Genomic DNA, 288,358 nt, shown 5'->3' on the forward strand with positions numbered 1-288,358 from the left:
TCAGCAACTCCATGTTTTTAGACTGATTTCATCACTATCTTTTGCTTTGTAAGAGTATGTTTACTATCAACCCTAGGCTTCTCTTCTAGTTTTCAAATACTTGTAATTTTTTTTGGTTGTTGCAAGATCTGAATAGTATCTGGCAACTTTATTATGGTCTTTCTCACTAGGTCTTAAAAAAGCCTAAGACTGACGCTCATGTTAGAAAATAGCTGATACTGCTTTTGAGCCAATAACTTATATAATAAATAATTTAATTTTTTTAAAAGAGAGAAGTATAATGTGAAATAGAAATTATTACAGGAATAATGTAAATTCTACACCCATCAATTTGGGGACTTATAATCTTTTAAAATAACTCCTAACGGGTGCTGCGCCTCACCAGTAGGAGGGAATAATAATTGCCATTGCTTGATCATCCATTACATCCCTTCCCTCTTAGTTTTGAACTTTCTATTGGTAGCACTTAAGTCAACATGGGATGATTTTTAGATGCCTCTTTCAGTGGAAAAATACATAGTATACATTAATTAGCATGATCATTTAAATCATTTATGCACATAGCATCATTGAGGATGGTGACTGCAGCCATGAAATTAAAAGATGCTAGTTCCTTGGAAAAAAAAGCTATGACAAACCTAGACGGCATATTACAAGGCAGGAACACCACTTTGCCAACAATAATCAAAGCTATGGTTTTTCCAGTAGTCATGTACGGATGTGAGAGTTGGACCATCAGGAAAGCTGAGCACTGAAGTTGATACTTTTGAACTGTGATGCTGGAGAAGACTCTTGACAGTTCCTTGGACAGCAAGGAGATCAAAACAGTCAGTCCTAAAGAAATCAACCTTGAATATTCATTGGAAGGACTGATGCTGAAGCTGGAGCTCCAATACTTTGGCCACCTGATGCAAAGAGCTGACTCATTGGAAAAGACCTTGATGTTGGGAAAGATTGAGTGCAGGAGGAGAAGGGGAGGACAGAGGATGAGATGGTGGATGACATCAGTGACTCAGTGGACATGAGTTTGAGCAAACTCAGGGAGAGAGTGAAGGACAGGGAAGCCTGGCATGCTGCAGTCCATGGGGTCACAAAGAGTCGGACACAACTTAGTGACTAAACAACACTGCACATATACATCATTTAAAGCTCAGAAACCTATGTTTCCAATAGTAGCCTAGTAGCCTAAATGTAGCTATAACTTATTTTGGTGCTTCTTAAAATGTGAGCCATGGAACACCTGTATCAGAATCCACTGGAGGTGTGTATTAAAAATGGAGGTTCATAGTCTCCATCCTGTTTTCTCCTCCAAAGTCTACTGAATTAGATTATCATTTTTAACAAAGTCCCCAAGTGATCCTGGGTCCAGTAGAGTTTGCCAGTCAGGACATATCACATTGGTCTTCTTCCTTCCATATCTCAGTGAGCAGGTAAAAGTCAGCTGAACAGAACAGCCTTTCTCTCAGGTATTCACCCAGGTGGCAGTTTTTGCTTTGCTAGAATTCACAGGTTCTTTATGATTGTATTTGAACTTTGAATTATGATATTTACTGCAGACCCTTCTCTTCAATTACTTCCTTGAACAGTTCTGTAGAGAATCACCATTTTACTCCCCAATTCCCTCATCAAGGCCACACACACAGCATCAAGGCCACACACACAGCTGCTTTGCCCAGTATATCAGGTTCATTCTGACCCATCTGTGGTCCAGGATAAAGAAATCCCTGTGAGAGGGGTCATGCTACTAGGACAGCCTCTCTCCATGGCTCAGACAAGGCTTGGAGAAGGGGAAATTTACAAAGACATTATAGAGAGCTATCTCACTCAGGGAGGAGGGCTTTAGACATCCGACAGGACAGACAAACTCAAAGGTACTTGTTTTTGAAAGAAAACATAAATTAAACTTAATGAGGCAGGGAGTTGGATGCTCTTTGTGACTGACTGATTTCCAATAAATTCAGGGCACCCATCCCAAATTCAGGGCAAGCTCTATATATCCAAAATCTAAGGAAAAGTCCAAGTTTCTATGGTATATTCTTTAGGGCCACTTTTGAATGCATTAACTATGGGAATCAGAACATTTAGGGAGCAGCTAGGCAAATGTTCCCTGGGTACCAGAGTGCCACTTAGGCACGAAGGGATATGGGAGGGTTCTGTTTGGCCATGCGGAAGATGCTATAGAATCACCTGAGTTTGTTCTGTTTTTTTGTTTGTTTGTTTGTTTGTTTGTTGCCACAGAAGCAGTAAGCTTTCATTATAGGAGGCCATTTTAATCATTGCTGAGGTTTTCTTAAATGTCTATAAATGAGTCTGGGTATACAGCCGTGGGTCTGTAGCTCAACAGTAGCTGCATGTGAGAGTGGCCTTCCAGGGGGACTGTTCCTACAGTGATGATGCAAGCTGACTCATTCAAATATGGAAAGAAAATATTAGAACTTCTAACTAAAATACTGCATTATAGACGTCTACTTCTGTGTGTTTTTTTATTTGTTTGTTTGTTTGTTTTTTACTGCACTGTAGAGCTTTCAGGATCTTAGTTCCCCAACCAGGGATTGAAGCCAGGCTCTTGGTAGTAGAAGTGCAGAGTCCTAACCAATGGACCACCAGGGAATTCCCGGTGGGCTTTTTATATGTCTAGTGCCTGTATATAGATTATAAAAATAAACAGACATTTATTGAGGGTGTGTGCTCAATAATTTTTTACTGACTAGGGTGTATAATTAAAAAAATTTGAGATTACTGTCCCATAAGGTAATGGATTAGGTGAAAGCAGAATAATAATTCGATTTTAGTTTGCTGAATGATTTCTCAATTGTGTGATGTTTACTTGTCATTTAGCCACTGGTTTGGTAGCTAGGATTGTAAAACCATAACTAGTGGATAATCTGCTGCTGGTAATTAAGGAACTCCAAGACAAACCACTGAGTCATGGCTGTGATCAGATGCTTTTTATTTCTCCTTCCCTTAGGTGGAGGGGTAGTGGGAAAACTTAGGAGTCAGACACACCCATGTCTGACTAGGAGGAACTCTAAACTCTGCCTCTTATTTTTACTTTATGATTTTGAGAAAGTAAATTAACTTTTAAGCTAGCTAAGCCCCCAATTTTCACACTTGCATGATGTGCTGGTTATAAAACAAAATGGAAAAATGACATAAGCTAGCAGAGTGCCTGGTGCATAGTAAGCTCTCAACAAATGTTGGCTCCTAGCTTCTCAAATCTCTTACTTGTAGACCAATCATCTATACTAAGAGAATTGCCAAGACTATAAGCTAGGGCCAAGTGAAGTAGGTGAGAACCACATGGCCTGGGAATTATTACATAAGACTTGCCAAACTGAAGAAAAAACAACCCTGCCAATAATAATGACAGGGACTCATGCCAGATGCTGCCAACTAAAAAGGAGCTCTTAAAAAAAAAAAAAAAAAGATCTCTTTATTTACACAGAGAGCCTGGTACCACACCACTGCATGGAGGGAGACAAGAGTGAGCAGTCCCAACCTCTGGTGCTGGTCTTGGCTGGCCTCCAGGTCTGGGAGGAAAGACCTCCCATGGGAAGGAACACCTCCCACGTCTCTGCTGGAGTTCTACTGCCTGCCTGCAAACTCGGTATCTGCAAAGAGTCCCAGCTGAGCAGGTAAGCCACAGGTGACAGAGCAACACTTGCAGAGATTCTGCTGGGTCAGCCAACTTTCCCAGGCTTTTTTATGACAGGGTGGATGATGAAGCTTGCTTTCTTAATTTCTTGAAGGCACGATAGGTGCTGGCGTGCTCAGTTGTCTCTGACTCTTTGCAACCTAATGGACTGTATGTAGCCTGTCAGGCTCCTCTGCCCATGGGATTCCCCAGAAAGAATACTGGGGGGTGGGGGGTGGGGTGGGGTTTTGCCATTTCCTGCTCCACAGGATCTTTCCTAACTCAGGGATGGAACTGCATTTCCTGCGTCAGAGGGTGTATTCTTTACCACTGAGTCACCTGGGAAGCCCAGCCAGGGTAGGGTTATCTTCCTATTCAGTTGGTTGTAGCCTAGGATGAAATAGGCCATGGGAGAGCCTGGGTGGGAGGGGCAATTCATTTTCAATAATAGACTTGATGAGTTTAAAAGTCACAGGACTCTTCTATTCCTCCAAAGTATAGTTTGTAGATAAAACCTAAATAATGGCCCCAAAGATATCCTAATCTCTGGACTGTGCAAATATTATCTTATAATGGCAAGAAAGACTTTGTAGGTATGCATAAAAGATACTGAGGCAGGAAATTATCCAGGTGAGCCCTGAATGGAATCACAGGTGTCTATTCTCTCTCTCTCTCTATATATATATATATTTTTTTAAATTTTATTTATTTATTTTTGTATGTGCTGGGTCTTTGTTGCAGCTCTTGGGGGCTACTCTTCATTGTAGTGCAGGGGCTTCTCCTTGTGGTGTCTCCTCTTGTTGCAGAGCATGTGCTCTAGAGAGGGAGGGCTCAGTGGTTGTGGCACACAGGTGGCATGTGGAATCTTCCCAGACAGGGACCAAACCTGTGTCCCTTGCAGTGACAGGAGGATTCCTAACCACTGTATCACCAGGGAAGTCTGCAAGTTACAATTTTTAAAGGTTCACAGGTGTCTTTTTAAGAAAGAGGCAGAGGGGGACTTCTCTGGTGGTCCAGTGGGTAAGACTCTGCACTCCCAAAGAAGGGGACCTGGGTGTGATCCCTGGTCAGGGAACTCGATTCCACATGTTGCAACTAAGACCTGGCACAGCCAAATAAATAAATATTTTAAAAAAAGAGGAAACAAAGTTCTACTATACAACACAGAGAACTATATTCAATATCCTGTAACAAACCATAATGGAAATGAATATGAAAAAGAATTATATATATTATAATATATATACATGAGACACTTTGCTGTAAAGATGAAATTAACAAAACATGGTAAATCAACTATACTTCAATACAATCTTTTTATAAAAAGAGCAAAGAAGCTATGGGAGATTGGACATAGAAGAAGGAGGCAAGTAGATACCAAAGCAAAACAGGTTTTGAAAATGGTGGAAGGGACCATGAAACAGGAAATGCAGCCCAAAAGTTTGTGGCATTTTGTAACAGCAGCCAAAAAAAAAAAACCAACAACAACAACAAAAAACAAATACAGCACCTTAAATGTAATGAAGGTTTGTTTTTCCTGGAAGCTTTCCTATACATATAATCTCATTGAATCCATACCATGATTCTATGCCTTAAAGCCATAGTTCTGTAGATGGGGAAACTGAGGTTCAGAGAGCTTAACTAATGAATGGCCCAAGTTCACTGAGCTAATAATAAGTAGGGCAGTATAGGGTTTTGAACCTGTTTACTCTCATGTTAGAATTATTCTCATATTAGAAATTCTGTTAACAACTGTGCACTTTTGTTTTTAAATTTGAATTTTATTTTATTTTTAAACTTTACAATATTGTATTAGTTTTGCCAAATATCAAAATGAATCCGCCACAGGTATACTTGTGTTCCCCATCCTGAACCCTCCTCCCTCCTCCCTCCCCATACCATCCCTCTGGGTCATGCCAGTGCACCAGCCCCAAGCATCCAGTATCGTGCATCGAACCTGGACTGGCGACTCGTCTCATACATGATATTATACATGTTTCAATGCTATTCTCCCAAATCTCCCTACCCTCTCCCTCTCCCACAGAGTCCATAAGACTGATCTATACATCAGTGTCTCTTTTGCTGTCTCGTACACAGGGTTATTGTTACCATCTTTCTAAATTCCATATATATACATTAGTATACTGTATTGGTGTTTTTCTTTCTGGCTTACTTCACTCTGTATAATGGGTTCCAGTTTCATCCATCTCATTAGAACTGATTCAAATGTATTCTTTTTAATGGCTGAGTAATACTCCATTGTGTATATGTACCACAGCTTTCTTATCCATTCATCTGCTGATGGGCATCTAGGTTGCTTCCATATCCTGGCTATTATAAACAGTGCTGCGATGAACATTGAGGTACACGTGTCTCTTTCCCTTCTGGTTTCCTCAGTGTGTATGCCCAGCAATGGGATTGCTGGATCATAAGGCAGTTCTATTTCCAGTTTTTTAAGGAATCTCCACACTGTTCTCCATAGTGGCTGTACTAGTTTGCATTCCCACCAACAGTGTAAGAGAGTTCCCTTTTGTCCACACCCTCTTAAACTTAAAAGCTTCTGCACAACAAAGGAAACTATTAGCAAGGTGAAAAGGCAGCCTTCAGAATGGGAGAAAATAATAGCAAATGAAGCAACAGACAAACAACTAATCTCAAAAATATACAAGCAACTCCTACAGCTCAACTCCAGAAAAATAAATGACCCAATCAAAAAATGGGCCAAAGAACTAAATAGACATTTCTCCAAAAAAGACATACAGATGGCTAACAAACACATGAAAAGATGCTCAACATCACTCATTATCAGAGAAATGCAAATCAAAACCACTATGAGGTACCATTTCACGCCAGTCAGAATGGCTGCAATCCATAAGTCTACAACTGTGCACTTTTGAATTTGTTGTTGTTCAGTTGCTCAGTTGTGTCTGACTCTTTGTGACCTCACGGACTGCACCACACCAGACTTCCCTGTCCTTCACTAACTCCCGGAGCTTGCTCAAACTCAAGTCCATTGAGTCAGTGATGCCGTCCAACCATCTTGTCCTCTGTCATCCCCTTCTCCTGCCTTCAATTTTTTCCAGCATCAGGGTCTTTTCCAATGAGTTGGCTCTTTGCATCAGGTGGGCAAAGTAGTATTGGAACTTCAGCTTCAGCATCAGTCCTTCCAATGAATATTCAGGGTTGATTTCCTTAGGATTGACTGGTTTGATCTCCTTGCAGTCCAAGGGACTCTCAAGAGTCTTCTCCAGCACAGTTCAAAAGCGTCAACTCTTCATCATTCATCCTTCTTTATGGTCCAACTGTCACATCCATACCTGACTACCGGAAAGACCATAGCTTTGACTATACAGACATTTGTTGGCAAAGTAATGTCTCTGCTTTTTAATACATAGTTTAGGTTGGTCATAGCTTTTCATCCAAGGAGCAAGCGTCTTTTAATTTCATGGTTGCACTCGCTGTCTGCAGCGATTTTGGAGCCCAAGAAAATAAAATCTGTCACTGTTCCATTGTTTCATCATCTATTTGCCATGAAGTGATGGAACTGGATGCCATGATCTTAGTTTTTTGAATGTTGAGTTTTAAACCAGCTTTTTAAGTCTCCTCTTTCACCTTCATCAAGAAGGTCTTTGGTTTCTCTTCACTTTCTGCCATTAGGGTGGTGTCATCCACATATCTGAGGTTATTGATATTTCCCCTGGCAATCTTGATTCCAGCTTTTGCTTCATCCAACCCAGCATTTCACATGATGTACTCTGCATATAAGTTAAGTAAGCAGTGTGACAATATACAGCCTTGAGGTACTCCTTTCCCAATTTTGAACCAGTCCATTGTTCTATGTCTGGTTCTAACTGTTGCTTCTTTATCTGCATACAAGTTTCTCAGAAGGCAGGTGAGGTGGTCTGATATTCCCATCTCTTTAAGAAGAGATGAGCTCCTTAATGCAAAATTCAGACTTCAATTGAAGAAAGCAGGGAAAACCTCTAGGTCATTCAGGTATGACCTAAATCAAATACCTTATGATTATACAGTGGAAGTGACAAATAGATTCAAGGGATTAGATTTGAGACAGAGTGCCTGAAGAACTATGGATGGAGGTTCATAACACTGTACAGGAGGTGGTGACCAAAACCATCCCCAAGAAAAAGAAATGCAAAAAGGCAAAATGGTTGTCTGAGGGGGCCTTACATATAGCTGAGAAAAGAAGAGAAGTGAAAGGCAAAGGAGAAAGGGAAAGATATACCCATCTGAATACAGAATTTTGAAGAATACCAAGGATAAGAAAGTCTTCTTAAGAGAACAATGCAAAGACATAGAGGAAAACAATCGAATGGGAAAGACTAGAGATCTCTTCAAGGAAATTAGAGATACCAAGAGAATATTTCATGCAAAAATGGGCACAATAAAGGACAGAAATGGTAAGTACCTAACAGAAGCAGAAGAGATTAAGAAGAAGTGGCAAGAATACACAGAAGCACTATGCAAAAAAGATCTTAATGACCCAGATAACCACAATGGTGTGGTCACTCACCTAGAGCCAGACATCCTGGAATGTGAAGTCAAGTGGGCCTTAGGAAGTATCACTATGAACAAAGCTAGTGGAGGTGATGGAATTCCAGCTGAGCTAGGTCTAACCCTAAAAGATGATGCTGTTAAAGTGCTGTACACAATATACCAGCAAATTCGGAAAATACAGCAGTGGCCACAGGACTGGGAAGGTCAGTTTTCATTCTAATCCCAAAGAAGGGCAATGCCAAAGAATGTTCAAACCACTGCACAGTGGTGCTCATTTCACATGATAGCAAAGTAATGCTCAAAATCCTTCAAGATAGGCTTCAACAGTACATGAACCAAGAACTTCCAGATGTACAAGCTAGATTTAGAAAAGGCAGAGGAACCAGAGATCAAATTGCCAACATCCATTGGATCATAGAAAAAGCAAGAGAATTCCAGAAAAACATCTACTTCTGCCTCACTGCCTGTGCTAAAGCCTTTGATCCACTGTGTGGATCAAGACAGACAGTGGAAAATTCTTAAAGCGATGGGAATACCAGACCACCCTACCTGCCTCCTGGTCATTAAATGAAAGAAAAATGTTACTACCCTTCTGCTGATGTGAATAAGTACTACGACAGTCATAGTTTGACCTCATAGGGTCGGACATTCTCCTGCCTAATATGAAGGCAGAGCTAGTTATATAAGCCTGATGTATACTTGAAGAATGAGAAAGAAGCTGATCTTTTCCTCTCTCCCCCATTCTCCTTTGATTATAAAATTGTAGCTCACTTAATCCCCCTTGCCTGCCTCCTTGCATCTCTCAGTTCAGTTCAGTCGCTCAGTCGTGTCCGACTCCTTGCGACCCCGTGAATCATAGCACGCCAGGCCTCCCTGGCATCTCTCACAGCATCCTAAATTAATAAGTGTACTTCTTGCCTATTACTTTGCCTCTCACTGAATTCCTTCTACACTGAGACACAAAGAACCAGAGCCTCAGTATGTCCAGACACAAGGTGAGTGATTATAATTAAAAGACCGTGAGTTTAAGTCCTAGTTTGGGTTCAGGCTGCGTTCCAGTTCTGGCACAAGGATTCAATTCCCAGTCAGAGGCGCACAATTTCAGTTCAGCAGTACATGTTGGTTTATTCTCCTTGGGATCCCCTTTGTCTACTTGAAAAAATTGCACGATATGAGAATTGTGTTATTTGGGCAAAAATGAGGACTCCAGCCTGGGAGACAGTACCTCAGGTAACTGAGAAACTGCTTCAAAGAGGTGAGGGGAGAGGTCAATATATAGGGAATTTTGGTGAAGAGGGAGTTCATGTAATCAAGTACTTATCTTTGCAAAAGTTTTCTGCTAGTGATGAGGAGCTGATGTCACCATGAAGGGATTAAGTGCTTTTCTAGATATGAGGAGATGCAAGAATTGGGCTCATAATATCTGCTCCTGGAAATATCTATCTGAAGACCTGTTCTGCCAGTTTTCCAGAGCACAGAATACTTCATTCTTGATCTCTACCTTGAACTCCCTTCAGGGGGCGTTGAAGGTCACAGCAGCTGTAGCAACACATGATTTAATCATTGTAGAGGTAGATGGCAGGTGCTCATGGCAAGTGACACTTTGTAGCTGACAGCTTCTACAGACAGTTTTCATAGCTTTCTGTCCTTTGCTAATGAAACGGAATTCCCCTAGAACCAAGTTCCCCTGCCAAGTTTATGATTAACCTCTCTATCCAAAGCTTTATTCCCTTTCTTGTCCTGCATCTGTTTCCCTCAGGATTGAGGGGTATCAGAGAAAAAGCGTGGGGGAGGTTTGAAACAGCAGGACCCAGTGGGGCCCTCTTGGGTACCAAAGCCTCTCTGTGTTCCTTATTTCTTGTGTGTAACAAAAGACTTTAGTCTTTTAGATCTTTCTGAAGTTGCAAAACACAGGCCCATGCAGTTACTAATTAGGGGAGTGAGGGTATGCAGAAACAAAGGAAAAGTAGTTAAACAAGAAAAGCAATAACAGGTCAGTGGTAAAGCAGAGTCCCGGTTCCTCCTCAAAGGATACACATAACATTTGGACAGGTATCTCTGAAGCTGTTCCTTAGGAAATACGATCCCTACCTGAGGCAGAGGATGCTGGCTACTGCTGCTGAATCCAAGCACTAGACGCATACTGGATGGAAACAGAAGGCTCGTGATTGAGAGCCCTGAAATACCACCCTGTTGCCTCACTACTGCCCCATCAGAAGCCCTTGCTCCAAAGGTTGTCTTTAAAGACACTCCCCTGAAAACAATCAGGGAGTTTGGATCTTTCGAGCACGAGCCACCCACATTCTTGGCTCGAACCTGCAATGAGGGCTGTACTTTCCTTCACCACAACTGGTTTCAGGAAACTAGCTTTACTGTGGGTGGGTGAGCAGACCCAAGTTTGGTTTGGCAGCAATAAGACAATTTACTTTCTGAGTTGTAAAATTTTGTTACATCAGCTCCTATTCTCTTTGTTATGACAGATTTATACCTTTCTCTCACTGATGTGTTGGTGAGGACTTGAATTGGAAAGGAGATAAATGTATGTGATCAATCTGTTTAATTAGAAATTAGCCTTTACTTTGGGTGATTCAGTTTGTCTTTAACCATGTTTTTTCAGGGCAACAAATAATGGAATTAAAAAATTCTCCCCCACCCCTCCTAAATTTTTTTTTCCCATGATCTTTTTAATTTTAAAAAGGAAGTTTAGTTCTTTTAAAGTTTTGATTGGTATATTTATACATTGTATTCAATGGAATCCTTTTTATTACTGCCATTTTTATAGCACATTTAAAAATCTTCACTTAATTCCATGTAGATGTTACTGAAAACAAGTTCCTATGCCTGACACACAGGAAGGCCAAATGAATCAAAACATTCAAGTTTGGAGCAGAGAAAGGTATATTGCAGGGGCAAACAAGAACAGGTGGCTTGTGCTCAAAAACCTCAAACTCCAGGGAGTTTCTACAGGCAAAATGTGGGATGAGGGCTTCAGGGTATGTGGCTTTCTTCTGACTAGGTGGTGGTGAAATAACAGGGCAGTGTTTCAGGAATCTTGTGCTCAGCCTGAAGTTACCATCCTTCACCTGAGCAGGAGCTTTAGTTCCTACAGAAGAACTAAAATATATTGCTATGTATATTCCTTTTCCAAATAGGAAAAGGAGTAGGTCAAGGCTGTATATTGTCACCCTACTTATTTAACTGATACGCAGAGTACATCATGAGAAACGCTGGGCTGGAGGAAGCACAAGCTGGAATCAAGATTGCCAGAAATATCAATAACTTCAGATATGCAGATAGACACCACCCTTATGGCAGAAAGTGAAGAGGACTAAAAAGGCACTTGATGAAAGTGAAAGAGGAGAGTGAAAAAGTTGGCTTAAAGCTCAACATTCAGAAAACTAAGATCATGGCATCCGGTCCCATCACTTCATGGCAAATAGATGGGGAAACAGTAGAAACAGTGGCTGACTTTACTTTTCTGGGCTCCCAAATCACTGCAGATGGTGATTGCAGCCATGAGATTAAAAGATGTTTACTCCTTGGGAGGAAAGTTACGACCAACCTAGACAGCATATTAAAAAGCAGAGACGTTACTTTGCTAACAAAGGTCCGTCTAGTCAAGGCTATGGTTTTTCCAGTGGTCATGTATGGATGTGTACTGGACTATAAAGAAAGCTGAGCGCCAAAGAATTGATGCTTTTGAACTGTGGTGTTGGAGAAGACTCTTGAGAGTCCCTTGGACTGCAAGGTGATCCAACCAGTCCATCCTAAAGGAAATCAGTCCTGGGTGTTCATTGGAAGGACTGATGTTGAAGCTGAAACTCCAATACTTTGGCCACCTGATGTGAAGAGCTGACTCATTTGAAAAGACCCTGATTCTGGGAAAGATTGAGGGCAGGAGACAACAGAGGAAGAGATTGTTGGATGGCATCACCGACTCGATGGACATGGGTTTGGGTGGACTCTGGGAGTTGGTGATGGACAGGGAGGCCTGGCGTGCTGCGGTTCATGGGGTCGCAAAGAGTCGGACATGACTGAGCGACTGAAATGAACTGAATATTCCTTGGGGAATATTAAGATGTATATTAAAAAGCAAAGATATCACTTTTCTGATAAAGGTCTGTATAGTCAAAGCTAAGGTCTTTCTGGTAGTCAGGTATGGATGTAACAGTTGGATCATAAAAAAGGCTGAGTGCGGAAGAATTGATGCTTTTTGAACTGTGCTGGGGAAGACTCTTGAGTATCCTTTGGACAGCAAGGAGATCAAAACAGTCAATCCTAAAGGAAATCAGTCCTGATTACTCATTGGTGGGACTGATGCTGAAGCCGAAGCTCCAATACTTTGGCCACCTGATGCGAAGAGCCAACTCATTGGAAAAGACCTGATGCTGGGAAAAATTGTAGGCAGGAGGAGAAGGGGACGACAGAAGATGAGATGGCATCACTGCCTCAGTGGACATGACTTTGAGCAAACTCAAAGAGATGGTGAAGGACGGGGAAGCCTGGCAAGCTGTAGTCCATGGGTTCTCAAAGAGTTGGACTGAGTGATTGAACAACAAAAACATATTCCATGAGGAGGAACCAGGCCCCTGCACTCTGGCTCTGCCTTTGTTTCTTGACTATTCCTTCCTTGTTTACGCATTCCCTCCCTTCCCTGATTAGTAACTATTTGAATCTGCCCTTTGGAACTCATGGAAGGTCAAGGAGGCTGAATGCAGCCTGTTTCCTACAAACAAGAAATGGAGGACACAGAAAGGATTTATACCCAGGAGAAAGCCACAGGCTCTTTGCTCCATTTAATAGATGACTATCAAATGTTTTAAATACAGTTCTTTAGTTTTAGTCTTCTAAATACTCTTATTCCGTAACCTTGAATTTGAATTAATTATTTTAAGCCATCCCTGGAGGGTCTGTCAATATTTTCCAGCTGGATAAATTCATTTTATCCTTCCTAACAAAAACAGTAATAATATCCATCTGAAAGTTTACTGTTTTAAAAGTATCTTCATGCATACTATACCATTTTCTTCTCCCATCACTGTAAGGAAGGCAGTGAGGATATTTTCCAAATCAACAACAGGGGAATAACCAGAGGTTGGGAGGAGTGACTCACCTAAGTCCACGTAGCCAGTGGAGTCAAAGCCAGGCCCAAGTCACCCAGCTGTTTAAGGTGCTCTTTCCACTTATAAACCTGCTGACATATGTTTCTCATGCTAATAAACTAATCTCCCACACATTATTCCCTACTGTACCACCCCACAAGTCAAACCCTTGGAACCTCAAGTTCAACTTACTGAGTCTGTTTCTTCTGCCTGACTTCCTCCCACCCCTACCCCATTTGAACACACTGACCTTCTGTTGTGCTTTTCCTTTTGTCCTACCTTCCTGAGTGTATCTCTGTGTTACTTACTGTTCAAATTTCTCAGACTGATTTTCAAAGCCTTCCAAAATCTAATAGCTACCAGTTATCTGGTGTTTTCTGTATGTCAAGCGCTATACTAAAAACTTCACACATACTAATTCATTTAATTTACTTACCTATTCAGTGAGATAAGCACTGCTATTATATTACCATTCTCACTTTAGAAAGGGGGATAGTGAGGCAACATAAAGATGAAATAGCTTCCCTGGTAGCTCAGTGGTAAAGAGTCTGCCTGCCAATGTCAGAGACGTGGGTTCGATCCCTGGGTCGGGAAGATCCCCTGGAGGAGGGCATGGCAACCCACTCCAGTATTCTCGCCTGGGAAATCCCATGGACAGAGGAGCCAGGTGAGCTACAGTCCACAGGGTCACAAAAACTCAGACACAACTTAGTGACTAAACAACAATAATTTGCAAAACTAGCCACACACCTAATGAGTGCCAGAGCTCAGGGTTTGAAACCAGGTAGTTAGTGGACCTCTGGAGCTTTGCAGATCCCATAGTCTCACTTCCAGCTGTTAAAATGTGTCATACAAAAACCCCATCTCCACTCCAGCCTGAAATCTGACCGGAAATTGCAAAAAGCAACTAGTTCACTTTTCATTTTCCCACATCTTAGATATCCAATAACTCTTGTGGGTAACAAAGACTAACCTAGGATTCTCCACTTTTTGCTCACCACCTGACTTCCTAAAGAAGTTTGACCTGTGGTCAAATTGTTGCAGAAGTTGAGATTGAGGTTGAAAGATGAAGCAATTTCAGAAGTTTGGGCATAGAAGGGTGAAGGAAGCTGCTGACAGCTGGAGCTCCTTGGGATGCCCAGCTGTATTCTTAGACTTTCTGTCTAGTCGGGAACATTTTGTCTAGGGCATAAAACCACAGATTAAAACATCATTTGCCGCCACCTAGTGTTAAAGTGGACAAATTGCACCTATTTAGATTGGTTTCTCTTGTAACGTCTCAGTAGTAGACTTTCCATGAACTGGAGAGATAAGACACTTATTTTTGCAACTATATACTTTTTCCAAATTAACTTTTATGTGACATGATACTTGAATTGTTTGATACCAGGATCCATGATTCAATTAAGCATTTTTTGGACAAATATTTGTGTGGAATTTATATACATTTATCAGTTTCTCCTGTTTGTATCACAGAGATGTCCTAAGACTCTCTTGGGATGATGTACTTGAGAACACTTTGTATATGATATGATTGCCAGGGGAGGACAGAGCTAGGAGGTCATGGATAAACTGAAGGAGAGAAGTGCTTTATAATTATGGCAAGATAAGTCATTAATAATGACAGTCAATACTTTCATGGTGTTTATGGTGCCAGGTCATGATCTAAACACTTTTTATGTATTAACTCCATCTTCCCAACAACCCTATGAAGTAGGTCCAATGACTGTCTCCATTTTAAAGGCCAAGAAATGGGGGCATATAGAAATTTAGTAACTTACTCAAGGTCACACAGCTAAGTAAGTAGCCAAGCCAATATTTGACCTTTTATGCATTTTGGCTACAGAATCCATAGTCATTAGGCAACATTGCCTTAAACATTAACATGCTAGCAGTTATAGTTCCCACTATAGAGCAACTACTGTAGCTGAGCAGGACCACGTGGGGCTCCTGGGCACAGAAGCCTTTTTGTCTCCCGATTCTTGTTTGTAGGGAACAGACTCCAGCCTCCATGACCTTCCTTGAGTCTGAAAGGGCAGATTCAAATAGTTGCTAATCAGGGAAGGGGAGATGCAGAGACAAGAGTGCGTGCATGTGTGCTCGATCACTTCAGTTGCGTTCGACTCTTGCAACCCCATGGACTGTAGCCTGCCAGGCTCCTCTGTCCATGGGGATTCTCCAGGTGGGAATACTGGAGTGGGATGCTGTGCCCTCCTCTAGGGGATCTTTCTGACCCAGGGACTGAACTGTGTTTCCTGTATTGGCAGGTGGGTTCTTTACCACTAGCGCCACCTCGGAAGCCCAGAGACAAAGGAGGAGCAGTGAAGAAACAATAGTGCAGCTTTGGGGCCGAGTCCTGGTCCCACCTCAAGGGATACACAGAATGATATCTTTGAGCTCTTTACAGAACTGAACTCCACCCGCCCCCTCGCTTGCCCCCCACCAAATGGAAGAAGTTAGTATTCTTAATTCCAGAGATTACAGTTTGATGGCCTCAAGAAGTTCATCAAGAGACCACCAAGTGGTCCAGTGGTTAAGATTATGCCTTCCAAAACAGGGAACATGGGTTCGATCCCTGGTTGGAGAACAAAGATCCTACATGCTGTGGGACAACTAAGCCCGCATGCCTCAACAGAAGACCCTGTGTGCCACAGCTAAGATCTGACACAGCCAAAACAACAAACCAAAAAAGAGACCATATGAGAGACCATATGGTCGCTCTTTAGGCGACCACCTGAGACCAGAATAAAGGAGTACAGACCCTGTGCACTCTCTAGTCCTCATTAGCAACCCCACTGTTGCTATTAAACTCCTCAGCAGATCCCCCTGGATAGGGGCACACAGTTTTGAGGCCATGAGCCTGCAGTATCCCCATTTCCCTGGCAAAGCAATAGAGCTATTCTTTTCTACTTCACCTAAGACTCTGTCTTTGAGATTTGATTCTGCACCAGTGCACATAAGCTGAGCTTTCCACATCACTATTGGGTAGACTCACCTGCTTGATCTCGTTTCATCCTCACACTGACCCCAAGAGAGAGATACAAATAATCTCATTTTAGAGATTTGGAACCTAGGTTTTGGGTAGGTAAGTAACTTGTCCTAAGTCATATAGCTGTTATAGAGCTGAATCAAGATCGACCTGACTTCAGAGCCCAGTTAGTAACCACATAATCATATGTCCTTAGAGTGTTATCCACAGGATGGCCCATCTCTCCCCTCTATTATCACTATGCTGCATACAACTACAAGAATAAAGAATGAACATAAAAGCAAACTGAGAGAAATATGAATGAACTAAAAGAAAAAAATACCACCACCCCCACCTAGAGTGCAAGGGGCTCTCCTGTGAGTGAAAGATATGGGTCTTAGTGAACAATTTTATTAAATCTTATTTGCATTCTTTGGATAATTTTGTTTTTTGTTTTTTTGCTTACTACTTTTCTTAAATGTATTCTGGGTAGCTGAAATAGCTAGGTAGCTGGATTCTGAAGAAATGAAATGTTACCATAAATGGAAATAAAATGACTGTTTTGACTTTGTGGCCCACACTGAGATATGTCATATTTAACATATGTTCACACAGTTTAGGAATGAGAAATCATTTTTCTTTACTCTTTTTTTTTTTTTACCATGAGCACTTGCCTTCTTATGCTGTATCACTTTACTCCTACTTCATTTTTCAAGAGTGCTCAGCAAACTGCTTCAGGAAGCTTTGCACCAGTCTACTAAGTGTGCTGTTTCAGCAGTAAGATCGAGCAGGTGTCCAACTGCTACTCAGGGGTTACCTATTTTGTGCAATCTGTAACTGTTTTTATCCTTGTTTATCCTTATGCCATGATCTCTTCCAATTCTGAGAACATCTCAGGTGACAGCAGTGACCTCAACGGAAGTGGTGGGTGGCAGAGGACGCAAAAGGCCCTCTGGGGATGAAGGAAGGAGAAATCAGAACTGGTGATCCAGGTTGAAAACAGGACCTTGATTGTTTTAGGGGAGTGGCTGGTTCCTAGAACAGCCTGGCCTCTGCTGTAGGTGCGCTCTCCGTATCAAATAAGGAACAGCCAGCTTGGGAGGTCAGATCCAAGAGAGCATGGCTAAGTCCTACATACCAAGGGTCAATAGTTTCCCAGTCTGGAATATGAATTCATTTGTCTTTTATCATTTCTAATAAAATACCTCAAATTTCTCTGCAGTCCCCTCTTTGGTCACACTATTTAGGATTTTTATTTGTCTGTTCTACAACTATAGCTAACTTAGGATGGAAAGAATTTACTGGAATGTGTTAAATCAGAATCAGAGAAAAGGTCTACAGTCTATTTTCTATAAGGCTGCTAGAGCAACTTAATACAAATACAAGTCATTCAAGTCTCTTTCTTGCATACCAAGAGCTTTTCATTACATGCTAGAATAAAACTCTACCAGGCCCTACACCATCTGGCCCTGGCCCTGTTACCTCATCTCTGCTTCCCCACCTACCCCCATCAGTTCCGGGTAGTCCACCCTCCCTACTCTCCCCTGCCTCAGGACCTTTGAACTTGTTTCACCTGCTGAAGAAAGCTTCCACCAGAGTTTTATATAGTTCACTTCTTTATTCAGATATGTTCACTTGTTTATCACCTCTTTTCTCCAACTTGAATGTCAACTCTATGACAGCAGGGCTTTATTGCTGTTTTCTGAGCTTAGAACAGGGCCAGGCACATAGTAGGCTCCAATTAATGTACTGACTAAATGAGAAACCAGATTATAAGCAGTTCCAGGGGACCTCATTGGCAGGAGTTAAGGGGTAATCTCTAAAGAACTGGAATGAAAAAGCTGAATGGAATATACTAAAAGTTTTCTGAAAAGCCACTCAAAGGTTGTGGTGACTAATTCTGATTTGTATGTATATGGGGGGGTGGGGTGGGAAGGAAGCAGAGGTGGTTCCCACACTAACAAGCCATTCTTCACTAGTGGGTGTCCTACAATTCAACTCAATTCTGACACTATCTACCTGGAGATAGTGCAACCAAGCAGGACCCTGTGGATCTCCCGGGCGTGGAAGCCTTTCTACGTCCTCTGTTTCTTGTTTGTAGGGAATAGGCTTCAGCCTCTATGACCTTCTCTGAGTTTCAAAGGGCAGATTTAAACAGGGATGGGAGGGGATGAAGAAGTAGGGAAGAAGTCAAGAAACAATAGTGCAGCCTTGGGTCAGGATCTGGTTCCGCCTCAAGGGATATACATAATAATATCTTTGAGCTCTTCTGCAGAACTAAACTCCCAAACAAATGAAAGATGTTAACTACCTGATGAAGCATTTTTCATTCCAGAGACAGTCATAGTTTGATAACCTCCAGAACCAGAGAAGCTCTTTAGGAGACCACCTGAGTTCACCTTAAAGGAATTCAAGCCTTATATACTCAATATGCACTAAATATGCCAGCAAATTTGGAAAACTCATCAGTGGCCACAGGAAAAGTGGAAAAGGTCAGTTTTCATTTCAATCCCAAAGAAAGGCAATGCCAAAGAATGCTCAAACTACCACACAATTGCGCTCATCTCACACGCTAGTAAAGTAATGCTCAAAATTCTCCAAGCCAGGCTTCAGCAATACGTGAACCATGAAGTTCCAGATGTTCAAACTGGTTTTAGAAAAGGCAGAGGAACCAGAGATCAAATTGCCAACATCTGCTGGATCATGGAAAAAGCAAGAGAGTTCCCGAAAAACATCTATTTCTGCTTTATTGACTATGGCAAAGCCTTTGACTGTGTGGATCACAATAAACTGTGGAAAATTCTGAAAGAGATGGGAATACCAGACCACCTGACCTGCCTCTTGAGAAATCTGTATACAGGTCAAGAAGCAACAGTTAGAACTGGACATGGAACAACAGACTGGTTCCAAATTGGGAAAGGAGTATGTCAAGGCTGTATATTGTCACCCTGCTTATTTAACTTCTATGCAGAGTATATCATGAGAAATGCTGGGCTGGAAGAAGCACAGGACGGAATAAAGATTGATGGGAGAAATATCAATAACCTCAGATATGCAGATGACACCACCCTTATGGCAGAAAGTGAAGAAGAACTAAAGAGCTTCTTGATGAAAGTGAAAGAGGAGAGTGAAAAAGTTGGCTTAAGGCTCAACATTCAGAAAACTAAGATCATGGCATCCAGTCCCATCACTTCATGACAAATAGATGGGGAAACAGTAGAAACAGTAACAGAATTTATCTTTTTGGGCTCTTATGAAATTAAAAGATGCTTGCTCCTTGCAAGGAAAGTTATGACCAACCTAGATAGCATATTAAGAAGCAGAGACATTACTTTGCCAACAAAGGTCTGTCTTGTCAAGGCTATGGTTTTTCCAGTAGTTTTGTATGGATGTGAGAGTTGGACTATAGAGAAAGCTGAGCACTGAAGAATTGATGCTTTTGAACTGTGTTGTTGGAAAAGACTCGAGAGTCCCTTGGACTGCAAGGTGATCCAACCAGTCCATCCTAAAGGAAATCAGTCCTGAATATTCATTGGAAGGACTGATTTTGAAGCTGAAACTCCAATACTTTGGCCTCCTGATGCGAAAAACTGACTCATTTGAAAAGACCCTGATGCTGGGAAAGATTGAAGGTGGGAGGAAAAGGGGACAACAGAGGATGAGATGGTTGGATGGCATCACTGACTCAATGGACATGAGTTTGAGTAAACTCTGGCAGTTGGTGATGGACAGGGAGGCCTGGCATGCTGCAGTCCATGGGGTTGCAAAGAGTCGTGACTGAACTGAACTGAACTGAACCGAACTGATACTTATTAGCAACCCCACACTTGAACCATTGCTATAAATCTCCACACCAAATACTTCCAGGTAGGGACAGTTTTGAGGGCATGAGCCTTCTCTGTTCCCTTTGCCTGGAAAAGCAATAAAGCTATTCTTTTCTGTTTAACTCAAAACTCAGCCTCTGAGATTCAATTTGGCACTGGTGCACAGAGGCTGAGCTTTCAGCATCATTGGCTTATTATAAAAGGATATAATTCAGGAAGAGCCTGAGATGCATAGGGAAAGGTATGGGGAAGGGTACAGAGCTTCCAGGTCCTCTCTGAAGCCACTTTCCTAGCACCTCCACTTGTTCACCAACCCAGATGCTCTCTAAACAATGTTCTTTGGGGGTTTTTGTGGAGGCTTCATTATGGAGGATTGATTAAATCATTGGTCACTGGCAATTGATTCAAACTCCAACCCTCTCTTGGGAGGTCAGGGGTAGGATTAAAAGTTTCAACCCCTCTAATCATTTGGTTGGTTCCCCTGGCAATCAACCTCCATCCTTAGGTGCTTTCCAAAAGTCACCTCATCAACCTAAAAGAAAACATCTTTGTTGCTCTCATCACTTAGGAAATTCCAAAAGTTTTAGGAACTCTGTGCCAGAAATGGGGATGAGGACCAAATTATATTATATTATAAGTGTATTTTTTATAATATATTGTATCACAAATTATATTAGTTATATACTATAAATATATTTTATATTTTTATAAAGTATTATATACTCTATTCTATTATAATTATATTACAAATCACAATATCATAGCATCAAAGAACAAACAACATAATCGACTATTACTGGACTGAGATCTGGCAGAGGATGGGAGCTCAAAATGTGAATGCACTGCTACTGAACTGAACTTGGGTTGGCTCGCTCATTAGCAGTGAAGCCAATCTACTGACACTGGTCTGTAGTGAAAGAAAGTACAGTGTTTATTGCTGGGTGTGAAGCAGGGGAAAGGAAGACAAGACTCAGGTTCTTTCCAACTTGGTCTTCGGATTAGAATGTTTTTTTTAGGGGGAAGAACAAAAAGGCTGGAATTAATCATAGTTTTGTGCCATTTATGTGCCATTTCTTAATTGTAGTTTAGGGAGTCAGGATGTCTCTGGTCTATGATTCTCTGGCCTAGTGGCCCATGGCTCAGGGGTCTGTTAGCCTATCTTGCCCTGGGGAAACAACCTGAGTTTGTACGTTGGTGATGATACATACAACAGCAACTGTAGTCATCTAACTCTAGAGGATTAGTGTTCAGTTAGGACAGGATTGAGGTCATGGAGGATGAGAAAGGGAATAAAGTTTTGGATAGAGATATTAATCATAAACTTGGGAAGGGAACTAGGTTTTAGTAGGACTTGGTTTCAATATTACTTGATGACTTTTGCTGCTGACTCAGTGGAGGCAGCCATGAGGCTGAGCTGAGATCTCACTGAGCTAGGAGTTGTCAGAATTACAATTCAGGGCATGCAAAGGGTGTTGTGACCTTATTACTGTAGCCCTCAAGGTTCCTCTGTCCATGGGATTCTCCAGGCCAGAATACTGGAGTGGGTTGCCATGCCCTTCTTCAGGGGATCTTCCTGATCCAGGGATCAAACCCAGGTGTCTTTCATCTCCTGCATTGGCAGGCAGGTTCTTTACCAATAGTGCCACCTGGGAAGCCCCCTGATAAATAGCACTCTACCTCTACTCCTTGGACTGGGAATATAGCAATAAAAATTAACTGGAAGTAAATCAGATCTTGTATGGGCTGTACCTTTCCAGTCATATGGAACCCCCAAAATCCCAAATAAAGTGATCCTGATTGCTACTGTGTCCAGGTGTCTGAAGGAAACAAATAAAAATAACACTGAGGAGAGTAAAATCCTACAGTTGGCTTTAAATTATTTATACACATATTTTTATAAGTCTAATCCATTTTGTAATTTCTAGCGTAATTACTAAAAACAAAACAAAACTAAAAAGAGTGTACATTTTCAAACTAATAGATAAGTGGCACGTGCAAAAAAAAAAAAAAAAACAAAAAAAAACACTACCCTAGAAGACAGGAGATAGGAGAGAAAAAGGAAAGAGTTTGTAGACAAATAGAAAGCACATAGTAAGATGGTAAATATATTCCCCAAAACAACATTATTATGTTAACTATAAATGGGCTAAATGCTCCAGTTAGAAAGTTGTATGTATAATGTGTAACTGGAGATATATATCTATATGCGGATATATATCTCATTGCACCTGGCAGCTTGAGGGATTTTAGTTTCATGACCAGGGATTTAACCTGGGGCCCTCGGCAGTGAAAGCACAGTCTTAATCACTGGACCACCACGGAATTTCATATATACATATATATTTAATTTATTTTTAAGCAATATACCTAAATGAGGAAGATGATAAGGATACAGAAAGATGGAGAGTAAAATATTAACTTCCTGCCAAATTTATTTTAAAATTTGAGCAGTTCCATTAATGTCGGACAAAATAGAATTTAGGGAAGAAGCACTACTAGAGTTAAGGGGCTTTACGTCATAATGATAAAAGATTAAACTCATCAAGAAGATATGGAAATTCTATATTGGCATGTTTTTAATATGATAACTGGAAGGACTGATGTTGAAGCTGAAACTCCAATACTTTGGCCACCTAATGTGAAGAGCTGACTCATTTGGAAAGATCCTGATGCTGGGAAAGATTGAGGGCAGGAGGAGAAGGGGACGACAGAGGATGAGATGGTTGGATAGCATCACCAACTCAGTGGACATGAATTTAGGTAAACTCTGGGAGTTGGTGATGGACAGGGAGGCCTGGCGTGCTGCGGTTCATGGGGTCACAAAGAATCGGACATGACTGAGCAACTGAACTGAACTGAATATGATAACAGCAACAGATATAGAGCAAACTTCAGGCAGAATTGCCTGGAGAAACAAATTCACCCTAATAGTGAAGAATGAGTATTGCACTGATAGCAGCATATTGTAGACTTTTCAAAGTCATGAAGAATATTTACAAAAATTGATGCTATACTGAGCTATAAATAAAATCTTAACAAGTTTAAAGAACTGAAATCAAGTTTAAAGATGAATGGATAAGAAAGCTGTGGTACATATACACAATGGAGTATTACTCAGCCATTAAAAAGAATACATTTGAATCAGTTTTAATAAGGTGGATGAAACTGGAGCCTATTATACAGAGTGAAGTAAGCCAGAAGGAAAAACATAAATATAGTATACTAACGCATATATACGGAATTTAGAAAGATGGTAACGATAACCCTGTATACGAGACAGCAAAAGAGACACTGATGTATAGAACAGTCTTATGGACTCTGTGGGAGAGGGAGAGGGTGGGAAGATTTGGGAGAATGGCATTGAAACATGTGAAATGTCATGTATGAAACGAGATGCCAGTCCAGGTTCAGTGCACGATGCTGGATGCTTGGGGCTGGTGCGCTGGGACGGCCCAGGGGGATGGTATGGGGAGAGGGGAGGGAGGAGGGTTCAGGATGGGGAGCATAAAAAAAAAAAAAAAAAAAAAGAACTGAAATCATATAGAATATGTTCTCTAACAAAGTATATTTATTCTAACAAAATCAATAATAAAGAGATAAATAAAAAATACCTACATGTTTAGAATTTAATTAGTAAGCATCTAAACAAATCATAAGTCTAAGGAAAAAATCACAATTAAAATTAGAAAATATTTTAATTTGTATAATAGTGAAAATGCTACAAATTAAATCTCCTAAGATAGGATTAGACCAGTACTTAGGAGAAAATTTACTATCTTTAATGCATATACTAAAAAGGAAAAACAGGCTGACAACAATTAAGCCATACATCAAATCTCAAGAAATTAGAGGAAATTTCCTGGCAATCCAGTGGTTAGGACTTGGTATTTTCATGACGGTAGCCTAGATTCAACCTCTAGTGCGGAGCCAGGATCCTGCAAGCTACGAGGTGTGGCCAAAAAAAAAAAAGAGAGAGAGAAAAAACAGAAAAGTTAATCCACAGAAATTAGAAGGCAGGAAATAAAACAGATGAGAACATGAACTAACGAAACAGAAAACAGTCAATAAAAAAGATGAACAAAAACCAAAATGTAGTTATTTGAAAAGACCAATAAAATCAATTAACTTCTGGTGAGTGTACCGAAAAAAGAAAGAGAAGGAACACATAATCAATATATAAAAAGATAAGAGGATACTATGAACAACTTTTTATCCCCAAATTGAAGATTTAAATGAAATATTTAGACTCCTGGAAAAATACCAAACTTACCAAAACTGACATAAGAGGGAAGTCGCTCAATCATGTCCGACTCTTAGCGACCCCATGGACTGCAGCCTACCAGGCTCCTCCATCCATGGGATTTTCCAGGCAAGAGTGCTGGAGTGGGATGCCATTGCCTTCTCCGATTAGTAAACACAGAAAACCTAAATACTTCTCTAACTATTACAGAAATACAGTCTCTTATTAAAGAGCATCCTGCAAAGAAAATTTATGCTCTGATTGGCTCAAGTGGAGAATTCTACCAAGCAAGGAGGAAATGCCAATAATCCTATGGTCTTTTTCTTCAGCTAATTTCAGAAGATGAACATAATCTTGTACTAATATGACAGATTCTGCACATATGCAAAGAAAAATACAGATGAATTTCATTTACAAATATAGCTGCCAAAATTCTAACAAAATGTTAACAAACCGAATTCAACAATGTATAAAATAACACATCATGATCAAATCGAGCTCATTCTTGGAAATAAAAATACAGACTAACATCACAAGTTCAGTGTCAAAGTGTTAGTCACTCAATTGTGTCTGACTGTTTGCAATCCCATGAACTGTGGTCCACCAGGCTCCTCTGTTGATGGAATTCTCCAAGCAAGAATACTGGAGTGGGATCTCCAGGGGATCTTCCAATCCAGGGATCAACCCTGGATTTCCTGTGTTGCAGACAGATTCTTTACTGTCTGAGCCACCAGGGAAGCGGAGTTCAATAAATGTAAATGTGAATATTGACAGATTATATGAGGAAAGTCATATAATCATCTTAATTGAATCAGGAAAAAAAAATTGATAAAATTCAGTATCTGTTTATAACTAGGAAAAAGTACTGTTGACAAACTAAAATTGAAGGTATCTTTTTAGGGATAAAGGACATCTAAAAAAAGCAAAATGGAACTAATGAAATGTTGGAAACTTTCTCTTTGAGATCAGTGTATTAATCATGTCTTATTTTTTCGTATCTTATAATATTTTAACATCTTAAAAATCTTAATGGTGGAGGGGAGGCTGGCTTCCTTGGGCTAGTAATTCCTGAAATTGGTAAATACTTTACTCGGGAGCATGCCTCTCATGTGCAAGCCAATCACCTCCTTTATCTAATGCTTACACACTAAGCAAATATTTCCCCTGGCCTAAGTCATCCCCAGGCCAGGAACCAAGTAGCTAGAAAGGACCCCATAGCCCAAAGCCCACAATTTATTACTAATAATAACTAATCCTAAACTGTTTTACTTTGCCCTGCCTTTCTCAAAAAACTCCAATAAGGGTTCTGGGTTTAGGCTTTTCCCTCTCTCCTGTCTGTCTCCTGACCACTCATGTGGTCTGAATGATGTGGCCTCTTCTCTCAGGAAATGTGAGTAATTCTTATTTCAATGGCATTAGCTTTCATGTCATCATTTAGTCACCTCAATAAATTAAAATCCCACAGTTACAAATCACACAATCAGGAAAAATACAAGGATGCCCATTATAACTATTTCCATTTAGAACTGTAGCAGAGTCCCAGTCTGAGCCATTACATAAGAAAAAGAAATAAGAATTATAAGGATTGGAAAGGAAGAAACAAACTAATTGTTTAAAGATGATATGATTATGATAAAACCCAGAATAATCTATGAATACAATATTAGTTTTTAGCCAAATTGAGCAGTGGATACAAAGTCAATACAAAAATTAACTATTTCTATATACCAGCAGCCAATAGTTTAAAAAGGAAACAAAAAAGAGATAACCATTCAAAATAGCTTAACAAATCAAGTCCCAAGGTATAAATAAAAAAAGTGCAAACCCTTTGTGAAGAAAACTATAAAACTTAATGAAAGAAAATAAAGGCAACTGAAATGTACCATGTTTATGGATCTGATGACTCCACACCAACAAAAAGAAAAAGGAGGAGGAGGAGAGGAAGAGAAAGAAAAAAAGGAGAGATATTGAACCCATAATCAATCCACACCATGACAAGTCAGTTTTGGGTAGAAAGTAGATCTCAATGTCAAATATAAAGAATAAAAATTTTTGAAGATAATCTAGGAAAATATCCTTATGATCACTGGCCAGGGAAAGATACTTTAAAACAAGCCACAGAAAATAATGATTGCTGAATTTCGCTGCACGAGTCAGAAGACACATTAAGACTCATTAAGAGAAGAAAAAAAGTCACAGAGAAAAAACATTTGTGATGCACCTAACAAAAAGCTCACATCCAAATATAAAAAGAACTTCTACAGTGCAATAAAAGACATATAACAAATAACGACAACAACAAACGGAGACAAAAGACAAAATACCAAATAACCAGACAGCCCAATGGAAAAATGGAAAAGACATGAATTGACAGTTCACAAAAGAGGATGTCTAAATGGTCAATAAACATGTGTACAGATATCCAAACTCACTGGTAATCAAGATAACGCAAATTAAAACTACAGTGAGGTACAACTACTTACCACACTGGGTAAAACTTAAATTCTAACCTTAAGAAGTGTTAGCAAAGATGTGGAACCACAGAAAAGTTCATATACTGCTGGTCGGGTGGCAGGTGGTTAATTATTTCAACCATTTCAGGAAACTGTTTGGCATTATCCAGTGAAGTTGTAGATTTGCATATCCTTTGACACAAATTCCTCTCCCAAGTATATACCCTAAAAAAATGTGTGCTATGTTCACCAGGATACATGTACAAGAATATTTAGAGATGGGTCAATTGAAATAGCCCCAAACTGGAGAACTATAAAGTGAAGCAGTGCGGTGATGACTATAAAATTCAAGAGAGTTGTTAGGGGAGGGGTAAGTGATTGGGTCCCTCACCTTTAGCCAGATATCCTGGAGTGTGAAGTCAAGGTGACCTTAAGAAGCATTACTACGAACAAAGCTAGTGGAGTCGATGGAATTCCAGCTGAGCTATTTCAAATCCTAAAAGAAGAGTCTCTTGATGAGAGTAAAAGAGGAGAGTGAAATGCTGACTTAAAACTCAACATTGAGAAAACTACCATCATGGTATCCAGTCCCACCAGTGCATGGCAAATAGATGGGGAAACAATGAAAACAGTGACAGATTTTATTTTCTTGGGGTCCAAAACCACTGCAGACAGTGACCAAACTATGACAAACCTAGACAGCATATTAAAAGCCAGACATATCAATTTGCCAACAGAGGTCCATATAATCAAAGCTATGGTTTTTCTAGTACTCATGTACGGATGGGAAAGTTGGTCCATAAAGAAGGCTGGGTTCTGAAGAATAGATGCTTTTGAACTGTGGTGCTGGAGAAGACTCTTGCAAGGAGATCAAACCAGTCAATCCTAAAGGAAATCAACCCTGAATATTCACTGGAAGAACTGATGCTAAAGCTGAAGTTCTAATGCATTGGCCACCTGATGCTGCTGCTGCTGCTGCTGCTAAGTCGCTTCAGTCGTGTCTGACTCTGTGCGATCCCATAGACGGCAGCCCACCAGGCCCCGCCGTCCCTGGGACTCTCCAGGCAAGAACACTGGAGTGGGTTGCCATTTCCTTCTCCAATGCATGAAAATGAAAAGTAAAGGTGAAGTCGCTCAGTCGTGTCCGACTCTTAGCGACCCCATGGACTGCAGCCTACCAGGCTCCTCTGTCCATGGGATTTTCCAGGCAAGAGTACTGGAGTGGGGTGCCATTGCCTTCTCCCACCTAATACAAAGAACCAATTCATTGGAAAAAACCCTGATGCTGGGAAAGATTGAGGGCAGGAGGAGAAGGGGGCGACAGAGGATGAGATGGTTGAATGGCATCACCGATTCAATGGACAGGAGTCTGAGGCAAATTCAAGGAGATAGCGAAGGACAGGGAAGCCTAGCGTGCTGTAGTCCATGGGGATCGCAAAGAGTTGAACAGGACTGAGTGACTGAACAAATGATTGGGTCAGGGCATTCTTAGGATTTGACCAGGAATCCTAGGTAGTTAGCTCCAAATGTATTTGCATTCACACCCATGTTGATGATTACAACAGCGTGACAATTCTCAAGGGTTATGGAATGGAATTCTCCTTTACAATACAGACTTATGTAAAGCCCTGAGGCAATGAGATTCAGGGCAAGCAGGCAAAGAAGGATAAGTGGAAATAAACTGGAACACACAAAGATTCCTCTTGGGAGCCAAAGGGAAGCTTAAGGAGAGGCTCTGTCCAGTCAGAGGGTCTTAAAGGGATATAAAAAAGGGAGGCATGGTATTGGTTCTGAGTAAAACATATGCATCCCGTATTTTCTCCGCAGACTCATCTTACACCATTAATATAAATGTACCATCCTACTCTATGGTGCCATTACTTCCTGTGTAAGGTAAGTCTGAGGAGAAAATATGAGATACATACGTTTTACTCAGAACCAATACCATGCCTCCCTTTTTTGTATCCCTTCTAGATACTTTAGGATACTGTAGATTCCAAGTGTTCTTATGTTACTGAAACAGATATATTACTCACTGAACTGTATACTTATCTTGTATTTCTCTTCATATAATTTATAGGAAAAATGAGTCAATAAATGTACATATAAATGACATTTATTTGTATATTTTGAATAGTTTCCATGTAAATAAATTCACATTTGAGAGAAAAATCTTTGCTAGATCAGGGCATCGTGATTGTTGGTTCAGGGACTTTGATCAACCATCACCACTGCCCTGAGTGTCACGGCTCTGGTCTCTTTAGGCGGAACAATTTCCTCAGCTCCTATGGAACTGGAGCACAGTATGAGGTCTTCTAGCCACAAGAGAGGGCAGAAATCATACACATGAACATTTTGAACCTGCACCTGTGCTGTCCATAACCTAAGACTTAGTGAAAGGATTAAATCAAAGTCAAGGGCAACATGTATGGTAAACGACTTTAATTTTTTTGGCCACATGGTTTGCAGGATTTTAGTTACGTGACCAGGGACTGACCCCTAGCCGCGGCACTGAAAGCGCCAAGTCCTAACCACTGGACCGACAGGGAGTTTCTGGTAAGTGACTATTTAAAAGAACTTTTTGGTTATAAGTTTTGAAGAAGATACCTCATCAATGTTGCTAAAATAACAGGCATTTTCTTTTCTATCGGTTTATCTCCTTAGTTTGCCTTTAATATCCTGTGGGCTTCAGAAATATTAAGAAACAATTTGGTGCTGCTTGGGTGGGTTGGGATGTGACGGTGTGGATGTGATAAGGGAGAAGAAAAACACTTACCTGGATATGGCTGTTGCTGCAGCTCAACTCAGAAATGATGACAGATATAATGAGGAAAATAATAGTCACTTTAAAAATGATTTGGCAGTAATTTTATTTGTTGTGCAATAAAATGACTGGCCTGTGGCTGTATATGTAGATTCAGGAGTAAACTTTCAAAGCATGCTCAGGAGGCATGCATGGTAATCCTATTATCAGATAACAGGATTTGTGCACATACCTCCCACATGCAGCATCAGTAACCCACCCTTTCAGTATTGCTGTGAAATGCAATTTGTGTGCAGATGAAAAGTTTACAGAACATGGGCCTGTGCCATGAAGCTCAACAAAGCCAGCGCACTGTGTGGCAAGGTTTCTGAACCCAACCCCTGTTGTTCCTGCTGTCTCCCTCCTTATTGATTTCTGTCCCTTGGCCAAGCTGGCTTTGTAATGGTCTGTATCCACCCAGAAACTTGCAAAATGAGCTAATCAAATAGGGCAGCAGAAACCAATCCTGAATTTCTAGGCGGTTTCGGAGTCATGCCATACAGGGAGGTGAAGAGATGACTGGGTCAAACAAATGGTGGCTGAGTGTATGGTGTGAGGTGGTCAAATGGCATGAATTTTGGATAATCATTTTTTACAGAAATATCCAGAGAAGTAGGCAAAGCAAAAATTAGAGGCAAAAACTGGACTAAGTCTTAGTCTGCTAGAGCTGCCATAACAAAATACCACAGACTGGGTGGCTTAAACAACAGGAATTTATTTTCTCACAGTTCTGGAGGCTGGAAGTTCAAGATCAAGGTGTCAGCAAATTTGGTTTCTCCTGAGACTTCTGTCTGTCCTTGGCTTGCAGACGGATGCCTTCTAGCTGTGCCCTCACATGGCCTTTTCACCAGACCCCTTGGTGTCCTTTCCTCTTCTTTTTTAAAATTTATTTTTATTTATTTATTTGGCTGCACTGGGAGTTAGTTGTGGCATGCTAAATCTTTGATCTTTGTTGTGGCCTGTGGAATCTTCTAGCTGTGGCATTCGAACTCTTAATTAATTTCGGGATGCGGGATCTAGTTCCCTGACCAGGGATTGAATCCGGGCCCCCTGCATTGGCAGCGTGCAGTCTCAGCCACTGGACTACCAGGGAAGTCCCTCTTCCTCTTCTTATGAGGATCCAGTTATTGGATTCAGGCCCCACCTTCATGACCTCATTTAAACTTAATTACCTTTTAAAGACCGTATCTCCAAATATAGTCACAGGGAGGGTTTCAACATACGAATTTTGAGAGAACACAATTCAGAACAGAAAATGACATGAGTAGTGCTTTTAAAATAAGGTCTTGCCAATACCTTATTGGTATTGGCAAGACATTCAGCCAATATGTGCATGCTCAGTCCTGCTCTTTGCGACCCTATGGACTGTAGCCTGCCAGGCTACTCTGTCCAGGAATTTTCCAGGCAAGAATACTGGAGCGGGTTGCCATTTTCTACTCCAGGGTACATACAACCAAGAGGCACATTAAAAGATGTTCAACATTGCCAATTATAAGAAAAATGCAACTCAAGCTACAATGAGGTACTACCTCATACTGGTCAGAATGGCCATCATTAAGAAGTCTGTAAATAACAGAGGCTGGAGAAACTGTGGAGAAAAGGGAACTCTTTTATACTGTTTGTGGGAATGTAAATTGGTGTAGACACCATGGAAAACAGTATGGAGGTTCCTCAAAAAACCAAAAGCAGAGTTGCCATATGACCTAGCAATCCCACTCTTGGGCATATATACAGAGAAAACTCTAATTTTAACTAATACAATATTGTAAAGTTTAAAAATAAAATAAAATTAAAAAAAATAAAAATAAGAAGGGAAAAAATTAAAAAAAAAAAGATATGTACAGTGCAGTATTCAATAGCAGCATTACTTACAATAGCCAACACATGGAAGGAACCTAAATGCCCATCAACAGATGACAGGATACGAAAGGTGTGGTATACATGGAATACTACTCGGCCATAAAAAAGAATGAAGTGCCATCTGCAGCAACATGGATGGACTTAGAGATGATCACACTAAGTGAAGTAAGAAAGAGAGAGACAAATAGCATATGCTATCATTTATAAGCGGAATCTAGCATATGACACAAATGAACTTTTTACAAAACAGAAACAGGCTCACAGGCATAGAAAACAAATATGCAGTTACCAAAGGGAACGGGGTAGGGGTATAAATTAGGAGTTTGAGATTAGTAGATACAAACTACTACATAGAAAATACTATACATAAACAACAAGGTCCTACTATATAGCAAAGGGCATCATATTCTACTACTGTAGGAATGTGTTGAATCTATAGATCCCAAAGGAAAAAAGGTCCTGCTATTCACATTTTAAGGTTTTTGTTCAACCTGTTCTATTTTCTTTTGATAAAGCTTACAATAACTGGTATATAGTTTCACATGAACATCATAAAGAGCAGCAGATGTTAGTAACAGAAGCTGCTGTGAAAAATATGGAAAAGAATACACTCATTACTTCTATTGCTTATGAGTGTGAAAATAAAGATTTACACTTTTATTTTCTTAAAAACTGAATGTGTGGAAAATTCACATATTGATAGGTGAATTTCTTCATTCTTTCCAACAAGCTAATCAAGATGGGAAAGTTATTTTAATAAAATGTATTTATGTTAACCATTGCCTTTAAGACAATGTGATTGCATATGGTTTAAAGAATGGATAATCATTCAATGTACCCCTTCATGGGTACATTCATGGGTACAATGTACCCATTCCTGGGTTAAGCAATGAGTACAAATAAGACAAATAGATTTAGTTGGGAGAAAGTTCTAAATCATGAGATATATGTGAAATTTGGATATTGGGATTCTGTTGGTGGCTGATAAGGAAATAGGTTGTTCTAGCTCTTTTCTTTTCCTTGTAAAACTTGGAATCAGCTTATCTATTTCTACAAAAAAGCCTGCTGGGATATTTATTGGGAATGTGTTGAATCTATAAATTCATATGACAAGAACTGATATCATAATAATACTGTATATTCTGACCTGTGAGCTCAGTACATTTATACTTTCCAGAGTCTATGGCTCTTGTACTATTTTGCTAGATTTACTCCTAAGCATTTCATGTTTTTTGATGCTATAGTCAACAATTCTGCTTTAAAATTTCAATTTTCAATTGTCTTCTACTGGTACACAGAATTACATTCAATAATTTTTTCCCTAAGTACTTAAAATTCATTTCATCCTTAATAAATACAGTGAAATACTCTTATGATTAAATGATGCTCTTAACATTATTATCAAATGCTTGATTTTGAATCAACATTTCTAATGCATATCTGCTTATCTTCGGGGTTTACTATGCTATGCTTTTATGTAGTTTTTTAAAAAATAATTAAATTGGAGGCTAATTACAATATTGTGGTGATTTTCACCATATATCAACATGAATTAGGCATGGGTGTCCAGGCATCCCCCTATCCTGAACTCCCCTCTGACCTCCCTCCCCACCCCATCCCTCTGGGTTGTCCCAGAGCACCAACTTTGAGGGCCGTGCTTCATGTATCAAACTTGCACTGGTCATCTATTTTACATATGGTAATATACATGCTTCAAAGCTATTCTTTCATATCGTCCCACCCTCGCCTTCTCCCACAGAGTCCAGAAGTCTGTTCTTTACATCTATGTCTCTTTTGCTGTCCTGCATATAGGGTCGTCGTTACCGTCTTTCTAAATTCATACATATGCGTTAATATACTGTATTGGTGCTTCTCTTTTGATCTTACTTCACTCTGTATAATAGGCTCCAGTTTTGTCTACCTCATTAGAACTGACTCAAATGCATTCTTTTTTTTTTATAGCTTTGGAGTAATATTCCATTGTGTATATGTACCATAACTTCCTTATCCATTTGTCTTCTGTTGGACATCCAGGTTGCTTTCATGTTCTAGCTATCATAAACAGTGCTGCAATGAACATTGGAGTACATGTGTCTCTTTCAGTTCTGGTTTCCTCACTGTGTATGCCCAGCAGTGGGGTTGCTGGGTCGTATGGCAGTTCTATGTCCAGTTTTTTAAGCAATCTCTACACTGTTCTCCATAGTGGCTGTACTAGTTTGCATTCCCACCAACAGTATAAGAGGGTTCCCTTTTCTCCACATTCTCTCCAGCATTTATTGTTTGTAGACTTTTTGATGACAGCTACTTTGACCAGCATGAGATAGAAGTACCTCATTGTGGTTTTGATTTGTCTTTCTCTGATAATGAGTGATGTTGAGCATCTTTTCATGTTTTTGTTAGCCATCTGTATGTCTTTTTTGCAGAAATATTACAATGAATTTTTTTTATATTGAACCTGTATCTTGCAATCTTACAAAACTCATACTTTATAGTCATTTTTTCTTTCTTTCTTTTTTTTTTGGTATATGAATTTACTCCATAGAAAATCATGTCTTCTGCAAATAAGGGGAAGCTTATTTCCAATATGCATGTCTTTTATATCTTTTTCTTGCTTTAGTCCTTTGGGTCTCCATTATGATGCAGAGTAGCAGAAATGAGAGCGGACATCCTTCTCTCATTTCTGATCTGAGGGGGAAATCATTCAATCTTTTATCAGTAATAATGATATTAAAAGTAAGATTTTTGTGGATGTCCTTTATCAGCTTCTACCTTAAGGAATCAGAAAAAGAAGAGAAAATCAAGCCCAAAGTAAGCAGAATAAGGGGGTGGGGGAGGGAATAAACATGGCAGAAATCAGTGAAACAGAAAACAACAGGGGAAACGGGTCAGTGAGATCAAAATCTGGTTATTTGAGATCAGTAAATTGATACACCTCCAATCAGACTGAGAAAAGAACACTATCTTCTGACTTTTATGGTTTCTGTTGAGAAGATGACTGTTCATCTTATTGTTCCTCCTTTGAAGATAATGTCTTTTGTTTTGCCTGATTTAAAAATTTCCTCCTTTTCTTTTGTTTTTAGCTCTTTCGCTCTGATATCCTGGTTATGCTTTTCTTTGTAGTTATTCTGATTAGGATTCATAGGACTTCTTGAATGTGTGATTTGCAGTCTTCCATCAAATTTGTATTATTATCCCTTGTCTTTTCAACTGTATTGCTGCCAGAGAATATGGTCTTCACGATGCTGATTCTTTGAGATGTGTTGAGACGTGTTATGGCTGAGTTGAGTGTGGATTTTAAGAAATACTGCTTGTGAGGTTGAGAAGAATGTGTGTTCTCTACTTGTTAGATATCTAATTTTAAATATGTTAATTATAGCAATTTTGTTATACTTGTTCTTCAAGCATTCTTTATTCAAATTAATATGTTATCTTCTAGACCACCAATAATTACAAAGGTGTGATAACATATGCTATGATGATTTTGAGGCAATTTTATTCTGTGCATTCAAATTTAAATTTGCTATAATTACATAGTGAACTGAAAACTTTTACCATTATATAATAACCTTCTCTATTCCCAATAATGCTCTTTGTTTTATATTTTATCTAATATCAGTGTAGTGATCTATGATTGTTCTGGCATTGTCTGGAATTTCTTTTTTAATCTTTTGACATTTTTATATTTTAGGTGTGACTATAAACTTTTTCTTTAGGTTTTGCTAAAGAAAAAACAGATTAAATAAATTTTTAACTTTTAATTAATTCATTTATATTTATTGTCATTATTGATATAATTGGACTTGTTTCTATCAATGTAAATTTTTCCTTAGGGGCCTTCGTGGTGGTCCAGTGCCGAATACTCTGCCCTCCCAAGGCAGGGGACTTGGGTTTGATCCCTGGTCAGGGAACTAGATTCCACATGCCTCAAGTAAAAGATGCTGCATGCTACTTGGCTGTGCTAAGTAAAATAAACAAATATTAATTTTTTTCTCCTTTCTGTTTCACTTGCTTCTTTCCTTCGTTTTCCTTTTCAAGATTAATTCAATTTTTTAGTTAAAGATTTTTCTTAACAAATTTTCCCCTCATCCAGTTAAGATGAAATATTCTTTTAGTAATTACTATTGAAATTGTATCATGCATATTAAATTTAAGTAAGTCTAAAGTAAGTTAATATGTTAAACATGCTCCTGAACGATGCAAGATGCAAGAATCTTAGAACACTTTTCCATCAGCTACTTACTTCTCATTGGTGAGTCAAAACCAAAATCTGGAGACTGAAGAATCTCCAAATGCTACTTAAGTCTAGAACTTCAGTTCTGTATTTTATTGCTTAAACACTATAAATTAGAACCCCACCTCTCCTTCCTTCTTTCTTTCTAATCTTCTTCCTTGAATGAGGTAATTTAAAATTAAAGATGTAAAAATTACATCTTTACCAATTTATTCACTAATAATTTGCATTTTAGACTTTTCTTTAACAATAGCTTTGTTTCTTACTAATGCACATTCTTTACAAGTTCCTAAAACTGTTGATGGCAAACTCTTTAGATTTTTGTTCAACTGAAAATGTCTTCATTTTTTCATTATTTCCGAAAAGATAATTTTGCAGAATACATAATTATAAGCTGACAGTTAATTTTTCCCCTTGTTCAGTTGCTAAGTTGTATCTGACTCTTTGCAACCCCATGGACTGCAGTGCATCAGGCTCCTCTGTCCTCCACTACCTCTGGGAGTTTGCTCAAATTCATGTCTACTGAGTTGGTGATGCTTTCAAACCATCTAGTCCTCTTGCTGCTCCCTTCTCCTTTTGCTTCCAGGCTTTCTCAGCATCAGAGTCTTTTCTAAAGAGTTGACTCTTCACATCAGGTTGCCAAGGCACTGGAGCTTCAGCTTTACTATCAGTCCTTTCAATGAATATTCAGGGTTGAATTCCCTTAGTATTGACTGGTTTGATCTCTGTGCAGTCCAAGGTACTCTCAAAAGTTTTCTCCAGCACCACAATTCAAAAGCATCAATTTTTCAGGGTTCAACCTTCTTTATGGACCAATTCTCATATCCATACATGACTACTGAAAAAACTACAGCTTTGACTATATGGACTTTTGTTGGCAAGGTTATGTCTCTGTCTTTTAATATGCTCTCTAGATTTGTCCCAACTTTCCTTTCAAAAAGCAAGTGTCTTTTAATTTCATGGCTGCAGTCACCATCTGCCGTGATTTTGGAGGCCAAGAAAATAAAGTCTGTCACTGTTTCCATTTTTCCCCATCTATTTGCCATGATCTTAGTATTTTGAATGTTGAGTTTTAAGCCAGCGTTTTCACTCTCCTCTTTCACCTTCATCACGAGGTTCTTTAGTTCCTCTTCACTTTCTACCATTAGGTGATGTCATCTGCATATCTGAGATTATTGATATTTCTCCTGGCAACCTGGATTTCAGCTTGTAATTCATCCAGCCCAGCATTCACATGATGTACTCCATATAAAAGTTAAATAAGCCAGGTGACAGTATATACCCTTGATGTACTCCTTTCTCAATTTTGAATCAGTCAGTTAGTTATTAGATGTCTTGTTCTGTTTTTTTCTTGATTTCATACAGATTTCTTAGGAGACAGGAACAGTGGTCTGGTATTCCCATCTCTTTAAGAATTTTCCATGGTTTGTTGTGATCCACACAGTCAAAGGCTTTAGCATAGTCAATGAAGCAGAAGTAGATGTTTTTCTGGAACTCCCTCGCTTTCTCCATGATTCAGTGATCCTGTCTTTTTGCTTTCTATCGGTATGGTTGAGAGGAAAACATCATTCTTTATCAGGTTGCTTTTAAAGTCTTTTTGTCTTTTGTGATCTGCAATTTCACTACAATGTATCTTTGTCGGTTTCTTTTTATTTATCTTGTTTATTATATATCAGCTTCCTTTACTGATACTTCTGAGTTTATGTATCTTATCAATTTTGGAAATTCCTTGATCATTTTCTCTCCAAATATTGCAGTTCCTCCATTCTATTTTCTTCTTTAGGATTCTGAATGGAAGTATTTTAAAGTCTTTCATTTTATTCTCTATAACTTTCAATCTCTATATTAATTTTTATCTTCTTTTTTCTCTACATGGGATTCTGGATATTCTTTCAGATATATCTTCCAGTTTACCAATTCTCTTTTCATTTACATTTAATCTGCAGTCTAAACCATCTATTTTCTTTTTCAACAATTACATTTTTTATTCCCAAAAGTTCTTTTCATTTTCATTTTTTTCAAGTTGGCAGAATATTTTTGATAATCCCTTAACAATTACTTGTTCTGTGAAAGCATGTTTAATTATTTGAACAATTTATATATAGAAATGTTATAATCTGTATCTGACAATTTCCAAAATGTGAATTCCTTAGGGACTGGAATCTATTTGATGACTTGCAATGATGGTGTCTTTTTCACATGTGTATTTTCTGATTTTGGTTTTGAGCCCATATTTGCTTTCTCTTAATATGGATCTTTGGGTAATACAATGGGGATAGTTTTCTTAAGAGAATATTTATTTGTAATTGTGCTAGGCAACAGGGAGACCATTGAGCTGGAACATTTCAGTTTCCTTTGAGATCAGCTTAATGTGGGATTCTCAAGTTCAACTCTTATAGTAGCTTCTAGCCCAAGACTTGGTCCAGCTATCAAAGCTCTAATATTGGCTTATGCCTTTAGGCCACTCTACCTTTCCCTTCTTAATACTGCGCATCATTCTGCATTCTTGAAATTTATTTTTGGAGAGAGTATCCTGAAAAATTACCTTTTTTTCTTACAACTATAGACATGCAATAAAGGATGGCTTATCAGGATCTACTTGTTTTTTGGTGGGAGGCCCTCTCAGAATATTAGCTCCTCTTACTTCCAGAAAAGGAAATCTGAAGTTTTTTCCTCAAGTGTCTGTTTAATAAGATTAAAAAAATTACAACTAGATCTTCAGCTGAGTTAAAAAAAGGTAATTCAGACAACAAAACCTATCTTATTCACCATGATTAAGCAGTGTTCCTCACAGCCCCAGTTTTATGATCTGCCCATTCACTTTATCTTGCATATAGAATGCAAACTTGCCACGGAGGGTTAGATTTAGAATATTCAAATGAGCAAGTATCTTTTAACACAAACACAAGTTGTGTATACAATTTGGCAGATTGAAGATTAGAGAAAAGACTTGGAGTTTCTTACAAAGCAAATAGAAGCATGAGAACATTACTGAATGAAGGCAATGAGCTGCATCTCTCTAAAAAGTTAAATAAAAAAGCAAAGAGATCAACAACTTGGCATTAATGAGATTGTAAAATTAAAAATTTTACAACATTTTTCTCTTAAATCTTCATACACACCCAGAGCATGTGTTTCTGCTCAGTTGCTTCAGTTGTGTCCAGCTCTTTGTGACCCCATGGACTGTAGCCTGCTAGGCTGATCTGTCTATGGGATTCTCCAGGCAAGAATACTATAGTGGGTTGCCATGTCCTCCTCCAGGGGACCTTTTCAACCCAGGGATCAAACTACTGTCTCCTGTGTCTCCTGCATTGCAGATGGATTCTTTACTGCTGAGCCACCAGGGAAGCCCATATCCAAAGCAGTCAAAGTTTTTTTCTGTGACTACATCAGTGTGTAAATTTGACTATTTTAAAGTTTTGCAGGTATCTCTGAATTGTATACTTAAAGTTAAAAATGTGCTGTATAAGGTAGAACACCACTGATACATCAACTATAGTCTTCTTATGAACAATAATGGTCGTGAAATCAACAGCTTGAAATACCAGCTATATTTTTTCAAATACAAAATACAATGTATTCTTTGACTTATGTGTATCTCAATTCAGAAAATACTATTTAAGGTAAGAAGAAGCTGTGAGTAGCAGATTGAAGGGAGATTACTTTTTGAAATTGCACAACAGAGTCTTCATGGAGGGCATGGCAAATTGGTCTGGACGGTTGAATCTCTAGGTAAGACTGATTTTCGGGTGCTATTTGTTGACAGATAAACACGTGTGGTCTTGCAGAGGCTTGATCCCCATTCACATTTTATTAAAAAAATGTTATCTGTTTATTTTTGGCTGTGCTGGGTCTTCATTGCTGTTTGAGTTTTTCTTTAGTTGTGGTGGGTAGGGACAGCTCTCTCGTTGCAGTGCTTGGGTTTCTCATTACAGTGGCTTCTCCTGTTGCGGAACACAGGCTCCAGGGTGCATGGGCTTCAACAGTTGTGGCACGTGAGCTCAGCAGTTGTGGCTCACTGGCTTAGTTGCACTGTGGCACGTGGGATCTTCCCAGACCAGGGATTGAACCCAAGTCTCCTGCATTGACAGGCAGATTCTTTATCACTGAGCCACCAGAGAAGCCCCCTTGTTCACATTTTAAAGTGTCTCTTCAGTTCTCATAAAATTAACTTTATGTTTACCCCCCATCTCTGGGTCTTAGTTAGTTTCCTAGTACACCAAAGATGCAAGACCAAGTGTTCTCTAAGGTTTCTCCTAGCACTATCAGTCTGGTGTAATATATGAAAGTAGGGTATATTTTAGTATTCATCACAGCCTTCTCTCACCACCACATTAAACAGTGTACAGTAGAATAAGGGAGGCTATTAACCACAGACAAGAAATCCAGATACGAAAAATTTAAAAAAGGTATTTAAATTGGAATGGAAGAGATAAAACTGTGACTATTTGCAGATGACATGATGCTCTATATAGAAACCTCTAAAGTCACCACACAAAAACTATTAGAACTAATAAATGAACTCAACAAGGTAGCAAAATACAAGATTAATATACAGAAATATGTTGCATTTCTTAACAATGAAATGTCAGAACAAAATCCCATTAAATATCATGCCAAAGGACTTCCCTGATGGTACTGTGGATGGGAATCTGCCTGCCAAAGCAGGGGACACAGGTTCGATCTCTGGTCAGGGAAGATTCCACATGCCTCAGAGCAGCTAAGCCTGTGTGCCACAACAATTGAGATTGTGCTCTAGAGCCCGTGAGCTGCAACTACTGAAGCCCTTGAGCCTAGAGCCTGTGCCCCACAACAAGAGAAGCCATTGCAATGAGAAGCCTGTGTACTGCAACTAGAGAAAGCCTTTGCACAGCAACAAAGACCCAATGCAACAACAACAACAACAAAAAGTGTAAAATTAAAAAAAACCCCAAAATACCCCAGCAATATAGGAATCAACTTAATCAAGGAGGTGAAAGACCTATACATTGAAAACCACAAAACATTGATAAAGGAAGTTGATAACTCAAAGAAATGGAAAGACACTCCATGCTATTGTTTTGGAAGAAATACCATTGTTAAAATGGCCACACTGCCCAAAACAATCTACAGATTTAATGTGAATCCTATCAAAATACCCTTGACAGTTTTCACAGAACTAGTACAAATAATCCTAAAATCTATGTGTAACCATATAAGACTCAGAATTGCCAAAGTAATTCTGAGGAAAAAGAACAAAGCTGGAAGTATAACTCTTTCAGACCTCAGACAATATTGCAAAGTGACAGTAATCAAAACAGCATGGTATTGGCACAAAGACAGGCACATAGATGAATGAAACAGAATAAAAAGCCCAGAAAAAAACTCACACACCTATTGTCAATTAATCTTCAACAAAGGAGGCAAAGGTGTACGATGGAGAAAAGACAGTCTCTTCAACACATGGCATTGGGAAAGCTGGACAGCTACCTATAAATCAATGAAATTAGGACAGTCCCTCATACTATATACAAAAATAAACTCAAAATGGTTTAAAGACCAAAATATAAGACATGACACCATAAAATTCCTAGAAGAGAACATAGACAATACTTTCTTGGACATAAATCATATCAATATATTCTTAGGTCAGCCTCCGAAGGCAAAAGAATTAAAAACAAAAATAAACAAAAGTGACCAAATCAAACTTAAAATCTTTTGCACATGAAAAGAAACCATCAACAAAACTAAAAGATGATCTACAGAGTGGGAGAAAGTATTTGTAAATGAAATGACTGACAAGGGATTAATATCCAAAATATACAAACAGCTCATATGACTCAATTAAAAAATTAACAAACAAACAAACCACAAATAACCCAATCAAAAAATGGGCAGAAGACCTAAATAGACATTTGCCCAAAGTGAAAGTCTCTCAGTAGTGTCCAGCTCTTTGCAACCTCACGGACTATACAGTCCATGGAATTCTCCAGGCCAGAATACTGGAATGGGTAGCTTTTCCCTTCTCTGGGGATCTTCCCAATCCAGGGATTGAACCCAGGTCTTCCATATTGCAGGCAGATTCTTTACCAACTGAGCTATGAGGGAAGCCCAAAGAAGATATACAGATGGACAATATGAAAAGATGGACAACATGAAAAGATGCTTAACATCACTAATTATTAGAGAAATGCAAATTGTAATCATAATGAGGTATTACCTCATACCAGTTAGAATGGCTATCATTAAAAAGTCTACAAATAATAAATGCTGGAGATGGTGTGGAGAAAAGGGAACTCTCTTACACTATTGTTGGAAATATAAATTGGTGCAGCCACTAGGGAAAAAAGTATGGAAATTCCTTAAAAAACTAAAACTAGAGCTAATATATGATCCTGCAATCCCACTCCTGGGCATATATCCAGAAAAGACAAAAACTCTAATTTGAAAAGATAATGCACCCAATGTGCATAGCAGCACTACTTACAATAGCCAAGATATGGAAACAACTTAAATGCCCAACAACTGTTGATTGGTTTAAGAAGATGTTGTGTATATATATATATATATATATATACACACATATGGGCTTCCCTGGTGGCTCAGAGGTTAAAGCGTCTGCTTGGAATGCAGGAGACCCAGGTTCGATCCCTGGGTCGGGAAGATCCCTTGGAGAAGGAAATGGCAATCCACTCCAGTAATCTTGCCTGGAGAATCCCATGGAGGGAGGAGCCTGGTAGGCTACAGTCCATGGGATCACAAAGAGTTGGACACGACTTGAGCGACTTCACTTTCACTTTCATATATACACACAACATGGGATATTACTCAGCCATAAAAAGGAATGAAATAATGTCATTTGCAACAACATGGATGGACCTAGAGATTATCATACTAAGTGAAGTAAGTCAGACAGAGAAAGACAAATAATATGTGATATCACTTTATGTGGGATAAAAAATAATACAAATGAATCTATATACAAAACAGAAATAAACTTATAGGCATAGAAAACAAACTTATAGTTACCAAAGAGGAAGTGGGAGGGAAAAATTAGGAACATGAGATTAACAGATACAAACTGTTAAATTAAAAGTAGATAAGCAATAAAGATTTACTGTATAGACAGGGAATTATATTCAGTATATTGTAATAACCTAGCTGAAACTCCAGTACTTTGGCCACCTCATGAGAAGAGTTGACTCATTGGAAAAGACTCTGATGCTGGGAGGGATTGGGGGCAGGAGGAAAAGGGGACGACAGAGGATGAGATGGCTGGATGGCACCACCCACTCAATGGACGTGAGTTTGAGTGAACTCTGGGAGTTGGTGATGGACAAGGAGGCCTGGCGTGCTGCAATTCATGGGGTCGCAAAGAGTCGGACACGACTGAGAGACTGAACTGAACTGAACCGATAACGGAAAATAATCTGAAAAAAAGCAACTGAATTACTTTCCTGTATACCTGGAACTAAACTAATACAATATTGCAAATCAACTATATTTCAATTAAAGAAAAAGATAAAAGGAGGACAGTTTCCTCCATGATGGGCCTCAACAGGCTCTCAACAAAATTTTTTTCCTTGAATGACTTAATCTATAGATTATTTCATGAAAAAATATCTTGATTCAAACAACTTTGTTACTTTATCTGTTATTCCTTCTTAGAGAACCTTGAGTGACCTTCAAACAGTAATGATAATGTTGGTGATTTCATTAATTCACCTTTAGGGTGAAGACAGTACCTGGGAAGATAAAGCAGAAAAATGGAAAGAAACTAACATTTTGGTGACACTATTGGAGCCCCTGGATCAACACTTGCTTAAAGCTTGAACTGGAGTTTTCAGTTACATGAGCCAATGCATTGCCTTTATTGTATAAGACAGATGTAGATTTTGTTTACTTGCAGTTAAAAGCATCCTAATGATAATATTTCTATTTAGAGTATAACTTGAACATATGACTTCTAGCCAATAAGTGTTCCAAGAAGTTGTGTCTGACACTTTGTGACTCTTTTGACTGTAGCCCTCCAGACTCCTCTGTTCATGGGATTCTCCAGGCAAGAATACAGGAGTGGGTTGCCATGCCCTTCTCCAGGGGATCTTCCCTACCCAGGAAGTGAACCCATGTCTCTTATGTCTCCTGCATTGGCAGGTGGGTTCTTTACCACTAGTGCCACCTGGAAAGCCGCTTTTAATTTATTATCACATAAATAAAAATGGAGTTTATTATTTGGCAGGGTAAACAGAAAATACACTATTTATCTTTTGAGATGAAAACAAAGACTGAAATGCATTAAAAAAATTCAGTGACAATTAACCAATGGCTAGAAGTGTTATCGGAGAAGGCAATTGCAACCCACTCCAGTACTCTTGCCTGAAAAATCCCATGGATGGAGGAGCCTGGTGGGCTGCAGTCCATGGGGTCGCTAAGAGTCGGACACAACTGAGCGACTTCACTTTCGCTTTTCACTTTCATGCATTGGAGAAGGAAGTGGCAACCCACTCCAGTGTTCTTGCCTGGAGAATCCCAGGGATGGCGGAGCCTGGTGGGTTGCCGTCTCTGGGGTCGCACAGAGTCGGACACGATTGAAGCGACTTAGCAGCAGCCGCAGCAGAAGTGTTATATATCAATAAGACAGGTTTCAGCTCCTAGGGCACAGAGTGATTAACTTCTTTTTTGCATCCTGCTCAGTCATCACATCACCCTTCCTTCTGAGCCAACACTTGGCCACAGTCTCCCTCTGTGGCAGCCACTGCCAATTTCTGAGACCTGGGACATAAGATAACACCTATTTGTGCTCCTTGTCATTTCATTCTATCTGCTCCTAAATGTCAGAATGGGGACTAACACGGCTATGGGTTTTGCAAGAAAATAAATGCAAAGCTTTTGAAAGAGACAAAAGGATTCATTCACTCATTCATTCTTTTCAACAAGTATTTATGTTTCACGGAAGAAAAGGAGTGAGACTAAACTCACAGATTTTAACAGTAAAGTAACATCTGCCCTCATGTATGCAGAAGTGAAGAACTACAAGGTTTCCAAGTCAGCTGCTGCTCCTAAGTCGCTTCAGTCGTGTCCGACTCTGTGCGACCCCATAGACCGCAGCCCACCAGGCTCCCCCGTCCCTGGGGATTCTCCAGGCAAGAACACTGGAGTGGGCTGCCGTTTCCTTCTCCAATGAATGAAAGTGAAAAGTGAAAGTGAAGTCGCTCAGTCGTGTCCGACTCTTGGCGACCTCATGGACTGCAGCCTACCAGGCTCCTCCGTCTGGTATTCAGGCAAGAATACTGGAGTAGGTTGCCATTGCCTTCTCTGTCCAAGTCAGCAGCAACCACAAACTCACCAGTGAGAGAAATTGTAGTGCTCACCTCCTTCCACAGAGGGGCACTCCAAGCTCATCACTGAAAATGCCCGCAGGGTCGCTTCTGTGAGCCGTTGGAGACCAAGTGCTTCACATCTCCTCTCCATATCTAAGGATTATTGAGTAAAATTGAAAGTACATTTAGCAGGGCTCTTTGAGAATGATGCGCAGCTATTTTAACATCAATCCCTATGGTTCCAGCAACTTCTTCTAAATTAATTCATGTTTAAAAAAATTAACAGAAATGTGTTAAGTTTGAGAACAAATTGGACTTCAGATCTGTTTGGGTCTCCATTATACACAGATGAAATAATCATACAAAATAAAGAATACATTGAGGGTAAAACATTTCTCATTCAAAGCTTTATTATGGTTTATTAGAAAACTAGAGTCAGCTCTACCTCAAACACATGCCTTCATCAGAACGGGCAGTACAGAATTCAAAAGTACATCTTGGATAAACAGAATTTTAGACAAATATGAGTCAGGTCATTATCTTTATCCCTGTGTCTGGGAGAAAAATCTTTCAGTATTTCCAAAGGCTTGATAGCATTTCGAAATCAGCAGTGGATGAAAGGTGGGACCGTGTAGCTTTGTTGAATCAAATACGAGTGTATAGGATGGGCCTTAAAGTTTGTTTCTCACATTACAAAATGAAACCATCAAAGGGGAGACTCTTGTCTTTCCTAGTATATTAAAAAAGACTTTGAGGACCAAATCCTGGAAGACTGGCGTCAACGCCGCCAGGCGTGCCGACTCCCTTCCGAGCCCGGGAGCGCCGCCGAGGGAGCCGTTGCGTTTCCGCTGGTGAGGGGCGCTCCGAGCGCTCCCACCGCTCGCCCGGGCAAACGGAAAGGGCTAATTGGCTTGCAGCTGAACAACACATTTAAAAGGCAGCATTAAAAGCCCAGAAGGGCAGCAGCCCAGATTGTGGAGCCGGCAGAGCTGCGGGCTTTGAGGGTTCCTGGGGCGAAAGGGGAAGGGGCGGCGCGCCCGGCCTCGGACAGATGGATCTCGAGCTCCCGCGGCCCGCGCGCTGGGGGCGACCGCACCCAACATCTTCCCACTTGGTTTAAGTTTATTCTGGGCCGCCGGGAGCTGGAACAGGAAATGTTCAGTCTTTCATGTCCGCTGGCCGGCTGCAGTTTTGCACCTCCCGGCGAGCGCTGATGAGTTGGTTGATTCTGCTGCGTTTGAAGTTCACCATTTATTATTAAAGAGAAGTGGCAGTGATTAGTTCGGAGTTCTCAGAGAGCTAAATAAATGTTTACCAAATAACAAGGTTCAGCCCTACTAGAAACGGCTCGAACAGGTTTCTGAAATCCCTGCGAGGGCCCCACGTGCCGCCCCCAGGCAGGAAGTGGAGTCGCGCGCTTCCCTTTGGGGGTATGCCATCTGCAGACGGCGTGGCGCTGGGGACCTTTGAGAGTCAGGGCTAAACGGAGAAAATCCCGGTCCTGAGTCCAAGTCGGTGGTCTGTGGTTTTTAAATGGTGCTATAGGCTGTGTTTCTTGTATAAAGGCAGAGGTGACTGTCAAGCTAAACTTTGAACTTTCCTTTCAAAACAATTTAAATAATGCAGCATTTTATTGTTCAGACAACTAAGAGGGTTGATTTGTATTGCTTCTATCATTAGGATTTTCCTAGCCTCTGTATACTCCAAAATAGATTCAAATTGTGAACACTGAAAAGAGTATATTTAGACGGTTTATTTGGCAAACAAGATGGCATCCTTATAAGATGGCATCCTTGTTAAAAGGATTTTTGTTGGTTGTTGGTTATTTTAAAAACACTTTTCCCTTAACATTAGACTAACACTTTAACTTTAGAAAATGTAGAATATGGATATATTTGTGCATCGATATTATGCTATTGGTATTCCAGTTTTGTATGATTTTTTTTCAGCCACACTTTTTTTCTGAGAATTTTCTAATGACATAAAAAATTTCCAGAAAACATTACCAATCGTTGAACATTAAGGTGGATCCCAGAATAGCACAATTAACATAGTTACACATAAGTCTGTTTGCATCTTTCTGATTATTCCCTTAGGAAAAATGCCCAGGTATGGAATTAGCAAGATAAGCTTGTGAAAAAATTTAAACTGCTTAGTGTATCTTGCTGAATTTATAGAATGTAAATTGAAGGAATTAATAGGTAAGACACCATTTTAATTTGAATTTCTTTGATTATGAATTGGGTTTAATATATTATGAGTTCTTTCAAAACAGGGCCAGTTTTTGCTCATCAATCAATTTGGTGTCTTGGGTAATACCAGGTACATATTTGGTACTCAAATAAATATTTGTTGACTGATTAAGGAAAAGATGAATAAATGTTAGCAGGACATTTGAATTTCTTCTTGTGTCAGTTGCTTTTTTCATATTGTTCAGTTATTGATTATTGTGAGTTATCTTTTTCTAATTAATTTAAACTGTGTTTTACATAAGAATTTAATCTTTTGTCACTTATGTGGCAAATCATACATGCCCTCTCCAAATCAAAAGTATATTTGTGTGTGACTACTTTTTGATTTTCAAAAGTTAAAAAATTAATTTTGTAAGTACTTTTAAACACTTTATCACATACACAAATTAATTAGCTATAGCTGTGCAATCTAAGATTTGACAGTTTTATATATTTTAGACATAAAATATATTTAGTAAGTTGTTCCTTGGAGTTGTTTTCTAGGACATAATATGTCAAGTAAAAAGGCATTGCAATTTTAGTCTTAGTCTGACAAACACTAGGCTCAAGACCTGTTGTCATACCAGAGAAAATCTGCCAAGTCCCTAGTTCCCAAACGACTAAAAAACGCTTCTTGCTGCTCTTCCATTTGCCCTTTTCTTTTCTTGTACATTATTATTAATGAATAGAAAAAGGATCTTAGTTTCTTAAGGGGTTTTTTGCACATATCTCATTCCAAATGAACATGTAATCCCCTTTGGTACCCCACCTGGTTGTGGTTGAAATGACAGAGTGTTAGGGACCATGGGATGGAAACGGGGTGCAATTTAAAACTTTGGAATATGGATATCTAATGGAGAGAGACATTAAGCCTTAGATTTCTTTTCTTTGCTAAGTAAGCATTCCCAGAAATAAAAGCATGACACAGGAGCCAAAAACTTATCTAAGGCAAACAGTACGGCATTTAAGTCACAAAATTTGAAGATACTGCATATTGTATGTATTTTTGTAGAGTTAGGCTTGAGAGTTAGAGAGGGAAAGGAGCTCACTTGGAGTATATTTCTTTTCCTTGTTATAGCAACACCAGTTTGGGTTACCTGTAGCTCTACTTCATTTTGTCCTTACTCTAGACATAGAACAGGCTCTATCTGGGACACTGCTGCCCTGAACTAGAAAAACCTCTGTGAACCCAATACCAGTCTTCTATTCAAGTGATATACACCACGTGGGATTGTTCAAAAATAGCTATTCAATTCAATAAGCATTTGGCACGTGCTTTCTGGGTTACTTTGACTTTTTCAGATGCTGAGGGATATAGGCTTTAGTGGGAAAGAGTGAAGGAGAGTTAACCTGATCAGATTCTGAGCAGTTTACCACTATCTGTCTTTAAAGGCCCATTGAATTCTTGGAGTCTTCTTGGATAACTTTATAGTCAACACTAACATGCTCCTTTCTGTCTGCCTTCCATTCAAAAATATTTATTGAAGCCAAGTATGTGTGGTGAGTAACAACACAGGCATGGTTTGTATTTTCGTATAGTTGACTTTCTAGTGGGAGGAAACAAGCAATAAATAAGGACACTAGTACATATGACAGTTTCAGATGGTGAAATGCGCTGTGAAGAAAACGCATGTCAGAGAGTGTGGCAAGTGGGATGAGTGGCTGGCTTATGCTGCACGGTTAGGGAAGGCTTTTTCAGTGGGTAACACAGGATCTAAGAGCCTACCGAAAACCAGCAGCCAGCTGTGTCAGGGGAGGGACTGGTCAGTACAAAGGCCCAAAGGTAGGTAAGAGCTTGGATGACTGAGGAATAGAAAGAAGACCAGTCGGTCTGAGGCTAGTGAAAGTGAAGATGTGTGGTAGGAGATGGGGTCTCAGAAGTTGGCAGGTCTCGGACATCTAAGCCTTTGTGAGGACTGTACTTTTTCTTTTTTTCCTGGTAAGTGAAATAGGAAGCTATGACAAGATTTTCAGTTTCACAGTACAAGCTCTGATTTAGGTTTTTAAGCAATCATTCAGATTGCTGTATGCTGTATGGTGAATGGATAGAGTGCAGTGAGAAGTGAAGACGGAGGGACCAACTGAGAATCTGGTACTTGCTCATTTTCAAACTAACATTCTGAGGGGTTCCCCAGTGCATTACAAGCTCCTTTAGGACAAGAACATGCTACTTCTCTTCTTTCTATTCCCCGTCTCCCTTTCTCTTTTTGTCTGTTACTCCTAGAGGCTCTAACAGTGTTAGCAACATAATGGGCTCAATTAAAACTTACAGTGATCTGGAGAACTTTTCTGCGAATTATTGCCATAACTTTTTGGATGTAGAATTGGCCCAGTGTATTTGCCATTTGCTTTGAATGTGTGGATTCAAGAGACTTCAGCTCCTTGGAAGAAGGTAACTGCATAATGAAGACGTGATGTTTTCTTTTTTTCTTCAGTTCTATTGAGGTGTTTTGTTGTTGTTTAGTTGCTAAGTCATGTCCAACTCTTATGTGACCCCATGGACTGTAGCCCATCAGGCTCCTCTGTCCATGGAATTCTCCAGACGAGAATACTGATGTGGGTTGCCATTTCCTTCTCCAGGGATCTTCCTGATCCATGGATCAAACCTGTGTCTCCTGCATTGGCAGGTGGATTCTTTACCACTGGGCCACCAGGAAAGCCCCTTATTGAGGTATAATTAACAAAAAAGATTGAAATGTATTTAAAGTATACATGATGAATTGACTGAGACATACATTGTGAAAGGATTCCCACCTCACATATTTATTTATCTTTTCTTTTTTGGGTGAGAACACTTAAATTCTACACTCTTCACAAGTTTTAGTTATACAATACAGTATTATCAACTGCAGACACCATGTTATACATTAGTTCCTCAGACCTTAATCATCTTTAAACTGAAATTTTGTACACTTTTATCAAACTCTATTTCCCCAATCCTCCAGACCCTGGAAATCATCATTCAACTCTATGTTTCTATGAATTTAACTTACAAAATTCATATATAAATGATATTGTGCAGTATGTATCTTTCTCTGTTTGGCTTATTTCACTCAGCATAAAGTCCTCCAAGTTCATCCTTGTTGTCATGTATGGAGGATTTTACTCTTTGTATAAGACTGAATAATATTTTTTCAATCCATTCCCTATATCCATTCATTCATCAATGGGTACATAGGCTATTCTCAATAATACTTTAATGAACATGGAAGTAAAAACATCTTTTCTAGATGGTGATTTTATTTCCTTTGGATATATATGCAGAAGTGGAATTGATGGATCATATGGTAGTTCTAGTTTTAGTTTCCTGAGGAACCTTCATGGAAGCTGTACCAACTTTACGTTTCCACCAAGTATGTACAGAAGTTTCCCTTTCTTCATATCCTTGCCAGCATTTGTTATCTCCTATCTTTTTGTTTATTTAAAATTTTAATTAATTTTGGCTGCCCTGGTCTTTGTTGCTGCATCTGGGCTTCAGTAGTTGAGGTGCATGGGCTTAGTTGCTCTGCAGCATGTGGAATCTTCCTGGAACAGGGCTCAGATCCATGTCCCCTGGATTGGAGCACCAGGGAAGTCTGTCTTCCCTTTTTAATAATAGATATCACCTCACATCCTAGTATGTATGAGGTGATATCTCCTTGTGATTTTGACTTATATTTTGGTGATGATTAGTGATGTTGAGCTTCTTTTCACTTCCTACTTGATCATGGTGTATGACCCTCTCAAAGTACTACTGAATTTGGTTTGCTAATATTTTGTTGAGGATTTTTGCATATGTGTTCATAAGGGCCATTGGCCTATAACTTTCTTTTCTTAACAGTGTTTTTCCCAGGTTTTTGATAGCAGACTAATACTGTTCTTGTAAAATGAGATTGGGAAATGTTCCCTTCTCCTGTTTTCTTGGAAGAGTTTGGGAAGGGTTGGTATTAATTCTTCTTGAAATGTTTTGTAGAATTCACTAGTGCAGTCATCTACTTTTTTATGTGTTGGAGAAGGTTTTGAACACTGATTTAATCTATTAGTAATTGGTCATTTCAGATTTTCTATTTCTTCATGAGTCAGTTGTGGTAGGTTATATGTATTTAGGAATTTATTCACTTTCTAGGTTAGCTAATTGTTGACATACAATTGTTTATAGTAGCTTCCGATGATCCTTACTGTTTCTGTGTTATTAGTTGTCATGTCTTCTGTCTCATTTCAATTTTATCTATTTGAGTCTTTTTTTCTGTTTTTCTTAATCTAGCTACACTATGTCTATTTCATTTATCTTGTCAAAGAACTTGATCTTAGTTTCAAGGATTTTTTCCTTTAGTCTTTTTAGCCTCTTTTTCATTTATTTCTATTTTGATCTTTGCTATTTCCTTTCCTCTACTAACTTTGGGTTAGTTTGTTCTTTTTCAGTTTTTGAGGTGTAAAGTTAAGTTGTTTGAGATCTTTATTTTTTCTTAGTATGGGAATTTATTGCTATAAACTTCCCTCTTAAAACTGCTTTTGCTACACCCTTTAAGTTTTGGTATGTTATTTGCTTCCATATTCATTTGTCTTAAGATGTTTTCTAGTTTTCCTTTTGACTTCTTCTTTGTCCTGTTGGTTGCTCAGGAGCATGTTGTTTAATCTTCACATATTTGTGAATTTTTCAGTTTTTTTCTTTTAGTTGATTTCTAGTTTTGTACCATTGTGGTTGGAAAAGATGCTTGATATGATTTCAATCTTCTTAAATATATTAACACATATTTTGTGTCCTAACACATGATCTATCCTGGAAAATGTTCCATGTGCACTTGAGAAGAATGTGTATTCTGCTGCTGTTAGATGGAATGTTCTATATATGTCTGTTAGCTTAGTGTGTACTTTAAGTCCAGTGTTTCCTTACTGATATTCCATCTGGGTAATCTATCCATTGATGAAAGTGGGGTATTGAAGTTCCCTATATTATTGTGTAACTTTCTATTTCTCCTTTCAGATCTGTTAAATATTTGCTTTATACATTAAGGTGCTTTGATGTACCTAAATGTACATTATACATTATTTATAATTGTTATATCTTCTGATGAATTGGTCCTTTTATAATTATATAGTGATCTTCTCTGCTTCTTGTTACAATTTTTCGTTTAAAGTGTATTTTGTCAGATGTAAAGGTAACTAACCCTCCTCGCTTTCTATTTTTATTTACACGGAATATATTTTTCCATCCCTTCACTTTCAGTCTATGTGTGTCTATAAAGCAGAAGTGAATCTTTTGTAGGCAGAATATGGTTGGATTTTAAAAAAAAATTTCATTCAGCTACTCTTTGTCTTTTGATTGGAGGATCTAGTCTATTTAGATTTAAAAAAAATTTTATTTATATATTTATTTAATTTTATTGAGGCATAATTGACTTATAATAATATTACATTAGTTTCCAATATACAATATTTGATTCAAAATATTATAGATTATATTCTATTTATAGTCATTAAAATTTTGGCTATATTCTAGTCCATTTACACTTAATTATGGAGTAAATATTTCCATTTTATAACTTATTTTCTGGATGTTTGTAGTTCCTTTTTTCTTCTCTTGCTTTCTTCCTTTGTACTTTGGTGTATTTCTGTAGTCGTATGATTGATTCCTTACTTTTTATCTTGTATCTCTGCCGTAGTTTTTTGCCTTGTGGTTACCATGAGGCTTACATAAAACATCTTACAGTTAAAATGGTTAGTTTAAAATTGATAATGACTTAAATTCTAATGCATACAAAAGCTCTATATTTTCACATCTCTCCCACCTTTCATGTTTTTGATGTTGCAATTTACATCTTTTTATATTGTGTATCTATGAAGAAATTATTGTAGTTATGGTTATTTTTAATGCTTTTGTCTTTTAATGTTTATACTAGAGTTATAAGTGACTTACTCATAACTGTTACAATCTTAGCATATTCTGAATTTATACATTTACCTTTACATTTTATACATTTGTGTGTTTTCATGTTATTAATTAGTATGCTTTTATTTAAACTTGATAAACTTGCTTTAACATTTCTTGTAAGACTGGTCTAGTGTTGATGAACTCCTTCAGCTTTTGTCTGAAAACTCTTTATCTCTCCTTCAATTCTAAGGTAAAGGACAACTTTGCCAGGTAGAGTATTTTGGTTTTTAATTTCAGCACTTTAATCATCCTACTCCCTCTAGCCAGCAAGGTCTCTGCTGAAAATACGATCATAGTCTTAAGAGAATTCCTTTGTATATAACAAATTGCTTTTCCCTTGCTGCTTTTAAGATTCTTTTTTTGTCCTCAACTTTTTAAAAAAATTTATTTTTTTACTGAAGGATAATTGCTTTACAGAATTTTGTTGTCTTCTGTCAAACCTCAACATGAATCAGCCATAGGTATACATATATCTCCTCCCTTTTGAATCTCCCTCCCCATCCAACCCCTCTAGGTTGAAATAGAGCCCCTGTTTGAGTTTTCTGAGCCATACAGCAAATTCCCCTTGGCTCTCTATTTTACATATGGTAATGTAAGTTTCCATGTTACCCTTTCCATACGTCTCACCCTCTTCTCCCCTCTCCCCATGTCCATAAGTCTATTTTCTATGTCTGTTTCTCCATTGCTGCCCTGTAAATAAATTCTTCATTACTATTTTTCTAGATTTCATATATATGCGTTAGAACACGGTATTTCTCTTTCTCTTTCTGACTTACTTTACTCTGTATAATAGGTTCTAGATTCATCCACCTCATTAAAACTGACTCAAATGCATTCCTTTTTATGGCTGAGTAAAATTGTCTATTGTGTCCATTGTATACATGGACCACAACTTCTTTATCCATTCATCTGTCGATGGACATCTAGATTGCTTCCATGTTCTAGCTATTGTAAATAGTGCTGCAATGAACAATGGGGTACTTGTGTTTTTTTCATTTTGGGGTTCCTCAGGGTATATGCCTAAGAGTGGGACTGCTGGGTCATATGGTGGAGAAAGCAATGGCAATCCACTCCAGTACTCTTGCCTGGAAAATCCCATGGATGGAGGAGCCTGGTAGGCTGCAGTCCATGAGGTCGCTAAGAGTCAGACACGACTGAGTGACTTCACTTTCACTTTTCACTTTCATGCATTGGAGAAGGAAATGGCAACCCACTCCAGTGTTCTTGCCTGGAGAATCCCAGGGACGGGGGAGCCTGGTGGGCTGCCATCTATGAGGTTGCACAGAGTTGGACACAACTGAAGCGACTTAGCAGCAGCAGCATGGTGGTTTTATTCCTAGTTTTTTTTTTTTTTTTTTTAAGGAATCTCCATACTTTTAAATGAATCTTCCATAGTGGCTGTACCAATTTACTTTTCCACCAACAGTGCAAGGGCGTTCCCTTTTCTCCACACCCTCTCCAGCATGTATTGTTTGTAGACTTTTTGATGATGGCCATTCTGACTGGTATGAGGTGATATCTGATTGTAGTTTTGATTTGCATTTCTCTAATAAAGAGCAATGTTGAGCATCTTTTCATGTGTTTGTTAGCCATCTGTATGTCTTCTATGGAGCAATGTCTGTTTAGGTCTTTTTTCCCACTTTTTGATTGGGTTGTTTGTTTTTCTGGTATTGAGCTGTATGAGCTGCTTGTGTATTTTGGAAATTAGTCCTTTGTCAGTTGTTACATTTGCTGTTATTTTCTCCCATTCTGAGGGCTGTCTTTTCACCTTGCTTATAGTTTCTTTTGCTGTGCAAAAGCTTTTAAGTTTAATCAGGTCCCACTTGTTTACTTTGGTTTCTATTTCCATTACTCTAGGAAGTGGGTCATAGAGGATCTTGCTTTGATTTATGTCATTGAGTGTTCTGCCTATGTTTTCCTGTAAGAGGTTTATAGTTTCTGATCCTACGTTTAAGTCTTTAATCCATTTTGAGTTTATCTTTGTGTATAAGTCCTGAGTGTTCTTTGGAAGGATTGATGCTAAAGCTGAAACTCCAATACTTGGCCACCTCATGTGAAGAGTTGACTCATTGGAAAAGACTCTGATGCTGGGAGGGATTGGGGGCAGGAGGAGAAGGGGACGATGGAGGATGGGATGACTGGATGGCATCACTGACTCAATGGACATGAGTTTGGGTGAACTTCGGGAGTTGGTGATGGACAGGGAGGCCTGGAGTGCTGCAATTCATGGGGTCATAAAGAGTCCGACATGACTGAGCGACTGAGCTGAACTGAACTGAACTGATGGTGTTAGGAAGTGTTCTAACTTCATTCTTTTACATATAGTTGTCCAGTTTTCCCAGCACCATTTATTGAAGAGGCTGTCTTTGCCCCATTTGTCCTCAACTTTTGATGGTTTAATTATAATTTGGGTCTGTTTATGTTCATTCATCCTATTTAGTATTCTTTAAGCCATTATTTCCCTGAATAAGTGTTCCGCTCCTTTTCTCTCTCACATCTCTATAGTTCATATATAGGTATTTTTGGTATTATACCAAAAAGTCCCTTGAATTATTTTCACTTTTTTTCATTCTCTTTCCTTTTACTGTTCTGATCGAATGAATTCCACTTCCCTGTTTTCAAGTTCACTGATCCTTTCTTCTGAATGATCAAGTCTGACACTGAATGAGAAATACCAATAACCTCAGATATGCAGATGACACCACCCTTATGGCAGAAAGCGAAGAAGAACTAAAGAGCCTCTTGATGAAGGTGAAAGAGGAGAGTGAAAAAGTTGGCTTAAAACTCAACATTCAGAAAACTAAGATCATGGCATCCGGTCCCATCACTTCATGACAAATAGATGGGGAAACAATGGAAACAGTGAAAAACTTTATTTTTTTGGGCTCCAAAATCCCTGCAGATGGTGACTGCAACCATGAAATTAAAAGACACTTGCTCCTTGGAAGAAAAGCTATGACCAACCTAGACAGCATATTAAAAAGCAGAGACATTACTTTGCCAACAAAGGTCCATCTAGTTAAAGCTATGGTTTTTCCAGTAGTCATGTATGGATGTGAGAGTTGGACTATAAAGAAAGCTGAGTGCCGAAAAATTGATGCTTTTGAACTGTGGTGTTGGAGAAGACTCGTTAGAATCCCTTGGACTGCAGAGAGATCCAACCAGTCAGTCCTAAAGGAAATCAGTCCTGAATAATTCATTGGAAGGACTGATGCTGAAGCTGAAACTCCAATACTTTGGCCACCTGATGCGAAGAGCTGACTCATTTGAAAAGACCCTGATGCTGGGAAAGATTGAAGGTGGGAGAAGAAGGTGCTGACAGAGAATGAAATGGTTGTATGGCATCACCATCTCGATGGACATGAATTTGAGCAAGCTTTGGGAGTTGGTGGACAGGGAAGCCTGGCGTGCTGTAGTCCATGGGGTCACAAAGAGTCGGACATGACTGAGCGACTGAACTGAACTGATTGATTTTTTTTTCAGTTTAGTTACTGTATTCTTCAGCTCTATGATTTCTGTTTGGTACTTTGAAATATTTTCTATCTCTTTGTTGTTCATGAATTGATCTTATGATCCTGGTGAGCATTTTTTTTAGCAATTATTTTGAACTATCAGGATTTATCTCCATTTCAATAGGATCAATTTCTGGAGATTTATTTTGTTCTTTTGTTTGGAACACATTTCCCTGTTCCTTCATTTTCCTTGGCTCTCTGTGTTGGTTTTCCTACATTAGATAAAAGAGCCACCTTCCCCAGTCTTAATAGACTGGTCTCATGTAGGATATGAACCTTGTGAATCAGCCTGGTCCAAGTTCCTGGTTGCTTCTCAAACTTCTGTGATTGTCCAGCAACCATCCTTATTATTTGAGGGTGTGCCAAGACCCATCAATGTCCCAAAGAATACTGAGGAGTACTGCTGTCATCATCTAATGCGGGCTGGTCGGCATAGACTTTCAGCAGTAACTAGTAAGTGTTTAAGCCAGGAAAAAATGTCCAGGGAAAAACTAGGTAATGGACAGTTTTGCCTGCTTCTCTGCACTGAGCCCTGGTGAGAGTACATGTAGTGAGTGCTAATACTCCTGCTAAGAACTGCTTTTTTGTTTGTTATAGCTTTGTGGGTCCTGTTAACCCAAGCCCTATTGGCTTTCAGAGATATGTGTTTTTGGACCCATCCCTCTGATATGATCTTTAAAAGGTAGAGCAATAGATGCACAGTTCAAGTTCTTTGCTCCTCAGGGAGAAACTGGGAGTTTAGGGTTCCGTCCTGATTGTATGGTTCTGTGCCTGGGGTGGAGTTTATGGCAAGGATATGTCTCAGCCTATCCCACTTATTTTGTTGTAGTTACTTTCTCATTTTCCCTGTGTTGTAGGAGTCACTCAGTTAGTTTCTGGAATTCTCTCAGAGGGAATTGCATTGCGTGAGGTTGTACATTTGGTGTGTCCATGGAAGGAGGGAAGTTTAGGAGCCTCCTATGTTACCATCTTGGTCCCTCCCTTGAGGTGGTGTTTTTTTTTAACATGCATTAACTGCAACAAATATTTTCTCCTTCTTAAAACTAGCCATTATTTAATATTTAATATAGTATGAAAAAGGTTGGAGGTCTTTTGTAGCTATATAGAAATTGATTATCTCACCTTTCCGTGCACTCTTCAGTAGGAATGATTAACCTTTGGCCTTAAACCTGTTACCCACATTTGCTATCTTACTTGTGATAGAGATCTCACAAAAAGTGAATTTTTAGTTGATATGCTATAAATACTCTTCACATTTGCATATTCTATTTATATGGTTGTAATTCTGGAGTCTCCTAATTCATTAACCCTAGCCACAAAGGTGATTATGTAGGTCCTGAGATGTTTACAGTAATCATTTTTGATATTCTGTCCCAGCTTACACCAAGTAGACTAGGGGGTGATGTTGAAGTCACATCACTCCAAATTCATCTGTTGAAATAATCCCTGATATAATAGTATTTGGAGGTGGGGCATTTCAGAGGTGATGAACCCATGAAGGTTGAGATTCATGTCATTAAAAAAGGGACCCCCAGAGAGATCTCCCTCCCCTTCAGCCATGTGAGAACACAGTGAGAAGTTGGTGTCTATGAACTAGGAAGAAGGCTCTCATCAGACACCAGATACGTGCCTTGATCTTGGACTTCCCAGACTCAGAACTGTGAAAAAAAAATTTCTATTGTTTATAAGCCATCCAATCTATGCTATTTTTGATACAGCAGCCCAAACTGACTAAGACAATACTTCATAATGTCTCTTTGAGAATTAAATGAGATGGCATATATAAGTATTTGGCATATTAACTTGTCATTAAGTCATTTTCTTACTATAGTGGATGAAGCGCAAGCTGGAATTAAGATTGCTGGGAGAAGTATCAATAACTTCAGATACACAGATGACACCACTCTTATGGCAGAAATCGAAGAAGAACTAAAGAGCCTTTTGATGGAAGTGAAAGAAGAGAGTGAAAAAGTGGGCTTAAAACTCAACATTCAGAAAACTAAGATCATGGCATCTGGTCCCATCACTTGATGGCAAATAGATGGGGAAACAATGGAAACAGTGACAGACTTATTTTTTGGGGCTCCAAAATCACTGCAGATGGTGATAGCAGCCATGAAATTAAAAGACACTTGGTCCTTGGAAGGAAAGCTATGACCAGCCTAGACAGCATATTAAAAAGCAGAGACATTACTTTGCCAACAAAGGTCCATCTAGTCAAAGCTATGGTTTTTCCAGTAGTCACGTGTGGTGTGAGAGTTGGACTGTAAAGAAAGGTGAGTGCCAAAGAATTGATGCTTTTGAACTGTGGTATTGAAGAAGACTCTTGAGAGTCCCTTGGACAGCAAGGAGATCCAACCAGTCCATCCTAAGGGAAATCAGTCCTGAATATTCATTGGAAAGACTGATGCTGAAGCTGAAACTCCAATACTCTGGCCACCTGATGCAAAGAACAGACTCATTTGAAAAGACCCTGATGCTGGGAAAGATTCAAGGCAGGAGAAGGGGATGATAGAGGATGAGATGGTTGGATAGCATCACGATGAGATGGACATGAGTTTGAGTAAGCTCCAGGAGTTGGTGATGGACAGGGAAGCCTGGTGTGCTGTAGTCCATGGGGTTGCAAAGATTTGGACACCACTGAGCAACTGAACTGAACTGAACCTATTCATTATAGTCAGTTAAGAAAATAAAGACAAACAAACCCTCCTACACTGTTGGTAGGAATGTAAATTGGTGCAGTCACTATGGAAAACAGTATGAAGGTTCCTCAATAAACTTAAAATAGAACTGTCATATGTCTAGGAATCCCACTCCTGGGCACATATTGGAGGAAAACTCTAATTTTAAAAGATACACGCTCCCCAAAATTCATAGCAGCACTATTTTAAATAGCCAAGACATGGAAACAACCTAAGTGTCCATCAACAGATGAACAGGTAAAGATGTGGTATATATACACAATGGAATAGTACTATGCCATAAAAAAGAATGAAATAATGCAATTTGCAGCAACATGGATCGACCTAGAGATTATCATGCTAAGTGAAGTAAGTCAAAAGAGCAAGGCAAACACCATATGATATCACTTATATGTCGAATTTAAGTTGTGACACAAACTTATTTGCAAAACAGATTAACAGATATAGGAAACAAACTTACAGTTACCAAAGGGGAAAGGCAGTGTGAGAGGGATAAATGAGGAGTTTGAGATTAGGAGATACAAACTACTATATATAAAGTAAATCAACAGAGTCTTCTCAGGTGATCCAGTGACTAAGATTCTGCGGTACCAATGCAGGGGCCCCAGATTCAATCCCTGGTTAGGGAACTAGATCCCACGTGCTGCAACTAAGAGTTCACATCCCACAACTAAAGAAAAGATTCCACATGCTACAACTAAAGATCCTGCATGCACAGCCAGATAAATAAATAAATACTAAAAAAGAAACTAAATACTTAAAAAATAGATAAACTGAAAGGTCCTACTGTATTGCACAGGGTACTATATTCAATATTCTATAATGAATTACAATAGAAAAGAATATGAAAAAAATATATATTGGCTTGGCCAAAAAGTTCGTTTGGATTTTTCTGTAACATCTTACAGGAAAACTAGAATACTGGGGCTTCCCTGGTGGTCCAGTGGTTAAAGAGTCTGCCTTGCAAGTTCAAGGGACACTGGTTCAATCCCTGGTCTGGGAAGATTCCACATGCCTTGGCACAACTAAGTCCCTGAGCCACAGCTGTTGAGCCTGTGCTTTAGCACCCCTGAGCAGCAACTGTTGAACCCACATGCAGCAATTACTGAAACCTACAGCTAGAGTCCCTGCTCTGAAATAAGAGAAGCCACCACAATGAGAAGCCCACATACTACAATGAGGAGTAGCCCCCTTTCGTTGCAACTAGAGAAAGCCACGTGCAGCAATGAAGACTCACTACAGCCAAAAAATAAAAATAAATACACAAATCTTTAAAAAAACTCCAGTGACATTTTTGGTTAACCCAATGTGTATCTGAATCACTTTGCTATGTACCAGAAGCTCACACAACATCGTAAGTCAACTATACTTCAATAAGAGAAAGAAAATATAGACAAATGAAATAAAACTATGTATAATCTCATAATCCAGAGATAAACAGAGATATCTACTCCCAATCATTTTCTATGTATATGTTTTTAGCAAAATTTGATTATATTGTACCTACTGTTAACAGCTTTGCACATTGTTATATGATTTTCTAAAATTTAATCAAGGCTAGGTGAATAAAATTTCACCATACAAGTGTACTGTACTGTAGTTTATCCTACCAAATCTCTTTTGTTTGATTTTTATGATTATTTCCATTTTTTTGCTATTACAAAGTCCTGCAATAAGCATTATTACACAAACTTCCCCCCCAGATATCCATGAGAATTTTCTTGGTTCAGTCATAAAAGTGTAGTTGCTGAGCTGAATAGTATCTGTTTTTAGGATTTTGGATCCTTAGTGACTAATTTGCCACCAGAAAGTTGTTGAAATTTATATTTTAATCAGCAGAATATGACAGTAACTTTTGCCCTGTACCTGCATCAACATCAGGCATTAACTTTTAAAACAAACTTTCACTTATTTCCCTAATACTATTTAAGGGACTATTCTATGCGTGAAGGTACAGTGTACAGAACAGACAAAAATCTCCCTGACCTCATGAAGCTAACACAGAGTGTGTTAAATGATGTAGTTACTATAGTGGGAAATGAAGCAGAGCAGGAAAACAGTGTCTGGTTTGTGGAAATGGGGAAAGTGTAAATTCATGCAGGGAACCAGGGAAGTTCTCACTGACAGGTGAATTTGGGCTAAGATCTGAAGGTGAGAAAGTATCTAGGATATTAGGATATTTAGAGGGTGAACTTTCCATGCAGAGGGAAGAGCAAGTGCGAAGATCCTGAGGCAGAAGCATTCTTGGCATGTTTAAGAAATACTAGCAGACCAGTATAGCTGGAGTGAAATGCATAAGGAGAATAGAAGGTGATGAGGTCAGAAAGGTAACTGAAGCTTAGGTCATGCAGGGATATTACACCATTATAAGGACTCTGAATGTCACTCTGCATGAGATGGGGAGTCACTGCAGAATTTTGAGCAGAGGCGAGCCGTCGTCTAACTTACATTTAAAGGATTACTCTGCCTGCTGTGTTGGCAATAGATTGAAGGATAAAAGTAGTAGGGAGGCTGATTTAGAAAATGAAGGTTGGTAGCTTGCAGCAGGGTAGTAGCAGTACAGTGGATGAAGTCCGGAAGTAGCTGCAGTGACAGGACAAGAGATTTGCTGATGAGACAAAGAGAGGAGGCAAGGTTTTTGATTTGAGCAGCTGGAAGGATGGAGTTACCATTCACTGAGATGATGAAGACTGCAAAAGAACAGGTATGGGGGTAGATTAGGAGCTCAGTTTGGATATGTTACCTTTGAGATGCCTTTTAGATGTCTATGTGAGGTGTTACATGAAGAGTTGAATACATGAATCTAAAGTCCAGGGGAGAAGTTTGATGTTGAGGGAGCAGTGGTTTAGGGAGGTGAGTAGGTAAGGTTTAGGGAGAATCTTTTTTTAAAATGGAGTGATAGATTATAGTGTTTATTTGTTGATGGAGATGATCCAACAGAAAAGGAAAAACTGATGATTCTGGAGAGGAGAGAATAATTGGAGCAATGTCATCAAGAAGGTAAGAATGAATGAGATCTTTCAGACAAGATGGTTGTCTTTAGATAGCAACTGAAACAATTCATCTGGAGTAACAGGTGGGAATGCAGAATGGTGAGTGTGTACATAGGTATGTGGTTAGATGTGGTGGCAGAAATTTGTGGACTTTCTGTTTGATTTGCTTCTATTTTCTCAGTGAAATAAGTAGTGAAATAGTCAACTGATAATGAAGGGGCTTGGACAGACCCACTGAGATCTATTGAAAATACATCACTCTTGTAGCAGTGCATGATAGGCTGCATGGGGCCGGGCCCACCTGAAGAGACCATTGCAGTATTCTCAGCAGGAGATATGAGTACCTGGTTAGGGAGGTGGTCCTAGACACTGAGAGAATACATCCTAGTTATGTTTTGGAGATAGGACATGCAGAACTCACTGACGGATTGGAAGTGGCTGTGAGGGAAAGGTGGATACCAAGCATAATTATATTTTGAAAAGCATTCTAAAAAGCCAATAAATTACAATGGCTTAAGCTACATGGAAATGAAGGCTTGGGAGCTAATCACAAATGTTGAGGGGGAGAAATAAACAGAAACATTAATTTAGAATTATGAAAAGCAATTGTATCTTAAGTTGCAGATATTAACTGCATGCTTATTTTGTTTTGTATAATGCCTAGGATAGAATCCCATGCAAATAGATGCTTAAGAAATGTACTTGACAATGATTCTGCATGATGGATTAATTGCCATTAATTGTTTAAAAACCCTTCTAAATATGTATAAAGGAATTCACAATATTGACAGCCTCTTACATTAAGGTTATATGATTCTGGAGCTTGATGGGAACTTCGATGTCCCGCAGGTAAAATACTGTTTATTAGATAAAAATGTGAAACTGAAACTGAGCAACCCAGGTAGAGGCCTTCCTGGTGAGAGAACTCCCCGTGTGTCCCCTGCTTCTAAGTGATTAAGAAAAAGACTGTGGAAATATACTGTGGCCTTCGAGGCCCTCCATGATTAGACAGAGAAAGAAATAAGCCCAAGCAGGATGATTGGAAAAGCTAAAGAATGCAGAAATAAAGATAAAGGGCAGTCAGGCAGAGAAATAGCCATAACTTAAAATATTAATCAGCCTCAAAGATTCTTGGTTTTGTCTCAAAAGTAAAGTCTAAAGCACATTTCTCAGTTGTTTTACAGAAACCAGACCCCAGCCAGATGGAGAATGATGACCATGAGCATGTAGCCCCTGGAATGGCTGGAGCCTGAGGATTGATAATGTGATCAATCTCTGTGACCTCATCTGGTTACCTCACCACCCACCAATCAGAAAATTGTATGAACTGATTACATTCCCTATGACCCTCATTCTCACTTTGTCTTTAAAAACCCACCCTTAAAAGCCATCAGGAAATTCAGGTCTTTTGAGCATTAGTTGCCCATTCTCCTTGCTTGAGAACTTGCAATAAATGCTACACTTTTCTTCATCATCTGGTATCAATAGATGGGTTTTGCTGTGTGTCTGGGAAGTGGACTCAAGTTTGATTTGGTAACAAAATTGAATATTTTTTATGTCCTGAATCTCTGCTTTCAGCAGAAAAGTAAAAATAGGCAATACTTTAGAATATTGATTTAGTAAAGTTTCACATAGGATCCTTTTTTTTTTTTGGTTTATACCTAACTCAGAGTTTGAGTGGGTGATACTAGACTTTCAATTCTATGCTTTAAAAGAACTTTTGGTATGCCAGTCACCCTTGTTTCTGGTATTTGGTAGTTTCCCCTAAAAAAGCAAACATTGGCAAAGTAATATGGTACAATATAGTTCATATTTTTTATTCATTGTCTTAGAACTTGTTCCTTCATTAACTTAAAATTTTTTTTATGAAGCACTTTCTAAATGTCCAGATTTTTTTTTTAAGCAAGGCATTGTGTTTCCAACTTGAATATCAAGCCCTTTGAGGGTAGGAAAGCTCCTTTATCTCTGAACATGCTAGCATGCTTCACAACAACACAATACATAGTAGCTATTCATGAATGTTTCTTCAAAAAAAAAACTGAAATCCTTAAACTTCAGTTTTTCATTTAGTAGGTGTGCTTTAAAATGTCACGTTTCCCTCTGTGTACAAACATGGATGTAGAGAACCACATTATCTTTGGATTCACCTACCTTTGACAATTAACTATCTAATTAATTAATCATCTGATAATTAAAGTGACCTCCTTTGGCTGATATTGGATCCGAAGAAAGGTTCAAAAGAAACTCAACACATCTTGTTGTGTCATGTTCCATTCATTGTGAGACACCCCTGCTGTTTCTCACATTATGTCATATATCACATGGTGGAAACGTCAAGTTGAACAAAATGTTCACCAGAACGTTTGTACCGGAAAACAACCCAGTACATTCGATTTATATGAAATCACTCATTCTTCACTCCTTCAAAATGGTACAGTTACTAGGCAAACTTTGCAAATTTAGCATGTTTTAACCATCAACAAATTTAGGACTGCTATTCATCAAGAAATTCACACACTGGACTTAGCCCTTTCCTCAATTTTGAGTTCAGGGTTTTGATTGTGGCACTTTGTACAACATATGAGCTTATGCATCTTATAGTTCTTGCACGATCCTGTATTTCTGTCAACAGAATTCTTAAGTTCTCACAGTGGAAGATATTAAGAACATAGAGTGTTTTGTGGATTTGGGACATACCATTTTTCTCCCTCTGTCTCAAAAAAAGTGATTAATGAGAATTATGACAACCTACTCCAGTACTCTTGCCTGGAAAATCCCATGGATGGAGGAGCCTGGTAGGCTGCAGTCCATGGGGTCGCTAAGAGTCAGACACGACTGAGCGACTTCACTTTCACTTTTCACGCATTGGAGAAGGAAATGGCAACCCACTCCAGTGTTCTTGCCTGGAGAATCCCAGGGATGGGGGAGCCTGGGGGGCTGCCGTCTCTGGGGTCGCACAGAGTCAGACATGACTGAAGCGACTTAGCAGCAGCAGACTTGAAATAGTAACTCTGCAAGAAAATTCTAATTTTATAGTCTTCATTTGGTATTCTATACTCATGGCAGTCTCAGTTATGGCAGTATTATTGCATTTATATTCATGGAAACATTTTTGGTTCCAGGGTGGTGTACTAATTTCCAAAATCAAACTAGGATTCCATGGTCTGTGGAATACAATGAGTCCACAGAAATATAATACATTTTTAAAGATTTTAACAAACAGCATCCATGAGCCCTAACTTGAAACTCCAATTTTCACTTACTGTGATTAATTTATTATGATATTATGGAGTAATATGGAATTTAGAGAGGACCTAAACAGTAAAAGTGACCTATCGCTGACACTAGTCTGCACACTACATGTATTGAAGCGTTTCTTCATCTGATACTGCATCTTTAATAAGCTACAGATGACATGGGTCTCTTCTCAAAGGGGATATTGGCTTTCTGTATATAATTAATAACAAGAAAACTGTATCCTGACTTTAAGATCTGCAGTAGCATCCTGAAACAAAAAGGGCCATAAATTAACATCAATTATGCATTAAAGTTCCAATTAACCCGGCTGACACAGATATACTTTAACAAGGTACATTTAGATAAAAGAAGAAACTCTCTAATTACTTGAAACAGGACCTTATGACCCATTCTGCTCTTTTATCCCAGTTTCAACCTAGTGAAGAATGAAGAGAGAGGGAGAAAGTTCTGCAGAAGGTGACAGTGTAGCAACCAAAAGATATCCTCTGGGATCGCCCTTTGCCATCAAAAACTCTTCATCATGAATATTCTACTGTACTTGTATTCTTAAAAACAAACACCTCCATTGAAGAAGAAGAGCATTTTAAGGTTGAAAAATGGTGTCATCCTTTGAGATTTTCCACTTGAACATGTTGTTCAGTTCAGTACAGTTCAGTTGCTTAGTCGTGTCTGACTCTGCAACCCCATGGAACCTGTTGAGCATATTATAAACAGGAAATGGAAGCCCCCTCATTCTGTCTGCACCTGCTTTAGATTCATTTTCTTTGAGAAAAGCTCATTGGTTACTATTCCCTCTGCATTGCTCATTCTCCACGTCCCTCAAATCTTTGGACAGCCTTTCTGTTTCCGTTTCATTTGGGAAGAGCATTCTGGTCCCCGGTCCCCATCTGTTCTCCAGGTGGCTCTTTGGATTTTGTTCAGTTTCGTCTACTGTCCACTGCCTGGGCATCTTGCCCACTTAGTTCTCTATGTTTTGGTGTACCTCCTGGTATCCTTCGGTCAGCTAGCTTCATCCAAAACTATATATGTACCTTGTAAGCTGCACATTACATGCACTGAAATGTTCCTTCATCTGAAAACACAGAAATAGCAGTCAAAGATGTGTACAGAATGGATCAAAGAGAAAATGTGGTGACTGTGGGCTACAGGGAAAGAGTGGAAGCAGGATATATCCCAATAACCTGAGGAGTCAGAAGAGGAAAGGACACACAGAATAAATTAAGGAGATAATTATCTTTATTGCACTTTTGTCTTTCTGGGTATCATTATCAAATGTTATGCTTTGCTTTCCTGCCGTGATCTCCTATATAATATTTCTTGATTTTCCTGGAGCCTCTGCTCTGACTCACCCTCCACAGTAGATGGAGGAGCCTTGTCTCACTTACCCTGTATTCAATCAGGCTTTCCTACTCATCCCCTTTTCTCCTCCCACCAAATAGCCCGAGGCATAAATACTTTCCTTCAGGCTCTTCCTTGCGTATATCCAAAACGAGACTGACTTTTTATAGATATGAACTCAGCTTTTAGCCAAATATGAAATTTTAAAAAATCAAGAAATGCATCTAAATAAAGCAGAATTTCTACTTATACATTTGAATAAATATATCCAAGTTCTTTCAGGGCCACAGATATATGTGAATAGATTCTTAGATCTAAGTATGAAGCAAGTATCTAGAACAAATGCTTATGAATAAAGATGAAAGTAGGCATATAGAAATTATGTGTCAACAACATATGTGGCCAGTGAAATTGTCTTGGAATATGATTCTGACCCTGTTTCTGTGTCTTTTGTTTTGTTGACAAAGGAAAGTGATAGTAAAAGCATAAGACGAAGGATGTTCATCCAGCTTGGAGGTTGATATCTAAGGTTAATTGGTTTGCGCTGAGGCTGATGGGGGAAGGACAGTCACCCTGCAGCAGATAAAGAAGTCCCCAGGAACAACTTTATTTGAAAGTTGATTTTCTGCCCTTAACCCATTTGCCTGTGTGTTCAGGCCCAGGGCTTCCAAGAGTTTTCCCATCCCCAAGTTTGTGTTTTTTCTGAGCTTGATTTGACAATCCAACTCTGTCCTTTGGCACTCCACTTAATATGTCTTTAGCCTGCTTCAAAGATAATGAAAAAGGTCTTATAAGCTTCCAAATAGAAAGAACAAGTTATGCAAAAAGGTAAAAAGACTTAGACTGCCTTGTTCTTTTCTGTTGAAACATTAAATTCAGAAGACTGTGAAATATATAGCATCTACAGAAGACTGCAATAAAATTATTGTAACCCAAGCCATGTGAGAGGAAAAAGGAAACAAACCTGCAAACCTTTGATCAAACAACTGGTCCAGGCCACCCACGCCTGTCACCTGGATTATGGCAGTAGCCTACTCACGAGTCTGTTCTCCACATAACATCCTGAACGATTCTTTTAAAAGATTGCTCAGATCACACCACTTCTGCTCACAAACTCCTTAAGTGGTTCCGAAAGCAGCCTTTCCCTTTCTTTTCTCACTTCGTCTTCGACTCACCCTCCTGTTCACGCCTCTCCAGTCACAGCAGCCTTCTTGCTGTCAGCCTGGGATTCACTTTACCTGATCCTCACATGGTTCCCTCCCTTCCTTCAGCTCTTCTTTCTATTACTGTTTGATCAAGGAAAACTCCATGTATTTTAATAAAATGGCAATCCCCTACCCCAACTCTCAGTCATTCTCTATCTTCCTAATTCTGCTTTATTTCCTACCTAGCACTTTTTATCTGCTTTCCTGTGTATTTGTTTATTGTATGTTTTCTCCTTTTAGAATACATGTGTCATGAAGATGGGGTTTTTGTGTTCATTGTTACAACCTAGAACAAAGCCTAATAAGCTCCCACCATTTGTATAATGAAGGGAAAAGGTACAAGAAATTCTTCATGGAGAAAAAAAAAAAGACATCTGTTAATATGCAGGGACTCAGAGGCCAGATTATCCCCAAACACCAATTTTTGAGAAAGATCTTGGAATCACCCAGAAGGCCTGTTAAAAAAGAGTATATGTTAAGGTCCCGGATCATCAGAATCATTCTTTCCTTAAGAAAAATCTAGAATCTGAGTATTTCAAGCTATTAACTGAATATTTCTAAAGGGCCTTATGTAATTGATAATAAAGAATATAGCAGAAGTTTGGAAATCTCTGTGAGTCTATCTTAAAACAAATGAATCTGAATAGACTTCAGTTCAGTTCAGTTCAGTTCAGTCGCTCAGTCGTGTCCAACTCTTTGCGACCCCATGAATCATAGCACGCCAGGCCTCCCTGTCCATCACCAACTCCCGGAGTTCACTGAGACTCACATCCATCAAGTCAGTGATGCCATCCAGCCATCTCATCCTCTATCGAATGTTTTCTGAGAGCATCACTATGTTATAGCACTAAATCATAACTGATATTTATATTGATAATCAAATCCCTTGAAAAGGTAATATACGCATCTGAATGCAGAGTTCCAAAGAATAGCAGGAAGTAATAAGAAAGCCTTCTTAAGTGAACAATGCAAAAAAATAGAGGAAAACAATCGAATGGGAAAGACTAGAGATCTCTTCAAGAAAATTAGAGATACCAAAGGAACATTTCATGCAAAGATGGGCTCAATAAAGGACAGAAAAGGTAGAAGCAGATCTAACAGAAGCAGAAGATATTAAGAAAAGGTGGCAAGAATATACAGAGAGCTATACAAAAAAGATTTTCATGAACCAGATAACCACGACGGTGTGATCACACCTAGAGCTAGACATTCTAGAGTGCGAAGTCAAGTGGGCCTTAGGAAGCATCACTAAGAACAAAGCTAGTGGAGGTGATGGAATCCCAGTTGAGCTATTTCAAATCCTAAAAGATGATGCTGTGAAAGTGTTGCACTCAATATGTCAGCAAATTTGGAAAACTCAGCATTGGCCACAGGACTGGAAAAGGTCAGTTTTCATTCCAATCTCAAAGAAGGGCAATGCCAAAGAATGTTCAAACTACTGCACAATTGTGCTCATTTCACATGCCAGCAAGGTAATGCTCAAAATCCTTCAAACTAGGCTTGAATAGTACATGAACTGAGAACTTCCAGATGTTCAAACTGGATTTAGAAAAGGTAGAGGAACCACAGATCAAATTTCCAACATCCATTGGATAATCGAAAAAGAGAATTCCATAAAAAGATCTACTTTTGCTTCATTGACTATGCTAAAGCCTCTGACTGTGTGGATCACAACAAACTGTGGAAAATTATTAGAGATGGAAATACCAGGCCACCTTACCTGCCTCCTGAGAAACCTGTATGCAGGTCAAGAACCAACAGTTAGAATTGGACATGGAACAACAGACTGGTTCCAAATTGGGAAAGGAGTGCGTCAAGGCTGTACATTGTTACCCTGCTTATTTAACTTATATGCAGAGTACATCATGTGAAATGCTGGGCTGGATGAAGCACAAGCTGGAATCAAGATTGCCGGGAGAAATATCAATAACCTCAGCTATGCAGATGAAAACACCCTTATGGCAGAAAGTGAAGAAGAACTAAAGAGCCTCTTGATGAAAGTGAAAGGAAAGTGAAAAAGTTGGCCAAAAGCTCAACATTCGGAAAACTAAGATCATGGCATCCGGTCCCATCACTTCATGGCAAATAGAGTGGAAACAGTGTCAGGCTTTATTTTTTGGGGCCCCAAAATCACTGCAGATGGTGACTGCAGCCATGAAATTAAAAGACACTTGCTTCTTGGAAGGAAAGCTATGACCAACCTAGACAGCATGTTAAAAAGCTGACACATTATTTTACCAACAAAGGTCTGTCTAGTCTAAGCTATGGTTTTTCCAGTAGTCATGTATGGATGTGAGAGTTGGACTATAAAGAAAGCTGAGCGCCGAAGAATTGATGTTTTTGAACTGTGGTGTTGGAGAAGACTCTTAAGAGTCCCTTGGACTGCAAGGAGATCCAACCAGTCAATCCTTAAAGAAATCAGTCCTGAATATTCATTGGAAGGACTGATGCTTAAGCTGAAGCTCCAATACTTTGGCCACCTGATGGGAAGAAATGACTCATTTGAAAAGACCCCGATGCTGGGAAAGATTGAAGGTGGGAGGAGAAGGGGATGACAGAGGATGAGATTTGGATGGCATCACCAATGGGATGGACCAGAGTTTGAGTAGGCTACGGGAGTTGGTGATGCACAGGGAAGCCTGGCGTGCTACAGTCCATGGGGTCGAAAAGAGTCAGACACGACTGAGCAGTTGAAATGAACTGAAGAGGAACTAAAGAGCCTTTTGATGAAGGTGAAAGAGGCAAGTGAAAAAGCTGGCTTAAAACTCAACATTCAAAAAACTAAGATCAAGGCATCCGGTCCCATCTCTTCATGGCAAATAGATGGGGAAACAATGGAAACAGTGATAGACTTTATTTTCTTGGGGTCCAAAATCACTCTGGATGGAGGCTGCAGCCAGGAAATTAAAAGACACTTGCTTGTTGGAAGAATAGCTATGATAAACCTAGACAGCATATTAAAAAGGAGAGACATCACTTTGCCCACAAAGGTCCATCTAATCAAAGCTATTGCTTTTCCAGTAGTCATGTATGAATGTGAGAATTGGACCATAAAGAAGGCTGAATGCCAAAGAATTGATACTTTTGAACTGTGATGTTGGAGAAGACTCTTGAGAGTCCCTTGGACTGCAAGGAGATTATATCAATCAATCCTAAAGGGAATCAACCCTGAGTATTCATTGGAAGAACTGATGCTGAAGCTGACCTGATGCAAAGTGCAGACTCATTGGAAAAGACCCTGAATGATTGAAGGAAAGATTGAAGGCAGGAAGAGAAGGGGACAATAGAAGATGAGATGGTTGGATGGCATAACTGATTCAATGGACATGAGTTTGAGCAGACTCTGGGAGGTGGTGGGGACAGGGAAGCCTGGTATGCTGCAGTCCATGGGATTGCGGAGTCAGACACGACTGAGCAACTGAAAACAACAAATATTTATACACATCTTAGAAAAAAAGCTAATTATGTCCACCATACTCAATTTAAGTAGGCGGGGAATTGTTAAAATGACCAAACATGGTTAACACAAAATGCTGTTTGATACTTAAAGCAACCAATTTTTTGGAAAATATAATTATGGAAAAAATAGTATATTAGATAAGTAGGGTACTATAGCATAAAATAAGATCTTTGAACACAAAATGCCTATAATCTTGGTGGAGAGAAAAAGCATAAAAGCATGAAATTAACAGTAAAGAAACAGTGCTATTGTACACGCTACCTGTTCACTCTGTATCACACAGTAGCTTCATCAATGAAATGGATATAATAATGCAGTCCTCAGTTCAGTTAGTTCAGTCGCTCAGTCGTGTCCAACTCTTTGCAACCCCATGAATCACAGCACGCCAGGCCATCCTGTCCATCACCAGCTCCCGGAGTTCACTCAGACTCACGTCCATCGAGTCAGTGATGCCATCCAGCCATCTCATCCTCTGTCGTCCCCTTCTCCTCCTGCCCCCAATCCCTCCCAGCATCAGAGTCTTTTCCAATGAGTCAACTCTTCGCATGAGGTCGCCAAAGTACTGGAGTTTCAGCTTTACTATCATTCCTTCCAAAGAAATCCCAGGGCTGATCTCCTTCAGAAAGGACTGGTTGGATCTCCTTGCAGTCCAAGGGCCTCTCAAGAGTCTTCTCCAACACCACAGTTCAAAAGCATCAATTCTTCAGCGCTCAGCTTTCTTCACAGTCCAACTCTCACATCCATACATGACCACTAGAAAAACCATAGCCTTGACTAGACAGATCTTTGTTGGCAAAGTATTTCTCTGCTCTTCAATATGCTATCTAGGTTGGTCATAACTTTCCTTCCAAGGAGTAAGCGACTTTTAATTTCGTGGCTGCAGTCACCATCTGAGTGATTTTGGAGCCCCCGAAAATAAAATCTGACACTGTTTTCACTGTTTCCCCATCTATTTCCCATGAAGCGATGGGACCAGATGCCATGATCTTAGTTTTCTGAAGGTTGAGCTTTAAGCCAACTTTTTCACTCTCCTCTTTCACTCTCATCAAGAGGCTTTTGAGTTCCTCTTCACTTTCTGCCATAAGGGGTGTTATCTGCATATCTGAGGTTATTGATATTTCTCCCAGCAATCTTGATTCCAGCTTGTGCTTCTTCCAGCCCAGTGTTTCTCATGATGTCCTCTGCATATAAAGGTTTGAAGATTGAAGGAGATAATTGATGTTCTGGATAAGTGACATATAATGCAGAGACATTACTTTGCCAACAAAGGTCTGTCTAGTCAAGGCTATGGTTTTTCTAGTGGTCATGTGTGGATGTGAGAGTGGACTGTGAAGAAAGCTGAGCACCAAAGAATTGATGCTTTTGAACTGTGATGTTGGAGAAGACTCTTGAGAATCCCTTGGACTGCAAGGAGATCCATCCAGTTCTTTCTGAAGGAGATCAGCCCTGGGATTTCTTTGGAAGGAACGATGGTAAAGTTGAAACTCCAGTACTTTGGCCACCTCATGTGAAGAGTTGACTCATTGGAAAAGACTCTGATGCTGGGAGGGACTGGGGGAAGGAGAAGAAGGGGATGACAGAGGATGAGATGGCTGGATGGCATCACTGACTTGATGGACGTGAGTCTGAGTGAACTCCGGGAGTTGGTGATGGACAGGGAGGCCTGGCGCGCTGTGATTCATGGGGTTGCAAAGAGTTGGACACGACTGAGCGACTGAACTGAATTTAACTGAACTGAATGCCACTAAGTGAGGAATGACAAAGGTTTGAAGGTAAAAGTAATGGCTGAAGATCGGCATAGACAGGGAAACCTTATGGAGATGGAGAAATTGAAACTTGCTCTTGAAGAAAAAGGAAAATTCTAGGTAGGCAGATCAGTGAAGGAGGAAAAAATCAAAGCAGTTTGGAGAGATGACGAGGAGACCATCTGACTGAAGTGTGGGTCATAAAAGTCAAGGTTAACTAAGTAGATGTACTTCTTAAAGTGGAAAATAGATATAAACAATGAGAAACTGAACAATATCCTGTGATTCTACCAGAGATAACTACATTGCTGTATATACTTGCTTCTAGCTTTTTTCCCCTATGCAGATATTTACTTTTATATTTAAAACATACAATACTATATACACAGTCTTACAACTTACATTTAACACTGCTATTTGCATGCCATTACATATCCCTTGGAAAAATGTTTTCTGTGGCCACATAATACCAAATTTTGTGATCTTGCTATGAGTTAATCAGCCTATGTTTTTTTCTGAATTTTAGTTTGCTGTATTCTTTTTCTCTTCTAATATATAATACTACCATGAGAATAATTTTTTAAAAAGCTGATTTTTTTCCTCCATAAAATGAATTACTAGAAAGGACACATCTTGGTCCAAAATATATGAATATTTTATGTTATTGATATATTTTGTTTAATATTCTGAAAGCTGTGTCAGTGTACATTTCTTTCTTTCTTTATTTTTTCAGTATACATTTCTACTACCAGGATATGAGAGTGTGAATATCATTACACTCTTGGCAGAGAAATTTGGAATCTGTGGAATTCTTGATCAGAGGAAGAGCAGTTTCTCAGCAGTAAGTGGATGGATCAGGGGAAGAGATACTGGAGCCATAAAGCAATGCTGGGGTATTATGAACAGGTATGGAGTTTCAGTGGTCCAAGTAAGAATAGAGAGGAAGGAGTAAATCTACGAAATTTTCCCTGCTTTCTCTTGTCCCTTTCTCCCTCCTTCCCTTTCTCATTCTCTGCTTCGTAATAACTTGTTTTCCCCCTTTATTAAAAAAAAATATATGTATCATAATAGAATATTTATAAAATACAGAAATATATAAGTTAATGTTTTATTATGCCTTTCCAATCTTTTTCAACATGTCAACCAATATATTTAAGAAATATTTTCCCAATTAAACATTCTTTGCAAAAATGAAAGCATTTCCTTTCATGGGTGCAATAATCTATATATTCATTTGCCATTGATGGATATATATGCCAAAGATTTTCTATCTTTGTTCAAATTATCTTTATTTTTGATTTTACTGTAGTTAAAGGAATTACTGAGTAAATGGTATAGATAGATTTTAGATTTAAAAAGCATTTTAAAGCATCATTAACAGGTTTCATTACATGCACACACACACATACACACAGCTAGAAAAAGTAAAAAATGATCCCTCTGTTTCTAAACCTCAAGAATGAATCACAACAGAAATTCCAAATAAGAACTGGCTTTGGAGGGAAGTTGGCAAGCTCCGTTTTTGAACCTAAACTGAACAAATAAACATATACAAATGAAAGTGAAAATGAGGATAAAAGTGGTTTAAAAAAGTGAAGAGTTCAATAAATCCTATTTTCAATTTTGACATTTTATATTATAGCATATTAATCAAAATCATAAGAAAAATATAGATATCTAAGACTCTATTTTATCTTAAACACTGCAACATTATTTTTGTAAATAATCCCAGTGGAAAAGTTGAAGAAAAATATGTGAGATTTTATCGTCTTTAAAGTTTTATGCTTACTCTATCTTCAGCCCTTCTTGTATGCAAATGCTACTTAATCATTACTTAAGGAACATTAGTATATATCACTGTGACTCCTTTTTATTTGTGAATGGAAGAATAACTGTCTTTTTCTATATGAAGTGGGCTTCCCAGGTGGCTCAGTGGAAAAGAATCCTCCTACTACTGTTGGAGACACAGGAGACACAGGTTTGATCCCTGGGTTGGGAAGATCCCCAGAGCAGGAAATGGCAACCCTCTCCAGTATTCTTGCGTGGAAAATTTCATGGACAGAAGAGCCTGGAGGGCTGCAGTCCATGGGGTCACAGAGTCGAACGTGACAGAGCATACGTGCACATATGCATCTATGTGAGGTAGCCAGTTACGAAGACTTTTCCCAACCAAGAATAGCACATGAAACTGATCCATCTGGTCAAAAGCTACCCGAGTGGATTGGTGTAAAATTCAGTTAACTCCATCTTCCAGTACCTCAGCTGACCCTATCTTATTTAAAGCTGTCTTGACTCCCCCCCTGCTCTTTTTTCCCTTCCTATATTTTTACTAGAAAAATAAATACTTCCTCTAGAAGTAAGAAAGAAAAAATTTCAAAATTTCTCAGTAGTATCTTAGATTACAGAGAGTCAGCTTACCAAATTAGAGTTGTGTTGTCACTGATTGATTGCCACAACAAATCTTATAAATAGATTGGCCTACTCATTAAGACCTGTACCTTTTTGAAGGACTAAGTTTGAGTCAAAGAATGGATTAGAGCTTTGCTAAAATATGATATCTCTGTTGTCTCCAGTGCTTTCTCTTGCTGTGGCAATTGAAAGTGTCTCAGTATTTTTATTCTAATGTACTTTAAAGGAATATATATATTTTTCCTTTCTTCATTACCGAATTGATGGTGCAGTCATTTGTCTCATGGTTTTGAAACAAAGCTTGAATTGATGATCATTTTCTTGTGTGGTGTAAATTTTTAGTTAGGTAGTAGGGGCTGAGCTTCTTTGTCTCTCATTTGTTCTGAATGCTATGAATATATTCATTAAGAAACACTTAATGGATGCCTTTCACATGGCAAACTCTCTCTAAGTACGTGAGGCATCTGCTAGGTATGTGATACTGAAAAAAAGTTGACTTGGTCCTGGTCGTTATGGATCTTAAGGTTTATGAGAAAGAATAAAGTAATGAGCACAGAAATCAACATATAATTATAAAAGATGTTATATAGCTAACAGGATGCTTTCTGAAGTCCTGAATGATAGATCAAGAATGAGAGACATGAGTACAATTAGGATGCTACATCAGCATTCCAGGTTAGTCATCAAAACTGCTGTTGAAAATTATCTTTAATCCAAGATATTTACTTACAAGATGGAGTAGATCATTCATATTTTAAAATTTTATCTCAATTTCCAATATGTTTTGGCACTTGGTATCGCACTTCTCTGACATCCTATGTAGCTCTATGACAGTGAGCCAGTGTAAGTTATCTTCTCCAGAGCAACTAATTATTGGGTTGGCCAAAAAGTTCATATGAGTCTTGCCATATATCTTATGGAAAACCTCAATGAACTTTTTGGCCAACCCAATATATTGACCGTTTGCATAGGGCAGTTTTTTAAAAAAACAGAATCTCTTGAATTGGCAATAATTTCTGAATATACATGTGCTACGTCACTTCAGTTGTGTCTGACTCTTTGCAACCCCATGGACTGTAAGCTGTCAGGCTCCTCTGTCCATGGGACTTTCCAGGCAAGAATACTGGAATGGGTTGCCATTTCCTTCTTCAGGGATCTTCCTGACCTAGGGATCAAACCTGCTTCTCTTACATCTCCTGCATTGGCAGGGGGTTCTTTATCCCTAGCGCCACCTGGGAATATACAAGGATTTGTTAATTTCTCCATGTAGTTTTTTAAAAAATTAATTTATTTTTGGCTGTGTTGGGTCTTCATTGCTGAGTGAGGGCTTCTCATTGCAGTGTCTTCTCTTGTTGTGAGAACAGGCTCTATGCTTTTGGACTTCAATAGTTGCAGCACATGTAACTCCCTGTAGTTTTATCAGTATTTGCTTATATATTTAGTTGGTTGAGGGTATATATATTTAAAATTGTTGCATAATTCTGAACAATTGAGCATTTTAGTGTGTGTGTGTGTGTGTTAACTTGCTTCAGTCATGTCTGACTCTTTGAGACTCTGTGGACTTTAGCCTGCCAGGCCCCTCTGTCCAAGGGTTTCTCCAGGCAAGAATACTGGAATGGGTTGCCATATACTGCTCCAGGGGATCTTCCCGACTCAGAGACTGAACCCATGTTTCTATGTCTCTTGCATTGGCAGGCAGGTCTTTACCACTAGTGCCAGAGCATTTTATCTTTATGTAGTAAACTCTAATTTCTAATAGAATTGTCACATTCTATTTTGGCTGATAATATAGAAACTTCAGATTTTTGTTTTCCAGGAAGAGTTGATTTCTACTTTATTTTAGTGAATCTCTTGTAAACCACATATATCTTGGTCTTTGTATTTTTTCTAGTGTGTTACATTCTGATCTTTTGTCTTTAAATTGGTAAGTTTAGTCTACTGAAGTTTTTCTTTTAAAGTTATTGATATTTTTGGGTTTTCTATCATCTTTCTTTTGTTTTCCTCCCTTTCCTGCTTTTGTCCCATTTACAACCCTGAACATGTAATCTTACTATTTTATACCAGTAATCTTCAATCCTCTATTAACCAGAATCACCTGGGAGATTTTTAAAAAATATTAATATTCAGGGTCCATCTCTAGGGTTTTTATGTGAGGTCTGGAGTAGGGCCTTGACATTGGTATTTTTGAAAATTCCCTAGGTGGTATATGTTTATCTATATTATAGGTATTTTTGGGCATTCAGAATTTTTTTATCTCCTTCCAAAGTCACATCATAACCACCCCCAATACCTGGAGAAGCAATCTTTCTTTAGCTATTCTAATGAAATTCTTGAAATAACCTGTTTTGGAATTGGTATTCATGCTATTTCCACTCTATTCTCTTGGAACTGTCTCTGTGACTTGATTCCCATTCCTACTGCTTCGCAGCTGCTGGACTCCCACACTCGTATCTTGACAGAGTCAGGTATTTCTGGTATTTAGAGTTAGGTATTGTTTAGGTCTGATCTTTTGGCTGTTAGATCCTCTAATGGAGTTCAGAGTTGGGGGCAGCTTAAACTTAAGTTCACTTGATCCTCTTAGTTTCTGTTAGACTCCTTCTTCTATTCCTTAGGAAATACCTATTTCTACTCCTTAACCCCTCAGCAGATTTGCTTTTTGCTAGACTCTGGTCTACCAACTTGTTGTTGAAGATGCTAATAATAACATCATTGAAATATTTACTGGAAAGCTACAGATTCTGGTAGCTCTGGAATGTGGAGTTTATTCTGTTAAAGCTAATAGTGAACAATAATGTTCTTGAATCCTGTAGTTCTCAAACTGAGAACTTATTAGAAATAAACATTCTCTGGTCCTCTTCCAGAACTACTGAATCAGAAATACTGGAAGGTGAGATCCAGCAATCTGTGTTTTAATAATCTGCCAGCTGATTTAACACTCAGGTAAGTTTGAGAGCCCTACTGTAATCCAAGAGGTTTTCAATGTTCAATCTAATTAAGGACACAGGAAAATTTACAGTGGAAACTGGTTAATTAACTAGAAAATCAAGAATTGTACAACCAAGACTCAAAAATAGAATACACTATTCTGTGGGTGGTACTGTATTTTCCAGTTTGGTATTTTAATTTACTTTGAACACTACCCCACTATTTAGGCTAATCTTCACATGAATCTGTTTTTCTTGAAAGTTAGTATATGTATTTAGTCAAGTGGGAGAGTCAAAGCAAGAATTGTGAACAAATTATCTAAGTGGAATATGGACTTGTACTAGATTATTCACAGCCAAACCCTCCTGTACAGAAACAGTTACCATGGTCTTTTAAAATGAATAGCACAGGGAATGTAGCCAACATTTTATAATAATTTTATATGGAATATAATCTATAAAAATATTGACTCAGTATGTTGTACACCTGGGACTAATATAATATTGTAAGTCAACTGTACTTCAATAAAAAATAAAGTTTAATATGGAGTCAGGTTCTTCTTCTGTTTCTACTATCCCTGGTTTCCAAAACAGGAATTAAAAAAACTCTGTTAGCACTTGCTAAGCATACAACAGTACACAAAGCTCTATGTTATAATAAATATGTACAGCAAAGCCTTCTCTTTGTAAAATTTGGTTCTTCTCTTTGAAAAAAGTAATTTAGGGCTGGAAAAAATATGACATCTAGAATCTGAGATATCACACACTTGCTTTAACTCTAAATTTATTTTAAAAGTTCACTTTTATTCTGTTTGCTAGTTGTTACACTCATTTTGCTTAGAGTACCTTTTAGCTATCCAAATAACTTTTAATGGAAACATTTTTTTTTTCACCAGTAGTAAACTGAAGGAAAAGAAGATAATTCAGTCACTGATTTTTTTCCACCAAAATCTATCTTCATACATGCAATATCTTCTCTTAAGAAAAAATAACTCAGGTTTTCTGTTTATATTAATGAACCTTAACAGGGTCATTAAGGTTGTTGGTGGGACTGTGAGCCACATGCAGGAAGTGTCATGAGCTCTATAGCCACAGTGTAATGGGAGGTGGGAGATGGGGAGGGAGACACACACATGTGATTTCATAGCACGGTGGACCATACATTTAGGAGATCATAGAGTGAGAACAAGCATGGTAGAGCCATGTAAACAAGCACTTGGACATTTCTGGGATGTTTAAGTGTTAGTGGGGGCTTCCCTGGTGGCTCAGTGGTGAAGAATCTGCCTGCTAATGCAGGAGACGTGAGTTTCATCCCTGGGTGGGGAAGATCCCCTAGAGAAGGAAATGGCCCTCGAGTATTCTTGCCTGGGAAATTCCATGGACAGAGGAGCCTGGTGGGCTACAGTCCATAGCGTTGCAAAATACTCAGATACAACTTAGTGACTAAACAACAATAACACCTGCTTGTGGAGGGTATTATGCACATATTATTGGGGAAAGTAAACATTTCTTTAGAGATGTATTTGACTACAACTCTGTAACTAAACACTAGATTAAAGGAACAAGGGACTCCCATGTGTGACGGTCACCTCACTGCTAGAGCTTCTGTGGATATGGAATGACCTTCCAGTTCAGACCTTGTAACTCCTTGTTCCTGGCAGTTTGATTTTCCTAGAGTCCCAGGAGTTCCAGCTACATGATCCAGTTTCTTTTTTTCCTCGCTACCCCCAATATATGTAAGTGAAAACAAAACAGGAGTTATTGTTCTTCAAGGGGGGATCAAGCTTATAAAATTGCAAAATACTCCTAAATTCTCAAATGCATCTGCAGGTTAACTAGGAGTCCAGTAGATGTTCTTTATAGGGTCAGACCAACCTCTTCACATCACAGGATTCATTCCCTTCCATGTATGGCCTGCTCTGCTTTCTCTCGTCTCCTTCTGCTTCCCTGTAGCCTCAGACCCTCAGGCCTCCCAAGCAAATGCATTTAGTAACCTGTCAAATCATCTCAATCTCACCCCGAGAAGTCTCTTAGGCTATTATTTCTTGTTTACACTGCCTTCACCTCACATGTTCATCAAACCACCCTGCAGTCAGGGTCTGCTGGAATTCCCAATACTGTCATGATATCATCCTGAATAGACCTGCAACAGGTCACAAGCTCTTTCAGGCTCCAAGCAGTCTGCATAAAGAAATTCCATGATTTTCTCCCCCCTTCTACCACTTGCACTGTGTTGTAAGTGGAATTAATGGAGATGTGTTCATTTCTTTGATTTATATGTAGCTAATTGTTCCTATGCTGCTGCTGCTAAGTCGCTTCAGTCGTGTCTGACTCTGTGCGATCCCGTAGACGGCAGCCAGTCAGGCTTCCCTGTCCCTGGGATTCTCCAGGCAAGAACACTGGAGTGGGTTGCCATTTCATTCTCCAATGAATGAAAGTGAAACGTGAAAGTGAAGTCGCTCAGTCGTGTCTGACTCGTCGCGACCCCATGGACTACAGCCTACTAGGCTCCTCCGTTCATGGGATTTTCCAGGCAAGAGTACTGGAGTGGGGTGCCATTGCCTTCTCCAAATAGTTCCTGTATAGACACTTAATTTTGTTGTGTTAGAGTTGTCACTGATTTTAAGAGCTTGGAGTTTAGATGTGTGTTCTACCTTGTCTGAATGGTGCTCATCTATACATGCAGCTGAGCACTTCATAATGATGATAGGATGAACATTTTACCTTTGAGTCTGACTTGTACTGTCCTGAAAGGCTGAAGTCCAGTTCCTCAGAATAGCTGGTTGTTAAATCCCTTTCTACAATCTATAGAATTTGTATATTGGTTTATGTCTCTAACATTCAATTTTGGGGTTCAAAATGGTATCCTTCCATTACAAAATTCTGTACCAAAGGTAATATTCTGTTTTGTCTGATGATAAAATCTTCTACCATAGCCACTCAAGGATATTTAAAATGAGAAAGGAAAATGCTTCCTTTATGTAATAAGAATTATAGCTTACATTTTTTTTCTCTTTTTTTAAAAATTTTATTTTATTTTTAAACTTTACATAATTGTATTAGTTTTGCCAAATATCAAAATGAATCCGCCACAGGTATACACGTGCTCCCCATCCTGAACGCTCCTCCCTCCTCCCTCCCCACACCATCCCTCTGGGTCGTCCCAGTGCACCAGCCCCAAGCATCCAGTATGGTGCATCGAACCTGGACTGGCATCTCATTTCATACATGATATTTTACATGTTTCAATGCCATTCTCCCAAATCTTCCCACCCTCTCCCTCTCCCACAGAGTCCATAAGACTGTTCTATACATCAGTGTCTCTTTTGCTGTCTCGTACACAGGGTTTGACACTATGGAAAGTAGGCATTGGGATAGCATCTTTTCTCTCTAAATATATCCTTGGCTTTCAATTATTCTTTCTACTTCACCAAAATGGTTTTAAAAATTCTTCCATCTTCACAATGTTTTCCTTTATGTTGGATTGGCAGGACCACCTTGAGCCCATCCCTCAGCTCTCATCAGCAAACATCATTTCAAGAGAAACATAAACTGGGGCAGTCTGAGTGCAAAGGAGTCTCTTTGAGAAACTATTATGATGCCACAGGAATGTGGCTTAAAATTAAAGCATGTCTCAGATAACAGGTGGCCACTGTTAACTCTATAACTTCCACAGGAAATAGAAGCCTAAAATAAAAAGTAAGGACCTTCCTTTGAGGGTGAAGGATCAGGCCCTACTCCAGGAAACACCAGCAAGATGCTGTGGAAGCACCATGGTTAGACTGCCAGATACTTGTGACTTTGGAAAATCCTTTTGCTCCTGTGGGTTTCAGTACCCAACTCTGTTTTGTCTGGAGATTTTCTAAGGTTTTAAACTTATTTGTCAAAATATATTTATGAGAACCTACAGAGTTTCAGGCACTTGAGATGAAATGTTAAATAATGGAGATAGAGTTTCCAGTCTCCCAGAACTCAGGGATCAGTTCAGTTCAGTTCAGTCACTCAGTTGTGTCTGACTCTTTGTGACCCCATGGACTGCAGCACACCAGACTTCACTGTTCATCACCAACTCCTGGAGTTTACTCAGACTCATGTCCATTGAGTCATCGATGGCTTCCAACCAGCTCATCTTCTGTCATCCCCCTTTCCTCCTGCCCTCAATCTTTCCCAGCATCAGGATCCTTTCCAATGAGTCAGTCTTTGCATCAGGTGGTCAAAGTACTGGAGTTTCAGCTTCAGCATCAGTCCTTCCAATGAGTCTTCAGGACTGATCTCCTTCAGAATGGACTGGTTGGATCTCCTTGCAGTCCAAGGGACTCTCAAGAGTCTTCTCCAACACCATAGTTCAAAAGCATCAATTCTTCGGTGCTCAGCTTTCTTTATAGTCCAACTGTCACATATATACATGACTACTGGAAAAACCATAGTTTGACTAGGACCTTTGTTGGTAATGTAATGTCTCTGCTTTTTAATATGCTGTCTAGATTGGTCATAATTTTTCTTCCAAAGAGCAAGTATCTTTTAATTTCATGGCTGCAGTCACCATCTGCAGTGATTTTGGAGCCCAGAAAAATAAAATCTAACACTGTTTCCATTGTTTCCCCATCTATTTGCCATGATGTGATGGGACCAGATGTCATGATCTTAGTTTTCTGAATGTTGAGCTTTAAGCCAACTTTTTAACTCTCACTTTCATCAAGAGGCTCTTTAGTTCTTCTTCACTTTCTGCTCTAAGGGTGGTGTCATTTGCATATCTGAGGTTATTGATATTTCCCCCAGCAATCTTGATTCCAGCTTGTGCTTCATCTAGCCCAGCATTTCTCATGATGTACTCTGCATATAAGTTAAATGAACAGGGTGACAATATACAGCCTTGATTCACTTCTTTCCCAATTTGGAACCAGTCTGTTGTTCAATGTCCAGCTCTAACTGTTGCTTCTTGACCTGCATACAGATTTCTCAGGAGGCAGGTAAGGTGGTCTGGTATTCCCATCTCTTTCAGAATTTTCCACAGTTTGTTGTGATCCATAGTCAGAGGCTTTGGCATAGTCAATAAAGCAGAAGTAGATGTTTTTCTGGAACTCTCTTGCTTTTTCAATTATCCAAAGGATGTTGGCAATTTGATCTCTGGTTTCTCTGCCTTTTCTAAATCCAGCTTGAACATTGGGAAGTTAACGGTTCACATATGTTGAAGTCTTGCTTGAAGAATTTTGAGCAATACTTTGCTAGCATGTGAGATGAGTGCAATTGTGTGGTGGTTTGAACATTCTTTGGCATTGCCTTTCTTTGGGATTGGAATGCAAACTAAACTTTTCCAGTCCTGTGGCCACTGCTGAGTTTTCCAAATTTGCTGGCATATTGAGTGCAGCACTTTCACAGAATCATCTTTTAGAATTTGAAATAGCTCAGCTAGAATTCCATCACCTCCACGTGCTTTGTTCTTAGTGATGCTTCCTAAGACCCACTTGACTTCGCATTCCAGGATGTCTAGCTCTAGGTAAGTGATCACAACATCATGGTTATCTGGGTCATGAAGATCTTTTTTGTATAGCTCTTCTGTGTATTGTTGCCACCTCTTAATATCTTCTGCTTCTGTTAGGTCCATACCATTTCTGTCCTTTATTGCACCCATCTTTGCATGAAATGTTCCCTTGTTACCCCTAATTTTCTTGAAGAAATCTCTAGTCTTTCCCATTGTATTATTTTCCTTTATTCCTTTGCATTGATAACTGAGGAAGGCTTTCTTACCTCTCCTTGCTATTCTTTGTAACTCTGCATTCAGATGGGTATATCTTTCTTTTTCTCCTTTGCCTTTCATTTTCCTTCTTTTCTCAGCTATTTGTAAGGCCTCCTCAGGCAACCATTTTGCCTTTTCATATTTCTTTTTCTTGGGCATGGTCTTGATCCCTGCCTCCTGTACAGTGTCACGACCTCCGTCCATAGTTCTTCAGGCACTCTGTCTATCAGATCTAATCCTTCAATCTATTTGTCACTTACACCATATAGTCGTAAGGGATTTAATTTAGGTCATACCTCAATGGTCTAGCGGTTTTCCCTACTTCCTTCAATTTAAGTCTGAATTTGGCAATAAGGAGACCATGATCTGAGCCACAGTCAGCTCCTGGTCTTGTTTTTGTTGACTGTATAGAGCTTCTCCATCTTTGGCTGCAAAGAATATAATCAATCTGATTTCAGTATTGACAATCTGGTGATGTCCACGTGTAGAGTCTTGTCTTGTGTTGTTGGAAGAGGGTGTTTGCTATGACCAGCGCGTTCTCTTGGCAGAACTCAGCCTTTGCCCTGCTTCATTCTGTATTCCAAGGCCAAATTTGCCTGTTACCCCAGGTGTTTCTTGACTTCCTACTTTTGCATTCCAGTCCCCTATAATGAAAAGGACATTGTTTTGGGTGTTAGTTCTAAAAGGTCTTGTAGGTCTTCATAGAACCGTTCAACTTCAGCTTCTTCAGTGTTACTGGTCGGGGCATAGACTTGGATTACTGTGATATTGAATGGTTTGCCTTGGAAACGAACCGAGATCATTCTGTTGTTTTTGAGATTGCATCCAAGTTCTGCATTTTGGACTCTTTTGTTGACTATGATGGTTACTGTATTTCTTCTAAGGGTTTCTAGCCCACAGCAGTAGATATAATGATCATCTGAGTTAAATTCACCCATTCCAGTCCATTTTAGTTTGCTGATTCCTAAAATGTCAATATTCACTCTTGCTGTCTCCTGTTTGACCACTTCCAATTTGCCTTGATTTATGGACCTAACACTCCAGGTTCCTATGCAATATTGCTCTTTACAGCATCAGAATTTACTTCCATCACCAGTCACATCCACAACTGGGTGTTGTTTTTGCTTTGGCTCATCTCTTCATTCTCTCTGGAGTTATTCCTTCACTGATCTCCAGTAGCATATTGGGCACCTACCAACCTAGGGAGTTCATCTTCCAGTGTCCTATCTTTTTGCCTTTTCATACTGTTCATGGGGGTTCTCAAGAAAGAATACTGAAGTGGTTTGCCTTCTCCAGTGGACCACGTTTTGTCAGACCTCTCCACCATGACCCTCTGTCTTGGGTGGCCCTACATGGCATGGGTCATAGTTTCATTGAATTAGACACGGCTGTGGTCCATGTGATCAGATTGTGATAGTTTGCATTTAATAGTCTGTCTATGGAAGGAAGTTACCAATTACATTTAATAAGGGTTTTAGTTTACTGTTAGCCTTTGGATCGTACCATCTTATTCCAAGTCATACTTCTTTTGTCCTTTTTCTACTTGCTGGTCTTCCTCAACCATTCCCAGAGAGATACAACATTGCACCAAATTAAACACTTGTCTAATATGATGTGTTGAGAAAATGCCAAGTGTATTTTATTAGAATTTGTTTTGATTAATTGTGGTCAATATTGTCTGCATTCATGGGTGTAATTCAGGGAGGGAGAACAGATATTGGTGACCACATTTGGGTCTTATTGCTGTGTCATAGTTATAAAGCTGTATGGATAAAATACAGGTCAAAATAAATCACAGCTAAAATTTCTTCTCAGCCTTATAAAAAATCAGTCTACATAAATGTATCTATTTCATTTAAGCAGTGGGTTTTTTATTTTTGAGAGCCAATATGTGCTATTTCTCTACAAAAACAGCTATGTTTAAAGCTTAATGAAGTAGGAAAGGCATTCAGGAAGAGCTAGAGCCAACATCTTGTATATTTGAACCTGTCTGTTCTGCCAGTGACCCATAGAGTGAAGAGCTGTGTCAGCTAATCATTTAGCTGACCATTGCTGACAGACAAATACCTCATGCTGAGCTGGGAGGGAATGTCACAAAAGCATCAGAAGTCAACAAGGTGACACAATTCCTGTGGGGTCCTGTGCTTATTTTTGCCTTGGCTTGGAGCTGAGCAACTGCATATAAAAATGCATCTTATCTGCAAATAACATACACATTTTAAGACTTTAAATTAGTTTGTTTTCAGAGGTGTTTTTGAAACTACTTGGACACATATTTTTCCAATGATGGTAATTAGCTGATTAATAATATCACAGTCATCAAAAGAGATAGCATGTTTTCAAAATCATGCAACAATAGATAAGCCCTTACATGGCTTTAATTGGAACACCTAATAATTATAACCTTGTAGCTACAAGGGAAGATATGTTTTCAACAGTAAACACCAACACAGAAAATCAAAACAAAAATTTGTCAACAGAAGACCGCCCTGCTCATAAGACTGCTAAGCCAGATAGCAGCTGTTAATTTAATGTATTGTTTCAGAGGACATAGTACTCTAATGAAACCACAGAGGTAGTGGTTTCCAACACTGTCAATAGCAAAAATCCTGTCACCTACCTGCCCAATCATCTGCAAATTGAGAGAGACTTTCTCCCATATATTTGCATTCTGTAAATAGTTATGGGTTCCCCGCTCCCCCTCCATATTCTTTAGCTGAGAATACCCCCGTATTCTTTAGCTGAGCCTTGCAGCATGCAGGATCTTAGTTCCCCAACCAAAGATTGAACCCACGCCCCCTGCAGTGGAAGCACAGACCACCAGGGAAGGTCCCTGGGTTTTTCCATTTTAATAAGCAAAGACAATTTTAACTACCAGTTAACGATTATGATGAGGGTGAAACATACATATTCAACACTGAATTTCTATAATTCCTATCCAAACCAAGGAAACCTGTTGTAGATATTGCAGATTCCCTTATGGTGACCAAATATGTGATTATTTTAGACATTTAAAAATCTTGAAAATGGTACATGAAACCCATTGCTAGTTTTTAGGAAGTTTTAGAGTTTGAGAGCTCTCTTACAAAGAAACTCAATGATGCATAAAAATTATAGTGTGAATTTAGCTGTGTTGGATGCATTAAGAGTTCTTTTTCTAAGAATGTGAAGAGCCAAGCTATGTTTTCCTAGTAGAATTAAACAAACTTTCTCTCCTATTTCAAGACAAATTCGATGGGGCTCCTTACATCTGAGTCTTTGGTAATTATTAAAAAATGTATGGCTAAACAATGGAACTGTTTATTGTTCTTGGCAGACCTGAATGGGCACAATATGAAATAGGCTGGGATGCAAAGAACAAAATAAACAAGTATTTTTCATAAAAACATGAATTACCGATTTCATTGTGAGATGGTTGGTATTGCAAGATGTGGAAGAAGATAGAAAATTTTTTTCTCCTTACTAGTTATATTGCCTCTGAGAACTAATGTTGGTCCTTGGAAAGTGTGTGTGTGTGTGTGTGTGTGTGTGTGTGGGTGTGTGGGTGTGTGTATGTTCTAACAGTTCTCTACTGAACAGACTGTATAGTGGACGTGTGATACCAAGTGTGTTGCTTAGACTCACTCTAGATTTTTTTGTGATCTCTGAGTCTTGAGGGCATATCTGTACTCCCATCCTAACCCCACACTTTTTTAGGGCATGATGTGTCAAATGCTACTGAGAATGTTTCCTGGAGCCCTGGGAATCTTCTTTTTTATATTGACTTCTACTGGTTCAGGGAAAGATACTGCTGGGGGAAAGAGAAAAGATACTTGAGGTGAGATTCTTTCTAGAAGGCCAGAAATAGAATTTTCTGAGAGTGGGAAGAGGATTGCATGACAAAGATGATTAGAGAGGAATGGTTGTTAAGTATGGTGGGGGAAAACTTAGAAGCTGGGATGCAGGTGACTATGAGAACCCTCTTTCCATCATAAATTATGTTCTTGGATGGTCTTCCCTTGAACATGGGAAAGGTCATGTAAAATGTAAAAATTTTACATCCATCAATCAACCCTATGCCATCCTACCCTCCTATGGTCTTTCCCCCAGTTTTATCAAGAAATAATTGACATACATCACTTATAAGTTTAAGGCATATTGTGTGATGATTTGATTTATGTACATTATGAAATCCCTATGGTTTATTATTTTTAGTTACCCCAAATCATTCTGTCAGGTCTGTTGTAACTGAAGATGTTTGTGTGCTGGTGTTATGGAGGACAAAAAAAGATGAAGCAAAATGACAAATGACCTTAAAATTTTTTTTTTAATTGAAGTCGAGTCAGTTTACAATACTGTGTTAGTCAAGTGTGTAGCAAAGTGATTTGGTTCCCTGTATATATATGTGTGTGTGTGTGTATTTATATTGATTTAAAATTCTTTTCCATTATAGTTTATTACAAGATATTGAATATAGCTCCCTGTGCTATACAGTAGGTCCTTGTTGTTTATCTGTTTTATATATGGAAGTGTGCATCTCTTGGGGGTCCCCAGGTGGCCCAGCAGTAAAGAATCAACCTACCAACACAGGAGCCTAGGAGATGTGGGTTTGATCCCTGGGTCAGGAAGATCCCCTGGAGGAGGAAATGGCAACCCATTCCAGTATTCTTGCTGGGATAATCCCAGGGACAGAGGAGCCTGGTGGGCTACAGTCAAGACAGAACAGAGTGAATGAGCACCCACCATGCACCATGTGCACCTCTTAATCGCATACTACCAATTTATCTTCTCCTCACTTCTTTGATAACCATAAGTTTACTTCCTGTGTCTAAGAGTCTGTTTCTGATCTATAAGTATTTAAGTTTATTTGCATTATTTTTTAGATTAAACATATAAATGATGTATAATATATGGCTTTGTCTGACTACTTCATCTAGTATGATAACCTCTAGGTCCATCCATGTTGCTACAAATGGCATTATTTCATTAGTATATACACTACATCTTCTTTATCCATTCATCTGTTGATAGATACTTGGGTTGCTTCCATGTCTTAGCTTTTGGAAGTAGTGCTCCAGTGAACTTGGGATGTATGTTTCTGCTGTTCAGTTGTGAATTCGTGTCCTGCTCTTCGCAACCCCTTGGACTGCTGCATGCCAGGTTTCCCTGTCCCTTACCATGTCCCAGAGTTTGCCCAAGTTTATGTTCATTGCATTGGTGACACCATCCAGCCATCTCATCCTCTGTCACCCTCTTCTCCTTCTGCCTTCAATCTTTCCCAACATCAGGGTCTTTTCCAACGAGCTGCCCGTTCACATCAGGTGGCCAAAGTACTGGAGCTTCAGCTTCAGCATCTGTACTTCAAATGAGTATTCAGGATTGATTTCCTTTAAGATTGACTGGGTTAATCTCCTTGCTGTTCAAGTGTCTTCTCCAGCATCACAGTTTGAAAGCATCAATTCTTTGGTGGTCTGCCTTCTTTATGGTCCAGCTCTCAGAACTGTACGTGACTACTGGAAAGACCATAGCCTTGAGTATATAGACCTTTGTCAGCAAAATGATGTCTTTGCTTTTTAACACACTGTCTAGGTTTTTCATAGCTTTCCTGCCAAGAAGCAATAGTATACTAATTTCATGGCTGCTGTCACCATCTGCAGTGATTTTAGAACCCAAACTGCTTCCACTTTTCCCCGTTCAATTTACCATGAAGTGATTGGGCCAGACGCCATGATCTTAGTATTTATTATTATTTTTAATATTTAGTTTTAGGGTGTATGCATCTGTTCAAATTAGAGCTTTTGTCTTTTCTGAATATATGCCCAGGAATGGGATTGCTGGATCATATGGTAACTATTTTTAGCTTTTTAATGAACCTCCATGCTGTAATTGGGTACACCAATTTACATTCCTGACATCAGTGTTGGAGGGTTGTATCCCTTTTCTCCACACCCATTCTAGTATTTGTTATTTTAGACTTTTTAATGATGGCCATTCTGACTGGTATGAGGTGATACCTCATAGTAATTTTTGTTTGTTTGTTTGTTTATCTAGATAGCCTTTTTCTATTTTTCCAAACTTAAACAGACTCCTCAGGTGGAGCAAGTGGTAAAGAACCCACCCGCCAATGCAGGAGACATAAGAGATGTGGGTCTGATCTCTGGGTTGGGAAGATCCCCTGGAGGAGGGCATGGCAACCCACTCCAGTATCCTTGCCTGGAGAATCCCATGGACAGAGGAGCCTGGTGGGATACAGTTTATAGGGTTGCAAAGAGTTGGATATGACTGAAGTGACTTAGCATGCATGTAGAAACTTAAAAATTTTTATTTTGTATTGGGATATAGTCTATTTCATTGTAGTTTTAATAACTTTTGATGTTGAGCATCTTTTCATGGGCCTGTTGGCCATCTGTGTGCCTTCTTTGAAGAAATGAAATGACCTTTATTTTAAATCTATTAGTTGTAAGGATGATGATTCTTACTTCAAGGTGGGGAGGGCTGACAACTGAGCTTCACCCACACATTGCCTCCTACAATTTTCCCCAAACAGTGTCCCAAACCATATTAATAAGTGTTCCACCCCAAGAAAGGATTCTAAGGCCAGTTATGTTTGGGATATATTTATATACCATAGGACATTCACAATATATATTAAACAATCTAAAAATAAATTTGAGAAGTCCTGCAATAGAGAAAATTATTAATGTTAGTTAATCCAGTATTTTCTACTAAATTTAACTATAGACTCCATTTTTCATAGGATGTATTTTTCATGGAACAAGACTGACATCTTCTTTCTTGAAACAATTTCTTCCTTCACTTCTGTGACATCACTGTTAGTTTTCCTCTTACCTATCTGGGTCCTTCTACCTCCTTGATTGGCTCATTGTTTTCTACTTGGTCATTTGACATTAGATTTCCTCAAGGATTAGGCCTAGGCTTGTCTCTTTTTTCATTCCTTATTCTTCTCTTCTCTCATCCATGCTTATGGCTTTAAAGATTGACTCATGAAGATGTCTCACAAACCCTACAAAATAGCTCCAGTCTAGACCTCTTCTCTAAAACTCAGCTCTGCATTTTCATTCATCAGCTCACTTGATATCTCCTCTGGGATGTCTGAAAGGGCTTCTAACTCAGTGTTAAATCAAGATCATTGTTTTCTTGTCTTTGCCCAGTCTTCTTGCAGTCTTCCTTTTCTCGTGAAATGGTATTATAATTTATTCTATTATGTAAACCAGAAACTTGGAATCATCCTGACATATATACGTACAAATATGTATGATGTCCTTGACACCACCCTCAAACATACACCAAGTAGGATAGATGTTATTTCTTTTTTTTTTTTTTTTTGCCACACCTTGAGCTTGTGGGCTCTTATTTCTCTGTACAGGGATTGACCCTGGACCATAGCAGTGAAAGCACTGAGTCCTAACGGGACTGCCAGGGAATTCCCTAGATGATATTTCCTAAGAACTTTAAATTCATCCACTTCTCTGCAACTTTATTTCCTTCAATTTGTTTTATAGTCCAACTTTTCACACCTGGGAGCCTACAAAAAGGCTTATCCACTCTGTAGCACTCACTCTTGTCTTCTCAAATCCATTATCCACACTATAGCCAAGTGATAGCTCTTTTCACAAATCTAATAACATCACCTTTCTCCTTATAAGATTCCATTACTCTTAGACAAAGACCAAATCCTTAAGTCATAAAGGCCCTCTGAGATTAGGCCTCTATCTCTTGTTTCAGCCCCATTTTGCATTACTCTACTCATATCTCTCTTTGCTTCTTTTGTCTTAGTTTTTTTTGTTGTTGTAAAAAATTGATATATCATTTACTCTTTTTGGTATCACTTATGGTATATCATAATATAAAATTCACTCTTTTGAGGTGTACAGTTCAATCATTTTAGTACATTTTTAAGGTTGTGCAACCATCACCACTGGGGATTCCCTGGTACCACCCCCAGTGGCTCAGCTGGTAAAGAATCCTCTTGTAATGCAGGAGACCCTGGTTCGATTCCTGGGTCAGGAAGATCCCCTGGAGAAAGGATAGGCTACCCAATCCAGTATTCTTGGGTTTCCCTGGTGTCTAAGATGGTAAAGAATCTACCTGCAATGTGGGAGACCTGGGTTTGACCCCTGGGTTGGGAAGATCCCCTGGAGGAGGGCATGGCAACCCACTCCAGTATTGTTGCCTGGAGAATCCCCATGGACACAGGAGTCTGTGGGCTATAGTTCATGGGGTTGCAGAGTTGGACATGACTGAGTGATTAAGCACATGCACAGCACAACCATCACCGCAATCTAATTCAACTATTTCATCCCCTCTAAAATAAATCTATTAGCATTCATCCTCCAGTTTCTTCTACCCCAGCCCATGTTAACCACTAATCTATATTCTATCCCTCTGGATTTGCCTATTCTGGACATCTTATAATGGAGAAATCATGTAGTGGAAGGTGGCTTTTTGTGTCTGACTTTCTCTGATTTTTCATACTGTTTTCAGAGTTAAATGTTTATTTATTTAGTGCTTCATTCCTGTTTATTGTCAAGTTGTATGTATATAGTATATTTTGTTTGTTCATTCATCAGTTGGTGGATATTTGGGTTTGAACATACAGGTGCAAGTCTGTGTGAGCATATTCTTTTGGGAATATACCTAGGGGTAGAATTGCTTGGTCATTACGGTAATTTTATGTTTAAATTTTGAGGATCTTCCAAAGTGTTTTCCAAAGTGGCTGAACCAGTTTACATTCCTACCAGCAATGAATGAAGGTTCCAGTTTCTCTACATCGTTGCCAACTTGTTACTGTCTGTCTTTTTGATTACAGCTATGTTAATAGTTATGATGCAGTATCTCACTGATTTGCATTTCCCTAGTGACTAATGCAGTTTCTGTTTTACTTTTAGTTTCTGAAATGTATCATATTCCCTATTGCTGCAGGATCTTTTTTTAACAAAAATTATTTATTTATTTTGCTGTGTCAGGTATTAGTTGCAGCATGTGGGATCTTGAGCTTTGCTGCAGCATGCAGGGTCCAGCTTCCTGACCAGGGATAGAAACCTGGGCAGCCTGCATTGGGAGCGTGAAATCTTAGCCACTGGACCACCAGGGAAGTTTCTGTAGGGTCTTTTTGTATGTACAGTTCTCATTTCCCTAACCCTTTAACTTATAAGTTGACTCTTCCTTTTGTTCTCCTTATACAGATTGCAACTGTCATTTCCTTAAGGAAATATTCTCTGATATTTCTAGGTCAAATTCACTGACCATAAGCTCTCATAGGTCCTTGTGATTCTCCCTCATAGAGTTTATCACAATTTTAACTCTACATTTATATATGTGAGTCTATGATTCGTGCCTTCTCTCCCAGACTATATGTTTCCTGAAGGTAAGAAACTTGTTTATATTATTCCTCATTGCATTTTCAGCACAGACAATACCTGGCATATAGTTGCTAACATAGTTAATAAGCATTTTAGGAATGAATGAAACTAAATAGATTGATTCTGTGTTATAGAACTAGATTTAATAGGTAAAGACATTCAATGGCACTGTGTTTTCCTGTGGAATTTCTCAGAAGACAGTTTAGGGTCACAAATCTCTCTTTGTGAACATATTTTGGTTAGTTAGAAAAGATAAATGAGAGGAGAAAGTCAGGGCAGAGAAAAACGTCTGTAGGAATGAAGGATAGATGCTTTTCATCAGATTACTTTTGTATACCCTTATGAATTAAAAACTAATGTCCTACTACCATTTTGGACAGCTTGTAGAAATCAATTCATTTGTTTTTTAAATAAATTTCCTCATGAATTGATTTTCTTAAAATTATTAAAATGAAAACTCAGTTTTCTTTCAATGCATTGACCCTTCTTCTGCTAATTGTCTTTGCTTTGGAATACAGGCACTATTTGCCAGGCTTTAGACTTCTTTAAAAAAAAAAAAGCAAAATGGAAGATTTCTATCATCCTTTATCTACTGACACAAATTATCTCCATTGGTCATTACTGTCTGAAACCCAAGATTCTTATTCACTTCAGTTGAATGCTTTTGCTAAGCATTAGATGACATTTACTTATATAAATGAAGGCTAGAATTTCAGGAAAATCTATTCTAACATCCTCTAACATTTATCATTTCAAGTGACCCACAGTAAAGAGTAGCATGCACACCCTCACACTCTGACACTCAGTGGGGCTGTCAGCTGGCACTTAGGACACTTTACTCAAATGCTTGGTATCTAGCAAAGGAAGAGAGTGACTAGTACTCCATACACATCAACAAACAATGATATCCTGAAGCATAATGACCACCAGCATGCTAGTCCCCATCTCACCTGTGACCAAGTGTAGCCTTGGGTAATAAAGATGGAAAACAGCAATACTAAAGAAAACGTATCTGTGAAGGAGCTTTTCCTAAATTACTAAAGGTGTCAAGCTTCTTTTTCTCCTCCCTGTTAGTAAAGTCTTCACGGTCGAAGGCATGGAGGCCTACTGACAGGAGATGGACATGCCATAGACAGAAGTGGCCCTCGGACCCTGGAGGCCTCTGTGTGATGGTGTGTGTGAAGGAATGCGCATCCTTTTTACGTCTTTGTTCTAGTGGACATGGTCCACTGGCAAATCCTGTTGCACTAAGATCGGAGGGTGTAGATAACCCAAACATAATCCAGACATGTGGACATTGTTTTTGTGACTTAGCATTCCGAATCCAAAGTGCACCACCCTTCTCAAAAAACAAACAAGTCTTCGGTTTCTTCCTGCATGTAGAACTCTAGACCTATAAGTCTTTCATTTTCTCAATCTCTAACTCTTTTTCTTTCTATCTCTATGTCTCTCTTATTTCTCCATTAACTAAATACTTATACTTCAGATGTATTATGTGTCTTCTAGACATTGTGTGCTCAGTACCTGAAGATACAGTTGACTACTTAATATATATAAAATATGGAGCATGTTTGTACAAGTCATATATATTTATATATCTGTATATATTATATGCATGTATTAGTGTCCTAAATATTTGGTCTTCCCAGATGGCACTAGTGGTAAAGAACTTGCCTGCCAGTGCAGAAGGCATAAGAGATATAGGTTTGATCCTTGGATTGGGACGATTCCCTGGAGAAGGGATTGGCTACCCACTCCAGTATTTTTGCCTGGAGAATCTCATGGGCAGAGGAGCCTTGCTGGCTATGGTCCATAGGGTTGCAAAGAGTCAGGCATGACTAAATATTTACAACCCCCAATTAAAAAGATAACTCTTAAGTCCATCTGGCGTTGAATGGCAAACATAAATTATCTAACCACATTTTATGGAGGAAAGAAAATGTAATTTTGTCAGAAACAGGATGAGAATGAGTTGGAATTTATGAATATTTGTCCAAATAGACTCAGTGCCCTTGCCTGGGCTTCCTTGCCTATGGGCTCAACTACAGTCACTCTACCAACAACTTGGGTTCTCTGTATCAGCTCTTGGGCTCCACATGGGCTCCATCTTTGGAAACTTTCCTTGGTATTCTGCTATTTGTTGTGAACATTGGAGTCTGTATTGTTTTCTATATTCTTACCTTGACCTATCTGCCTTGGCTCCCAGATCCTTCTTCCCCTGGAAGAATACCTAATATCCTGAAGCCACAGAAAGGCAATGTCAGGCAATGTCAATCCCACAGATCTTGGTGTTTCCAGGTCATTCTTTCTGGCCTCTGCTCTGGGATCTCTGCTCCCAAGGACCTACCCAGTCCTTTAGAGCCACAGCAGATTTTCGGGGAGCATGGAACCCTTGTTGGGTGGCCTCAGAAAGAGTATCTGGGCCCTAGTGCCTGGGTTCTCAGGACTAGGTGTCTCAACTCTAGGTCTCTGAACCCATCAGAGGCCACAGAGTGACATGCTAGGTTGGCAGTGAGCCCCATGGCCTCCTCATGCTGTATCCAAGAAACCTCATGTTCTAGTACATGGCCTAGGACATGACATTTGGACCAATTATGGCATTTGCCTCTGCACTCTTCCTGCAGTGTCATCAGGGCCCTAGCATTTGGTCAGTATCTGATATATTTTATGTATCCGCACATGAGGTCTTGACAAAGCCAAGAACTGAAGTATGTTCTCTAGCACTAGGCCCTTCAGAACACCATCCAAGGACAAAGCAGTGCCTAACTCCTTCCCTAGTGTTTTCACACTATGAAGCTGGAGGCCAGCTTTTGGGGAGCTTTCAGGTAGATAGTGACCACCAGAGGTTGTCCTCATTTTTCACTGCCTTCAAATAGAACAATGTTTGACCCAGCAGGACCAGATTTCCACCTGTGTCCTAGTGACCTGTACCAGAAACCTTGAACAGGGTATGAGGAGTGTTGAATAGGAAAAGTTGGATGTAGAATGATCCTGAAGTCAGCTTCTGTATCCAGTCCTTGGATGAAGGTAACCCAATGAAGCCCATCTCCCTTCTGTGAAGAACTTTAACTTACTACCAATCAAACTGATTATCTCTTTGATCCATGGGTTAATGGGAGAAGGGAAACTGTGAATAGTGCACTTGATATTGTATCAGTGTAATCTGTGCTTCTTTGAATCCAAATTTTCTGATTCTAAAGCCCAGAACTCTCTGTCACACATCACATCCTTTTTCTTAGGATACTACACATCTCTTTGATGGCCAACCTCAAAGAGACCCATCTCCTAAAAGGACATAAGAAATAATATCTATCTATTAATTCATTGATTTTACTGAAATATAATAGACCTACAAAACCATTCTAGTTCCAGGTGTGCAGCATAGTGATTCTTCCAGCGAATCATTACAAAATGATTACAATGATAAGTCTAGTTATCATCCATTACCATACAAAGTTATAATAGTATTATTGACTATATTCCCCATATTGTACACTTCATCCCTATGATTTATAACTGGAAGTTCGTCCCTGTTAATGTCCCTCACCTGTTTCACTCATCTCCCTACCTGCCTGCCCTCTGGCAACCACCTGTTTGTTCTCTGAATCTCTGAGTCTGTTTTGTTATGTTTGTTCATTTGTTTTATTTTTTAGATTCCATATATAAGTGAAATCACACAGCATTTGTCTTCCTCTAACAATTTTGCTTAGTAGAATACTATCTGTGTCCACCCATGTTGTTATGAATGATGACATTTCATTATTTTTTCTGGCTAGTATTCCATTGTATGTATATATATATAAAATACGTATACACCACATCTTCTTTATCCACTCATCTACTGATGCACATCTAGGTTACTTCCATACCTTGGCTATTATAAATAATGCTGCAGTGAACACAGGGGTGCATATTTCTACTTAAGTTAATGTTTGTGATTTCTTTGAAAAAAATACCTAGAAGTGAAATAGCTGGATTGTATGGTAGTACTATTTTTTAATTTTTTGAGGAAATCGCCATACCATTTTCCATAATGGCTGCACAAATTTACATTTCTACCACTGTGCACAAAGTTTCCCTTTTCTCCACATCCTTGCCAATACTTATTACTTGTCTTTTTGATAGTAGCCATTCTGACTGGTGTGAAGCAATATCTTGAGATTTTGATTTGCATTTCCCTGATTTTGATTTGCATTTCAAGTCATGTTGAGCATCGATTCATGTGTCTATTGGTTATCCGTATGTCTTGCTTGGAAAAATGTCTACTCAGGTCCTCTGCCCATTTTTTAAAATTGGGTTTTCTTGTGTTTTTGATATTGAGTTGTACGAGTTCTTTGTATATTTTGGATATTAAGCCCTTATCAGACATATTGCTTGCAAATATCTTCTCCCATTCGGTAGACAGCCTTTTGGTTTTTTGGCAGTTTTCTCCTCTATGCGAAAGCTTTTTAGTTTGATGTAGTCCCATTTATTTATTTATTTATTTGGTTATTCTGGTCAAAAAGATATTACAAATAACTTATGCTAGTACATTTGAGCTGGCCTTCAACAAGTAGGTGAAATGTAGTCATGAGGAAATGGAAAAAGGAAAAGACAATTCAGGCAGAAGAAACAAGGTGAGAACAGACTTGAGTCGGGACACTGGGGAGCACGTGTGTGAGTGGCGCAAGGAGCCAGGGGAAGCGGTTATATTGTCTCCCAGTGATATAATGTGTGAAGAAATACTTAGATGGTACTGGTGTTGTGCAGTACAGATGGGTTAGGTAACTTTTTCTTCTTTTCTCTAATTTCTCCTGTGCAACCTGCATGTCCTCTGGCCTTGCCTGGGAATCAGTCCACGTGTCTCATACTGTCTCTGTGTCATTGTCACTGCTCCACTCCAGGCCCTTCTTCATGACCCTTCTGCACTGCTGATGTCATTTGCCTACAAGTCATGCTTTTTTGTTTGCTTCATGTGGCTACTCACGCCAGAACTCCTACAAATGATATTCCCTAGGCCTCGGCCCGTCCAGGTGTCCTGCTCCCCCTGGACTCTCCGCATTGCTTGTGACCCTAACAACAACCTCCTCTACATCCTTACCTGCCGGGGTCCAGCCCCAATGGATCCAGGGAATTCGAAGCGGGGACGGCGTCGGCGAGGATCAGGAAACAACTGCTTAATTAAACGTTTATTAAGGATATAAAGAGTGGTGAAATAAGGATAGCTCAGCGAAGAAATTCAGTGAAGAAAAGAGGCTGAATAAAATTCCAAAGCAGGGAATTTACGTCACCTACGAAGGCCGCAGACGTCATCCCGTTCTCCCAAAGGAGAGGAGACACTAAGGCCTCCCCGGTCAGATCTTAGAAGCCCAGGCAAAATCAGTAGGCTTGACGAGCTTCCTCGCCTCAGAGGAAAAATTCAGCTAGAAGGTGAAAGAAAGAACGACATGGGGAGACCAAGTTGCGGAGAACAAGGCCCGCACTTTATTTTCCAAAGTAGTTTTTATACCTTAAGTTATGCATAGAGGATAATGGGGGAAGGGTAGAGTCATGCAGCAAGCCAGGCTTTCTTCCTGCAAACTTATCATATGCAAAAGCTTAGGTGATTTGCATCATCTTCTGGCCCGGAGGCCTGTTAACATTTTAAGACCCTTTCTTCAGAAAACTTATTTTTCTCTAAAGGTGATTGGTCAGGAGCCACCCTCCAAAAGCATTAGATAAAGTTGCATTCCAACAGAGCAAAGGTGTGGTGGGCTATAACAAGAAAAAGAATTAACTCAAGGGTCCCAGGTTACAAGCATTAAAGCTACTACTTACACCAATTATATTAATCAATACACTGCCAGGGACACAGCAGGTAAGGGATATGGAAACTTAGCAGCAAACATTGGCCCAACAAGTGAAACTCCCTTCACCAATACAATTTCTAATCAATCTTTTAACTGCTCAAAGGAATCTGTATTTAGACAGTTTAGAACATCTCATGCCTCTCACAGTTGGGAGGCTCTGAGCAATCACATGTGGCCGGAAAAACCTATTCAGGCAGGCTAGAGGACTTCCAAAAGAGTTTGTAGGTTGAAACACTGTCACACCCAGGAATTATTAACTGGAGCTGTAAGCTAACTCTTTTTTCAGAGAGAGGTAGTGGGGGACAGCCCCCCGTAAAGTCAGAGGTGTAGGTGAAAGCATAAAACAGAAAGTAGGCAGACTCTGGTTTTGGGGGTAGATGCTCAAGAATTTCCAGGGAGACTCCTGAGGCTTGATCCCGCCTTTGCGTATGCCAAGCCTCCTTCTTCATGACCTTTGCCAGGGGCGGAGCTCGCTCCCTGCACTTACCCCTGTCTCCACTCCCTCCCTCTGGCCACCACACTGCCTGCCACTGTCCTCCATTCATCTGGCCATTGTCCCACCCTGTGTGAGTCTCTTTGGAGTGGCCTCTGACACAACTGCTTGGGGGCCAAGGTCTCTCAGCCTCCACTGAGGATTAACAGCAACAGGCTCACTACCTGGGCTTTGCTGGACTGAGTACAACGTGGGAAAATGTGCTCTATTGTTCTTTATAAAGATTGTGCTGAAAAAACCAACCAACCAATCAAATGAAATGTACCCATGGCCACCTTTCCCCAGGATATCTATACACAGTTAGGGTGGATGAATTTGGTAGTTTCAGCGTTGACTATGTGCCCTGCAATTGCTACATCAAGTGCTGGGACACAAAGATTGGGTGATCCAAGTTCTGACTTCACAGAGCTCACGTGGCAATGGAGGAGACTGCACATAAACAAGTCAACCAGCAAACATAAATAATGTAATTTCAGGTGGTGATAGGTGCTGTGAAGTAAATAAGTCAGGGTGGGAAATTTAAGGGTCAAAGCAAGGATCCCTCCCACTGAGGATGGGATCTCAGTCTCACACACCTAATCTCTACCTGAAGAGGATTTCTTTAATAAAAATACAATAAAAATTTTTTATATTGCAATTGGTAGAACATTCCTCTGTGAAACTGAAGGTAGAAGTATTGCAGATATTTCTCTGCTTATACGTAAGCATTCCTCTTGGGAAAACTTGGTGTCAGTTCCTTGTAAGTTATGATCTGGCAACTTAGATACAGAAATATAAATTAAAATGTTATTGCCTTGGACTAATTTTGACAGCTAATATACGATTGGAATTCGAGATTCACAATATCCCTCCCAGAGTCAGCTGAGTGCTCTCAATCTGTGCTCAGTACCTTATGGTCCCCTTTGTGTTAATGATCGTGCTAATTACCTGCAAGGTCCTTTAGTTCCACCTTTAGGGAATGGGGGTTTCAAACTTGGATTAATTCCAATTAAAGCATTTGTGTATGTGTTCAGTTGCTTAGTCGTGTCTGAGTCTTTTGTGACCCCACAGACTGTAGACGACCAGCCTCCTCTGTCCATGGAATTTTCCAGGCAAGAATACTGGAGTAGGTTGCCATTTCCTCCTCCAGGGGATCTTCCCCACCCAGGGATCAAACCTTCGTTTCCCACATCTTCTGCATTGCAAGCAACTTCTTTTACCGCTGAGCCATCAGGGAAGCCCAAATAAAGCATTTATCTCTTTGCTATGCAAATTCTCCTTGCAACTGGAAAGTAGTCAAGTAAAATTTGCCTCCAATTAAGACTGTGCTGCTAGGATAATATTTAGATTTGAGGGGATAGTTTTTGCTACCTATTGTTTTGTGTTTTATATCTTATGAGGGCAACACACATAGTTTCAAGATGATTTTATTAAAACTATAAAAAATTCCAACGATGATGATGATAATGCGAAATATTAGTTTCAGATCAGATCAGATCAGTCGCTCAGTCGTGTCCGACTCTTTGCGGCCCCATGAATCGCAGCATGCCAGGCCTCCCTGTCCATCACCAACTCCCGGAGTTCACCCAGACTCACGTCCATCGAGTCAGTGATGCCATCCATCCATCTCATCCTCTGTCGTCTCCTTCTCCTCTTGCCCCCAATCCCTCCCAGCATCAGAGTCTTTTCCAATGAGTCAACTCTTCGCATGAGGTGGCCAAAGTATTGGAGTTTCAGCTTTAGCATCATTCCTTCCAAAGAATACCCAGGGCTGATCTCCTTCAGAACGGACTGGTTGGATCTCCTTGCAGTCCAAGGGACTCTCAAGAGTCTTCTCCAACACCACAGTTCAAAAGCATCAATTCTTCGGTGCTCAGCCTTCTTCACAGTCCAACTCTCACATCCATACATGACCACAGGAAAAACCATAGCCTTGACTAGACGAAACTTTGTTGGCAAAGTAATGTCTCTGCTTTTGAATATGCTATCTAGGTTGGTCATAAATTTCCTTCCAAGGAGTAAGCGTCTTAAAGGCACTAGAATATTAGTCTAGTGCCTTTTAATTAGAAATTTCCAAACAAAAAGAAAGTTCAAAGGTTGTTCTTATGATAGACATATATCTCTTCCATAACTGATAGACTCATCTATAAACATATACATTTCTCCTTCAAACTGGGTTTTCTTAACATGGGTCATGTGCAATGAGATTATAAACAATTTAGGGCCATGCTTCAAAAACTGAGGTAAAATATATATGCACTGCACAGGTCTTAAGTTTAATAGTCAATGAATTTTGATAAATTTTTTCAGTTATGTGATCACTATTATAATTAAGAATATCTTCATTATTCCAGAAAATTCCCCACTGTCATAGTGTGACGTATGTAGAATGTATTTGGCTATAAAAATAACTGCAGTCTGAAATCTGGCTTACTCTCACTAATAAATACATGTAACCAACATCTTAACTAAATGAGCTATTTTCTTGAACACCTGCTGGTGGTTAAATATCGCTCATTGCCCATGGGCTTATCAGTGGTGCCAAAATCACTTGGGGAAAACTTTACTCCTGAGGTAGCAAAAGCTTACTGATTAATTTAACAATGAGCTAATTATAATGGCTTCTTATAATTAGCTGAATTTGGGGGGTTTTGCTTCATTCAGATCAAACATGTCCATCATCAGTATCTTTGGGGCCCAGAAAGCAATCTCAGTTTTCCTGTTGAAATGGACCAGAGCCACCTGAAGAGACACGGACTGAAGCAAACTGCACAGATTTTATTTTCATTCATTCAACAGATAACTTCTGACTATGTTCCAGGAATTTTTGAGGTACTGGGTTTATAACAGGGATCAAACAGGAAAAATCTCTCTCCTCACAAAGAAAAAAAAAGGCCACCCCAAATAAGTCTAATAATATAATGTTAGTCTAGGGGTCTAGGGGATGATGGGAGAAGGTCTATACAGTCAGCAAAAATGACCTGGAGCTGACTGTGGCTCAGATCATCAGCTCCTTATTGTAAAATTCAGGCTCAAATTGAAGATAGCAGGGAAAACCACTAGGCCATTCAGGTATGACCTAAATCAAATCCCTTATGATTATATAGTGAAGGTGATGAATATATTCAAGGGACTAGATCTGATAGACAGAGTGCCTGAAGAACTATGGATGGAGGTTTGCAACATAGTACACAGGAGGCAGTGACCAAAACCATCCCCAAGAAAAAGAAATGCAAGAAGGCAAAGAAGTTGTCTGAGGAGGCCTTACAAATATCTCAGAAAAGAAGACAAGCGAAAGGCAAAGGAGAAAGGGAAAGATATACTCATTTGGATGCAGAGTTCCAGAGAATAACAAGGGGAGATAAGAAGCCTTCTTAAGTGAACAATGCAAAGAAATAGAGGAAAACAATAGAAGGGGAAAGACTAGAGATCTCTTTAAGAAAATTAGAGATACCAAGGGAACATTTCATGCAAAGATGGGCACAATAAAGGACAGAAATGGTATGGAACTAACAGAAGCAGAAGATATTAAGAAGAAGTGGCAAGAATACACAGAAGAGCTATACAAAAAAGATCTTCACAACCCAGATAACCATGATGGTGTGATCACTTACCTAGAGCCAGAGTCAAGTGGGTCTTAGGAAGCATCACTATGAACAAAGCTAGTGGAGGTGACGGAATTCCAGCTGAGCTATTTCAAATCCTAAAAAATGATGCTGTGAAAGTGCTGCACTCAATAGGCCAGCAAATTGGGAAAACTCAGCAGTGGCCAAAGGACTGGAAAAGGTCAGTTTTCATTCCAATCCCAAAGAAAGGCAATGCCAAAGAATGTTCAAATTACCGTACAGTTGCACTCATTTCACAGGTCAGCAAGATTATGCTCAAAATCCTTCAAGCTAGGTTTCAGCAGTATGTGAACTGAGAGCTTCCAGATGTACAAGCTGGAGTTAGAAAAGGCAGAGGAACCAGAGATCAAATTGCCACATATACTGAATCATGGAAAACGAAAAGGAATTCCAAAAAAACATCTACTTGTTCTTCATTGACTATGCTAAAACTTTTGTGTGGATCACAACAAACTGTGGAATATTCTTAATGAGATGGAAATACCAGGCCACATTACCTGCATTCTGAGAAACCTGTATGCAGGACAAGAAGCAACAGTTAGAACCAGACATGGAACAATGGACTGGTTCAAAATTGGGATGTATCTTGTCACTCTGCTTATTTAACTTCTATGCAGAGTACATAATGTGAAATGCTGGGCTGGATGAATCACAAGCTGGAATCAAAACTCTTGGGAGAAATATCAACAACCTCAAATTTGCAGATGATACCATTTAAATGGCAGAAAGTGAAGAGGAACTAAACAGTCGGTTGATGAGGGTGAAAGAGAAGAGTGAAAAAGCTGGCTTAAAACTCAACATTCAAAAAATGAAAATCTTGGCATCCAGTCCTATCATTTTGTGGCAAATAGATGGGGAAAATATGAAAACAGTGTTAGATTTCATTTTCTCAGTCTCCAAAATTAATGCAGATGGTGACTGCAGCCATGAAATTAAAAGATGCTTGCCCCTTGGAAGGAAAGCTATGACAAACCTAGACAGTGTATTAAAAAGCAGAGACATCACTTTGCCGACAAAGGTCCAAATAGTCAAAGCTATGGTTTTTCAAGTAGTCTTGCAGGGAAGTGAGAGTTGGATCATAAAGAAGGTTGAACACTGAAGAATTGATGCTTTTGAACTGTGGTGTTGGACAAGACTCTTGAGAGTCCCTTGGACTTCAAGAAGATCCAACCAGTCAATCCTAAAGACAATCAACCCTGAATATTCATTGGAAGGACTGGTGCTGGAGCTAAAGCTACAATACTTTGGCTACTTGGTGTGAAGAATCGACTCATTGGAAAAGACCCTGCTGCTGGGGAAGATTGAGAGCAAGAGGAGAAGGGGGTGGCAGAGGATGAGATGGTTGGATGGCATCACTGACTCAATGTACATGAGTTTGAGAAAACTCAGGGAGATAATGGGGAACAAGGAAACCTGGTGTGCTGCAGTTCATGGGGTTGCAAAAAGTTGGACATGACTTAGTGACCAAACAACAAGAGGATGATGGGCATGAGAGTGACGGTGTTACTTTGGTTCAATCATTAGAAGTTTCTCTGAAAAAGTGACATCTGAGTAGAAGTCTGAGAAAAAAGAATCATGTAGATCTCTGGGAAATGCAAATACATAGGACCTGAGGCGAGAATGTGCTTGAAGATTCCATGAACAGGAAAGTGATGGGAATGGCTGAGGAAGAGGCAATGATGCTGGAGGGAAAAGATCAGTCAGATTATCATATTATATAGGACTTTCTAAGCCATTCTAGGACTTAGAAATTGGGACCAATTTCTCTTATAGTTAACATCTATAAAATGTAGTGGGTAACAGGTGAAGACTAGGAAATTGACATTGGTATAATACTATTAACTAAACTCCAGATTTTATTTGAATTTATTAGTTTTTCTTTTTCTGTCCTCCTTCTGTTCTAGGATCCAATCTCTAGTAACACATTGCATTTAGCTCTCATGTCTCCCCAAACTCCCCTGGTCTGTGACAGTTTCTTAGCCTTGTCTTGCTCTTCATAACCTTGACTGTCTTGTGGAGTACTGGTCCGTTTTCTATAGAATATCCCTCAAACTGGGTTAGCCTGCTGTTTTTCTTGTGATTAGACTGGGCTTATATGTTTTTGGAAAGTATACCACAGAAGTGAAGTACCCTTCTTATCACATCATGTCAAGGGGCATCTGATATCCATATGACCTCACTGGGGATATTAACCTCCACTTTTTGGTGAAGGTAGGTTTGTCAGGTTTCCCCACCATATAGTTATTTTTTTCCTCTTTTCCTACTTTGGAATCTAGCTTACCCTCAGGGGAAGGGGACTAGTAGGAGTTAAGCTTCTTTGGAGTGTTTTAAGCAGAGGAGTAACACAGTTCTATATACACTTTAAAAGTGTCATGGAGGGTAGGGAACAGACTGTAGGAAGCATGAGCAGAAGCAGACTAGGCAACATCCAAGTGAGAGATGGCCACTGGGAGTAGGGTAAGAGCTATGGAAATGATGAGAGTGGTTGACACCTAAATATACCTAGAAACTACTGCCCAAAGGTCTTATATTGCACTTCTGCCTTCATTGCATGAGGGTTCGGTTTAGTTAAGTCACTCAATCGTGTCTGACTCTTTGTGACCCCATGGACTGCAGCACTCCAAGCTTCCCTGTCCATCACCAACTCCTGGAGTTTACTCAAACTCATGTCCATCGAGTTGGTGATGTCATCCCCCCATCTCATCCTCTGTCATCCTCATCTCCTCCCACCTTCAATCTTTCCCAGCATCAGGGTCTTTTTCAATGAGTCAGTTCTTTGCATCAGGTGGCCAAAGTATTGGAATTTCAGCTTCATCATCAGTCCTTCCAATGAATATTCAGGACTGTACAAAAAAGATCTTCATGACCCAGATAATCACGATGGTGTGATCACTCACACTCACCTAGAACCAGACATCCTGGAATGCGAAGTCAAGTGGGCCTTAGGAAGCATCACTACAAACAAAGCTAGTGGAGGTGATGGAATTCCAGTTTGAATTCCAATTTCAAATCCTAAAAGATGATGCTGTGAAAGTGCTGCACTCAATATGCCAGCAAATTGGGAAAACTCAGCAGTGGCCACAGGACTGGAAAAGGTCAGTTTTCATTCCAATCCCAAAGAAAGGCAATGCCAAAAAATGCTCAAACTACCACACAATTGCACTCATCTCACACGTTAGTAAAGTAATGCTCAAAATTCTCCAAGCCAGGCTTCAGCAATACATGAACCGTGAACTTCCTGATGTTTAAGCTGGTTTTAGAAAAGGCAGAGGAACAAGAGATCAAATTGCCAACATCCTCTGGATCATCGAAAAAGCAAGAGAGTTCCAGAAAAACATCTATTTCTGCTTTATTGACTACGTCAAAGCCTTTGACTGTGTGGCATCACAATAAACTGTGGAAAATTCTGAAAGAGATGGAAATACCAGACCACCTGACCTGACTCTTAAGAAACCTGTATGCAGGTCAAAAAACAACAGTTAGAACTGGACATGGAAGAACAGATTGGTTCCAAATAGGAAAAGTAGTATGTCAAGACTGTATACTGTCACCCTGCTTATTTAACTTATATGCAAAGTACATCATGAGAAACACTGGACTGGAAGAAACACAAGCTGGAATCAAGATTGCCGGGAAAAATATCAATAACCTCAGATATGCAGCTGACACCACCCTTACGGCAGAAAGTGAAGAAGAACTAAAGGGTCTCTTGATGAAAGTGAAAGAGGAGAGTGAAAAAGTTGGCTTAAAGCTCAACATTCAGAAAACTAAGATCATGGCATCTGGTCCCATCACTTCATGGCAAATAGATGGGGAAACAGTGGAAGCAGTGGCTGACTTTATTTTTTTGGGCTCCAAAATCACTGTAGATGGTGATTGCAGCCATGAAATTAAAAGACGCTTACTCCTTGGAAGGAAAGTTATGACCAATCTAGATAGCATATTAAAAAGCAGAGACACTACTTTGCCAACAAAAGTCCGCCTAGTCAAGGCTATAGTTTTTCCAGTGGTCATGTATGGATGTGAGAGTTGGACTATAAAGAAAGCTGAGCACCGAAGAATTGAGGCTTTTGAACTGTGGTGCTGGAGAAGACTCTTGAGAGTCCCTTGGACTGCAAGGAGATCCAACCAGTCCATCCTAAAGGAGATCAGTCCCAGGTGTTCATTGGAAGGACTGATGCTAAAGATGAAACTCTAATACTTTGGCCACCTGATGTGAAGAGCTGACTCATTTGAAAAGACCCTGATGCTGGGAAAGATTGAGGGCAGGAGGAGAATAGGACGACAGAGGATGAGATGGTTGGATGGCATCACTGACTCAATGGACATGGGTTTTGGTAGACACCAGCAGTTGGTGATGGACAGGGAGGCCTGGTGTGCTGTGGTTCATGGGGTCACAATGAATCGGACATGACTGAGTGACTGAACTGAACTGATTTCCTTTAGGATGGACTGTTGGATCTCCTTGCTGTCCAAGGGACTCTCAAGAGTCTTCTCCAACACCAGAGTTCCAAAGCATCATTTCTTTGGCACTCAGCTTTCTTGACAGTCCGACTCTCACATCCATACATGACTCCTGGAAAAACCATAGCTTTGACTAGACAAACCTTTGTTGGCAAAGTAATGTCTCTGCTTTTTAATATGCATGAGGGTAATGACAGATATTACCTTGTTTTACCAGTTACAACATCACTTCCTGGAAGGACAGGGTTCTCCTTTTATAATTGTTGGGTATTGTAATTATTGTTGATTTATTTGTTTGCCTTCTAGAAGTAAAGCTAACTGGTTCCCTTAGTCAAGCTACAAATAGCACAGACTTGAAAAAGAGAGTATTCGTGTGAAAAATAAGGTAATGTAGGCAACAGAAGCTAATCTCTTGAACGTCCTTTATAGCCTAGGTGCCATTTTTAGGTGCTTTTATTTGTTGTGAGTATGAGTTTCAAGGCCCACAGAAAGCAAGAATATAACTGTTTTTCCGTAAGTGAACTTTAACATTATCTTAAACATTTTTGTGACATAAAAAATTTAGTCCAGTTTTAGCTATGTCAACTCAGTCCCTTCAGTAATTACCTTAGTCATTTCATTTTTACTCTCATGCAAATCTGGACTTCCTTTCTTCTTCTCTTTCTTTCTGATGTTAATCCTCAAAGCTGCAGAGATTTGTGAGTATGCTGCTGTAGATGTGGAGGAGAGGAAGGTATATTTTTCTTGATCCTGATCTGTTAAAATCTCACTCCATTTCCTATGAGATATAGCTGCTTGGCTTGGTCTCTGGGCATGTCCTCCAGGATGGCAGTCTCTTAAGAAATAATTGTTTTCTCATTAGCTCCCCCAAGGAATTGTACATGCTGTATGTTTCTTGCAGCGTGTCCTAATTCAGCCTTGAGACCTCTGATAGCAGACTTTGTCAGAGTAAGTGAGATTCAAGTCCCCTCACTTCAGGCATCCTGAAACTTACCCTCCCTCCTCCAGCAGAGCCTCTCCTGAGACGTCCTAAGGATGCAGGATCTTGACTTTTGAATCGGCATATAACTTGCTCTCTTCACTTCTCCCAGCCTGTAGACACTCTTGTTTCTGAAGAGCTTGGAGGCAGAAGGGGAAGAACTAGAAAGAGGGTCCACCCAGCCTGTAATCTTCCCAAATCTATTGTTTTTTAGGAGCTAAGCCTTTGGAAAAGTAAAATAAAAAATTTACTTAGCGTGCGCTGCTGCTGCTGCTAAGTCGCTTCAGTCATGTCTGACTCTGTGCGACCCCATAGACGGCAGCCCACCAGGCTCCCCCGTCCCTGGGATTCTCCTAGGCAGTGACAAATGGGAGGCTGCATTCAAGGCTGGGGTACAGTCAAAGCAGGGTCTCATTTTAAGAGCAGGGTAGAAGAGCACAGGAGTGGAAAACCAACAGACAGGGCAATGCATGGGTTATCACTTCACATATCACCTGCCACATGATGATTTCATTTGTTCTCCTTGTTGATTCTATGAGTTTTAGCTTCTTATTACCATTTTGCAAATGAGAGAGTTAGTTCAAAGAAATTAAAAAATATTGTCTGAGTGTGTATAGATAGTATGTGTTTGTAGAACCAGGAATCAAAACCAGATCTGTTCTGGCACCAAAGCCCATAATTAGCTCATAATCAAACTCATGTGTTAATATTTTCCTTCCATGTGAATGAACCAAAGTATTCTAGCGAAATTAATGAATGGGGGTGGGTTATGGGTAGTAACTACTGAGGGCATCACCCTGGTAAGTATGTGTCTAACATCTCTCTCTTCTTTTTTTCAGATTTCATCCTTCAACCAATAATTATTGCATGTCCCTAGTGTGGTGCAGGGATACAACAGTGAACAAGCCAGTTCTTGCTTTTAAGGAAGTGAGAGCCAAGGAGAGGAGAGAGACAAGCAAAAGATACCTATAATACAGCATCGTGAATTGCTACTAATGAATTGAAACAGCTTGATAAGAGAGGCCCAAAAGGATCTTCTGACCTGGAGGATGTGAAAAAGCTTCTTGGAAAGAGTGGGATTTAAAGAACAGAGATTTAGAGAAGCTGTGGATGTGGGGTGGGGGAGGGTGAAATGTGATAGCCCAATACAAATCTTCCAGGTCTTTTTGTAAGTGATGTTCTTCTCTGACTCCTTCAAAGCAGGGTGAACTGAGCTGCAGTTGAGGCAAGGGCAAAGAAGGCCACCTATTCTTGGGCCCACCTGCTAAGATAATGAAGTCCTTGTCCTTAACCAAGGTTGGCTGTCCCTTGTGCCAAGTCTAACCATCCCTCAATGAACTGCATCCTCTGCAGCCACAGCTACTGCTACTTCTTATTGATCGCCTCTGAAAAGGCTACCACTGTTTGGCATCCAGCCTGCTTACCTCCTAGCCTGTGGAGTTCTTTTCATTGGCTTTCTTCCCCTCTGACCTGAACTAGGCTGCATTTGTGAGGTAAACACCACCAGGGCAATCAAATGCCACAAAAAACAGCAGAAAGATGCAAAACAAACCACATCATTTCCTCCTCCCAGGATTTAGAAGCCCTAGGAAGAGCCAAGGGGAGGGTGCTGCTGGAGACTGCTTATTCTTACTTGAACAGGCAGTGTTTAAAAGAAAGAAAAGAAGTGTACTTATTTTCAAAATTCGGCCTTTTCTCTCCATTCTCTCCCCGCTACAGGCTTCTATTCAGAGATTCATTTTCTCCCTCAGACATTTCAGCTTCTGAAATTATTTCACAAAAAGCATGACATATTTTTTCCTTATATATTTTGTGAGGTGATAGTGAATTTCCTCAATTCCCAGCGTTTTCTGCCAGTTACTTCAGCAGGGGAACATAGACACACACTTCTGCAGCTGCCGCTGCCGGAATGAGGCCCCAGGGCCAGTGGCTGGATGGCTATGTTTGCCCTGGGGGGTTTGGACTGGGGGGAGTGTCCTACCCCATATGCATACCTTTATGTTTCTGGGGACAACAGAGTCCCTGGCACCTAGGGAAGAACAGAGTGTGATCTGATGGGCTGCATGTTGGGATGGGCTATACTCCCTGAAGTCAAAGGTCTGGTGCTACACTGAGGAGGGGTCCTGGAGGAGGCCCCTTCCTTTTCTGGCTGTTTCTGGACACAGGATTTGAGCCAGCCACAGTTACTTTGCTGCCTTCAGAAATATGGTGGGGAATCTGGGCTCGCAACTCTCCTACCTACACACTTCCTGCAGGCTATACTTTAAGTGATCTACCTTAAGAAAACAGCAAACAGAAAATAAGAATTTATGAGAATGATGGTGGGAGAGAAAGGAGGGGGCTGTTGAACATTCATGCTACCACATTTGTTCTTTATATGCATCTAAATGATGATTCAATTTAGAGAGTGAATGTGGCATATACCTTCTTCATGAGCATGTCATACAGAAGAAAGGAAACATAAAGTTTGCTGAGTGACCTTTGTTCTCCGTTACCTCACTGAGTCTTCCCAACAGCTGTATATTGCAGATAGCATTATTCCCATTTTCGAGGTGAGGAATCGAGGCAGAGAGATCATGTAATTAGCAATTAAGTAGCTAAAACAGAACAAGCCAAGATTCCAACTGAAGTCTAGGGCAGGTGTTGTGAGCCTTCTTAGGGCCTCTGCCATGAGTCAGGATCCCCTGCTGGTACAACTGGCAGTCACTTCCTTCCTCAGAGTCTGATTCTTAGGAGAATCTTGTCTTTCTGGCTTCACTGGGTTGTTGTGACAGCCATGACCTCAAGACAACATAGGGTTGCTTCATAAATAACAATGCATCGTACAAATACCAGAGGGAATTGGTATTACTTCACTGTCATTGAATAAGGCACACCTATTGAATTACTGTACTATTTGGCTAAAGGTCGTGGTATGGAGTTTTGTCTCCTATAGTAGAATGCTGACTGAGGTTTCTTGTCCTCTGGGCACATTCCCCACATGGTTTTGATACACATTGATGCAAAGTGCAGGCCATATAGAAGGCACTTAATGCCCATGAAGAGGATTTGTGGGGTTATCCTTAAAAGCAAGGTTGCTGGGGCCAGATTGCCTGCCTCTGCCACTTGCCAGCTTTGTGTCTTTGGCCAAGTTACTTAACTTCTCTGTGTCCTGGTTTTCTAATCAGTAAGATTAGCCCCAGTAAAATGGGGCTAATGATAGCATCTAGCTCACACTATTGTGAAGGTTAGAGTCAATTCATGCACAGCTCTCAGCACACTAGTGGAACATGGTAAGTAGTAGTGCTGGCTGGCTAATTGATTTTGACCAACTTGATAGAATTTGCGGGAGGCACATATTGGTGGAATGGTAAGCTTTGTGTTGAGTGCTACAGTGTAGAAGGCTCCACATCAGGGGCTTTCCCTGTAAATATTATATTCCCTAAAATGCACAAAGAAATGACTTTTATGACTAGTATTTCTCATGGAACAATGCTGTGGCAGGCCTGGGGAGGGGCTAGGTGTGAATGTGCCTGATCTGACTCACCTTCCAGCCTCGTGTCCTGCCATATCATCCTGGAACCCCTCATCCACCCACACAGTACACTTTAAGGTTTTAGAGTATGATGTGATCTCTTCCCTCTCAAACACACTATTCCTTCTACTTCTACTTTATTACATAGCCCCAGACCCACCTGTGAGCTTGGTCACATCTCTCTTCATATCCTTAAGGTCTCAGTTTAGATATCGTTTTTGGGGGATGTTTGTGCTGATGCCCTTTGACTGGTTTGGAAAAAAGTATTAGGATGCAGTACAGTCTCTAAAAATGATTGAAATGAAAATTGTTACCCTGAAAACTCTATAAAATAATGGTTAATCTTTGCTTAACCAATTGTACATTTGGTTTATACAAATAATATGCTATTCATTATATATCCATTATACATTATATTCATTGCTTATTCAAAGTAATTTACTCAGTTTCTGGATTTATGCAAATTTCCTTCTTTCTTCTCTTTTTTGTTTTGGCTACCTATCCCCTTAAGCTACCTCTTGACAAAATCAGGATTTATTCCTCTCATCCCCTTTGTTTTTTAAGGAAACAGGAATTGAAACTTTCATACCATTGAAATAATCTAGAAAATGTCAAATGGCTTCTATCTTCCTTTTAAAAAAGCTTATCTGAAATAGTATTGTACAATCGTCAGATATTTTTCATTGGTTTCAGCCCTTATTTTGTAAACAAAAACAGCAGAAAAAGATGGAAAGCTTTATATTTAAGCCTAATAGTGTTATTTGTGAGATGTGGGTAAAAGTGGATTTTATTTTAGTGCCTTTGCTTCCTCTGTATTCTCTCACTTTTCTAAAATTAATAACAAGAAGTTATTAAAACTTAAAAATAAAAACAAAGACAACTTTAATGCTCTCAATTCACTTCCAATCAACCAGATTCTATAAACAATGACTGTTGGAGGAACATTTTTAAAAAGTGGTTCATTTCCCTCCCTTCAAGGAGATGGACATCTAGGATTAAACTGATCAGAGAGGAGCTCCAAGAAAGACGGTCCTACAGCTACTGTACTGAATTTCACCTGTCTCTATTCTCTTCTTCTTTCTAGCTTTCCTACCCTTACTTCTATTTTCCTTTTTAACGTTTTTAAAATTGTGTAAGTTGCAAATGTATAGTATTATAATTTGACATCTGTATACACAAATGACCAGCACCACAATTCTAGATACCACCCATCACCATACAGTTGATTCCCTTTGCCCATTTCCCCCACATCCATCTCCTTTGCCCTCTGGTAAACAGTAGTCTGATCTCTGTATCTATGAGTTCTTTTTTTATTTTACTTCAGTCTTTCATTTGTTTTGCTTTTCTCGATTCCATGTATCAATGAAATCACATGGTATTTATCTTTCTCCATTTGACTTATTTCACTTAGCATAATACTTACAGGGTCCATCTATGTTGTCACAAATGGTCATTCGTTTTTATGACCAAGCAGTATTCCATTGTGTATATACAGCACATCTTCTTTACCCATTTATCCATTGATAAACATTTGGGTTTTCCCATGTCATGACTGTTGTAACTAATGCTGCATTGAGCATAGGGGTGCATATAACTTTTTGATTTAGTGTTTTCCTGTTCTTTAATAAATACCCTGAAATGGAATAGTTTGATCACATTGCTGTTGTTTAGTTGCTAAGTCATGTCCAACTCTTTTGTGACCCCATGGACTGGAGCCTACCAGACTCCTCTGCCCATGGTATTTTGCAGGCAAGAATACTGGAGTGGGTTGCCATTTCCCTTTCCAGGGGATCTTCCCAACCCAGGGGTTGAACCTATGTTTTCAGCATTGCCAGGCAGATTCTTTACCACTGAGCCACCAGTTTGATCATATGATACTTTTATTCTTAACTTTCTGAGGAAACTCCGTACTGTTTTCTGTAGTGGCTGTACCAATTTACAGTCTCATCAACAGTGAGAAACAAGGTTCTGTTTTGTCTGTGTCTTCTCCAACATTTGTTATTTCTTGTCCTTTCAACAGTAGCCATTCCAACAGGGGTGAAGTAATCTCTCAGTGTGGTTTTGATTTGCATTTCCTTAATAATTAGTCATGTTGAACATCTTTTCATGTGCCTATTGTTCATCTGTATGTCTTTTTTGGAAAATTGTCTGTTCAGATCCTCTGCCCATTTTTCATTGAGATTTAAAAAAAAAATTGTTGAGTTGTTGGCATTCTTTAAGTATTTTGGATATTAATCCTTTATAGACATACTATTTTAAAATGTCTTATTCCATTCAGTAGGTTGCCTTCTCATTTTGATGAGGGTTTCCCTTGCTGTGCAGAATATTTTTAGGTTGATACAGTCTATTTATTTTTGCTTCTGTTTCCCTTGTCTTTGGAGTCAGAGCTGCAAAAATATCACTAGGACCTATGTCAATGGGGGTTACCACCAATATTTTCTTCTAGGAATTTTATAGTTCCAGGTCTTATATTCAAGTCTGTAATCCATTTTGAATTAATTTTTGTGTATGGTGTAAGATAGTGGTCTAGTTGCATATTTTTTTTTCATATGGTTGTCAAATTTTCTCAACACCATTTATTGAAGACAGAATCTTTTCTCCATTGTATGTTCTTTGCTTCTTTGTCATAAATTAATTCTCCACATATCTGTGGGTTTATTTCTGGGCTCTCACTTCTGCTCTACTGATCTGTATGTGTCTGTTTTTTGTGCCAGTCCCATATGGTTTTGATTATTATAGCTTTGTAGTATAGTTTGAAATTATGGAACATGATATCTCCAGCTTTTCTTTTCTTTCTCAAGTTTTAGCCTTTTTTGTATATATTTCTTTCTTAATTTTAAAAAAACCTGCTGTATCTGCCTTTTTGACCTTTATCTTAGTTCCTCTATTCCAGTTATACCTTCTTCAGAGAAGATTTTTAAACTTTATTTCCATGCCTTCATCATTACAAAGTTTTTTCTGTTTCTCTTGAATTTTTCTCAGCAATGGGGACAATAACATTAAGTTTTAAGATATTCAGGGACTCCTTTTTAGTTAGAGCTTAGAAGTTTTCCTAAACAAAATGTTTCACATAATTTTTCACAGACATCAAAATAGAATTTTTGTATTTAAAAAAAATTCTACTTATATTATAAGCAATATACAAGATAAAGTAGCTATTGGAAATTGTATTTTCAGAGACCTTTGACTAGATTTCCTGTTATTGTCCTAAAGGGCCCTGTCAGTTACCATACATTTAATTATATTTACATCTTTCTTGCAAAGATATGGAAGTAGCAAGTCATGACTCTTATCTAGTATTTTATAGTATGTCTTACCAAGATCTGTCTGCACCTTTCTAAGAAAGATACATTTTATATTTTAGCAAATAAAATATGCAATGTTTCCTTACAAGAAATATCTCTGCAAAAATTGTGCCAGCTTCTGGTCTTTACTACAACTAAAGACCAGAAGAGGGTCTGACCACTGAACTCACCTAAAATGAGTAATCATGCTATGATTGCACTTCTCTCTTGACAATCATTTCTGTCTAAAGAGAAGTTAGGAAGGAGGTCAGAAAGCCTCTCCCCCTGAAGCAAACACCCTTGTATATAAAATTCATTGTGTGTCTATTCCATACATACACAAAGTGGGGATCTAGAACTGTTTAGATATTTGGTTAAAAAAAAATAGAAACTAGTATGATAGGCATAACATCCTATCTCATTATTGTTTTAACTGGCATTTCATTACTTGTTAATGTGAACATTTTCCCATATATTTGTTGGATATTTATGTATATATATCTACATATGTAGCTTAATATATATCTCAATATAAATATATGCTATTTTGAATATTTTCTATTTGTGCCCTTTGCATTCTTTTCTATTGCAATGACTATCTTCATATTGGTTTATATGAACTCTTTATATATTAAGACACTATCCTTTTGTCCCATATGTTTCCAACTTTATCATTTTCCAGAGTATGTGCCTTTTAGATTTGTTTCTTATATGGAAAATTAAAAAGATATATGTAGTTGAATCTTGATCTTTTAAAAATGTTTTAAAAATTATTTTTTCATTTTTCTGGCACATTAGAGAGAGAGTGAGAAAGAGAGAGAGAGAGAAGTAATCCAGTGTTTTCAGTGAGTTAATAACCAGCCTCTAAATGTTATTGAATCTGAGGGTTAGAAACAAATTATGTCTCATTTACTTATTTAGGAAAATAATCAAGTGGTAGGAGGAGGAGAAAAACACAAATTGGTATTAATTCTGAAGAAAGGTGGCTGTGGCTGTGCTCACTTACTCTCCCCACTGTACCATGTATTATAGAATGGGAAGGGACTTCAGGAGTCAGAGGTCATTTTACCACTCCCCTCACCTTCTCCCCTTACTTGGTGCAGGAATCATGCCAGTAAGATTTCCACCATCTCCTAGACTATTGCCAGGATAGCCTCAGCTTTGGAGGTTGGCTGGACATGCCTTTCTTATGTTTTGCTGAAATTTTCCTGTCTGTAAGCTCCACACAAGCCTAGCTCTGCCCTTTGGAACTACAGAGACAAAGTTGGCCTAGCTGGGAAAATGCCAACAATTCAGAGTAAGCTGGTATCATATATGAGATACCTCTTTTGTAGGATAAACACTTTGAAAATCCTTCCTCTGTTCCTCCTGTCAAACAGTGTTGAGATTCCCCATTAGCAGGTTTGCCATCTCCTGTACACATCCCAGTATTCCTCCGTCTCTTCTCTTATGTGCTCCTACGCCAGCTCCCCTGCACTGAATGCAGAGGTCCCACTCCATCCTCCATGGTAAAACGAGGAGAGTCAGTGAGCACAGCCACCCTCTCTTTGTCTTAGAAACACTAGAGCAGATGACCTGGACACCTTGCTTTGCCTTTGCTCCATTCTACCCTTATGTGGAACTTTGTTTTCGTTTGTTGGGGTTGTTGAGAATAGAACCCCGATAAACTTCTTACTTAGTTGCCTGGAAAGAGCTGGCTGGGGACCAATTATTTCTTCCACTTCTCTTTTTCTTAGTTTGAAAGCCCCTGACTTTTGCTGGCAGTGGTAGCAGTTTTTTTTCCGTGGTTTGTGGGTCAAGGCTTTGCTTTTGAACCTTGGCCTCACTATCCAGTTAGACTAGTGTTCAGGACTGGCTGGTTTGGAGCCTTCCACCGAGACTTACGCAGGGTGGCTGGGGAAACAGGGCGGGGAAGGGCAGGGCTGGGGTAAAGCAAAGGTAGGGTGAATAGAGCTGGTGTGGTTGGGCTGCATGTGAAACCAGCTGCCTTCTCTAAAGCAGTTGGGCTTGGCAATGGTAGAGCTGGTAGGTGGCAGAGGTGCACACTGGATGGCAATGCCAGCTGCTGCTTTCCATCAAGCACCGACTCTGGCATTGAGCAGCTAAGTGTGTTACAGGCACTGTCTCATTTTATTATAGCAGCAAACTCATGAAAAAGGTGCTATTCCTGTGCTCATTTTCCAAAGAGATGGTAACTTAAAGAGGTTAAATAACTTCCCCAAGTGTTTGTGAGTTGTTGAGCTGGGATCTGAACCCAAGTAGTTTGAGTGCTTATGCCCTTTTTTCTCCCTTCTCCCTGATTCTGCTCAGTTCTATGGCCTGTCATGGTTCAGGAGCAGCTCTGAGGGCTGAGGAGGACCACATTCAGGCTATTTGTCATTAGTTGGCAGCAGCATCCCGGAGACCTGTAGATTTACACTTAATTTTCCACCTCTGAGCTAAGGCCGCCTCCTCTTTCCTAACATGTGCAGCAGCAAAAGTTCAGGGAGGAAGAGAACATTTCTACCAGAAGCGGTTTTATATCAGTTTTGCTATCAGCATCTCCATATTCAGGGATAAAAATGCAGAAGCAAAAACAAGTGTAAGTTTCCCTTGAATGGGAAGCTTCTATAATACTTTGCTATTAATCAAGTTGGCTAAGGTTATTTACTTAAAATATTTTTTTCTTCTTGTAGACATAAGAAAAATTAATTGCTCTGGCTTTTTCTCTGTGATTTTTGATGTTTTGTCATGCCAATGCCTGAGAAAACAACCCACAGAATAAGTATACACTGGAGCTGAGGACAAGGGTTTCAATTGCCCAAGGTTGTGGAAATATTATTGTAACATGGGAGTCAGCCATTCAGAAGGAAAGAAAGAGTGAGAGAGAATAATAGAGAGTGAGAGAGGAAGAGAGAGAGAGAGAGGGAGGGAGGAAGAAACTTGCAGTCCTCTATTGAAAAAATTTTTTCCTCTTTAAGGATTTAAATTTGTCTTCCTTCAATGGGACATAATATTGTAGTTATTATCTCCTTAGATTTACGCATTACTTCTATAGGGCTCGGTGATCCCTGGATTTGTGAGTGTTTTCCTGAGTACAGCATTTTCATATTTATTATCATCATGTGTATGCATGTGTATATAAGAGCCAGGATTAGAGAAATGTTTCCAGACTGAAAGCAGATTTGAAGTATCAAGAACTGTCAGCAAACTGGTGAGGAACAGGAGAAGAAACCAGAGAGATCTTTTTTTTCCTTTGTAACCTTGGCTGTACCTGGTAGCTTGTAAAATCTCAGTTCCCCGACCAGGGATTGAACACAGGCCACAGAAGAGAAAGCACAGAATCCTAACCACTAGACAGCCAGGGAAGAGAGAGAGCATCCTGGAAAGATAAGGGAGCCTTATTTTTATAGATTCATAAACTCTGTGCCTTAGACACAAAGTGCAGCTTTCCAAGAAAAACACCTAAAGTCTTGGCATAAATACTATTTGGCACATAGTAGGTGCCTGAGTACATGTCAAGTCTAGTCTCTTCCTCTCCAATAGTATAATCGTATTTACCAGAGACTTGCCACTTCCATAGCAACTAAAATGAAGTGGTACTCTCCCATAAAATTCAGATTTCTGTGTCTTTGTAGCTGTTTACTTTTAAGTTTATTTCGATCTCAATTACATCACTAGGAACCCTCCAGCACCACTTATCTAAATACGGTTCTAGCTTACATGGCTTAACCTAAGTTCTCTCTGTCATGTGTTTGTTCCTGGGTATACTCTTCTGCTTTTTTGTTTTGTTTCTGCCTAAGTGAAAAACAAGAATGCCGAGATTGCTCCTTGACACACCTGTGCACTGTTGCACAGCCAGTGATCTTGAGGGAAGGCTGGTTTTGCCACACAGGTTGTAACTGGGAGGCCTCAAGAAGCCTTCAAGTAAAGAGAGGAAAATACAAAGCCCAGATAGATGGAGGTGGGGGCTGGGATGAGGGAAGGGAACACCTCTGACAGGGTATTTAGCAAGTGTTGCTTACTTACTCTGAGTGCCAAAATAGAAAGCCAAATGTCATAGGGAAGCAGAATTTCAACATGTGTGCATGCATATACACACCTACCAACCCGCTCCTTCTTCCTGTCTCTCTGAGGCACACCCTTTCTACATGTTCTTTTTCAGTTGGCTCTTCCTCCTTGACACTATGATAGAAAATGAAAGATTGAGAGGCTCCATCTGATTAACGCCATGCACTCTTAGAGACAAGGGTCAGAGGTAGACTGTCCCCAGATGGAGCTAATTTTTATTTGGGGTTGAATCACTTTTTTTTTCTTCTCAAGCCAGAATATAATCAATTTCAATATTTTCACCACACCCTAAAGAAGAACTGAACACAGTGCACGGCTGCAATCGGCATTTTAGGTGTTGGTGCAGCAGGCAAAACAAGGGGTGTAGTTTTTGGAGTTTGGAAACACAAACTCAAATATTTTATCAGAATGTTTTTTGTTGTTTCCTGCATTGGCAGGTGGGTTCTTTACCACTAGAATCACCTGGGAAACCCTGTTTTTTTGGTTGTATATGCAATTGGACTCTATATGACTTAGATCAGAATGGGGATAAATGTGAGCCATTTAATATTTCTGCTTTCTACTTTCTATGTAGAGCCCAGAGTATGCCCCATTCATTGCTCTGTTTTTTTTTTTTTTTTTTTCCTCCCCAGAAGGAATGTTAACATTAGGAGGCTTGCAACTATTTATTCCCTTTTAGTCATTCACTTACATTTTTTTTGGACTCAGCTTTTTATCTACAAAATGGAAATGATTTTTCAATGCTACAATAAGTAAATGCTAGTGCTGCTGCTAAATCGCTTCAGTTGTGTACAACTCTGTGCGACCCCACAGACGGCAGCCCACTAGGCTCCTCTGTCCCTGGGATTCTCCAGGCAAGAGTACTGGAGTGGGGTGCCATTGCCTTCTCTGACAATAAGTGAATAGTAGTCAATAATAAAGAGGGCAGTTTCAATCTGCAAAGTAGCAAGTGAAGTATTTTAACCTTAAATTTTAATTTCATTTATAATATTAATGAGTCATTTGAAAATATTCTTTCACTATCTAAGAAATGCACCTGAAAGAATATTGTATTTTATCATAATCTATCAGATTGGTGCAGATAAAAATTATTGATCCTATGTAGTGTTTGTAAAAATTATTGATCCTATGTAGTGTTTGTAAAAATTATTGATCCTATGTAGTGTTTGTAAGCGGAGAAGGCAATGGCACCCCACTCCAGTATTTTGCCTGGAAAATCCCATGGACGGAGGAGCCTGGTAGGCTGCAGTCCATGGGGTCGCTAAGAGTCAGACACGACTGAGCGACTTCACTTTCACTTTTCACTTTCATGCATTGGAGAAGGAAATGGCAACCCACTCCAGTGTTCTTGCCTGGAGAATCCCAGGGATGGGGGAGCCTGGGGGGCTGCCGTCTCTAGGGTCACACAGAGTCGGACACAACTGAAGCGACTTAGCAGCAGCAGCAGTATTTGTAAGAATGTAGTTATGGTGAATCAGCTTTTCCCACAAACTACATTCTTAATATATTTCAAAATTAAAAATGTCATACATTTTGGTGAAGTGATCCCTTTTCTAGAAATTTATTCTCAGGAGATAATTAGAAAAGTATTTAAGGATATATTTATAAGCTTGTTCATCTCTGCTTCATTAAAAAGACTGAAAAATGGGGGGAAAGCTATATGCCCATTAATAGGAAATTATTTAAATGAATTATAAAATGACCTCCAAATGGAATAAATAGTCAGTGGCTGAGATGTAACTCTGTATTTGTTACTATGGAAAGGAATCTGAAATATATTGTTAAGTGAAAAGTAAATCATGGAAATACATGTTTAATATTATTCCAACTGGATGGATATATTTATATTTTTTATAGATTTATAAACATGAAGAATCTATTTGTGTATAATGGTCTTTGGAAGAGAGGGGGTATTAGAGAAAGACTTTCACTTTATATTTTAAACACTTTTGACTTGCTTAAAATTTTTTTTATGATGAATGGTGTTATGTTTTATAATCAGCCAAAACAATAATAATGAAGAAGAAACAAAAAGAACCCAAGGGGCACTCAAATGAAAGAAACTCTGAATTCTACTGCTTCTACTAATTTCTCATTTGTAATATGACCATTGAATTGGATACCTTCAACTTCTGATCAGCTAAGTAGGTACATGGGCCTAGGCTGTTTACAGTGGACTAAAGAAACAGTAAAAGATAAACAAGTATAAGATAAACAGTATGAAAATATGATATAAATTGGTGGGGACTGCCATGAATAGCACACTGGTCTATTTAACCTAATAATACATGACAGGAGCCCGATGAGCTTGTGAACTGAATATCCTGTGAAATAAGGTCACTGAACGTTGGGGTAAATGATAGGGGCACCGCCAGGGGATGATAGCGCTGTATTCAATGCTGTGGGAAGTATGATTCTTTCTCCAATCTCTTTTCTTTCTGAGAGACCCGGTGGTGGGCATTAGAGACTTTCAGTCTACTTTGCCTTTATTTTGGACTGAGACCTAGATGCTATCATGTAAAAATATCCCTGCTAGTGCATATTAAGATGTGACATGCTTCCTTTTTTTATTTTGTATGCCTTTGTATCATTCACCTGAGAGGAAAAAAAAAAAAGAACTCATATCCCGACGTGTAACTAAAAACCTCCGGGTGGGATTTGTTTAGTGTGAGAGCGTGATTAGTAATTTTTAGTGATTAGTAATTTTCTCCCTCAGGTGGTTTTTCTGCATTCCTGTAGAGATCGTGTACACAACAGGGCTGCCAAGTGAGAAGAAAAGGCTCAGGCGGAAAAATATCACGCTTTAGAAAACAGTATGTGTGCGTGCATGCTCGTGTGTGTGTGTGTGTGCTTTAAACAACTGTTTTAGTTACTTTGACAAATAAAGTGCTTTGATTTGGAATCATTGCTTTTATGTCTTATAGATTCTCTGATCTTGCAAAACGTTCTATTATGCAATAATTTTATACCTGTGTTTCTATCCATGCACAAACCCATCTCCCTCTACTGTTTCTATCCCCCATTGGTTTTGGAAAGTAAACAGTTCTAAAAATCTTAGTTTAAGGAGGCCTCGGGGCTTTTTGCAGTTTTTTGTAAGGCCTACTGTGGAAATCATAGGATTGAGACAGGAGTTTAGTTTTTTAATTAACAAAAGAAAAAACAAAACACTGCAGAGAACTCCAGGAAAGAGCCATTTTTTAGTATCTCTTCAGGTCAGCTCCAATCCACTTTCCCAGTCAAGTGGGCATTTGCATGCACTCACATGCACCTTGACAACTGGGCTGCTAGCAAGAGTGTATAGTTGTTTTTCTTCTTGCCACCCCCTGGGAATTGAAGTTATTTAGCACAAAGATTAAGCAATGTGTGTGGCCTCAGGATTTTCCCACTTGAAGCTTTCATAATTTTATTTTTGCATATCTATGGGCACATACACTAAGCCGAGTGTTCTTTTTGGTATAACTGCTAGCTCCTCAGAACGTTGCTCTCTGAACCCATGCAAGTGATACACTGCGTTTGGGTTCCTCTGGGGTTTCTAAGACTAAAGTTGGCACTTAGGGCAAGAAATGAAATAAACTTTAAAGTTGAGTTAATGCATCTGCAGTGTAGACTAGGCATTCTCATATATAGTACCTTATGTATTTCCCACAAAAGCCCAACCAGATGGATACTATTGTGTCACTCAGTAGAAGGCTTTTAAAGACTAAACGAATGGCCCAAGTCCCACGGTTGGTGCCTTATGGAGCTGACATTCATACCCGGGTCTGCTAAAACATCTCTGCCATTCAAGATAACAAGAGAGCAGGGGCACTAAGGGGAAGCACCAAACAACCCATACCTCACCATTTTGCTCAAGGCTTTCTTTGAACCTGAGAAAGGAATCATCTGCATTCTAACATAACACCTTCAGAAATTATACATCACTCACATTTTTAAAATCTTTAATCTACTCCTGGCTATGCATATTATCTAAGATGATAAAATCATGGGAAATGAGAAAAAAATAGATACATGAACTCTAATACTAATCTGTTTCCTCAGATTCACCATTAGTTTCTCAATAATTTCAATTTACTCACACACACACACACACACACACACACAGGTCAGAGGGGAGAAAAAAGGCATAGGCTTTTTTTTTCTATGCTAAGAAGTATAAAACTAAGGTAACCACTATTTCATTTCATCTTCCTATGAGATACACAGGCCAAAATGGCAGAAGAAAAGAGAACATATTAGACCTGTAGATAATCAGCTAACTACATAAATCATTCTATTCCATTTATTTTCTCCATAGATATCCATTCTTAACTATTTGGTGTGTATCTTTCTAGACCTTTCTCTATGCAAATATACTCAAATATCAATATAAATAAGTAGAAAATACATATATGTAAGTGTGTACATACATGATAATATATTATATATAATATATGTATGTATATATGCATAGCATAAATACTGCTGTGCTGTGCTTAGTCGCTCAGTTGTTTCCAACTCTTTGCAACCCCATGGACTATAGTTCTGCCAGGCTCCTCTGTCCATGGGGATTCTCCAGCCAAGAATACTGGAGTGGGTTGTCATGCCATCCTCACGTATATATGCATATATATACACTTATATACAGGTTTTTTTAAACCAGTTTGATCACACTAAGCAAATTATTCAGCCATTTGCATATTAAACATAAAAATATATCCCGATTTTCCCTAATTCTTTTTACTTGATGAATAATATTCTATCATATGGATACATCATAATATATTTACCAAGTTCCTTGTTAATGGCCTTACCTTGGATTCTGTTTGTAACAATCACAAATAATGTGTAACTAAGCATTTTACAACCACACCCTTGCATACTTATGTATCTGTAAATTAGATTCCTGGAATTGAAATTACTAGATGAAAGTGTTTACACTTTTTTTGGACAGATACTGCCAAGTTGCCTCCAAAAAACTAAGTTTTTTAGCCATAAAAAAGAATGAAACAATGCCATTTGCGGCAACATGGATGGACATAGAAATTGTCACACTCGGTGAAGTAAATCAGGCAAAGACAAATACCACATGTTATCACTTACATGTGGAATCTAAGGTCATGGTACAAGTGAACTGATTTACAAAGCAAAATCAAGTCACAGATGTAAAAACCAATCTGATGGTTACCTGGAAGGGAAGGGATAAATTGGGAGATTGAAATGGACATGTTCACACTACTATATATAAAATAGATAACTAATAAGGGCCTACTGTATAGCACAGGGAATTCTACTCAATGTTCTGTAATGAGCTATGAGGGAAAAGAATCTAAAAAAGAATGGATATATGTGTAACAGATTCATTTTGGTATATAGCAGAAACCAACAAAACATTGCAAATCAACTATACTACAATAAAAATTAAAAAAAAAACCAAAAAAACTAAAAACTAAAATTTTAATTTCTTTTGCTAGGACTTATGAGAACTAAAATTTTGATAAAACCACTGCCTCACATGTGAAGTCTCTCATTGTTATGAAAATCATTTGCTTCACAAATAGTTTTCCAAACGTGCCTACAATTTTTCTAGAACAATTTGAGGTTTATTATAACTAAATGGAAAGCTGAGAAATTTTGAAGCAAGCTACCTGACAAGGAGTCCATCAGAACCCCAGTGCAGGCGGCAGAAATAGAAGGTTGGGTGAGGGGCTCAAGCAGGCCCCAAAGGCAAGCAAAGCTTGGGGTCCACAAAGGGGAGCAAGATTAGAAGTGGCGATTCTAGTGGCATCAGGAAGGGCCAGCAGTTTGGATTGGGAGCTTGATCCATGGAGGAAACAGCAGGCGAGGTTAGTAAAGGTACATGACAGTTTATTATCATTCCCTCAGCAAATATTAATGAGCAGCTATAAGTCTGGTACCTCACTACGTCTGAGAAATATAAAAATAAATAGAATATGTTTCCTTAATGTTAGAGTTGCTCACAATCTAGTGAGAAACCATTTGCCTTGTCTTCTGGAACATTTACATGTTCCTCGGTTTCAGCATTTGCTCCGAGGCTCCACTCCACCCTATCCCTGGTGCTTTCTTCTCTCTGTAGTGCACTGTGGCTTACAGTCCTGGTGCATCAATGAGATGATGACCAAGAAGGGAGGGGAGATGTGATGAAACAGGGTGCACTTTAGCTCATCCAAGGTCTCCGGCCAAGATGATGGAAAGTCGTCCACTTTTGCCTCTTCCCCCAGCTGTGAGTTAGTCTCACTCATCTGTATTTTTGGTTCACTATACATGGTGAACATTTAAATGCTTCCCACTGTTCTGAGTGGCTAAGGACAGCCAATTTGGAATTGCCATTCACAATCAGATTTAGAGGACTGGAGAGAGTAGGTTCTATGTCTGTATTCATGGAGATAAGGCTGGTGGGGCGAAGCAGTTCATCTATTGCGTATAACAGGTAGCTGAAAGTGGTCTCTGGGGAGGACTCCAAAAGGTGACACCTCAGGCTTGTCAGAACACCTCCCTTCACCATCACATGGCCAGTTTACAAAAAAAGTGGGGAGGGGATTATATTTTCTTAGATCATTACACTGAATCTGCCGAAAGACTAATCCATGCATTCAAAGCCATGGCTTGTATTCTAAAGGTAATCTTGGTCTATGCTCAAGATCAGAGTTCAACGCAAGATAGTATAGGTGGTTTCAGATATGCACTACCTTCATATCTAAGAAAGTGAGACAAAGAACTCATCTCATTCAAGAGACTTTGAGAGCTTACGAGCCTCAAAGAACTGCCAAAATGACCAGATTAGATGATGCACGAGAAAGTGCTCATAACTACAAAGTGCAATAGATGTATAAGAGACAATGATGATGGTGATAATGAGAGATATGAGTGAGTTACCATCAACTGGGTAATGTCGGTCAGCAAATTATTTGATTTCCCCCCTTTTCCCTCCATGAACCTGATGATACGGTCACACAAATTTGCCAGCTATCTTCCACCTTCTTGTCCTTGCTCATGCAGTTTTCTCAACTTGCAGGGTTGGTTTTTTGCATTATTTACCTATGAAAAGTCTTTGTATGCCTCAAACTACAATTCAAATAAAGATTCTTACTTCTTGGAGTTATTGTGAGAATTAAATGAGATAAATTGCATAAATGCATGGTACAGTGGTTGCTGTACCGAAGTACTTCATAAAGATTAGCTATTAGCATCTTTTCTCAATCAGGCTTTAAGCTCAGAGTATGGGAATCATGTTATTTATATTTGGACTTTAAGCACCTCGCATACATCTGAGTACACAAGAGCTCAATAAATGGTTGTTGAATAAATGAAATGATAAATGGTCCAAATGATCACTCTACAGGGCAAACCAGATAGTAAATGAAGCATTGCTACCACCAGGCAAAGCCAATTACCAGGTTATAGAAGGTTTATCCACATGAATTATTAGAACAACTCAAGTCATTTAGATACCTAGATATGACCTAAAACATTTTCTGTGAGTCATTAGTAAATGATTGGTTAAATGTGCCTAGAGGCTACAAAAGCACAAACAATATGTGGGTTTCTGTGGTTAGCCAAAGGCTCTGCTCTGAATGTAAAAAGGCTAGATTAGAATGACTAAAGGAGTTTTCAGGTTTAATCTGGTCTGGTTCACCAGGACCTTACAAATAGTCAACTATAGAAATCCTGCTTCCTTCCATTCTCCCACCTTTTCTTGCATATTGAATTTCTTTAAAGGAATTCTGACGTGCTGGTCAACTGAGTGCTTTAACAAAATTGAAAAGAGTTCTAGATTAAAAAAAATAACTAGTTTTAGTTTGACAAAAAGTCCATGTCAAATATAAGGATATTTTAAACGTAAAAATATTGCTTTGGAAGCATAGTCATACTTGCATGCATAATGTCAAAACTTGTAAAGTAGTTTGCAATATTTGGAGTCTGCAGTATTTGGAGATAAATTTCTCTATGGCCTCTAGGTACAATTATACATAGTCTTTCTGCTAAATCTTCTCTTATTCTCCTTCTTTCTCCATTTCTTTTCCTCTTCCCCATTCTCCCTTCCCTTTTGTGGTAGATAACCTTATAACACCAGACTTCAAAAAGGGAAGCATTAAAAATTACATTTATAATGCGGTGGTCCTTCTCAATGGTGGCTTTCATTGCTAAGGATAAGCAAAAACTTGGATTTAAGATGATCACCATATATGGCAAATAAAACACTGAACAAATAAAAATTAACAGCAAAGAAGAAGCAGCCCTAAGTCCTCTGAGACCAAGTAGTAGTGTCTTTGTAAGCTGACAGTTTGGGTAGTCAGGAGCCCTCACCATTTCATCAGACGCTATGACAAACTAGAATAAACAGGTGAACCCTCTGCTCCTCCGCACTGGGGATATGGGGAAATTGACTCATACCTGCTGGTGTTTAAGCATGGCTCTGAAATCTCAAGTTATTTCTGTGCTAGAGACCATGAAAAGAGGTCAACTATTTCTTTGTATAAAGAAATGACTGCTTCTTCTCAAAGTGGAGGTCCACCCTCCTGTTCTCTGAGATGTCAAAAATGCCCTGTGAGTCTTCCCGGGCTCTGGCTTTCCATTTAAGCTCAGAGCTCTTTCCTCACAGCACAGCAACCTTCTGGTTATGCTACCACTGCTAATCATTCACACTTCCTATCACTATTACTAATCAATCACCTTCTCATGCCCAGGAAGGAAATCGCAACACTATAATGTAAGCTCCACTTTATCATTTTTATAGCCATGTTTTTTCTTGTTGCTTTAGTAGAGACCCTTATCTTAGGAACACTGACTGACATGTATATATACTGTCACTGTACCCCGATAACTTTTGAGAAAATGTGTTGACATTATTCACAATAACTCACAGTCCAGTGGCTAATTTCAACGTACCCAAGTAGCACAAGTCTTCAGGCCTTTTGTCCAAAGTGATTCTCAGTTACTTCTGGTATTACTGCATTACTTCTCAGTGATTTCATGGGGGCCTCCATGAGTTCGTGATCAGTTCTATCCAGTTCTGCTCTAGATCCTCCTTTCGATGCCCATAGCCATCAATGTCATGTTTAAAACCTGTGAAATGCCGAAACAGCGCCACACTTAGCTTCCATTCCATTGGAACCACATAGTCTCACATGGTAATTAGGAGAAAACTCCTTTATCTCAGTATACCACCCTTTGTTACCTGGTTATGAAAAAAAGCACTATCTGTGTTCCAGTGTTTCACAAAATTCTCAAGGGAAAAACTCTTTCGTCTTCTGATTGAAATCTGTTTTTCACAAGGTATTTTGGATTGGGTAAATGAACACGATCTATTCTTCCTCTCTTCTTGTCTTGCTCTACATGTCTGTAACAGAACGCTTCCTCGTGGGCCTTTGGCTCCTGTTTGTGTGTTTCTGTTTGGGGGCATTCCTCCTCCCTTTTAAGGGGACTACTCAGAATCCCAGAGGATGAGTCCAGAACCTGATTACCTGGTTACAACTAGCTGCAAGGGAGGCTGAGAAAATGTGACCTTTTATTCCGTGTGCTGACATATCTAGCTAAAAATAAATATTCTGTGTTAAAAAACAGAAGGAAGAGAACACATTTTGGTACAGACAACCGGCAATCTCTGCTGCAGGTTTTAGCCCACTTTTCTGTTTTTTTCTCCTATCATCCATATCTTGTGGGGAAAACTCTCAGTTTGCTCATGGATCTAAATATGGTAGAATTTTTCCATGTCTGGGCCTTACTCACCATGTTTCCATATTTGAAATCATCTAGACTTATTTTCTTGTTCTAATTCCTCATCTTTAAAAAAATTTTTTTTTAATTTAATTTTTTTATTCTTAGCTGTGCCTGGCCTTTGTTCTTGCATGGCTAGTTTCTCTGCTTGTGCCAAATAGGGGCTACTCTTCGAAGTGCAAGGGCTTCTCATTGCAGTGGTTTCTTTCTCTCTCTGTTTTTTTTAAAATTATATATTTAAAAAGTTTTTTTGGTTGTGCTGGATCTTTATTGCTGTGCACGGGCTTTTTCTAGTTGCAGTGAGCAGGGGCTACTCTTTGTTGGGGTGCAAGGGTTTCTCATTGCAGTGGCTTCTCTTACTGAGGAGCTCAGGCCTTAGGCGCATGGGCTCAGTAGTTGCAGCTCTTGGACTCCAGAGCCAAGATTCATAGTCTTGGTGTACAAGCTTAGTTGCCCCATGGCTTGTGGGATCTTCCTGGACCAGTGATTGAACTTGTGTTCTGTGCTTTGGCAGGTGGATTCTTAACCACTAGGCCATGAGGGAAGCCCTGAGTTTTCATCTTTCAAGGCTCAAATTGGAGCGTTACTCCCATATAAAGTAGTAATTATATTTTCTTCTAGGTCCAGTGTTCTTGTCTCTACCATTCATGGCAACTTTTGCCTTTTAAAATTTATACCCAATGCCTTTCTTTTAAGTCTGTTAGTTCAAGGGCTAGTAGGTTTTCTGAAGCAAAGAAACTAGCATGGTATCTTACTGACAGCCAGTGCTTGGCAATTATTTATTTTTGTTGTTGCTGATAACCTAGGCTAAAGTTTGATGAGGACTATGAAGGGCCAAGGATCATTGAGTCAAGTCATGGAACTGTGCTTTCACTATACTTCTCTTCTGAGAGTAAAAACAATACTGTGAGCACTGGGATAGGAGAAAGATTAAGGAGTTTCAAAATTTTTGTAAACTTAATCCAAAAATTAAGCCTTATTATTTTTGAATACCATCAGGATTGGATAATACAATCCATTTATTTTTATTATATGAATTGGTGATACATTCACATGTTTTATTCCTGTTTTAAAAATAAAAAATATAAAAGACATTTATTAAAAGACTCTTCCTTCCCTGCCTTTCATAAAACCATCCCTATCTGTCTGAGAACTAACCACTATTATTGATTTATTATCCTATCAGATATATTTTTTAATGCAAATAAGACTGATGCAAATATTCCTTTTCTGTTTCATTTTCTCCTCCAACATTAATATATTATGATCAACTCTTTACTTTTTATCAGGATAACTTAGAGATTTTTCCATATCGATACATTAATCCTTTCTTAATTCTTTTTCGACATTGGCATAGTATTCCACTCTGAGGCTGTACCATAATTTATTTAATCAGTCTCCTGTTGATGAACATTTAGGTTGTCACCAAATTTTCTCCATTGCAACCATGCTGCAGGTAATATCTTTGAACTTAATTCATTTTGTATTTCTATATATAAAGTGTAAATTCCTAGAAGTAGAATTGCTGGGTCAATGGGATATGCATTTGAAACTTTAGTAGATACTGTCAGATGGCCCGCTATAAGAATGCTACAAAATCATACTCCCACCAGGAACATATAAAAGTATTTTTATGCAATCTTGCCAAAATAGTTTATTATCATGCTTCTGGGACCTTGCCAATCTGTTACATAGATGGAAAAAAACCAACTTCATCTTTTAATTTTCACTTTTATTACTCTGAGTGAAGTTGGGCATCTTTTTAAATTTTTTTACTTACTCAAGAACTATATCTATTTTCCTTTCTGGGAATATTCTGTTTATCTTAGTGGACTTTTTAATCAGATAAATAATCTTTCATTTACTCTTATGAATTTGTAGACATTCTTTATATATGTGAGAGATTAGCCTCTTGTCTATGTTTCAAGTAGCAAATACTTTTGCTTAGTTGTCTTTTTTATTTTTTTTAACATGGGTTATTTTTTTCACTAGAGAAAATTTTTTTGGATTCTTATAAAGTGGATCTTATCAATCTTTTCTTCCATGACTTCTGAAGTTTGTAACATAGAAAGGCTTTTAATACTCAAGATTATAAAATAATTATCTCAAATTCTTCTTTATTTATTTTACATTTTAAGTACTAAATCTATTTAAAATTTTAGGCCATGTCAAGCAAATATATCCCTGGAATAAGGTTGCTAGATTTTCAAATAAAAATACAAATACCCAATAAAATTTGAATTTCCCATTAACAACAAATCACTTTTTAGTACAATTATGTCCCATGTAATATTGGGAGCTTTACTGGGGAAATACTTAATAATGATTCTCTGTTTATCTGAAATTCAAATTTAACTGGGTCTCCTGTATTAGGGCTTCCCAGGTGACTCAGTGGTAAAGAATCTGCCTGCCAATGCAGTAGACACAGGAGATACAGGTTTGATTTCTGAGTTGGAAAGATCCCCTGGAGGAGGAAATGACAACCCGCTCCAGTATTCTTGCCAGTATAATCCCATGGACAGAGAAGCCTGGCGAGCTACAGTCCATGGGCTCAAAAGAGTAGGATATGACTGAGCACACACACACACACACAAGGTCCTGCTACTCTTCCTCATTCACTATTTAAAAATTTAATGGTCTTACACGATGTCTACCTACATTTCTTACAGGTTCTGAAATTGGTACACACAACTGGTATTAGGCAAAGTGAAATCAGTCCACCTACTTATGAATAAATAATTGTCTAGCTCTTTTATGACATTCTGTCCAATGTTACAAAAAAAATTTATTTCCAGTAGCAGGAAATAACTGCCCAGTAGTAGTGAAGAGCTAGTTCTCTGTCTCTTGTTCTAAAGAAACAATTGAGTTTCTGAGAACATTTCCTAATTGAAATAATTGTCTCAGCTATTGTTTTAAAAGGTTAGAGGCTAGAGTTTCAGATTTATATAACGTTGCTATTTTTTCTTACAGAAGTTTAAGTAAAAACATTTAAAAATGATAGAGACTTCCCGGTGTTCCTGGCTAAGACTCCGCGCTCCCAGTGCAGGGGGCCAGGGTTTGATCTTTGGTGAGGGAATTGGATCCCACATGTTGCAAATAAGAGTTTGCATGCCGCAACTAAAGCCCCAGCACAGCCAAATAAATAAATACATCAAAACAAAACATTAAAAAATAAAAATTATAAATTTAGTAATGTTTGATTAAATCAGACAAAAACAAGTCCACTGTCTCTTTTTTTACTCCTTTTGAAAACACACAATCAGGAGTCTTATCTCTCTTAACACTTCCATTAAGATTAACAAAGCACAATGTTGAGATAATACTCCCCTTCCCTCCATAGAATTAATTGCAGCACTAATCATAAGCATGACAAATAGAGACTATGATGTCACTGAAGTAGCGAGGTAGGTCCTGGTTATGATACAACCAGTAGAAGATAGTTTACCTTCTTCTACCTAATTACTTGATTGCATCTCATCAGTTCACTAAATCATTCATTCAACAAATATTTATTGAGTATCTACTGACATTAGGCACTGTGTTAGGTGGTAGAGTGAATAAAACAGTCATGAATGCTGTCTTCAATGAAGCTTTGCAGTGGTGTGCTAAAGCCACCTCCTACTGGCTGGTAGACCATTTTTAAACTTTCAGGAACTTTTTGAGTATTATAATAGGCAGTGGTAAGAGTATTTATACACAAAAAGGAGCAAACACTACAAATCATGGCTTTCTTTGTTATTTTTTTTCTTCCATTGCCTTTTTGTTTAAATACAGAAAGTGAAAGTTTCTCAGTTGTGTCAGACTCTTTGCAACTCCAGGGACTACACAGTCCATGGAATTCTCCAGGCTAGAATACTGGAGTGGGTAGCCTTTCCCTTCTCCAGGGGATCTTCCCAACCCAGGGATTGAACCCAGGTCTCCTGCTTTGCAGCAGATTCTTTACCAGCTGAGCCACAAGGGAAGCCCTTAAATAGAGCTGGTTGTTAAATACTGACCAGCACATCACTGCCTTTACAGAGATGCCTCTTAACTTCATCACCCTTTCTGCCTCCCTATCACCACACAAGGCCCCCACAGCACCAATGTATCTTGCATTTTATACATAATAGCTTCTTGAAACCTTGTGAAGGGATCAAAATTATGTTTTAGTTGACATACATTGTTGGTTGTTGGCTATGTAAAGAAACCCAAAGTGAAACTTTTAAGAGAAACTTCACAATGTTAAAAAAATTCAGAGTATATTTAGTTATAAGATGGGCATAATAATAGCACCTCCTGCATAGGGTTGCTTGGGGATTAAATGAGCTACTATGTGTAAAGCACTTTGGAAAGTGCCTGACACAGCGTTGCACAGAGTACGCAACATACAAGTCAAAGTTCACCCTGTTCTTATTTTGCATGATGAATTTTCTTTATGGTACTGATTGTATGGAAGGTAAGTAGGAAACTTCAGCTGTATCTCTCAGCTCCACTCAATAAGTTAAAATGACCTCTTTGATTTAAAAATATCCTTAAAGGATTTTAGATCTGGAAACTTAACTGATGAGGGCAAGTTAGGAAAGGTAATATCATGTCCTTGGAGCCAGAAGAAATGCTGTACTTGCTTCTTTTTGCCATTTGAAAGTATTAAGACTTTTTATGAAAAACCTTACTTTTTTACTCTTTGTTATTTTCATTAGCTTTCATAAGTGATCTAGGGCATTCTGAGTATGCAACAAATGATTATGTTTTCTTTATTCTATAAGAAGAGCACAGAGGGGAGAAGGGCACCAGAGAGCTCTGACAGACTACTAATCTTGGGATTTTGAAAGTTAGACTCTCACCTCTGGCAGAATTCCCCAGTCTATTTTTATGTACTAGAATGTTTTTTCCTCCCCTTTGAAGGTAATTTTTCATATGCAATTTCTATATGTATTTTGTTAGATTTATGACCAAGTTTTTGATGTTCTTATTCTTGCTAGTATTGTAAATGGTATTGTTTCATAATTTAATATCCAAGTTGTTCTTGGCAGTGTATAGGAAAGCAATGACTTTTCTGTATTGATCTTATTTTCTGTACCGTTGCTAATCACCTATTGTTTCAGATTTTTTTGTAGATTCTTAAGAGTTCTCAATGTTAATAATCATGACATCTGCAGATAAAGACGGTTGTATTTCTCCCTGTATCTTTTATTTATTTTTCTTGTGTTATTGCTTTAACTAAGACTTTGAAAAGGAGTGATGAGAGGGGATGTCTTCATGTTATTATGATCTTAGGGGAGAGGTGTCCTGTCTCTCACCATTAAGTATAATGTTAGCTATGTTTTCTTGTGTATGTATGCCGTTTTCTGGATTATGGAAGTTCTCTTACAGTTCTCATTTTTTGAGGTATACAGAATGTAAATGGTTTGTTTTAATTTACTCTATTGAGAAATTTGATTTTTTGGTCATTCTTTTCAGAGTGGGGGTGGTTTAAGAATGGTAGAGGCAAAGAAGGACATTCCACACTTGATCCCATGATGACTAGTCCCTGAGTCATCTCTCTGCTGTTTTCATCCTCCACCCCTTGTCATAAAAACAGGGATCTGTAGCAGCTGCATTTGGGAAAGAGGCAGTATGAGATGCAGTGATAAACATGCTTTTATTTTTTTTTGAACTTGCTTTTAAATCTAAAGAGCTTATCTGTGTGAACTTAGATGAATCATAAAACTTTATTTCTAAAGTCAGGGCCATGATTACTTTATGGGGCTGTGAAGACAGGTTGAATGATGTAAACTTGAAAGTATAGATTTAAGTTTTCTTTTTAGACTATAAATTGTTCTAGGGCAGGATACATATCAATTCATTTTTGTATCCCCTAAGTAGTCTGGGGGCACAGTATATACTTACTATGTATCTAATTACTGTGTTATTGTATACATTTTTCTCTTCAAGATCTCTGCTTGCTCTTGGGATGTGTGTGTGCGGTGCTCACAAGTGGGCATTACTGTATGGGCTATCACAGTCAGACTCTATTATCTTGGAATAAGCCACCCAAACTCCTTAACAAATAACTGAACTGTTTGGATGACAATATGAGAGGTCCCGGGTAAAGCACTCTGCAAATTGCTGACTCATGGAAAATGCTCATTAAATGCTAGCTGTTAATTTTATTTGGGTAATACCTTCATTAGGGAAGAAGGCAATGGCAACCCACTCCAGTACTCTTGCCTGGAAAATCCCATGGACGGAGGAGCCTGGTAGGCCGCAGTCCATGGGGCAACTAAGAGTCGGGCAAGACTGAGCGACTTCACTTTCACTTTTCACTTTCATGCATTGGAGAAGGAAATGGCAACCCACTCCAGTATTCTTGCCTGGAGAATCCCAGGGACAGAGGAGCCTAGTGGGCTGCCGTCTATGGGGTCGCACAGAGTCGGACACGACTGAAGCGACTTAGCAGCAGCAGCAGAAGCACCTTCATTAGGCAGTCAGAGAACTAGAGAAGGGAAGCTATGCGGGTTTTGGTTTATTTGTTTGTGGTTGTTTTTTTGTGTCTCCAAGAAGGAAAATTTTTGTTTGCTCATAGGTGATAACAGAGGGCCAAAGTAAGGGGGAAATGTGGCCCAAAGCATACAGCTGGCCCAAATTTCCATTTGTGCCGATTCATTGGGTTTTTTCTTTTCCCGTCCACTAGGTGGCACTGTTTACTCATGTATGCTACTCAAGGTCTTTCCACAAACCTTAATTCAGAAGTGCGTGTGTGCTCAGGCGCTCACTTGAGTCCAACTCTGCGAACTCAAATTGAAAAGCCATGTATTTATTTGGGGTAATGTGGTGGTGGTGATGAGACGGGTGCCTGGAAGGAGTGTATTGGGAAAGAAAATATAAATGAACTGCCTCAAAGACCAATCTTTGAGGTACAATTAAGAGACAGTTGTCATCTATGGTTTTGTGACTTCACGGGATAAATTCCAAACTATTTTTAAAACGGTTTTTAAGAGTCTTATGCAATTAGTTTCTGTTACTATTCCAAGAAATGAAGGAAGTCCTTCACCAAACCAAAGGATAAAATAAAAATGTGGCTTTGAATGTTGAGGAGGTGCTCTTAAAGGTCCGTTTCCCTATCTTCAATGATAGTTAATGAGGGCACAGACCACTAATAAGCAGTTTAAACAGTTTCTAGGGTAAGCTTAAGCTGGACCTTCAAATCTCATAAAAATCAGTCACTGCAGAGAAGAGACCAAATGCACTGTGATCATTTGGATGTGGAGTTTGCAGACACCTTCCTGATCTTCCAGGTTAATTTTGATCCCATTTCTGCATTGCTGTATTGCCAGATTCTCAGCATAAGCTGTCATTTATCTGAATACCACTCAGGTGAAACTTGTGATGGTTCCAAAAAGGCACATGTAACTTTTGGATAGAAACAAAATTAAAAATGATTTTCTTCCCTTGCATTTCCAGGCTATTAGCCAGGGGAAGTATGTCAACCATATGAAACCAAAGGGTCAAGAAATCAAAGATTACAGCCATTTCCTTGGAGTTTGGGGTCTTTTAAAATTTATCATCACCTCTTCATTGTCCATTACAACTTGAAAATTAACTCATTTATACTGCTTGTTTAGGGCTTAGATTATTTTTGTCTTCAAAAGCGACCAAAACTCTCTAACAAATACTTCCCAGTTCACAATTTTCCTAAAGCTTTGCTGGCCTCTTTTGCTGCTGCTGCTAAGCTGCTAAGTTACTTCAGTCGTGTCCGACTCTGTGTGACCCCATGGACAGTAGCCCTCCAGGCTGCCCCGTCCCTGGGATTCTCCAGGCAAGAACACTGGAGTGGGTTGCCATTGCCTTCTCCAATGCATGAAAGTGAAAAGTGAAAAAGAAGTCGCTCAGTCATGTCCAACTCTTATCGACTCCATGGACTGCAGCCTACCAGGCTCCTTTGTCCGTGGGAGTTTCCAGGCAAGAGTCCTGGAGTGGGGTGCGCTTGCCTTCTCCGGCCTCCTTTGCTAATGAGCTTCAGTTTGCTTTGCTTTCCTGTGTGTCTACCAGAATGTACCACCTTGAGTTGGTGTGAAATAAACAACTAAATATAGTCACAGTTTTGGCAGTTAACTTTTGGAGGACTGTCACAAAGCCCCCTAAAACAGGAATTAAGCAGATTTAAAACCAACAGGCAAACTCTTCTGTGCTTGGTAGGAGAGGATTTTTATATGTTGTGAACAGTAGTTACCACAATGTTTTCCTCATATTTAAGCCCACTTTATTTAACTAACAGCAATAACTTTAATGATTGTTAGCAAAGCACTGTTAAATGCTCAGCACCCTTCTCTGAAATGGGGCTTCTTCCAGAAAATTCTTTATGTGGAACCAACACTGTGTAATCAGCAGTTGCGTGAAGAGGTTTGGGCAGCAGAGCAGATAACAGCAGCCTCTGCTAGCTACGCAGAACTGCCGCGGCTGAAACATGCATTTTGTTCCTCGATTCTGTGTAGAGCCCCCATGACATCTGGGCTTTGCTTATTCACATCTCCAGCTTGCACGGTCTTCCAAGGAAGAAGGGAGAGAGCAGAGGAGGGAAAAGGGAGACAGGTGGGGGACAGAAAGAAATGCAGGGCTAGCTTCAGAATATTTGAATTCTAACTGTTGGGGCATCCTCCTGAGTAGAGAATACTAATTATGCTGAGTGTGTCAAATCATGTCCTTTTTTTTGGCGGGGGGGGGGGGGGGGGGAGGGTAAATCAAACAAGTGTTCCCAGGAGATAGGTGGAGGCCACCAAGCCTGTTTTATTTATGATGCAACCAGAATTGAAAGTCAGGACTAGAGAGGGGACAGACTTTGTGAATTTATTTAATTTTATGATATGTGCTTTGCACCTTCAAAGCTACCTTGACATAAAGGCTGCAAGCTTTAGTATAATGCTTTCATCTGAATAGTTAATATGCTATTAGGGATGGCTACAGTACTTACTAGGGACATTTAGAGTAAATAAATTGTTTTGACGGATGTGGGTTGCAGTTTTTTTTTTTTTCCAGGAAAAATGAGAAATAGATCATATCTCATGGATGGTAATGCTCTCATCAAAAAGGCCTATAGATCTTTTACCAAACTCTAGCTAGGTATTTGTGAACTATCTATCCGTGAAAATACTGCTGCTTCCAAGAGGAAGCTTTGATATTCTGTGTTACACTAGAGAACCATAGGCCCTAAATGATCCTGTTTTAGCTTTTAGAAGAAAGGAACAAAGTTTATCTTTTTGTTGTGAGATTGATCTTACTAAATAAAGCGCCATTGTTCTTCAAATCTTCAGCGGTTTGCTGTTGTTTACTAACCAGTGCTAAACGTAGTGGGGACAAAGCCTTCCCAACCTAGCAGTGCCTGTTCCAGTCTTTGTGCTTGCACTCCTGTCTCACCCACCGAACAGAAGGCACTCTGGATTTGGCTCTCCCGGTCTTTGCTGACGCCTGTCACTCTTCCTGGGGTGTTCTCAGGGACTCTCCTCACTGAACCCCATCTCTTTTCATTAGAATTCTGCTTATTACAAAGATTCAAATACCAGCTTTTCAACACAGCCTCCCCGAGTCTCCTCTGCCTTCAACCAGAAGTAATTTTTCCTTTGGGGACCGTTGTACCTCTTTTATGTCACTTGGATCCTGCTTTGGTTGGTAGGTACTTGTGTACATAGCATCTTTACCACAAGACTCCAAGCTCCTGTGCACTGGGTATTAAACTGCTTCTGCCTCAGTGACTAACATAGCGTCATAGCACAGAATAAGTGGGCGTAGATCTTTTGAGTAAGTAAATAATATAGAGCATACACACAGTCTTGCTGGACTAACTTCAGTAGCTGTGTCTCAGGGCCAACATTATAAAATGATACTTTCAGAAAATAAGGTGATCAGGAGTATATTCTTTACACAGATTTTGCTCCACTGATATTTTTCAAAGTCACATTCTTTCAGATGCGTTTGACACATGGTGGTTGCTCAGTCAACCAGCTCATAGTGGCTTGAATGCAGGATCACAGCAAATGAGGTCCTATAATAAGACAAAGAGAAGTTTTCATCAGACTTTTTTGAATTTATGAACTGGAGAACAAATTTTCCACATTTACACAGAAACTGGAAAGCTTCAAAGGTAGAATGAATCATTTCCATTCTTGATGCATGTGAATTTGTGGACTGTTGACAGTAAAGGATGAGCAACATTTTAAAATGTGATATAAACTAAGAGTTATTGTGTACTTATTGTATGCCGGGCACTTTGCTCATCAGCTTACATGTATTACTTCATTTGGTCTCCCAACAATTAATATTTCCATTTATGAAAGTGAAAGTTGCTCAGTTGTGTCTGACTCTTTGCAACTGCATGGGCTATACAGTCCATGGAATTCTCCAGGCCAGAATACTGCAGTGGGTAGCCTTTCCCTTCTCCAGGGGATCTTCCCATCCCGGGGATTGAACCCAGGTCTCCAGCATTGCACGGGGATACTTTACCAGTTGAGCCACAGGGGAAGCCCAAGAATACTGGAGTGGGTAGTCTATCCCTTCTCTAGTGGGTCTTTCCAACCCAGGAATCAAACTGGGGTCTCCTGCATTGCAGGTGGCTTCTTTACCAGCTGAACCACAAGGGAAGCCTATTTCCATTTATAGATAAGAAAAATGAGTCTTAGAAAAGTTAAGTGAATTGTTCAGAGACACATAACTAGTAAGTGGCAGAACTAGAATTCAACCCAGGCTAACTCCAGTGTATATCCCATTCTGCCTTTTTGTGCCAGTTTACATCCTTCCAGAAGAGAATATGAGCTTCCCTGGTGGCTTAGATGGTAAAGAAGCCGCCTGCAATGTGGGAGACCTGGGTTCAATCCATGGGTTGGGAAGATCCCTTGCAGGAGGGCATGGCAAACTACTCCAGTATTCCTGCCTGGAGAATCCCCGTGGACAGAGGTACCTGGCGGGCTACAGTCCATAGGTCGCAAAGAGTTGGACAGGACTGAGTGACTAAGCACAGCACACAGCACAGAAAAGAATATAATATAGTGTATCTTGTTGCTGCTGCTGCTAAGTCGCTTCAGTCGTGTCCGACTCTGTGTGACCCCAGAGATGGCAGCCCACCAGGCTTCCCCGTCCCTGGGATTTTCCAGGCAAGAGTACTGGAGTGGGGGTGCCATTGCCTTCTCCATAGTGTATCTTAGGCAGTGTTAAAAACAGAAGTTTTCATTTAGCCCAGACCTTCTCTCCTCAGTGCCCCTGTTGTGCAGATAAAAGAACTGAGGCCCTAGGGAAGTTAAGTGACTTACCCAGGATCACAGAGCTAGTGAGATCTGGGATTAGACCACGGATATCTAGACTTCTGGGCTTCCCAGGTGGCAGGAGACACAGGTTCAATTTTTTTCATCAGGAAGATGCCTAGGAGATGAAAATGGCAACCCACTCCAGTATTCTTGCCTGGGAAATCCCACGTTCAGAAGGGCCTGGTGGATTACAGTCCACAGGGTCGCAAAGAGTTGGACACAACTTAGAGACTAAATAACAACCACCTAGACTTCCAGTCTGGAGAGCACCCCCGCCCCCCATCTCAGAAAATGGTGTATTTTCACACAGGCTTGAAAGTGGGTGAATCTAGCTAGGTTCCCAACAGAAGTCTTCTGTGCAGGGAAAGCCAGGGGCAGCTTAGCTGACCCTAGATGGTCTTAGTGCCATCTGCTTTGTAAAGGGAGGACTATCTCCCTTTTTCCTTATTAGCTAATATAGCAGTACTCATCTCAATTGGCATCTATGTGATTTATCTACTTTAATCCTTCTGAAAGAAAAGTGAAAGTGTTAGTCGTTCAGTCCTGTCTGACTCTTTGCGACTCATGGACTGTAGTCTGCCAAGCCCCTCTGCCTATGGAAGTCTACAGGCAAGAATACTGGAGTAGGTTGCCATGCTCTCCTCCAGGGGATCTTCCCAACCCAGGGATCAAACCTGGGTCTCCTGCGTTGCAGGCGGATTCTGAACTGTCTGAGCCACCAGGGGAGCCCAGAGAGATGGGGAGTGACAGTAGTTCACAGGATTAGCATACTTAGGAAAGTAACCTGGGAACATGGCACTTTCACATTCACTTTTACATCATTCTCTTCAGTCTGCTCAACAAATCACTTCTTTTGTGATGGGTGTGGCTCTAGAATCTCAATCCTAAACTAGAGGTCTGCTGTTTAGTCGTTAAGTTGTGTCTGACTCTTTTGGGACTCCATGGATTGTAGCCTGGGATTTCTCAGGCAAGAATACTGGATTGGGTTGTCATTTCCTTTTCCAGGGGATCTTCCCAACCCAGGGATTGAACCCGCATCTTGTTCATTGGCAGGTGGATTCTTTACCACTGAGCCATTGCTGCTGCTACTAAGTCGCTTCAGTCGTGTCCGACTCTGTGCGATGCCATAGATGGCAGCCCACCAGGCTCCCTCATCCCTGGGATTCTCCAGGCAAGAACTTGGAGTGGGTTGCCATTTCCTTCTCCAATGCATGAAAGTGAAAAGTGAAAGTGAAGTCGCTCAGTCATGCCCGACTCTTAGCGACTCCATGGACTGCAGCCCACCAGGCTCCTCCGTCCATGGGATTTTCCAGGCAAGAGTACTGGAGTGGGTTGCCATTGGGGAAGCCCAATCTTTCTGAATCTTTGACCAAAGAAACCAAAGGTGATGAAGTGTTGGCCATTTATATACCAGTGGCAGACATTCCCTCCTTTGTGGCTGACTGCTCTCTCATATGAGAACCAGCATCTGCAGAACTGGCCTGGGTTTCTGTGTGGTGCCATTTGCAGGCTACTCTGCTACCTGGCACCCACAGGTTCCTAAAATATCGACAATGAAGGGTCTCAGGATTAATAAAGGGTCTCAGTGATAAATACTGAGATCACAGAAACAAAACAAAATAAACAAATAGGGATGAGAAGGATGACAACAATACAGTAACAACAACATAACCAGAACAATACTACAGAGCATTTGGAATCAAAAAGCTAGAGGACTGGGCATCAAAGGATCATGACTTCAGGATTAGTGCTGCTTCCTTTCCAATTAAGCAGAGGATGGCCCCACTGAAACTCTACTTGGGAGATTATAAGTACTCAGGCTTCCAGATATTGAGAAGAGATCTGAAATCAGAAGCAACTCTGCCTCTTAGGTGTCAGCTGGTCATGGAAAAACTACTTAGTCTGTCTGGACCTCAGTTATTTTTCCTGTAAAATAATACAAATCTTATTGGGGTGCTGTGGCACTTTAGGCTAAATTCGACAATATTATCTGAAAGCTTGAAGCAAATACAGTGCTATACATACATTTTTTCTCCATGAGTGACCAATTGATGCTTTTAGAGGGTCCTTATGAAAATGAAAATATACATTCTGGGAGAATAAACTAATTTAGTTATTTTAGTATCCACATTATCTTAAAAATTGATCTTATGATAAAAGATGGCTCTGGATGAATAGGGCATAGGTAGGGTCATTTCTTAGGTTGGATGAGTGGGAGACAGAAGGAGAATGAAAAGTCCAGAATTAGAGCTTCATCTAAGCAAAGGTCTCAACAGCCAATCAACGTGAAGGTCATCTGTGCAGGTGAAGGTGTCAGTGAGGCAAATATTTCTCAGATCACTGTTTGGCTTAGGGCTCTCCTTTTGCAGGTGTTTGAGTTACCTCACACAGTATTTCTCAGTCACTAGGCTTTCAAGCTGATGATGTCAAAATTACTGTGGTGACTTAGCAACTTAAAGATCTTGTGAAAATGAAAGTGAAGTTGCTCAGTCATGCCTGACTCTTTGCGACCCCATGGACAGTAGCCTGCAACAAGCTCCTCCGTCTATGGGATTTTCCAGGCAAGAGTACTGGAGTGGGTTGCCATTTCCTTCTCCAGGGAATTTTCCTGACTCAGGGATTGAACCCAGGTCTCCCGCATTGTAGACAGACGCTTTACCGTCTGAGCCACCAGGGAAGTCCTAGCCACCAGATAACAGAGCCTGATATCCCAGTAAGAGGAACACTGAGGGGAAGGAAGATAGAAATGAGTTTTAACCAACATCTGTATCTTTCAACTGTGTTTGACATATCTATGACTTCTGTTTGGAGAGGTCAATTATCAAGGTGATTTTGCTCTTATGTATGGGAAAACTCCCAGTATCCAGTAGACAGGTAATAGTAATCATTATAGTATCTATCTGCACATTATAACTTTCTTGCCCAAGTATCAAATCAAGGTTTATAATATCTTGAAATTGAAAGAAACTTAAAATACTTTTTATTCTCTCTATGTATTTAAGCCATCCTAAATAAAAATGAAATTCTCCCCATTCTAAAAAGAGATTCCCAGAGTCCCTTGAAAACTAACTTCAATATTTTGCTAGTCTTCCCACTACATATGAAATCCCACTGCTATTAATCCTTCCCTAATTAAAAACTGATGCTATCTAAATTGCCACAATTCGGGTGATGCTTTGTATCATATTCATATTTGCATTCCCATCATTTACCATTGTCCTTAGCATAAAGTGAAAGTGAAAATGAAAGTCGCTCAGTCGTGTCCGACTTTTTGGGACTGCATGGACTATCCAGTCCATGGAATTCTCTAGGCCAGAATACTGGAGTGGGTAGCCTTTCCCTTCTCCAGGGGATCTTCCTAACCCAGGGATCAAACCCAGGTCTCCTGCATTGCAAGCGGATTCTTTACCAGCTGAGCCACAAGGGAAGCCCCCCTTAGCATAAGCAACTATTCAATTAGTTTATTGATTGAATGAATGAAAAAAACGCATGCATGAATGAATGGGATTCTTGCTTCTCATTTATTCCATTGGTGTGTCTCCTTTTCAGTCAGAAAAATTCTAGTCCTTTAATGTTTCACAAGGAATCTACCTTCTTTTGAACATCTGAACCTTTGATTGGCTCTTTAGTCAATTCTAAGTTTTTCATGTTTCCCTTTGGTTTGAAGCCCAGAATTGGAGATCAGTGAAGTTATCAGGTAAAAATGCTAAAACTCTTCCTCATTTATAGACTGGAGTAAAAAGCTTTAGTTTTAGGAAAAGGTAGCTATTAAAGACTAAGATCTAACTTGTGGGAAGTTTTGGGTCTTAAAATGTTAGAGTTGAAAGTGACTGCAGGAATTATTATCAAGTGTTTTTGGTTTTTTGTCTTTGGTTTGTTGGTTTGTTTGTTTTGATGTAATGATGATAATGCGATGTGCCTAAGGCAAAAATCTTTATCTCATAGAAATGCTAATTTACAGATTAAATGTTATGATGTCTAGGGTTTGCTTTAAAAAGAAGTCAGCAGGAAAGGATATGGGAGATATTAAGGCAGTGTAGATGAAGCAAGATATACGGATAAGTTTTGAAGCTGGATTAATTGTACTATTCTCTCTACTTTAGTGAATGAGTTTTTCTTTTAATAATACAGAGTTAATAAAAATGTATATAGACAAATCTACTTATTCTGGATGAGAAAAATTAAGACCCAGAGAGGTGAGGAGGCATGTGTAACATCATAAATCTAGATAGTACAGAACTTAGACCAGAAGGCAAGTCTTCTGTCTCCTACTCACATGCTGTTTCCACACTACATATTATTACAGTTCAGTTTGTTGTGCACTCTCTGTGAAACTTATTCATGTCATCTTCATCCTGCTTATGGTAAAACTGACATGCAAAGACCATTTATAATTCTAGTCTACTTCAACCTAACTTAATTTACCATCCCTATGATTTTAATAAGCACAAAGATTTCCCCAGTCCAGGTAACAATCAAAAGAGAAAACAATGTTGATATAACGCTTTGTTTTATAGCATTCTTAGGGACTAAAAACAATGATGGAGAGTGAAACACACAAATGTATGTGCAAGGATGTCAAATGATGAACAGTCACTAAACATATTTAATGAGCTTTCCTGGTGGCTCAGACAGTTAAGAATCCACCTGCAATGTGGGAGACCTGGATCTCTGGACTGGGAAGATCCCCCAGAGAAGGGAATGGCTACCCACTCCACTATTCTTGCCTGGAGAATTCCCATGGACAGAGGAGCCTGGTGGGCTACAGCTCATGGGGACGCAAAGAGTCAGACACGACTTAGTGACTGAAAAACAACAAACATATTTAAACTTTAAACAAGAAATTGCACACAGCAACAGAACCTAAATAATGCCCCAGAAGTAACTGCTAATTTAAGTGTGTAGCAAAGTGGTGACATGCTTTGATAGGGCTCAGGCCTGCAGTCTCTGTGATACATCCAGCAGCTTGGCAGCCATCCAAAGCCCAGAGTGGCTTCAAGTCTGGAATATCTCTCCTCAGAATTCCTCTCCTGAGGAATTCACCTGTGCCCAGCACTTTCTGGGTTACATGTTTTTTTCCCATGTTTCTCTCTTTTTTAAAAAAAAAAAAAAAAACACGTCTCTTTCTTTGGAGGAAAGGAATAGGGATTGGTCTAAAGAAGAGAGGAAATGGAGAATTGTGTGTGTGTAGGGATGGGAGGGAGGAAATTGTCGGGGAGTTAACTCATTTAGATGTAGCCCAAAGGTAAATACCATGAAATGGTTAAAAACAAAAAGCCAGAGTGGTGTGGCCCAGAATGTAAGTGTGGCAGTAGAAAACCAGTCAGGTGACTTACTCCAGGTGTGGAGAAGTCTTTCAGGGAGAGCCTGACCAGGAAGCTGTCCTGTTCTGAACCAAGGTAAACCATGTGGAAGATGTAAGATGGGAGATGTAAGTGCCAATAAGGTGCTGGAGGCACTAAGAAGGAATTTATACATTAATGCAAATAGCACTCAATCCCTTGTAAGACAGACTCAAGGATATATTGTACAGCACAGAGAATATAGCCAATATTTTGTCATGACTGTAAATGAAAAGTAACCTTTAAAATATATAAAAATTAAAAAATAAGTGAAAACAAAGGAAAAAACCTCTAAAACAAATACTACTCACTCCTTAAATAGTTTTTGAAACATTTTTGGATTAGGTTTAAAACACTTTAAGTGATGTGTATATTTAGGCAACACACAGATATTTTACCTATTTTTTCCCAATCAGAATTAATTCTCTTTCCTTATAAGATGTATGTCATCAGAATAAAATTCTTTTTTTTCTCATAACTTTTGATTGTATCCTCTAATTCCCAGGATGATATAAAAGCTTTTAAGAGGTTAATGTTAACTCTGAATTTCAATTTTAAACAAATTTCTCAGTGAGAACCAAACAGACATACTTGAAAGCATACTTTCAAGTGAATTGTATATTCATTTAAATTTAAAAACAAAAAAACCCAAACCCTGCTCTGCCCCACCTAGTATGTGACTCCAGGTCACCCTTGGAACCTTGTGTTTTTGAGCTTTTGAATGGATTTGCTTCTGAGGTTAAGAGAAGTGTGTGGCAGATGTTGGGAGGCAGTGGGGACAAGGGGTGGGGTGCAGGGATGAAGGGGCTGCCAGATGTTGAGCGGGAGGGTGGCGTGTGAGGATAAAAGCCTGCCAGATGTCTGCAGTGCTGAGTGTCAGGGACCTGCTTTCCATGATCTTCGGAAGATGATTTATATCCCTTCAGTAGGATCTCATAAAGGTCTTACTTCTTCCCCACAAATACTGAGTCCAGGGCTCATATAACTATTTTCTTCATGGTTTCTTGCCTCAGATTATGTCTTTTTAAAAATCCAAGCTGAGGGTTATGTGAATGAAATAAACAATCAACCAATAAACTCATTTATAAATAAAAGAGGGTGGGGGGGTTGACATTTAAATCTTTTTCTGAATTATGAAGACAATCACCTTTTATTTTCTATTTATTTTATTTTTCCACTAAGGACTGATTTGCTTTACTCTCATCCCCACAATGAATTTAATAGATTTATTCATCAAGTTTTCTAAATTTAGATACCAAACTGATGTTTTTCTCCCACTGCTTAATTTTATTCTTAGCAGCACTTACATAAAGCCAGGCAGTGAAAGATATGGCAAAATTACTAACTTGCTGTGACCTGGAATGCACTGATAGAATAAAATAACAATAATGAAGATTGATGTACCAGAGAGACTTAATACTATGCGCCCCTACTGAAATCTGTTTTATGCTTACAGTTTTTCCCCACAGTGCTCTTGGCTACATGTTTCTTGTGGTCTTTAGGAGTCTGTGTTTTCCTGGTGATGCCTGGGATAGGCATCCCTTAGGCTAATAGATGGGGCACACAAAAGAAAATACGTGGACCTTATAATTTCCTTGGATTTTGAAAACTTTACTGTTTTCTAGGACTAGATTTGATTATAGCAGGCAAAATTTGTCACTTTAGAAATAATAGTATTTGGGAAGCTGGAGAGTGAACAAAGAGACTGGTAAGACTGAAAAGAGAAGCTATTTACATTTGTCCCAGTGGCTTCTCAAACCTCAGAAAGCCAAGGCTTGTCATTTACCATGGAGCACACTTAGCAGTGTTAATCATTGTTCCTTTAGATTGCACTGACATTCATGCATTCAGTAGATAATTTTCAAGCACCTACTAGGTGCCATTCTGCTAAGTTCTAGGAATATGTGGTGAAAGAAGTCCTTTCCTTCTTGGAACTCCCTGTGTACGGAGAAAGACAGACATTGACCAGATAATTGCTCAAGTAATTATTCACAATGTGAGCAATGAGAGTATGTGATAGTGGGGACTTTGATAGCTGTCATCAGATAACCATGGAATGAATTGCTTCATGATCTGGCAATTTGGTCTCTTGTCTAGGATCACCAGATAGACTATCCACTTGCTTGGGTGAGTCAGCTTCAAGGTGATGGTGTGTAAGCATGTTGTCAGGCTGTACTTTCTTAAGTACCTCCAGGAAAACAAGAAAACTCTTCTAGCCTGTATTCCAGGTTCTTCCAGGGTAATTCCAGAGTTGGAACTATCTTCACATCCAGTCCCTGTGTTTTTTAAAAATAAAATTTCAATTTTAGAATCGTTTTAGATTTATAGAAAAGTTGTGAGGATAGTACGGACAGTGCCCATATACTCCAGAGCCAATTTCTCCTATCATGAACATTTTTACATTAGTATGATACATTTGCCACATTTAGTGAACCAATATTGATATATTACTATTAACGGAAATTCATCTTTTTACTCAGATTTCCTTAGTTTTCATCTATTGTTCTTTCTGCTCTAGAATTGCATCAGGGATACTGCATCACATTTATCCATTATGTCTCCTCGGCTTTTTGGTTATGATAGCTTTCCAGACTTCCCTTGTTTTTAATGACTTTGACATCAAAGTATCTAAAACAGTTTTAGAGAGTACTGTTCAGGCATTCTGCAGGATGCTTCACTAGTGGAATTTGTCTGAAGTTTTTCTTATGATTAATTAGAGTTATGGGTCTTGGGGAGGAGGACTATAGACGTAAAGTACCATTCTCATCACATCATACCAAGGGTACATATTATCATCATGACATCACTGTTGATGTTGACCTTGAACATCTGGCTGAGGTAGTGTTTGTTTCTCCATTGTAAGGTTACTCATTTCTCCTTTTTCCATACTGTACATTTTGGAAGAAAGTTACCATGTGGAATCTGAACTTAAGGACTGGGGATTTATGCTCCACCTTTTTGATGGTGGAGTATCCACATAAACGATTTGGCAGACTTCTGCATGGAAAATTTACCTGTTCTCCCCAATTTATCTCTTTATTAAGTCATTTATTTACATCAGTTATGGACACACGGATATTTATTTTATGCTTTGGTTTATAACCCAGTGCTACTTTATTTTGTTGATCCAGTTGCTCTAGCTCTTTCACTGGGCTCTCCTTCAGTTGGCTCTTATGCCCCTTAGACATACGGGTGCCATAGTGTGTGCACGTGTTTTCTTCTTGTAAATTTTTGGAGTGCTTCATTACTGTTGGCGCTACAAATGCTCTAGGCTCATCTTGTATGTTTCCAGCTACAGTTACAGACTCAGCCATTTCTCTAAGGAGCCCTGGTTTCTTTTATTGGAGGATGATATTAGAAACCAACATTTGTCTGTGCCTCAGGAGTGTTTTTCACACTATAAGTAACTACTGTGGAGTAGTGATTGAACAAAAAATGAGGGGTGAAGAAGGAAATCTGAGCTTCAGAGACAAGTCTCATATCCATTTCCTGTATTTCCCACTTATTAACAGCAGAGTCCTGGGCAAATAATTTAGCCTCTCAGGATCTCACTTTTCTCATCTATAAAATGGACATAATATTCAATATCATTGATCTTGTATGGTTGTTGTGAGAATTAGAAAAAGAAGTTTTTATGATGGGTCTGGCACACAGCATCTGTTCAAAAAGCCATTTATATGGAGTGGTAGGTACATATGGGTGTCACCACCCTGGAGTTGGCTGAACACCAAGGAAAATAAATGTTTAATTGTTTAAATTGCATAAACAAAACCATATTATCCATGAAGGAAATAAAAAGAGGATGTTTTACTTTTAATTTTATTACTCTAACATATGTTCCCTTTTAGTCCTTGTCATTATGTAGTTATTTCAAAAATATTTTCATCACATTGCATGTAGTAAGAGAAATAATGTTTCACCATAGCATATATAGTAATAATAATATAGCAGCGCTGAGTGTTTGTCTTGTATGCAACCTTTTACATGAATTATTACAATTTCCATCTTATAGTTGAGGTAACTGAGGCACAGAGGGACTAAACACTTTCCTAAAGGGCACTCAGACAAGGAGAGGGGAAGACAGGGTTTTTTGAACTGAGGTCTATCTGATGCAGAGCTTGAAACCCTTAATTACTATATTTTCTCTTTAATGCAGACACTCACACACACACAGTCACATGCACACACACACATGCACGTATTCATTTCTTTATTCAACACATACCAAGTGTTTACTAAGCTAAAGGCATTGAATAATGTGGGTAATAAAAAAAGGAATTGTTCATAGTCCCTGTTTTTAAAGGTTCTCAGGATTTTATAGGCGATATTGCACACAGACAATGACTGCAATGCAATTCTATGTATAAAAAATACTATTTGAGCCACATAGATTTCAGTGTTTGGAAAAAGGAATGATTATATCTGCCCAGTGACACCAGGGAGAGTTTGATGGAGGAGGTGACATTTGAACTGGGACTTGAAGGATGATGGACCAGATTTAAATAGGTAGGTTTGTGGAGAGTAAAAGTATTTCAGCCAAACGGGGTAGTAAAAACAGCTGCAGAGGCTTGTGATACATTAGATGACTGAACAGAAGTTATTCATTTCACTCCCCCAAACTGCTTGGGGTGAAGCATCCTCCCTAACCCTCAGTGTCTTTGGTCTTGACCTTGTGACTTTCTTAGGCCAATGGAAGTGACATCATGATTGTGAGTACAGGCCGTAAAGGAGGTATGATAAAGTTCCTGCCAGTCCTCCTGGAGCTCCTTCCTTTTGTCTTAAGAGGAGCATGTTTCAGATAACTGCTGCTCTTTCAGCCTGGGAGCGAGCATGAAGACTCATGGAAGCAGACCTGAAAGTGACCTGGCCTGAATCCAACTTGGCCCAGATGAGCCCAGCTGAGATCACACAACCTTTGGCAGACATGCATACTTGTGCATGTAAAATAAATGTCAGTTAGGAATCCCTGAGATTTTGGGGGTTGTTTGTTATGCAGCATAATCTCAGCAGAAATGTGATTAGGACAGGCCAGAAAAGACAAATTAGAAGAGAAGGTAATTGTCCAGTTTGGCTGAAGAACATGCATGCATGCCTGTGAAAGAAGAATTTTCACTTACATTGAAAATAATAGTAAAATGACCCATACTCTGTTGGATTTTGGCTGCCAAAATGGCCAGGATGATTTTATAGGGATCTTATATAGGATTTATGAAAAATCTACAAAGTTATGGATTTGGAGTAACAGCACAGACTGCCTTCTGTATTTTTCCTTCCCTCTCCACCCCTTTTGTGCCCTTTGAGCACATATCAAATGAACACCTGGTACATGGGTCTTTTCTTCAATGACTTTATAATCAGTTTAATAAGCAAGATAGATATACAAATAGGGAATACAAGGAGAGTTTTTGTAAACAAGAAAGCAGCAGGATTTAAGATAAAGAAGGACTCCAATACCATTTTAGCTTAGTAACATAAAGGATATATGCTAGCAAGAAGTTAATCATGACAGTGTGATGGATTTGATTCATTCATAAATATCCTCTCCTGCAGACAGGTGATTGCCATGGGTCCCCTACTCTTTCTACTTTTCCGTCTTCCAAGAAACATAAGTGCAAATTGCTGATGATTGACAAGCCACCTGGATGCTTAGCCCAAGGTAGAACCTTAGTGAGAGGAAACATACTGCTACAAAAGCCAAAAAAAAAACAAAGTGTGGAAGATAAAGGATTGAGCGAGTGGGCAGCTCTGCGGGAAGGATCATGATGGGGTGGATTTCTGGGAAAGACCTAGAGTGTAGAACTAACACTAATTTGGGGGCAGAGGATGGATATAATAGGCTAGAGAGGCCTTTCTTTAATCTCCATTCCTTGTGGACTCAGTTTGGAAAATGTTGTCCAACTTCACTTTAAAGAGTATTTCCTCTTGGTTTTGTCGTGCTTTATGGTCAGGCCAACCCGGTAAGGCCACTGGATTATGAACTATGCCACCCCTATCTTACATGTAAGTCATCTGTATATCATCATGCCTAAGAGAGTGTCGCCTTTCAGACTTCAGGACATGCCCTTGTATTATGTGTCTCCTTTTATGAGATGAAATTTATCCTTACTTTTCAGCTGATGAATTCTATACCATGGAGTAAATTTACAACTATAATTTCCCTCTGACCTAGTTTGTGTCTTTTGTACATCATTCTGAAATGTTTCTAGTACTGCCTCAGTCTTCAGTGAATCAACCCTTCCTCTTTCCAGGGTGGGCTGAACAAATGTAGGGTCCCTAGCTGAGTTCTGACTGAGCACTGCCCTGATCCCCACATTGTTGTGACCACAGGGATTGCAGCCATAAACAAACTCCATAGGAAGTCTTGCCACTAAAGATCTATAAAACATATTCCACCAACATTTGTTGAACACTTGCTATTTGACAGGCATTATGGTAGGCATAGCAAAGGACACAAAATTAATAAGACATGGTTTTCTCTCCCATGGGGGTTTATAATCAAGCGGAGAAACAGATAGGCACAGAGGCAACACAGGATGTGGGAAGCTGAGTGGAAGAACAAGTTTGATCATGAGCCAAATCCAGAACCACCCCTGCTCTAGGTTCCAAATTAGAATGTAGTGTAAGGGAAATCCTATTCTAGTTACATGGAAAGTCAGAAGCAGACCCAATGGAAGAGACTGATTTAAAACATTATCCTAGCAGGGTGGTCAAAGCTGAGGAACTCTATACTGGTTTGGGGAGAGAAGAACAGGCCCAATTAGATAAAAGTTCCTCTTTTTAAAGCCCCATTTCAGCGTCTTTTCTTCCTAACTTCCTAATTTTGTTTCACTTCCCAGAGGCACTGACTAGAAGACTCCTAGAACATTCTTTGCTGTGGGGTGAAGATGGTATGTGGAGAAGGCAATGGCAACCTACTCCACTACTCTTGCCTGGAAAATCCCATGGACGGAGGAGCCTGGTGGCCTGCAGTCCATGCGACTTAGCAGCAGCAGCAGCAGAAGATGGTATGATTTTAGTGGGCCTCAGATCAGAGTCAGGTGGGCTTGTATTCTAAGCAACAAAACTCCTGCACTCACAATGAACTGGCTTCCTTTTGGATTGAACAGAAGTGTAGGTAGCCAGCTCTCTCCTCCTTTGTGTAGATACTAGATTCGTTTCAGCTTCAGTGACTCTTATGGAGGATCATGGAGATCTGGTGGCAAAATACCTCTTGCTAATAGTTCATTCATTTTTTTTTTTTTTTTTAAGTAGTACAGGCTTGGAAGACAGGCCTGGGAACTAGGCTTATAGGCTGGGAAAACAAACAGGGATTCAGGCAGCAGCTGTTTTTAATGTGCTTAGAGACTACATATGTTCTACGTAGAGAACACATTGCATTCAGGAAGACCATAAAATATGCATGTGAGTGTAGTAAGAACATGACAGTAAAAATGATGCTGCCAATACAATGGAAACACTTTGTTATGTTGCTAAACCATGTGGCTTCATGTCTCAGAACACGACAGCCAGGCTATACTTTCTAGAGTTGCGATTCATTGTGCTCTAATGCCACAACCTCTATTTTCCCCACATGATTAACATATAACACTAACAGTATTACTAATGGTACCCTCTAACCTCTGGGGGGAATGTCAAGCTCCCTCTACTCCCGATCTATGAAATAGTTTCAGAACAACGTAGGTAAGGACAAAATCCTCAGATGCAGGCAATTTACCATACTAGCAAGGGGTAAAGTTTTGAGAAGAGAGAGTAAACAGCGTCATGATTAAAAACTAAATGAGGTAAGCAATCCTTCAAACTCTCATTCAATGCACCTAAAAATTACTTTTTATTTTAATAAACTTTTACTTTGAAATGGTTTTACTTTTATAGAGAAGCTACAGAGATAGCAGAGAATTCCCTTATACCCCTCAACCAGTTTCAGTTTTCCCTCATGTTATGATCTTACAGTATCATGTTACATTTGTCAAAAATAAAAGACTAAATTGGTGAATGACTATTAACTCTAGATTTCATCAGTTTTCCCATTAATGTCTTTTTCTGTTCCAGGATCCAGTCTAGGATACTGTGCTCCATTTATCTGTCATGTTTCCTTAGTCTCCTCTGGTCTGTGACAGTTTCTCAGTCTTTCCTAGTTTTTCACCACCTTGAAAGTTTGAGGGGTATCGGCAAGGTATTTTGTAGAATGTAAAAAAAAAAAAAAAAAAAGCTGTGTTTTAAAATGAGGTCTGATCCTCTCTTGCTTGGTAGAAACTGCTTTCTGTCTTGGAAAGCCAGAGAGGAACCATGGTTGATTCTAGGGAAGAAAAGGGGTGGAAAAGACATAGAGGAGGACACTAGGCCTCCTTCAATTCTGGTCTTCTGCTCAGGGGATGAAGAGCACCTGAGGACCATGGGTTGCTGCTACTGCTGCTAAGTCACTACAGTCGTGTCCGACTCTGTGCGACCCCATAGACGGCAGCCCACCAGGCTCCCCCATCCCTGGGATTCTCCAGGCAAGAACACTGGAGTGGGTTGCCATTTCCTTCTCCAATGCGTGAAAGTGAAAAGTGAAAGGGAAGTTGCTCAGTCATGTCCGACTCTTAGCGACCCCATGGACTGTAGCCCACCAGGCTCATCCGTCTATGGGAGTTTCCAGGCAAGAAGAGTACTGGAGTGGGGTGCCATTGCTTTCTCCGAGGACCATGGGTGGTCCAGTATATTTGAGGGCAACTCCTGGAGTCAGTGGTCTAACCCACTACAAATCAGAATCACTTGGGGAGTTTCTAAAAATATTTAGAACTCTACCCCAGACCAAATAAGTCAGAATTTCTGGAGAGGTGGTTCAGGCCTTGGTATTTTTTTTTTTTTAATTTTTATTAGGATATAGTTGATTTACAGTGCTGTGTTAGTTTCATGTGTACAGAAAAGTGGATTTGTTATAATATACATACATCCTCTCTTCTCAAGATTCTTTTCCCACATAGGCCATTACAGAGTATTGAGAAGAGTTCCCTGTGCTATACAGTTCAGCTCAGTTCAGTCACTCAGTCATGTCCAATTCTTTGCGACCCCATGAATCACAGCACGCCAGGCCTCCCTGTCCATCACCAACTCCCGGAGTTCACTCAGACTCACGTCCATTGAGTCAGTGAGATGGCCATCCAGCCATCTCATCCTCTGTTGTCCTCTTCTCCTCCTGCCCCCAACCCCTCCCAGCTATACAGTAGGTCCTTATTAGTTATTATTTTATATATAGTAGTGTGTGTCAATTCCAGTCTTCTAATTGACCCCTCACTGCCTCTTACCCCCTGATAATCATAAGTTTATTTTCTACATCTGTAACTCTATTTGTTTTGCAGATAAGTTCATTTGTAACCTTTTAAAAGATTCTACATATAAGTGATATCACATATTTGTACTTCTCTGCCTGACTTACTTCATTCAGTATGACCATCTCTAGGTCCATCTATGTTACTGCAAATAGCATTATTTTGTCCTTTTTATAGTAGAGCAATATTCCATTGTATATATGTATCACATCTTCTTTATCCATTCCTCTGTTGAAGGACATTTATGTTGCTTCCACGTCCTGGCTATTATAAATAGTGCTGCAGTGAAAACTGGGATGCATGTACTTTTTCAGATTATCATTTTCTTTGGATACATGCCCAGGAGTGGGATTGCTGGATCATATGGTAGCTCTATTATTTTTGTTTTTGTTTTTTTAAGGAACTTCCATATTGTTCTTTATAGGGGCTGTATCAGTTTACATTCCTACCAACAGGGCAGGAGGGTTCCAGGCCTGGTTATTTTTCAACAGTACACCAGGTGATTCTAATGCATATCCAGGATGGAGAACAGCAGACTTAGCTAGTAATAAAGAACATAATTGCCTAAGTATCCTAGATATAGCCATGGAAATGAAATAGGCCACAGGCATGAAGCTGGTCAAGGATTTGGGATCCTGTAAAAGTGTCTTTTGGAGAAGGCAATGGCACCCCATTCCAGTACTCTTGCCTGGAAAATCCCATGGATGGAGGAGCCTGGTAGGCTGCAGTCCTTGGGGTCGCTAAGAGTCAGACACAACTGAGCGACTTCACTTTCACTTTTCACTTTAATGTATTGGAGAAGGAAATGGCAACCCACTCCAGTGTTCTTGCCTGGAGAATCCCAGGGACAGGGGAGCCTGGTGGGCTGCCATCTGTGGGGTCACACATAGTCGGACACGACTGAAGTGAATTAGCAGCAGCAGCAGCAGCAGCAAAAGTGTCTTTATCACAGATTTAACTGACAGTATTATTCTATTTACTTACTTTTCTTAATTAGCTTGACAACTAAATGTCGAGCAGTGAGTTTGTTGCCATAATCATCTATCTGATGTGAGGCTAAAACAAAAGAGGTTAGGAATCCTGTTCCTTGTTGAATATGCTACTTTTAGTTGTCCAGTAACCAGAGCTGACCATTTGGAGATGCAATCTATTGCTCAGGTAAAAACACTGAACTGGGAAACTAGATTTTGGTCTTAGGGCTTTAAAAGTCATTTGACCACTGTCTAGTCAAGTCATTAAATTTCTCTAAAACTTAGAGCACTCACCAGAAGAATGAAAGATGTGAATTAGGTCACCACTTAGGTCTCATCTGGCTGTAAAATCCTATGTTTCTTATATGTTCCAGTTTGTCACTGACTAAATGTTCCTCGTTAAGTGAGCCACTTAATCTTGCTAGGCTTCATTCCTACCTGGTAAGTGGGAATATGGATACCTCACTCCAGGGTTGTTGTGGGCACAAATTGAGATCATTTTTTTCTGAAGTACTGTACAATTCTAGCTGTAATGTTTTCTGAAAAGGTGGGTGATTCTTGCCTCTCTTGGGGATCCTTTTATCACCACTGTGTATATTTCTCATACCACATAAGTGCCTCCCAAGTACTTAATATTTGTGGATTGAGTAAATGGCACAATTTGATTATAAAACTTTAGTCAACATAGCAGTAATATGGCTTCCAATTAAATTCACCTGAGAAGCTTTAAAAATCATGACTCTCCCTTTGCCCTCCAGAACTATCAAATGAGAATCCCTAGATGGGATCCAGTGTTAAGTTTGTTTGCTTGTTTGTTTTGGGGATCTCCAGATGACACCAACCTGCAGCCAAAGTTGAGAACCACCGCTTGCAAGGGCTGGTTTTTCTTGCTCAGCAAGTTGAATAGATGATGGCTCAAATATTAAAGATTGTCCAATTCTTGAAGAACATGGGCTGTGCCTTTCTTTCTTTCTCTATTTACTGTAACAATTAGCACAGGTACATGGCCTGAACTCAACACAAACTTGTTGAATTGGATGTAATTTTGAAAAATTCCCAGGTCACCATTTCCTCCCTCAGCTGTTTCACTCACTATGTGATATGATGTGAAGAGCAAGGGAATCTAAGATTATAATCCCCTTGATTGTATTCTTAGTACAACACAGATTCATTAAAAAAAAAAAGATTCTTACAATTTAATGAACTTAGTTTGAAAAAGGGTTCCTCCCTCATTTCATTCCCACTTTGCATCTTCTTGTTAGGCTCCATAGTCCTGCAGCTGACTGAAGCCTGGGAATGGGGAGCAAGGTAAGCGTCAGCTGACGGTGGTGGCATTTTCAGAGCTGGAGTTACTGGGATGGCCCAGGGCATGTCACTGCTTCCATGCTTTTCATCAACTGACCGAAAGGTACCTGATTTGATCTCCTTAGGTTCCCAATACTTTATCTATTTTCATATGAAAAACATATATTTAGAAAGAGTCTGCGATGCTCCTCTTATTATTAATACAGGTGCTTACTTAGTTCCAGATAAATACAGACACCCTCCTTTTTTGAATGTGTTGTAGCTTTATATGAAGCTAATGGAGCAAGGCAATGCTCAAACGTCAAATTAAACTGCACAGCTCTGTAATCACTCAGACTGACATGGCATAAAAGGATAATTAGTAGTTCATTACATGGAACATTGTTTGTTCAGCTAAATTGATTTCTCAGCTGCCCATGTTTTCTGTTTACTTAGTAAGCGCTCCACTGCACATTTTTATTTGAGAGCTAGGAAATCCCTTTCCCTGAACTTTTTTTTTTTCCTCAATCAGTGAAGTTTTAAAATATAATTTGCTTGAGCTTGGTGAACCTCTGAATGACATACAGGTGTACGGTAACAATCACGAGTGTGGATTGATGCACGGAACGTAAAACCGGCTGTGGTTAGAAATCTGGGAAACTCTTCCAAAGGCCGGGATATACCTCGTGGCTTTGTACTTGGAAATGCTTTTGTGGCTGTTTGCTTTTCAACTTAAGAGTGAACTTCCCTCTCAGAAAAGGAGGGAGTGAGAAAGAAATTGGAATAAATACCTAATCCCTTGCTGTTCAAAGTGGAAATTTTCCAACAAAGTTTTCTTAAACACTTCATGTTGTCTGTTAATGCCAAGATAAAGAAAACAGTGGCTGTTTTAGGATTTCCCGTATCTCTGCTCACCAACAGCAGGGTTTAGAAGAAAAGACCAGATGCTGACTTCAAAACTTTCTAAATTTTCTTTCTTTCTAAACTTTCTTATAATCATAACATGAATTTTCTAGGTTGGTGTACCATAGCTATCCGTAGAACGTTCCCCTAGGCTGTTTCCACTTCTTTCTGGGGTGTGAACTAGCCACATAGATTTTATTGGTCAAATACAGGCATTCAGATGTGGGGTCTTTGACCCCATCAGCATCTGCCTTCTAGTGCGTAGCTCACCCAGGGTTTTACCATTGGCTTGCTCAGCTCTGCTTGATCAATAGGTTAATGCATTGACCTAAATGGCACCTTGGTCTTGTGACAGTCACAAAGAAGAGAGACATCAGTTCTGCAGCAAGTTCAGCTTTGGGCACACAACGAAATATAAATATGGGTAAGGGGTCAGGCTGGTAGTTCTGCCACAAAAATTCTCAACATTAATTAGGTTTTGCTAGTCCTTGGAGGAAGTTAGAAATCTGCTGTTTGAAATTAAATATTTACATTGTCTGTATTAAGTGGAGAAGGTGGGTCCATGTGAAGAGAAGGGAAGACTTTTGAGGTTGGGCAAAGAAAAGCTTAGTGGCTCAACCTGATTAAGAATTCTTTCAATGTGTGTAGCTTGGGTTCACACTAGTGGAACTAAAGACTGTATTAAATTCCACCCCAACAAATTCTGAGTTTCTTTCCTTGGCCCATTAGAAGGCTCCTATAACACAAATACAACATACTGGTCAGGCATTTCTCAGTTACCGATATTAACTTAGAAGAAATAGAACCTGCAGGAATGAAATCTGTAGATAATCCCAGAGGCTCACCAGTGCTTTTTGATTTAATCTTCTCTAGCAACGTTATTTAATGCTAGACCCAGAGTTGAAGGTATACTCAGAAGAAGAGAATCCAGACTTTTGAATAGAGTATGGACATATACTGGGCAGGCCAATCTCCTATAGGATTTGAATGTGAAGACCAGCCAGAGAGATCTGTGATTACCTGTTTGTATTGGGACCTTGCTCAGGTTAAAACAATGATAGTTAATAAGTGTTCCTGCCATGAACTGAAGCCTACTGTGTGTCTGGCACTAGGCTGCATGTTTTATGTCTGCAGTTGTGGTCCCTTCCCTCCCAACTCTAATTGCAAGTTTCCTTCTCTTCTTTGGCTATTCCCAGTACTCTAGGTTAAAGCAACGGGGTGATGACCAACATAAGACTGTCCTTTATTCCAGAGCACTACCTGCCTCCTGCGTCTGCCTGGAGGCTTGCTCACCTGTACTATATTCTTTATGTGCTGCAACCCTCCTGGGTTCTCTTGGACAGGGCTTGGACCTTCTGGCTCCCTTTTGTCATCCCCTATCTAATTTCTCCTGTTATTGTCTTCCTTGAATTTTGACAATTGGATCTAAATTGCTGGTACCCCATCCTCCAAAGCACATTGCTACTGTGGGAATGTGGATTCAAACATAGCCCAATTCCTAAGCTGTTGCCTATAAAGGCAGAATGTAAGTAATCCTCCCCAACTTGCTCTTGCAGTGTTTTATCAAAGTTCTGCTGTCAAGACTAATTATGTGGAGGTCTTGTTACAACTCCTGGGTTCCTGTTTTCACTAACTCCCCTTGGCTGGCAAAGAGACCTGTAAACTGCTTCTCTAAGGGCGAATCTGGGTCCCATATACCTCTCTCCTCAATCACACACTCTCCTCAGCCCTTTTACATTGGCCCAGGATACAGGGTTAAGATTCTTCCCAGGTGGCCCTCCCTCTGTGCCCTGGAACAATGCCTGCCATGTAACAGATGCTCAATAAATACGTGTTGAATAAATAAAATCCAGCCACTTGTCTAGATTGCTGAAGGGTCCTAATTTTAACGCTTATTCTGCCTTTGTCTTGAGGCTGGGATCCTGCCTTACTCGATCAGGACCTCTGCCTGCTTTATAGGTCTCCATCTGCTATCACTTTTGGAGCTGCTTTCTCTAGCTTATTTTTCTGTGCCCTGTCTTGCTCTGTGTGGCTAAGAGAAGTATGACATCTCACTCTTCAGTTTACAAAGTTGAGTTACAACAGCTTCACCCTCCAGTTTCTCATTTAAATGTCTTGCCTTTCATCTGTGCTCCAAACTGCTGATTATCTGAACGTTTGCTCTTATCATTGCTTCTCACACATAGATAGGTTTTGTCAAGGTCTTGCTCTCACCCTGATGTTGGCCTGAGCCACTAGATCTTGATTCATATTCCTCAGGAAGAAGCAGTTGAAAGCTAAACCTCAACAGAGCCTGAAGAAGGGAGGTTGACTTTTCATCTCAAGCACAGTTGCCATTGCGGTCATCTGCCAAGGATGTTTGCTGCCACTCTCTGAGGCATTAGTGAATTAGGAAGTATGTTGGTTCCCTTGACCCTTCCTGGTGAAGACCAATAGCTAAATGCATTGAGGTCTATTAAGCTACAAAAGGTAGCTTAAGGTAAAGGAGAAAAGGAAAGATATACCCATTTGAATTCACAGTTCCAAAGAATAGCAAGGGGGATAAGAAAGCCTTTCTCAGTGATCAATGCAAAGAAATAGAGGAAACAATAGCATGGGAAAGAGTAGAGATCTCTTCAAGAAAATTAGAGATACCAAGGGAACATTTCATGCAAAGATGGGCACAATAAAGGACAGAAATGGCATGGACCTAACAAAAGCAGAAGATAGTAAGAGGAGGTGGCAAGAATACACAGAAGAACTGTACAAAAAAGGTCTTCATGACTAAGATAACCATGATGGTGTGATCACTCACCTTAAGCCAGACATCCTGGAATGTGAAGTCAAGCGGGCCTTAGGAAGCATCACTAAGAACAAAGCTAGTGGAGATGATGGAATTCCAGTTGAGCTATTTCAAGTCCTAAAAGATGATGCTGTGAAAGGGCTGCACCCAGTATGCCAGCAAATTGGAAGACTCAGGAGAGGCCCACAGGAATGGAAAGGGCAGTTTTCATTCCAATCCCAGAGAAAGGCAATGCCAAAGAATGTTCAATCTATCACACAATTGCACTCATCTCACACACTAGCAAAATAATGCTCAAAATTCTTCAAGCCAGGCTTCAACAGTATGTGAACCGTGAACTTCCAGATGTTGAGGCTAGATTTAGAAAAGGCAGAGGAACCAGAGATCAAATGGCCAACACCTATTGGATCATCAAAAAAGCAAGAGAGTTCAAGAAAAACATTTACTTTTGCTTTATTGATTATGCCAAAGCCTTGACTATGTGGATCACAACAAACTGTGGAAAATACTTAAAGAGATGGGAATACCAGACCACTTTACCTGCCTCTTGAGAAATCTATATGCAGGTCAAGAAGCAACACTTAGAACTGGACATGGAACAACAGACTGGTTCCAAATTGGGAAAGGAGTATGTGAAGGCTGTATATTGTCATCCTGATTATTTAACTTATATGCAAAGTACATCATGTGAAATGCTGGGCTGGAGGAAGCACAAGCTGGAATCAAGATTGCTGGGAGAAATATCAATAACCTCAGATATGCAGATGACGCCATCCTTATGGCAGAAAGTGAAGAAGAACTAAAGAGCCTCTTGATGAAAGTGAAAGAGGAGAGTGAAAAAGCTGACTTAAAGCTCAATATTCAGAAAACTAAGCTCATGGCATCCGGTCCCATCACTTCATGGCAAATAGATGGGGGAACAATGGAAACAGTGAAAGACTTTATTTTTGGGGGCTCCAAAATCACTGCAGATGGTGACTGCAGCCATGAAATTAAAAGACACTTGGTTCTTGGGAGAAAAACTATGAGCAACTTAGACAGCATATTAAAAAGCAGAGATATTACTTTGCCAACAAAGTTTTGTCTAGTCAAAGCTATGGTTTTTCCAGTAGTCATGTATGGATGTGAGAGTTGGACTATAAAGAAAGCTGAGAATTGATGCTTTTGAACTGTGGTGTTGGAGAAGACTCTTGAGTCCCTTGGACTGCAAGGAAATCTAACCAGTTGATCCTAAAGGAAATCAATCCTGAATATTCATTGGAATGACTGATGCTGAAACTGAAGCTCCAATACTTTGGCCATCTGTTGCAAAGACCTGACTCACTGGAAAAGACCCTGATGCTGGGAAAGATTGAAGGAGGGAGGAGAAGAGGATGACAGAGGATGAGATGGTTGGATGGCACCACTGAGTCAATGGACATGAGTTTGAGCAAGCTCCAGGGCTTGGTGATGGGCAGGGAAGCCTGATGTGCTGCAGTCCATGGGGTTGCAAAGAGGCAGACACGACTGAGCGACTGAACTGAACTGAAGCTAGAAAATCTGATTGTGATGCAAACCAAGGAAAGCAAAATTTACAAGATTCCCAGCTTGAGACAGTTTAGAACTGATATAGGAAAAGAAGTGTCATAGAAGCCTCCTAATTAAAAAGGAAATGCCACTCTGATGTCCTAACTATTGTTTGTTTTTTTGATAGTAGGTGTGAGTGCAACAGTGTGAATAATTTGTATATAAATATACTTCAATTACTGGTTTATAGATGATGTATATGAAATGTAGGTGATATTTATATTTTACTTTAATGAAATGTTATAAAATGAGTAATATTCATTCAAGAACCTAGAATAACTCCTTTGGATTTACTTGGATGATTAGTCCAGGAACATATTTTATTTATATATATAAAAATGTCTCTCATCTCTCTGAAAGAACAAAGTGCTAGTTCTGCAGCATTTCAATCTGTCAAGCAAATATATATGAGCACATTTTTCTTTTGAAAGGCATATTATTATGTAACCAAAAAATCAAAATGAGCTCTTCTAAGTGACTTACATCTGTCAAATAAATAAAATTTGATCCCGTATATATATATATATATATATCACGTGTTAAACAAATCCATGGTGGGGACAAACTAACTCAGTTATGTAATGCTTTTAAGGACAGAAAATTAGAATAGGTGTTTATATCATAGAACTTGTTTGAAAAGAAATATATTCCATAAGACAGATAATTCGTACTTAATGTACTCATTCTGCTATTGATGGGCATATAAGATTATGTGATTATAAACAATGTTTATATTTGTATCCACATGGAAATATCCCTGTAAATTTAATCACTATTCTATTTTCTAGTCTTCTATTTAAATGGAATTAAATAGTTTTCTTTTTAGTCTGGTGGCTTCTACTCTGTATATTATTGTAAGATTCATCCATGTTGTTGTTTGTATCAACACTTCAAGCCCTTTTATTGCTGAGTATATATATCAATATTATAGGATATATCACAATTTATTTTCCATTCACCTGTTTCTGGATATTTAAGCTGTTTTCAAATGACTTGGTTATTCAAATTGCATGTCTGCATGCTTTTACTTCTATTGGATACCTAAGCATGAAAGGGCCAGATTATATACTAGGTTTATGTTGAACTTTTAAAGAAAAAAGTCAAATGGTTTTCCAAAGTGGTTGTAACATTTTACATTCCCACAGTGATAGTTCCTTTTGAACCACATCCTCTCTAGCACTCTGCCAAGTCTCAATTATTTTGGTGGATATGTACTGGTATCACACTGTCATTTTAACTTGCATTTCTCTAATGACTAATGATGTTGAACATCCTCTCAGGTGCTTGTTTTCCATATACATATCTTTTTTGGTGATGTGTCTGTTTGAATCTTTTGCCCATTGTTTTATTCAGTGGTTTGTATTGAGTTACAAGAATTTTTTTAATATATTCTAGGTACAAGTCTTCTATCAGATATATGTTCTGCAAATATTTCTTCTATTCTGTTGGCTTGTTTTCGCTTCCTCTTCCTTCTTTAATTGTATTTTATGAAGAGCAAAAGTTTTAAATTTTGATTAAATTCATTTTACTGATTTTTTTTTTTTTAATAATTTGTGCTTTTGTGTTATAGCTAAGAAGTCTTTGCCAAATCCAAGATTACTTGCTTTGAAGGTAGAGGAAGAGCGTTTTGATTAGAATCGAGTATTCTCTACAAATTGAAGTCCAGAAAATAAATTCACCCCTAGTGCTTCTAGAAAGGAAAACAGCCTTGCCAAACCTTGATTTTTATTCCAGTGAGACACACATCAGACTTCTAATCTATAGAACTTTAAATTTGTGTGGTTTTAAGCACAAAATTTGTGGTAGTTTGTTACAATGGCAACAGAAAACTAAAACAGCATAGTTATTCTAATTTTAGTTTCTGATTTTCCTTACTAGTATGCAGAAATAAGATTAGTTTTATTTATTGGCCTTGTAGCCTTCAACAGTGCTAAGTCTTTTTCACCTTCCATAGAATTTTCTATATAGATTATCAGGCGATTTTGTATGAATAAAAACATTTTTTTTTTACTTCTTTCCAATCTATATGCTTTTTATTTATTTTTCTTGCTTTATTGTACTGGTTAAAACCTCTAGTACAATGCTTATTGGAAGTAGTAATAGTGAACATCTTTATTTTGTTCCTGATCTTAGAGGGAAAGCATTCAGTCTCTCACTATTAAATATGATGTTAGTTGTAGATTTTTCATAGATGCCAAGAACCTACTATATAGCACATGGAACTCTGCTCAGTGTTATATGGCAGCCTGGAGGGGAGAGCAATTTGGGAGAGAATGGATACATGTATATGTAGGGCTGAGTCCCTTTGCTGTTCACCTGAAAGCTCAGTGGTAGAGAATCTGCCTGCCAACACAGGAGACATGGGTTCAATTCCTGGGTCAGGAAGATCCCCTGGAGAAGGAAATGGCAACCCACCCCAGTATTCTTGCCTGAAAAATGCCATGGACAGAGGAGCCTCTGTCCATGGGCTACAGTTCATGGGCTTGCAAGAGTCAGACATGAATTAGTGACTAAACAACAATTGGCTATATCCCAATACAAAATGAAAAGCTTAAAAAAATTATCAATTTGAGAAATTTCCTTATATTTTACATTTATTGAGTTTTTATTAGAAATGGATTTTGGATCTTGTCTTTTTTTTTTTTTTTTTTGCATTTTTGAGATGATCATGTGTTCTTTTATAGACTTGGCGACTGAACAATAAAATGATGAAGTACACTGACATGAAATGGTAAACTAATCTTGTATTTCTGGAATAAACCACATTTGGCCATAATATGTTATACCTTTTATTTATCATTGGGTTCAATGTGTTAAGTTTTATAAAGAATTATTGCATTTTATTACTGAGGGGGCTTCCCTGATGACTTAGAGATGCTGGTTTTTGTCAGGTTTTGATAACAAGGCAATGCTAACCTCATAGACTGAGTTGGGAGGTATTATCCCCTTCTAAACTTTCTGAAAAAGTTTGTGTAGAATTGATATTACCTCTTATTTAAATGTTTAGTAGAATTCACCAGTGGAGACTTCTGTGGTTGGAGTTTTCTTTGTAAGAAGGCTTTAAACAAATTTAATCATTTAATAAATTTAAGCCTACTCAAATTGTGTTGCAGTCCATGGGGTCACAAAGAGTTGGACACAACTGAGCGACTGAACTGAACTAATATTGTCTATTTCTTCTTGAGTGGACTCTGATAGTTTATGTTTTTTAAGCAATTTTCCCATTTCATCAAAGTTGTAGAATTTGTTGACATAAAATATTTATAGCATTCCCTTCTATTACTTTATCATCTATAAGATCTATAGTTATATCATATCTCACATTCTTCTTATTAGAAATTTGTGTCTTTTTCTTTCTCTCTTGATCAGTCTGACTAGACTGTTATCAGTTTCATTGCTATTTCAAAATAATCACCTTTTTGCTTCATTGATTTTTTTTTCTGTTTTTAATTAATTTATGCTCTTTTAAAACTATTTCTTTTCTTTTGTCCACTTTGGGTTTAATTTGCTCTTTTTCTCATCTTGTAACGTGGAAACTGAAATCACTGTTTTGAAACCTTTCTACTTTTCTAATATGTGTTTTAATGCTATAACATTTCTTCTAAGTACTGCTTTGAGCAAGCAACATGCAACATGAGTCTGAGCGAGCTCTGGGAGTTGGTGATGGACAGGAAGCCTGGTGTGCTGCCTGACCTGCCCATGGGGTCGCAAAGAAGTGGATATGACTGAGCAACTGATCTGACTGACTGAAGTACTGCTTTAGTAGGGCTTCCCTGGTGGCTCAGATGGTAAAGAGTCCGCCTGTAATGCAGGAGACCCAGATTCAATCCCTGGGTCAGGAGAGGAGAATGGCTACTCACTCCAGTGTTCTTGCTTGGAGAGAATGAACAGAGGAGCCTGGTGAGCTACAGTCATTGGAGTTACCAAGAGTCAGATAGGCCTGAACAACTAAGCATGCATGCACTGCTTTAGCAGCATAACCCAAATTTTGATATGGCATGTTTTATTTTATTCAGTTTAAGGCACATTCTAATTTCCCCTTTGATTTATTTTCAGATCCACTGATTACTCGGAAGTATACTATTCAGGTTTCAAATTTTTGATTTTCTACTTATGTTGTTGATTTTTAATTAAACACCATTTTAGAGAACATACTTATATGTTTTGAACCTTTTAAAATCTATTGATACCTGCTTTGTAGCTCAGAATATGATCCATCTTGGTAAATGTTCTACATGCCCTTGAAAAAAAATATAGTCCATTGTCACTGGTGGGAGTATTCTGCAAATATTAATTAGGTCAAGTTGGTTGATACTGTTTTATTTTATTTTTTAAATTTATTTATTTTAATTGGAGGCTAATTACTTTACAATATTGTTGTGGGTTTTGCAAACATTGACATGAATCAGCAATGGGTATACATGTGTTCCCCATCCTGAACCCCCCTCCCACCTCCCTCCCCATCCCATCCCTCATGGTCATCCCAATGCATCAGCCCTGAGCACCTTGTGTCATGCATCGAACCTGGACTGGCAATCTGTTTCACATATGATAATATACACGTTTCAATGCGATTCTTTCAGATCATCCCACCCTCACCTTCTCCCACAGAGCCCCAAAGACTGTTCTATACGTCTGTGTCTCTTTTGCTGTCTCGCATATAGGGTCATTGTTACCATCTTTCTAAATTCCATATATATGCATTAGTATACTCATTGGAAAAGACTCTGATGCTGGGAGGGATAGAGGGCAGGAGGAGAAGGGGACGACAGAGGATGAGATGGCTGGATGGTATCACTGACTCGATGGACGTGAGTCTGAGTGAACTCCGGGAGTTGGTGATGGACAGGGAGGCCTGGCTGCGGCAATTCATGGGGTCGCAAAGAGTCGGACGCGACTGAGCGACTGAACTGAACTGAACTGACTGATACTGTATTGGTGTTTTTCTTTCTGACTTATTTCACTCTGTATAATAGGCTCCAATTTATCCACCTCATTAGAACTGATTCAAATGTATTTTTTTTAATGGCTGAGTAATATTCCATTGTGTATATTTTCTTATCCATTCATCTGCTGATGGACATCTAGGTTGCTTCCATGTCCTTCCTGGCTATTATAAACAGTGCTACAATGAACACTGGGGTACACGTGTCTCTTTCGATTCTGGTTTCCTCGTGTGTATGCCCAGCAGTGGGATTGCTGGGTCGTATGGCAGTTCTATTTCCAGTTTTTTAAGGAATCTCCACACTGTTCTCCATAGTGGCTTGTACTAGTTTGCATTCCCACCAACAGTGTAAGAGGGTTCCCTTTTCTCCACACTCTCTCCAGCATTTATTGTTTGTAGACTTTTGGATAGCAGCCATTCTGACTGGAGTGAGATGGTACCTCATTGTGGTTTTGATTTACATTTCTCTGATAATGAGTGATGTTGAGCATCTTTTCATGTGTTTGTTAGCCATCTGTATGTCTTCTTTGGAGAAATGTTTGTTTAGTTCTTTGGCCCATGTTTTTATTGGGTCATTTATCTTTTGGAATTAAACTGCAGGAGTTTCTTGTATATTTTTGAGATTAATTCTTTGTCAGTTGCTTCGTTTGTTATTATTTTCTCCCATTCTGAAGGCTGTATTTTCACCTTGTTTATAGTTTCCTTTGTTGTGCAAAAGCTTTTAAGTTCAATTAGGTCCCATTTGTTTATTTTTGCTTTTATTTCCAATATTCTGGGAGGTGGGTCATAGAGGATCCTGCTGTGATTTATGTCAGAGAGAGTTTTGCCTACATTTTCCTCTAGGAGTTTTATAGTTTCTGGTCTTACGTTTAGATCTTTAATCCATTTTGAGTTTATTTTTGTATATGGTGTTAGAAAGTGTTCTAGTTTCATTCTTTTACAAGTGGTTGACCAGTTTTCCCAGCACCACTTGTTAAAGAGATTGTCTTTTCTCCATTGTATATTCTTGCCTCCTTTGTCAAAGATAAGGTGTCCATAGGTGCATGGATTTATCTCTGAGCTTTCTATTTTGTTCCATTGATCTATATTTCTGTCTTTGTACCAGTAGTGTCTTGATGACTGTAGCTTTGTAGTATAGCCTGAAGTCAAGCAGGTTGATTCCTCAAGTTCCATTCTTCTTTCTCAAGATTGCTTTCTCCATTTGAGGTTTTTTATATTTCCATACAAATTGTGAAATTATTTGTTCTAGTTCTGTGAAAATTACCGTTGGTAGCTTGATATGGATTGCATTGAATCTATAGATTGCTTTAGGTAGTATACTCATTTTCACTATATTGATTCTTCCAATCCATGAACATGGTATATTTCTTCATCTATTTGTGTCTTCTTTGATTTCTTTCATCAGTGTTTTATAGTTTTCTATATATAGGTCTTTTTATTTTAGGTATATTTATTCCTAAGTATTTTATTCTTTTCGTTGCAATGGTGAATGGGATTGTTTCCTTAATTTCTCTTTCTGTTTTCTCATTGTTAGTGTATAGGAATGCAAGGGATTTCTGTGTGTTAATTTTATATCCTGCAATGTTACTATATTCATTGATTAGCTCTAGTAATTTTCTAGTAGAGTCTTTAAGGTTTTCTGTGTAGAGGATCATGTCATCTGCAAACAGTGAGAGTTTTACTTCTTTTCCAATTTGGATTCCTTTTATTTCTTTTTCTTCTCTGATTGCTGTGGCCAAAACTTCCAAAACTATGTTGAATAGTCGTGGCAAGAGTGGACACTCTTGTCTTGTTCCTGACTTTAGGGGAAATGCTTTCAATTTTTCACCATTGAGGATAATGTTTACTGTGGGTTTGTCATATATAGCTTTTATTATGTTGAGATATGTTCCTTCTATTCCTGCTTTCTGGAGGGTTTTTATCATAAATGGATATTGAATTTTGTCAAAGGCTTTCTCTGCATCTATTGAGATAATCATATGGTTTTTATCTTTCAATTTGTTAATGTGGTGTATTACATTGATTGACTTGCAGATATTAAAGAATCCTTGCATCCCTGGGATAAAGCCCACTTGGTCATGATGTATGATCTTTTTAATATGTTGTTGGATTCTGTTTGCTAGGATTTTTACATCTATGTTCATCAGTGATATTGGCCTGTAGTTTTCTTTTTTGTGGCATCTTTGTCTGGTTTTGGTATTAGGGTGATGGTGGCCTTATAGAATGAATTTGGAAGTTTACCCTCCTCTGCAATTTTCTGAAAGAGTTTGAGTAGGATAGGTGTTAGCTCTATCTCATATTTTGGTAGAATTCAGTTGTGAAGCTGTCTGGTCCCAGGCTTTTGTTTGCTGGAAGATTTCTGATTACAGTTTCAATTTCTGTGCTTGTGACGGGTCTGTTAAGATTTTCTATTTCTTCCTGTTCAGTTTTGGAAAGTTATACTTTTCTAAGAATTTGTCCATTTCTTCCAACGTGTCCATTTTATTGGCATGTAGTTGCTGATAGTAGTCTCTTATGAGCCTTTGTATTTCTGTGTTGTCTGTTGTGATTTCTCCATTTTCATTTCTAATTTTGTTGATTTGATTCTTCTCCTTTTGTTTCTTGATGAGTCTGGCTAATGGTTTGTCAATTTTATTTATCTTCTCAAAGAACCAGCTTTTAGCTTTGTTGAATTTTGCTATGGTCTCTCTCTCTCTTTTTGCATTTATTTCTGCCCTAGTTTTTATAATTTCTTTCCTTCTACTAGCCCTGGGGTTCTTCATTTCTTCCTTTTCTAGTTGCTCTAGGTGTAGAGTTAGGTTATTTATTTGACTTTTTTTCTTGTTTCTTGAGGTAAGCCTGTATTGCTATGAACCTTCCCCTTAGCACTGGTTTTACAGTGCCCTGTAGGTTTTGGGTTGTGTTTTCATTTTCATTCATTTCTATGCAGATTTTTATTTCTTTTGTGATTCTTCTGTGATTTGTTGGTTATTCAGAAGTGTATTGTTTAGCCTCCATATGTTGGAATTTTTAATAGTTTTTTTTCCCCCTGTAATTGAGATCTAATCTTACTGCATTGTGATCAGAAAAGATGCTTGGAATAATTTCAATGTTTTTGAATTTACCAAGGCTAGATTTATGGCCCAGGATATGATCTATCCCGAAGAAAGTTCCGTGTGCACTTGAGAAGAAGTTGAAATTCATTGTTTTGGGGTGAAATGTCCTATAGATATCAATTAGGTCTAACTGGTCCATTGTATCATTTAAAGTTTGTGTTTTCTTTCTAATTTGTTGAAGAGCTGGTTTGATGGTGCTGAATTCTCTCAGCTTTTGCTTATCTGTAAGGCTTTTGATTTCTCCTTCATATTTGAACGAGATCCTTGCTGGGTACAGTAATCTAGGTTGTAGGATTTTCCTCTTTCATCACTTTAAGTATTTCCTGCCAATCCCTTTTGGCCTGAAGAGTTTCTATTGAAAGATTAGCTGTTATCCTTATGGGAATCCCCTTGTGTGTTATTTGTTGTTTTTCCCTTGCTGCTTTTAATATTTGTTCTTTGTGTTTGATCCTTGTTAATTTGATTAATATGTGTCTTGGGATGTTTTGCCTTGGGTTTATCTTCTTTGGAACTCTCTGGGTTTCTTGGACTTGGGTGACTATTTCCTTCCCCATTTTAGGGAAGTTTTCAACTGTTATCTCCTCAAGTATTTTCTCATGGCCTTTCTTTTTGTCTTCTTCTTCTGGGACTCCTATGATTTGAATGTTGGGGTGTTTCACATTGTCCCAGAGGTCCCTGAGGTTGTCCTCATTTCTTTTAATTCTTTTTTCTTCTCTGCTTCATTTATTTCTACCATTCTATCTTCTACCTCACTTATTCTATCTTCTGCCTCTGTTATTCTACTGTTGGTTCCCTCCAGAGTGTTTTTGATCTCATTTATTGCATTATTAATTATTGATTGACTCCTTTTTATATCTTCTAGGTCCTTGTTAAACATTTCTTGCATCTTCTCAATCCTTGTCTCCACACTATTTATTTGTAACTCCATTTTGTTTTCAAGATTTTGTATCATTTTTACTATCATTATTCTGAATTCTTTTTCAGGTAGACTCCCTATCTCTTCCTCTTTTGTTTGGTTTGGTGGGCATTTATCCTGCTGAGTATTTCTCTGCCTTTTCATCTTGTTTAGCTTGCTGTGTTTGGGGTGGCCTTTCTGTATTCTGGCAGTTTGTGGTTCCTCTTTATTGTGGATGTTCCTTTCTGTGGGTGGAGTTGGACGAGTAGCTTGTCAAGGTTTCCTGGTTAGGGAGGCTTGCATCGGTGTTCTGGTGGGTGGAGCTGGATTTCTTCTCTCTGGAGTGCAATGAAGTGTCCGGTGGTGAGTTTTGAGATGTCTATGGGTTTGGTGTGACTTTAGGCAGCCTGTATATTAAAGCTCAGGGCTATGTTCCTGTGTTGCTGGAGAATTTGTGTGGTATGTCTTGCTCTGGAACTTGTTGGATCTTGGGTGGAACTTGGTTTCAGTGTAGGTATGTAGGCTTTTGGATGAGCTCTTATCAATTAATGTTCCCTGGAGTCAGGAGTTCTCTGGTGTTCTCAGGTTTTAGACTTAAGCCTCCTGCCTCTGGTTTTCAGTCTTATTCTTACAGTAGTCTCAAGACTTCTCCATCCATACAGCACCGATGGTAAAACATCTAGGTTAATGGAGAAAAGATTCTCCACAATGAGGGACACCCAGAAAGTTTCGTGGGTTACATGGGGAAGAGAAGAGGGAGGAGGGAGATAGAGGTGACCAGGAGGAGAACAGGGGGAATCAAAAGGGGAGAGAGCAAGCTAGCCAGTAATCACTTCCCTATGTGCTCTCCACAGCCTGGAACACCCAGAGAGTTTCATGGAGTTACATATAGAAGAGAAGAGGGAGGAAGGGGATAGAGGTGACCAGAAGGAGAAGAGGGGGAGTCAAAAGGAGAGAGACAGATCTAGCCAATAATCAGTTCCTTGAGTGTTCTCCACAGCCTGGAATCCCAAAAGAGATTCACAGAGTTTGGTAGAGAAGAGAGAAGGGGGAGGGAGGAGGTACAGGTGACCTAGGGGAGAAAAAGGAGAGTCAAAAGGGGGAGAGGGCAATCAAGCCAGTAATCACAATCCTAAGTAAAAATGGGTACTGAAGATGGGATTCTTAAAGGTACAAAATTGATAACAAATACCAAAAAGCAAAGATTAAAAATCTAGAGTAGATGTTAGACTTTAAAAAAATACAATATTAAAAAAAAAAACAAAATCACAAAGATTACAAAAAATATATATGAAGTTTGCTTTAAAAATAGGGTCTTTTTTTTTTTTTGCAAGGTAATAGTAGGTTATAAAAATGAAAATTAAAGGAGTAATAGAGGACTTAAAAATTTTTTTAAATGATAATAGTAAAAATATATCTAGGATTTCTCTGGAGTTGTTGTGGGCAGTGTGGGGTCAGTTCAGTTTCAGATAGTTCCTTGTTCCAGCTTATACTTCTGAAGATCTATAGGCCCCTTCCAATGTAGTCGGTGCTAACTACAGGGTTTTAATCTGTTGCACCTGTCACTTCCAAAGTGGTTCCCTCTGTTTATTTTCGCTTCTTCTGTTTGCAAGTCTCTTCGGTGTCTAATTTCCAGCCTGACACAAGGAGGCGAAGGTGGTCACTTATTTAGGCTCACTTGTTCAGTTGTGCCGTGGGGAGGGAGGAATCCTGCCAACAAATATCACTGGTGTGTGTGGGGAGTGCTTGCAGTGTCTCGACCACACTGGGTTTGCCCCCGCTCACGGTGTGCGTGCTTTCCCAGTTTACATTGCTTAGGCTCCAGGTTGCTCTGTAGGGGAACTGTCTAAAGTGGGCGCTGGGTTGCATGCACTTCCCAGGTCTAAGCTGCTCAGGTTCAGGTTCTTGGGTACTCCACAAAGGAGCAGACTTGGTTGGGCCTGCGTTTTGTGCCCTTCCCAGGTCTGAGCAGCTCAGGTGCCCAGGTGCTTGGTGAGCGCACTCTCCTTTGGTGCGGTGCATCTTATCACCTCCCCCGCCCAAGCCACTTGGTTTCCTGGGTGCACTGTCTCAGATGTGCCATGTGTCTCTTCTCAGGAGCTGATCTCTGGCTGCAACCCTCCCAGCAAATGTCATCTTTCCAGGATCCCAGGAAGGTTGGTTGGCAACTGGGAGCCTGCTTGCAGTTTGGTGTAGGATGCCGTCTCTGGGGCTGAGTTTGCCCCCTTTCGGGCTCTGGGCTCTGGCTGCCGCCTGCCTGCCTCCCTGCCTGCCTCCCCGCCTCCTGCGGGGGATGTGCCGATCGGCTGCTGGCTAGCTCTCTTCTGGTATTCACTCAGTCCTTTGTCCTGTGAGTGCCCGGCAGTGCCTTAGGTTAGGGCTTTTCACGGGAAAGTTCTCTCTCTCTCTCTGGCTATCCCACAGTTTGGGTTGCTATCTCAGGTTAGCTCCCTCAGATTGCCCTCAGGGCACTCAGTCCTGGTCCTTACCCTAAGCAATGTGGCCTGCGGCTCCCTGTTCAGCCCCGGCTTGCTGGTGGCGGATCTGAGCATCTGGGCTACTTCTCTGCTGGGAATTTCTGTTAGGCACATAATCTGTGGATTTTATTTATTTATTTATTTTTCCTCCCAGTTATGTTGCCCTCTGAGATTCCAAACCTCCCCACAGACCCACCGGTGAGAGGGTTTCCTGGTGTTTGGAAACTTCTCCTCTATAAATTTATGTCTCCCTCCCTGGGATGGATCTCTGTCCCTACCTCTTTTGTCTCACTTTTTATCTTCTGTATTTTGTCCTACCTCCTTTTGAAGACAATGGGCTGACTTTCTGGGTGCCTGGTGTCCTCTGCCAGTGTTCAGAGGTTGTTTTGTGGAATTTGCTCAGCATTCAAATGTTCTTTTGATGAATTTGTGGGAGAGAAATTGGTCTCCCCATCCTATTCCTCTGCCATCTTAGGACTGCCTCCCTTGATACTGTTTTAAATCCTTCTAGAATTTCTGTCTACTTCTCTTAATAATCCCAGAGAAAAGTTTTTTTTTCCTTTAATGTCAATGATATATTGTGGATTTATTTATTTATTTCTACATTTTAAACTAAAATATTTAAATAAATTAATTACAAATCATTTATTTTCATTTCTAGTTCAACCAGTTTTTTGAAGCTTTGTTAGGTGCATAAACATTTGGCACTGGTATGTCCCGCATAGCATATTTACCTCTTTATACTGGTATAGTGACTGACTGCAAATTTCTCTCAATTAGTATTAGCATGACATATAATTTTCCATTATTTTCTTTCCTTTAATCTATTTGTGCCTTTCTATTTAATGTGAGTTTACTTCAGGCAGGACATAGTTAGGTTTTGCTTTTTTATCCAATCTGATGAATGGGAATATAAAACAGTACCCTTGTGAGTTCATAGTCTTATTCATTTTAATACTTTGGGGGGTTATTTTGCTGGCCCCAGATTTTCTCAAGCATATGCTGATCTGAAGACTCAAGCTGGGGGCTGGGTTGTCTCTGCAGATTTTCAGTTTTCTTCATGTAGCTTTCTCCTTTCTAGTTCTCTGCCCTGAAAACTCTAGTCAGTTTAGCCTCCTGGACTTTCAACTCCATTTCCTCAACCTTTCAATGCAGGAAGATTGCCAGGCAACAACTTGGCTTCTTCCTGGATTGTGATCTGGAATCCTTTTCTCAAGGCAGTAAGCTGGGACCATTGTTGGTCTTACCTTTTTAATTTTCCCTCTTTCAGATAATTATTTCTTATACTATCTCAGTCCAATGTCCAAAAGTTTTTGTTCCAAATACATTTATTTTTTCAAGCTTTTAGTTATTCTGAGAAGAGGGAAAAATTGGTCCTTATTATTCCATCTTTGTTGGAAGTAGAAGTTTCATGTGGAACTTGGATATGATTTAAATTTAAAATTTCCTTATTTCTAGTGATATCAAGCACATTTTTGGAGGTTTATTAGATAATTAGTTTTTAATATGATATAAATTTATATATTTTCCAGTTTTATCTATATATTTTTATATTAATTTGTAGGAGTTAAGAATATATATTCTGGATATAAAAATATTAGTCTGTTTTATATTTTTTCTTATTTTTTAAATTATGAAAGTATGATAAGGCATTTACAGGAGACTTGGAAAATACAGAACAAAGTTACATAAAGTTCCACTATAAATTACAATTTTTTAAAGTAGATAAATTTAAGATTTTTAGTTGGAGTTTCAATATAAAACTCAAAAATTAATAGAATGAACATATAGAAAAGTAGAAGGATATAGTAGACCTGAAAACACCATGAACCAATCCAACATAATTAAGATTTATTCAATTTTCACACAACAGTAGGATACAAATTTTCTTCAAGTTCCCATAGACTATAAACTAGGAGAAACTGGAACATATCCAGGGACATAAAACAAGGTGCAAAAATTTCATGATCTAAAGGTGTTGAAATCATACAGAGTCTGTTTTCTTATCAATGTGGAATTATATTAGAAATCAATATCAACAGATATTTGAAAATAACTCACATATTTTCAAGTGAAATGTGACCTTTACCAAGAAAAATCTTTGATTTAGCCATTACAAGTCTCAATAAAGTTAGAAGACAGAAAAAACACAGAGGGTGCTTATAGAGAAGAAAGCATTTAAATTAGAAATTAATATCAAAATGAGAAATTAATATCAAAGACACTTTAAAAACCTCATGCCCACTTTTAAATGATGGGTGTATCTAAGAAGCCATGAAAGAAAGTGAAAAGTGAAAGTGGCTTGGTCAGGTCTGACTTTTTGTGACTGCATGGACTATACAGTTCATAGAATTCTCCAGGCCAGAATATTGAGGGAGTAGCCTTTCCCTTCTCCAGGGGATCTTCCCAACCCAGGGTTCAAACCAGGTCTCTGGCATTGCAGGTGGATTCTTTACCAGCTAAGCCACATGGGAAGCCCAAGAATACTGGAGTGGGTAGCCTATGCCTTCTCCAGGGGATCTTCCCGATGCAGGAGTTGATCCAGGGTCTCCTGCATTGCAGGCGGATTCTTTACAAGCTGAACTATCAGGGAAGCCCTCTAAGAAGTCATGGCAAGGAAAATTAGAAAATATTTGTAACGGAATAAAAATGAAATGAAAATTTACCGGAATTTGTTGCATGCAGCTGAAGCTGCTCAATGCAACTAAATCTTAGTCTGTTTCATATGATAAAATATTTTTTCCCAGTCTATTATTTGTTTATGGTATGGTGATTTAGATGCAAATGTACTGTAAGTCCTGATATGGAAAGAGCTTCAGGAGTATTTAAAAAAAAAAAAAAAAGCAAGACATAAGAAAATCTATATAGTATGGTTGCATTTTGGTAGAAAACTATTATGCATAATATATGTAGTATGTATACTGAACAGAATGTCCACTAGAATGTAAGTTCCTTGAGGTCAGGGGAATTCTTTTATTCATTGTTGTATCTCATTGCCTGTAACAGTACGTAGAATATAGTTAGCAGTGGGGGTCAATATAACTCGCTAAATGACTGAATTAATAATCTATGATAAGCCACATTTATGTAAAATAACTATATAGGGACAAGTTAAATGGAGGAGGTTGCATGCATAGCTATGTATATTCATTTACATATTTAACTGCATAAAAAAATGTTTGGGAGAATATATACTAAACTGTTAAAGTGGTTGTCTATAGGGAAGGAACAGAATTGGGTGGAAGGTAAGTGAAAATAGACACTGTTACTTCTGAAATTGGATATTTGTATTATCATGTATTGTTAATAAAAATATATCATAAAGAAAATAATTATTATCTCAATTCTGATCAAAGATCTTTAAATTTGAAAATTCCATGTCCTATATCTATTCAAGAAGATTAGAGATACTAAGGGAACATTTCATGCAGAGATGGGCACAATAAAGGACAAACAGTATGGACCTAACAGAAGCAGAAGATATCAAGAAGAGGTGGCAAGAATACATGGACGAATTTTACGTAAAAGATCTTAATGATCCAGATAACCGCAATGGTGTGATCACTCACCTAGAGCCAGATATCCTGGAGTGTGAAGTCACGTGGGCCTTAGGAAGCATCACTATGAACAAAGCTAGTGGAGGTGATGGAATTCCTGAGTTATTTCAAATCCTAAAAGATAAAGCTGTAAAAGTGCAGCACCGTATATGCCAGCAAATTTGGAAGACTCAGCAGTGGCCACAGGACTGGAAAGGGCAGTTTTCATTCCAATTCCAAAGAAAGGCAACGCCAAAGAATGTTCAAACTACAGCACAATTGCAGTCATCTCACACACTAGCAAAATAATGCTCAAAATTCTCCAAGCCAGGCTTCAACAGTACCTGAACCACGAACTTCCAGATGTTCAAGCTGGATTTAGAAAAGGCAGAGAAAAGGCAAAGCAATGGAACTGAACTGAACTGAGATCAAATCGACAGCATATGTTGGATCATAGAAAAAGCAAGAGAATTCCAGAGAAACATCTACTTTTGCTTCAATGACTATGCTAAAGTCTTTGACTGTGTGGATCACAACAAACTGTGGAAAATTCTTAAACAGATGGGAATTCCAGCCTACCTTACCTGCCTCCTGAGAAATCTGTATACAAGTCAAGAAGCAACAGTTGTACGTCAAGGCTCTATATTGTCACCCTGCTTATTTAACTTATATGCAGAGTACACCATGTGAAATGCTGGGTTGGATGAAGCACGAGCTGGAATAAAGATTGACAGGAGAAATATCAATAACTTTAGTTATGCAGATGACACCACCCTTATGGCAGAAAGTGAAGAGGAAGTTTGCTCTGGGAGTTGGTGATGGACAGGGAGGCCTGGCATGCTGCAGTCCATGGGGTTGCAAAGAGTCGGAACATGACTGAGCGATGGAACTGAACTAAACTGAACACAGTCAAAGGCTTTGGTGTAATCAATAAAGCAGAAGTAGATGTTTTTCTGGAATTCTCTTCCTTTTTCTGTGATCCAACGTATGTTGGCAATTTGGTCTCTAGTTCCTCTGCCTTTTCATGCTAGGGAAGCCAAGCGTGCTGCATTTTGGGGGTCACAAAAAGCATTGGACATTACTGAGCAATAGAAAAACAAATGTCCTATGTCATTAAGTACTATTTTTGCCCAAGAGATTTTAAATGGACACTTATAAAAGAGTCCTTTAAAATTAAAGAAGAAGCAATTCTTAAAAAGAAGTGTAAGCCAGACTTGCTATATGACAGAAATAAAATACCAGTGCATGGTGAATAGGAACGCAAATATTTTTTCCTATCATCAGGCTATGGACAAGATTCAGATGGTAGTGTCATAGTGGGTAGATCAATGGGCTCATAGCAAGAATTGTTGAGGAGACATTTAAAGTTACTTAGTAAGGGAACAAACAATCTGATATCCAGTGATGAAACTGAATCAGGAACCAAACAAGAGAAAGATGCAATGAAATGATTTATGAGTCATGAGGCAACTTTAATGATTTTTGTTCACTGGATTTTATTGCCCTGTAGTACCTGTGGCAGTTATCATATTTGGGATTATTATGAAGGTTCCAAGTGTCTCCAATTAGGCAAAACCTACGCTTTTGAGGTAGCTTCACAATCGATATTGTCAAAGAGGAATGTATTATGTTAAGATTTAATTTTATTCAGTAAGAATTTATAGAATGCTTACAGCACACCACAATCTGGAGTAGGCTCTGTCAGGAATACAGAGGCAAATCAAGCATGTACCCTTTTCTCTAATAACAGAATCTTGGAGGTGAATGAAAATATGAACATAAGTTGCCATGAAAGGATTAAAGTGATGAAGATACAGCATTACTAAGTAGAGAAGTAACACAGTATCAGTGGGAAAGAAAGAGAATGAATGTGAGAGGCACTGAAGAGAGAGAATGGAAAGAGCACAGCAACTGAGTGAATGTAGTGACTGTAAGACAGCTGCCAAGAATCTATTGGATTCATTGAACATCCCAGGTCACTCTCTTGAGAGAGTGACTTTATCAGGACTTGCCTAGTTCCCAGGATTTCCTGGACTACAGAGGGTAAATATAAGACTGTCTACAGCCTGTATGGGCAGTGAAGGAGCTATTTAAGACTACCATGTGAGGATAACTTAGATTTTATTTGTCTCACTGACTAGTCTGTAAGTTTCTCTGCGAAAGGATTCAATAATTATTCCTACATTCTTAGTGTCTTACACAGTGCCTGGTATATAGTAGCCACTCAATTGTTTCTTGAACATAAAAGCAAGAGTTGTTCATTACAAAGAGATAACATGAACAGTAGATGCTTAAGAGATCAAGAAGAGATGGAAAGAATACATGGAAGAACTGTATAAAAAAATCTTAATAACCAGATTACTACAATGGTGTGGTTAGTCACCCAGAACCAGTTATTCTGGAGTGTGAAGTCAAGTGGGCCTTAAGAAGCACTGCTGTTAATAATGCTAATTGGATGCAATCAAATTCCAGCAGAACTGTTCAAATTCCTAAAGGACAATGCCATCAAAGTTTTGCATTTATTATGTCAGCAAATCTGGAAGACCCAGCAGTGGGCACAGGACTGGAAAAGATCAATCACCATCCTAATTCCCAAGAAGGGTAGTACCAAAGAATGTGCTAACCATTGGACAATTGCACTCATCTCCCATGCTAGTAAGGTCATGTTTAAAATCTTGCATGCTAGGCTTCAGCATTATGTGAATCAAGAATTTCCAGATGTCCAAGCTGGGTTTAGAAAAGGAAGAGGAACTAGAGATCAAATTGCCAACATTTGCTGAATTATAGAAAAAGCAAGGGAATTTCAGAAAAAACATCTATCTCTCTTTCATTGACTTCACTAAAGCCTTTGACTGTGTGGATCATGACAAGCTGTGGAAATCTCTTAGAGTGACGGGAATACCAGACCATCTTACCTGTCTTCTGAGAAACCTGTATGTGGGTGAAGAAGCAACAGTTAGAACAACATATGGGACAACCAATTAGTTCAAGATCGAGAAAGGAGTACGACAGGGCTCTTTGCTGTCGCCCTGTTTAACCTATATGTTGAGCACATCATGAGAAATGCTGGGCTGGATCAGTTACAAGTTTGAATCAAGATAGACAGGAGAAACATCAACAACCTCAGATATGTGAATGGTAATACTCTAATGGCAGAAAGTGAAGAGGAACTAAAGAACCTCTTAATGAGGGTGATGGAGGAGAGTGAAAAGAGTCGACTTAAGACTAAATATTAAAAAAATGAAGATCATGGCATCTAGCCCCATTACTGTATGAAAAATAGAAGGGGAAAAGGTGAAAGTAATGACAGATTTCCTCTTCTTGGGCTCCAAAATCACTGCGGATGGAGACTACAGGCATGAAATCAGAATATGATTGTTTCTTGGCAGGAAAGTGATGACAAACCTAGACGGTGTGTTGAAAAGCAGAAACATTACACTGCCAACAAAAGTCTGTGTAGTCAAAACTATGGTCTTCCCAATGGTCATGTACAGTTTTGAGAATTGGACTGTAAAGAAGGCAGAACCTCAAAGAATTGATGCCTTTGAACTGTGGCGCTGGAGAAGACTCCTGAAAGCCCTTTGGGCAGCAAGGAAATCAAACCAGTCAATCTTATGGGAGATCAACCCTGAATCAACTGGAAGGAACTATGCTGAAGCTGAAGCTCCAGTATTTGGGTCATCTGATGTGAACAGCCAACTCATTGGAAAAGTCCCTGATGCTGGGAAAAATTGAGGACAGAAGAAGAGGGCATCAGAGGATGAGATGATTGGATGGCATCACCGATGCAATGAACATGAATTTGGGCAAACTTCAGGAGATGGTGAGGGACAGGGAGGTCTGGCGTGCTATAGTCCATGGGGTCGAAAAGACTTGGACATGAATGGGCAACTGAACAATAATAACAATGTGAACAGAAAGTAAGGACTCAAGCTTCTTTCATTTGTCTAGTAGGACTGAGTCCCTGACTATTGTGATATTCATTATACAGAAGGCAGATACATAAATTCAGCCCCAATACTTGTGTACCTAGATCCATTGTATCTGTTGATTTATGTAAAATGACTGCCTCTGTGTAACCAGAAAAGGAGATCTTTCCAATGTCAAAACTTATGCTAATTTTTCTGGGGATATAGACATGGTACCTCCTCTCAGACAGTCTGGTGAGAGTTCATCAGGTGTACTAGATGGGTGCAGGAGAAAATTACAACTCAAGAAGGGCAAGTAGTTTTGCTACCAGCATACTCATGTGTATTATTTAGGATGGTCTAGTAATGTTGTGGCAACAACAACCTCCTCACCTCAGTGGTTCCCAAGGACAGTTTTTTGCTCACACCACATGTCCATTTTGGACTGCCTTGTAGCTTGGCTGCACATTGTCTTCACTCAGGGACCCAAGCTAAATAGATCACCTTTTTTATACCTAGAGCATTGCTGGTCATTGTGGCAGGGGCACACACTGGCTCTTAACTTCTTCCTGGAAGTAACATTCCTCACTTTACACATTTCATCAGCCAAAGCAGGTCACATGGGCATGCCTGAGTTCAATAGGCTAAGTAAGTATAATCATCACACAGGGAAGGGAAGTCTTGATGAACAGAAATACCTTCAACCACATTATTTTTCTGTCCTCAATTTTCTAAACTGTAAGACTCCATGTATTAGAGGAGAATCTTGAGATTTTAAAACATCTCAGGATAACAAGGAATAGGGTATAGGAATAAAGAAGCTGTTCTAAGAGAAAGTGGGACTGTGGGAGAAACTTTAAATAAATATGAGAGGGGATTTTTAATTTAGCCATATACCCAATAAAGTAGTTGGTAAGAATGGTTGTGAAATCACAGAATTTTATTTGTCTGTGCAGATGATATTATCATATGCTTGTCACGACTAGGCTATTACAGTAAAATTTTTAAAAGAAGAAAAATGAAAAGATTTTGATCTAATGTCATCGTTATTTCAGAAAAAAGATAAGAACACATTGTTAAGACTGACAAAGAATTAATTTCTAGTTGCATTGAGAGGAAAAAAATTAGCAGACTAACAAAATTATAACCTTAACATGATTAAACTCATTACACTTGAAATGTCGAGCAGATACTTTGTGTTGGTTTTTTAGTTTGTTTATAGAACTGGAAATGACTTTAGGATGTTAATATTTCATCAAATCAAAATTAATATCATTAGGTTTTGAGAATAAAAATGTAAATGTAATATAAGGGCCACTATATACATGTTAGAATATATGCTTTATTTTTTTAATAAAAAATACAAGTTTATCAAACTTTAAAGTAGTAAAGAGAAGTACAAATGAACAAAAAGTTACTTAATTTAACTTAAATGTTCTAACCTAGTAGAACATTTGGTGAACATTACCTTTAGTCAACCCTATATGCATACATAGAGATGGACAGATTGACAGGCAGGATAATAGATAAACAGACATAGAAATAATTTTATAAGAATGAAATCATACTATATCAACTATTAAAAATGCATTTAATTTTACTTTAACTTACTAGATTTTGAAATGCAGGAATTTTGAAGTTTTGATAAACGATTTTCTCAAGAGATATTATTCTCTTAAGATCCTAAGTTTGAAGATTTTGAAAACCATCAAAACATTAGCAACATTACTTTTAAAGACTGAAATGTACAGCCTATTATACAGAGTGAAGTAAGTCAGAAAGAGAAAAACATATATTGTATATTAAAGCATATATGGAATCTAGAAAAACAGTACTGATGAACCTATTTGCAGGGCAGGAAGAAAGACACAGACAAGGAGAGTGGACTGTGGACATAGCAGGAGAAGGAGAAGGTGGGACAAATTGAGAGAGTAGCATTGAAATATATATGCTGCTAAGTCACTTCAGTCGTGTCCGACTCTGTGCGACCCCATAGATGACAGCCCATTAGGCTCCTCTGTCCCTGGGATTCTCCAAGCAAGAATACTGGAGTGGGTTGCCATTTCCTTCTCCAATGCCTGAAAGTGAAAAGTGAAAGTGAAGTCGCTCAGTCGTGACCGACTCCTAGCGACCCCATGGACTGCAGCCTACCAGGCTCCTCTGTCCATGGGATTTTCCAGGCAAGAGTACTGGAGTGGGGTGCCATTGCCTTCTCTGGAAATATATATAGTACCATATATAAAACAGATAGCAATGTTGCTCCATAACACAGGGAGCTCAACCCAGTGATCTGTGACAACCTAGAGGGGTGAGATGGGAAGGATAGGAGGGAGGCCTAAGAGGAAGGGGATATATGTATACTTAGGCTGATTCATGTTGTATGGCAGAAACCAACACAACATTGTAAATCAATTATCTTCCCATGTAAAGTTTAAAAATAAAATAAAATTGGAGAAAAAAGAAAAAAAAAAAATTATTTTACAAAAAGACTGAAATGTTTCCAGCATTTTACAGTACTGATTTCCTGCTATGAAGGATGAAGTCTTTAATAGTCTTGTTCTCCCTTCTACTTCTGTTTTGTTCTGATTTCATTTAATTTTATTCTAATTTCAAACTTAAATTCCAATGTTGTAAGAATAGTACAAGGCATTCCTGCACACTCTTTACCCAGATTTATCATTTTTCAAATGTATTTCCCCATGTTTATTAGTCTTTCTATTTTACCCATAGGCATATTATTTTTTCTAAGCTACACTTAATACATAGCTAAGTATATATTTCTGAAGAGCAAGGGAATTCTCCTATATAATCACAGTGCAATTTTCAAAATTTTAACATTGACATAAAACTGCCTAGTTAGCAGCTCATAATCAAATTTTGTCGGTTGTCTCAATATGATTCTTATAGATCTTTTTGGTTTTAAAAAATATTTATTTATTTGACTGCACCAAGCCTTAGTTGTGGCACACAGGATCTTTGGTGTTTGTTGAAGCACACGGGATCTTCAGTGAACTCTTAGTTGCGGCATGTGGGATCTAGCACAAGATTCAACATAGGATAATGCATTACTTAACTATCATGTCTCTTTATCTCCTTTAATAAGAAGCAATTGTTCAGCCTTTCACTTTTCTTGATCTTGACATTTTTTGGAGTTTAGGCTATTTCATAGAATGTCCCTCAATTTGGATTTGTCTAATGTTTCTTCATGATTCAATTCAGGTCATGTATTTTTGGCAAGAATATCACCGAGGTGATATATCTTTCTCAGTGAAGGCATAAAATATCTATTCCAACACTGGTGATGTTAATTTTGATCATGTAATTAAAGTGGTGTTCACCAGGTTTTTCTTCTCTAAGGTAATGTTTTCCCCTTTTTAATTAACATGTATATGAGAAGAGATACTCTATTTAATAGCTTAAGACTCATCAAAATTTTGCCCACCAGTTTTAACCCATTAATAATTTTCTATTTCTATCATTCCTTCTGTATTTATTAGTTGTCTTTCTATTACAAAAAAGAATTTTACTTTAGCCATTGTTTACTTATTTTTTCATTGCAGTATGCATTTATGAATTGAATTGTCTCCTCCCAAAGACACAAAATATACACAAAAGATATGCTAAAGTTATGCTAAAGATATGCTAAAGTCATACTCCCAGCACTTGAGAATATGCAGATGAATTTATAAGCTTGGGCCTTAATCCAATATGATGGGTGTCCTTATAAAAAGGGGACATTTGAATACAGATACATGCAGAAGGAAGATAATATGAAGACACATATGGAGAATGCCATGTGAAGATGGAGGATAAGAGCAATGCCTCTACAAACCAAGAAATGACAAAGATATGCTGGGAAAACCATCTGAGGATGTCCTGCTGCTGCTGCTGCTGCTAAGTTGCTTCAGTCGTGTCCGACTCTGTGCGACCCCATAGAGAGCAGCCCACCAGGCTCTGCCGTCCCTGGGATTCTCTAGGCAAGAACACTGGAGTGGGTTGCCATTTCCTTCTCCATTGCGTGAAAGTGAAAAGTGAAAGTGAAGTCGCTCAGTCGTGACCGACTCGTAGCGTCCCCATGGAATGCAGCCCACCGGGCTCCTCCATCCATGGGATTTTCTAGGCAAGAGTACTGGAGTGGCTTGCCATTGCCTTCTCCGGAGGATGTCCTAGAAAGAGGCAAAGAAAGAGTACTTTACAGATTTTAGAGGAAGCATAGCCCTGCCTACACCTTGATTTTGGACTTCAAACCTCCAAATCTGTGAAACAACAAATTTCTGTTGTTTTAAGTCACCTAGTTCAAGAAACTTTGTTACAGCAGCCCCAGGAAACTAATATAACATGTGTGGATTTTTCTTTTATTCAAAAGTTATAATCAATTACCATTATTATTTATTTTGATGTACAAATTGCTCCAGATTTTGCCAGAGGGAGCCACTTTAAGCTGGCTCATGAAGCCTCTATATTTCCTTAGTTTTTGGCATAAGAAGGTATTCATAGCTCATTTTATAATTTCCCTGTCCTAGCCCTCCCCCCTCCTCCCAGTTCTACAGCTAGGAGATATTTCTTTCTCTTTCTTTTTTCTTTCTCTTTCTTTTTGTCTGTCTCACTCCCTATCTTGGTCTCTCTTATCTCTGTCTATCTGTTTGTCTATTTCTCATCTATCATCTCCATAAGGTCAGTTTCAACCCAGTACCTCAGGGTATATTCTTGTTTTCCTGCTTTCATATTTGTAACTCCTACAAGGAGAAATCTGGCTCTCATATTTTGAGTAATATATTTACTTATTTGCTCAAGCCTAAAATATGTTTATCCACTTGTATAAACTCACACAAATTAATCTTAGAATTGTTAAGTCATACTACTGAAAAAAGGAATATTGGACTTCAGTATTTGTTTATAGTTTTAATTTTTCTTTTTTTGTGTGTAAAACTTAAATCCATTGAAATACACAAATCCTAAGTATACAATATATTGTTTTGACCAATTCATACACTTATGTACTCCACACCTCTATTAATATACAAAATCTTTCTATCACCTCCAGAAAGTTTCTTTATGTCCATTACCAGTTAATCCCTTTCCTCAAAGCAATATCTTTCCCCATTTTTTTCACCTTTGTATAGTCTTGCCTGTTCCAGAATTTTATATAAATGGGATCATATATCATGTAGTTTTTTGTGTCTGGTTTCTTTCACATAATGTGAATAATGTCTGAGACTTGTGCATGTTGTTATATGTATTCATGACTTTGCTAAATTGGCTTTAACCTTTAGTAGTTGCTTGGTAGATTCTTTTTTTTTTAAATTTTATTTTATTTTAAAACTTTACAATATTGTATTGGTTTTGCCAAATATCGAAATGAATCCGCCACAGGTATACATGTGTTCCCCATCCTGAACCCTCCACCCTCCTCCCTCCCCATACCATTCCTCTGGGTCGTCCCAGAGCACCAGCCCCAAGCTTCCAATATCGTGCATCGAACCTGGACTGGCGACTCGTTCCATATATGAAATTATACGTATTTCAGTGCCATTCTCCCAAATCATGCCACCCTCTCCCTCTCCCACAGAGTCCAAAAGACTGTTCTATACATCAGTGTTTCTTTTGCTGTCTCGTATACAGGGTTATTGTTACCATCTTTCTAAATTCCATATATATGCGTTAGTATACTGTATTGGTGTTTTTCTTTCTGGCTTATTTCACTCTGTATAATAGGCTCCAGTTTCATCCACCTCATTAGAACTGATTCAAATGTATTCTTTTTAATGGCTGAGTAATACTCTATTGTGTATATGTACCACAGCTTTCTTATCCATTCATCTGCTGATGGGCATCTAGGTTGCTTCCAGGTCCTGGCTATTATAAACAGTGCTGCGATGAACATTGGGGTACACGTGTCTCTTTCAATTCTGGTTTCCTCAGTGTGTATGCCCAGCAGTGGGATTGCTGGATCATAAGGCAGTTCTATTTCCAGTTTTTTAAGGAATCTCCACATTGTTCTCCATAGTGGCTGTACTAGTTTGCATTCCCACCAACAGTGTAAGAGGGTTCCCTTTTCTTCACACCCTCTCCAGCATTTATTGCTTGTAGACTTTTGGATCACAGCCATTCTGACTGGCATGAAATGGTATCTCATGGTAGATTCTTTAGAGTTTTTAACATACAAAACCATGTCATATGTGATAAGAGACAGTTTTACTTTTTTCCTTTCCAATCCACATTACTATTATCTATTTTTTCTTGCTTTGTTGCACTAGCTAGAAACTCCACTACAATATTGTATAAAAGTGATAGAACCCTTTCCTTGTTCCCAATCTTAGGGGAAAATAATTTAATATTTAATCATTAGATATGATGTTAGCTGTAGGTTTTTTGTAGACACCCTTTGTCAGATTTAGGAAGTTGCTTTGTTTTCCTAGTTTGCTAGGAACTTTTATCATGAATAGGTATTGAATTTTACCAGGTATTTTCTGTATTCATTGAAATTATGAATTTTCTCATTTATTCTGATATTATGGTCTTTGCTGACGCTGCTGCTAAGTCGCCTCAGTCGTGTCCGACTGTGCGACCCCATAGACGGCAGCCCACCAGGCTCCTCTGTCCCTGGGATTCTCCAGGCAAGAATACTGGAGTGGTCTTTACATTGATTGATTTCCAATTGTTAAACCAACTTTTCATTCCTAGATAAACCTCACTTGATCATCCTGTATTATGTTTGTTACATGTTGCTGTGTTTGTTTGACCAATATTTTTTCCCACAGTATTAATTTGATACATATATATTTATTTGATTGTATTAGTGTGTAATTTTTGTTTCTTGTAATATTTTTGTCATATTTTGGCATGAGGGTTTTGGTGGTCTCACAAAATGATATGAGAATTCTCTAAAATAATTTGTCTAAGATTGGTGTCATATCTTCCTGAAATGTTTAAGAAAATTCATTGGTATAATCACCTAGGATTGGGGTTTCCTTTGTAGCATGTTTTTTTGATCGTGAATTCAACCTCTGTCACAGGTAAAAAGTTATTTGGATTTTCTACGTCATATGTCTCATTTTAAGTTGTGTATTTTATAAGAAATGTATTCAGTTCATCTATATTGTGAAATTAACTGGCACAAAATTACCATTTAATATCTGTGTGATTTCTAATTTCTCTCTTGTAACTGATATTAATAATTTTAATTTCCTTCCTTCCTTTTTTCCATTTTCTAGCTAGGGATTTATCAATTTGGTTGATATTTTTTCAAAGACCAACTTTGGCTTTTGTCAAATTTGTGAAGTGTCTGTTTCACATTTCATTGATTTTGGCTCTTTATTTTCTTCTTTCTTGCATTTACGATTTATTTTTTAAAACCTTAAAATTCAAGCTTGAACATTGGCTGTAAACTTTTTCTCTTATTTAAAATACGTACTTGACCCTATAAATTTCCATCTAAGCACTGTACTATAAATTTGGTAAAATGTAATTATCATTCTATTAAAAATAATTTATACTTTCTCTGTGTTTTCTTTAACCTATGGATTACTTAGAATTGTGTTAATTTCCAATATTTGGTGGCTTTTCTTCATATCTTGTTACAATTGATTTCTAACTAATTTCTTTATAGGAACTTCCCTGGTGGCTTAGATGGTAAAAGCATCTGTCTACAATGTGGGAGACCAGGGTTCCATCCCTGGGTCGGGAAGGTCCCCTGAAGAATAAAATGGCAACCCACTCCAGTACTCTTGCCTCGAAAATACCATGGATGGAGGAGCCTGGTAGGTTACAGTCCATGGGGTCTCAAAGAGTCGGACACAACTGAGCAACTTCACTTTCACTTTCACTTCACTTTAATTTCTTAATGGTTAGAGACCATTGAGGGCAGGAGAATGGGGCAACAGAGAATGAGATGGTTGGATGGCATCACTGAATCAATGAGTGTGATTCTGAGCAAACTCCAGGAAATAATGAAGGAGAGGGAAGCCTGGTGTGCTGCAGCCCATGGGGTCACAAAGTTTGGACACAACTTAGCAACTGAACAACATGGTTAGAGAATATACCCTGTAAGATTCCAATCTTTTAAAATTTATTGAGACTGAATTTATGGCTCAGCATATAGGTATTAGTAAATATTCCATGTATATTTGAAAAAAAATTCTGAAATTTTTGAGTGTTCTGTAAATGTCATTAGGTCAAAGTGGCTAATAGTGTTCTTAAGCATTTTTTTAAATCATTTTTGAGCAGTTTTTCTATCAATAACTAAGAAAGGGATGTTAAAATTTCCAAGTGGTTTTTTTTCTTCATGTATTTTGCCCATCTGTTAATAAAGTGCATACACATATATGATTACATTTTCTCCATAATGAATTGACTTGTTTAACATTATGAGATTTATCTCTGGTAATAATCCTTACATTTCTTAGAGTTAATTTTTTGTGATGTTAATAGAGCCACTCTAGTTTTCTGTTGAAAATAAAAAAATATATATATATATATTTTTTTTTTCCATACTTTTCCTTTTAATTCATCTGTGACTTTACCTCTAAAGGCATCTATTAGGTGCAGCATACAATTGAGTCTGGCTTTGTTGTATGATCTATCAATTCCATGCTTTAATTACATATTTAATCTATTTATATTCAGTGTGATAATTGATATGGTTGCATTTCTGTCTACCATTTTGTGCTTTTTTTCTGTTCAATCCATTTGTTTTTATATTCTTGTTAAATATATATATATATATATATTTGTACATATTTATATCCCTATCACACAGTATTATAATTTTTGCTTTAAAAAGTCTTATGTTGTTTAAAAAAAATTAAGAGAGAACAAACAGGGGGTTTTATATTTATCATTTCTAATGCTTGATAGTCCTTACTGTAAATCTGTGTTTTCATCTGGTGCTATTTCTCTTTAGCCTAAAGAGCTTTCTTTAATATTTCTTGTAGTGTAGATCAACTGGCAACAAAATTTTCAACCATTGATTTGAAAATGTGTTAAGCTCATCTTTATATTTAATGGATAATTTTCCTGGATATAGAAACCTGGATTGAATGTATTTTATTTTTCTTTCATCATTTAAATGATGTTGTTCTGGTTAACTATTGCTGCATGACAAATACCCCCCAAACCTAATGTTTTAAAACAACACCAATTTATTAAATTACATATAATGATTTTGTTGTTTGGAAATTTGGGCAGGGCTTGGTTGAATGATTCTTTTGCTCCATATGTCATTGGTGGTAGATATTTTATGGTATTCAGCTATGGCTGGTTAGCACTGTCCAAGATGATTTCATTCAAACACATGTAATCTTGGTAAAATGTATGGAAGCTAGGGCTCAGCTACACATTTCTCCATTTTCATGTAGTCTCAGAGGCTATCCATGTTCTTTTGGGCAGGGTATTTGGACTTTTATCTGTCATCTCAGGACTTCAGGAATAAGTGTTTCAAAAGATGAAAAGAAGTCATCACTCTCTTAAGGCGCATGAATAGATACAATATTATTTCTACCATATTCTTTTGGTTATGCTATCACATAGCTCACTCACATTCGAAGGAAGGGAATCTCTTAGTTGGAGGAGTAACAAAGAAATTTCAGCCATCTTTTATCTATCACAGCCCTCCACAGTTTTCTCTTGGCTTTCACTATTTCTGCTGAGAAGTATCGGCCATCACTGCTATCATCGTTTCTCTATTATGTAGTATGTTGTTTTCTCTCTCATTTTCAAGACTTTACTTTTAGTTTTCAGTTGTATGACTACAATGTATCTAACTGTGATTTTCTTTATATTTATCTTGCTTGAAGTTTATTGAACTATTTGGATCTGTAAGTTATGTTTTCCAGTAAATTTGGGAAATTTTTGTTGCTCTTTTCTTTTTCCTTTTGTTCCTCCTCCATTCTGTCTACTCCACAGATAACTGAATAGCTGCTCACATTTTCCTTTTTTCCCCCTTCTTTTCTGATTGGGTAATTCTATTAATTTATCTTCAAGATTTTAGAGACTAGCTTCTTTTTCCTTCACTAGTTCATGTGGTGAATTTAATGTAAAATATTGTACTTTACCATTTTAGAATGTCCACTTGGTTCCCTTTTTTTCCTTAATAGACTTATTTTTTTTAAACTTTTTATTTTGTATTGGAGTTTACACAACAGTGTTGTGATAGTTTCAGGTGAATAGTGAAGGGACTCAGTCATAAATATACACATATCCATTCTCTTCCAAACTCCTGTCCCATTCAGACTGCTAAATAACATTGAATACAGTTCCATGTGCTATACAGTAGGTCCTTGTTGGTTATCCATTTTAAATATAGCTCCACTTGGTTCATTTTTATAGTTTCATACCTTTGAGATTCTTCTCCATTTGTTCATTTATTTTGATGAATCATTTTTTCAAAAAATTTTTATTTAGTTATTTTTGGCTGTGCTGGATCTTCATTGCTCTTCTCTAGTTGTGGTGTTCAGGCTTCTCATTGTGATGGCTTCTTTTGTTGTGGAACATGGGTTCTAAAGCATGTAGGCTTCAGTAGTTGTGGTACATGGGCTCAGTAGTTGTGGCTGCCAGACTCCAGAGCAGAGGCTCAGAAGCTGTGGCTCGTGGGCTTAATTGCTCTATGGTATGCAGGATTTTCCAGGACCAGGGATCAAACTCACGTCTCCTGCTTTGGCAAGTGGATTCTTATCCACTGAGCCACCAAGGAAGCCTATGATGAATCATTTTTTAAAGTTCTTGGACATATTCTTAATAGCTGCTTTAAGCTTTTGCCTGCTAATTTCAGTGCTTAGATCAAATCAGAGTTAATTTCTGTTGACTACTTTTTGACTATGGGACATATTTTTCTGTTTCTTTGCATGTTTAGTGATTTTTTGACTCTATGCTGGACATTGTGGCTAATACATCGTAAAGATTCTGAATTCTGCTACCCACTTCTGAAATGTGCTGATTTCTGTTCTAGCAGTCTATAACTCAAATTCCACAATCTGTATCCACTGTGTTATGCTCCAGTTACATTTTCTGGTTAGTTCTTTTAGCCTTTCAACTGTCACCTCTCAGGGTCCTAGTCAGACATTTAAATTTTGTCCTTGTAGTTTCCTTCATTTATGCACAGTTCAGGGTTAGCCAAAGATTTGGACAGAATTTACATGCAGATTTTCTTTTATATACATTTCTATGATTCTCCATTTTCAAACATTTGTCCCCTCACTTCCTCACTTTTTAGCTGCTTTGGCAGCCCTAAACTCCATTCTCTGACTTAAGTCAGGGAGAATGCAGCTTCCTGCTTAGAAAGTTGTGATGTGCTGTATAAAACAGAAAGTGACTATATGTGAAAAGCTGTACAAATGCAAATGTTGCCCAGGAGAGTTCCCTTTTATCGAGTCAACTCCTTTCCAGTATGCCTACCTTTCTTCATTGTTCAATGTGTTAAACTAATTAAATAATATTTTGTCTCAATTTTATAATTGTTGTATGTGGGAGGGTTAGTATGATACAAACTATTGTTATTACTAAAAACAGAAACCAGACATTAATTTTTCCTATGTCATGGTTATAATATTTTCATTTTTTTCTGTAGCCAAATTTCCCCAGTGGAAGTGAGAAATAGATTTAAGGGACTAGAACTGATAGACAGAGTGCCTGATGAACTATGGACAGAAGTTTGTGACATTGTAGGGGAGACAGGAATCAAGAGCATCCCCAAGAAAAAGAAATGCAAAAAAGCAAAATGGCTGTCTGGGGAGGCCTTACAAATAGCTGGGAAAAGAAGAGAAGTGAAAAGCAAAGGAGAAAGGGAAAGATATACCCATTTGAATGCAGAGTTCCAAAGAATAGCAAGAAGAGATAAGAAAGCCTTCCTCAGCAATCAATGCAAAGAAATAGAGGAAAACAACAGAATGGGAAAGACTAGAGATCTCTTCAAGAAAATTAGAGATACCAAGGGAACATTTCATGCAAACATGGGCTCAATAAAGGACAGAAATGGTATGGACCTAACAGAAGCAGAAGATATTAAGAAGAGGTGGCAAGAATACACAGAAGAACTGTAAAAAAAGATCTTCACAACCCAGATAATCATGATGGTGTGATCACTCACACTCACCTAGAGCCAGACATCCTGGAATGTGAAGTCAAGTGGGCCTAAGGAAGCATCACTACAAACAAAGCTAGTGTAGATGATGGAATTCCAGTTGAGCTATTTCAAATCCTGAAAGATGATGCTGTGAAAGTGCTGCACTCAATATGCTAGCAAATTTGGAAAACTCAGCAGTGGCCACAGGACTGGAAAAGGTCAGTTTTCATTCCAATCCCAAAGAAAGGCAATGCCAAAGAATGCTCAAACTACCACACAATTGCACTCATCTCACACCCTAGTAAAGTAATGCTCAAAATTCTCCAAGCCAGGCTTCAGCAATATGTGAACCGTGAACTTCCTGATGTTCAAGCTGGTTTTAGAAAAGGCAGAAGAACCAGGGATCAGATTGCCAACATCTTCTGGATCATCGAAAAAGCAAGAGAGTTCCAGAAAAACATCTATTTCTGCTTTATTGACTATGCCAAAGTCTTTGACTGTGGATCACAATAAACTGTGGAAAATTCTTCAAGAGATGGGAATACCAGACCACCTGACCTGCCTCTTAAGAAACCTGTATGCAGGTCAGGAAGCAACACTTATAACTGGAGATGGAACAACAGAATGGTCCCAAATAGGAAAAGGTGTACGTCAAGGCTGTATATTATCACCTTGCTTATTTAACTTATATGCAGAGTACATCATGAGAAACGCTGGGCTAGAGGAAGCACAAGCTGGAATCAAGATTGCTGGGAGAAATAGCAATAACCTCAGACGTGCAGATGACACCACTGGGATTCTCCAGGCAAGAACACTGGAGTGGAGTGAGTTACCATTTCCGTCTCCAATGCATGAAAGTGAAAAGTGAAAGTGAAGTCACTCAGTTGTGTCTGACTCGTAGTGACCCCATGGACTGAAGCCTACCAGGCTCCTCTGTCTATGGGATTTTCCAGGCAAGAGTACTGGAGTTGGTGTGCCATTGCCTTCTCCTCATCTTTCCCTAGATGTTTCCAATAAGCTTTTATAAAGGTGTGTGTTCCCATTGATGTATGCAAGTATTCACTTAAATCATAATTATAATCATAAGAGAAACAGGAAAGACACAGCTCTTTCTACTACTGTAAATGTAATACCTGTCTTGTAAGATCTCAAATGACAACACACCACCATATAAATGTTTCATGAAATTTAGGTTTAGTTGATTAAATTATTTTTTTCTCTCCATATTAAATGTCACTAAGAACAAGGCACATTTTAATGAATTTTCTTGATATTATTTTAGATGAATGAAGCTCCTGGTGGGCAAAGGCCCAGGTGTGTTGAGGGTGCTAGTATGGCATGATAGGAAGGTGTGGCTATAGAGTCAAATTAACCAACATTCAAACCAATAAACATTCACAGGAAATGCAGTCAAAAGATTATGTCCATCTTGACTAGAAATATGTAGGCTTCCCTGATACTCTGAATAGTTACATAACTACTGATGATTAGGAAGAGGAGGATTTCTTATAATCTCGCTTTGAATTACTCTGGAAAAGTACAGTGAAACGTTCATAATATTCTCTATCAAAGTTTAAATCTCATTCAGTTCAGTTCAGTTCAGTCACACAGTTGTCTGACTCTTTGTGACCTCATGGACTGCAGCACGCCAGGCCTCCCTGTCCATCACCAATTCCCGGAGTCCACCCAAACCCATGTCCATTGAGTTGGTGATGCCATTCAACCATCTCATCCTCTGTCGTCCCCTTCTCCCGCCTTCAATTTTTCCCAGCATCAGGGTCTTTTCCAAGGAGTCAGTTCTTCACATCAGGTGGCCAAAGTATTGGAGTTTCAGCTTCAACATAAGTCCTTCCAATGAATATTCAGGACTGATTTCCTTTAGGATGGACTAGTTGGATCTCCTTGCAGTCCAGGGACTCTTAAGAGTCTTCTCCAACACCACAGTTCAAAAGCATCAATTCTTCGGTGCTCAGCTTTCTTTATAGTCCAACTCTCACATCCATACATGACTACTGGAAAAACCATAGCCCTGACTAGACAGACCTTTGTTGGCAAAGTAATGCCTCTGCTTTTTAATATGCTGTCTAGGTTGGTCATAACTTTTCTTCCAAGGAGCAAGCGTCTTTTAATTTCATGGCTGCAGTCACCATCTGCAGTGATTTTGGAACCCCCCCAAAATAAAGTCTGTCACTGTTTCCACTGTTTCCCCATCTATTTCCCATGAAGTGATGGGACCAGATGCCATGATCTTAGATTTCTGAATGTTGAGCTTTAAGCCAACTTTTTCACTCTCTTTCACTTTCATCAAGAGGCTCTTTAGTTCTTCACTTTCTGCCATAAGGATGATGTCATCTGCATATCTGAGGTTATTGAATGATAAATCCCATTAATAATAATAATAAAGTTACCATATGGTGATGGAAAATATTTCTTATTCTCTACTTCATTTAATTAATTTCAAAGTGCTAAAGAATTTGCATTCTTTCATGGTGAGCCTTGAGGATGAATGGGTACACATGAAAAAAGGCAAATAAATTAAGGAAATATAGCCAGTGGCAGCCCATCAACCTTCAGTAATTACTATTATTCAGAAAATTTTGGAATAACACATAATTTTGTATGCTACATAAAGAAAGGATTTGCTGAGATTAGCTATTTAAAGCAATCAAGAAAAGAAACTACTTTAAGACAATTTAGAAGCATTTAGTTACTATAAACAATAAAGATAATAAAATCTCAGTTATTTTTTGTGGAATCATTAATGAATGAATTAATTTTTTAGTGAAGATGAATAAACAGCAGGTTCTCTACCTGAGGCTTTCATAATATGGAAAGGATATTAGACTAAGAACATCAGATTAAATTAGGTATGGGTGAAGTGTAGTGAGTTTGAAGAGAGCAATACTACATTTTTTGGAGACTAATCTTAATAATGAGAATGAACATTTATGGAATGCCAACTAAGTAACCAATCCTGGAAAACCTGGCTTTAGAAGGTTTATCACCAAAGCTGATGGGAACTTGCCCTGCCTGCCTTCTGGGTAAAGGTTGTTCAACACTGTAGGTTCCATTAAGATTTAGGTCCCAATTAGTGGAACAAGGAGTTTTCCTGAATATTTGTTCAAAACAGAGGTCTTCACCTTCGTATTTTTGAAAGAAAGATGAAAGAGAAACTGAGACTACAAACTCTGCTTCTCTCATTTGTATACTCAAAGGGTCAATGTAGTCATATACTTTTCTTGGAAATGGGTAGGAATAAACTATCAGATGAGGAATAATATAGGAATGAGACTCTTGAAACTTCAGATATGTGAAGAACTTGTAGGTGATCATTTTAGCTGCAACAAGTGAGCACTGGTTTCCTGTTCTGGGCTACCTATCCCAGGGCACTGAGCAAAGCCCTAGATGAGCTTAGTCCTTAGGGATCTGTGAAGAATGGAAAAAGGACCAGAAGAGGGACATGTGACTTACTGGTATTACAGTGACCAGTCTTGGTAACCCACACATCAATCCCAGATAACAGTATGATTTGTGAACAAAAAGAAAAGGAAGCAATGGGTTCACCTAACTCATGTCAAATAAGTTAAATTTTCTTCTCTGACAAGAATACTAGCATGGTAGGTTAGGAGATAGCACTAAACACAGCATATCTTATTTCAGGATTGCATTTGGCGGTCTAGAATTTTTTTAAACAAAATGGAGAAAGGATGTCAAGTAGGATGTCAGTATCAGGAGATGTATTCATAAATGGTTGAGGAGATAACTGAACCCTAAAGAGGACTAATTTATGTATCATTGATAATTTTGATGTACAGTTCTAGAGTCCTACCACATAGACCCTTGGACCCTTGTCCCTGTCAATAACCAACAAAAGTTAGTTTACAGTCTACTATGGACTAGGCACGGTGCTGAGTATTAGAATTAACAGTGGATTACACATGCCAGGAACTGTACTCAACACTTTATAATCTTATTTGATCTTCACAATAACCTTTCTTAGATAGGTATTATTTCTATTTCATAGAAAGATGGGAAACTTAATGAGCCTGACCAAGGTTAGCCACACAACTACTAAGTGGCAATGCTGAGATACAAACCTTGGTCTGTTGACTCCACTGCCTATCTTTTTTTAAAATTAATGATTAGAACAAGAAAATGAATCAATAGGCATATAAAATGAATTGCAAAAGAGAGACTGATGTGGGAACATGCTTAATGACAGAATTAGTATCCAGAAGAATTTTAATAGGCTAGAGCAAATGTAATCAGAGAACATTTAACAGAGATGCATATGAGATCCTGAGCTTGGTTCCAAATATCCAGCTGCACAGGGCAATGTGGCTTAGCAGCTGCATAAGCTCAACGTGATTTAATTGTGTGACATAGTGGCCCTAAAAGTGAACGAAAATGCCACATTTGTATAAATCTAGTATTCCAAACAAGTAGACAGATTATTCTGTTTTATTAGGGAACCTAATAGTTCTAGACAGCACACCTTTGAAGGGACATAGTGTTAGTCAGGCTTGTGAAAGGACTCAGTATCATTTTTATTTCACTCTTTTGGCAAGTTCTTTTCTTCTTTATTGAAATACAGTTGATGTACAACATTAATAGTTTCAACTAATATAATAGTTTCAGGTGTACTATATAGTGATTTGACATGTGCATATGTTATGAAAAGATCACTATGATAAGTGTAGAAATGATCTGTTCACATACACAGTCATTAAAATATTATTGTCCATATTCCTTGTGCTGTAATTACATCCTTGTGGCTAATTTATTTTATAACTGGAGGTTTGTACCTCTTAATACCCTTCACCTATTTTGAACATTGGGGTGCATATATCTTTTTGAATTTTTGTTTTCTTTGGATAAATACCCAGAAGTGATATGGCAGTTCTAGGCTTCACAGGTGGCACTGTGGTAAAGAACCTGCTTGTCAATGCAGGAGACAAGAGATGTGGGTTTGATCCCTGGGTTGGGAAGATCCCCTCGGGGAGGGCATGGCAACCCACTCCAGTATTCTTGCCTGGAAAATCTCATGGACAGAGGGACCTGGCAGGCTATGGTCCATAGGGTTGCAAAGTCATGACTGAAGTGACTTAGCACACGCATGCATGGCAGTTCTATATTAATTGTTTGAGAGACCTTTGTACTGTTTTCCATAGTGGTTGCACCATTTTAATATCTCATCGATAGTGCGTGAATTTCCTGAAAAGTATTTTTTTTTTAGTTCTTACTATGTGCCAGACACTGTGTTAGGCACTGAGGAAATCGAAGTTTATAAGACAGTCCTCTTGTAGTTTACATTCTTACTGGAGAGGAAAACAAAAGCAAATGAATAAATGTTTTTCCCCCACAGCTGTGTGGTGAGCTCAACAATACCGTATATGCTCCAACAAATGAGGAGGTCCATAGCCGATCTTCTGTTGCACATACAGGAAATGTTATGGCCAGAGAAAAGAAATCTACCACACTTATTGTGTGACACAAAATTTGGAGCATCTCAACAGCATCAGACTGCAATAAATCCTGTAAGGAAACAATGTAGTATAAAGGGATAGAGAATATGGTGGAGGCTATTTCAGATAATTTGGTAAGGGAAGTATCTTTGAGGTACTGTGATTTGATCAGAGACCTGGAATAACTAAGGGAGGGCATCATAAAGTAAAGAAATAAATTCCACAAAACCTTGAGATGGGAGTTTGTTTCTTATGTTCTAGAAGGAACTCAATGAAGCCACTGTGCTATATTAGCAGACATAATGTAGGAGGAAAAGCAGGATGCTGGGCTGTCACAAAGGTCAGATGAATAAAGGATTGCAAGAAGGACAGAGGAAGAGGAATAAAGATGAGAACAGAGAACTGATCATTGGATTTCGGCACTTGAGTTTGTTGTTCCACATGAGAATTCATTGAAAGCACCTGAAGACATCTAGTCATGGAAAGAAAAGTCTTAGAGCAGAGTAACTGTGGACCATCTAAAGATCTCCTGAAATCAGATCTCTTGGGACATGGAAGCCTGACTCTGCATTTTTAGTATTAGGAGTTTCTTCTTCACCCTAAAGTTTGAAAAGTAGCAGACTTGGAATATTTACAAGGTTGTTCTGCATCTCCACCCTGGGACTGATGAACAATGGGTAAAAGACAAATTTTGCTATACATTGTGCTGTACAAAGGCTGGCCATCTTAAAGGTTGAGTTTATGACAGAAATAAGTTCTCTCCCACTGAAGCAGGGACTGGATAACTACTTTGGGGAGGGGGGTTATTTGGAGAGAATTTAAACATTGCATGGAATGGAGGAAGATTATACTAAGTAAAGTTCTAACCCCAAGTTTCCATTATTCTGAAATGCAAACAGCAAAACTGCTCCAAAGAGCCAGAGGAACACTGGCTCCAACTAGCCTTTTCTATGACTTATTTGACACTCAAAATGTAGGATAAGACCTTTCTCTTTTGCTGATTCCTAGGATTAGGGTTGTCAAATGACCGTAAAACAACATCTACTAATTAATCAAAAGAAGGGAATTAATATCTTACTGAATAATGGCAAAAGAAAAGACATCTTAATAATTGAGAAAGCATTGTATCAACATTAGCATATTCCCTTTATAACATATGAGGAAAATCCTGAAAGTCAGTTCCCTTCCTTTTATTGGATTTATTATTATTATTGAATTAGGGCAAAAGCACAAAGTCCAGATACCTTGATATATTGAATCTATGAAGAGAATGAGATGCTCCAAATTTTGTGCCACACAATAAGTATGGTAGATTTCTTTTCTCTGGCCATAACGTTTCCTGTGTGTGCAACAGAGGATCGGCTGTGGACCTCCTCGTTTGTTGGAGCATATGCAGTATTGTTGAGCTCACCACACAGCTGTGGGGGGAAAATGTTGCTCACCCTAAGGTTATAACCCCCTTTCTCTAAATTACTGTTTACTGATGTGGGAGAAAAGGACTCCTGGCATTGCCCAATAATTACTCTTGGCACAGTTCAATAATTAATGAAGTGTTAAAAAGACACTGCTAAAGTTTGTGCATCTGCTATGGTGGGTGCGAAAGTACAAGAAATTCGCCTGCCTCGCCAAGTCAAAGACACACATGGCCTGGCCCAGCCTCCCAGGAGGGGACTCAGTTGGGAGTGAGCACAAGCAAATGAATTAGTGAAGGAGAGAAAGGGACTTACTATCAAGCTGTTTCTACCTTATTGAGAATAGAGAAGCCCAAGGTGGTAGAGATGTAATTTCTCAGACTTTCTTCCCCTGTGATTTATAGGTCGGTCCTTTAACTTGTGAAAAGAAATTTGTATGCAGAAATAACTACTCTCCTCTGTATTGGTTATAATATAATAGTTTTTAAATCAGCAATTTAGAATAATTTGATGATGATAATGCAACAAGGACAAGTAATTACTGCCACTAGTGTGGTATTTATCTCCCAAAGTTTTCAGAAGTTGCAGACTGGCTTTAGTCTAATGAATAAGATATCAAGAGTGCTTTTTTGGCTGCAAAATTAACAAAAGAAGGAATAAATATTATTTTTCCCTCAAAGGACCTAGTTTGGAAAAAGCCCAAGGATTAACTCTTTGTGCCTCAGTCTGATTTCACAGTGTGTCACCTCTTACACTTGTCCTCATCAATCACTGACATAGGGCCAGGCCTCAGACAGGCCTCCGGGCTTTCCCAGGAATCCCTGCTGCTTGGCTGGAAAGTCAGGTCCAGGCCAAGGATTTCTGAAACACAGCTCAGGTACAAGCTGACTCTAGCTTCAGGACGATTTCTTTCAGTAGAACATCTTTGCTAATAATATGTGGAACAGAAAAGAATGTTGCTGCTGCTGCTGCTGCTGCTGCTAAGTCGCTTCAGTCGTGTCCGACTCTGTGCGACCCCATAGGAGAATGAATTAGTGTCTTTTTATTCTCCCTCTTCTCTGTTCTCTCCCATTCCCAAGTTATTTAAATTCTAGTTCAGACTAAAAGGAATACATTTGACGAGTTCTGTTTTACTGAGTCTAGTTTTGTTGATGATATATTGACTATTCTTTTCTCTTTTCCTTTTTTTTCAGTGTTGTGTATATGCATTTCTTAATGGTCACAGTTTCTCTATGTGTCAGCTAAGGGGGAGTATAGGGCAAGCAGTAAACCTTAAGGAACTAAGGTACAGGCTGTCCTATTTTTCCCCCTCCTCTTTAATATGAAACTGGTTACAGGCACATTTTTTAAAACCTCTCAGCAGGAATTGCAAAGTTTTCCCGGTCATCACCTAGCAACAAAACCCAGCAAAACATTCGCAAAGCAGTTTTTGCAATGCAGCCATCACTGACTGGCAGAACTGACTCGTGGAAGGCTGAATTTGTAATGGAGGGGAATTGAATGCTTTCCTCTTTATTCAAGTAGAATGCTGAGATGTGCAGTCTGGATTCTGTTTGAACCAAATTAATGTACATTAAAGAATAAACCATAATGCCCATTGTGAATAGGAGATCCGAAGGATTCAACAGAATTTGATGATGAGCCAGTTCTTATTGAAACTATTTAAATTGAACTTTTAAAATAGTTGTTTTAAATAAAGCAATCTGAGATTGATATAACTATTCCTTTATTAGATAAAATATTCTGAGGACCTTTGGGTAGTATAAGAAACCTTAAGTCTATTGGATAATAAGTTCAGAACTCAACTGAAGATTTCTTAGCCTCATCTCTGAAAATAATGATAAAAATCCCCCTTCAGAAGGAGAGGAAATCTTCTTTGTCTGGCTTTGACTTCTACTCAGAGTTAGCAGCCAGACATAATACCTATTATCATTAAGAAAATATGCTACTCTGGAACTTGGCTGTAATATCCATTTGAAGGTCCATGCTGTGGGTCTTTTTCATTAGAAGTATAAGAACTTTACAACAAGATCCTTTTGCTTTGTCATGTACTTTAGAACCAAAATATTGGAAGCAAACACATTTTATTTCAATTGTTATTTTCTGTAGTAGCTATATGCAGACATTCAAATGTATCAAGTCAACGATCTGATTTTTACTACTCAGATAGGGCTTTCTGAGGGCTTCCCTGGTAGCTCAGCTGGTAAAAGAATCTGCTTTCAATGCAGGAACCCTGGTTCGACTCCTGGGTCTGGAAGATCTCCTGGAGGTGGGATAGGCTACCCACTTCAATACTCTTGGGCTTCCCTAGTGGCTCAGTTGGTAAAGAATCCTCCTGCAATAAGGGAGACCTGGGTTCGATCCCTGGGTTGGGAAGATCCCTTGGAGGAGAGGGCATGGCTACCCACTCCAGTATTATTGCCTGGAGAAACCCCATGGACAAAGGAGCCTGGTGGGCTACACTTCATGCGGTCACAAAGAGTCAGACACAACTGAGCAACTAAACACACACACACACACACACACACACACACACACGGCCTTCTAAATGCATATCTCTATTGATAACAGAGGAGGATTTTTAGCTCAATATTTCAGGCAGACAGCAAAAGGATTTGTTGAATGTGACAGAATCCTCACTTTACAATGAGAATTCTACAACGTTTATTCCACATACATACAATATGTGATGGAGGATACAGAGTATATTCTCATATCAGGCTTCAGCTTTTTATTACTGAGGAACTAGTGAGATTAGTAATTTGTGGGGAAACTGATCCCATTTAGATTCTTTTCTTTGTATCCACTAGTCTGGTTATTGTCCAAGGTACCAACTCAGCTTTCTGTCCACTATTGCTAATGACAGAATTTTTACTAATATATACGTTTGCCCATATCCTTGCACAAAATGGAGTTTTTAAGTACTGAGTTCCTTCCAGTTGATTTGTGTAAAAGGCTTTGCTTTCCTCCACTATGCTCTGTGAAATATTGGCTGTTTGCTTTATTTGTCCATCTCTCTTTAGGCTGAACTCTCTGATAATTTTCTCTCTTGTCACAATCAGCCCTTCTGTGGCTATGGGAGCAATCCTTGTTACACAAAGTAAAGTATGGTCTGAAGACTAGTGCATCAATACCTGGGGACTTCTTTTATATATACAGAATCTCAGGCTTTATCTAAGAACTACTGAATTAGAACCTGCATTTTAAGAAGTTGCCCAGGTGATTCACACACACACTGAAGTTTGAGGAAGATTGCAATCTTTTTGATTCAATGATTTGCTTCCTGTCAGGAGTACTAGCTGAAAATAGATCTTCCTTTCGATATTGCCTCTAAAACAGCATTAAACACTCCATATTCTCAATAGTACTGAGGTAAAATTAGAGGCCATACAAGGAGTAACAAAGAAATGTGAACAAAGATGTAGAGACTGCCCACATGCTAACTGGCATATGTAGCACAAACCAATGGTTCCACATGACCCAGAAGACAATCAGATAGTTTTCTCTACTCTGTATGTCTTGCCGTTACCCATTCTAGGGAAAACTCTACATTTTGTCTCACACTGTAGTTATTTTTCATGGTAGTTATATGACAATTCTCCCTCCAGATGAAAAATTTCTTGAGGCAGTGTATGTTTATATGCTTAAATATAATTACACATACTTACCCCCTTCACATCCCTAGCGCAAGAGCTCAACAAATGATGGCTGCATTAAACTGGTAACATTTCCAGTAGATACTGTATGTTTAAATGGGTTACAACACTGCTGTTCTAGGGAAAATGCATAGGAACTCAATAATGGCCTAACACGAAGCACTGAGAAGAAAGTGTGCCTTAGTGACCCTAGGCATTTGGATCACATTACCAGTGGTACAGTCTGGTTGAAATTAATCCAGTCAAGTACCAAAAAGGCCAGGTCTTCAAGTCAGTTATGAAAGATAGCATAATTTAGAGGCATCATTTTGATTTGGGGCCTACATGTTCATCCAAAATGATTGCAAAGAGTGAAGAATCTCTAAGAGTGGAGGAAATATTATCTTAAGGGTTTTATGAATTTATTAATCCTTCTGTTAAGAGGTGAGAAAAACCAGAATTGTAATCCAGGAGTATGAGGGGAAGAGGTCTGCCACACATGGATAAGACTGCTGCTGCTGCTAAGTCGCTTCAGTCGTGTCCTACTCTGTGCGTTGCCATTTCCTTCTCCAATGCATGAAAGTGAAAAGTGAAAATGAAGTTGTTCAGTCATGTCCGACTCCTAGCGACCCCGTGGATAAGACTAACACTTGTAAAATAATTTTATTTGCATTGAACATTGAAGAATGTATTATGCTTCTTTCAATATTAGTTACCACAAATGTGTAGATCTTTCAGTAGACTTGTTGAGTGTAGAAAACTTCTAAAATTTAATCCAATTCATTTTCCAATTCCTGATTTATCCAATAGATTATACAGATGAAGTGCTAACATTTTAGGAGTATAGAATGGCCTATTTATATTTCTACAAAGTTTTACAGTATGTGAAGGGTAATACAACTCAGTCACAGTGCTCTCACATCTAGGTTTATATGATATATTAGCAATTTGAATTGGTAGTGGAAAAATTAGAAATGAAAATTTTGTTATGTACATGTTAGGAACCCATACTGGGAGAAAGAAACTAAGCATAAACAAGCAGATTGGCCTCACTTCAAGGTAAAAAGCAAGAGGTAAGATAACAATTAGAGGCTTCTATGAATGATTGAATACATCACCCTAAAAACTGAGATGACCAGATGAGAATTTTTATCCTGGTTTCATGAAGTATAAGTTTCTTTTATAGGAAGAGTTGTAGTTACAAAAAGGAGTAGTTAATAACATGTAAAAAAGCTGCACTAGTTTCAGCAGCACAAAATTTCACTTATAGCTAAAGGCAAATTTGTTACTTAATTAGTAATTCTGACACAGGTAAAGGGAAAGACAGCTGCTTTTCTAGGCATTTTATGCCTCACTGGTCCCCGGTAACCAGATGGTCTGTTGTTGTTGATGGATGAACCAGAGAAGTTGTGGGAGAGGATCCACCCCCTATCCTAACTCCTTGAAATAACAAACTTGGATTAGGAATTTCACAAGGAGTAGGTTTTCTTTTGTGGTCACCCCACCAGGGTGCAATGGGAAGAAGTGTTGGAGCTGAACCAATAACTGTGCCTTCTACCTTCCTCACAGCTTGTCTGGGGAGATCCTGAAGTTTGTAGGTAAATTAGCTGCTGAACATACTAGCTTTATTCTATTTAGAAAAGAGTCCCAATTACAGAACTATTCAATATTACACATATTTTTTAAAACTAAAAGAAATCCCATCATTTGTCTAGTATTTTGGAGTTTTCCACTTGCTTTTTCATATATTATTTACCATAAATATTAAATATATTTACCATATTATTTAATATGACCAAACCATCATATTAACTTTGTGGAGAAAGACAGGACTGGGATTGTTATTTCTATCTGTCAGGTTAAGAAACTGAGGTTCAGAAAGCTGGATTTAGTTCATCAAAGTCTGAAAAGCTAATTACAAACCTAGAACTAAAATCTAGTCTTTAGATTCCCATAATTACTGCTTATTCTAATTAATGCAAACATAAATGGGCAACAAATAGGTGAAATGATGATCAATCTCACTAGTAATCAGGGAAATACAAATTAATGTATCAATTTTTTATCATCAATTTGGTAAAAATTAAGAATATTAATATTCATTGTTGGCAAATATATACTGGTATTGATGTAAATAGATGCAGCTTAGAAATATTCATACTCAAAAGTATAACAATTATACTTCTAGTAATCTATCCTATAGAAAAACACATTTGTACATAAAGATGTATGTACAGTGATGCTGGTTATTTACATTATTAAGAAACTGCAAACAACTTTATTTATTTATTTTTTTGCAAACAACTTTAAAACCCATAATTTGGAAAAACCCCTTCAAGGAAAATAGATGCGGAAACAATGGAAACAGTGAGAGACTTTATTTTCTTGGAATCCAAAATCATTGCAGATGGTGACTACAGCCATGAAATTAAAAGATGCTTGCTCCTTGGAAGAAAAACTATGACAAACCTACACAGCATGTTAAAACACAGAGACATTACTTTGCCAATAAAGGCCCATATAATCAAAGCTATGTTTTTTCCTAGTAGTCATGTAATGTATATATGTTAATCCCAGAATCCTAATTTATCTCTCCTAATTTATATATGGTACTAATATATACACTACTATATATCCTGGAGGAGGAAATGGCAACCCACTCCAGTATTCTTCCCTGCAAAATCCAATGGACAGAGGAGTCTGGTGGGCTATAGTTCATGGTCACAAAGAGTTGAACATGATTGAGGACAAATGCATGCATTACATATAAAGCAGATAAACAACAAAGACTCATATATATATATATACACATGCACATATATATGTCTAAAGCACTTTGCTGTACATCTGAAAATTAACTTTAAAAACTTGGCTGAAGAAGAATAAATGCATCAACTATCAAACTGAAAAATGAATGTATTGGACAACATGGGGAATACAGTCAATGTTTTATGATAACTATAAATGAAGTGTAAACTTTAAAAATTGTGAACTGCTATATTATTAACTTGTATTAATAACATATAATATTGCATAGCAACTATTTGTTGTTGCTCAGTTGCTCAGTCATGTCCAACTCTTTGCAGCCCCATGGACTGCAGCACGCCAGGCTTCCCTGTCCTTCACCATCTCCCAGAGCTTGCTCAAACTCATGTCCATTGAGTAGGTGATGCCATCCAACCATCTCATCCTCTGTCATCCCCTTCTCCTGTTGCCTTCAATCTATCCAAACATCAGGGTCTTTTTGAATGAGTTGGCTTTTCATATCAGGTGCCCAAAGTATTGGAGCTTCAGCTTCAGCATCAGTCCTTCCAATGAATATTCAAGGTTGATTTCCTTTAGGATGACTGGTTTGATCTCCTTGCCATCCAAGGGACTATCAAGCACCATCTCCAACACTGAAGTTCAATAGCACCATTTCTTTGGTGTTCAGCCTTCTTTATGGTCCACTTCTCACATCCATACACAACTACTAGTAAAACCATAGCTTTCGCTATACGTACCTTTGTTGGCAAAGTAATGTCACTGCTTTTTAATATGCTGTCTAGGTTGGTCATAGCTTTTCTTCCAAGGAGCAAGCATCTTTTAATTTCATGGCTGCAGTCACCATCTGCAGTGATTTTTGGAGCCCAAGAAAATAAAGTCATAGTGACTATACTTCAGTTAAAAATATATATAAAGAATACAATATTTTCCAAGGACTCACCTCTATGAGATGTTTTTTCTATTTTGATTATCCTATGTAACCCATGGGATGGTAAATTTTATAAATGTTTTATAATACTTTAAAAATAGACTAATCTAGAAAAATTTTCTGATCAAGAAAATTAAAAGGTTGAGGTACAAATTGAAATAATACTGAGGTCAAAAGAAATACAATTACAGAGATTAAAAAAAATTTGTTCTAATACAAATAGCTTTAAATCAATAATTGAAATTTTAAATGAAGTGAATGAGTTTTTAGAAAAATGTTAATTATCAGAATTGATTCAAGTATAAATGAAAAACTAAGTAATTCACTAACTCTTAAAGCTTTAAATAGATAGTAATCTCCAGTGCCCAACATTCCCATGTGCACTTAATCCAAAATTCACTAGGCTCTGATAATTTTCCTAAAGCTTCATCATTCAAAGAGAAGATCAGATTAGCCATTATACCACCCCAGAGATTTCTGTGTTATGATGGGTGAACAATGTACATTAAAAAAAATATATGACTGGAGGTGAAAATTTAGGAGCTCCTACACTTTCAATACCAAATTCCCAGGCCTCCTGAATTTCCTAGTTCCATGCTTTCTACCCCAATTCTTTGCCAAAATCTTCTGTAAAATCCTCTAAAATACACTCCATTACAAATGGTTGTTATTAATAGTAACCACTGAGTAGCTGGGATGATCCTTAAATGACAAAATGTTAAGCATCAACTTAAAGGGGAATAGAGGGCTTTCTCCAGATGCCAGTAATCAGTATTGATTTCCTCTTCAATGTGAGAATCAGTTGGTTAACAAAAAATAAAATCAGAGGTTAAAAACATTGACCATGTACCCATTTATTAGGCATTTTTTTTCTAATCACTGAAAAAATGATTAGCACATTAATTTCCAGAATTAAGCATTAGGTTTTAAAGTACCTGGAAATATGCAGGAAAATCCATTTCGGAATCAATATGCCAATCTCCACTTTTCTTCTAAGTAGTCACATCATTAAATGTGGATACTAAGGAACCAACAGTTAGAACCGGACATGGAACAACAGAATGGTTCCAAATTGGGAAAGGAGTATGCCAGGTTGTATATTGTCACCCTGCTTATTTAAGTTATATGCAGAGTACATCATGCAAAATACCAGGCTGGATGAAGCACAAGCTGGAATCAAGATTGCCAGGAGAAATATCAATAACCTCAGATACACAGATGACATCACCTTTATGGCAGAAAGCGAAGAACTAAAGAGCCTCTTGATGAAAGTGAAAGAGGAGAGTGAAAAAGTTGGCTTAAAACTCAACATTCACAAAACTAAGATCACGGCATCCAGTCCCACCACTTCATGGCAAATAGATGGGGAAACAATGGAAACTGACAGACTTTATTTTTTTGGGCTCCAAAATCATGGCAGATAGTGACTGCAGGCATGAAACTAAAAGATGCTTGCTCCTTAGAAGAAAAGTTATGACCAACCTAGACAGTATATTAAGAAGCAGAGACATTACTTTGCCAGCAAAGGTCCGTCTAGTCAAAGCTGTGGTTTTTCCAGTAGTCATGTATGGATGTGAGAGTTGGACTATAAAGAAAGTTAAGTGCTGAAGAATTGATGCTTTTGAATTGTTGTGTTGGAGAAGACTCTTGAGAGTCCCTTGGACTGCAAGGAGATCCAACCAGTCCATGCTAAAGGAGATCAGTCCTGAATATTCATTGGAAGGACTGATGTTGAAGCTGAAACTCCAATACTTTGGTCACCTCATGCGAAGAACTGACTCCTTGGAAAAGACCCTGATGCTAGAAAAGATTAAGCAGGAGGAGAAGGGGACAACAGGGAATGAGATGGTTGAATGACATCACTGACTCAATGGACATGAGTTTGAGCAAGCTCTGGGAGTTGGTTTTGGACAGGGAAGCCTGGCATGCTTCAGTACACGGGGTTGCAAAGAGTCAGACATGACTGAGTGACTGAACTGAAAAATTACTCTAGCAGCATGGATAGAGCATGTCTCCTGATTGCTTCATCCAATACTTTGGGTACATTATACAATGAAGTAGTGTCATAGTGGTTTGATATCATGGTAAAATGGGATTAAGAAAAACCACCATGAATATAAGAGAGTTCTTAGGGATTATTAAAAAGAAAGGAGACGCCCTCCTTCCCACATTTTCCTTAGTGAAAAATATTGATAACCTTCTGATTTCCAGTTCTACAAAAATGGGAAACGTGGCATTGGAAAGCATAAAATTCATAATTTCTAGAGGTATACTCTTGATTGTATGTAGTCTGAATGAAAGCAGGGTGTGTATTGAATCATTTAAAAGAAACTTGAAATTACGTACTTCAAGCACATCTTTCAATGGTCTACTTTTGTCATTACAGTATTAACAAAAGGCTCTGTGGATGCTGATAGTTGTATCTACCTATTTTCTTGGGAAGAAAAATCTAAAATGAAAAGAGCCAACAAAAGACTATAAGATGGAAGGTGATTGTTGTGAAGGAAATGTCCTGGATTTTTCTCTTTAACCTGTTGCCAAGGGGCCCAGAACCTAGCTTACACAAAATCTTTCCTGAATATATCATTGCTAATTACCCTAATCACAAATAGGGAAGACATGCAAATCTTTTTTAGACATTATGTACAATCAGGAAGTATATAAGATCAAATTGAAAATGAAATACTGTTGACTGAATAAAATAAATAAAGCATATATTTCCTGAAAATGGATATGCATGATGAAGGTAAAAATAAAATGAATAGGTCACCTAAAGTGGAATAGATGAAAGAATACTTAGAGTTCATAGGAAGTTTTCCTTGCAAAAAGATCAAACAATAGTTGAAAGTATATTTAAAAGCTGCATTGTGGTAAAACTTCTATTCTAAAGTTCTTTGGCTATTTCATTTAAAAACACACATTAGCTGTTAGGTTAGCATCAAATATGGAAATGTCAAAATGACCACGGTCTCAGTAAGGATGAAAGGAAAATCAGGGACTTGTTGTAAAAGCACATCATTAACTGTACTTGCACCTCTGGTTCATTGGCCTTGAGAATATAGGTCTTTTTCCTTTACCTGCACAGTCAGTTTTTACCCTCTGGGAAAATGAACCCTTAATGTTTGACTAGGTGTGTCTGGGAGATTTTCTTTTGAAGATATTATGTTCCATTGTAATGAGGTCTTAATTGGATCTATCTCACTCATTCTCAGATCATCCTGGACATCTTTCAAAAAATAGATTTCCTTTTAAACAATGGTATCATAAAGTAACCACAACAAAAACAAACCTATATAGCAAGATTCATTTTGCAAATTTTAATAACTATGGTTTAATTTTTAGAAATCATCTAATTTTTCTTTACTTTAAGGAGGCAAAATAGGAAAATCAACCAACTTACACTGATTTGAATACACCAATAATTTGTTTCTCTCTGCTGCTTTATATAGATCTAAAAGGACAAGAAGTAAATATATATCTTGGATAAACTATGTTGGATTATATGTCATGCTCAAAAGACTTCTAGGTTTATTATGACAATATATTCAGGTTTGAAATTTTCTTCTCTTTGGGTTCTTCTCTCAACTCTGACCATATGTTTGGTATCTGGGGTGAGAAATTAACCTATGCTTCTCCTCTGAATACATCTTTAATATTTTGATTAATTTATTTGGCACAAGCTTCTTGATGGGAAGTTCTGCATTTATCTAAAATTGTGTATTTTCAGTGATTTAAAAAAATGAACTATAGATACCGATACCTTGATGTATAATATGCATCTCTCATTCCCTCTTGTACTTTCTTACCCCTTCTATGTTGATTTTGCTCTGCAGCAACAGATGAAACAAGGTCATAACACCATCAAATCAATTTCTTCCCAGTTACCCTGCCACTTGCCTAGTATTTTTATTCATTGGAAGTGGGATAACAAATGCAAGATTTTAAAAAAGGCATTTTAAAGTAGCAGTAATTTATTCACAATTCAGACTCTGGGTTCTTTTAAAATGTAAAGCTCACCATCTGATACACAGAGTGCATGACAGATATGTCACTTTCCTAAGTTGTGTTCTAAGAAAACCTACACTTGTTTTAATTGGCCCTCCCTCTTTGACTGATTTGAAGGTTGCTACACATACCCATGATGAAATGACATGACAAGAGCTTTCTAGGAATGCTGGTGCTGCAAGTGTATGTAACAGATTATTTTAGGGCAATTTTTAAAGATAATGAGTGAAAATAAGAAAAAGAAATGAAACAATTTAGGAATAAAAACAATTTATTGAGCACCTACTTTGTAAACATTTTCCATTTAAATGACCTTATAAAGTATGTATTATTACCTTTTTTCATAGCTCAAGAATCAGAGGCACAGAGAGGTTGAATAACACATGCAATAGTCTCCAACCTCTTTGGTACCAGGGACCCACTTTGTGGAAGACAGTTTTTCCACAGGCCAGGAATGGCGGGGATGGTTTCAGGATGATTCAAGCACATTATATTTATTGCGCACTCTATGTCTAATCTAATGCTGCTGCCAATCTGACAGGAGTATTGGTTCACGGCCCAGAGGTTGGGGACCCCTAGCATGAAAGACAGCAAAGGTTGGGTTAAAACCCAGGTATATCTGACTCTGGAGCTCAGACTTATTCCATATAACAGATAGGAAAGCAGTGACACATTTTGTTTTTATCAATCGAAAAGTCGTGTGCATCAACCCATTCTCTGTCATTGGCTCCTGCTTCTTCCAAATAAGTCAGCAAGGATAGGAATAATAATTTGAGTAGATCAGCCTGATTTTGAAGAATGGATTGCTGTGCCAGCACTCACTATATGGTTTTTCTGGTTATCATGTATAGATGTGAGAGTTGGACCACAAAGAAGGCTGAACACCAAAGAACTGATTGTTTTGAACTGTGGTGTTGGAGAAGACTCCTGAGAGTCCGTTGGAGGGCAAGGAGATCAAACCAGTCAATCCTAAAGGAAATCAACCTTGAATATTCATTTGAAGGAATGGTGCTGGAGCTAAAGCTACAATACTTTGGCTACTTGGTGTGAAGAATCGACTCACTGGAAAAGGCCCTGATGCTGGGAAAGATAGAAGGCATGAGGACAAGGGGATGGCGGAAGATGAGATGGTTGGATGGCATCACTAACTCAATGGACATGAGTTTGAGCAAGTTTCAGGAGATGGTGAAGGACAGGGAAGCCTGGTGTGCTGCAGTCCATGGGGTTGCAAAGAGTCAGACGTGACTGAGCGACTGAACAACAAAAACAATAATGATGTTAAAGAATGTTCTAGCTTCATTTTTCAAAGTGTCTGTCCAGTTTTCCCAGCACCATTTATTGAAGAGACTGTCCTTTTCATTGTTTTAGTCTTGCCTCCTTTTTCATAGATTAATTGACCATAAGTGCATGGGTTTATCTCTGGGCTTTCTATAGTGTTTGACTGATCTATATTTCTACTTTTGTGCCGGTACCATACTGTTTTTTCCCTACACTACATGGCATGCAAAATCTTAGTTTCCCAACTAGGGACTGAAGCAGTGCCCCCTGCAGTGCAACAGTGAAGTCTTGATCACTGGACTACCAGGGGAGTCTCATACTGTTTTGATGTAGCTTTGGAGTATAGTTTGAAGTCAGGGAAACTGATTCCTGCAGCTCCATTTTTCTTTCTCAAGATTGCTTTGGCTATTTGAGGTCTTTTGTATCTCCATATAAATTTTAAGATTTTTGAATCTAGTTCTGTGAAATATTCCATTGGTAACTTGATAGAGATTGCATTAAATGTGTAGATGTCTTGCATAGTATAGTCATTTTAACAATATTGATTCTTCCAATACAAGAACGTGGTATATGTTTCCATGTGTTTGTGTCATCTCTGATTTCCTTTATCAGTATCTTATAGTTTTAAAAGTACAGGTCTTTTGTCTCCTTGAAAGTGAAGTGAAGTGAAAGTGAAGTTGCTCAGTCATGTCCAACTCTTTGAGACCCCGTGGACTGTAGCCCACCAGGCTCCTCTGTCCATGGGATTTTCCAGGCAAGAATACTGGAGTGGGTTGCCATTTCCTTCTCCAGGGGATCTTCCCGACCCAGGGATCGAACCCAGGTCTCCTGCATTGCAGGCAGATGCTTTAACCTCTGAGCCACCAGATAGGATTATTTCTGGGTATTCTTTTTGATGAGATGGTAAATGGGATTATTTCTTTACTTTCTTTTTCTCATCTTTTGCTGTTAGTGCATAGAAATGCAAGAGATTTCTATGTATGAATTTTGTATCCTGCTACTTTAACAAATCCATTGATGATATCCAATAATTTTCTGGTAACATCTTTAGGATTTTCTGTGTATAGTATCACATCATCTGCAAACTGTGAGTTTTACTTTTTCTTTTCCAATTTTGATTCCATTCCTTTTCCTTCTCTGACTGCCATGCCCAGGACTTCCAAAACTATGTTGAATAAAAGTGATGAGTTGACATTGTTGTCTTGTTCTTGATCTTAGAGAAAATCCTTTCAGTTTTTCACCATCGAGTATGATGTTAGCTGCAGGTCTGCTATGGTGGTGATGATGATTTAGCCACTAAGTCATGTCTGACTCTTTGTGACCCCATGGACTGTAGCCCTAAAGGCTCCTTCTGTCTATGGGTTTTTTGAGGCAAGAATACTGGAGTGGGTTGCTATTTCCTTCTCCAGGGGATCTTCCCCACCCAGGGATTGAACCTGGGTCTCCTGCATTGCAGGTGGACTCTTTACCAACTGAGCCACCAGGGAGGCAAGGTCTGCCATGTATGGACTTCATTATATTTAGGTATGCTCCCTCTATGTTCACTGTCTGGAGAGTTTTTTTTTTTTTAATCATAAATGGGTGTTGACTGTTGTCAAAAGCTTTTGCACCTATTGAAATGATCATATGTTTTTTATTCTCCAATTTGTTAAGGTAGCATATCACAGTGATTGATTTGTGGATATTGAAGAATCCTTACATCCCTGGGATAAATCCCACTTGACCATGGTATATTATCCTTTTAATGTATTGTTTGATATGGATTGCTAGTATTTCATTGAGGATTTTTGCCTCTATGTTCATCAGTGATATTGGCCTGTAATTATCTTTTTTTTGGTGGTACAGTTGTCTGGTTTTGGTATTGAAGTGATGATTGCCTCATAGAAAGAATTTTGAAGTATTCCTTCCTCTGCAATTTTTTCAAGTAGTTTTAGAAGGATAGGTGTTAATTCTTCTGTAAATGTATGGTAGAAGTTACCTGTGAAGCCATCTATGCTTTTGCTTGCTGCGAGTTTTTAGTCACAGTTTTTGTTTCGGTACTTATGATTGGTCTGTTCATATTTTCTATTTCTTCCTGATTCAGTTTTGGAATACTGTACTTTTCTAAGAAATTTTCCATTTGTTACAGGTTGTACATTGTATTGGAATATAGTTGCTTGAGGTAATTTCTTGTATTTCCATTGTGTCTGTTGTAACTTGTGCTTTTTCATTTATAATTTTATTGATTTGAGGCTTCTCCATTTTTTCTTGATGAGTCTTGCTAATGGATTATTAATTTTGCTTATCTTTTCAAAGAACAAACTTCTACTTCCATTGATCTTTTCTATTGTCTTCTTGGTTTCTATGCCGTTTATTTCTGCTCTGATCTTTATGATTTCTTTCCTTCTGCTAACTTAGGGCTTTGTTTGTTCTTCTTTAGTTGCTTTAGATGTAAGTTTCCATTGTATATTTGTGATTAATATTTTTGTTTGTTTTCTGAGTTGACTGCTAAAGTTTGCTATGAACTTTATCCTTAGAACTGCTTTTGCTACATTTCATAGGTTTTGGATCATTGTGCTTTCATTTTGTTTCTAGTTTTTTTTTTTAATTTCCTCTTTGATTTCTTCAGTGATCCATTGGTTATTTAATAGCATATTGTTTTGCCTCCAAGTGTTTGTGTTTTTTAGTTTTTTTTATAATTGATTTCTAATCTCATAGTGTTGTGATCATAAAAATGCTTAACATGATTTCAATATTCTTAAATTTACTGAAGCTTGCTTTATGGCCCAGCATGTAATCAATCCTGGAGAACATGCCATGTGCACCTGAGAAGAATGTGTATTCTGCTGCCTTTGGATGGAATGCTCTGTAAATACCAATTATGTCCATCAGAACTTCCCTGGTGGCTCAGATGATAAAGAATCCACCTGCAGTGTGGGAGAACTGGGTTTGATCCTTGGGTTGGGTCCATCCAGTATAAAGTGTTATTTAAGGCTTGTGCATTCTTATTAATTTTCTATCTGGATGATTAATTGATGAAAGTGGGATTTAAAGTTGCTCACTATGATTGTGTTATTGTCAGTTTCACCCTTTATGGCTGTTGGTATTTGCCTTACATATTGAGGTGCTGCATATATACTTACAATTGTTATATCTTCTTCTTCTTTGACTTATCCCTTGACCATTATGTAGTGTCTTTCTTTGTCTCTTATAACAGTCTTTATTTTAAAGTCTAGTTTGTTTGAATATGGGTACTGCTACTCCAGCTTTCTTTTGATTTCCATTTGCACAGAATACCTTTTTCCGTTCTGTCATTTCAATCTGTATGTGTCCCTAGATCTGAAGTGGGTCTCTTGTAGACATACATGGGTCCTTTTTGGTATCCACTTATCCAGTCTATGTCTTTTGGTTGCAACAGTTAATCCATTTACATTTAAGGTAATTATCAATATGTATATTCTTATTGCCATTTTGTTAATTGTTTTGGATTTGTTTTCATAGGCTTTTTTTTTTCTTCCCTTCCTCTTTTGCTCTCTTTTTTGTAATTTGATGACTAAATTTAGTGATAAGTTTGGATTCTTTTTTCTTCTTGTGTGTGCATCTATTGTAGATTTTTGATTTGCTATGATATAGTTTTGATTTGTTACAATGAGATTTTGATATCAGATCAGATCAGATCAGTCGCTCAGTCGTGTCCGACTCTTTGCAACCCCATGAATCGCGGCACGCCAGGCCTCCCTGTCCATCACCAACTCCCGGAGTTCACTGAGACTCACGTCCATCGAGTCAGTGATGCCATCCAGCCATCTCATCCTCTGTCATCCCCTTCTCCTCTTGCCCCCAATCCCTCCCAGCATCAGTCTTTTCCAATGAGTCAACTCTTCGCATGAGGTGGCCAAAGTACTGGAGTTTCAGCTTTAGCATCATTCCTTCCAAAGAAATCCCAGGGCTGATCTCCTTCAGAATGGACTGGTTGGATCTCCTTGCAGTCCAAGGGACTCTCAAGAGTCTTCTTCAACACCACAGTGCAAAAGCATCAACTCTTTGGCGCTCAGCCTTCTTCACAGTCCAACTCTCACATTCATACATGACCACAGGAAAAACCATAGCCTTGACTAGACGAACCTTTGTTGGCAAAGTAATGTCTCTGCTTTTGAATATGCTATCTAGGTTGGTCATAACTTTCCTTCCAAGGAGTAAGTGTCTTTTAATTTCATGGCTGCAGTCACCATCTGCATATAAACAAGACTATTTTAAGTTGCTGGTCTTTTAATTTCATATGTATTTCTAATATCCTCCATTTGTGCTTTCTTTCTACAATTGCTGGTTTTAATATCACATTTGTGTGCACATGATTTCCTACCTTTACCGAATGTTTGCCTTTACTGGGGAGCTTTTCCATTCATAATTTTCCCCTTTATAGTTGTGGCTTTTTGTTTTCTGTTTAGAGAAGTTCCTTTAATATTTGTTGCAAAGCTGGTCTGATGGTGTTGAATTCTCTTAACTTTTGCTTGTTTGTAAAGTTTTTGATTTCTTCAACAAATCTGAATGAGAGCCTTGCTAGGTAGAATATTCTTGGTTGTAGGTTATTCCCTTTCACCACTTAAATATGCTGTGCCACTCTCTTCTGATCTACAGAGTTTCTGCTGAGAAATCAGCTGATAATCTTATGGGAGTTTCCTTGTATTTTATTTGTTGCTCTTCCTTTGTTGTTTTTAGTATTTCTTTTGTCTTTAGTTTTTGTCACTTTGATTACAGTAAGTCCCCTACATATGAACCTTTAAGTTGTGAACTTTCAAAGATGCAAATGTGTGTTCCATCAATATCAGTACAAGGAAAATTGTAACTTGCCCTCTGTCTCCTATTGCTGATGATCCTTCAGCTCTACCATCTCCCACTTCCTCTCCCTCCTCCAGTCAGTAACTCTTGCCTATTCACTCGATGCCAGCCCCTGTCTGCCATATGTTGTTCTGTACTATTGTACTTTTCAAGGTACTGTACAGTAAGATTAAAAATGTTTTCTTTATTTTTTGTGTTTGTTTTTTATGTATTATTTGTGTGAAAGGTATTATAAACCCATTAGAGTACAGTACTTTATAGCTGATTGTGTTAGTTCTGTACCTAGGCTAACTCTGTTGGGCTTACAAATTGCACTTATGAATGTACTCTCAGAATGGAACTCATTTGTGTGTAGGAGACTTGTTGTACTGAGACAACGGAGCCTTATGTGTCTCACATGTCTCTTCTTGGGTTTATCCTGCCTTAGACTCTGTACTTCCTGGACTTGGGTGACTTGTTTTCCTTTCCCATGTTAGACAAGTTTTCAGCTATTATGTCTTCAAATATTTTCTTAGGCCCCATCTCTCTCTCTTCTCCTTCTAGGACCCCTATAATGCAAATGTTGCTGCATATAATGTCTCAAAGTTCTCTTAGACTGTTTTCATTTCTTATCATTCTTCTTTCTTTATTCTGTTCCATGGCAGTGATTTCCACCATTCTGTCTTTCAGGTCCCTTATCCATTCTTCTGTCTCAGTTATTCTGCTATTGATTCCTTCTAGTGTATTTTTCATTTCACTTATTATATTGTTCATCTATGTTTGTTCTTTATTTCTCATAGGTCTTTGTTAAACATCTTTTGCATCTTCTCAATCCTTGCCTCCGTTCTTTTTCTGAGGTCTCAGATCATCTTCACTATCATTATTCTGAATTCTTTTTCTAGCAGGTTGCCTATCTTCACTTCATTTAGTTCTTCTGGGCTTTTATCTTATTCCTTCATCTGGGACATATTCCTCTGTTGTCTCATTTTGTCTAACTTCCTGTGATTTCACTTTCTGTTCCACAGGCTGCAGGACTGTAGTTTTTCTTGCTTCTGCTCTCTGTCCTCTGGTGAATGAGGCTATGTAAGATGCTTGTGCAGCCTTCCTGATGGGAGGGACTTCACTGATTGGTGGAACTAGTTCTTGTTTCTCTGGTGAGCAAGGCTGTGCTCAGGAAAACTTTATGTAGCCTGTCCATTGATGGGTGGGGCTGTGTTCCTGCCCTGTTGGTTGTTTGGCCTGTGGTATCCCAGCACTGGAGCCTATAGGCTGTTGGGTGAAGCTAACAGTGGCCTCCAGGAGAGTTTACAACAATGAGTACTTCCAGAACTGCTGCTGCCAGTGTCTTTGTCCCTGCAGTGAGTCACAACTCCTTCTCCTCCCTTGCTTCCACAGGAGACCCTCCAATACTAGCAGGTAGGTCTGACTCGGTCTCTTATGAAGCCACTGTTTTTACCACCCTTGGGTTCTGGTGCACACAGGACCTTGTGTGTGCCCACCAAGAGTGGAGTCTCTGTTTCCCAGGTCCCATAGATCTCCTGCAATGAAACCCCACTGGTTACCAGAGCCCAGATTCTTTGGAGCTCCCTCCTTTCTTTTGCTAGATACTCAGGCTTGGAAGCATGACGTGGGGCTCTGATCTTTCACTCCTATGGGAGGGACTCCATGGTGCCATTGCTGTCTAGTCTGTGGGTCACCCACCCAGTGAATATAGGATTTGAACTTATCACAATTGTGTCCCTCCTACTGTCATTGTGGCTTTTCTTTGTCTTTGGCTGTAGGGTATTTTTTGGTAGGTTTCAATGTTTTCTGTTGGATGGTTGTTCAGCAGTTAGCTATGATTTTGGTGTTTCTGTAAGGAGGGGTGAGTTCATAACCTTCTACTCCACCATTTTAAGCTTGAGCAGTCCAAAGAGTTAAGTTTAGAAAGGAAGAGAAAGAATGAAAAGAGGCAAAGATATGTGGTGAGATGGTCATGAGGATTTTGCTGTTGTTTTGCAATTCTATTCTGAGTTTGTGTCTCTACCATCATTCTGATTTATTGAGCATATACTATGTGATATAATGTGATAGAGGGAATCGTTTAGAAAGTAAACCTTAATTATTACATATTTATTTCATTAGACATTTTCATTAAGCTTTGATGTCTAAGACATTGTACTAGGCATTTAAAGTGAATCGTCCTTCACTTATTGAATGTGAATTTAAAGGAGGGTACATATTCTGGTCCCATTTATCAGAAACAACCCCACAACGGGCATGGAAAAGACAAATGAAGTAATTACCATTTATATTATTCATGACCCGCAGGGCATATATATCATGTAATCAAATGTATATACACCTTTTTTTTTTTTTTTCCCCCATTTGGGAAGCAAACCATCTCTCTTTTCCTTCTATAGACTTAATTGAAAAACTCTCTTCAGAATACTAAGAGAACCTGTAATTCAAGTGAAACTTTTAATAGATATGTAAGTTAGCTTCTCACATGAAGTCTGATAAAAAATTTATAGAAAGTGGGCAATAAACTTAATAAGGTGTTATATTAATTTGCAGAATAAATATTAGTACAGTGCATGAACCTAAATGACAGCAACAAATTATAAAGCTTAGCATGCAATTAATCAGTAACTGAACACTATATAGAGAGAATATGCTCATTCTTAGATCAGTCAAAGAGCAGCTATTTGGTGTCAGAGCCACCATTTGAACTAATGACACCTTAAACTTATTTTTAAACATTCTGTCATGCAATACCTACACTTTATGAGTGTTTTCAGCTCAGTCTTTTAGCATATGTTGTACATGCTAATGTGTTCTCAAGGCAGGATGGTCCTAATGACCAAGAAGTAATGGTCATATATATGCTCAAGTGAATTTTCTGATGTCAAATTTATGAACAGTAATAATAACAGTACATCTCCAAGTAATTAGCAGGCTAACATTATCTTAGATTTCAAACATAGGAACTAAAAAATGCCTGAAACTTGCCAGTTAATTGATCCTTCTGCCATGAAAGCTTTTTAAAAATTCTTAATTATTTTATCAAATTTGAGTTTGAAGTATGTTTTCTGTTCTTTAAATCAAAGTGTTATTGTTACAGTCAGTTAAAAAAAGCCAGAGAAGTCACCTTGATGTAATTTTCTGATAAAAAGTCTGATAAGTGCTTTTAATTAATTATCTTAAAATAAAAATAATATAAATACTGATGATCTTCAAAGCAGATTGAAGTTCTGAGGTTACTTTAAATTGACTAAAATGCTGTTTGTTAATGTGAATATTGATTAACGCAATAGATATTTCTGTTTTGTGCTGAAATGGAATAAACTTCAAAAAAACAGTTCATCTATTAAAATCAACTAATAAGAAAGAGGGAAAGAACTGTCCTTTACTAGGCATCTACTCTGAGATGCCTTACACATTTGATTTTATTTAATCATCACCATAACCAAATGAAGTAGGGACTCTCTCTACTTTACAGAAAAATAAACTGAGTCTCAGAAAGATTAAGTAACTTGATTAATATCCATAGCAAGGAAATAGCAGTGGGATTTATATTTTTTCCTAGTGATGTTAAGTATTCATTCCAGAAAAAGCACTGCCTATCTAAAAAGATAACACTAAAATAACCAAAGGAATCAGTTCACAGCATCTTACTACTATTTCAGCACTATTCAGGTCTAACAACACACTGGAAGCTGATTATTATTAATTCATATATTACATATGAGGGGATGTAGGGGGTTAAATAACTAGTACAAGGCTGTACTATACAGTAGAGCCTGAATGTGAACACAAGTTTTTGGACTTTTTAAAAATTGGAGTATAGTTGCTTTACACTGCTATGTCAGTTTCTGCTGTACAGCTAAGTAAATCAGTCATATATAAACATGTGTCTCCTCTTTTCTGGATTTCCTTCCCATTTAGGTCACCACAGAGCACAGAGTAGAGTTCCTTGTACTATACTGTAGGTCTTCATTAGTTATCTCTTAATACATGAGGCTAAGTCACTTCAGTCGTGTCCGACTCTGTGTGACCCCATAGATGGCAGCCTACCAGGCTCCCCTGTCCCTGGGATTCTCCAGGCAAGAACACTGGAGTGGGTTGCCATTTCCTTCTCCAATGCATGAAAGGGAAAAGTGAAAGTGAAGTCGCTCAGTCGTGTCCGACTCTTCGCGACCCCATGGTCTGCAGCCTACCAGGCTCCTCCGTCCATGGGGTTTTCCAGGCAAGAGTACTGGAGTGGGGTGCCATTCCATGTCCTACCTATTGTAAATAGTGCTGCAATGAACAATAGGGTGAATGTATCTTTCTGAATTATGGTTTTCTCTGGGTATACACTCTGTAGTGGGATTGCTGGGTCATACAGTAGTTTTATTTTTAGTTTTTAAAGGAAACTCCATACTGTTTTCACCATAGTGGTTGGTTGTGTCAATTTACATTCCCACCAAACAGTGCAAGAGGGTTTCCTTTTGTCCACACCGTTTTCAGGATTTATTGTTTGTAGATTTTTTGATGGTGGCCATTTTGACCAGTGTGAGGTGATCACTCACTGTGGTTTTGAGTTGCTTTCCTCTAATAATTAGTGCTGTGGAGCATAGTTTCATGTGTTTATTAGCCATCTGTATATCTTCTTTGGAAAAATGTCTATTTAGGGCTTCTATCTGATTTTTGATTTTTTTTTTTTATGTTGAACTGCATGAGCTGTATGTATATTTTGGAGATTAATCCTTTGTCAGTTCCTTTGCTTGCAAATATCTTCTTCCATTCTGAGAATTGTCTTTATGTCTTGTTTATGGTTTCCTTTGCTGTGCAAAAGCTTTTAAGTTTAATAAAGTCCCATTTGTTAATTTTTGTTTTTATTTTCATTACTCTAGGAGGTGGATCAAAAAAGATCTTCCTGTAATTTATGTCAAAGAGTTTTATATTTTTCCTCTAAGAATTTTATATTGTCTGGCCTTACATTTAGGTCTTTAATCCATTTTGAGTTTATTTTTGTCTTTTAGAGAGTGTTGTAATTTCTTTCTTTTACATGTAGCTATACAGTTTCCCTGGATAAGGAAATGGCAACTCACTCCAGTATTATTACCTGAAAAACTTCATGGACAGAGGAGCCTGGCAGGCTATAGTCCATGGGCTCGCAAAGAGACTCAAAACACAACTTAGTGACTGAACAACAACAATATCCAGTTTCCCAGCATCACTTACTGAAGAGACTGTCTTTTCTTCTTAGTATATTCTTGCCTCCTTTGTCATAGATTAGGTGACCACAGGTGCATAAATAAAAGCCTATGACCACAGGTTTATCTCTGGGCCCTATGACCACAGGTTTATCTCTGGTCTTTCTATCCTGTTCCAATGATCTATATATCTGTTTTTTTGTGCCAGTACCATACTGTCTTGATTACTATAGCTTTGTAGTATTGTTTGAAGTCAGGGACCCTGATTCCTCCAGCTCCATTTTTTTTCCTCGATTGCTTTGGGTATTTGAAGTCTTTTCTGTTTCCATACAAATTACATATTTTTTGTTCGAATTCTATGAAAAATGCCATTGGTAATTTGATAGGGGTTTCCTTGAATTTGTAGATTGCTTGGGTAGTATAGTCATTTTCACAATTTTGATTCTTTCAATCTGAGAACATGGTATATCTCTCTATCTGTGTTTTCTTTAATGTCTTTCATTGTTATCTTATAGTTTTATGCATACAGGTCTTGCTTATTACTAGGTATTTATCCTTTTTGTCGCCATGGTAGATGAGATTGTTTCCTTAATTTCTCTTTTTGATCTTTCATTGTTAATGTATAGAAATGCAAGAGATCTCTGTGTATTAATTTTGTATCCCGAAACTTTATTTAAATTCACTGATGAACTCTAGAATTTTTCTGGTGGCATGTTTAAGATTTTCTATGTATAGTATCATATCATCTGCAAACAGTGACAATTTTATTTCTTTCCCAATTTTGATTCCTTTTATTTCTTTTTCTTCTCTGATTGCCATGTCCAGAACTTCCAAAACTATGCTGAATAATAGTGACAAGGATAGATACCCTTGTCTTGTTCCTGATCTTAGAGGAAATGCTTTCAGGTTTTCACCACTGAGAATGATGTTTGCTGTGATTTGTCATAAATGGCCTTTATTATGTTGAGGTATGTTCCCTCTCTTTCCACTTTCTGGAGACCTTTTATCATAAATGTGTCTTGAATATTGTCAAAAGCTTTTCCTGTATCTATTGAGATGATCATATAGTTTTCATTATATGGTATATCACATTGATTGATTTTTGGATGTTGAAGAATCCTTGCATTGCTGGGATAAATCCCACTGATCATAGTGTATGACCCTTTTAATGTGTTGTTGGATTTAGTTTGCTACTATTTTGTTCAGGATTTTTGCATCTATGTTCATCAGTGATAGTGATGCCACATCACCCTCATACCAAAACCAGACAAAGATACCACAAAAAAGGAAATTACAAGCCAATATCACTGATGAGTCTTTGTTTTTTACAAGGTTTTATTTTTTACAAGGTTGTGCATGTGATTCCAACTATCAATGTCATTTACCTCATCTACACATGTACAAATTGTACTCTTCTTTAAAGGCCAAGATAAATGACATCTTCTCCATGAAATCTCCTCCAGTCTTCCTAGTCTGAAGTACCCTTTCCTTTCTCTGAACTTCCACTGTATGTGTTTGTACTTCATTAGCATTTTTCACTATCTACAATAAAGTGTTATGCAACTGTTACATATTTTACATACTTTAAAATTATACGTCTATAAAATATATATTATACTTATTTGTCCCTTATTTTGCACTAACAGAGGGAAGAAGTGTCCCAGAATTAGGTATGGAAGCAAAGGGATGCCAGCTTTGGTTTACAAGCTATATATAGACGTTTACTGAAAGTTTATCATTTAAGTGGGGGTTATTTGTAAAATAATGGGAAGATTTTGTGGTCTTTGATGGCTGGTAATAGAGTTGCCCTTTCTATATGTAATTTTAAAAGTTGACATATATTAACTCTCTTGGTGAAAGAAATATTTATGTAAGTGAAAGGTTTCAAATCTGTGCATATATTTGAATGGGAAGAAAGGAATAATCTCCTGTATTCAAGGAGAAGAAGTTCAGAGTTCATGGTAGAAATAAGGAGAGAAAATTTAGTGTTGATATCAGATCTGATCTACTCATCGTTAGAAACAGGGAGCCTTTTGGTTCTATGTCTATGGAGTTATGCTACTCACTCCCCCATCAAGAAAGAATCTGCTTGAGAGTGTAATGAGCAGACAGCCTCCAGATGTTGCACCTTTGGGATCCTCTACAGTCTTCAGCTTCAAGCTCATGATCTTCTAGGCCTGCTCACAGCCAGTAACAGCCCAGGAGGGGTTCACCAAGTACTGCAGAGCCAGGTCATTTTGGCTCCATATGGACCTCTTCTAATCTTTGCTCTGGGCTTCCCCATTGCCTTGGCTGGGACTTTCTTGAGCTACTGCAGTTTGAGGCTTTTCCTACCCATCCCTCCTTCCTTTATTCTGTCCATTCACAAGTGACAAAACAGCACTGTGATACAAAGGCTTTTCCTTCCTATTCTTCACAGCAATTTATTTCCCCTAATACATTCCTTGCATTTCTAAGTCCATCCCTGTATTTGCTTCCAGGAGTACCTGAATCTACACAGCTTCACACTATCACGTTGAGCAACCATCATGGCAAAATTGGATTTGAGTACCCACAAGACTTGAATTCATTCATCTATTCAACTTATTTTAAAAATATTTTTGAGCATTAACCATGTGACAAGCACTTTTGTTCTAGAAACTAGTCATATAGGAATGAACAAGGCAGACAAGACTTATGCTTTGAATAGAATCTACATTTATAAGGAAAGCAATTAAATGATTATTGTTTCTCACTTATGTGTTATTTCATAAGGCTATGTAGCTCATGAGTATTTCCCAATTCTTAGCAACTTGATGTCTCAGAAGGTTTCTTTATGTCCTTCCTCTCTTTCTGTCCCTCCTGTACCCTCTCCCTCCTTCCTTTACTTCCTCCCTCCTCTTTCTTTCCTTCCTTCCTCCTTTCTCTCTTCCTTCCCCCCCTCTCTCTCTTACTTTTCTTTCTCCCCCTTCTCTCTTTCCTTTAAATTTTTTTCTTCCCTCCTTCCTTCCATCAGAATAATTACTAATATATGTTGCTAATGAAAGAAAACCTATAGGTGGTAGTAGATTTGGAGGCCACACCTTAATTTCAGTGCAGGCAAACCATATTTCAACTTGGACAAGATTAAGGATCCATTGTCGACACAGGACCGAGGAAAAGAAGGGAAAAGTCTGGGCTGTCGAAATATTGGTTGGCTGCTGGTTTGAGTTGATATTGGAGGGTTTGGTTTCTTTCATATTCCAGGGAATTTTGCATGTAAAAATATACTCAACACCATCTATATCTTTTTTTTTATTGCCAAATTTGTATTGTCATGAGGACGGATCAATTGGTAGACTCTTTTTCTAGTTGGTTATTATCTGTGGCCACTGGGGTTTTTCCTTGTTGTTGGTACTGTAATTACCTTTTATGGATCTATTTGACTTAAGTTTCCTGTGCTCTCTCTTTTTTGTACACACAGAAACAAGTACATAGCTGTACATTAAACATACACATAAACTTACAGAAGAAAAAATATTCACTTGCACCTATATTTTACTACTTATTAACATAAATAAAATACCATCTTTGCATTAAAACTACTTTTGTACACCATTTATTTATCTATTCTTACTTCAAAACATGAAACCCACTGGAAAATTCACCACTATAATTAGAAATAAGCTAAACTCTCTTGGAATATTTTCTGTGTGAATCTATATTGCTTCTAAAAGTAATAATAGATTGCTCTTACAAGTTCCCCCATGCAGTTAGCTTACTATACATTACTATCCTTTTGGTTAATGTACAACATTCAAAAAAAATTTTTTTAACTGAAAGAGTTCTTTCCAATAAGAATAATGTTACAAAATAATAGTTCTAAAAATACTCATTACAAATGAAGGGGCAAATAGATACATTGCTTTGAATATCACCATTATCAAAAGTACTAGAAAAGGTCTACAAAAAGGTGTAGACACCCTGTTGAAGAGCCTCTAGATGCAGAATTCTTTGCTCTGGGATATCCAGCTGAATTCCACTTTCATAATATTTTATTATGAAATCTGATTTAATTCAGATGACTACTACCTACTACTGTAGGCAAGAATCCCTTATAAGAAATGAAGGAGCCCTCATAGTAAAGTGTCCAAAATGCAGTACTTGGATGCAATCTAAATAATGACAGAATTGTTGCAGGAAGGGGGGCCCCTTCCAAGGACCGAAACTGGGCTCTTGTCTAACACTCGGAAATGAATTGTCCAAGGACACACATGTGCTGACAAAGCAAGAGACTTTATTGGGAAAGGGTACCTGGGTGGAAAGCAGTAGTGTAAGGGAGCCCAGGAGAACAGCTCTGCCATGGAGCTCACAGTCTGCCATGGAGCTCACAGTTTATGGTGATGGGATTAGTTTTCAGGTTGTCTTTAGCCAATCACTCTGACTCAGAGTCCTTCATGGGGGTGTATGCCTTGTTCAGCCAAGATGGATGCTGGAGAAAAGGATTCTGGGAGGTGGTCGAACATGTGGTGTCTCCTTTTGACCTGTCCTGAACTCTTCTGGTTGGTGGTGGCTTATTAGTTCTGTGTTCCTTACCAGGACCTCCTGTTGTAAAGCAACACATGCAAATGGTCACTATGGTGCCTGGTCAGGGTGGATGGTATCAGTCAGTGTGCTTCCCCTAACGGAATGATCTGTGTTCATTTCCAAGGCAAACCATTCAATATCACAGTAATCCAAGTCTATGCCCCAACCAGTAATGCTAAAGAAGCTGAAATTGAACAGTTCTATGAAGACCTACAAGACCTTCTAGAACTAACACCCAAAAAAGATGTCCTTTTCATTATAGGGGACTAGAATGCAAAAGTAGGAAGTCAAGAAACACTTGGAGTAACAGGCAAATTTAGCCTTGGAGTACAGAATGAAGCAGGGCAAAGGTTAACAGAGTTTTGCCAAAAGAACGCACTGGTCATAGCAAACACCCTCTTCCAACAACACAAGAGAGGACTCTACACATGGACATCACCAGATGGTCAACACCGAAATCCGATTGATTATATTCTTTGCAACCAGAGATGGAGAAGTTCTATACAGTCAACAAAAACAAGACTGGGAGCTGACTGTGGCTCAGATCATGCACTCCTTATTGCCAAATTCAGACTTAAATTGAAGAAAGTAGGGAAAACCACTAGACCATTCAGGTATTAACTAAATCAAATATCCCTTACAAATATACAGTGGAAGTGACAAATAGATTCAAGGGATTAGATCTGATAGAGTGCCTGAAGAACTATGGATGGAGGTTCATGACATTGTATAGGAGGCAGTGATCAAGACTGCAAGAAAAAGAAATGCAAAAAGGCAAAATGGTTGTCTAGGAGGCCTTATAAATAGTTGAGAAAAGAAGAAAAGTGAAAGGCAAAGGAGAAAAGGAAAGATATACCCATTTGAATGCAGAGTTCCAAGGAATATCAAGGAAAGGTAAGAAAACCTTCCTTAGTGATCGATGCAAAGGAATAGAGGAAAACAAGAGAATGGGAAAGACTAAAGATCTCCTCAAGAAAATTAGAGATACCAAGGGAACATTTCATGCAAAGATGGGTACAATAAAAGACAGAAATGGTATGGACCTAACAGAAGCAGAAGATATTAAGAAGAGCTGGCAAGAATACACAGAAGAACTATACAAAAAAGATCTTCATGACCCAGATAACCATGATGGTGTGATCACTCACCTAGACCCAGACATTCTGGAATGCAAAGTCAAGTGGGTCTTAGGAAGCATCATTATGAACAAAGCTAGTGGAGGTGATGGAATTCCAGTTGAGCTATTTCAAATCCTAAAAGATGATGCTATGAAAGGGCTACATTCAATATGCCAGAAAATTGGGAAAACTCAGGAATGGCCACAGGACTGGAAAAGGTCAGTTGTCATTCCAATCCGAGAGAAGGGCAATACCAAAGAATGTTCAAACTACCACACAATTATACTCATCTTACATGCTAGCAAAGTAATGCTCAAAATTCTCCAAGCCAGGCTTCAACAGTATGTGAACCGTGAACTTCCTGATGTTCAAGCTAGATTTAGAAAAGGCAGAGGAACCAGAGATCAAATTGCCAACATCTGTTGGATCAGAGAAAAAGCAAGAGAATTCCAGAAAAAATCTACTTCTACTTTATTGATTATGCCAAAGTCTTTAACTGTGTAGATCACAACAAACTGTGGAAAATTCTTTAAGAGATGGGAATATCAGACTACCTTACCTGCCTCCTGAGAAACCTGTATGCAGGTCAAGAAGCAATACTTAGAACTGGACATGGAACAATAGACTTTCCCAAGTTGGGAAAGGAGTACATCAAGGCTGTATATTGTCACCCTACTTGTTTAACTTATATGCAGACTACATCATGCGAAATGCTCGACTGGATGAAGCACAAGCTGGAATCAAGATTTCCAGGAGAAATATCAATAACCTCAGATATGCAGATGACACCACCTTTATGGCAGAAATCAAAGAAGAACTAAAGAGCCTCTTGATGAAAGTGAAAGAAGAGAGTAAAAAAGTTGGCTTAAAACTCAACATTCAGAAACCTAAGATAATGGCATCTGGTCCCATCACTTCATGGCAAATAGATGAGGAAACAATGGAAACAGTGATAGACTATATTTTCTTGGACTCCATAATCACTTCCAATGTGACTGCAGCCATGAAATTAAAAGATGCTTGCTCCTTGGAAGAAAAGCTATGACCAACCTAGACATCATATTACCTTGTTGACAAAGGTCCTTCTAGTCAAAGCTATAGTTTTTCCAGTAGTCATGTACAGATGTGAGAATTGGACTATAATGAAAGCTGAGTGCCAAAGAACTGATGCTTTTGAACTGTGGTATCAGTGAAGACTCTTTAGAGTCACTTGGATGGCCAGGAGATCAAACCAGTCAATCCTAGTCCTGAATATTCATTGGAAAGACTGATGCTGAAGTTGAAGCTCCAATACTTTGGCCACCTGATGCGAAGAACTGACTACTTAGAAAGATTGAAGGCAGGAGGAGAAAGGAACGACAGAGGATGAGATGTTTGGATGGCATCACCGACTCCATGGACATGAGTTTGAGAAGGCTCCAGGAGATAATGAAGGACAGGGAACCTGGCATACTGCAGTCCATGGGGTTTCAAAGAGTTGGACACAACTGAGCAACTGAACTGAATTGATTATTTGATTAAAAACAAGACCCAGAGTCTCTTATAGCCAATACCTAGAACTATCATAATCTAATATTACCTCAAAAGTAAGTTTTTATTGTTCTAATTTATTCTCTTCTAAGACAATATTTTTTAACCATCTAGTACATTTTATTTGTTAAAGCACTTTCATGCATATTATATTTCAAGTTTTTGTCAGGGAGATAAAGTAATTAAATACGAACTTACAATTAAATCATTTATCATTTCTCTTCATATCATTAACCAAAAAAATATAATAGAAAAAGTGCAAAATCACAATAGCAATAAAATATTAAAGCATCTAGGAACTAACATATTGAATGCACAAGACCCTTAAAAAGTAAAGCTTTTAATAATAAAGATATTATAATTGGATACTCTTAATTAAAAAAAGGAATCTTGGCCCCACCTCACACCCTACACCTACACACACACACACTGAATTATAAATCTAAGTGTAAAATGCACTACAATGAAGCTTCTAAAATAATATAGGAGGGTTTCTTCATGAGCTTGAAAAATACTATCCATAAAGGAAAAAAAGATAAATCGGACCAAATTAAAATTAACAACCTTCTCTACATCAAAGCCCACCATTAAAAGAGTGAAAAGCCACAAATCAGAAGGTGGTAATACATATATTTGATAATGATGCATACCCAAAATATATAAAGTCCTACAGTTTAATGAGGCAAGACAATTCAACTCTAAAAAGGGTTAAATACTTAAATAGGCAATTTATAAAAGAAGAATGGTCATCAAACTGATAAGAAAGTGCTCAATTTCACTAATACCAGGAACATGCAAAATAAAACCATCATATGATATCACTATACACTTATTAAAATGGCTAAAATGCAAAAATAAGTGTTGATGAAGATGTGGAACAACTAGAACCCTCATGCTGGAGTGGTAAATGGGAACAACTATGATACAACTTAGGGATGAAACAACAACAAACCACTATTTTGGAAACTTCTGGCAGTGTCTAGTAAAGCTGACTACAGGCAAACTAGAGCAAAGGCAAACTCCACAACTGCGCACTTTTAGTCATAGACCCAACAGAGATACATACATTTTTTTCACCAAAAGATATTTACAAGAATGTTCATAGCAGCACTATTCTTAGTAGTCCCAAACTGGAAACAACCCAAATATATATCACAATGGGTAAATTGTGGTATATTTATAAATGGAATACTACAGAGCAATGGGAGTAAACAAACTCAACTACATACCACAGAATAGGTGAATCTCACAAAGACAATGTTGAGTGAATGATGCCAGACTCAAGTATATACTGCATGATTTCAATTTTATAAAGCTCAAAAATAAGCTAAATAGAAATCAGGACAGTGGTACTGGAGGAGAGAAGGGATAATGTAGGCTTAGATAATGACTAGGAGGGTAGCTAATGGTGGCTTCTAGACTTCTCATGTTTTTTTATCTGGGTGCTGCTTACATAGGGCTTTCGGGGTGGCTCGGTGGTAAAGAATCCACCTGCTAGTGCAGGAGATGTGGGTTCCATCTCTGGGCCGCGAAGATCCCTGGAAGAGGGCATGGCAACCCACTCCAGTATTCATGCCTGGGAAATCCCATGGATGGGAGGGCCCTGGCAGCCTACAGTCCTGGGGTCGCAAAGAGTTGGACATGACGGAGCAACTGAGCACACACGTACACCGTAGGTTTACTTTGTTAAAATTAGTGGGTTTACTTTGTTAAAATTAGTCAAAGTGTACACTTACAATCTGTATGCTTTATGTCTATTATATCAATAAAAAGTTTAGATGAGAAAGAAAAAGGAAAACATACTGGATTCTAGATCTCAAAAGAAGCAGAACTATAAATGAAAATTTTTAACTTAGAAATCACTAAAAGGGACATAAATGAAAATCTAAAAAACTGGTGAAAAAATGTTCATGGTTGGGATAATTTAACATTAAGATAATTGTCCTCTCTAAATATGTAAATTCCATGTAATTTCATAATGATTTTTAAGGAATTCAACTAATATTCTAAAACATATACTGAACAATAAAGGTGAATAGACAGCCAAGACAATTTTGAAAAACAAAAGTAGAGAAGAGTCCTTATCAAATATAATGAAATACTACAAAATGTGTTTCTGTGACAGAAGCAGACTAATGGGATACTACAGGAGCAGACCCACACATATAAGAAGTTAAGAAAGAATGGATTATTTAATAAATAATTGCTGGGAAAACTGAACCTTTTCTAATAAGACTAATAATTAAGGTGGCTCCCTACCTTAAATAAAATTAAAAGGTAAATTCCATACAGTTGAAATACCTAAAAAGAAGCTATAAGGCAAATTGAAGAAAAATGATTCAAAGTGCACAAACCACAAGATGAAAAACTACAGACTAAGAGAATTTGTCCAACAAAACAGAGCATAAAGTTAACGGATGACTTCTTTCCAGCTTATCAACGTCTACTTACCTGGAAAGATGAGAGAATCTGTATATCCTTCCATGTGAGCCCTTGTGATTTATTCAGGTTGTAGGGTAAGCTTCCTTTTAGTCAATCCAAGGAGGATCAGAGTGACCAAACAAAGTAAGTTCCAAAGGCTGGAAGCAGAAACAATGTGATGCTCTGGAAGTTCCTTTCTGCACATTCCCTTCTGTTGCTGGAGGGCCTTGGGGCAGCCCTTCAGTGTAGGTGCTCTGCAACAAGTCGGCTAAGACAGGCTGACCCCGGAGCTTTTGCAGTGTCTCCCCTACGGCACTGGTCAGGTCTCCATAAGCCTCGTCAAGGTTCAATCATAACAAAAGGAGACCTCACTTCTACATTGGCTTCCTGGTACTCAGTGAGGTCCGCATTCCCACGGGGCTCACAAACTCGTGCCAGTAGACCATCTGGACATAAAACTTCTTAGCATCATCTGCCCACATATTTCTAGTGACCCCAAGCGCACGAGCTTTATAATGTCCTACAATTGCTCCACCCAGAATTCCATGATTTATACTGTACAACCGCACGCGGTTTAGTCCTCAAAACGGGATTTTGTCATTGCTCCACATGAGCAGAAAAAAAAAAAAAAGTCCATGTCTACCCGAGCAATGGTCCTGTCCCTCAGACATTTTTCAAGGTGATCAGGACAAAACTGCAACTCGCGGATGCCACCGATGCTGGGCTCCGTGTCCACTGGTCTTAGATAGCGGTCCCCTTTCTGGTAGCAGGCCAGTTGCTCTCAAGAGAGAGTTATTCCCTAAAACGACAGAAGAAAGAACCAAGGGCTGAAAAGACTCCGTGCTAGCGGACTGCACAGCTGGGCAGGCTCAGCTGAGGCCACGCGCTCAGCTGATCACCCTCCTGATGGGACGGGCGGGCTCGCACATGCAGCCAACCTTTGACGTGTCTGCGCACCGAGCCCCTAGGTCTCCCGGGACGCCTTCTAAATGTTCTGTTTCCATGCCATAATGAACTCTGCCCTCCATACTCCCAACTGTTCTAATGAACCACAATTGTTATTATATTTTGGCTTGGATGTTTGAATCATCACAGGGTTGAGTAGCAGTTCTTTCAGTTCGATCTGTTGTCATTTCACCACATGCTCTCATCTTAGAAAAATCTTGTTCTTCTATAACCATAGGACGTTCTGTCACCATCCTATTTGTTTCTGTTCTAAAACGTGAACCTTCCAAGGAGTTCCTTTGAGTGTGATTTGAAACCATGATCTGTTCTTTATGAGGACTTATGATGGCAAGATGTGTACAGGTGCAGCTGCCTGAGTAGGTGAAATGCTTTTAATAGAAAGGCTGGGAAATGCCATTTTTAAAAGTGTGCACTCTTACATCAGATTTCTTTCTAAATGAAAAGATTTTAATAATATAAGTTTTTTTTGCTGCAGTGGCAATATGGATCGAATTGCATGAATGGATTTCATAAGCCAAGGCTTGCTTTTCTTCAGAACCAGTATTCTCTGAAATGGGCTACCTTGGAATCTATGATTTTGATCACTCAGCAGCCCCTCCCCCCCCCCCTTTTTGTTACTAACATTCTAGTTTTCCTTCTGGGGAAAAGGAAAAATTCCATGCTGTTCTAGTGAGAGAGTCATGTGCACTGATTAGACACATGTCTGAGGTTAAGACTAATCCTACCTTCTCTGAATCTTCAGTGAGTGGATACTGACACAGAGCATTGAAATGGGCCCTTCCACAGGTCATCCTTTGAAGAAATAATCTGTTAATGCCTCTTTCCTAATTTCTTGGAGCATCTTTGATCCTATTCTTCCCAAGGCCTGATTGTTCACTCTTTCACTAGAGTCTGTAATTTATTTTTTATAATTGTTATTGTTACGTTGCTTAAGTTAACCAGAGTCTGTCACCTGCAACCAAATAATCCTGGGTAATGCACTTTTCTTTGTGGGTGGGTATAAAAACTCTGATGCTGGGAGGGTTTGGGGGCAGGAGGAGAAGGGGACGACAGAGGATGAGATGGCTGGATGGCATCACCGACTCGATGGACATGAGTTTGAGTGAACTCCAGGCGTTGGTGATGGACAGGGAGGCCTGGAGTGCTGCAATTCATGGGGTCGCAAAGAGTTGGACACGACTGAACAACTGAACTGAACTGAACTGAGGTGGGTTGCCAGTAACTTCTACAGTAACCATGGTAGGTGATTCTGAAAATTATTCACATGTTGACATAATCAGTTTACTTAGAGAAGATTTCAGTCAGAAACAAGGAATGTGGGAAAAACTTGGGACTTTTTTACTCACAAAACAAGCTTTTTTATGCACATTTTGTTTTTCTATTTGTTTTGTTTATAGGTATAATCATTTTCAGAGTTATTTATTTTTATGTGAAAAAGAGTACTCACAATTTGTCATTTTCAAAAAGTGAGCACATAAGACATTCTTTGAGGGAAAGGCTTGCCTAACTTAGCCACCCTTCCTCTAATGTTATCTGAGGTTGTATATCTTGTGTATACAATACAGCCTCTGTCTTCACAAGGAAGAAGGCCAGAGATACCTTTGCATTGTTTACTTTGATGTCTTAGTGTATAGATTTGTTCATAGACAATGACTTTAGGCCGTCAAATATTTGAACTCATTTGAGTTGAACTACATGATTTCTACCAGCAAGGATGCTGTGTTTTCCCCATCTGTGAAGTGCTTTTCTCATTTCCTGTGTTCAGTAAATGATAATGACTGACCTTGAATTTTGCAGGACTCAAGTGCTAGGTAAGCAATGAATAATAGCAGTGATTCCATGAGATCACAATCTAGGTAGGGTGCTGTCGGCATTTTTCAACATTTCATTGTTGGTTCAGTTTTCAGTTTTCAAGTTGCTAAGCAGAGACATTACTTTGCCAACAAAGGTTCGTCTAGTCAAGGCTATGGTTTTTCCAGTGGTCATGTATGGATGTGAGAGTTGGACTGTGAAGAAAGCTGAGCGCCGAAGAATTGATGCTTTTGAACTGTGGTGTTGGAGAAGACTCTTGAGAGTCCCTTGGACTGCAAGGAGATCCAACCAGTCCATCCTAAAGGAGATCAGCCCTGGGTGTTCTTTGGAAGGAATGATGCTAAAACTGAAACTCCAGTACTTTGGCCACCTCATGCGAAGAGTTGACTCATTGGAAAAGACTTTGATGCTGGGAGGGATTGGGGGCAGGAGGAAAAGGGGACGACAGAGGATGAGATGGCTGGATGGCATCACTGACTCAATGGACTTGAGTTTGAGTGAACTCCAGGAGATGGTGATGGACAGGGAGGCCTAGCGTGCTGCAATTCATGGGGTCGCAAAGAGTCAGACACGACTGAGCGACTGAACTGAACTGAACTGAATTCAGTCTTCAGATCATGTATAGTAAGCTATTCCAAATCATAGGTATAACAGTGGCTACGATTTATTGAATATACTGTGCTAGGTACTGTATTGGATGGTTTGTAAAAAGTGTGTTATATTTTTACCAATATCCTGGGTAAATACTATCATTTTATACACAAGGGAACTGGGATTCAGAGTTCTATGATTTTATAAAGATTTCCTATTCTATTTTTTGACAATTTATTCAAATGACAGATATCCTAGTCCTGAATATTTCACATAAGAGTGTTCATAAATAAGGGGATAAACACAATATGTGCCCATGTAGCCCATGTTTCAATGATTTTCAGAGCTCAAACTCTTTACCCTTATTCTTTGATCACATACAGCATTCAACTCCTTTTCAAGTCAGAAATCTGAAGTCACCCTTGATCTTTTTCTCTTTTTCTTCCTTTTGGTTAATCAGTTATCATCTTATCAAAAACATATTTTGAATATGACTATTTTTTCTTCCTATTGTCACTGCCATACTTTATTACCCTTATCTGGTCATCTCAATAATGGAATTACTGCAACAGTATTCTGTCTGTACCTAAAAGGAAATGTCTCAGGTAATTTATCTTATCCAGGCCTCTTGGAGACATGGACTTTTTGGAATGAGTTATGGTCCTAGAGGTGTATAGAGCAGAGTGTGGTTGGGTGATAATGGGGTGGTCACAGACTTGGATGAGAGATCATCTATGGGGAAAGAATACAGATTGGGTTGGTTCGTTTCAGTGGTAGGCTAAAATCATTTTGGAACCTTTTGAACCAAGGGTGAGAGATTAAATCAGTAAGCAGGAAATGGAGCTGTTTTTGGATTTGGGCATAAAAGATCAGTGTATTACAATTTAGAGGCTAAGAGAAGGTGTTAAGAGAACAATAAAAAATCAGCAATATATTAGGAAAAAGGAGCAAGATAAAGTTGGAGAGGTAAGATGGTTACTTTCCTAACATTTATCATATTCTATGGAGGACCTGTCTGTTGAATTATACAAAGGCCATATTCTTATATGTATTGTATAAAGGTCTTCCCAGATTGAGGGTAGATTCAAAGTGGCTGGGACAAATAGACGTTTAGGAGCCGAGGGCTTGAGGTCTAAGTGTAAGTTCTTTGAGTTTAGTAATGCCCTTTGGTCATACCTTTTTCTCAGCTAGAGATTGGGAAGTAGCCAATATTATGCCCAAGCAGGTCATGCCCATTTTGGACTGTCCAAAGGTAGAATAAAAGATATGTAAAAAGATCAGGTAATATTTTTAAAAAGATAAAATTAAAGAAGACAGCTTCATATGAAAAAAACCTTAAAAGCAGAGAGATTGTTCACCCTAAGTTAAAAAGCAAACAACGTTAGGTGGATTCCACAAGGCTGTGGGTGATAGTTATTGATAAATCACTGTGGATTATGTCAGCTACGGTACCCGCTTATTGTGGAGTAGTTAGAGTCTTGGGGAACAAGAACAAATAGTGGATTCTCTATCAAATAGCACTCTTAGCCTGGGAGAGGAACATTGTGGGTCTCTCATAGCCAGAATGAAACAGCATTTCATTGAAAACATTCTCACTCTAAACTCACAGGGATTCTGATTTCTAAGTTGGTTTCAGTTAAATATTTTTTTTCCCTTCGAAGAAAACAATGTATACCTAAAATCTCTTCTAACTATTGGCAGATCTGTGATGCTATAGCACTCCACACCTTCCCAGTGGCTGCAATTACACACATTAAATTTCAGGATGGACGGCAAGGTAAGATCCTGGAGGTAAAAGGCTACCACTTATGGTCTCCATTTTGCTCTCATATGTCACAGCCTTTTATTGTTGGGAGTTATTTAGAGAAACAGTCACCAGCTAACAAAACCATCGGTTAGTTAACAACAGCAAATATGAGGCCATTTCTAAATAGCTTGGGGCATTTCAAGTTAAGGGCAGATGAGGGCCAACTATTTTTTCCCTTCAGTCTTTCCTTGTTAAAAAAGAGTACATTTGTTATCAAAGCCAGTTTGGCTAATGTGCTTTCACCTCATACATATCTAGAAATCAAAGCTGCCTAGAAAGTTATTTGAGGGTATGTTCTCCCTTTGGAGCCCATCTTGCTCCAGTCATGCTAATAGGAATTTCATGTGTGTGTCAAGAGGACAATATAGCCTTTATGCAATTCAACCAACACGTCCTACTCAGAACATGGTAAATGTTAGGAAAGCAAAAATGGTCTCACTGGACAGATTTAGTAAAATTCCTCACCTTTGTGCTTGTCTGCCCTACTCCATTACTTTTTCCATCTGGGGGAGGAGGGGTGGTAGATGAAGAATCTCTGTAGTCCTCCTTTTCCCTTGCCAGATAGTTTCCCAAATCAGCTAAATATAACTCCATTTATTGTCATGCTAAAATGTTCTATTTAGCTGTATTTAACTGGATATCATGATTCCATGGACTGACCTTTCGCTCCTGGGAAGTCGTTTTAAATTCAATCCCGGCAAAGGAAAATCCTTCCAATTCGTTGGCTGTGAAAGGTCACAAGTGAAATGTGTTTTGATGGTATCTATCTATGGCTTAATTCTCAGTAAACCTGAGCACTACCTGGGCCTCAATTGTGCTTTGTCTTGGGAACCTGAGTTCTAAGAAGCCTGGGAGAGCTGAGTGGGAGACGTGGGGCTGAGTTGCTGGCATCAGCCAAGGGTACACAAAGGTACCAGCTGAAAGGTAAGGTATATGGTGCTTAGTCAATGCTGCCTTCTTTCTGAGCTGATGGGGGATTCAGACTAAAATATATAGTTTCTCTCCCTGTTTCATTTGATCTGTTTAAAGAGGGACATTTCCCACTTTCTGGGAGGCAAAGAGGGCTTGGGGTGAGATAGAGGAGGAACTAGAAGTGTGTGAACTAGTCAAGAGGAAATTGGAGTATCTTGAAAATTAAACCATTTCAGGGTCCAGATTATAAACTCAGTGTTCCAAATTTGGCCATTTCCCTTGTACAGCTTCTTTTCATAATTTAGTAGCACGTCAGTCTCCAGTGAGTTCTTCTTCATCATCATTTTGCTGACTCTTAAATGAATTAAAGTACTTTTGCTACTTTCCTTATCAAAGAATCTTGCTGCTGCTGCTAAGTGACTTTAGTCGTGTCCGACTCTGTGCGACCCCATAGACGGCAGCCCACCAGGCTCCTCTGTCCCTGGGATTCTCCAGGCAAGAACACTGGAGTGGGTTGCCATTTCCTTTTCCAATGCATGAAAGTGAAAAGTGAAAGTGAAGTCGCTCAGTCGTGTCCGACTCCTAGTGACCCCGTGGACTGCAGCCCACCAGGCCCCTCCGCCCATGGGATTTTCCAGGCAAGAGTACTGGAGTGGGTTGCCATTGCCTTCTCCAATCAAAGAATCTTTCCCCTGTTTAAAAAATCACATTTTACCAAGCAATATTAGTAATTCTGACAGAGCTCAGTAGATAGAATATTAAGGTGAAGTTTCTAGATTTTTGTTTTATTTTTACTCTATCTCAACTTTTTAGTGACTCTGTGCCATAATCATTCAATCAGCATGCATAATCTCTGTCTCCTTCTAACTTAGAAAGAAGCTCTGAGAACAGTCTGTCCTCCCAGTCCCACATTCCTTTATCACACACACACTGTGCTCTCCATCAGGAAGGAGTCAATGTTTCCTGAACACAACTTGCAATTCTATACTTCCATGCCAGTGTTTATGTTGCCTCCTTTTCCTGGAATGTCTTCATTTTTTCATGAAAGTTCTATTCATGCAGAAAGGCCAAAATGTCACTCCTTTCTGTAAAGCCTTCAAAAGGCTTCTCTCCTCTCACCTGTGTCAAAGGCAAGCATGCCTTCTGTAACATTATGTCTATGCATCTATTATACTTGGATATTCTATTGTGGTGTATCTCTGTCTCCCACTCAATCCAACTCCCTGAGGGCAGAAGCTGGGTCTTCTTCATCTTTGTACCCCAGTGCTTAGCTCAGGGAGTAATCTAAGAAGAGGAATCTTTAGCCATCCTGTCATAAGAGTATGAGCAGTTAGGCCTTTGATATCAAGGCGAAGAAATGAAGTGATATTTCTTACAGCAAATCTATCTTGAGAGCTCAGAGTAGCCATAGGAATAAGCAGAAAGCAAAAAACTCATTCTCTAAAAGCAGCTCTCTGGCAATAAACGAGAAAAATTCTGCTTCCCTTTTTCTTTCTTTTTGTGTCGTCAGTTCTTAGAAATATCTGGTTGCAAGAACTCTTAGGATGCTAACACTGAGTTCAGATGGAGAGAAATGGAGGTGACTCTAAAGGTGGAGTGGAGGCAGTTAAACTTGGTTTCATTTCCCCGACTTCTCATTTTCTTCTCCCTTCCTAGGTCTTCCACCCAGAAGACTGCAGGCCAGCTCTGATTCCTGAGATTTCTTGAAAGGGAAAACAGTATACATGTTGACCGTTGAGTTCTGCAGAAACAGCACTTGGTGATCCAGGCGCAGTTGGTAGAGCAACTTCTTGCTCTGTCTCCTTTACCATCAATGACATCTGGCATTTAGTAACCCAGGGTAGTCCTGGGTATATTAGTTCCAAATGGCAGCACTCTGTCCCTCCTCAGAGGTGAGTTTCTCAGATACTGATCTAACCCATTGTGTCTGTCAGGATTGTTGATTGTAAGAGTCCAATAAAGCTGGTATAAGAAGGAAAGCTACCCAACCTTCTGGTGGCTAGAAACTCTGGCTTGAATGCTATGCAACTAAGAACAATGGGAAATTATGCTACAAGGCCCTTTACTCACAAAAGTACTACTCCTAACATCCCATGCTTCTATCCCATAGAGACTAGACACCAGGAACTTGACCTTTTCTGCCTTCCAGGGCTTGGACACATTTGCCACATGTTCTCCAGAAGGTGGCTTTCACGGGCCTTTTTCTTTATGTTGTATTCTTTTGAGAAAAAGTCTCTCATGGTTGCATTTGATAGGTGGATCCTAGGTCTCATGCATATGTCTTAGCAGCTAAGTTGTTGGGGAGACTTGTTTTCTTAGTTTCTACCTTGAGGAGTTGAAACTCATAAGTGAAAATGTTTTCCAAATATTTCAGGGTTCTCAAAAGGTGCTGAGCAACTAGAAAATATGACAAAAATCTATTGTATCCTGTAGGGTATTAATTGAGTTAGACAAGGGCAACCCAAGATGGGCGGGTCATGGTGGAGAGATCTGACAGAATGTGGTCCACTGGAGAAGGGAATGGCAAACCACTTCAGTATTCTTGCCTTGAGAACCCCATGAACAGTATGAAAAGGCAAAATGATAGGATACTGAAGAGAAACTACCCAGGTCAGTAGGTGCCCAATATGCTACTGGAGATCAATGGAGAAATAACTCCAGAAAGAATGAAGGGATGGAGCCAAAGCAAAAAGAATACCCAGCTGTGGATGTGACTGGTGATAGAAGCAAGGTCCGATGCTGTAAAGAGCAATATTGCATAGGAACCTGGAATGTCAGGTCCATGAATCAAGGCAAATTGGAAGTGGTCAAACAAGAGATGGCAAGAGTGAATGTTGACATTCTAGGAATCACCTTTGATTCCTAGAATCACCTTTGAAAAGGTCTGAAATGGGTGAATTTAATTCAGAGGACCATTATATCTACTACTGCAGGCAGGAATCCCTCAGAAGAAATGGAATAGCCATCATGGTCAACAAAAGAGTCCAAAATGCAGTACTTGGATGCAATCTCAAAAATGACAGAATGATCTCTGTTCATTTCCAAGGCAAACCATTCAATATCACAGTAATCCAAGTCTATGCCCCAACCAGTAATGCTGAAGAAGCTGAAGTTGAATGGTTCTATGAAGACCTACAAGACCTGTTAGAACTAACACCCAAAAAAGATGTCCTTTTCATTATAGGGGACTGGAATGCAAAAGTAGGAAGTCAAGAAACACCTGGAGTAACAGGCAAATTTGGCCTTGGAATACGGAATGAAGCAGGGCAAAGGCTAATAGAGTTTTGCCGAGAGAACGCACTGGTCATAGCAAACACCTTCTTCCAACAACACAAGAGAAGACTCTACACATGGACATCACCAGATGGTCAACACCGAAATCAGATTGATTATATTCTTTGCAGCCAAAGATGGAGAAGCTCTATACAGTCAGCAAAAACAAGACCAGGAGCTGACTGTGGCTTAGATCATGAACTCCTTATTACCAAATTCAGACTTAAATTGAAGAAAGTAGGGAAAACCACTAGACCATTCAGGTATGACCTAAATCAAATCCCTTATGATTATACAGTGGAAGTGAGAAATAGATTTAAGGGCCTAGATCTGATAGATAGAGTGCCTGATGAACTATGGAATGAGGTTCATGACATTGTACAGGAGACAGGGATCAAGACCATCCCCATGGAAAAGAAATGCACAAAAGCAAAATGGCTGTCTGGGGAGGACTTACAAATACCTGTGAAAAGAAGAGAAGCGAAAAGCAAAGGAGAAAAGGAAAGATATAAACATCTGAATGCAGAGTTCCAAAGAATAGCAAGAAGAGATAAGAAAGCCTTCTTCAGCGATCAATGCAAAGAAATAGAGGAAAACAACAGAATGGGAAAGACTAGAGATCTCTTCAAAAAAATCAGAGATACCAAAGGAACATTTCATGCAAAGATGGGCTCGATAAAGGACAGAAATGGTATGGACCTAACAGAAGCAGAAGATATTAAGAGATGGCAAGAATACACAGAAGAACTGTACAAAAAAGATCTTCACGACCCAGATAATAACGATGGTGTGATCACTCACCTAGAGCCAGACATCCTGGAATGTGAAGTCAAGTGGGCCTTAGAAAGCATCACTACGAACAAAGCTAGTGGAGGTGATGGAATTCCAGTTGAGCTATTCCAAATTCTGAAAGATGATGCTGTGAAAGTGCTGCACTCAATATGCCAGCAAATTTGGAAAACTCAGCAGTGGCCACAGGACTGGAAAAGGTCAGTTTTCATTCCAATCCCAAAGAAAGGCAATGCTAAAGAATGCTCAAACTACTGCACAATTGCACTCATCTCACACGCTAGTAAAGTAATGCTCAAAATTCACCAAGCCAGGCTTCAGCAATATGTGAACCGTGAACTTCCAGATGTTCAAGCTGGTTTTAGAAAAGGCAGAGGAACCAGAGATCAAATTGCCAACATCCCTGGATCATGGAAAAAGCAAGAGAGTTCCAGAAAAACATCTATTTCTGCTTTATTGACTATGCCAAAGCCTTTGACTGTGTGGATCACAATAAACTGTGGAAAATTCCGAAAGAGATGGGAATACCAGACCACCTGACCTGCCTCTTGAGAAATTTGTATGCAGGTCAGGAAGCAACAGTTAGAACTGGATGTGGAACAACAGACTGGTTCCAAATAGGAAAAGGAGTTCATCAAGGCTGTATATTGTCACCCTACTTATTTAACTTATATGCAGAGTACATCATGAGAAAAGCTGGACTGGAAGAAACACAAGCTGGAATCAAGATTGCCGGGAGAAATATCAATAACCTCAGATATGCAGATGACACCACCCTTATAGCAGAAAGTGAAGAGAAACTCAAAAGCCTCTTGATGAAAGTGAAAGAGGAGAGTGAAAAAGTTGGCTTAAAGCTCAACATTCAGAAAATGAAGATCATGGCATCCGGTCCCATCACTTCATGGGAAATAGATGGGGAAACAGTGGAAACAGTGTCAGACTTTATTTTTTGGGGCTCCAAAATCACTACAGATGGTGACTGCAGCCATGAAATTAAAAGACGCTTACTCCTTGGAAGGAAAGTTATGACCAACCTAGGTAGCATATTCAAAAGCAGAGACATTACTTTGCCAAGAAAGGTCTGTCTAGTCAAGGCTATGGTTTTTCCTGTGGTCATGTATGGATGTGAGAGTTGGACTGTGAAGAAGGCTGAGCACCGAAGAATTGATGCTTTTGAACTGTGGTGTTGGAGAAGACTCTCGAGAGTCCCTTGAACTGCAAGGAGATCCAACCAGTCCATTCTGAAGGAGATCAGCCCTGGGATTTCTTTGGAAGGAATGATGTTAAAGCTGAAACTCCAGTACTTTGGCCACCTCATGCGAAGAGTTGACTCATTGGAAAAGACTGATGCTGGGAGGGATTGGGGGCAAGAGGAAAAGGGGACGACAGAGGATGAGATGGCTGGATGGCATCACTCACTCGATGGACATGAGTCTGAGTGAACTCTGGGAGTTGGTGATGGACAGGGAGGCCCTGCGTGCTGCGATTCATGGGGTTGCAAAGAGTCGGACACGACTGAGCAACTGACCTGATCTGATCTGATCTGAGGGTATTAATATTTTTATTTTAACCAATATAAAACCATCTGACATTATCATACTAATTTCCTTTGTCTGATAACTTAGTGGTGTGTGAAGCTTTTTTCTGGGGTTTGAGGCTTAGATCACCTTTCCCATTCCTCATATCCCTCTTCCTAAAGAAGATCTTTGCTCTTCATTACCTTCCTCATATTGTTTCTTCTGGAGAAGGCAATGGCACCCCACTCCAGTACTCCTGCCTGGAAAATCCCATGAATGGAGGAGCCTGGTAGGCTGCAGTCCATGGGGTTGCTAAGAGTCGGACACGACTGAGCGACTTCACTTTCACTTTTCACTTCATGCATTGGAGAAGGAAATGGCAACCCACTCCAGTGTTCTTGCCTGGAGAATCCCAGGGACGAGGGAGCCTGGTGGGCTACCATCTATGGGGTCACACAGAGTCGGACATGACTGAAGTGACCTAGCATAGCATAGCATTGTTTCTTCTCCCGGATTCATTCTCCCATGTGTTGGTATTAGTGACCTTGATGCATGGCACATGTCTTCTGCTGGGAACCCTACATACCATGGCCATGGCCCAGCTTTGAGATGGGATCTTCAGTTGCCAATAATTTTCTGAGTCAAGATTCAGCTTATGACTCTGAACACAATATCCTTGATTCTCTGGGTTGCCTTTTAAGACCAACTACTAGGGCCAATTCAGTGGCTTCCCTAGTGGCTCAGACAGTAAAGCGTCTGTCTGCAATGCAGGAGACCCGGCTTTGATCTCTGGGTTGGGAAGATTCCCCTGGAGAAGGAAATGGCAGCCCACTCCAGTATTCTTGCCTGGAAAATCCCACAGATTGCGGAGCCTGGTAGGCTACTGTCCATGGGGTCGCAAAGAGTCGGATACGACTGAGCGACTTCACTTTCACTTTTCACTAGTGCCAATTCAGTTCACCTTAGTCCTGAGCTCAAGTCTTTGTGAGAAGATCTTAGCTCCAATATAGCTTGATTTTTCTCCATGCTGACTCCATCTTGACAAGGGTCAGTATACCTTGCTTGTAAAAAGTAGATATAAAAATAGAGAGCTACCAATGCAGATTTTTCAAAGTAAAATAACTTTGTTTACGCTGTTCAGTGATTTCCATTATTCTATGAGTTCTTCAACATCTAGAATCATATCTTAATCATTAATCATCTCTGTATTCCCAGTGCTAAGCATAGCATCTGACATGCAGCAGGCTTGCAATTCAATTTGAATGAATGAATGAATGAATGAATAAATGAATGCAAATTGCATAAAGGCCACCAGTATATTTCAGTATCACAGACTGATCATTCATTTATTTAGCAAACAGCTTGTGAGAAATTGGTTTTGTGTACAAAGCACTGTACTAGATACTCTGGAAATCTGAATAGCCCTAGTGCTAATAATTACAACCATAGGCAACATTTATTGCATACTTACTAGATGAAAAGCACTGTTAACTGCTCCATGAACATTCATCTAGTTCTCACAACAGCCCTGTGAGGCAAGCATACTATTATTATTATTCCCAGTTACAAGGGGAAGAATTGATTTTCAGAAAGGTTAAGTAAATGAAAACAAGTTAGGGATATGATGTTTACATATAGAGTTGGGAAGGTACAAGAGCCATCTGGAATGTTTTGAATATCACAGGGCAACGCATTTGCAGTACTCAAATTCTGTTCAAAGAGTCCTTGAGTACTAAATGGATACAGCTGGAGAATCAGAACTTACCTGGTGACCTTTAAGCAACCTGAATTTTAGGACTAAGGGACTCTGGTTTATTCATTCATCCATCCATTCAAAAAACTTGAATGGTATGCCTGCTGTGTGCTAGGAACTGTCTAGAGCACTGGGGGCAGGGTGGGTGCAGCTGGGAGACAAACATGTCAATAGATTATTGCAGTTCATAATAAGAGCAATAGTAGAAGTGTGAATGTATTTCAAAGGAAATATGTTTTTATCTTTCATATTTCCAACATTTCACTATTAAGTATGGAATTTGCAGTAGTTGCTTATGGTTGCTTTCTATTAAATTAGAAAGAGTCCTTTTATTCTTAGTTTGCTAAGAGTTTAAAAAAATCATAAGTGGATTTGCATTTATTTCAAATGTCTTTCCTGCATATATTCAGATGAATTCTCTATATCTGTGGAGATTATTTATCTTCTTTTACTTATTAATGTGGATACCTAGCCCCTGTCTGTTATGAATGTTTTCTAACAGTAAACCAACCTTGCATTTTTCAGGTAAAACATACTTTTTTACTTTTATAGACTGATTTGTGTTTTTTTTTAATTTAAATTTAAAAATTCTCCATTTACACTTACTAAATTGCATATTTGTAGAATGAATCTATATATTAAAATTTATTAGAGTAGAATTATTCATACTATCAATATAGAGATCAGTCCTGGGTGTTCATTAGAAGGACTGATGTTGAAGCTGAAACTCCAATACTTTGGCCACCTGATGCGAAAAGGTGGCCCTGATGCTGGGAGAGATTGAGGGCAGGAGGAGAAGGGGAAGGAGGAGAAGGGGATGACAGAGGATGAGATGGTTGGATGACATCACCGACTCAATGGACATGGGTTTGGGTGGACTTTGGGAGTTGGTGCTGGACAGGGAGGCCTGGCGTGCTACGGTTCATGGGGTCACAGAGAGTCAGACATGACTGAGTGACTGAACTGAACTGAACTGAAATTGTTGAATAACAATATGCTATGTTGAATAACATAGCATCTATAGTTATGGTCTCTTAATTAATATTGTTTACTTACTCTTCTTTTTTTTTTAACATTACCAGAAAACTTTTAATTTTATTAGTTTTTTCAATGACCCCTACTTTGGCTTTAATTCCAAATATTTTCTAATTTCATGTTATATATTCTACTCATTAATTTTGAGCCTTTTTTCCTACTCTAAACATTTAAAGCTATGTTTTTTTTTCCCCAAGAAATACTTTAATAGCATTCCTCCAGTTTTGATATGTTAATTTTTCATATGTCATTCTTTTTAAATGTTATTTAATAGTCCAAGTTCCATTATGATTTCTCTTTTTTGTCTTGAATTATTTTAAATGTATTAAAAAGTTTCTAATAAAACAGGTTTTAATTTTGTTCTTTTTGAAAAGTTGTGTTTATTACATTGTTGCCAGAAGATGTGGCCTACAGAGAGCCTTTGAAATGTATTAGACTTATTCTATAGCCTAGTACATGGTTAATTTTTGTAAACAGCCCTTACATGTTCAACAAGTAGTTAGATGCAGTGTTCTATAATATGTCCTTTGGATTAGGCTTGTCATTTGTGTTCAAATCGATATCCTTGCTGCTTGTTCTTTATTCATTTGATCTATCAATTACTGAGAGAAGCGTATTAAAGTGTGTGAACATATAAATTTCTCTTAACAGATACCTCAATTTTGTATTCACATATTTTGAAGGTATAACACATACCTAAGAGTTTAAAATTATTATGTGTTCCTGTGAGTTGAAGCTTTTATTATTACGTAGTGACCATTTTTATTTCTAATAATGCGTTTTACCTTCAAGTCAATTTTGTGTGATAATTTTGCTATGCTGGCTTTCTTTTGGTTAGTATTTGCTTGGAGGGAAATGGTTCCAGATGGTTAGCAGTGGTGAATGCTAAGCCTTCCAGGCAAAATTAGTTGTCTCCCTTGTGGATTTTGACCTTACTCTAGCAGAGTACTGGCTCAAAGCCAGTACTCACCACTCTACCTTGTTGACTTTGATTTGCCGGGGGTCAGAGACCTTTCTGTTTCTGGGTAGAGTCATGCTGTAAGCCAGCAAGGTCCATTACACAGAAGGGGTGGTTTACTGGAAGCAGGTTCCAGCCACAGAGTGTTGGTAGATCTCTGGGGTTGTAGGGCTGGACTCCCAGGGTGGACTCTATCTTTGGAACCTAGTGGAATTTTGGCCAGATCAAACCAGTATTTATTAAGTAGAAACATCCCACAAACACCACTCCTTGTAAGAGCCCTGTGAGGGATGTATTATTGTCATTTGTGGCAAATTGTGGGGATTGGCTTGCTGCACCTGTTCCAACCCCCTCTGGTATGCCTTCCTGGTCCATAGTGGCTGTGCAATTAAAAATGGCATTTTCTAGATACCCTTGCACCTGTGATTTTGGATGAAGTTTTAGTTTTATCACTTGTACTCCTGTGATACTTGTTAGTCATAGGGTTAAATATAGGGGGAGAGACTAGGTGTGAGGCAGCTATATTGCTAGCAAGGAAGGTGCCACAGGTTAAAAGGGGCTGGAAGCTGTATCTCGAAACTCAGTCTGGAGCCTAGTCATCTAGCCCTCCAGTGATTTAGGAAGCTACTCATAGTAATAAACTTATTTGTGGTTTTGCAAGTTAGAGTGGATTTTTCTGTCTATAGTTGTGCTCTGACAGATGCACCCATTGTGTACCAGAGGAAGCTGAGACTGGAGCTAGGAAGTGACCTGCTCCTGGTTGCACAGTTAATGAGTAGCAGAAACGGATAGTGAGCTTAGGTCCTTGGATGCTAAGTCAAGGCTCTTCAGCAGTAGGACAAGCAGCAGACTCAGGGAATGCTTTTAAGGTAGTACTGAAAAGCCACACATGCAGATCCAAGGTCTGGGTGCCATGGTGGCACTTTGACCACATTGCCAAGTAAGTAACATGGTCCCTACTGGCCTGAGCTGGAAGTAGGTGGCGAAGTAGGTGGCTCTGCATCAATCCCACCCAATTAGTTGCCTCTTCCTGTGTTTTTCTTTTTGGCCTTTTCCCTAAGTGTATTACTTTCTGTGCTAATATTGTGATCCCACCGAGTTTGGGCTGCTTATTCATGTGTGTTCCCATTGTACTGTGTGTTCCTTTATTATTCTTAGACTATTTTATTGCTTCTTCAGTTTTTTGGGGGGAATTAAGGAGAGAATACAGACCTATAGGTTGACAGGCAAATATGTAAATAGTGAATTATAACTATCAGATTAATTTTCTGTCTCACACTAAAGTATCTAAAGTAGCTGTCCTGTCCATTTCAGTCTGTTATTGTCTTATGTATGGCCCTCCTCATAATTTGTAATTGTATTTTTATTTAGAGGTAGGTTATGCTTGTTTTCTTTTATATTTTCCATACTAGGAAATAAGTTTCATGAGATCAGGGTCCATGTCTGCCCTGATCAGGGCTGTGTCTGTAACCCTTACTCCATTCCTGGCACAAAGTAGATATTTGAAAATGTTTACCAAGTGAATGAATGAATGATAAGCAAGGACTATGTCTTGTCTTTTCATCTTTGTATCTTAGCATCTAGTTCAGAACCTGACACATAGAAGTTGCCAACTCATTTTAATTGAAGAAAAGCTATAGTAAGCGTACATGACCTACATTCATGAATATAAATTTTATTTTTTTCTTTTCAGGGTCTTCGTAACTGGAAATTTTGGGTTGTTCATCGTTCACTTGCTGTTTATTCGACAAATATCTGTAGAGTGAGTTGATACAAAGATAAGAAAGAAATCTTTCATAGCTTCAATTTTAGCAGAAGATCTAGCGCATTATGTATCTTTAATACACTTTTTAGAGGAATAAGTAAATGAATGAAGGAATGTTAAATTTGTGGGTCTTGATATTACTTGTAGAAAAGAAACTCAGCATTTTCAGACAATAGGGTAATTAACTTCAGTTACACTGCATTGATTAGCTGCACTGAACATCTTTCTACACTAGATAGTATTTCTTAGATGGCATTCACTCTGGGATTTCTTGTCTGGCTGGTCATGGAGAATAAGAATCAGCAACATCTTTGTCTTTGAGTATTACTAGAGGGCTTTTGGGCACCACTCACAGAGCCAAGGCACTCACAGAAGAGAGTAAAGGAGAATGAGAAAGCAAGAAGAAAAGAAAAAAGGGAAATGAGAGAGGTCAAGGGATGGGAATGAGGTAAAGAATGGAGGAGAATTTGGAAGAAGTAATGGTGATAATCCTAGTGATACCTGCCAGTTATTAAATGCCTTTTCTAGAGATTCTATGTGCCTTTCAACACACGCTGTTGTTCAGCCCCTAAATTGTGTCTGACTCTTTGTGACCCCATGGACTGCAGCACGCCAGGCTTCCCCATCCTTCACTATCTCCCAGAGTTTGGTCAAACTCATGTCCATTGAATCAGTGATGCCATCCAACTGTCTCATCCTCTCTTGCCCCCTTCTTCTCCTGCCCTCAATCTTTCCCAGCATCGGGATCTTTTTCAATGAGCTGGCTGTTCACATTAGGTGGCCAAAATATTGGAACTTCAGCATCAGTCCTTTCAATGAATATTCAGGGTTGATTTCCTTTTGGATTGACTGATTTGATCTTCTTGCAGTTCAAGGAAGTCTCAAGAGTCCTCTCCAGAACCACAATTAGAAAACATCTATTCTTTGGCACTCAGCCTTCTTTATGGTCCAACTCTCACTTTCATACATGACTACTGGAAAAACCATAGCATTGACTATATGGACATTTGTGAGTGAAGTGATGTCTCTGCTTTTTAATATGCTGTCTAGGTTTGTCATAGTTTTTCTTCCAAGGAGCAAGTAATTTCATGACTGCAATCACCGTCTGCAGTGATTTTGGAGCCCAAGAAAATAAAGTCTGTCACTGTTTCCATTGTTTTCCCATCTATTTGCCAGGAGTGATGGGACTAGATGCCATGATCTTAGTCTTTTGAATGTTGAGTTTTAAGCCAGCTTTTTCACTCTCCTCTGGTTGAGTATACACACACACACTCAACCAGAAAAAGAAAAGAAAAAATTGTTAATTTTTGCATAGACTTTGACCAGAATAAATACTTAACAGAAAAGAGGCATAATGGATGACAAATGGGGCAACATTCTCAAATGCCATAATTCCAGAAGTAAAGCAAAACCCCTGACTCTAGCCTCACCCCCCACATGTAGTGAGTAAACAAAGCCACAAAGACCAAAAAAAGCAACAGGAAAATAATAAATAAAATTGAGAAGCCATGTAAATACTTTCTGAATGTCCATTCCCCAAAGGGTTGAGGTTAGGCATATGCATATGGTTCTGTTCACCAGACCTTAAACAAAAGACTTCGGCTATTTTATGCCTTGGTCATTATTGTTAGGTAAATTAAAGCATGATCAAAAAAGTGTAATGGAGTATTAATCTTAGTTACTGTAGCTAATTGAAACCATAATAGGAGTTGTGACTATGGAAAATAGAGTGAGAACACTTAGATGCACGTCCAAGTCTAGCTTACCCATTTCAAGTTGGGCAGTAGCATATTTTTGAAAATGATCATTATCCCTAGAGTCTATACTTAAGTGAAACAGGAGCAGTACTTGGCTTGGGCAAAAAGAGCAGCAAGTAACTTTCAGCTATCGGCAGACTTCAAAAATTCAAATTCAATTTAAAAACTACTAATTGTTTGTTTATTCACATAAAAGACATTGCAAAAATACATAATCCCTGTCAAACCAAGGACTATGCGATTTTCATCTTGCCGTTGCCAGTTTGAAGCCTACGTCCTGGCATCTAGGTGATGCTCATCAGTAATTGGTGAGTGGATGAGTGAATGATTGTTGATGACCTTTGTTTACTATAATAAATGAGATGGTTTTCTTTCTGACAAGTGACCCCCCTTCCTAAGTGAAAGTGCAGATCAGCAAGATTTGGGGGAAAGAAGACAGCTGTACTTTAGTTTGATACATAAGCCTGAGAGAGAGATGAAAAATATAAGGAGAAATTTGTATATTTTGTTCATTACTGAACTAAAGTGTCTGGCAAAGGTGAGGTATTCAACAAATATTTGTTAAATTAATGAATAAATGCTTAGCATGGAATCAGAGGGAGAGAATGAGTTAAACAAAGGAGGCAACATGGAGACTTTAGAACTTCATAGTGTTATTTTACTTCTCTGCTGGATTACCAGTTCTCAAACATTGGGGTACATTCTTACTTGATGTAAATACAGGAATCCCCACCTCAAATCAGTATAGTCTGATTAACCCCTATCAGGTTTCTCTTTATGAGGGACCGGGATAATGCTTTTAAAGGCAGCAGTTCCAACAACTTGGTGAAAATTGCTCTAGAATCGCTTAAAATTCAAGAGGAATATTTCAGGGCCTTGCCAGTCATTCTCATGTCATAAGGGAATGGTATGTCCTTAAGGAGAATTTGTATTAGGTTTCTGAGCTTTGTACCCTCAACCTCCATTACCTACTTATATTTGTTGATTTTTCCTGGAAGAGCTTTATTCTACTCATTTTCTTCAGGCAAAAATACTTTACTGATTATCAAAGGCCAGAGACGCAGAGGATGTACATGAGAGGCCATGTTTAAGTAGCACGGAGAGAAATGTTCTTATGAAGAATGCTCCTAGAATGTGTCCTTAATCTACACTTGACAACATAATGGAGGGAAACACTGGCAAAAAAACAAGCTGGATGCACTTTAGCAGGAGTAATTTGTATGGAGTAGAAAAAATGTCATCAATACTCAATAGTTACCCTATATGGCATCTGACTTTTCTTCATAAAGTGACTGTGTGTGGTAGTCTGTGTTTGTGGGTGGCATTTTTTTTTTTTTTTGCTTTTTCACACGAGGATGTATATACATTGTTTGTTGTTTTCTCCTTTTGTTATACATGTAACCATCAACTTAAAGGGGAAAAAAGACTGTTGAAACAACATTTATTTTCATTTAGACAAGTACCACATTTTCTGAATCCATTTTGAATTCAGTTCAAGTGATGGAAAGCTGGTGAAATTTTGCATAGAACCACAAACTGAAAAATTGTCACAAAGTTTAGTGCTCCTCTATTGTCTCATGATCATACATGGGAGCAAGTCATATACTTTTGAACACATCTCTTTTGCATTGAATTCCCAGAAAAAGATGCAGGCAATAATTTTCACACAGTAAGGAAATGTTCAGTGGGCTTTTGTATTTTGTTCTACCTAAAACACTATTTGAATGTGACTCTTTTACATCACTGGTGAAGCTCTCTGGTGTTACTATACACAATGGGGCTCTCTTTACCAATGACAAAGAGGGGGAAAGTTATAAGAGGGCAAGCAGTAAAGCCAGGGGGAGCAGGGTTTATGAATGCAAAACCTACAGTAGAATTTTAGACAGGAAAAATTTTGACGATGCAAGTTAAAGCTGGCCCCAGGCAGCAATAATTTACTGAAGTGGCATTTATTTGGCTGATAACCCAAGGTCTTGCTGAACAGCATTGCTAGTACAACAGAGGTAATCTTTATGGAAGAATGAATTACAATAGCAGTTTACAGTAACATTAAATGATCTTTCCCTTATGAATGACCTTGTAAGCTCTACCATAGCTGTAAGTTCCAACTTTCTGCTAGCTATCTCAGAAGATTTTTCCAATAGGTTTGTAGCTTATCTCACCTACAATAGAGTGAATGATAATGGTGTAATGTAAAATTTGATTTCATGAAGTAACTGAGCTGAAAGTAGATGGGGTAAGTTACTTACATTCTGAGAAGTACAATGACTTGCTCAGAGTCACACAGCCAGGTGACCTGCTTCAGATGCCAAGCCAGTAGCTATTATCTAAGAGCTAATTAAACAGGCTCAGATCAAGAAGTCTCAAGATGAAAGAGGATTATAAAAAAGATTACACTGCTTTTCTGACAAGCATGGGTGTCAAGAGAGTAAGATGAATACTGAATTATTTGTAAATACTAGCATTCCTTTATTTTTTATTCTGTAATTAGGAATGATATTAATGGGCATTAAATAATTTTATAGCTGAAAGTCTGAAATTTATTTACAGTGTACTAAGAATCTTCAATGCATTTTGATGAATAGATATATGTTTGTTTAGAATGCAGAGAGTTTTGGGGAAGGATGAAAGTTCATCATTTTAAGTTAAAGACACATGGAGTATTTTCTCTTCCAAGGTACATGCACTATTCCTTAAACACTCTCTGGATCCCAAGTAACATTCAGTTTGGGTGGGGTAAAAAATACAGCAGCACGTATAGAGAAGTGCTGAATTATCCATCAGTTGCAGTTCAGGTATTCGGAGCTGGCTGGAGGTATAATGATGAGGCAGGGATCGTAGGTTTCTTATCTACCTCCTCCCCTTCCAGTGTCTTCCTGTCACCTTGAAGCTCCAATTTGGAGGCATTATCGGAGAAGGCAATGGCACCCCACTCCAGTACTCTTGCCTGGAAAATCCCATGGACAGAGGAGCCTGGTAGGCTGCAGTCCATGGGGTTGCTGGGAGTCGGACACGACTGAGCGACTTCCCTTTCACTTTTCACTTTCATGCATTGGAGAAGGAAATGGCAACCCACTCCAGTGTTCTTGCCTGGAGAATCCCAGGGACAGGGGAGCCTGGTGGGCTGCCGTCTCTGGGGTCGCACAGAGTCGGACACGACTGAAGTGACTTAGCAGCAGCATGGGTAAGATGAGCTTCCCTGGTGGCTCAGATGGTAAAGCGTCTGTCTGCAATGCGGGAGACCTGGGTTCGATCCCTGGGTTGGGAAGATCTCCTGGAGAAGGCAATGGCACCCCACTCCAGTATTCTTGCTGGGAGGATCCCATGGATGGAGGAGCCTGGTGGGCTACAGTCCATGGGGTGGCAAAGAGTTGGACATGACTGAGCAACTTCACTTTCATGGGTAAGATAATAAGGCAGTGTCAATTAGGGAGACTGAAGATTTATTTGTCTCTCAAGATGCCATTTTTTCCCTCAATACTACCACAACTAACACTTTCTAATCACCAAAAAGAAAGAAAATCACCATTTGTATTCCCCTGTAAGTATTGCATTTTATCTTTTCTCCTTCAATAGCTTGAGACTTATTTGAAGTCTCTTTCTTCCTGTTACGTTGGCTACTATACTCCTCCTCAACTTACTATTGGCTTGACATGTGCATCTACCTTGCCTGTGAAATGGCTCTGACTAAATTCATTAATGAGATACCTGCCAAATCCAATAGCGTGGTAAACTTGTTATATTAGGCAACATACCTATGGTCTTACCTTGTTGATTTCCCCTTTATTCTTGAAACACCTGCTTGGCTTCGACAATTCCCTTCTCACCTTGCTATCCTGTGATTTCATGAGTCTCTTCCCTTTCATGCTGGTACTCTCCAGTGGTCTTCTCTGGGTCCCTCTTCTTTTAACCTTTATGCCTCCTGTCTTCTATTCATATAGTTTTCAGTGCTTTCCCGTGAGTTCTGGACCCATATTTCCAATTGCCTGTATAAAATTTTCCAATTTGTACTGTAAACAACTACAATTTAAGCACATCTTAAACTGAACTGCCTCTCTTCCAAAAATTAGTTGTGCTTTTGATTCTGCTTAATAACTACATCATATATCTGGTCCTCTGGGACAGAAATTTGGGAATAATTCTTTCACCCTTGCTACTTCTGTAAATGTCATCAAATTCTCTTGGTTTTGCTTCTTAATCATTTCTCAAGCCTGTATTTTCCTTGTCTCTTGTCACTGCTGTAGTTTAGTTACTCATTTTTTAACCCTTTCTGGTTAATCAGCATGAAAGTTGTTATGGGAATAATAGAAACAGTGTGATATGACAGAGTTTCTGGGACCATCTCTTTGATGAAGTGACATTTTGGTCTGATGACCAGGAGCCACCCTGGAATGATCTAGGGAGTAGAAAAGTGCCAAGAGTCGACCAGATAATGCACAAAAACTCCAAGGAGAGAACAAACGTGGTGGGCCTGAGAAGCAGAAAGCAAGCCAGAATGGCCAAATCATAATAAATCAGGGAGAATATAGGGGTACAATGTCACAGAGATTACACAGATCATTTTTGACCATGGAAAGGATGGAGTACTTATAATTTCATTGTAAGTGTCATGACAATTCGTTTGCCGTGGAGGGAGAGAACAAATACTTAAGGCTCTGTGACATTTATGACATATCTATTGAAATGAAGAAGTTGAGAAGAAGGGCCAATTTGATGGGGAAGGTGAATTTTAGTTTGAGGATTTGGTCAATGGCTCTGAAAATTAAAAATATGAGTATAGGGATTGAGGAATTCATTACTTAGAGATCAGAGTGGAAATTCTTGATTTGAGAGAACTCAAATTGAGATTACCAAAGACAGTGGAGACAGAGATTATAAAACAGAAAAGTAAGGAAGAGGGACAAGGAGAAAGTCTTGGAGAAGTGGAAATGGTGATAGAGAGGTCTTAAAGGAAATGTGTAAGAATAAGGGAAAGCTGGGCATATTCTCAGACATAGGGATGGGGCCATTGGCAGAAGAGATAGAAGATGCTGTTAAGAGTTGTATTATACTCCAGATTAAGGTTAGCTGGGACCAGGTAACAATGTATACACCTTAAAGAAAGATGAACAGTCAAGTTGGGGTTGCCTTGTGAGTGTGGGGAGCATAGGGGGAGAGAACTTAAGAGAATGGCACAGACTAGGTCTGGCTAAGCCAGTCAGGCAGGTCAAGGCCCAGGTCTAGTCTAGTCAAGGACCAGTGTAAGGGGCTTGTGGTGCCTGAATTTCCTCAGTGAAGCAAATGTGAAGGTCATCCCCTGTGAGTGAGATTAAGTTGAAGGAAGTCAAGGGGTGGGCCCTTGAGGATGGATGTTTCAAACAGTCACCGTGGTTTCCTATAATAATTAGTCAACAGGGATGTGTAAAACCATTCCTGAGGATCAGTGAGAGCTCGGCTAAGGTTAGAAAGCATTGCTTTATGGTGTCCCAGTTTCCATGGTTTCCTTTTTCATGCAGCTTGGGAAAGGGAACAGAGAAAACCAGTTATTGTCTACAATAAGTCTAGGTTAAGAAATACTAGCTTGATGTTAGAGGCTACTGTATGTTTTTTCCCTAGTGCCACAATATTATTTTGAATTTTGTGGAAAAAAATAGAAAGATGATAGGTCAAATTGAATTTTGTTATTTTTCTATGTTAAAAATTATATGATTATCAGCCCAATTTTGAAAATCTGCAAAAGCGTAACCAAGGTTTTACATTAAGAAGCCTACAGTAATTTATATTTAACTCTGATGGTAAAAGAAATTTGAAAATGTTGGACCACTGTTATAGTGATTTGGGCTCTTATCTAGCAAAAGATATATAAGAGACCAAGAATGTACAAATAAATAGTAATGGTATAACACAAATTTCAGATTTTTTGAGTGACACATTAACAATGTGAAGTTTTCCACTGACTGATATTTTAATGTCACACCCCCCAACAAACCTATAATTAAAGTTATTTTGGCATTTTCATCTCAAATCTCTGCCTTGGCGGAGGAGGGGGTTGGGCGGGTTATAATTCCACTTTAAAAATGAGTTTCCAGATACAATTTGACATAAAATACGAAGTCTTATCCTAGCAACAATTTCCCCTCTACCCTTCCATCATGAAATATAGGAATATGTGGTCTTTTAGTTTCAAAAGTTATAAATGTATTTTAAAAAGGAAATCAAACCTTTTACGTTTTTTGGATTTTTTGACCTGAGTGTATATGCAGAAACTAAAGTCTGACTTTAGAACAATTCACAGAAACATCAGAGATCATTATAGCATGTAACAGTTGTGGAAGAAGGCAGCAGTCCCACTTACTATGCTTGTCTGCTTTTAATCGGAATGTTAATTAATTCATATTTTTCTTGGAGAGAAATAATACTTGCCCTGTGATTATTCTCAGAAAAAAGAGTTTGGGTCTATAGTTGCACATTTTAAACAGCATATGAATGTTAGAGCAATAGAATCAAAATAGAAACAAAAAGTCAAGGCAACTGAAGGAGAATCATCTCTCTTTTGTACATTGTCCCTTTCCCTTAATCTCTTGAGCACAGAAATTTTGTATGAATTCTAATGATTTCCTTTCCTACTCCTTTATTTTATATATACACAAGTATATGTCATGTGTATTATTTATTGCATGTGTATATACATATATATACATATACATATATATATGTATATCTATCTATCTATCTATATATATAGGCTTCCCAGGTGGCACTAGTGGTAAAGAACCTGCCTGCCAATGCAGGAGAATTAAGAGATGCAGGTTTGATCTCTGGGTTGGGAAGATTCCCCTGGAGGAGGGCTTGGCAACCCACTCCAGTATTCTTGCCTGGAGAATCCCATGGACAGAGAAGCCTGGCAGCAAGCTACAGTCCATAGGGAGCACAGAGTTGGACATGACTGAAGCAACTTAGCATGCATACACACACACACACACACACACACACACACACATAATGTACTATATATACATGTATATAACCAAGAGATAAATCTCTGGAAGAATCGTCTTCTGGGCCTTTTCTGGCTTGAATGTGAATTCTGACTTAGGAGGGGGAAAGCTTTAGATACTTCTGAATAAAGGAGTGAAATTCTTCACTGGAATTCAGAAAGTAAAAGGAAAGTCTTGGGAAGAAATCTTATGCTGAGGTGGGGGGGCGGGTCATAGAAAGGCCATTCAATTCTTGCAGGAAGGTCACAGGGGCAGTGGGAGGGGTCATAGACTGAGGATCATTTGAAGAATGCCATCCTTTAAGTAGGGTTTAGGCATATTATTGGTTGAGAGACATCAATATGGTCTTTCTTGCACAAACAATTCTAGGAAATGCCTCCCAAGACATTTTATAGCCCAGGGTGGGGGTGAGGAGAGGGGTGAAAACTGAAACAACCATTATTTATTCCCATCAGAATAAGTACTGAATCACACACAAAAATCCTTTCTGAAACTCTTGGTCATTTCACATGGATGAGGGCTTGACTTTGCTTGGGAGAGACATTTTTCTTATCAACACCTTGCCTTCTCTCCTCCCCAAACATATGTAACCTAATATCCTCAGAAATAACAGAGATTGAGCCTCAAATACATCCAGAGATTTTATACCACTCGTCTCAAATTTTAAAATTCTCTGGTGTCACCATCACATATATAAAAATGAAAGAAAGGAGCAATATCAACGACTACGATTGCGCTAAGTGTAGTGTTACTTAATGTAGTTCTTGATAAACCTTTATGGCAAATTAGAGGTTTCCCATTTCCCCAGTAGGCTAGCTATAAGATGTCAGGAGGGCTTTTTTTTTTTTTTTTCTTTAACACGCGGCTCTTAAGAATTTGTAGCTATGTATTTTTAATACTGTCAATAAACAGCTTCCTCAAGACTCAGAGGGGCAATAATGGAAGCTGTTAACAAAGTGTGAAAGCAACGGGCTAGCAAAGGTTAATCACATGGCTGCCCACTAATGACCTCTACAGCCCTCAGTTTAAACCCAACAGCACTTGTAAAGACCAATCACGTGAATAATTTCCTGTCTGAGGTAGCCTTTATGGTTAAGAATAAAAGCAGAGCTGATTGTGAATAGAAAGACCCCGGCAGGGGAGGCGGTTATTATTTTTAAGCTGATCTAAACACCTGGGTTTCCCACTGGACCCTATTAAACTTCCTCCATTATGTCTAAATATTTCAATCATTTCTACAGCAGTTGTGAATGAATGTATTACTAAGGTAGACAAGAACTAGGAGAGAGTGGGCAGGTTATCAAATGGCAAAGCCCCTTTCTCCAGGTGATGACAGGTAGGGAGAATCCCAGGCTTTGGGAAGGGAATTAGAAGGTCATCCCTCCCTCTGTAACTCCCTAAGCCCACTCCACTTCCAGGAAGACCACACGTAAAGCCATTCAGACCAAGAAAATTTTACTATTTTAAAGGCCTGTGGATGAGGAAATTCCTGAGCTTGCCCTGGAAACCCATTTCATTGTTTAACAGCCCTCACTCTCAGTCAACAGTTTTCCCATATAAAGAACTTAACTAAGTTCTGCTGTGGTTTAGACCCATTTTCCCTGCCCTATCTTTGGATGGCTGTATTTTGCTGATCCTTCCACATTTTATTATAGACTTGGTTAAACATTACTCCAGTAAATTGCTAAGTCTTTGAAGATTTTATTTGCTACTTCTAGCTTACAGATCTGAACATATTTAAGTGAGGAGCACTTATCTAGTAACAATGCCTTTTTTAGGTTCATGGCAAGGACAGGATTTAAATGAGTAACAGGGCTTCAAGATTCCAATTTGGTACCTAGAAACTGGGTGGTCCTGTGGGCAGTGGGTCAATCCATACTCAATCTTTCTTTTCTCTTTTGCCACTCCTTATCATATCAGCTCTTATCATGTTATGTTATCTCTATAAATATCTCTCTTCTATATTGTATTATAAGATCCCATAATGGGCAACATGTAGCTGAGGAATATCTGGGATATGTAGTCAGGTCTAAATTAAAACTTTGCCTCTGTTACTTCTTGTGAGAATGTGGACAAGTTGCCAACCACACTAAAACTCAATTTCATAAAAGCAATACCTACTTCCTAGAGTTGCTATAAGGACGAAATTGAGTAATTTGCACATAGTCCCTGAAATGCACTGGACACACAGTATATGTTAACTCTTGTTCCTTTCTACTTATTAGTATCCCTAAATCCAGCCTAGTGCCTTATAATGAAAACTATCCACAGGACATTCACATTTAGCCTATGGGGATAATTTGGTTCCAAATGGCAGGCACACAACTTTAACTTGAGCAAAATGGAGATTTACTGTTTTGCCTACCCAATCAGGAGGTGAGGGCAGCTTGGTCTCAGACATGCCTTGAAATAGAAACTCTTTGGGTACAGTCACCAGAACATTTTCATCCTCCTTTTCTGCTCCTCTCTCAGATCCTTAACTTTTTCTTAGACCAACTTCTGTTTGGCTTGAAACATAACCTTCTGTTGCTCCAGGCCCACATCTCTCATCTTTACTGTCACAGAGAGGGACAGTCCAATTCCAGCTAGATCATAGGTTCAAATTCAGATTGGCCCAAATTTGTGCTCATTTCCAAATTCATTAATTGAGGTTGGGAGTTGGGAGGAGAAACAGTGACCATCACTTTCTATCAGACTCATATGATTGAAGCAGTAGTAGGGTTAGTTCCCTAAAAGTAGAGGGGCTGTTTCTAGAATAAGGGAGGGTGCTGGACAGCAGAGGAATGAGTATTCACTTAATTAGAAATCCCAAAGGACCCCTCTTCATCTCAGCCTTTACTGCTACAGAGTTGTTTAGTTGCTAAGTCATGCCCAACTCTTTTGTGACCCCATGGACTGTAGCCCACCAAGCTTCTCTGTCCATGGCATTTCCCAGGGAAGAATACTGGAGTGGGTTTTCATTTTTTTCTCCAGGGAATCTCCCTCAGCCAGGGATCAAACTCACATCTCCTGCATTGGCAAGCAGATTCTTTACCACTGAGTCACCAGGGAAGCCCCACTGCCACAAAGTTGCTATGTTTATTTCCATAGCCAGAGAACCTTGGCAAAAAATTTAAAAGAGGGTATTTTTAATTTATTTCCCTGACTTTTCATTGATGATGATGAGAATGACTAGATTTTTTATATTTGTATAACACTCTAAACTGTCAGGTTCCAGATCATTCTAGATCATATCCTATCTGCTTCAGAATTCTGTGATATAACTGGAGTGATTTTTTTTTCCCAGTAAAAAAATTGTCATGCATATGGTACTTATTTTCTTCTTTGTGTTTCTCTGAGTTTTTCAAATTTAATGTAATGAACTCGTATTATTTTTACAATAAAACAAGTGTTTTTGGAAATAAATAAGATTTGTGGTCTGACATGTGAACTCTCTAAGCTCATCCTATCTCCAGGGCTTTCTACATTACTCTTTCCATGGCCCTGGATTTTCTTTCCTTGTGGATTATTTTATTTGCTTTCCTTGGGTTTTAGCTGAAATGTCATGACTAAGAAGCTGTGACCAGGAGCAGATTTTGTATGGCCTGAAACTTAAGTAATTTGGGGATTTTCCTTAAGGAAAAAAATAATGAATATAAATTTATACTCAAAACTGAGTGCTTAATTTGATAAGAAAAGACATCACAAAATATGATAAATTAAAAAATATAAGTAGTACCATAAATAATGCATTAATTGTTTTTTCCCTGTATTCTTTGGTTACGTATCTTTTTTTTTTTTAAACTGAGATTTAATTGACATGGCTACATGTCTTTTGATTGTCCTTTCATATGACAATGATATTGTAATATATTACATGGTGAGAATAGAAAGATTGTTTTCCTCTATAGTAATCAAAATTTGCCTTTTATTATTGACAGCATAGAAAAGTTTATTTCGGCTTCATAACACTTTTATTAGTCATACTATGCAGATGCTTGGTGGTGGTGGTGGTTTAGTTGCTAAATCGTGCCCAACTTTTTTATGAGTCCATGGACTGTGGCCTGCCAGGCTCCCTGTCAATGGAATTTCCCAGGCAAGAATACTGGAGCAGGTTGCCATTTCCTTCTCCAGGGAATCTTCCCAACCCAGGGACTGAACCCATGTCCCCGTCCCCTACATTGCAGGTGGTCTCCTGCATTGCAATTGGATTCTTTACTGCTGAGCCACCAGCGAAGCCCATGCAAATGTTTAGTAGTAATATTTTCACACAGGTAAAAAGGTCTACTTGTCCCCTGCATTTCATGTCTGGTTTCTCTGTCACCACCTATCTAGTTCTGCTGCCAGGTTGTGGAGACAAGGTCATATCAGGGGACACCCTCAGCCCTGCATCCTTGTGTCATCCTGTTGTATGAATTGGTAAAAAGGCTGGGAGGACTGTTGCTGGAAACCTTTCTTGTATTGGGATGCTCACACTGTGTAATATTCTCATCAAACCCAGTTGAGATGTATTCCCATCTCAATTTTCCCCTAACTAGATTCCCCAAATGCCCATTTTCATACAACGTAAGGGGAAATATGACAGAGGAAATCAGAATGGAAAGAGACAGAAGTTTTAACTAATTGCAGTTAAAGTATCTCACATTTGCAAAATTTACAAAAACATGTAGCTACATGAACACACTGTAGGCTTCCTTCTATTTCCAAAGCTTTGGGGGGAGCCCATGTAAATAAGAGGTTTCAAGCTTAAACTTCATTAGTTTCAGGGTAAATTTACTTTTGCATTCAATCTAAAAGGTAGACCACATCATTCTCTCACAATCTACTGTTCTTTTCCCTTTTAACTCTTAGCATGTTCTAAAATGAAGTGTCAGTATGCTTGCTTGTTTAATGTTATCTCTCACATTAGATTGTGTGCATCATAAGGAGAGGTACTTTATCTGCATTCACACCACTGTATACCAAGACCTGTGCTAGGACATTCTCAATACTCACTGCTGCTGCTGCTGCTAAGTCGCTTCAGTTGTGTCCAACTCTGTGCAACCCCATAGATGGCAGCCCACCAGGCTCCCCCATTCCTGGGATTCTCCAGGCAAGAATACTGGAGTGGGTTGCCATCTCCTTCAACACACGAAAGTGAAAAGTGAAAGTGAAGTCACTCAGTCGTGTCCGACTCTTAGCGACCCCATGGACTGCAGCCCACCAGGCTCCTCCATCCATGGGGTTTTCCAGGCAAGATTACTGGAGTGGGGTGCCATTGCCTTCTCCCAGTACTCACTAAACCTTACTTAAAAACAACAACAAACAGTAGAGTCTAGGACACTATGCTGGATTGAATGCTGACCTTGATTTCCATTATTACTATTCCTCCTCAGCTGCCCAGTATCCAGGCTCTAATTAAGTCACCTCTCCCTGGTTTACCTTCTCTAGGCTGCACCTGGTTCTAATATCACAGCATTTGGATGCCCATGAATAAAATCTACCAGTCCTTTCCAATCTCTTTCCCTGAGGCCAAGTTATTTTCTGTGGGACCAAAAAGCTGGTCCCATTATAAAAAATTATAATGATAATTTTTATGACCTTACAAGGCATAGTCCCATGCATTATGCTAATATGCTAATGAGAAAAGGTGAGTGAAAGATGACAGGCATTTTTGCAAGGGTTCTGAAGATATCCAGCCCACCCTGACACCTACCACTGTGTGCATAAACTTACAATGGCAAGAATTTCAAGCTAGTTTGGAAGGAGGGAAAGATTTATGGGTCAAAATCTTTGAGGATCTTGCAGTTCTGCCCGGAAATCATACTATTTGTTGGTGGGAAGCCATCAACTTCAGCTAGTCCTAGTCCCTGCTTTAATCTCTTGATTCTGAGACAGTTTATATTTGTTCTTTTTGGTATGGAGTTCAGGATTTTGTGACATTATATTAAAGATGCAAAAATTGGAGAAATGTGGAGTTACCTGAATTTTAAAAATTTACTTCCCAAACTCTCTCATTTCATTTTTATTAACCTCACAAGCTCAGTAAAACAACTGAGTTATGAATATTTGCTTGAGCTGAGTAGCAAAAGTACCAGATCTGGTAAGTTAACACAGTAGAGTGAATACAGGAGAATGCAAGAGTTAAGGCTACCCTAGGCCCCCCTGTATGTTGCTCTCCTTACCCTGTATCATGTCAGCTCTGTGCTTATGTCTCCATCACTTGAAAGTTGGCTTGCAGCAGAACTTTATATATTCATTTCTGATACTATAAGCATTTATTAAGTGCCTACTGTGTATGAGGTAGGCACTATCTTAGGCCCAGGGGATGCTGAAATAAATAAGGCAGAGTCCTGCCATCAAGATTCTTATAATCTACCAGAGGATGTACATATGTGCTCAGTCACTCTGTCATGTCTGACTTTGTGACCCTGTGGATTGTAGCCTGCCAGATTCCTCTCCATGAGATTTCCCAGTCAAGAATACTGGAGTGGGTTGCCATTTCCTCCTCCACTAATAGAGGACACATGCAAGAAAATAAATTACAAAGTGGTGCCTAGAAGGCATAATAGAATATTTGAAATAGGTGATGTGGGAGAGAGACTAATGAACTTGCACAAGGGTGGGGGAGTGAGGAAAGGCTCTAATGAGGAAGTGACATGAATTTTATATCTAATAGGGGTGCCAAGCAACACCTGATGAGCCTCATTCTCCCACACTGTAGCAATAAGGTGATCCACAAGGCATTAGGTCTTTACTAATGATATGAGCCTGTGTTTGCTGAAGAGACTGCTATTCCAGACACTGTCAGGGTGCGACATGTATGATCTCATTAAATCCTCACAATGCTTTGAGGGTTAGTACTCTCCACTTCATAGATGAAGAACATGAGGCTCAGAGACTGGATCTTGCCCAGGGTCATACAGTTGCTCTGAGGCAGATGTAGGATTCTAACTCTGACTCTGGGCCCCAGCTCTTGACCAAACAGCATACACAGTGAAGAGAGACCGTGGATACTGCTCTCGGTGTTTTAGGCTTTTCACAGTGCTCTCCCCTGTATCAATTTACTTGGGCCGTCTTAAGCACCCTTGGGATGACACTGGAAGGACATTATTATTCAATTTGGAGACAGGGAAAATACCACAGTTAGTAAGAGGTAGAGCTGGGCCAGGACTTGGGCTGTTTGACTATAGCGCTGTTTTCATTAGAGAGTGACTGCCAGAGTCTGTCACATGCATAGCAGCTTTGTTTCCTGCACACTGCCCTCTTTTCCACCATTCCATCCTCCTACCACCTTCTGCCACCAGGTTTCCTATGCTTGGTTTTTAAAATCCAAAGAAACCTTCTCTACACAGCTAGATAGGAAAGAGTGGGAGTGAAACAGGATCCTTCTTTCCTATGCTGGTAGGGACAGGAAAGACCTACCTTATATTCTTCCTCGTAAATTATACTAGAAAGGGAGAATGTAGACTATTTTATTTCTGTTTTAAATGATCAATCAGAGGTGTGTCCCATGTTGGTGACCCATCATATTTTCATATGAGTGGGAACTGACAATGGTTCAAATTTGTTAGAATCCCAATAAACCACAGGTTTTTATCAAATGGATTTGGATGGTCTATTTTCAAAATAAGTGGTAAATTATCTTATCATGTAGGTTGAAAGATTAGGACTACCCACTAGCCAACAAGGTGAGACTTCAACCCTGTGGCAGCTTCTTTAAGGGCCTTCATCAGGCAAAACTACTTGTCTTTGTCAAGCTGGCTTCCTTCCAGGGCCCAAGGTCTCTCCATAGTTATTCTACCATGGAATCCCAATTCAAATCTTTAGATGTGTGTATATGTGTGTGCTCAGTTGTGTCTGACTCTTTGCAACCCCCTGGACTATAGCCTGCTAAGCTCCTCTGTCTATGGAATTTTCTAAGCAAGAATACTGGAGTGGGTTGCCATTTTCTCCTCCAGGGGATCTTCCCAACCCAGGGGCTGAACCCATGTCTCTTTGGTCTCCTGTATTGGCAGGAGGATTCTTTATCAGCTGCGCCAACTGGGAAGCTCAAATCTTCACAAGCCACAAACAAAAAGTTCCTTCATGTTATTTGTACTGATCACAGGGCTTCCAATGTTTAAATATCACTAATCTGAAAAAGATTACCTGTTCTCACTTTGAGAATTTCATAGATACTGCTTAATCAGTTTTACCCTAAAGTTTACATGTAAAACAGACCTATAAAGGAGGCCCAAACTTAATTTGCCGTTCACTATCATCTGAGTTTAGAAGTATTTTACAGGAAAAATGTACAGGAAAACTCTAAAGGAAATGTATTTTCTCAGAAGATACAAATTAAAGCAGAAATAAATACAGAAATAAATACTGCTACTATGTGGCAGTTCTCAAGGGGGCATGAAAATGTATATGAAAAATATATGTAATGTTTTATATATATATATATAATAAATGAGAAAAACTATAAATTGTGAATCATTATATGTATGTCAGTAATTTGATAGCACTGTCCCATCCTCACTTCTGATGTCACCCCATGGAGAAAGGGTTCTAACTTCCTAACCATTCTTCTCCTACCACGTGGGTTGTTGCTAAGTTGTGTCCAATTCTTTGTGACCCCATAGACTGCAGCACGCCAGGGCTCCCTGCCCCTCACCATCTCTCAGAGTTTGCCCAAACCCATGTCCAATGAGTTGGTGATGCCATCCAAACGATCTCATCCTCTGTCGTCCCCTTCTCCTCCTGCCCTCAATCTTTCCCAACATCAGGGTCTTTTCCACTGAGTCAGTTCTTCACATCAGGTGGCCAAAGTATTGGAGCTTCAGCATCAGCATCAGTCCTTCTAATGAATATTCAGGGTTGATTTCTTTTAGGACTGACTGGATTGATCTCCTTGCTGTCCAGGGGATTCTCTAGAGTCTTTTCCAGTACCACAGTTCGAAAACATTAATTCTTTGGTGCTCCCCTTCTTTACATTCCAACTCTCACATCTGTACATGACTAGTGGAAAGACTATAGCCTTGACTACTGGACCTTTGTCAGCAAAGTGATGTCTTTGCATTTTAATATGCCTTCTAGGTTTGTCAAAGCTTTCCTTCTAAGAAGCAATCCTCTTCTAATTCCATGGCTGCAGTCAACATCTGCAGTGATTTTAGAGCCCAAGAAGTGGAAATCTGTCACTACTTCCACCTTTTCCCCTTCTGTTTGCCATGAAGTGATGAGACTAGATGACATAATCTTAGTTTTTTAATATTGAGTTTTAAGCCAGCTTTTTCACTGTCCTCTTTCACCCTCATCAAGAGGCTCTTTGTCCTTTTTCACTTTCTGCCATTAGAGTGGTATCATCTGCATATCTGAGGTTATTGATATTTCTCCCAAGAATCTTGATTCCAGCTTGTACTCATTCAGCCTGGCATTTTGCATCATGTGCTCTGCATATAGGGCTTCCCAGGTGGCTCAGTGGGTAAAGAATCCACCTGCAATGCAGGAGACTCAGGAGAGAGTGGTTCAATCCCTCGGTCAGGAAGATCCCCTGGAGGAGGACATGGGAATCCACTCCAGTACTCTTGCCTGGAGAATCCCATTGACAGAGGAGCCTGGCCGGCTACAGTCCATAGGGTCTCAAAGAGTTGGACATGACTAAAGTGAGTCAGCATGCACGCATGCTCTGCATATAAATTAAATGAACAGGGTGACAATATACAGCTTTGTGGTACTCCTTTCTCAATTTTGAACTCCTTTCTCAATCAGTTGTTCCATATAAGGTTCTAATTGTTGCTTCTTGACCTGCATGCAGGTTTTTCAGGAGACAGGTAAGGGGGTCTGGTATTCCCATCCCTTCAAGAGGTTTCCACAGTTTGTTATGATTCACCCAGTCAAAGGCTTTAGTGTAGTCAATTAAACAGAAGTGGATGTTTTTCTGGAATTCCCTTGCTTTCTCTATGATCCAGTGAATGTTGGCAATTTGATCTCACTTCCCTATGCCTTTTCTAAACCCAGTCTGTACATCTGGAAATTCTTGACTCAAATACTGCTGAAGCCTAGCTTGAATGATTTTGAGCATAAGCTTTACACTATGCGCACACTTACTAACATGGGAAAAGACTGCAATTGTCTGGTGATTTGAACATTCTTTCGTACTGCCGTTCTTGACAACTGGGATGAAGATTGACCTTTTCTAGTCTTGTGGCCACTGCTAGGTTTTCCAAATTTGCTGACATACTGAGACCAGCACTTTAATAGCATCATCTTTTAGGATTTTAAATAACTCTGCTGGAATTCCATCACCTCCACTAGCTTTATTGGCAGCAGTTTTTCCTAAGGCCCACTTGAATTCTCAGTAAATATTTGTGGCGTTAATGATCAAATGAATAAGTGAACTTCCTACACGAAATCTTGTTATAGAGACTGGAAAATATTTCTGATAAAGACTTTAAAAATTTCAAGTATAGTTGATGTACAATATTGTGTTAGTCTCAGGTATACAGAAAAGTGATTCCATTATATATATATATATATATATAATGCTTTTTCAGATTCTTCTTCATTATAGGTTATTACAAGATATAGACTCTAGTTCCCTGTGCTATACTGTAAATCCATGTTGATTATTTTAGTGTCTTTAGTTTCTGTTAATCTCATACTCCTAATTTTTCACCCTCAACTTCCCTTTTGGTAACCATAAATTTGTTTTCTTTGTCTGGAAGTCTGTTTCTGCTTTGCAAATAAGTTCATTTATATTATTTATTTGGACTTCACATATAAATGATGCCACATGATATTTATCTTTCTCTGACTTACTTCACTTAGTATGATAATCTGTAGGTCCATCCATGTTGCTACCAGTAGCAATATTTCATTCTTTTTTATGGCTAACAGTATATATATAAAATACCACATCTTCTTTATCCATTCACTCGTTGATGGTCACTTAGGTTGCTTCCATATCTTGGCTACTGTAAGTAGTGCTGACATAAGCATTGTGGCTCATGAATCTTTTTGAATTCGAGTTTTCGTCTTTTCCAAATACTTGCCCAGGAGTGAAATTGCTGGATTATATGGCAGTTCTAGTTTTAGTTTTTTAAGAAACCTCCATACTGTTTCCCATAGTGGTTGCACCAGTTTACATTCCTACCAAAAGTGTAGGAAGGTTCTGATAAGGGCTGTTTTTAAAGTAAGGTTGGGAAGACAACGTGATGTTGTATCGACAGTTGTCACTTGGAGTGTCAGAGTGCACATTGGTTAATTAATTAATTGCCCTGAGACATTTTGCTGTAAAATTTGCTTTGTTTTATCCAGCATGTACCAGATTCTGACCACAAAATCAACTTGAGGAACACTGAAGTAATATCATCTTTGAGGATGTGCTGCTTTAAAAGTTAAAATAAAAATATGAGATGTCACAAGGCTTAATTAATATCAGATGAATGCTGTACTGTTTATGGTACCAATTTGTAAAGGAGAAAGATTATTGTGAAATGATCTGCAAAATCTTCTTGAAGGAAAACAGAAGCTTGAGAGATGGATGGAATCTGGCTTGGTGAGAGGTAAGGTAACACTGTAGCTTTCTAATTGTTTTGCCTCCTAGCACCTGATAGGAGACACTCCCACTAAGAGCAGTGTCTCACTATTGGGTGTGAGTTTGAGTCTGGAGGAGGGGGTTAAGAACAGTCCAAAAACTTGGCTCTCACCCATTTTCCACTGTGATTCTGACCACAGAGTAACATGATCAACCTTGAAGATACTGGGGCTTTAAAGATGGGTGGATGTTCAGAACTTCCAGGGACTTCATAACAAGCAATTTCCTTTTATTCTTTTAGACTCCTTTGAGGTTTCTCAGCCTAATTGAAAAGCTTCCATCAAAGTTGTGAGTTTTGGGGATTCATCTCTTTGGGGATTTTAATCTTGGCAGTGGAAGAGGAACATAAATCTCCTTGTCTACTACTTAGGACTTCCCTGGAGTTCAAATGGAAAAGAATCTGCCTGCAATGCAGGAGACCTAGATTCCATCCCTGGGTCAGGAAGACCCTCTGGAGAAGGGAATAGCAACCCACTCCAGTATTCTTGCCTGGAGAATCCCATGGACAGAGGACCCTGCCGAGCTACCCTGTGGGGTTGTTAAGAGTCAGACACGACTGAGCAACTAACACTAACCCTAGCTAACTGTCTACTACTTGGCGCAAAATGTACTATCAGTCTTTTCTGGTTCTACCCATGAAATCAAAGGAGTTTGGAATCAGATGACATCTTTGAGACTAACTAATGATTCAGCTTTCTTGTGTCATAGATAAAAAGACTGAGGTCAGAGAGAGTAAATTATGTCCTCTAGGCCACACTGAGTTGGGATTGAGACTCTTGCCTCCCAGACTCTGCCTCCTCATTTCTACTAGGGAAGAACTCACCCCAAATCTCACCTCACTCTAAGTGGGAGGCAAAGCTTTACCCATTTACTGAGGGGAAACTGACAGGGGGTAGTGTGTAGAGTCTCTGTACTTTGCTGATTCTACAGGTTACATACAGGTAATTCACACTTCCATAATGAACAAAATTGTCCATCCTTTATTCATATTTTACCTAAAGTTTAAAAGAGGCATTGTTTTCACTGGGACTGATGGGTATACCCAATGTCCTTGGCTTGCATTCCTTTCTAACTCTGTTTTTGACCCAAAGTTGGATGCTTTCTAAACAGTATAACTGCTGCCATGACTCAACCTCCTCCAACTGGTCAAATCACCCTTTGAAAGTATAAATGTGGTGAGACATTTTTAGCTTCATGTTCCTACTCTTGGACTCTAGTGTTCCTTTCTGAGATTCATTTACATTTTCAGACCCTAAAGAATGATTTAGTTTTCATGTTTTATTAATTTGCACACTTGGCTTTCTTTTACTAGTCTTCATATTAATCTCAGAGATATATGCTCAGAAAAATGCTTGTATTTCAAATAGATTTTATTTATATTTTGTCAGATAATGGATATATTTGGACCCTTTTGTGGGAGTGGGGAGGATAGTCTGGGAATTTTCAAAAACTTCTTCCCATCCCTCCAAATCTCTGCTTAGGTTAACAGGTAGAATAAATTTTCAAGAAAAGATAAAAGTGTTTTTAAGATTCCAAAAAGAGAGCCTCAAAAATGCTTTCCCGCTTTTCAATATGAATTATTTCCTTTTGATTTTCTTAAAGCAAGCAGAGTCCAGGCCAAACTTATTTGGAAGTCAGTCTGAAATAAGTGAATCTGGGTCTCTCTAATAACAAAAAAAGCCCTTTTCTGGAGCACTCAAGCACATCATTCACTGCTAACTGTTTTATTCTATAGTGTGGATAAAAACAGATATGATAGATCATATACTCAAAAACCAAGTAATGCTTGGTAGGGGAGTAATTTATCCCTATCATAGAAATAGAAATCCTGTAAGTAAAAATTCTGGGGAACAGAAATTATAGTTCATACAATGACCTGATGTGAGTCATGAGTGTTTATTCTTTTTCTATTGGTGTTTTTTACTATTAGTGAAAAACTATTACTTTTTTTGTTAGTGTGTTTTGTTTTAATAAACCATAAGGAGTTTTCCTGAAGTCCTGGAAAAGGTTCTGTGGCTATGCATGTATCTGTGTAAATGTGTATGAAAAAGCCTCATGTAGGCTCCTTTCACTCCTTTGGCAAAGGCCTCCTTGAAGCCAGTTCCTCCAGTCTTCTTGCTAAGGAAAGAAAACACAGCTTTGAGCCAATATCAGGGAGGAGCTGTCCGGGGCTCTCTAGCAGCACACACACTTACAGCTCAGTTTAGAAGAAAGTGTGGTGCAAACACCTACTTTTTGCAGAACTGCTGGTCTTGGGAGTTACTAATTAAAAATCCTCACGCTCTCCCGTCTTTCCTGTTCAAATCTGCAAGGTTATTTAATTGAAGTCCTATTTTGTGGGTGCAGATGCATGATGTGTTTGAATCATCAAACAGATTTATAGTGTGTTTTGATTGTTGTGTGTGCCTCATTGCTATTCCCAGAGTGTCGAGCTGAGCTTATGCTCTTCGGGAAGACTTAGCCGCCTGAAACAGTAAAAGAGTCCTTTCTTCTCCTCCCGCCCCCTCGCGCACCCCCTCCCCATTTTCCTTGAAACTTTGCCAATATCGGATCGCGCGCTGTCTGTTGCTGCATTAAAATGAAGTCATTCCCTCCCACTTGTCGCCCTCCTCGCTCCCACCCCTACCTTTCCCGCTGCTCTCCAGTTCCGCGATTTTCTCACTAAATTGGGGAGCCTCTCGCCGCTGTGGACGAACTTTTTTAGTTTTATTTTCTTCCTCCTTTCTTTTCTCTCCGTTTTTCCTCCCCATTTCAACCCCTTTTTTAGAGGTGGTTTTTGGATTGGGGCCCGTGAAAAGAAAAGAGAAGGGGCCTGTTTTCCTCTCGAGGTGAAAACAGCCTTGGAACCGGCAGGTGCACGGCCCCAAGCAGCTGCTTGCGCCTCGCAAGCTGAAGCTTCTTACTTTCCCCTCTAAGCCAAGAGCACTTCATATAATCCTCTCATGCAATTCACACTGTAATTGCAGAAACCCCGACTGCTGGGGCTCATCTTATTATTATTATTACGGTTATTATTGTTGTTGTTGTTGTTTTTCACTGATAACAAGCTCCTCTGCAAACAGGAACCTGTCATGTTAATTAGGTTTTTGTGTGTGTGTGTATGTGTAAGATGAGCTGCTTCTCTAGAAGCAAGATTTTTTTTTGTCTTGCTCTAGCCCTGTTCCCCTGCCCTCTTCAGGCCTCACCCCCTTAGAGGCCACTTAGGGAGGCGCACATGTGAAACTTTTATGTGATTCTATAGGGCCTTTTATTAGCCTGTGGGCCTCATCCTCTCCCTAAGAAAGAAGCCAGTAGTTAGGTGCTGGCAATGAAAATTATTTTCTTGAACACCAGCTTGTTTTCTCAAGGTTCGGCTTATTCCTTTGGTAATTATGGGGCTAAAGGATCCTTTTTCTTTTTTTGGTTGACCCGTGAGCGCTGTAGTCTGTGGAACAATTGTTTCATGGTTTTGCGGAAGAAAGGGCCAGGAATGAAAATATGGAGATTTTATTTTTTTAAATTCTCTTAAGAAATGCTTAGAGAATTAATGACAAATGTTTTGATTTCCAATTTAAAGAAAACCTGGTATTCTGAGGGTCAGAAAATATACAGACTGTTACTGATGCTTAAATATTTTGATCTACAACTTTGGCTCATTTTTTATTATTTACCAAATTCAGCAACTGCTGTCATTTTAAAATTATGGCCACACTCTACTTGTACTGTTACTTAAATAATATTTTCTTTAGATGGACTTACCTTTTAAATGTAGTTTACTTGCAAGGGAAACTGTAATATATCACTACTATAAATAGAAAACAAATGCGATAAACCATACAAACATAGCTGTTAAAGTAACAAATGAAAACTGTTAAGTTCATTTGTTAGAGGTATTGCAGATTATAGGAACAGTGTTCAAGATTAGAAGTAGGACTACGTCTTCTCACTGTGATCAGAAGGATTGAGAGAGAACAACCGGAGAATAAGTGTCCCACTCACTGTGTGGACTACTGGTATTCAGTGTCAGGCCAGTAAACTGCCTGCATCTGTTCATCTCCAGCAGCGTGCCCACACGTGACGCATGTTCTCCACTTCAGGAAATACCAGCCCATTGTGTCACTGAGGGCTCAGATGGTCCGAAACCCATTATGGATAATTAATTCTAGGGTGACTATTATTTAAGTTGACTCTTGATGTATATGAAATACATATTTCTAGTAAAAGAGTGATAAGAACACCTACTCTTTAAGAGGAATTTAAATCTACTAGTGGAATTAATGAAACATTGAGCATAAGGAACTAAAGTTGTAAAAGAACATCAAGGGGGAAACTTAGGAAAAATCAAGTTTTAGAATTCTTAATGGGAGCCAAAAATGGAAGCCAAAATGGGATCAAAAGTCTGGACGTAGTAGAATGGGCATAATGTCATAAATGAAGTGAGATGGATGTTCTAGAAAAAAATATTTGTGATTACAGCTGAGGTATCTGAGATTTTACCTTACTGGAATGTGATATACAAGATGGTGTGGCAGGATAAAAACTGTGGGTAAAAATCAGAGTTGAGGCTATAAAGAAAAATACTTCTTAAACTTCTTTAATAAATAAATGAAGAGAATTGCCTATCTCATCTTCACACACCCACCCAGACTCTACAGAGATACAGGGTTGGAAAACCTCATAGTTTTTCTTAGTCATAAGCAAAATATTTTTTAGAGGGTCTGTGTCTCAAATTCTTCCACACAGCCAGTTATGATTTAGATATTTAAATCTTCCCAGTTATTCCTAATGGTTCTATCTCCCCACAACACTCTGCCCCTCCCCAACTCCATTCTCCACCTTTAGGATGCAAAGGACAATTTTGAAGATGCATAAATAATCTAGTAAATATTTCTTCAATCTAAGCTTAGTAGACCTTCAAGGACCTCTGCACTGTCCCTGTTACTATTTATTCTCTAGAACAGTATGGTGAGAAGATGAGTGTTGATGGGTTTCATTATGGTCCTATCCCTTCAGTGGTTGGGCTAGTTAATGACAATTTCTAACATTGATGCAATTCATTAAAATTATTTTTATAATCGATCAATACAGCTTATAGCTGGACACTGCAGATGATTATATAAAGTACTATGGTGTATAAAAGAAATCTCTTTAAGTATTTTCTAAGGACTTTCATTGCAATATCATTGCAATGATATTTGATAAAAATTATGATAAGGTAAGGACTGAAATGCCATAGAAACATGAACAGCCCCTATCCAAATTTTCCTCAGTCAGGCAAGGCTTCCACATAAGCTGAGAACCTTAAGACTAAATTATAATTAGCTGTGGGGAGTCTGAAGGGAGAGGTTCTGGGAGAAAGAGTATATAAGAAAAATAAGAAAACCCGTGAAGATTTGGAGATGAAGATGAATAGGGGCAGTTTTGAGATCTTTCAGCAGTTCAACATAGCTAGAGACTGGGTGGAGGGCAGAAATGGAAACTGAGACTAAAGAAGTAAAGAAGAGTTTGGAAGGTTACATGAAATTCAGGCTTGAAGCTAAATGAAATAGGGAGGTACTGAAGGAGTGAAAGCACAAATTGAAACCTGGAAAGAAATAAGTTGTGCTGGGATGGAGTGAGCACATAAGCAGTGGCACAGAGGTAAGAGTGTACTGGGCTAGGTTGGCCTGAAGGTGGGTTACATTTGTCACCTAGGATAGGAGGTAACCTTACAAGAGCTATAGCAGCTGATTCTGAATGCACACAGAGATCAGCCCAGCAGAGACCGTTCGTATTGCCTGGACACCATAATAGTGGCTTGGGAGTGGGTGTAAGCAGAGGAGAAGAGTAGGTAGCATGCATGAAAGTCTGTTTTTGATGGATGGAGATATTTTTGGAAGATAACCTGGACTCCATTTGGCTAAGTTAGAATTACTTTTTTGTTTCTAGTGTGCTTCATATACTTGGCTTACCTTGACAGAGGCCTTATGTGAAGGGAAACATTGATTCTAATTATCTGGTAATAGTATTACTAAATGATCACATTAATGGAGTACTTACTTTGGGCTGAACACTGTGCTGAGCCTTTGATATATATCCCATGATATATATTATCTCATTTAATCCCTGCCCCACAAACTCCATGACATATTATTACTATCTTCATCTTACAGATGAGAGCACTGAGAGGGGATAAGTAATGCCAGAACTAAACGGTGGGGGTAGGATTTCAACCCAGGGTTGATTCCGGTGCCTGAGTTCAAAACCCAAATGCCATAGTTAAGGATGTCGAGTGTGTTAAAGCACTGAATCTAGTGAATGGCTGTGTACAAAATGTTGACATTTTTTAATGAAAGGAGATTTTGTTACAAGGTTTTTTGGTTTCTTTCTGCATCTTTCTTTTGGAATTATGCTTTAAGAAAAAGGCTTTGATTAGTAAAGGGTTAATGATTACTCATTCTCAGTTAAGCATGGTCTTATTGAACAAACAAAAACAAAGGGAAAAACAAACAGGGTACTGTCCCTCCCCCCACCCCCCCCGGTTTTGATATTTTACAGTTTTAAATTTGGACAAAGTAAATTTGTCCAAATAGTAAGTAGGTTTTTCCATTTATATTTTACATACAGAGGCCACACTCTTCTAAAATTCTTACATTGGAAAAGATTCACAGAATTAATGTATACTAATCTTTACATAGTCATAGTCTCCACTGAGAAAACAAATTGCAATTCCAGAATTATTATAGCCTTCCCAAAGTAGAAAGAGTTTCAAGATCAACACCTAGAGTACCCTCCTCATTTCCCAAGAGGAAACAAAGGACTGAAGCAACTGAAGCGCTTACTTGCTCAAAGCCACACAGTGAGTCTGCAGTAGGCTTAAGACCAGAGTCCCTTAGCCCCAAGGAAGGCTTACTGATTGCTGTACCATCTTACCCTGGATAACAGTATTTGGGTAGGTTAATCTTCTGAAGTATCAGTTTTACGCTAAGACTTAAAAGCAAGCAAGCAAACTAAATAGTTCACAATTTATATCCTTGTTATAGTAAAATGAACATGGCCATATTATGGAGTAAAAATCATCAAGATTTAATACATAAAACAGGAGACTTTAAAGAAATATCCTTTTTTAGAAGAGAAGATAGGGAGCAAGTATCTTAGTCTTTACTCCCAGATGTCTTGTGGTTCAAATGTATTCTCTCTGCCTTTAGATTTTCAGAGGGAAAATTTTTTGAGACACTCTGCCATCTCTTAGGTGTGTCACGGACAATAGTGAACTACCAATTAATAGTTCATAATTATGCTGTTAAATGACAGTGTGGGATGCCAGAAGCACTTTGTTCTTTCCATTAATGTATAATTTAAAATTGTCTAAATACATGTTAACAGATCCTATAATGCAATAGATTTAAAATTTTCTCTGAGAAATTTAATTTTTTAAGCTAATTTCATAGAAATTGTTCTTGGTTAGTTAGAAATATGTTACATGAATGAATGCATTTGGCTACAAAGGTTATCTTTGAAATGATGTGAATAATCTGTTTTATGCCCACAAGTACTGTGAATACTAACACTTGATTCTTAGCTCATCTAGTTGTCATTAGGTACAGCAGCTGATACAATCTTCCATTAAGCAGTCTCAGAACTGTGGGTGGTCTTGGAAACTATACCATATGAACTGTAATACACAATAGAGTGAGTTAGGGTTTTTTTTTTCAGCTTTAATTCTGAATCTTGCCGTTGCTATTGGTTGAAATTGAGTAAAAGAATAAAAGGAACATGATTTTAGCATCAATCTATATTGATGCATAGCTCCTTATATACTCATTGATTAGAGAGTTTAAACTTACTGCAGTTATTTCTTTTCTATTTGAGTTGTTTACTTACTTAACTAAAGGAACTGAAATGACAGTGCTAGCAAACAGGGGCCTGTCAGATGTTTACATTTTTAAAACCATATGCTAATAAAATAAATTAATGAAAGGGAAAATATAATAGATTTTAACCCAGCACTGAATAAATTTTAGTGGGACATTTTGAAAGTGTGACACATAATTGACATCAATACCAAATTGGCTGTGTTTATTGTGGGGTCATTATAAAGGAAGTTATTCATTGTGTTTGGAAACTTAACACCACTTTAAAGGGCTGAACCTTAACAGTATTATATATATATATATATATATATATATGTATGTATGTATTTTATATATATGCATGTATGTATATATATAATAAGTTTATTATAAAAATAATTTAAATAGTCTTAAATATAATAAGTGCTCAATAAATAGCTATTGATTTGATTTCCATGAGAAATATAGTGCACTGGAAGCCCAGAATGAAAGGAAAATGCAAGGTAAATTAGTAATAATTCTGCATTCACTAGGTGGGGATGGAAGCAAGCGGCATATATGAATTTAACAACTGAAGAAAGAGAAATCTGCTCACAGATCTCTGAGATGAAATTAATCGTTTGTTAACTTCACAAGAAATGTTCTTTAAAAAATTGTGTATATGCATTTAGAGAAAAAAATCTTTCAAAACAATTGGAATGACAAGCAAACTGTCTTTCATTTGTGGTAAATGAGCTACAAATGTATGCATTTACAATTTCTTCAGTATTCAAATGAGGACTTTGCAACCACAAAGAAGTTAAGTCTTAAAAGTGCTACTTTTTTTTTTTTTTTCTGGCATAGATGGTCCCCAGTCTTTTCTGTTGTAGTCTAGAGTCTCTAATAAAGAAACCGCAAGCTATTCTCTGGTACAGCATTTTAGCTCCCAACTTTAATTTTGGTTTTAGTCCAACAGGCAGATATTTTTTAAAGTTTTCTATGTATCCTAGTTTGTTTCTTAAACTCTCTCAAATCTTAAAGGGATATACTTGTAGTGCTGTTCATTTTGTACCTTCCAGCTCTACCTGCTAAGTTTTGATTTTTAATGTTTTAGCATAGATACTTCAAAGTTCAACTGCTCTCCCTTCTTTTTCTTTTGCTAACCCCCTCCGCCCACCCCGTTTTCTGCTTTCTTTCTTCCTTCTTCCTCCTCCAGCTCCCTCTTGGGTCCCCTCCCCATCGACAACCCCCACCCCCCCACCCAACCGTGTCCCTTTTGGAAGCCCCTGGGATGACACTGTTCATTGATGCATCTCCCTCATTAGCATTGCTGCAGCTTGGCTCAGAGGTTTCAGAGGCAATCCGTCATGAGAAAACTGAAGAATGTGCCCCATTTGCATGATTCTGTGCCAGAATGCAACTTTTTCTCAGCTGTCCTTTGTGTAATTTCCCCTTGAGCGTTCAACTTTCCCATGAAGTCCTAGAAATCATATTACGGATTTCCAACCCAATTGAAATGCTCCTCAGATTAGTTTTACATACTTGCTACCTTCCCTCAACAACTTCATAGTTCTTCATAAACAGAGCAAATTAGTAGCCCCCCCCAAAAAAACCCACCAGTTTTCGCCTTTTATTGTTGAAAAAGTAGGACACATTAAATAAATAATTGTGTTTTGAAAGTGCAGGGGTACCTATTATATGTGCGAATGTATATTTATTACACATGTCCAAATGAGGCCACAGTGCTAATGAATACTTAGGCAATTTCTGCTTCGTAGTCACTTAGTGCTTCTGAAAACCACATTCTGTAAACCATCACAGAGAGACTCAGAGCAGAAACACAGCAAAAAACTGGATGAATACTCACTGTTTAATAAAGAGAACTTCTGTAAGTCGAGGACATCTGCTTCGCAGCTCTCCAATGAGAACATAATAAATTATGAATTCATAGTAGCTAACTAACTGCTAATTAAATATGTAGTCTCACAATATTTTTTTCCTAGATAAAAAATGATTATGATAACTTACAACAGTGGGACATACAACCTGTTACCAAGGTTTTCATTTTTTAGAAATTAAGATAATGTGCTATACACGTACGATACCCCACATTCCAGAAGAGAAAATACTGCATTAAAGCATGTTCGTCACATTGCATTTGAATTAACAAAAACAGAAAACAATTTACACACACACACACACACTCAGGCACATACAATCTTTAGCTCTTTTCAATGATGTGTTATTCTCCTCAGTGTCATTATATACAAGTCAGTATAGAGTCTTTTCATTCCCTCTTGCTTTTTAGGGTACTTAGGAGTAAAAGTAAACAACTTATTTTTATTATTTGCATTCTAAAAGCTCTAGAATTATTATTTTCTGATTACCCTATGACTCCTGGTTGGAATGTATCCATTTGGGTAAGATAATGAAGATAGTCTAAAAGTGCTTTAGTTTTAACTACTTAAAATTTTAAATTATGTCATAATCTTTTAGAAGGAAAAAATGACTTGAGAATGGGAAGCAGAAACATCAAACTTACTGAGATCCAAATGGAATTAAAATGACTTAAAGATAATTCCCTATACTAACAGAAGAGAATAAAACTCTTAAAGTTCAAAAATTTGGTTGTTGGAGGAACGCTCACACGGTGATTAGAATTAGGTTGCAGAAGATTTCATTAATTATAGGTGACTGATTTTCCCTGAGCAGACAACTCAGGTCTCGTACCCCCCCTCACCACCCCTACCCCCCCAGCTCATCTCAAACTGTTGTCTAACCTTTCCCTTAATCCATCTCATCTTGAGCTGATGGGAACTGCTTTCATTCCACCTCTTGTGGAGGTAATGAAACAATCTTCTTATTCACTTGGTTCCTCTGAGCCGGTGACATGCAACAACAACAAAAAAAAGCAAGCGCCCTGATTAATGGCTGCTAATTAGCAATGTTAATGACCAGGTGTCCGAGAGCACGGCCAGCTCCTCTCAGCATGGAGTGATCGCTCAATGAGGGCCCTGCAAATCCATTCCCAGTGACCCTTCCCCTCAGCTGCCAGTAATGAAGGCCGCTTGCTCGTTACTCCCGGGTGAGGCTCAGGAGGAGACCCGGGCCTGGGACCCAAGCTCTTGCCTGGGGTCTAGTGGATCATCCATTAATTAAGGTTAGCGTTTCTGGCCCCCAGAAGCTCAAAGGTAAGGGAGTGAGTAGCAGCAAGATGAACTCAACCCCTCTTATCTCTGGAGGAGATTCTTTTCTAAATGGAACCAGTAGTTAGTTTGAACTGTCTACATGTAGAGTTATAATTTTGACTCTGTTAGCTATACATACCATCTTCTCTGATTCTATTACTATCCTGAGACCATTCACATGGATGAAGCAAAGCTCACACTAACTCTCAAATACAACTTTCTATCTGGGGGGTTTATGCTTTCTTTTTATCATTCAGCGCAGATGAGTGGCAGCAGAAACTCAGAGCACCTAGATCTGTGCTTAAAAAAATTAGTTATCTTTTAAAAAATATTTTCCTGGTTAGGAGATGGGTTGAGCATGCACGTGCTCTTGATCTCATTTAGGAGTAAGGGAATTATATTACTTTAAAAGAAAATAGTATAAAACAAAAGCAAGAGCTCTAAGAGCTCTAAGAGCTTTCTAGAGAATCAACTCTACAGAGACCTAAAAAATTATTTTACTAATAGGAGTTGATTCCTTTTTTAAAATACTAACCGGAAAATTGAAAAGTGACAAGACTGAAGTCTTTGCAGATAATTAACTATTAACTGTATTTGCCAATTTGTGACAAGCTGATTCTCTGAGTTTACACATTTATTTTCTCTCTACTGGTGAATGGCCTTGTACTTTCTCCTAGGGATGGGGGAGGGGTTTAGGGGGGGCTGGTTAGGGGAATGATTCAGTTTGGAAGAGACAAATTAAGATGAAAAAAGGTATGCCATGTCATTGCTTTTAACAGTCCACACACATAAAAATAGCAAGCTTTTTATATCTATCTGTCTGTCTATCTTTTAATATCTATCTATCAGGGCTTCCCTGGTGGCTCAGCAATAAAGAATTGGCCTGCCAGTGCAGGAGATGTGGGTTCAATCCCTCGGTCAGGAAGATCCCCTGGAAAAGGAAATGGCAACTCAGTCTTGACTGGGAAATCCCATGGTCAGGAGCCTGGTAGGCTACAGTCCATGGGGTTGCAAAAGAGTCAGAGATGACTTAGTGACTAAACAACAACAGCAACAAATCTACCTACCTACCTACCTGTCTATCCATCTACCTACCTAAAGTGAGGATAACACCTTGGTTAACTTAGACATCTTTTCCCTTACCTTTAAAAAAGTTTCTATTTGTTGCAATGTTTTTTGCTTGATACCATTATGATGTTTCTATTGATGACATTGTAAAGAATGTGAAATTTATTTCAGTAGAATAAGTTCCATTGTAAAAATTACTGACTATTCGTAGGTGATAAAATACTACTCATGTCCTGCACCTAATAGCAGGGTTTAAAAAAATTATGGTCACTAGATTTTTTTGTTGGCCAGTAGACCCAAATGAAATTTGACCAGAAAAACTTCAGAGCTTTATTCCAAGTGTGTGCAAGGCCAAACAGCATCACCTCATAAGGTGTGGAAGGAGGCCACCTGGACAGCAGGCTGGCTTCTCTGTCACTAGAGCCTACCTTCTATTGTAGTAATATTTGACTTAGTTTTGGGAAGGAGATGTAAAAATTTTCTCCATGTGTATAGAACTTACTAAACTCTTTCATTGTAGAACGTTTAGAAAGCATTGAAAAGCAGCAGCACACGTACATTTGCGTGCATCCACACGCATAGAGTACACATGATCCTAACCAGAGCTGTCGATGGCCAACATGTTGCTATATATTCTAGCCACCTTTTCCTGCATAGTTACTCTTTCTCCTAAAAAATTGTATTGTACTACATGCATTTTATAAACTGCTTTTTAAAATTACCAATCTAACAAAAACCTACTGTGAAATATTCTTCTACAATGATATGACAGCTTCTACTAAGAGCCACAGGTCTCCATTAACCATTCATGGTTAATGCAGGTTTCTAGAGTTATCATAGAGCTGTATTACTGTGATGGTCCCAGTGCTGAAGGGAATGGCACAGGTACCATCCTGGCCAGTCTTCCCCGTGTAGTGGATATTGAGGATTTGTTGAGGATTGAGTTATATCCCTTCATTACCTCTGGTTCTCCTTCTGTTTGTTCTATATGTAGTCCTTAGAACAGAATGAGTATATCAGTGGTGCACTATATCCAGTTAATTAATTTTTAACAAAGAAGGGACAAAACTATGTGAACATAAGCTTCATGAGAGCAGAGAACTTGTATATCTTCTCATCCATATATCTGTAGCCCCCAGAACCATACCTGGCAGGTAATAGGTACTCCATATGTATTTTTGAATGAATGAATGAACAATTAAAAGGTAATTTGACTGTATTTTAGTTTATTCACATATTAAATTCTGATGTGTTTTCTTTAGTGGCAGAGAGAGTGATGGATTTTTAGCTAGTATTCTATAAGTAATCACACGACAGAGTTCTTGAGGGAATGCTTTCTTCTTGCATTCATACATAGTATCAGTAAAAATAAACATGAGCAGAGACATGGCTCTATTCTAGCCAGAATTCACGAAAACTCTGAGATCTGTTGCTTGCTTCCATGTGTCTAGTCCTGGCTGCTCTTCTATCTGGCTAAAACAATCTTGCCCCCAAATTATACTTTTAAGCCCAAAGATCATTAGTTTCGACTTGAAATCAACATGCATTCTAAATTAAATCTGGCAATATAAAGATTTAAATATTTTGTGTATCTCTTTTGTCCATTTTTAGGTTTATGAAGCAAAGTTCATTTGCAGATTGAAAGTGTACTGGCCTGGAAAGTGAATAAATAAGATGAATAAATAATCAATAGATGGCAGGAGAAGCAGTTGCATTTAGTGAGACTCAAAGTTAAAAAGTGTGGGATTAGGAAAGTGTTGTGCTTGTTAGTTGGATTTCTTTCCTTTTAGAACTTAAGAAATACAAGTTATCCTAAGAAAATGACCAAAAAAAAAAAAAGTGGAAAATAACCACCTTGCCTCAAAAGATGTTTTGCAGCAATTAGCCAAAGAAGCAGCCCTATCCTCTGTAAGACGCCCTTGTCTATTGTGTGCAGTAGGGACGGCTGTTCCTTGACCCCTCTCACTCACCTACCTCTGGTGCTTTGTTTAGAAAGCAGGGGCAGAGGGGACCCCTTTGGTAAATTTAGCCTGTTGGAATAGCAAATGGAGAATGCTGTAATGCATTCACCCTTTCCTCCATCCATCCATCAATCGTTCTATTAATCAATCAATTGAAAAGCCTGGTTAAGCATCTCTCTTCAGCCCATTATCCACAGTGAGTCAACGAAACGTGGCTCCTACACTTTGCAGCTTGTAGTTTTAGAGAAAACAACAATAGAGGTAGGAACAGAGGATAAATAGACAACAGGTAAAACACTAAGCAAGTATGTGGGATGAAAAGAATAAATAATATTAGCACTGTCAGTCAATTAACAGGTGTTTATAGTGTGCTAATTACATGTTCATCACTGGGCTAGTGTACTCTACAAGTGAAGTGTCTAAAGATCAGGAATACTTCTTATAAATCGCAGTTTTAAGTAAAGAGAAACTAAAGAGGCTTACTTTCTATTCTGTTAAGATTTTGTGCAGGCAAGTGTATGGGGGAAGGAGGGTGTGCATTTTCATTTGGCACTTGTTGAAAGGAATAGAAAGGCCATGATGGGAGGGGAGGATGTGATTATTTAGAAAGCTGAGTTTAATACATTTAAAATCAAACATTGCAAAGTTGAAATAGGCCTGAAAAACAGATTTTTTTTTTCAATTCTTTGCATTCAATATTTAATTCTGCCTAAAATATTGAGGCCTGCTTAGAGGTGCATTAGTGTAATACAGAAATAAAATGATGGTTAAGCTGGCATGAGACCAGCCAACAAGGGATGCAGATGAAAACAATGAAAGTGAGGTCATCTTGGGTATTAATTGTGATCCAAAATAGGTTTTAGAAGCTGTTCACAAGTGTCTTGTTTCTTATTTACAGTAAGTCTTAGAGGAGAAAAGAGTTAGGGTAGTCAAAATACATAGTGGAGAAGAATTCTTTGTAACAATAATCAGATCAGATCAGTCGCTTAGTCGTGTCCGACTCTTTGCAACCCCATGAATTGCAGCACGCCAGGCCTCCCTGTCCATCACCAACTCCCGGAGTTCACTCAGACTCATGTCCATCGAGTCAGTGATGCCATCCAGCCATCTCATCCTCTGTCGTCCCCTTCTCCTCCTGCCCCCAATCCCTCCCAGTGTCAGAGTCTTTTCCAATGAGTCAACTCTTCGCATGAGGTGGCCAAAGTACTGGAGTTTCAGCTTTAGCATCATTCCTTCCAAAGAAATCCCATGGCTGATCTCCTTCAGAATGGACTGGTTGGATCTCCTTGCAGTCCAAGGGACTCTCAAGAGTCTTCTCCAACACCACAGTTCAAAGAATATAAAACAACAGTAATAATATTTTGTAATAAAAAATATGACAATTCTTTGTAATAATAATAAAAGGTTGTTCAGTGAGGAAGAAATTGTGGTAATCCAGTCATGACTCAGATAATCACGATGGTGTGATCACTCATCTAGAGCCAGACATCCTGGAATGTGAAGTCAAGTGGGCCTTAGAAAGCATCACTATGAACAAAGCTAGTGGAAGTGATGGAATTCCAGTTGAGCTATTTCGAATCCTAAAAGATGATGTTGTGAAAGGGCTGCACTCAATACGCCAGCAAATTTGGAAAACTCAGCAGTGGCCACAGGACTGGAAAAGGTCGTTGTCATTCTAATCCCAGAGAAGGGCAATACCAAAGAGTGTTCAAACTACTGCACAATTATACTCATCTCACACGCTAGCAAAGTAACGCTCAAAATTCTCCTAGCCAGGCTTCAACAGTATGTGAACCATGAACTTCCAGATGTTCAAGCTGGTTTTAGAAAAGGCAGAGGAACCAGTGATCAAACTTCCAACATCTGTTGGATCATATAAAAAGTGAGAGAATTCCAGAAAAACATCTACTTTATCGATTATGCCAAGTCTTTGACTGTGTAGATCACAAAAACTGTGGAAAATTCTGAAAGTGATAGGAATACCAAACCACTTGACCTCCCTCCTGAGAAATCTGTATGCAGGTTAGGAAGCAACAGTTAGAACTGGACATGGAACAATAGACTGGTTCTAAAGGGAAAGAAGTATGTCAAGGCTGTATATTGTCCCCCTGCTTATTTAATTTATATGCAGAGTACATCATGAAAAACGCTGGGCTGGATGAAGCACAAGCTGAAATCAAGATTGCCAGGAGAAATATCAATAACCTCAGATACTCAGATGACACCACCTTTATGGCAGAAAGTGAAGAACTAAAGAGCCTGTTGATGAAAGTGAAAGAAGAGAGTGAAAAAGTTGGCTTAAAGCTCAACATTCAGAAAACTAAGATCATGGCATCTGGTCCCATCACTTCATGGCAAATAGATGAGGAAACAGTGGAAAAAGTGTCAGACTTTATTTTGGGGGGCCCCAAAATCACTGAAGATGGTGACTGCAACCATGAAATTAAAAGACACTTGCTCCGTGAAAGAAAAGTTATGACCAACCTAGACAGCATATTAAAAAGCAGAGACATTACTTTGCCAACAAAGGTCTGTCTAGTCAAAGCTATGGTTTTACCAGTAGTCATGTATGGATGTGCGAGTTGGACTATAAAGAAAGCTGAGGAACAAAGAACTGATGTTTTTGAACTGTGGTGTTGGAGAAGACTCTTGAGAGTCCCTTGGACTGCAAGGAGATCCAACCAGTCCATCCTAAAGGAGATCAGTCCTGGGTGTTCATTGGAAGGACTGATGTTGAAGCTGAAACTCCAATACTTTGGCCACCTGATGCAAAGAACTGACTCATTGGAAAAGACCTTGATGGTGGGAATGATTGAGGGCAGGAGAAGGGGACGACAGAGGATGAGATGGTTGGATGACATCACCGACTCAGTGGACCTGAGTTTGAAAAAACTCCAGGAGTTGGTGATGGACAGGGATGCCTTGCTTGCTGAAATCCATGGGGTTGCAAAGAGTTGGACATGACTGAGCAACTGAACTGACCTGAGATGGGTTATGCCCAAGGCCTATATTATGGATGTCTTATTACTCTAATTGGTGTATTAGGGTGAAATCAAATCCTTATTACCTGAACCTTATTTGAGACCTAGGAGTAATAAATCCTAAATCTTGATCAAAGTTTGCTGAAATTAGTATCCTGATTTAGTGTACATTTGTTCATTTTTGAAATCTGGGTAAAAAGTTAAGTAAATACTTTTGGATAGACTGGGCTAACTGTGGATGCTATATGGAATGATTATAATATTTTCAAATATTGAATGAGGGAAGAAGACAAATCTCTCTTGACTATCAATCCTATGGTTGTTATTGTGTAAGTCTTCTAAAATTGTCTAATGGGTCTTTATAATCCTCAAAATAAAGTAGCATTATCCCTACATTACAGACATCAAGGCTTGGAAAATCAAATGTATGCATGCTCAGTCACTTCAGTCATTTACTACTCTTTGCAACCCCATGGACTATAGCCCTCCAGGCTCCTCTGTCCATGAGATTTCCCAGACAAGAATACTGAATTGGGTTGCCATTTCCTTCTCCAGGGAATCTTCAATCCAGGGATTGAACCTGCATCTCTTGCGTCTCTTGCATTACAAGCAGATTCTTTACCACTGATCCAGTTCAGTTCAGTTCAGTTGCTCAGTTGTGTCCGACTCTTTGAGACCCCATGAATCACAGCACGCCAGGCCTCCCCGTCCATCACCAACTCCTGGAGTTTACCCAAACTCATGTCCATTGAGTCGGTGATGCCATCCAGCCATCTCATCCTCTGTCATCCCCTTCTCCTCCTACCCCCAACCCCTCCCAGCATCAGGGTCTTTTCCAATGAGTCAACTCTATGCATGAGGTGGCCA

The 288,358-nt window shown here is 38.9% G+C and overlaps 1 non-coding gene and 1 pseudogene across 1 annotated transcript; one reads left to right on the plus strand and one right to left on the minus strand.

Moving 5' to 3' along the window:
* Positions 1-42,200: 42,200 nt before the first annotated feature.
* On the plus strand, positions 42,201-42,272 carry TRNAS-GGA (transfer RNA serine (anticodon GGA)). The gene has a single exon. It is a non-coding gene; the product is annotated as a tRNA-Ser (tRNA).
* A 23,402-nt stretch (positions 42,273-65,674) lies between these two features.
* Positions 65,675-234,080, minus strand: LOC100138913 (uncharacterized; annotated as a pseudogene).
* Between the last annotated feature and the right edge of the window lie 54,278 nt (positions 234,081-288,358).

The sequence above is a fragment of the Bos taurus genome, chromosome 1, assembly GCF_002263795.3.
Source record: "Bos taurus isolate L1 Dominette 01449 registration number 42190680 breed Hereford chromosome 1, ARS-UCD2.0, whole genome shotgun sequence".
NCBI classification, from domain to species: Eukaryota; Metazoa; Chordata; class Mammalia; order Artiodactyla; family Bovidae; genus Bos; species Bos taurus.